The sequence below is a fragment of the Dasypus novemcinctus genome, chromosome 21 (genome assembly GCF_030445035.2).
Source record: "Dasypus novemcinctus isolate mDasNov1 chromosome 21, mDasNov1.1.hap2, whole genome shotgun sequence".
Taxonomy (NCBI): domain Eukaryota; kingdom Metazoa; phylum Chordata; class Mammalia; order Cingulata; family Dasypodidae; genus Dasypus; species Dasypus novemcinctus.
Genome location: NC_080693.1, coordinates 80,526,027 through 80,806,356, shown reverse-complemented (window position 1 = coordinate 80,806,356; position 280,330 = coordinate 80,526,027). Strand labels below are relative to the sequence as shown.

The window sequence follows — 280,330 nt, the reverse complement described above, 5'->3', positions numbered from 1 at the left end:
GGGGGGGGCTCTTCCTGCCCTGCGCGGTGACGGCCGCGGGTCCCCCAAAGGGTTCACGGCGCACCCAGGCTCCCTCGTGCAAACCTCTTCTCCTGGAGGGTGTCAAACAATTCGGGCCATCAGGTCTGAAAAGTCTTGGGGTTTGGTGAGGGGAAACTGAGGCACAGGGAAGGGAAGATCCGGCTGTGCGTGAATCCGCACCGGCGCAGCGCCCCTTCTTCCTCCGGGAGCCCCGTGGAAGGCGCCGGGCTGGCCTGGGGTTGGGGCTGGGCTGTCGGGGTGGCTGGAAACTGCCGGGCCAGGGCAGGCTGTGCTGCCCCCCTCGTGCCTTAGCGCAGCCTCCCGGGGCCCCCGCTCCCCTCCCTGCTCAGGAAGGCCCAGTGGGAGGGAAGTGACAGGCAAAAAGAGCCCACAAAACCCTCTGGCCCAGCTTCCAGTCCACACAATGGCTCCTCTGTCCTCCCCACTGCCTCGCCCCCTGCCCCCCTCACCTCCAGTGTCTGCTCTGTCATTTACTGCCACCCCACCCCCCACCCTCTCCAGGCCGGACCTCCCTCTGGCCCCTTTTTCCTTTCTCCCTTTCTAAATCTGATCCCAAGAAATTTGCCCACCCTCGTCCCTGGCCTGCGGGAAAGAGCAGGATTGGGCAAGAGCAAGATGATTCTCCCCTTTTAAGTCTGGAGAACCTAAACTCCCAGAGGTGAAGGGTCTTGCCCAACCGGTTCCCGACAAACCTGGGAGGCTCCTGGGTGAAGTTTGGGTGTCTGTTGGGTGGGCACAGAGCTGCCCCAGAAATCCAACTGCTCAGAGTGGAAGCGACTTCGAGCCTCCACCAGGCCTTACCCTCCCATTCCTGGTTGAGTCACCAGCCACCGTGCCCAGCAGCGCCCACAGTGGGCCTGGCTTCAGGCCTCAAGAGCTCCTGTGAGCCGAGAGCAGGGCGCACAGGTAGTACCTGTCTGTCAGCTGGACAGGACCTTCCTCCTATCTCCCCCAAACCCCACCTCCTTCTGTTGGCAGCCTCTCCAGGGAGACACACCTGAGAACCTTTCATATATTTTCCCCTGGCGAAAGTAAGCACTCACCAGGCCTGGCCCCACTCACCTTAAACTTGGAGTCAAGGCTCCAGATGAAAACAATACTTGCCTTTTTGGGGAGAGGATTCCTGCCAGTTTACCCTCCCCCTGGAATCACCTTCAGCTTCCGAATTAGCAAGGGCTGGGGCCGAGAGGTGCCCAGTTCTGCACACTCTTTCCGAGACTTCTATTCCAGGACAGCCCCAGTTGTGACTTTGCATTCCGAGAGTTTCCTGCACTGGGGAGACTGTTTCCCAGGACACATTGCCACATGGGGAGATCAGGGAGCAGACTGGCCATGCAGGATTCTCGGCTGCGGGCAGGGAGCGGGTGCTTTGCCCACATTTCTGTTTCCCAGCAGGCGTTCAACTGCCCTGAGCATGAGGTGGGGTGACCCTGGCTCTGCCTGGGGTAGCGTCCGGCTGGCCTCCTCCCCTCAAAAGTGTCCTTACTCAAGCTGGGAAACCAGGACTCTTTGGGCCTCTGGACTCTGCCACCCATACCCTTCACCTCCAGCCTGCTGACACTGGCTGCAGTCCAGAGTAATTAGCTTCCAGAACCTTCTCCATGGGGGTGGGGGTGGGCCGCTGCAAGCCACATCCCCACCACCCCTTCCTCTGAAGGCATCTGAGCTTGGGATCCTGGTGGATGAGTCTGGTGTATCCGGCCCCACTTTGGGAGATGGGGGTTTCACCTGCCCACAGCCCTGTGCCTCCCCAGACTTCCCTGGCGACCAGGGGCAGCGACCTGCTACGATTAGAGGAGTCTTCCAGACTCCAGGCTGGCACACTGAAGTTTCACCGCGGAGGGTTTGTTTGGTAGGACCTGCTTTACTTCCCCTGTGCTTTTTCAAATGCAAAGGAGTCAAGAGGAAGGGGGAACAGTCAATTATTAGGACATTCCTGTGAATAATTATCATCCATTTAATGGGAAAAAAATAGCGACACTATTAGGCGTCTGGAAAGAGGGAAAGGGTGCGTGCGCGTGTGTGAGTGTGGGAGGAGGAAAGGGGGTGTCTGGAGGCCAGACCTGTTCCCTCCCAGCAGCATCAGCAGGTGAGGGCTGCTGGGCAGAGTTCGGTTTGTGCTGGCAGCCCAGCGTCACAGGCTGCGTCTCCTACACCTGGGCTTAGCGTGCCCTTGCTGCTTAACCCCCAGGCCTTAAAGAACAAAGCCGAGTCCGCTCTGCGTGGTGTATTAGGTTCCTACTGCTGCTGTGACAAATCTCGGCAAAGTTAAAACAGCACAAACTTATCATCTGACAGTCCTGGAGGGCAGAAGGCTAAAGGAGATGGGCAGGCCTGTGGCCCCTTGCCTTTTCCAGTTTCTAGAGGCCGCCTGTGTTCCTTGGTTCAGGGCACCTCTGTTTTCAAAGCCAACAGTGTAGCATCTTCCAGTCACGCTTTCCCTCCCTCGCTCTCTGCTTCTATCTTCCCATCTCCTGTCCCCTCTTGTCTCCTTATAAGGAACCTTGTGATAACATTGGGCCCTCCCCGATAATCCAGAGTAATCTCGGGATCCTTAACTGAATTACAGCTGCAAGTCCCATTTGCCATCTCAGATGACAAAATCACAGCTTCCTGTGACTCTGATGTGAATGTCTGTGGGTCCAGCCTCAGATGGGTGGGAAGAGCCTGAGAACTGCGCCCTTACTCAGCCCTGAGCCTTCTTTAACGTCCACCCCCGCCCCAGCTCTGCCCTAGTGACACAAACCTGGAACTCAGTATTTGGAGGAAAGGATTTGAGCTGAAAACACCCTCGATGGAATCGAGACATGAGTCTACAGACTCGGTGGTCTTTTGCTCATCTGGCAGAGGCCCCGGCAAAGAAAACTGGTTTCCCTTTCTTTTAATTGCTGAGAGAGAAATTGGCATCTTTGCCAAACGTAGTAATTACACTACTGAGATCTCCCACCTTTTCCCCAGAGGGGGTGGGAAGCAGCCCAGCCCTTCCCTGTCAGCCTGCAGAATTCCCCATGCTGCTTTGCAGGAAGGGCTTGTAACAGGGCACCGGCCCCTCTGGACAGAGGGAAGTGACCGCCCAGCTCCTGTCACATGACCCGGCAGTCCAGCTGCTCTGCTCTGGGGGCCTGGGCCAGTCCCCCCCACTGAAACCGCAGCCTGCGGGAAGAGTTGCCAGCTAGGAACATTCCACAGGCTCCTGCTGACACCAGCTCTGGTTTGGGCCCTAGTGGGCTCTGGTTGCCAATATCTAACCCACATTCTGGAAACTTCTCGGGGGAAAGGTGGCTCCCCACTGCTGAGGCTGCAGCCAGCCCCTCGCCCCACCTAAAGTGCTTCACGCTCACGTGCTCCTTTATCCCAGTTCAGAGACTGAAGAGGGGCCAGGGTGGGCCTCAGGGGGGTTCATGCCCCGGGCCCGGCTCTCCAAACTAGGCTAGGAAGAAAAAGTGGCTTTATTTGCTGGCGGGAGACCAGAGTTGTACAATCTCAAATCAGCCTCAGCCAACTGCAGAAATTCTAATGTTTTATACCATCGGGTAATATTTTATACCCAATGAATAAATGGGGAGGAGCTGGACACATGGTCCTTCATTAATACACACTACGGGGTTGGAAGTGGTGGGGTGGGTACCAAGCCGGGGCGAGTTACAATCACCATCAGAGATCAAGAATCTGGGTAGAAAAGTGTGGGGTAGAGCCAGTCCCGAGGCGTTCCTTATGGATGTCAAGCAGGAGCGTGGAATGGCACACGCAAGGGAGAGGCTAAGTTTGTGTAACCGTGGACAGGGGTGAGGGCTGTTTAGAATGGTAGCGGGTTAGGCTAAATCCAGCCAGTTTCAGCAATTTCAGATACTAAGCTTTTACCATTTTTTAAAATAATATAAAGATCTATATAATTCTTTGTTTTGTTTTTATAGACATACAAACTACACTTAAAATTTTTTTTAAGATACTTCGATTACATAAATGTTACATAAAAATGTAGGGGATTCCTTGTATGATGATATGCATGTTCGTTTTGTAAATTCATAAATTTGTATACATTTATTGTTTATGTATGTTCATGTATGAATGATCTACTTCAATAAAATTTTATTTTAAAAAATGCAAGGGATTCTCCTATGCCCCACTCCCTCTCCCTCCCACACTTTCCCACATTCACAGCATCCTGCATTAGTGTGGTACGTTTGTTATACCTGATGAACACATATTGGAGCATTGCCTCTCAGTGTGGATTATAGCTTAGATTGTAGTTTACGCTCTCTTCCACACGATTTTGTAAATTATGTTTACAAAGTTTCAGTACAATGCCTCAATATTTAACAATACTGGTTATTTTCTAGTACTACAAGACTCCCGCACTTGTTAAGTGTCTCCATCCAAGGGAAGAGAAGCTGACAGCTTGGTGGTGTCAAAGTGCCTGGGGTAATTCCCGAAAGAAAAACTTCTGGGAAGCAGGAAGCGAGGGCCGGCATCCCTGCACGGGGGAGCTGGCGGCATGGACAGCCCAGGGTGGAGGCTGGAGGGAGGGGTGTGTACTGTTTTCCAGGGGCTTTTTGTTTTGTAATGTTTTCCACTTTCCCATCTCCCAAAGGCTAAAACGTGTCCTTGGACTGTTCCCAAAGCAAACAGACAGTGGGCAGGACACAGCCCCGAGCCGGGCAGCGCCTTTGCTCTCACGGTCTTTGCGGGGTTTCCACTCACCTGAGGGTGGAGGACAGTGATCCTTCTACCCGGATCCCAGAAAAACCCAGGCTGCCTTTGGAAACACCTATTTGAGGCTCCCGACTGGCCCCTGGTGGCCGCCTGGGGGCACGCGTCCCAAAACACTGCGGCTGCCCAGGTTTCCTAGACAGAGGGCAGTGAGTGGAGGGCTGGGGGGCCAAAGACGGGCGCTGGCACCCGCCTTGGCCAAGCCGGAAAAGGATGCGGGCCTGGAGCAGGGCTTCCTACCCCTGCCGCGCTAGCCACGTCCTCAAAATAGAAAGCCCTGTTCCCTGGAGGCGCCTCTCCTGAAGGTCAAACCGTCCAGCTCATTCCACAGACGATCCTGGTGATTTAAGTAACGACTTCATCATTCCTGGCCAGGGCGGCCCAGCGCTGCTGTGCGGATCGGCCAGGAGAGCCATTTCCAAAAGCAGAGCTGCTTTTTGTCCTCCCATCCTGCTCCCGCGGCGAGCATCTTGAGCTTGAGTGAAGATGCCACTTCTCCTTCAAGGCACCGTCACGTGATCGGGCAGCCTCCTTGGAAACTCACCGCCTCCCAGCTGAACCGGTAGCCATGGAATTATCTGCCCAGGTGCCGAGACCTCGATTGTCAACGTCTCTGATAGTTCAGAGCTCGCAAAAAAAAATTAAAAGTAGTGGAATGATGGAAAACAAAAGCCCTAAGCAGAGTGCTCTGGAGCGTGCCCCGGGCAGCGAGCTCCTTAGAAGCAGAGAACTTTGTGGCTGACCTCTCATCCGCATGCCTCTGGCTGAGCGCCCGGGAAGGGACTGCCTCTGGGTGCCAAGTGCCGCTGCGTGGATGCCAGGAGCCCGCACACTCCAACACCCCGTCTCCTGGCTCAGCACAGCAGCCCCGATGGGCCCCAGGGGGGGACAGCTGGCTCCTGAGGCGGAGGTACCATGGCACAGCCGTCTTCCTGACCCAGCGTGGCCTGGAAAAACCCACAGCACAGAACCGGGCAGCTGCAAAGAGGCACAAAGAGCCTGCCATTCCAGGGTCAGCTCCAGGTGCCATGTGACCAGTATCTGTGGCTATTTGGTCCTCAGATGGAGAAGTCGGAGCACTCAAGAAGGGAAAACACTCACTAACTGCAAAATATGGTCAGCGCGGGATCCAGTCTGCCTTCTTTCCTTCAGCTCTCAGCCGGCCCAAGTGCTTTCCTAAGGCGAGAAGCACGTCGAATCCTCACAGGCGGGTGGGTCTGCTATTGCCCCCATTTGCAGCCTTTTTTTTTCCCCCTGCCATCATTTTGTAAGGGAGCAGTTAGATTTAGGTTTCACATAAAGGTGAAGCCAAAGCTGGCTCTGCAGTTGGAGGAGGGAGGGAAAGGGTTTCTAGAGGCTTTGGTGTGAAAATTTGAAATAAACTTATCCCAGGATGAGTCGTCCTAAGGACTGCCACCTGCAGGGACCCTTCCTCCAGATGCAGCCAAAGCAAGGCGGGGCCAGAGCGAGGGGGCCGAGGGTGTACAGCGGCGCCGAATTTGAAAAGCAGCAGCAGGCCATTTGCAGCCTTCAGCGGGCACCCACGCTGGCCGGGGAGGGGCTGAGCAAGAGCTGCCCCTGGATATTAACTGCTGAGGTGACAGCAAACCACAGGACCCCGTGAGAGGCCTGCCGCCGCCGCCGCCTCCCCCTCCCCTAGAGCGAGGCATTTTCAATAGGCTGAGGTGCTTGAGTGGAACAGCAGGAGCTGAATTCTAGTTCTAAACCAAGCCCCAGCACTTTGTTACTGAATAAAGGTTTACCTGTCAATAGCATGCAACTAGAAAATCAGTCTTAATGGACGTACAACACAAAAGCTAAGATTACCCTCCAGCCCTTGAGAGAAAAATCCTTAAAAATGAGAGAATGGGGAAAGCAGATGTGGCTCAAGTGATAGAGCTTCCGCCTGCCAAGTGGGAGGACCTGGGTTGGATCCCGGGGCCTCCTGGTGAAAAAGAAGAAGAGAAAGCGTGCCCACGTGGCAAGCCAGTGCCCGAGCGAGTGCCCGCATGGTGAGCCAGTGCCCTGTGCAAGTGAGTCACGCAGCAAGATGATGACACATCAAAAGAGAGACAAGGGGAGAGTCAAGGTGAAGCGCGGCAGAAACTGGGAACGGAGGTGACACCTCTGACAGGGAACGTCTCTCCACATCAGGGGACTCCAGGATCGAATCCCAGTGAACCCTAGAGGAGAGAAAATGAGAAGAGAAGACAACACAGATGGCAAAAATAGCAGGGCGGGAGGAGGGAAAGGGGGAAAAATAAATAATAAATAAATAAATCTTTAAAAAAGAGAGAAAGAATCGAGGCTCCTCAAAAAGGAACATAGAATTACCATGTGGCCCTGGGATTCCATCCCTGGGTACATGTAACCAAAAGAATCGAAAGCACAAGTACACACAAAAGCAGGTACCAGGTGTTCCTAGCAGCACTATTCACCATAGTCCAAAGGTGGAAACAACCCAAGTGGCATCAGCAGACAAAGGGTAAACAAAATGTGGTCTAGCCACACGATGGGACATTCTTCAGCCACGGAAAGGCATGAAGTACTGGTACATGCTACCAGTGATGGTACATGCTGCTACATAGATGAACCTCAAAAACATGCTGCTGCGTGAAAGAAGCCAGACCCAAAGGACACCGATGGTAGGATTCCACTTGTATGAAGTGTCCAGAATAGGTAGATCCACAGACACTGTTAGAGAAAAAATGGCACTCACTGGGACACAGAGACTGACACGATGCAGGCAGGCAGGAAGTTTATTAGGAAGCTCTCCCAAAGGAAGGGGTCTGAAGATTAGCCTTCAGCCTGCCCGCGGTGATGGCTGATAAGACTTCCTACAGTACGTCAACAGCACATCCACGGGGAGGAGGTTAGAGTCCGAGTACAGCCTGTGGTTAATAAGGGGCTGTAAAAGTGAATTTTTCTCATGCATGGCTTGGGGGTAGTGGGCTAGGAGGTAGGGTTCTTTCAGAATGAGGGGCTCTGGTGGTCTGGAAGGGACGAGGGTCCTTATCCGCTCCATTCCCGCTGGGGTGTGGCTCATCGTTGGGGGAATACGCTGTCCTCCGCACGTAGGCATCTGGCTCAGTCGATCAATGGAGTCACAGCCTTGTGACCTCTTAATCATGGCAGACCTTGTCAGGTGGGGACTCCGGCAGAGACAGAGCATGTTGGAGGTTGCCAGGGCTTGGGGGGAGGGCTTGGGGGGGTAACTGCTTAATGGCCAGGGTCTAATCGGGGTGTGATGGAAACGGAGCCAGGTGCTCCTCGTGGAGGACCTAACAGCAGACCCTTGGCTGTCACTACTTTCTTCTTCTTTACTGTTTGGGGGACACTCTGGGTTCGGGGCTTCTGTCGCATAAAAGAATTTAGGGCATGCCATAGGGTAGGTGAGGGAATAGTTTATTGAGAAACAAGAAAAGGAAAACAGTAGACAACCTGAGACACAGACTGTGGGTGCGCTGCAGGCCCCAGGTCAGGCCTTCTCTAGACTCTCATTCCTCCCCCTTCCTTGGGGCGGGGCCACACCTCTTGGCTCTCAGGGGCCAGTGGCCTTTTGTTTGAAGGTATCCAGGGCCTCCCACTGACCCCAGAAAGATTTCCAAATGGGATCCCGTGGCCAGGGTCCCGCAGGATCTTCCCAGCTTTGGTCTTGAGTATCCTCCTTCCCCTCAGGAGGCGTCCCGGCAGGGTCTCACGGCCGTGTGCTCTCTGCCAGCGTGTTCTCCAGGGTCACAGCCACCTTCCCTCTTTCACTACACTCACCTATTTTTCGGTGTTTTCCACACCAGGCATGGAACGTGTGTGTCTTTTAAACTTTTTATTGAAGTGTAAATACATACAGAAAAATACACCGATTGTAAGCTCTGTGAATGTTTATACATCAAGACGCCCAACTAATCAAGGAACCGAATGAATGGCACCAGCAGTCCAGAAACCCTTTGTGTCCTTCCGGTCACGCCCTTGCTTGACAGTAACAATTTAGACAATGTTGGTTTTTTTAGACAATTTTTCTTAAAGATATATTTTATTTTTCTTTTTATCCCCTCCCCACCCCCATTGTTGTTTGTGCTCGCTGTCCATTTGCTGTGTGTTTTTCTGTGTCTGCTTGTCTTTTTTCTTCTGGTCTTTCTCTTTATTTTTAAAATTTTTTATTTCTCTCCCTCCCCCCCCACCCCCACCTCCACTCTCTGCGTCAACTCACTGTGTGTTTTTCTGTGCCTGCTTGCACCCTCGGTGGCACCGGGAAACTGCATCTCTTTTTTTGTTGCATCATCTTGCTACGTCAGCTCTTGGTATGTGCGGTGCCACTCCTGGGTGGGCTGCGCTTTTTTCACGCAGGGCAGCTCTCCTTACAGGGCAGACACCTTGCGTGTGGGGCACCCCCACGTGGGAGCGCCCCTGCGTGACGGCACTCCTTGTGCGCCGCCGCTCTGCGCGTGGGCCAGCTCACCATATGGGATCGAACCCTGGACCCTCCATCTGGTAGGCAGATGCTCTATCAGCTGAGTCACGTCCGCTTCCCACATCTTTCTCTTTAGGAGGCACCAGGATCCGATCTTGGGACCTCCAGTGTGGAAGAAAGGCACTCAATCACTTGAGCCACCTTATCTCCCTGGTCTGCTGCGTCTCTCACTGTCTCTCCTCTGTGTGTCCTTCTGTTGTGTCATCTTGCTGCACCAGCGCAGGCCATCAGCTCTCCATGGAGTGGGCCAGCTCACCTTCACAGGGAGGCCCTGGGTTCGATTCCCCCTCTTGATGGGAGCCCAGTCGCTTGAGCCACATCCGACAATATTTTTTTTTAAGATTTTTTTATTTATTTCTCTCCCCTCCCCCCCCCCCAGTTGTCTGCTCTCTGTGTCCATCCGCTGTGTGTTCTTCTGTGACTGCTTCTATCCTTATCAGCGGCACCAGGAATCTGTGTCTCTTTTTATTGCGTCATCTTGCTGTGTCAGCTCTCCGTGTGGGCGGCGCCATTCCTGGGCAGGCTGCACTTTCTTTCGCACTTCCTTACGGGGCGCACTCCTTGCGCGTGGGGCTCCCCTACATGGGGGACACCCCTGTGTGGCACGGCACTCCTTGCGTGCATCAGCACTGGGCGTGGGCCAGCTCCACATGGGTCAAGGAGGCCCGGGGTTTGAGCCTTGGACCTCCCATGTGGTAGGCGGACGCCCTATCCATTGGGCCAAGTCCACTCCCGACAATGTATTTTTATATTTGGAAAAATACTCAAAATTTAGTAAAGGTAAAAATACACTAGAGATGGAAATGAAAGAAAAATTGAGTCTTTTTTATTTATTTTTAAAGGTTTTAACAAATGGCTCAGACACAAAAATGCTAAATTTGGTCTTGGAATATTCTGTAAGGAGAGTGGATCTCTAGAAAGGAGAGGGTAGGCAACAATCCACAGAGCGAGCCTGCTCAGGCATCTGCTCATGGCCGAATCCACTTAACCGGATTATAGATTTGGCACCAAGATTCCCAAACTGGGCAGCCCATTGACGTCACCTGTGGAGTTTCAAGAATTCTGAACCCCCCAGGGAGCTGATTTAACTGGTCTGGAATGTGACCTGAACCTGGGAGGTTTACAAAGCTCTCAGTGATTCTTATGCGCAGACAAGTTTTGGAACCACAGATTAAGCATCAAAGGAAGATACAAAGCCTGTTTCCTGAGCAGCGGGGAAAACTAAAAGGTCTTGCAGAGATTTCTGTAATAGCCACAGGAAAGTTCTTTAAAGGGAATCATGAGCTGAAATGCTCCGGGTGACTATTTTACATCTGGAAATGAGTCAGGCGGCAGCGTAGAAGCGACACACACACACACACACACACACACACACACACACACGGCATTCCCTCCCACGGGTGGGGCATGTGGGAACGGTGACAAGGCTGGCCGCCACCCAGGCACTAAGGAAAGGGGGGCCAGGCCCGGCTCCGCCATTGCTACCGTCGCGCAGCCAGGTGGCTCAGAGCAGGCACTCACGTGGATTCGAAAACTAAACTAAATCCTATTTCCCTGTTGAACAGTAATACAATTGCAGAGATGCTTTTGCTTAACATCGAATTGGCGTTTCCTTAGCAGGGGATTCTTCTAGCCTTTGCCTGAAAAATGAAGACAAACCCACCTTTCCACTGGAGGACCCCGCGATCTTAGCCCTGAACTGTCCCGCTCCCACCGCCTGGCTCACGCTGCATTTTCCAGCCTAGGTCGGATCTCTAAGAACCCGGCCGTGTTTCTGCGGTGGTCGTCTTGTAACAGCAGTTTGAAATTTATGAAGAAATGGGAGAGAGGTGATAGGAAGGGGAGAATGGCAAGGAGGAAGAGAGGGGAGGGCGGTGCTGGGTGCTCTTCTGTTAAGGGTGACTTTGGCCTTGTAGAGTGCGTGCTACCTTCCCACCGCACTCATAGCCCAGATGTGCAAACCCTTCCTGCACCATCACTAGAAAGACCATTAATTTTTCATCCAAGAAAGCAACATATGTTTCTGAAGCCACCTGACTGCCCAGGGAAGCATTCCAGTGACTTGTTTCTGAGTAATAAGCCACCCTCCACGGAGTGGCTTAAAGCAACACCTTTTACCTGTCCCAGTGGGTTGTGGGTCGACTGGGCTCCGCTGCAGACTCAGTGGGGCAGAACATCTGAGGCTACCTGCCAAAGTGACAGGTAATGCTGGCCGCCAGCTAAGGGTTCAGCCTGCGTGGCCTCTCCATGGGGCACGGCGCTGGGTTCCAAGAGGGAACGTCCCGTGAGCAGACATTCCAGGAGGCGCAGGCGGAAGGGGCAAGGCTTTTCCCTGCCCAGCCCCAGAAGTCCCAGAACTCACCTGCTCTGGGCCAAGCAAGTCAGGAGGCCAGCCCAGATTCCGGGGGAGGGAGTGGCGCCCACCTCTCGCTGGGAGGAGCAGCGTGTGCGTGAGCGCGGGGCAGGAGGCAAGGCTGGCCACCCGCTTAGAGACCCCGTCTAGGTCAGGAGGTAAGAGTGGGAACAACACTAGGGAACTGCTCGTCTCAAGGAAACTGGTTTCTAACTTAAGAACAGGCCCCTTCCAGTGGTGTTCAGGACCCCTGGTGCCTTGTGGACCAACAGCGCATTGTTCATGGCTTTCTTGCCTTAACAGAAAACCGGCTCTCCCTGGCTGGCGATGATGATCTGGAAGCCCCCTCTTTCCAGCGGAAACTGCTAACTCGCCACTTCCCTCTTGATACCAGCGGCTCCCATTTACCCAGCTCGTGTTGTGTGCCCAGCACTAGGCTAGGCAATGCACACACTGAGCCAGTTTGATTACGGAGCCTGGTCTTGTTGAAGTGTACATGGTTTATTCTTCCAGAAACGACCACCAGCTGTGCTCTGTCAAAATCCTCCTTCCTACTGAGAATAAGACTCCCGCTAAGGCATGTCAGTCTGATTTTGCACTTTTCCAGTTGCTTTTTGTTATGAAGACAGCTTACTTCGGTTTTTAAGACATGTCCATTTAAAAAAGTCAGAATTGTCTCACATTACTTGCCCCCACCCCCAGGCCAGGCCTGAGGCGCCAGCGCTGGGGCAGAGGGCACGCTCTGTCTCTCACCCACTGCCCCCTAGCTCTGTGCCTGAGTGGAGGCGGGGAGGAAAGAGAGAAAGCAGCTGCGCCTCGGGGGTGAGTGGTTGCTGAGGATGTGCCTCCCCTGGCTGTGGTCCTCACTGCCCCCCAGCTCGTTCTCTAGAGCGGGGGTTCTCTGCCTCGCCCTATTGACGTCTGCAGCCGAGTCTCTTTGTAGTGGGGCTGTCCTGGGCAATGTAGGATGTGTAGCAGCATCGCTGGCCTCCACCTTGTAGATGCCAAGGGCACCACGCCCCCTCCCGTAGGTAGGACAACAAAACTATCTCCCGATCGCTCCGCACGTCCCCTAGGGACGCGCCCCATTGCTCTACAGACTTGGTGTGGACACACGGGGGTCCCAAAGGCCTGTTGAAAGAGGCTCTCCCCAAGTGCTCCCTGGTTATTAATTCTTGCTGACCCTCAGGGGGACCTCAAGCTCTATGGCTCTCAGGTCCGTATTCTGTCCTGGAATCTACAGTATCGTCCACACCCGGGACCCCAACTCCAGGCCCTGGGGATCTGGGGTCCATCCTGCCGTGGAGTGAATGGCTCTAGCCCTCCTTGCTCCTCGGGACATTCGGGAACCCCAGGGCAGAGCAGCCAGGCGGAGTGGGGAATGGGGGGTTCCTTTCTAGCCCCCCCCCACCTTTCTAACCACACCAGGTGTCCCCTCCTCCACCACCACTGCCATGGTTTCAACGAGGATCAGTCAAGGAAGCGGATGTGGCTCAACGGATAGGGCCAGGGAGGTCCACGGGTCCTTGACCCGTGTGGAGCTGGCCCACGCGCAGTGCTGATGCGCGCAAGGAGTGCCCTGCCACACAGGGGTGTTCCCGCGTAGGGGAGCCCCACGTGCAGGGAGTGCACCCGTAAGGAAAGCCGCCCAGCGTGAGAGAAAGTGCAGCCTGCCCAGGAATGGCGCCGCTCACACGGAGAGCTGACACAACGAGAGGACACAACAGAAAGAAACACAGATTCCCGGTGCCACGGACACAAGCCAACACAGAGGAACACACAGTGAATGGACGCAAAGAGCAGACAACGGGGCTGGGAGGGAGGGGAATAAAAAATAAATCTACAAATAAGGATCGGTTGAGTTCTCCTGAAGAAGCGAGGGCTTCCTCTCCTCACTGTACGGGGCGGGCTGGCTTTGCGGGCGCAGTGTGCAGTGACGTCTCTGGCTGGACCCCCTGCTTGGGGGTCCTGACCTTAGAACACGGGGCGCAGGGCGGTGGACTCTGGTAATTCCTGTAAAACGGGAAAGACCCTGCGGCACCCACTCGGCCAGGTCCCACTGGGCCAGGCAGGCGGGTAGAAGGGTGGCCCCAATTTAGAGGTCAAGAGACGCGGGCCGGGGTGACGCGCCCCAGGGGCACCCACAGAGCCGGCCGCGGCAGGTCCGGACTCCAGAGCGGCGGTGGCTGCTACGCCCGCTCCTCCTGCGGCCCCTCTGCGGCCCCGGCCGCCCTGCTGGGGGTGGGGGGCCTCCCGCCAGCGCCCACGCCTCGTCTCGCGGGGCCTCGGCAGCTGGGAGTTTAGACCCGGCCACACTCGCTCCGATCTAGAACCGTCTTCACTCTCAGCTGACTCCGGCCCCGACCCTGTGGCCGCAGAGGCTGAGCTGGTCCTGCCGCCCCGTGCACTTGACCCCCACTGCTAAGAGTCCCCTTCCCCGTCCCCCTCCTCCAATCCCCACCCCCCCTTCCTCCAATCCGCCCCCCCAACCAGCGGCTCCCGGCCACGCTGAGCCGATGGGGGGCACGGGAGGGGCCCGCGCGCGGGAGGAGGCCCCTGTCCATCCCCTCCCCCCCCCGAGCCCCCCTTCTTGTGCCCCGCCGAGATCCCTGCACCAGCCAGGCAATGCCCCCCCACCCCCACCCCGTGTCCCCGTGCTCCGGGCTTGGGGGGGTCTGATATCCCACTGCGCTCCCCTGGGGTGCGGGGAGCAGCTTCCTGCAGTTACCCCCTCTGTTCTGTCCCCGCCTCAGTGTCCGCTTTCTGCCCTGCCGCATCTGCTTCATCAGTTCCCTGTGTTAAATTCTTTATCAGAATACCGGGTGGGGCTTCTGTCTTCCTGATTGGCATCGGACTATTAATAAACGCGGATAAACATGGATAAACGGTGCCCTTCTCCGTCCCCGAGGAGCTGCTCCTTGCCAGGCCTGCCCTTAACTGCTTGGCAGATGTTAACTCACTTAATCCTCACAAAACCCTCTGGGAAGTAAGAATTATTAATTATCCCATCTTCCAGAGAAGCAAACTGAGGCAAAGAAGGCGGAATTGTCTGCCCTAGGTCCCAGGGCTAGTGAGAGCTCACGCCCAGGGTCTGGCTCCTGGAGCCTTTCCCGGCACCTGGACACTGTTAAATGACTGCAGAATATTCCAGTGGAGGGATGGACCAAGGCTCTCGCCGGACATTGTTATCGTTAGGGCCTTTTAGCTACTATGGAGCCTGGATTTCTTTGAACCTAACACATTCCGTGCACTTGAACCAGGAACATTGTAACTTCCAGTTGTTGGGTGCATGGTGTGTGATAAGTAGTCTCGTGACTGCCTCCTCCCTTCCCAGCCCTGGGCGCCCCTGCCTTCCTCCTCTCTGTTTCTTTCACTTTGATCCCGCCTTGCCAGTGCTGCTTAAATCTGACCACATGGCAAGGGAATGTCTCACTGTTTGGTAGGTGCTTCTGCAGTGCACAGAGAGAAGGCACTAGAAGGTATCAGATGGTTTCTACTTGAACTGAAGTCCTTGACAGCAGAAGGGTATTTGTGACTCTCTGAAATGGCCCCAGAAGCCTTCCCGGAAAAGTTCTTGAAAACTGCATGAGTTGGTGGGCTCTCTACCCCACTGAGGAGTTCCGACCATTCCGAATCGCGTTTCCACTTCTGGGTCTGCAGCGGCGTCCCAGCAGCTGCTCTCCGCTCTGTCCTTGCTGAAGTTGGGAAGGGTCACTCCCAGCATGCTTGGCTTGTCGGTCCCGTGTTTTGCTCTTGCGCCCAGCATGGTTTCCGGTATCCTATGGAGAGAATCAGCCTCGAGATCCAAGACGATATTATTTTTAGAAATAAAGATCATTCAGGCACAGCTTGTGGAGGCCTGTTCAGAGAAGGAAAGCAGGGAAAGAGCTCATGTTTTTCCGAAGTTCAAGTTGGACTCGAGCACAGTGGCTGCAGAACTCCTAAATCATTACCTGAAATGTTCTCTTTTGTTGCGAAGACTGCATCTTGACTTCCAAATAGTTCATCCCTCGGGGGTGGGGCTGAGCAAGCCCTAAGGTACCCCTCTTTGTCTTGCCTTTTCCGTTCTTGGGCGATACTTTACCGAACCTAAATCTGTGCCATCCTTTGCCTTCCAGCTTTTAGAACAGAGAAGATCGTATTTCCAGAATTCATGCACAAGCTGTATCCTAGCTAACCACCATCTCTCTCTCTCTCTTTTTTTAAATTTGAAAACTGAAGTTGGGTTGTATATGGAAAATGTCACCATGCAGCCAGCAGAGCTGTTGTTTTTGTCCTTGTGGGAGTTGTCCACAGGGCTGGAACCTCAAGGATGAGCATTAAAGAGAAACATTAAGAAAACTGAGGGAAGCGAATGTGGCTCAACTGATAGAGCGTCCACCTATCATATGGGAGTTCCAGGGTTTGAACCCAGGGCCTCCTGGCCCATGTGGTGAGCTGGCCCATGTGCAGTGCTGCTGTGTGCAAGGAGTGCCATGCCATGCAGGGGTGACCCCCGCATAGGGGAGCCCCACGTGCAAGGAGTGCACCCCATAAGGAGAGCCGCCCCGCACCAAAAAAGCACAGCTCGCCCAGGAGGGGTGCTGCACACATGGAGAGTTGATGCAGCAAGATGATCCAACAAAAGAGACTCAGATTCCTGGTGCTGCCAAGAACGTAAGCGCACACAGAAGAACACACAGCAAATGGACACAAGAGAGCAGACAACGCAGCGGGGGAGGGGGTGGTCAGGGGAGAGGGGAGGGGGAGAAATAAATAAAATTAATCTTTAAAAAAAAAAAAAGAAAACTGGGCCCTGGGAGCCCACGTGGGACGAAAGAGATCCAATCTTCATCCTCTCTATTAACAAGAACTGTGAAGACACAGGGGAGTGGAATTATTTCCTACCTGGGAGAAGGGAGGAGGGCTGCCAGGGAAGGTTGGTGACTGTCTCTGAGAAAGTTTGAATTACAAGGCTCTTAGCCTCCAGGCAGGAGCCTCTGTCACATTGATTCAGTCCCTATTGCAGCAAAAAACACACTCCAAACCAGACATTGAACTGAGGGCTGCCAAAGAGCGCCACCTGCTGGCAGACCAAGGAAGTGCATGTGAGGAAATTAAAGGTAAACAAGAGAGGCTTCTTTCTGCCTTTATATCCTACATCCCCAAGGCCCTAGAAACCAGGTCTGCAACCCATTACTGGGTCCAGAGCCCAGTTTTGAGCAACTCAAAGGGACAATCCTAAAGACCCAGGTGGAGCCAAGAATCAAAGAACAGCAGTAACACAGCCTCCTGCCACTAAACCCCTAGGAAAGAGGGAAATTGAGCGTCTGAGTAGACTCACCATCCTAATCAGATGCCTAGACATCAGCAAAAAATTGCTAGCCATACTAAGAAAATGGAAGACATGGCCCAAGTAAAGGAATATATTAGAGCCCCAGAAGAGATGCAGGATTTGAGAACTAATTAACAAGATGCACACAAATTTTCAAAATCAAATTAATGAGTTGAAAGACAATATGGCTAAAAAGGTAAATGACATCACAAAGACACTGAGGGGAGCAGATGTGGCTCAGGTGATAGAGCCTCCACCTACCATATGGGAGGACCCAGGTTCCATCCCTGGGGACTCCTGGTGAAGAAGAAGAGAAAGTGTGCCTGTGTGGTGAGCCACTGAGGTGGCACAATTGACAGGGAAACTCTCTCCACATCAGAGGTCCCCAGGATTGAATCCTGGTGAATCTTAGAGGAGAAGACAAAAAAGAGAAATAGATACAGAAGATCACACAGCAAATGGACACAGACAGCAAAACCAGCAGGGTGTGGGAGAGGACGGGGTGGGGGAGGGGAGGGGAAGGGAAAGCGAAGGGGAGGGGGGGGAAAGGAAGACATTGAGTGAGCACAAAGAAGATTTGAGGGAAGTGGATGTGGTTCAACTGGTAGAGCATCCGCCTACCATATGGCAGGGTCCAGGGTTCAAGACCCAGGTCCTCCTGACCCGGGTGGTAAGCTGGCCCACGCGCAGAGCTGCCGCATGCAAGGAGTGCTGTGCCACGCAGGGTGCCTCTGCGTAAGGGTGCCCCATGCACAAGGAGAGCCACCCCACGAGAGAAAAGCGCAGCCCACCCAGGAGTGGCACCGCACACACAGAAAGCTGATGCAGCAAGATAATGCAACAAAAAAGAGATGCAGTTTCCCAGTGTCTCTGAGGGTGCAAGCAGACACGGAACACACAGTGAATGAACACAGAGAGCAGACAATGGGGGGGGGGGGAAGTGAGAGAAATAACTAAAAATAAATCTTTAAAAAAAAAAAAAAGAATTTGAAAACCTGAACAGAAAAAGCTAACAGAGCTCATGGGAATGAAAGTCACAATAGGGAAACGGACTTTGGCCCAGTGCTTAGGGCGTCCGTCTACCACATGGGAGGTCCGCGGTTCAAACCCCGGGCCTCCTTGACCCGTGCGGAGCTGGCCCATGCGCAGTGCTGATGCGCGCAAGGAGTGCCCTGCCACGCAAGGGTGTCCCCGCGTAGGGGAGCCCCACGCGCAAGGAGTGCACCCCGTAAGGAGAGCCGCCCAGCGTGAAAGAAAGAGCAGCCTGCCCAGGAATGGCGCCGCCCACACTTCCCATGCCGCTGACAACAGAAGCGGACAAAGAAACAAGATGCAGCAAAAAGACACAGAAAACAGACAACTGGGGAGGGGAGGGGAATTAAATAAAAAAAAAAAAAGTCACAATAGGTGAGATAAAAAATGTATTAGAGCCATACAATATCAGACTCTAAATGACAGAAGAAAGAATACATGATACCAAAGACAGAATAGCTGAAATTGAAGAAAGAGAAGAACAGAGAGAGAAAAGAATGGAAAAAATTGACCAGGGGCTCAGGGATTTGAATGACAACATGAAAAGCAACAACTTATGTGTCATGGGAGTTCCGGAAGGAGAAGAGAAGGGAAAAGGGACAGAAAGAGTATTTGAGGAAATAGCTGAAAATTTCCCAACTCTTACAAAATGAATTTACATGTCCAAGTACAGTGTACTCCAATCAGAATAAATCCAAATAGACCTACTCTGGGACACATACTACTCAGAATGTCAAACATCAATGATAAAGAGAAAATTCTGAGAACAGCAAGGGAGAAGCTAACCATCATATACAAGGGATGCCCAGTAAGACTTAGTGTGGATTTCTTTTCAGAAACCATGGAGGCAAAAAGACAATGGTATGATACAATTAGGATACTGAAAGAGAAGAACTGCTAGCCGAGAATTTTTTTTTAAGATTTATTTATTTAAATTATTTCTCTTCCCCGCCTTCCCCCCCCCACTCCCAGTTGTCTGCTCTCTGTGTCCATTCATTGTGTGTTCTTCTGTGTCCACCTGTATTCTTGTCAGCAGCACCTGGCATCCACATCTCTTTTTGTTGCGTCATCTTGCTGAGTCAGCTCTCCGTGCGTGCAGTGCCACTCCTGGGCAGGCTGCACTTTTTCTGCACTGGGTGGCTCTCCTTACGGGGTGTACTCCTTGCACGTGGGGCTCCCCTACGCGGGGACAGCCCTGTGTGGCACGGCACTCCTTGTGTGCATCTGCACTGCGCATGGGCCAGCCCCACACAGGTCAAGGAGGCCCGGGGTTTGAACCTTGGACGTCCCATGTGGTAGGCAGATGCCCTAACCACTGGGCTAAATCCCCTTCCCGAGAATTCTTTATCCAGCAAAATTGTCCTTCAGATATGAAGGTGAGTTTAAAATATTCACAAACAGAAAATAAGAGAGTTTGTAAAAAAGAATCCACCTTTGCAGGAAATATTCAAGGAAACCTTATAGCTGAAAGAAAAATGTTGGAGATTTGGATCCGAAGGGTATCGGGAATGAAAGAAAGAGAAAAGGGAGAAGGAAACAAGGAGAAAGAACGAGAGAGCTGGGATCAGGGGGTCTGTGAGTAATGACTCCTCAGACAACTTTATTGTTCACAAGGGGCTCTATATACACCCCAGTCCACGTGGGGAGAAGCAGCAACCTGCATTTAACCATCAACAGTACTCAAGGTCTAAGGAATTTAAAAAATCTTATCTCAAGGTACAAAGATAAGTGTTCTATTTACTACACAAATGTTATCTGCTCATCTTTTCTTTCAGCCTTTCACAGCTTCATCCTGTTTGCCGGGAACTCTTAATTACCACATTCCTTAGATTGCAAGCATAGCCATGGAGACAGCATGTCTCTCCTTGAGAGGCCACTGGGCCTCAGTTTCCAACAGAAAAAGACAGGAGAGAGAGGCTTGGAAGAGAGTACAGAAGAAAGAATAGCAGAAAGGATAACTAAGAGTAAAAAGACAGATGAAAATAAGGTATGACATATGAAAACCAAAAAATAAAATAGTGGAAGTAAATAATGCATGTACATTACTATCATTGAACGTGGATGGATTAAACTCCCCAATCAAAAGACATTGGCTAGGGCGGCGGCCTTGGCCCAGTGGTTAGGACGTCCGCCTACCACATGGGAGGTCCGCGGTTCAAACCCCCCGCCTCCTTGTCCCGTGTGGAGCTGGCCCAAGCACAGTGCTGATGTGTGCAAGGAGTGCCGTGCCACGCAGGGGTGTCCCCTGCGTAGGGTAGCCCCACACCCAAGGAGTGCACCCCGTTGGAGAGCCGCCCAGAGCAAAAGAAAGTGCAGTCTGCCCAGGAATGGCGCCGCACACACGGAGAGCTGACACAACAAGATGATGCAACAAAAAGAAACACAGATTCCCGTGCTGCTGACAACAACAGAAGTGGACAAAGACAATGTGGGGCAGCAAATAGACACAGAGAACAGACAACCGGGGTGGGGGGGAAGGGGAGAGAAATAAATAAATAAATAAATCTAAAAAAACAGAACAACAACAACAACAACAAAAAAAAACAAAAGACATAGGCTGACAGAATGAATAGAAAAACATGAGCCATCCATATGCTGCTTACAAAGGACTCACCTTAGACCCAGGGATAAAAACCAGCTGTGAACTCTGGGGAGTTGGACTCATTTGTGGTTTCCCTACGCATGGCTCTTCTGCCCCTTCTATTTGAACCTATAGTTAGTACTATACTTGAAAGGCATATGTCCAAGAGACTTAAATCTCTGGTCTGTCCGTGTGCCAGTTGGGCCCTGAATCTCAGCAGAGTTGGAACACCTTCTCTCTAGGACAGCGAACAAGGTAAATCATGATGGACAACGTCCATCCCAAGGAACGGAGGTAGTCTAACAGTCTGTAGCTGTAAGCAAGATAGTTTCATCCATCTGCCCCGTGGGATCTACCCCCGCTCAATTAGAGGCAGAGTGGGCATTGCCATCCCCAAATCCTCAAGATTGGGGAGTGAACAATTGACTAAGGTAGACTTACTATTATTCTACTAGACTTATTGTTATTCTAGCAATGGAAGAACTTTTACCATTGATGTGGCAGCAGTAGCCACCAGAGGTTCTGAGGGGAAGGAGAGGGAAAAATAGGTGTAAAATGGGGGCATTTTGGGGACATTGGAATTGTCCTGCATGATGTTGCAATGATGGTTACAGTCATTATATATTTTGTCATAACTTACAATACTGCGTGGGACAGAGTATAAACTATATGCCATGGTTAGTGGCAATGCTTCAATATATGTTCATCAATTGTAATAATAAATGTACCACTCTAATGAAGGATGTTGTTAATGTGGGAAAGTGTGGGAGGGGGAGGGAGCAGGGCATATGGGAACCCCTATATTTTTCTGTAACATTTATGTAATCCAAAGTTTCTTTAAAATTAAAAATTAAAAAGCCCCACTGAAAGTGAAAGGTTGGAAAACGATACTCCATGCAAATAATAACTAAAAAATAAAACAAAAAAAACCCAAAAAACAAAAAAGAACAGAGGTAGCTATACTAATATCAGACAAAATAATTCAAAAAAATTCTAACGTTCTAAGAGATACAGAAAGCCATTATATATTAATAAAAGGGACAGTACACCAGGAAGATGTAACAGTCATAAATATCTATGCACCTAACCAGGGTGCCCCAAAATACATGAGACAAACTCTGGGAAAACCAAAGGGAGAAATAGACATCTCTACAATAATCACTGGAGACTTCAACACACCATTCACATCATTAGATAGAACATCTAGACAGAAGATCAACAAGGACAACAAAGAACTTGAGCAATATGATAAACAAGTTAGACCTGACAGACATATACAGAATGTTCCAACTAAACTCAGCGGGTTACACATTCTTCTCAAGTGCCCATGGATGTTTCTCCAGGATAGACCACATGTTAGAGCATAATGCAGCTGTCAATAAATATAAAAAGACTGAAATTATGCAAGTCTCCTTCTCAGATCATAATGGAATGAAACTGGAAATCAATAACAGACAGGAAAAAGGTAAATTCATAAATGTGTGGAGACTAAATAACACACTGCTGAACAATTAAGGTCAAAGAAGAAATTGCAGGTGAAATCAGGAAATATATTGAGACAAATGAAAATGAGAACATAACTTACTAAAATTTATGGGATGCCACACAGGCAGTCTTGAGAGGGAAATTTATAGCCCTAAGTGCCTATATTGAAAAAGAAGAGAGAGCTAAAATCAAAGATCTAGCTGGACAACTGGAGGAACCAGAAAAAGATCAGTAAACCATTCCCAAAGTAAGCAGAAGGAAAGAAATAATAAAGATTAGAGCAGAAATAAATGAAATTGAGAGTTAAAAAAAAACAAACGATAGAGAAAATCAACAAAACCAAAAGCTGGTTCTTTGAGAAGATCAATAAAATCGACCAACCTCTAGAGAGAAGAGGTAAATAAATACAATCAGAAATGAAAGGGGGGAAGTTCTGAATGACCCCACAGAAATATAAAGGATCATAAGAGAATATTATGGGAAGCAGACTTGGCTCAATGGATAGAGCGTCTGCCTACCACATGGGAGGTCTGCGGTTCAAACCCAGGACCTCCTTGACCCATGTGGAGCTGGCCCACGTGCAGTGCTGATGCACGCAAGGAGTGCTGTGCCATGTAGGGGTGTCCTCCGCATAGGGGAGCCCCACGTGCAAGGAGTGCACCGCGTAAGGAGAGCACATTTTCCCAGGCCAGTGACGTGAATAGAAATGGACACAGAAGAACACGCAGTGAATGGACACAAAGAGCAGACAACTGGGGGGGGGGGGGAGGGGAGGGGAGGGGAGAGAAATAAATTTAAAAATAAATCTTAAAAAAAAATTATGAGAGACTGTATGCCAACAAACTAGAAAACCTAGATAAAATGGACAAATTCCTAGAAATGCACCAAAAAACCTACAGTGACATTACAAGAAATACAAGAACTTAACAAACCAAATTTATTTAAAGAGACCAACTCCATCATAAAAATCTCCCAACAAAGTAAAGTCCAAGATCAGACCAGGGAAGCCTCCCAGGTAAATTCTACCAAGCATTTTGAAAAGAATTAACACCAATCCTGTTTAACCTCTTCCAAAAAATTGAATAGGAGAGAAAATTACCCAACACATTTTATGAAGCTAACATCACCCTAATACCAAAAACCAAATAAAGATACTACAAGAAAAGAAAATTAAAGACCAATTTCTGTAATAAACATGGATGCAAAAATTCTCAACAAAATACTTGCAAATCGAATCCGACAGCATATCAAATGGCTTACATCACAACCAGGTGGAATTTATTTCTGGTATGCAAGCCTGATTCAGCATTAGAAAACCAATCATTATAATACACCACATTAACAAATTAAAGGAAACAAAACACATGTTCACCTCGATCGATGCAGAAAAGGCATTAGACAAAATCCAGCATCCTCTCTTGATAAAAACACTTCAAAAGATAGGAATAGAAGGAAAATTCCTCAATACAATAAGAAGCATGTATGAAAAACACACAGCCAACATCATACTCAGTGGGGAAAGGTTGGAAACTTTCCCTCTAATATCAGGAACTAGACAAAGATGCCCACTGTCACCACTGTTATTCAATATTGTGCTAGAAGTTCTAACTAGAACAATTAGACAAGAAAAAAAAAATTAAAAGCATCCAAATAAGAAAAGAGGAAGTAAAACTCTATTTGCAGATGACGTGATCCTATATTTAGAAAATTCTGAAATGTCTACAACAAACTACTTGAGCTAACAAATGAGTTCAGCAAAGTGGCAGGATACAAGATCAACATGCAAAAATCAATAATGTTTTGTACACTAGAACAATCTGAAGAGGCAGTCAGGGGAAAATTCCATTTACAATAGCAACAAAAAGACTCAAAAACCTAGGAGTCAATTTAACCAAAGAAGTACAGGACCTATGTGCAGAAAACTACAAAACAATGCTAAAAGAAATCATTGAAGACCTAAACAAATGGAAAGACATTCCGCATTCATGGATTGGAAGATTAAATATCATGACGATGTCAATCCTACTCAAACTGATTTATATATTCAATGCACTAACAATCAAAATTCTAACAGTCTACTTTACAGAAATAGAAAAGGCAATTACCAAATTAATTTGAACAGGAAAGTGCACCTGAATAGCCAAAAGCATTCTAAAAAGAAGAGCGAAAAGGGAGAAATTTCACTGCCTGACCTTGAAACATATTACAAAGCTACAGTAGTCAAAACAGCATGGTACTGGCACAAAGAGACCCATAGATCAGTGAAATAGAGCTGAGAGTCCAGAAGTAAACCCACACCTCTACAGTCAACTGGTTTTTTTTACAAACCTACCAAGGCCATGTTAATGGGACAAAATAGTCTCTTCAACAAAAGGTGCTGGGAGAACTGGATATTTATTACCAAAAGAATGAAAGGGGACCCCTATCTCATTCCTTATACAAGAATCCACTTGAAATGGATCAAAGACCTAAATATAAAAACAAGGACCATAAACCACTAGAAGAAAATATAGGGAAACATCTTAAAGACCTTGTGATCGGCGGTGGTTTCTTGGCCCTTATACCCAAAGCACGTGCAACAAAAGAAAAAAATAGATAAATGGGACCTCTTCAGAATCAAACACTTTTGTACTTCATAGGACTTTGTGAGACACAATGGGAGAAAATATTTGAAAACCACATGTCTGATAAGAGTTTAATATCCAGGATATATAAAGAGATGTTACAACTCAACAATAAAAAGACGAACAACCTAATAAAAAAATGGGCAAAAGACGAATAGACATTTGTCCAAAGAAGAAATAGAAATGGCCAAAAAAAATATGAAAAAATATTCAATATCACAAATGATTAGGGAAGTGCAAATCAAAACTACAATGAGATGTCATTTCACACCTATCAGTATGGCCACTATTAATAAGATAAAGAACTACAAGTGTCGGAGAGGATGTGGAGAGATAGGAACACTTATTCACTGTTGGTGGGAACATAGAATGGTACAGCCACTGTGGAGAACTGTGTGGCAGTTCCTAAAGAAGTTGAATATAGATTTGCCACGTGACCCAGCAATACCACTGCTGGGCATATACCTGGAAGAACTGAGAGCAGTGACACAAGCAGACATCTATACACCAATGTTCATAGTGGCGTTATTCACAATTGGTCCATCAACCAATGAATGGATAAACAAACTATTTTATATATAAAATTAGTTTATATTCACATGATGGAATATTATGCAGTTGTAAGACGAAATGAAGTCGTGAAGCATATGACAACATGGATGAACCTGGAGGACATTATGGTGAGTGAAGCAAGCCAGACACAAAAGGACAAATACTGTATGATTGTACTACTGTGAACTAAATATATTATGGAACATGTTGTTTGATTCCATTTATATAAAATGTAGATATAAATTAATTTATAAGGGTGAAATTAAATTAGTGGTTATATAGGGCTGGGGATGGCATGCTGAGGGTGGTGGAGTTTTTCTTTTTGGAATGATGAAATGGTTCTAAAATTTTGGTGGTGATGAATGCATAACATTGTGATTATACTAAATGCCATTGATTATACACTTTGGATAGATTGTATGGGATGCGAATATATCTCAATAAAACTTCTTAATAAATACATAAATAAGCAAAAATAAAACAAAAACAAAAACAAAACACACCGGTCAAGTGAGGTCTCACCACAAATGTCAAAAAAAGATATTTTTTACAGAACAAGCAGAGACTTTTTTCTCCCTAGAAAGTAGAGCAGGAAAAGAAAATAAACACACCTGATTAGGCACGGCCTTGTCTTAAATTGAGGCCCCCCCAAAGCAGACCCAGGGAGGAGAATGTGAGGACTTGGAGTTTATTTGGAAAACAAGATCAGGACACACCAGTGGAGGAAGAAAGGAAGGGAAGGAGGCCGGTCCGCAGGCCACGCTCGGGCAACCGAGGTTCGAGTTCCTCTGGGGAAGCGCACCGTTGTCCCCGCCAAGGCTTGCTGGCACTGGGAAGCCCTCGGGTGAGGGGCCTGGAGATTGCCCAGGGTCTCAGGTAGCGCTGCCAGTGTTGTTACAAACAGCAGCAGGAAGGCGTCAGCGGGCGCGAGGGAGGGCAGAACACACGTGTGTTCAGCTGAGAAGGCCTGACCCGCCAGCAGAAGGGAAGCCTCATGTTGTGAGTTGAATTGTATCGAGTCTTAACCCCAGGCCCCCTGAATGTGACCTATTTGGGAACAGGATGTTTGAAGATGTGATTAGTTAAGATGAGGCCAAACTAGACTGGGGTGTCCCTACAGGAAGAGGAAATTTGGACACAGACAGGAGAGAGAAGACAGCCACTTGACGGAGAGAGAGACCGGATTGTGCCCCAAGCCGAAGAACCCGCGGCTGGCCCGGCCAGAACCCCCCGGCGTGCGGGGGCAGCGCGGCCCTGCCGACACCCTCATCTGGGACTCTGGCTCAGAACTGCAAGGCAGTCTGAAAAATAAAGTTCTGTTCTTTTAAGCCACCCAGTTCATGGCACTTTGTTAGGGCACTCCTAGGAGACTAAGAGAATATATAAAAGTAAAAAATACCTTAATTTAGTAAGGTGGGTTTGGTTTTCAAGAATGTGACATCTAAAAGCTTGAACTAGCCTTACTTTAGAATTAAGAGCAAGGAACCTTACATTTCTTACAATTAAAATGAGAAATATTTCAAAACATGCTTCCATTTCCTTTTGTGACCAGTTAAGGGGAGGTAAGAAAGTAAAGAGAAAAGGAAGAAAGAGGATCAAAGGCAGAGAGAGGACAGGTGGAAAAGACGCTGGGAGCAGCTGGGTATGTGGGTGAGAAGGGGCTCTGGGCTGGGCTAACACATCAATGAACAGTTGAATCCTGGGGCTGGGTGGGCAGGTGTTTGGTGAAAATTCTCTTAGTGCTGTGGTCTGTTTGAAATTTTTTCACAAATGTTGGGGGACCTGGGTTGTACCCTCAGCTTCGCTGCTTGTCGGGCTGGGCTCTCACCCTCTGCTGAGTCAGGCATGGATTCTCTAAGGTCCGTGCATTCCCAACATTTGGGGTCCCTGGGCCACTGAAATCTGGCAAAGTCAGCGCCACATCTTCTTTAGTAGGGCAAACAATGCTGCATTCAAGGCTTTAATAAATTTCATGAAAAATGGCTTGTAAACAGAATCCATCCAATTTGGAAAATTCAGATGATGTATAAAAACAGAAATCAAAAAAATGTACTCTATTATCACAACGCACAGATAACCACTATGTGACCTGTATATATACACATAAGCACACCCATGTGCATTTTATTGTTACATAATTGGGATCTCTGTCTATACCAAGGATCAGCAAATTCCTGTAAAGGACCGGCTTGTACATATTATAGGGTCTGTGGGCCAGACGGCCTCTCTGTCACAACTGCCCAACTCTGCCGGTGGACCTTGAAAACACGTAGACAATACATAAGTAAATGGTCATAGCTGTGTTACAAATAAAGCTTTATCTATAAAAAGAGGTGGGTAGAGATAAAAGCTATGTACAGCAGGGGAGACATAGATTGAGAGGTAAAGAATTTTCTTCTTCTTTTGTCTGTTTTTGTTTATTATTATTATTACTGAAATAATGAAAATGCTCAAATAATGATTGAATCATGAATGCACAGCTATGTGATTATACCAAATACCACTGACTGTACACTTTTATGAAATGTATGTTTATAATTATGTATCAGTAAAAAAATTAAGTAAGGGGACATCCAGCAAGATGGCAGCAGAGTAAGGAGGTCTTAGAGTCAGCTCCTGCTACAGGGCCATTAGTCAACACCCAGAGCTCTCTGGAGCTAGCTGAAGCACGGGTTTGGGGGCTCCAGGAAGCCAGAAGAGCATCCTGCCATATCCTTGAAGGAATGGAAGGAGGAGACTACCCATCTGCAGAGAAGACTTGTAAGTAGAGACTCCATGTCCTGAGACTGGTTCTCATCCTCCACTGGAGGCACGAGCTGCCTCGGGAGCTGTTCTGTGGCTGGAATTGAAAGCTCTGCTTCCCCAAAACAGGGAAGGAAGAGACAGTTGGACACCAACTTCAGTTACTGATGAGTAAATTCAGCAGGCTAAAATATAATCCTGAGAACAGCTGGAGTTTGTCCCCATCCAAGTTAGAAAGAGGCTGGGAGTTGCCATCTTAACTCCGTGCCTGGCACAAGGGGAAGCGGGGTAGACTGAAAATCCCAGTGCTGGTGGGGACCAGCTTCCTTCCATCCAGATCAGACTGTAACTCTGGTCTAGGCCCCAGTGCCACCTCTAGCAGGGAGGAAGTTGCTGGGACCTCCACCAGCCTCTCTGGGTAATTGCTGGCCAGGCTGTGGAGGCTGGTGATCATCTTACTTTGGCAGCACAAGCCGCCCCAGGAGCTGTTCTATGGCTGGAATTGAAGCTCCATTTCCCAAAAACAGGGAAAGAGGAGACAGCTGGCCACCAATTTCAGCTACTGATTAGTAAATTACTATGGCTAAAGTATAACCCTAAGAACAGCTAAAGTATGAACCTGTCCAGGTCAGAAAGAGGCCTGCAGCCACCATTTTGACTCTGCCCCCAGCCTGAGGAGAAGCCTGGTTGACCAAAAATCACAGTCATGGTAAGAACCAGTTTCTTTCACCCATATCGGCCTGCAGCCCTAGCCGACGCCTCACCTCTGGCAGGGAGGAAGCCGGTGGGCCCTGCACCAGCCTATCCAGGTAACTGCAGGTACCTCTGGCTGGCACAAACTGAATAATCAGAAGTCCAATGGGCAACTGCGGTCATCTTGGGTCTGCACTGCATAGATTGCTGCCCACATCTGCAGCTCAGCTCCATCCCCACCCCAGGCAGGAGAGAAAGGGGCATGAAGCTTCATCAGTTTCTCTGGGCAACTACAACATAGGCCTGCATGACTTGGATTATTCCACCCAGCTGTGGCTCTGTCCCTACCCATGGCAAAGGAAAAAAGTTGGTAGAAGTTTCATGGGTCCCTGGGGCAGTGAGGGCAGCTTGGGCCTCCACAGCTTATACCATCAACTACATCCTTGGCTTCTACTGCACAACCAGCAAGGAAGAAATGGCAGGAAGCCCTAAACTAAACAGAAGAACTGCACCCAGAATAAATACTCTAATAGTATTTATAAGCCAGATGCCAAGACATGAACAAAAATTTCAATCCACACCAAGAAACAGGAAGATATGGCCCAGTTAAAGGAACAAGATAAGCCTCCAAATGACATAAAGGAATTGAGACAATTAATCAGAGATGTTCAAACAAATCTCCTTAATAAATTCAATGAGATGGCTAAAGAGATTAAGTATACTAGAAAACATTGGATGAGCACAAAGAAGAATTTGAAAGCATACACAGAAAAATAGCAGATTTTATGAGAATGAAAGGTGCAGTAAATGAAATTTTAAACAAACACTGGAATCATATAATAGCAGATTTGAGGAGGTAGAAGAAAGGACTGGTGAGCTTGAAGAAATGGTATCTGAAAGTGAATATACAAAAGAACAGATGGAGAATGGAAAAAATTGAACAAGGTCTCAGGAAACTAAATTACAGCAAAAGATGTGCAAAAATAGGTGTCATGGGTGTCCCAGAAGGAGAAAAGAAGGGAATAGGGGCAGAAGGAATATTTGAATAAATAATGGTAGAAAAATTCCCAACCTTGTTGAAGGACATAGATATCCATGTCCAAGAAGCACAACATACTCCCATATGAAAAAATCTGAATAGACCAGCTCCAAGATACATTCTAATCAGAATGTCAAATGCCAAAGACAAAGAGAGAATTCTGAGAGCAGCAAGAGAAAAGCAATGCATAACATATAAGGGATATCCAATAAGATTAAGTGCTGATTTCTCACCAGAAACCATGAATGCACGAAGACAGTGGTATGACATATTTAAGATACTACAAGAGAAAAACTTCCAGCCAAGAATCTTGTATCTGGCAAGACTGTCTTTCAAAAATAAGGGCGAGTTTAGAATATTCACAGATAAACAGAAACTGAGAGAATTTCAAACCAAGAGACCAGATTTTCAGGACATTCCGAAGAGTGTGCTAGACTCTGAAAAGACAGGAGAGGCCTGCAAGAGAGTCTACAAATGAAGATTATATCAATAAAAGTAACTAAAAGTGTCAAGATATTGGTGAAAATAAAATATGGCAAATAAAACTCAAATAGGCAGGAATAAACTTAACCGATGATGTAAAGCATTTGGATTCAGAAAACTGCAACTCAATGTTAAATCAAAAAAGGCCTAAATAAGTGGAAGAACATTCCATGCTCACAGATTGGAAGACTAAATATCATTAGGATGTTAACTCTACTCAAATTAATATACAGATTCAATGCAATCCCAATAAAATTGAATCCCAAATTCAATTTTTTAAAATTGAAAACACAATTATCAAATTTATTTGGAAGGGTAAGGGGTCCTGAATACTCAGAAACATCTTAAAAAGGAAAAGCCAGCTCCCACCTCTAGACTTTAAATTACATTACCTAGCTATAGTGGTAAAAACAGCATGGTACTGGCATAAAGACAGACACATAGACCAATGGAACCAAATTGATGGTTCAGAAACAGACCCTCACATGTATGGCCAAGTGATTTTTGACTAGCCTGTCAAACCCACACAGCTCAGAATAGTCTACTCAACAAATGGTGGTGAAAGAACTGTATATCCATGGCCAAAAGAAGGAAAGAGGACCCCTATCTCACTCCATATCCAAGAATTAACTCAAAATGGGTCAAAACCTAAAAATAAAAGCAAGAACCATAAATCTTCTAGATGAAATGTAGGAAAATATCTTTAAGACCTGGTGGTAGGTGGTGAATTCTTAAAGGAGATAAGAGGAGGACTGACATGGACTACTGATGTTTAATGTATGTAGAAGTTTTAATTAGCTTTACTGTACAAGTGTGGAAATGTACAGAGTTGATAGTAACATATTATAATGAGTAACAGCTGGTTTATAAATGGGTATGTGGCTGAAAATGATAGTATAGGTATGTAAATGCCAATTGACAGAATGCCAGAGTATAATCTAGGAAATGAATAGCACAGTAAACCAAGAGGTGGATAAGAATTGTGGTTGATGGTACGGATACAAGAGTGTCCCTCATTAGCTAGAGCAAATGTACATCACTATTGCAGAGTAGTGGGAATGTAGAAAAGCATGGGAAAGATACAAGTGGAGTGACCTATGGACTGTGGTTAGCAGTAATAATATAATATTCTTGCATCTATGCCAAAGATGTACTGTGTTGATAATGGGGCAGTATAGAAACTATGTGCCAAGTGAACTATGGACGTGGTCACAATCTGTTGATAATATCGTATCTGTAGCATATGTTCCACCACAGTGTGGTGTGTTTATAGAGGGGTGTTGTTTGGCCTTCTGTACCAGTGCACGATTGTTTTATAAGTTTACAACTTCTGTCCTAAAAAATACATTTGAAAAATAATAATAGGGTGGGTTGGGGGGAAAATACACCAAATCTAGGATAAGAATTATAATAGTGGTAAGATTTTGACAATATTCTTTCATAATTTGTAACAAACATCTCACAACAATGCAAGGTGTTGGTGGAGGGTTGATGTATGGGACTGTAGGATGTAATACATGTTTGCTGTGTTAGCCAAAAGGACTGATGCAAAAATACCAGAAATCATTTGGTTTTTATGAAGGTATTTATTTGGGGTAGGAGCTTACAGATACCAGGCCATGAAGCAGAAGTTACTTCCCTCACCAAAGTCTGTTTCCACATGTTGGAGCAAGATGGCTGCTGATGTCTAAAAGGGTTCAGGCTTCCTGGGTTCCTCTCTTCCCCAGATCATCAGTGACTCTTTGAGAAGCACAATTTTGGATAGTTGCCAAATATCCCACTGTTTGGAGGCTCCATAGTTTAGGGAGCCATTCTGCTATTTTGAACATTTTGGATTATTTCTAATTTGTCTGGGGCTATATTTAAGTTGCTGCTCTTTGGGCCCAAGTCTGTTTTCCTTGGCATTGAGATATAAGCTGACAGAGATGGAGAGAGAAAGAGAGGCAGATCTGAAGACACTGTGCTGCCAGTTTGGGAGGTGGAGGAAGGTTACACGCCAAGGCAGTGCAGGCTGCCTCTAGAAATTAGAAGAGGCAAGAAAGTGGATCCTCCCCTAGAGCCTCCAGAAGGGACAGCTGACACCTTGATCTGAGGACTTCTGACTTCCAGAAATGTGAGATAACAACCATGCACTGTTTTAAACTACTTGATTTGTGATCGCTTGTTATCACAGCAATGGGAAATGAATTCACCTTCGGACAGATTATATCATTTGTTTATGATGTTTATTTTATTATCTTTCTCCCCATGTGGTGGTTTGAAGCTGTACGTTCCCCAGAACAAAGTTCTTTAACCTATTCCTTTGGGCGTAAACCACTGTGAGTACGGACATTTTGATAAGAGTGCTTCAGATGAGGTGTGACCTACTCCTTCAGGGTGAGACTTAATCCTACTGCTGGAGTCTTATTTTTTTTTAAGATTTACTTACTCCCCCCCCCCCTTTATTTCAGATGGTTCTCTCATCTCTCTGCTCATTGTTTGCTTGCCTTCTCCAGGAGGCACAAGATCTGAACCCAGGACTTCCCACATGAGAGGCAAGTGCCCCACAGTCTGAGCCACACCCACTCCCTGCTGGCTGTGGCATCTGCTGGCTCATGGCATCTGCTTGTTGTGGCAGGGGTGGCATTGGCTCATCTTTTTAGGAGGAACCAGGACCCAAACCCATGACCTACCAGGTGATAGGCAGGTGCCCAACAGGTTGAGCAGGTTTCCTGCTAGAGTCTTTTTTCTTAAAGGTTTATTTTTTATTTATTTCTCTCCCTTTCCCCACCCCCAGTTGTCTGCTCTCTGTGTCCATTTGCTGTGTGTTCTTCTGTGTCCATTTGTATGTTTTCAGCGGCACCCGGAATCTGTGTCACGTTTTGTTGCATCATCTTGCTGCGTCAGCTCTCTGTGTGTGCGGCACCGTTCCTGGGCAGGCTGCACTTTTTTCACGCTGGGTGGCTCTCCTTACAGGCACACTCCTTGCACGTGGGGCTCCCTTACGTGGGGGACACCCCTGTGTGGCATGGCACTCCTTGAATGCATCAGCACTGCACATGGGCCAGCTCATCACACATGTCAGGAGACCCTGGTTTTGAACCTTGGACCTCCCATGTGGAAGGTGGACACCCTATCTGTTGGGTCAAATCCACTTCCCCTGCTAGAGTCTTTTTAAAAAAATATTTATTTTACTTATTTATTACCCCCACCCCTCATGGTTTGTGCTCACAGTCTGCTCTCTGTGTCCATTCGCTGTGTGCTCTGTGCCTGTTCATCTTCTCTTTAGGTGGCACTGGGAACTGAACTTGGGACCTTCCATGTGGGAGAGAGGGGTTCAATCGCTTGAGCCACCTCGGCTCCCTGCTTTGTTATGTCTTTCATTGTGTTTCCTCTTTGTGTCTCCTTGTTGCATCATCTTGTTGAGTCAGCTTGCTGTCTTGCTCATCTTCTCCAAGAGGCACTGGGAACCAAACTCAGGACTTCCCATGTGGTAGGTGAGATCTCAGTTGCTTGAGTCACATCTGCTTTCCTAGAGTCTTTTATAAATGGAATGAATATGGGGTAGAGAGAGAGAGAGAAAGCCAGGGAGGTAAGAAGCTGAAATGGGATCCAGAACAGAAGGAAAGGAGCAGCAGCCATGCCATGTGCTTTGCCATGTGGCAGAGAAGCCAGGGACTGCTGGCAATTGGCTTTCAGGAAGAAAACATCGCCTCAATGATGCCTTGATTTGGACATTTTTGCAGCCTCGAAACTATAAGCTACAGAATTCCCATTGTTTAAGTCAACCCATTTCATGGTATTTGCTTGGAGCAGACTAAAACACCCAACTAGATTGATTGGGTAGGAATTTTTGTCTTTGTCTTTGCTAAAATATCCCATACATCCACAATAGGCCAGGCAAACAGAAGGCATTCAATAAATGTTAATGTATGAAAAAATGGATATAGAATAAAGCAAAGAGAAAAGGAGGAGCCCTGGAATTTTTTGGCTGGGGACTTGATGGTTATGTTTATTCAGAGGGAAGAGAGGGGGAGGTACAGTTTGAGAATTGAGAAAATGACGATGGATTCAGCTTGGATAATATTAAGGTTTCAAGGGTTACATGGGAATTATAGAGAGAAAATGCGAAGGGTTCCCTTTTGTTTTTGAAGATAGCAGCATTTGTGGTGGAGCCCCTCAAGGAGATGTGTGCAGTGGTTAAATAATTTGGCCTAGGCTATCTAATGACTGGGGTGTTTCTTATGGTGTTTACCTGCTCTGGGAAGGAAAGGGTGAGGCAGTAATTCTGGGGCTGCAGGTACCACCAGGGTGTTGCAGCAAAGCCAGGAGTTCTGAACCATAGAAATGCAAAGCCGGCCCTCCAGAAAGGTGAACAGTTTTATTACACACGGGCCCAGAGGAGAGTTAATCTCCAAATTCTGAGCCCTGTTTTTCAGTTCTCATAGGTTTATACAGTATTTCAGGTGGGATCAGCAGAACTTTTGTTCATTGGCTAACACATTGCTAGGCAAAGTTTTGCAAGCAAGGGGGTGAAAGAGGTAGAATGCAGCTGCAAGTTTGCAGGCTGATTTACAGAAGCGGGGGGAGTCACTCCTTTGATATCTTCCTACTAGGCCATGCTTTTACAAGCTGACTTACAGAAACAGGGGCAGGAGTTTTTGATATTCTCCTCCAAGGCCATGCCCTCTCAGACCAATCCACAGAAATGGGGGCAGGAGGGACTTGTTAGATATTTTTGCAAGGTTATGCTTTTTATTCCTCAACAATCCCCCCTCTGATGCCCCTATGTGCTTTTTATAGGGTGTCGCTCATGCTAAGGGGAAAAACAACTTAAGGTAGTAAATGATTCTACAAGACACAAGTACACTGTTAAGATTAGTGTCCTTTCAGCTTCACTCCAGTCTCTGGGAACTGTAGCTGTCAGTCCAGGTCCAAACAGCAAGCCAAGCAGTCCTAAGAGGAGTAGGAACCAAAGGAAATAGGAGCCCATCTGGTCAGGTGATGGTGATTCTTGGTGGCTCTGGACAATTCGGATTTTCAAGGGAGAGTCAGGTATGGGGCGAGTTGTCCAGTTGCTTTGTTTCTTGTTGGAGTGGGCCCTTCTAACTCTAGCATGATGAAGGCCAGGGCCAATACCCGAAACCCTGAGAGCAGCGGGGGTTCCAGGGATAACAGTATGTGGGCCCATCCAGCTGGGCTGGAGGGGCTCTTTTCCAGTTTTTGTGACACATACTATTGAATAGTTACAACCATGATTAGCATTGTACTTTTGTCTAATATTATGCTTAAACACCGGTAGATTTCCGGGAATTTTATATACTTTTTATTCACAGGAGCTTTTTACTCATACAACTTTAATTAACAGAGGGTTAAATAATCTTTTTAATTTTATAACACTTTTGAACACTTTCCATTCAATTTATAACATATTAAAGGAAAAGAACAGATCTTTTGCAGTAGTTTGAAATAAAAAGATATTTTTCAGGATCTGATTGAGAAAATAGGTTTGAATATTATGTTCCTTAAAGAGATGACTTATTTTAGAAAACCAAGGAAATGATAAGGTTAAAGTACAAGAAGCTATTTTGATAAAACAGACTCTTTGTATACTGATTAAGAAAAATTTTATGAACTTTTACTAAAACAGACTAATGACCTGAGAAACTTTGTCACACTAACAGAGAAAGAATAAAATTTTAATTTTGCATCAGTTACTATTTGATACTAAAGCTTTAAAAAATTTTTAGATAGACTTATCAAATCTTAACTTTAACCATAAATTTTTTCACAAACCTTCTGCACTTTCTGTATTCATTCAGGTTTTGTTCCACATTTTACTCTTTCTTAATAATCATTTTATTTTACAACAAAATTTTGTTTCTGTAATAAGAACACATTCTATACACCCTACATACATAAGTTACCAGAATTATTTTGGAAACTGTTTCCAAGCAAACCTCTTACAACATACAATTATCATTAACACTAAGTAAACTTAAGATAATGATTCAGTTTGGTTATAAGCAATTATAACCTTTTAAAATTTTAAATATCTAGTGGCATGCAATACTAGAAAGTCTTTTAAAAATAACTTGGCAGGGGAGGCTGGCTGCCAACAAGTTTTCCTGTTATAAACTACTTTGTTATTATTCAGTTTTCTGTTTATTTTTACCAAATTAGGTTTCCTAATGTGCTGCATTCAGCTCACAATAGGTTGGCTCAAGGGAAGGCAATGCAGAAATAAAAGTAGAGACACAAGAAAAGAGACAAACCTGGGACCAGGGGACTCACAGCTTCTGGAACTGAGAGCCTCAACCCTAGTTTTCCCATCGCATTTATTGGGAAACTCCTAAGCAGCTGTTTGCTATCTGAACTGCAACATCATTTACAATAACAGGGAACAACTGCAACATCTAACAGGTGTAACATTTACAGTAACAAGCAGGTAAGCCAGTTTCCCACAACATTTCCCTTTTCGTTTTACAAAGTCTACGCAAATGACTTTTTAGTGATTAATAAAGCTTTAACAACAAACAATAAGACTTCCAACTAGCAGAATAGACTTTCATTTTTCATGGGCTTAAAATTTCCGACCGGCAAGGCTATATAAGCCAGTACTTGATATTAATGCTGGCCACATCCAATTTACAGGCTAAATTAATACAAACTCTTACCCAGCCAAACAGCACTTAATAACTTGATAGTGGGGAAACGGACTTTGGCCCAGTGGTTAGGGCATCCGTCTACCATATGGGAGGTCTGCGGTTCAAACCCCGGGCCTCCTTGACCCGTGTGGAGCTGGCCATGTGCAGCGCTGATGCGCACTAGGAGTGCCATGCCACGCAAGGGTGTCCCCCGCGTGGGGGAGCCCCACGCGCAAGGAGTGTGCCCGTGAGGAAAGCCGCCCAGCGTGAAAAGAAAGAGCAGCCTGCCCAGGAATGGCGCCGCCCACACTTCCTGTGGGCTGACAACAGAAGCGGACAAAGAAACAAGACACAGCAAATAGACACCAAGAACAGACAACCGGGGGGGGGGGGGGGGGAATTAAATAAATAAATAAATCTTAAAAAAAAATAAAATAAAATAACTTGATAGAGTAGCAGGGACCTTACAGCTTGTCCCAATTGTTTTCCTTTTCTGGGCCCTTAAAATACCATTGTCTCTGATGTGTCTTAGTAGGGTCACTGCCACAGGTTTCTTCTGTGCAGCCAGATTCATTGCCATCAGGCCAGAGCAGAAAGCATTGAGGAAATGCAAAAGTCCTTTGTTGACCTTTCCACAGTTTTTGCACTTTTTGTATTCAAACAGGCTTAATTTACTTTTACAAAACACATTATCTCACTGAATGCTACTACAATACTTTTAGAATTGGTATATGCATACTAGTTCTGTCCCACATATCTCCATATTAACTATTTTAAGACAAAATACACCTTAAATTTCAGTTAGCATTCCCACAAAGCGTTTACCTTTTTCAATATTCACTTAATTTTACATTTTTCCTTTCATCCTATGAAGCAATTTAAGCAAGAATTCTATTAACCAAGAAACTTAGGTAATTTAAGTATTTTATTTTTGGTCAATTGGATAGAGCTCTTTTAGGTCACATTATATCAAAATATAACAAAACTGGGGAAGCAGACTTGGCCCAGTGTTTAGGGCATCCGTCTACCACATGGGAGGTCCGCAGTTCAAACCCCAGGCCTCCTTGACCCGTGTGGAGCTGGCCCATGCGCAGTGCTTATGCACACAAGGAGTGCCGTGCCACGCAGGGGTGTCCCCCGCGTAGGGGAGCCCCACGCGCAAGGAGTGTGTCCCATAAGGAGAGCCGCCCAGCGCGAAAGAAAGTTCAGCCTGCCTAGGAATGGTGCGGGTCACACGGAGAGCCGACACAAGATGATGCAACAACAACAAAAAAAGGAAACAGACTTCCGGCAAGATGGTGGCTGAGTGAGCTTGCCTTGCCGTCTCTCCTGGGAAGAGGCAGCTGGGCACCGCTGGAGGTTCTCCGGGACCAGGCTTTTTCAGGATTTTTTCAGGGCAGGAAGTGTCTGGACATCAATTTGGTGGGAAGGTCACGGAAAGGACTGGTCTATAAGATATAATTTGGGACTTTTCAGGAGGGGGAGGCAAGATGGCGGCTGAGTGAACTTCCTGGTTACTAGCTCCTGGGGGGAATCGGCTGGGAGGCGTCGGAGACTCTTTGGGACCGGCTGTTTCGGGATTTTTCCTGGTCCGGAGGTGTCTGGACATCGATTTGGAGGGAAGGTAACAGAGAGGATCCATCTGTGAAATATACACGGAGATCCCAGCTACGTGTGGAGGACTCCCTCCTTGGGTAGGCGGAGCCGAGGCAGCTAGCACCGCGGCGGGTGGCGGGCGGGAGAGCCGAGCCGCGCTGTGCCGCAGCGGGCGGCGGGCGAAGGAGACAAGCCCAGCCGAGCCTAGCCGTGCCGCGGCGGGCGGCGGGCGGGAGAGCCGAGTCCGGCCGAGCCCGGCTGAGCAGCGGCGGGCGGGGGGACCGAGCCCAGCCACACCGCACCGGGCGGCGGGCGGGAAAGCCGAGCCCAGCCGAGCCCAGCCGAGCCTGGCGGCGGGGTTTCTGTTCTTTGTTTGTTTGTTTGTTTGTTTTGTTGTTGTTGTTGTTGTTCTTGTTGTTCTTTTTTTTTTCAATCCTCTCTTTCTTGTCCCCAATATTCTTCTTATACTATTTTACCTTAACAATACAATAGGTCCTACAGGAAATACCTCACATTTGCTGGGTTTCCTCACCCTCCACTGCCTCATTTCTCTGTGAATAGATTTAGCCTATCTACACTATCCCCTTTCCCCTACAACTTGATATCCTCCACCATCTGCTATCTCTCCTATATTCCATCTCCCTTTCTTTGATCCACAAAGTGTCTAACTCTTAATTTCTAATACCTTTGTTTAGTTTTCCATCTGGTATTCGTCCCTGAAACTATTACCTTTCTTTTCTCTTTCCCTCTCTCACGAAAACAATAGCCTCTTAGTACGTACCACATTCCTCCCATATTCAGTCGTCTACCTCATTATAGGTACTTTCCTACTACTATAACTCTACACAATTTACATGATCTAACCTCCATCCTCCCAGAACTCATATTGTTGCTTTGTAAACATATATCACCAATACTACTTCACACTTTTTCCTTCCTTACACAATTGACTTTCCCCAGCACTAATACTTTCCTTTAAAGTGAGCTTAACTAGCAATAAGAAATTGGAATAAGAAGAACAAAGTGACAAAGAGAAGATATAACACTTACGCAAAAACAACAGCTAATTCATCTCCAAGACTAGACAAAGAAGCTAAGGAACTGATTAAACCCGTCAAGAAAAAATGTTGACAAGACAGCAACAAAAATCTACAAACCAAACCAGTAATCAGGAAAACATGGCTGAATCCAATCAACAAACTGAAAATCAGGAAGGGGGACAGGACTTTGCACAAGCAATGAAAGATCTCAGAACATTTATCACCGACAAATTTGATGAAGTAATGAAAGAGGTTAACAGCGTGAAGACAACACTTGGAGGGGAAATTGCAGACATGCGCAAAAAAATAACAGATATGATGGAAATGAACACCACAATTCAAGAAATCAAAAATACACTTGCAGCAAATATCAGCAGACTAGAAGAGGCAGAGCAGAGAATTAGTGATGTGGAAGACAGTGCATTGGAAATCAAACAGATAGTAGAAGTGGTCAATAAAAAGGTAGAAAAAATCCAGATAGGACTTAGGGACCTGAATGATAACGCAAAACGCTCAAACATACGTATTATAGGCATTCCAGAAGGAGAAGAGAAGGGAAAGGGGTCAGAAGGAGTGTTGCAGGAAATAATGAATGAAAACTTCCCAAATCTACTGAAAGAGACAGATGTACATATCCAAGAAGCACAGCGCACTCCACTGGTCATAAACCCCAACAGGCCCACCCCAAGACATATACTTGTCAAATTATCCAATGCTCAAGACAAAGAAAAAATTCTAAAAGCAGCAAGAGAAAAGAAAACCATCACATACAAGGGAAACTCCATAAGATTAAGTGCTGATTTCTCATCTGAAACGATGGAGGCAAGAAGGCAGTGGTATGATATAGTCAAGGTACTAAAGGAAAAAAATCTCCAACCAAGAATACTCTATCCAGCTAAACTAGCATTCAAAAATGATGGAGAGTTCAAAATATTCACAGATAAACAGAAACTGAAAGAGTATATCAACAAGAAACCTCCCCTTCAAGAAATTCTTAAGGGAATTCTGCAGGAAGAAAGGAAAAAACAGGACAGTCAGAGATGGAGGAGAGTGTAAAAGCAACAAGAAAGACAAAAATAGAAGGGGAAAATAAAATAATACAAACAAAATATAACAAACACAAATCCAACCAAAATATGGCTACCATAAATAACTCTCTAAACGTAATAACACTGAATGTCAACGGATTAAACTCACCTATCAAAAGATTCAGACTGGGACACTGGATAAGGAAATACGACCCATCTATATGCTGCCTACAAGAGACACATCTTAGACCCAGAGACTCATGGAGGTTGAAAGTGAATGGCTGGAAAACAATCATACAAGCAAACAACAACCAAAAAAAGGCAGGAGTAGCTAGCTATATTAATATCAGACAAAATAGACTTTAAATGCGAAACAATGGTGAGAGACAAAGAAGGATACTATATTTTAGTGAAAGGGACAATTTGTCAAGAAGATCGAACAATCATAAATATCTATGCTCCTAACAAGGGCGCCTCTAAATATGTGAGGCAAACGCTGGAAAAACTAAGTGAAAGAATAGATGCATCTACAATTATAGTGGGGGATTTTAATACACCACTATCAACTCTGGACAGAACATCTCAAAAGAGAATCACTAAAGAAACAAAACATTTGAACAGTATATTAGAAGAGCTGGATCTGATAGACATATATAGATCATTACACCCAAACACAGCAGGATATACATTTTTCTCAAGCGCACATGGAACATTCTCCAAGATTGACCATATGCTAGGCCACAAAGAAAGGCTTAATGAATTCAGAAAGATCGAAATCATACAAAACAATATCTCTGACCACAGTGGAGTCAAGCTGGAAATTTGCAAGGGACAGAGACCCAGACTTCACACGACAATTTGGAAATTAAACAGCACACTCTTAGAAAAACAGTGGGTCAAAGAGGAAATCTCAAAAGAAATCAATGACTACCTTGAAACAAATGATAATGATAACACAACATACCAAAATTTATGGGATGCAGCAAAAGTGGTACTGAGAGGGAAATTTATAGCCATAAATTCATATATCAAAAAAGAAGAAAGAGCAGAAATTGAAGAATTAACTGCACATTTGAAGGAATTAGAAAAACAACAACAAAGTAACCCAACAGGAAGAAGAAGGAAGGAAATAACAAAGATAAGAGCAGAACTAAATGAAATAGAAAATAAGAAAGCACTTGAAAAAATAAACAAGACCAAGAGCTGGTTTTTTGAGAAGATCAACAAAATTGACAAACCTTTAGCGAGACTAACAAAGAAAAAAAGAGAAAAGATGCAAATACACAAAATAAGAAATGAGAAAGGTGATATCACCACTGACCCCACAGAAATAAAGACTATCATAAGAGGATACTTTGAAAAAGTATATTCCAACAAAAATGACAATTTAGAGGAAATGGACAAATTCCTCGAAATACATAAGCAGCCCATACTGACGAAAGAAGAAATTGATGATCTTAACAAACCAATCACAAGCAAAGAGATAGAATCAGTCATTAAAAATCTCCCAACTAAGAAGAGCCCAGGGCCAGACGGCTTCACAGGTGAATTCTACAAAACATTCCGGAAAGAACTAACACCAATCCTGTTGAAACTATTCCAAAAAATCGAAACAGAAGGAACACTGCCTAATTCCTTCTATGATGCCAACATTACCCTAGTACCAAAGCCAAACAAAGACACCACAAGAAAGGAAAATTACAGACCAATTTCTCTAATGAACCTAGCCGCAAAAATACTTAACAAAATACTTGCTAATCATATTCAACAACACATTAAACGAATTATACACCATGACCAAGTGGGATTTATCCCAGGTATGCAAGGATGGTTCAACATAAGAAAATCAATCAATGTAATACACCATATAAACAGATTGAGAGAAAAAAACCACATGATTATATCTATAGATGCAGAAAAGGCATTTGACAAAATACAGCACCCCTTCCTGATAAAAACACTCCAAAAGATCGGAATACAAGGAAACTTTTTGAACATGATAAAGAGTATATATGAAAAACCTAAAGCCAACATTGTTTACAATGGCGAAGTCCTGAAATCCTTCCCTCTAAAATCAGGAACAAGACAAGGATGCCCATTGTCTCCGCTCCTATTTAACATTGTCTTGGAAGTACTGGCTCGAGCACTGAGACAAGAACCAGATATAAAAGGCATTCAAATTGGAAGGGAAGAAGTCAAAATTTCATTATTTGCAGATGACATGATCCTATATATAGAAAACCCTGAGAGATCTTCAACAAAGCTCCTAGAACTCATAAATGAGTTTAGCAAAGTCGCAGGTTATAAGATCAATGCGCAAAAATCAGTAGCATTTCTATACACCAATAATGAGCAAGATCAGGAGGAAATCAAGAAACAAATACCATTCACAATAGTAAATAAAAAAATCAAATACTTAGGAATAAATTTAACTAAAGAGGTAAAAAACTTATACATTGAGAACTATACAAGATTGTTCAAGGAAATCAAAGAAGACCTAAATAAATGGAAGAATATTCCCTGTTCATGGATAGGAAGACTGAATATTATTAAGATGTCTATCCTACCAAAACTGATCTACACATTCAATGCAATCCCAATAAAAATCAACACAGCCTTCTTTAAGGAACTAGAAAAACTAACTATGAAATTTATTTGGAATAAAAAGAGGCCCCGAATAGCCAAAGACATATTGAAAAAGAAAAATGAAATAGGAGGAATCACACTTCCTGACTTCAAAACATACTACAAAGCTACAGTAGTGAAAACAGCATGGTACTGGCATAAGGAGAGACACACAGACCAATGGAATCGAATTGAAAGTTCAGATATAGAACCTCATGTATATAGCCATATAATATTCGATAAAGCCACCAAACCCTCTCAACTGGGAGAGAATGGCCTATTCAACAAATGGTGCCTGGAGAACTGGATAGCCATATGTAGAAGAATGAAAGAGGATTACCATCTCACACCTTATACAAAGATCAACTCTAGATGGATCAAAGACCTAAATATAAGAGCCAAGACCATAAAGACCTTAGAAAGCAGTGTAGGGAAACATCTACAGGACCTTGTAATAGGAAATGGCTTCATGACTATCACACCAAAAGCACGAGCAGCAAAAGAACAAATAGATAAATGGGACTACCTCAAAATTAAAGCCTTCTGCACCTCAAAGGAGTTTGTCAAGAAAGTAAAAAGGGAACCCACACAATGGGAGAAAATATTTGGCAACCATATATCTGATAAGAGACTTATAACTTGAATATATAAAGAACTCATAGATCTCGAAAACAAAAAGATAAACAACCCATTTAAAAAATGGGAAAAAGATTTAAACAGACACTTCTCCAAAGAAGAAATACAAATGGCTAAAAAGCACATGAAAAAATGCTCCAAATCCCTAGCTATCAGGGAAATGCAAATCAAAACTACAATGAGATACCATCTTACTCCCATAAGATTGGCAGCCATGAAAAAAACAGTAGAATACAAATGCTGGAGAGGATGTGAAGAAAGGGGAACACTCATCCATTGCTGGTGGGAATGCAGAAGGATCCAACCATTCTGGAGGACAGTTTGGCAGTTTCTCAAAAAATTATAGATTTGTCATATGACCCAGCAATACCACTGCTGGGTATATACCCATCAGATCTGAAAACAAGGACACAAACCGATATATGTACACCAATGTTCATAGCAGCATTGTTCACCATCCATTCCAAAAGTTGGAATCAATCCAAAAGTCCATCAACAGATGAGTGGATCAATAAAATGTGGTATATACACACAATGGAATACTACTCAGCTGTAAGAACCAATACACTACAATCGCACGTGATAACATGGATGAACCTTGAGAATCTTATGTTAAGTGAAGCAACCCAGGCATTGAAGGACAAATACTATATGACCTCAATGATATGAAATAAGTTAACTGCCTCAGAGAGCTAGAGTCTGGAAAAGTGGCTTACTGGAAATCGGGGGGTGGAGGAAGGATGTGAGTTAATGTCTGTAGGGGTGGAATCTGTGATGAGCTGGGGGTAAGTATGAGCACAAAGAAGGGACAAAATGGGGGCAAGGGGTTACCTTCGGGTGGGGTTTTCTGGGCTTGAGGGGGGCTGGGGATGGGAAGAGGGGTAATATGGTCCAAGAAATAGGTGGGAGGGAGGGGCAACATACAAACATGGGAGAGTGCCAGAAGTTCATTGAGAACTAAATGTTGAGTAAAACGTATCAAAGTATAAATAGGAGGGTCACCTGGTTAGGACGCTCAGGGGGTATGGTCTGATGCGGGACGGACTCCGGAGGGAATAGCTGAAGGCTCATTTTGCCAAGGTGGGTTCTACCATTGGGTGGGGGTGGACCCATATCCTGGGGAAGACTAATGCCGTCGAATAGAGAGAACTGTATCTCTCGTGAGAAAGGACGGCTCCCAGGGCATTAGATTGGCAGGCGTTGTGGGCCCTAAGGGGAGGGGAAAATGGACGTGCAATGGATAGAACAAAGGTAAATAAGGGGGCAAAAGAGGAGTTATGTGAGAGTACACGAGGATGAATATAAAACAGCTAATATTACACCAAAAACATATAGGGGACGACAGACTAATAATGAAAACCATAAGACAAAACATAGGATAACTAAAAAATTTAGAAAACTGTACAACCTAAAGTATGGACCACATAGTAAGCACAAATGTTACCTTGTTTGAAAACTATAGTTTCGGAATCTGTACATCAGTTTCAGGAAATATGATATGAATAAGTTAAAAGATTATTGCTGTGGAAGGGAAAAGGTTTTATGGTGGATCTGGGGAAATACTGTATATTGTATATATGAATTTTGGTGATCTAAGACTCCTCTGAAGCTGACATTATGTTGGGATTCACTTTACGGGAAGTTTTGGATCACAGAGTGATTCAACAATGGCAGCGGAGGAATACTGATATGGGATGTTATTGACAGGATATATATGGTTGACAGGGAGTTATACAGGGCATATGCCCAGGGTATATGGTAATGTCTATATATACTCATAGTGGAAACAATTAAAAACAACAGCTGGGGGGGTACTGGGCTCCTGGCCGGGGGGTCACTGTTGTGGGCCCTGGGAGAGCAGCGGCAATCCTCCCGGTGCAACGGCAAGAACCAGGAAGGAAGGAGGGCCCAACAGTGGGCTCTTGATACTAATGGCTACACTTTTGAGCCTATGCACCTGCAATAAGAACAAGGCCTAGAGTAGCATTGTGCCTGGGGGTTTCCTCCTGAAGGCCTTCATGTTACTCAAATGTGGCCACTCTCACAGCCAAACTCAGCGTGTAGATGTGATGCATTCCCCCCAGCGTGGGACACGACACCCGGGGATGAGCCTCCCTGGCACCGAGGGATCACTACCACATACCAGCTGAAGAAGCAACTAGAAAATGACCTTGAATTAAAGATTCAATGCGGAACAGCAGAATATACCTGTCTACATATAATAACATGACTTCGGGAAGCGGTTTGACCTAATGTAAGGGGGAAATGGAAAGGAGAAATGAGATTATAAGGCTGTGAGTCTCTAAAAAAGAGTCTGGAGGTTGTCAGAAGGAATACCCCTATGTACAACTGAACAGAGTCTAAGAGACAGATAAGGTAGATACAACCCCAGGTATTGGTTCTTTTGAGGGATAAAGAGACCCACGGGTTCTATGGTCATGGCAGAAGGGGTTCACTGCCATGACAGATGGCCCTTCTTTGGAGCTGGTGTTTCTGCGTGATGGAAATGGACTCAGAGGGGATCTCTTTTCACAAGACTTGCATGCTACTTTATTGGAACTGTAGTTGGTGCTGAGTTTAAGATATATGTAGGGGATTTGAATCTCTGGACTGATAATATGACACCCAGGCCCAGAGCCTCAACAGACTTCAGCTCCTACACTTTGACTTATTGGACTTACTCCACTCAGCTAACATGGAGTTGAAGAAGGTCAACCACCACAACATGGAGCCTAGAGTGTCTACAACTAGAAGCGGGAAGAGTGCATCCAGTACCCATGTGGAATCTAAGCCCTCACTTGACATAGGTGTGCAATGGACACAACCAATCCAATGTCCACAGAGGAAATGTGAAATGGGTGTGGGAACGGTAGCCATGGGGGCTGCTGGGTGTGGGGAACGGGAGGAAGAGATGAGATGTGGAGGCGTTTTTGGGACGTGGAGTTGTCCTGGATAGTGCTTCACGGACAATTACGGGACACTGTAGATCCCCCCAGGGCCCACTGGATGGAACGTGAGAGAGTCTGGACTATGATGTGGACCATTGACTATGGGGTGCAGTGATGCTCAGAGATGAACTTACCAGGTGCAATGGATGTATCACGATGATGGGAGAGAGTGTTGCTGTGGGGGGAGTGGGGGGCGGGGGCGGTGGGGTTGAATGGGACCTCATATATTTTTTTTAATATAATTAAAAAATAATAATAATAAATAAATATTAAAAAAAAATAAAAATTAAAAAAAAAAAAAAAAAAGGAAACAGGTTCCTGTGCCGCTGACAACAGAAGCAGATGAAGACGCAGCACAGAGACACAGAGAACGGACAATGGGGGGGGGGGAGGAGGGGGGAGGAGAGGGGAGAAATAAATCTTTTAAAAAAATTAACAGAACCATTACTACACACATTGAAAAGTTACAACACACACTGACATTGACTTTCCCATACACACTGGAACAATTACAGCACACACACTAACATTGCACAAACACACTTTGGCCCTCTTGGGGCACCTGACCTTCTCTTTACATCCTTTTGGGTTTGACTCTGGGCTCCTGCCCTCTTGGGGCACCTGCCCTTTTTTTCTTTTTCTCTTTCACTCACACTGGAACCATTATAGCACACACACTAACATTGAGCAACCATACAAACACAAAAGCAGTTTTAAGTTTACTAATCTAGAGTTCTTCATTGCTTCAACATTTCTTTTCCAGTTCTCCTCTCAATTCCTTTCTTACTCTCTTTCTGTCCCCAAGTCATACTAGCTTAATGATGCCATGCTTGAACAAGTTCTGTAGTTAAGATACTTTGATGTCTTCGGAATGAGACCCAGCCGGGCAGTTTTCAGTGTTCGTCTCTCCATCTGCATGACCAGAGGTTCTGGGTCCTGCAGGAACTTTTGTCGTCTCTTGGCGTTCAAGGCGTTCCTGGTATGGTTTTACCCGACGAGCTGGTACCTACACAGGACATTCTTTCATTTCTCAAAACACTTTGGAAGTCCTTTTCATAGCGTCCCAGCACAGAAACGCTCCTGGGCTGCGGCATGCGCGCCGGGCGGCCCCGCAGCCTCCCTGCAGCCACAGGTCTGGAAAGATTGTCCCCACAGTCCGCCGCCTCTGCCACCGGCCTATAGATTCCGCTCTCCCATCTCCTGGGGAAATACAAGAAACCCTCTAGGGCTTCGAAGGTTTTCCAAACCGCTCCTGGCTCGGTGCTTTTACACCACCTTTAGTTTCGCTTGAGGCAATCCTTCTCTTTGTGTCTTTGGTCCGGCACGAGTCGCTGGAGCATTCTTTCCTTCGTGCCCCACGCTGGGCACGCCACTTGCTGCACTCAGCTCACAATAGGTTGGCTCAAGGGAAGGCAATGCAGAAATAAAGGTAGAGACACAAGAAAAGAGACAAACCTGGGACCAGGGGACTCACAGCTTCTGGAACTGAGAGTCTCAACCCTAGTTTTCCCATCGCATTTATTGGGAAACTCCTAAGCAGCTGTTTGCTATCTGAACTGCAACATCATTTACAATAACAGGGAACAACTGCCAACATCTAACAACTGCAACATTTAACAGGTGTAACATTTAAGCCAGTTTCCCACAATGCTAATGGGATGGGATCCCGAGACAGGACAGTTTTGTGTATTTGGGCTAGGGTTTTTCCCAACTGCTGGAGGGTGGAATCCTGACTAGTCTCTTCTAGGAGTCTGAGATCTTCCTTGAAGGTTTGAATAATTGGCGGTGGTTTTTTAAACAGAACTTTAAAAGGTGAAAAGCCTGAGGGTGGTGGTGGTGGGGGCAGTGCAGTTTGACTTTAAGGAGGGCTAATGGGAGTAGATTTACTCACGGGAAGCCAGTTTTTTATTTTATTTTTTTTACAGACCTCGGCTAGGGTGGTTTTGAGGGTTTGATTTATGCGTTTTACTTTCCCTGAGCTTTGGGGCCTATATGCTGTGTAGAGTTTTTACTTCATTCCTGATATCTTGCTAGTTCTTGGACAATGGCTGACGCGAGAGCTGGGCCACTGTTGCTGCTTATGGATAAAGGTATCCTGTGCTCGGGAACTATTTCTTGGAGCAAAGCTTTAGTTACTTTTCTTGTTCTTCAGTGTGGGTGGGCAAGGCCTTGACCCAGCCCGAGGAGGTGCACTTTATTACTAACAAGCACCTCTACCTTTGACCTGGTTTCACTTCTGCACAGCCCGTTGTTAAGTTTTTAAAAGGTACAGTTTCTGTGTGTTGGCTGCGCCCGGGGCCTGGGATCCCCGGAGGGGCTGCTCTCAGCGCAGTTCTGACACCAGGTGCCAACAGTGGTGCAGAGCGAGGTCATCCAGGCAATGTAGCAATATTTTCTGAGCAGGGCCTTTAAAGCACTTTTTATTTTTTTTAAGTGGGTGAGCTGGTGGTATTGTTGCACAAGGGTGTAGCCGGCCCCGTCTGGGATGAAGACCTGGCCATCGGGGAGAAGTCAGCTCCCCTGCAGGGTCTGGGGTCCCTCCCCTTCCTAGCCCACTCCAGCTTCCCCCAGGTACAGTTCAGCCTTTCAATGCACTGTTTTAAAAGGGACAGGCGAGGCACCAGGGGTGGGCCTGCAGCTTGAGGGCCTGTGGTTGCCTGTCCAGCCGCCCCATCGACCAGTGCATTTTCCCCAGCAACTGCATCCTTTTCTTTTCTTTTGATGCTTTCGACAGCACATAACAGCGATCCTGCTGGCCTCCAGACTGCTTTCAGCATTTAAAGGATTTTCCTTTTTTTTTTTTCCTGCAGTTAGGAGTCCCTTCTCCTTATAAATTGCTCCATGGACATGTACAGCAGCGAATGCTTATTCAGAGTTGGTGCAAATGTTCACTGTTTGCCCGGTGGCCAGTTGCAGGGATTGAATCAGTGCCCAGAGTTCGCTTGCTGTGCAGAACCCCCCTGGTAGGGCAGCCGCCTTCACTACTTATTTAGCTGCGGCAACCGCGCACTTAGGAAGCCTCTCCTCGTTCCTGACAAAACCGCTGCCGTCTGTGAACAGGGTTTGAGCTGGGCAAGGAGATGGCCCGCCCTGGAGGCTGGGGCGGCTGGTACACACCTTCTTGTCACTTCCGCTCAGGTGCACCCAGGAGGTCCTCTCCCTCGGCAGGAAAGTGGCAGGATTTAGGAATTTTTTGTTTTAGGTGGGGGAGTTTTTTGTTTTAGTTTTAAGCTCTGCGGGAGCTGAGTCCAAGTTAATTGAGTCCTTTAAATCCAGACACGTAAACCAGGTGCCCCAGGCAGTACTGGCAGCAGCGGTGAGTTGCAGGGTGAAGCGTTCCCCCCTTCCGGGGTGGCCTTTCTCGCTTGGTTGGGTCTGGATTTTTAAGGCTGCTACTAACAGGGAGACCTGCTGTTTCATGGGCTTTTTGTTTTCCCCTCAGCAGTTTTGTAAGTTTTTGTTTGACATCCAGTGCTGCCTGGATGACGAAAGCTGCGTTGACCACTCTCTGGCTTTCTGGGGCTTCTGGGCCGAAGGGGGTGTAAATCTTGAAGGCTTTGTGAAGTTGCTTATGAAAACTTCCCAGAGGTTCTTCAGGCTTTTGAGTGACGGAGGCCGTTTTGGACCTGTGTGGCCGCCCCACTCCTTCCCGTACCCCCTGAGGAGGGCTTCTCGACCCCGCTGAGGGGCCACCGCCCCTGCTCTGTGTGAACGTCCCAGGCCGGCTGGGCTTCCGGTGCCGCCTCTCGGGCCCTTTCCTCTGGCTCCAAGGCACCTGCAGGGCCCGTTCTGCCACCACTTCCTGGCCTCTGTGTGGATCCAGTGTCTCTCCTCCGTGTTGACCAGGGCTAGGAGGAGTTGGTGGCAGTCAGCCCAAGTGGGCCGGTGGGTTTGGAAAGTGGACTCCAGGAGGTTGGCGAGAGCCTGAGGCTTTTCTGAATGTGAAGGGGTGTGGAGCGTGCAGGTTGAAAGCTCTGCAGTTGTGAAGGGCTGATGAAACAGGCTTGGCCTCCCGGGTTGGGCAGTCCCGTCTGCACTGCTCTGAGCTGGGCTCTGTGTCTCATGGAGGCGCATCTGAAGTGCAGGCTGTGTGGACCCACGCCGTCTTGCCAAAGGGGTCTCGGGATCCCCCCTCGGGGAGGCTGACGGGCCCAGGGACACTGAAGGTGGAGGAGTCTCTGGGAAATCTGCTTGCGGGGGCTCCGGGGTAGGGAGATGCCCTGGAATGACTGGAACATACGGTGGGGTAAAGTGTCTTCCTCCTGAGTTCCTTGTAGAATACTAGGCTTTTGAGGCCTGGCCATCTGAGCTACTAGGACCCTGCTCTGACCCTTCCTTTCAACACAGAATCGAACCTAAGGGGGCAGGGTTTGGGCAATTTTTTTACCAGGGATTAATGTAGGGAAATTGATCAGGGCGGCCGGGGCTTCAGTGACTGCCTGCCACACTGCAGGAACTTTGCTTACATTTAGGGTTCCTTCTGAGGGCCACTCTATCCCAAACGTGGACCACTCCAACTCACACAAGGTCCGGAGAGTTCCGGGGGACATACGGACACCATAATTCCTAGGAAAACCTTTCTTGGAGTTTTTTTTAACATACTCTCTAAGACTATGTGTTTAGACTGTGATGATCCCATCCCTGAACAAACAGGGACAAACAAAGGAGGGGGCCCCTCACAAGGCCACTCAGATGCCCACTTGTCCGCGTCTCTCGCGAGAACTTATGCTCATCTTAGCTAAGGCGTCCGTGTAGAGTCCAGATTAGCCGTTATACCGTATGACGTAGCCGTGGAGGGCAGGTTGGGCCGTGTGCTGTGGCAGCGCAGGCCGTGGAGCCACAGACTGGATCAGCAGAGGCCAGCCCTGCAGTCCCCAGTCATTCACTCAGTCACTCGCAGGTTACACAGTCCCACCCAAGGGATTGCCGTATCCTGGAATCTCAAATCTTGAGATTTTGGGAGGTGATTAGTCTCCCTTCTGTCTGGAGACCAGCCTGACGGGGACTCAGAACCCTGGGGCTTCACCTTTCCGACATTGCCTAATGTTGCTCAATCCACCTCTCCACTGAGTCAGGCCAGGGGGGAGGACGCGGCCCGCAGGGACCCCTTCCCAGAAGGCCCCGTCAAGGGGGCAGGCGGCGCGGCCCTGTTGGTGTGGAGATCTCCAGCGGCCCCGCCCGCCAGTCCCAAACCAGAGGTCAAAGGGCCAGTTCGGTTGGGTTTCTGGTCAGGGAACCAAAGGCTGCAGCAAAGCCAGGAGTTCTGAACCATAGAAACTCACAACCGGCACTCCGGAAAGGTGGATGAATAGTTTTATTACACACGGGCCCAAAGGAGAGTCAGTCTCCAAATTCTGAGCCCCGTTTTTCAGTTCTCATAGGTTTACACAGGATTTCAGGTGGGATCAGCAGAACTTTTACTCATTGCCTAACACGTTGCAAGGAGAAATTTTGCAAGCAGGCAGAACGCAGCTGCAAGTTTGCGGGCTGATTTACAGAAGCAGCGGGTGAAGTCACTCGTTTGATAGCGTCTTACTAGGCTATGTTTTCCCAGGCCGATTTACAGAAACAGGGGCAGGCATTATTTATTTGATATTCTCCTGCAAGGCCATGCCTTCTCAGGCCAATCCACAGAAGCGGGGGCAGGAGTGACTTGTTAGATATTTTTACAAGGTTATGCATTTTATTCCTCAGCAAGGGCGGTTCAGCTTCCAAATCCTGAAGCTTCCGGCTCTTGAAATATTACAACGTTGAGCCATGCAATCTCACCGTTCCCCCATTGGCTCAGTGTCACCAGAGGCAGAGTCTTTAAGGGGCATTATCACAACGTCCTGTGTGATAACGAGTGACTCAAATGCTTTCTTCCTGGGCCTTATTCAACAAATTCTGACTGCGCCTCGGGAACACATAACACTGCCCTAGACACAGGGAAATATGAAGCACTAATACCCCACCCAGGCCCTTAGTTTACATCCTAGTTGGGAAGATAGCTGTTCATAGGATAGCTGTTCATAAAAGTAAATAAAAATACATGCAACTAAAAAATAAAATATATATTTTAAAAAATACATGCAACTGCAAATGGTACAGGGCAGCAGGCGGGTTCCTTGTGGCTGAGTGGATCTAGAAAGACGCCATGGAGCAGATCGGACTCAAGCAGGTCTCTGAGGGGTGGGAGCAAAGGCAGGCAGGAGTTCCTTTGACAAGCTCAGGAAACCTACATGCAGACCCAAAATTGGAGGCTGCTTGTGGAAATCCCTAATGGTTCGGCTAGGGAATAGATGACTTTTGGAACAGTTCGGCCAGCCAGGCAACACACCGAAAATAACCCCGCCCCCTACTTTTCAAATAAATCCCAGCTGAACGCATGCGCCTGGGTATCATAGAGGTACAGAGCTAGATGGTCTAATCCGCCTCGGAGGCCGCCATTTTGGGTCCTGGCGGAAAAGTTGAAAAGACTGGGGCCGCTGCCCATTCCGGCTGTGTGCCGCTCAAAAACGGAAGCACAAAAGAGCCCCAGTGGAAGTGGCAAAAATAAAGGCGAAGCGAATCTGAGTTGCGGATCTCAGCGGAACAGGCTTTGAAAAAGCCACACACCTCCCCGCCCTCACCTGAGATGGCGGCCCTGCGGACGCTCTAGCCAGCGCCCTCGAGTACCCCGAGGGGGCGGTGGCGGCGACCTCGCCACTCTTGCGGGCCTGTTGGTAGCGAGGGCGGGCTCTGGCGGAGCTCCTGGTGGCTTTGGGTGCGCCGAGGGTAAGGGGTCTCTGGCCTCTCCCCTCCGGTGCCTTCCCTGACCGGGCCTTGGGGCTTCCAACACCGCTCCCGGGTTCCGCCCCGCGTCGGGCCGGCCGTGACCGCGCCTCGGGCCGGACGATGCCCAAGAAGCTGCTGCTGCTGCCCCCGCTCTCCGCGTCCTCGGCTTTCCGCGCCCCGCGAGCCCGCCCCGTCGCCCTCCCAGCCATGAACGCCGCCCGCACCGGCTACCGAGTCTTCTCGGCCAACTCCACGGCCGCCTGCACGGAGCTGGCCAAGCGCATCACCGAGTAGGCGGGGAAGGGGGCGCGGGGGGCGGCGAGAGCGGGGGCCCGGCGCCCTGGCTGCTCCTCCCGCGGGGGGTCAGCTGGCTGCAGCGCCCAGGCCCTGGGAGGAGGGGTCCCAGAAGCAGGCCGTTTTATGCCGGACAAACCGTTGAGGGTAGCAGGGGCCAGCCTGCTCAGTTTTGTCCCATCTGACTGACTTTTAGGGACTTGAGGCATCACCCCCCCCCCCTTCCCCTGCCCTCGGGTTATTTGGACTGCTCGCCAGCCCACTCTCTCCCCCTTCCCTGTCCCAGGGGGTCGTGGGCGTTGGCTGGAGACCGGATTCTAAAACCCCGGCGGGGAGTAGCTGTCTTGGAGAGATGGACTCCGGGTTTGGCTTCCTTTCTCACGGTTGGAGTTGATCTCCAAATCTGTCCTCTTATTCCCAAGTCGCCCAGGATGTAGTTAGAACTTGGAGGACCTGACTGGATGGGTGCAGGAGGTGGGGGTGGCAGAAGGGTCTTCCACGTTGCGGCAGCGGAGGAGGGGGGCGGGTAATGAGCACAAGGCGACCTCCAGGTAAACAGATTGTTGGAGATGGTGATAGAAATGATAGGCCTAGCCATATTTTATAAATCATTTTAGCCTCTGAAGCCATTTGAAGTAAAGTCTTTGCCTTTTTTTTTTTTTTTTTTTTTTTAACCCGGAGAAGTGGGTCGTCTTAAGTGAGTTTTGGAGTTGGACGACTCCAGATTCTTTCCAGTCTTGCCACTATCTAGCTCTGTGACCCTGGGCATGTGACTTGATTTTCTTAAACTCCAGTTGTAAAATGAGGATGGTTTTATCTATTCCCCAAAGATATTTTGAGCATGAGCAAGATAATGTAGATCAAACATCCAGCAGAACTGGAGCTCATAGTGGCCCTCTGAATAGGATTAATAACTGTTTACTAAATAGCCTCTGATTTTCTAGTTGGTTTTTCAATGTTTGTGGAGGATCCCAAAGTCCTAAGGTAAAGGTTATGGGACCTCTCTGGATAAAGTTGTTAGAAACATAAGACACGAAATGAACAGATTTTTTTTTGTTAATTTTAAATTTTATTTTTTATATTTTTTTGAGGTACCAAGGACTGGGTATTGAAATGGGGACCTGGTGTGTGGAAAGCCAGTGCTCAACTACTGAACCACCTGACTACCCTGATTCGGTTTTTTCATTTGCTTTGCTTGTTTTTGTTGGCTTTTTTTTTTTTTTTTTGAGACACCAGGAACTGAACCTGGGACCTCCCATGTGGGAAGCAGGCTCTCAACTGCTTGAGCCCCATCTGCTCACTAGCTTTGTCTTTTTTTTTTAATAATAATTTAGACTAGACCCTTATCTTTTTTTTTACTTTATTTTATTATTTTTTAAATTTATTTCTCTCTTCCTCTCTCCCCAGTTGTCTGCTTTCTGTGTCCATTCCCTGTGTGTTCTTCTGTGCCTTATCAGCGGCACCTGGAGTCTGTGTTTCTTTTTGTTGCGTCACCTTGCTGTGTCAGCTCGCCGTATGTGTGGCGCCATTCCTGGGTGGGCCACACTTTGTTTTGCTCTGGGCGGCTCTCCTTACGGGGTGCATTCCTTGCGCGTGGGGCTCCTTTACGGGGGGGGGGGGGGCGGGGGGGGGGACATGGCAGGGCACTCTTTGCACACATCAGCACTGCGCATGGGCCAGCTGCACGTGGGTCAAGGAGGCCCGGGGTTTGAACCGCGGACCTCCCATGTGGTAGACGGACGCCCTAACCACTGGGCCAAGTTCGCTTCCCGTTTTGTCTTTAAACATTTAAAGTAATTTTCACATTTTATTTATTTATTTTTAAAGATTTATTTATTTATTTATTTCTCTCCCCTTCCCCCCACCCACCCCGGTTGTCTGTTCTCTGTGTCTATTTGCTGTGTCATCTTCTTTGTCCACAGCACGGGAATCTGTTTCTTTTTGTTGCGTCAGCTCTCCATGTGTGCGGTCCCACTCCTGGGCAGGCTGCACTTTCTTTCACGGTGGGTGGCTCTCCTTATGGGGCGCACTCCTTGCGTGTGGGGCTCCCCTACGCAGGAGGGACACCCCTACGTGGTATGGCACTCCTTGCACACATCAGCACTGTGCATGGGCCAGCTCCACACGGGTCAGGAGGCCCGGGGTTTGAACCCCGGACCTCCCATGTCGTAGGCGGATGCCCTATCCACTGGGCCAAGTCTGCTTCCCAATTTTCACATTTTAAACATTTATATAAGCGTTCTTCTGTGAAATTTTCAGGGTTGATAAATAATTGCACAAATGTTTTTAACTGCTAGATGGATATGTAGATGGAGGAGGAATCTTTGGTCATATTTTCTCAGCCATGCCTGTTTTTAGTTGCAATTTTAAGTACAGAAAACTCCTTTGGTGAAATTTCTGCAGTCTGCTACCTAGTTTCTATTTTGAACTCCTAATTGTTTTTCTTTTTGAGGCCAACTGAACCTACTTCAAATATCAAGCTTGTGTTTGTTTATATTGGGTCAGATTTACCACACATGGACCTTGCTGAGACAGGCACAGAAAGCAGAGGCAGGAGGGTGCATTGGAAAAGCAGCTTTTGCTTTTATATTGGTTTCTTCCCTGCCTTGTTTCAGAAAGGTTTTTATTTATTATAAATAACAAATACCTGTAAGTACTTCCCTTATCTGTTTTGTGTATTGAGTTTCTCAGATTTTATCTGAAAAAAGGATTTTACTTCTAAACAAAGTCTCCTGGATCAGAGGACCACTGGATTGCGTGACCCCAGAGGTTGCTATTTTATTTCCATGATTCCTTTTGGGTCTAAGCTCCAGGAAGGGGTCTTCTGGTGCACTCTCATCAGTACAACACTTAGGTGCCAACGTTCCTAGGATATGCAGATTTATAAATTACATGTGTTGGAATTGGCCCTCAGGAATCCATCATCCTCCTGCCAACTTTTTGCTACTCTCATTTCATTGATGTCACTCACCCCTCACTTTATTTTTTTCTGGAGTATTTTAAACAGCTTCCACCCTGAAATCATATAATTTCTCCATAAAAATAAGGATTTTTTAAAAAAGTACAACACAATTATTACACCAGAGAAAATTGCATTAATGCCTTAACATTGTTTTGTATCTCTAGTCCTTATTCATGTTTCCCTGATTGCCTCAAAAAGAGCTCTTTACCCTTGGTTTGTTGCAGTCAGGATCCAAACAAGATCCACGCTACATTCAGTTGATGCCACTTAAGTCCCTTTTAATCTATATGCTTTTTACATTTTTTAAATTATTATTTTCTTTTTTTCTTTCTATGTGCTTTTGACAATTGGGGCATTCACTTCTGGCTGGTTGTTTTGGCATCATTGCTAGTAACCAAGTATTCATGGGATGATTTTCCAAGACAGTTATTTTATTATTCAAATCCAGAGAACCAGACATTAAACTTTGGTTGTGGGCTCTTTCCAGTAAAGCAGCATATTATTATAAAATGTTGAGTGCTTGAAGGAGCTTGTGACAGAGTAACGGTGGAATTTTAGTTAAGAAATTTAAGCTTTCTAAATTATTTTTTGGCAAAAATGCTAGTCTAGTGTATTTTAGTCTTTTTGTTAGATATGTATATGTATATACTGGATTTTTGTTGGAAAAAAGTTATTTAATGCTTTTTTCCCCCGTAGACGTCTTGGTGCTGAATTGGGGAAATCTGTTGTATACCAAGAGACTAATGGAGGTGAGTTAAAATTCTATTCTTAAATGTGACAACCCTTGGGGACTGCACTTCTTGTTTATTTTTATTTTTTTTAAGATTTATTTTTATTTATCCCCCCCTCATTGTTTGAGGTCGCTGTCTGCTCTGTGTCCATTTCCCGTGTGCTCTCTGTGACTGCTTGTCTTCTCTGGAAGGCACTGGGAACCGAACCCAAGCCCTCCCATGTGGAAGAGAGGTGCTCAACCACCTGAGCCACCTCAGCTCGCTGGCTTGTTGTGTCTCTCATTGTCTTTCCTCTTTGGGTCTCTGTTGTTGCATCATCTCGCCACGTCTGCCTGCCTCGCCAGTTGGCCTTCTCCAGGAGGCACCAGGAACTGAACCAGGACCTCTCATGTGTTGGGTAAAAGCCCAGTTGCTTGAGCCACATCTGCTGCCTTCATCCTTTGTTCCTGAAACTATATTTAATCAGCTGGCATTTAATTTTTTTTTTAAAGGCAAATTTAACTCGTGTTTAACCCCAGAAACATTTTCTGGTGTTGAATTCTCTCTCTTAGGTTGGTCCTTGACCCCTTGTTCCAGGTCCCCCACTTTGAGAGCCCAGTGCAGGGCCTGGCCCAGAGGAGGCCTCCGTATTTGTTGAAAGAAGAAAAAGAATATAGACCTTTTCCCCGAGTGTTTTGTCTGATGTGGGTTTTCTTTTTGGGACCCTGAGATTTTACGTAGTCCTGTAGAACAGGCCTATCTTTGGCTGATTTTCCTCCTAGTTTGCTATTTCTTATATAACTACATGTAACTATGGAATCTATTAAGAATTTATTTTGTTATATCAAGCAAGGTGTTGGTTTAAATTGATTTCGTTTCCTCCATAATGTTACCTAAATATTGCAAAAAGTACTTTTCTTAAAACTTAAGAACTTTTTTTTTTTTTTTTTTTTTTAAGAAACAAGAGTTGAAATAAAAGAATCTGTGCGTGGCCAGGATATTTTCATTATCCAGACAATACCCAGGTAAGACTGAGCACTACATTATATAACCCTTTGCTTCTAAAAACCTTAGTCCTATAACTCATCATCTTTTCATACAAACAACAATTCAGTTTTTCTTTCTGATTATAAATTCTTTTGCGTGTTAAACTAAATGCTACCTAAAATAGTTAGAGTTCTGGAATTCTGCCCTACTTGCCTCACTGTATGTTTACTGTTGACTTGACAGTCTCCCCCAGTCTTCTGACTCCTCTTACTCTGTGTCCGCTAAGCCTGGGCCCCTGTCTGCCTGTTCAGCCAGTATACGCTTAACGAATTCTGCTGCTTGTCGCCATTAAGGGCAAAGCGTAGCTGCTACTAGTTTAGACCATCAGGGTGTTTCTTTGTACTGCATTTTAGTTTGCACAGCAGCTGATCTCTAGCCTGTCTCTATTCCATATTTCATCACCTCTCTTTCCCTTAAAGCAGGGGGTCTCCAGTAATCCTTGCTTACCTGAGTCTGACTCCGTTTTCCTCACCTATCGGGGATGGGGTGGTTTGACTCTGCCTGAAAAATCCACACCTTTGGGTCCTGAGACTGTGTTAGTAATAAAAATGGCATTGGTGTCAGCTGTGTGCTGTGCAGTTTGTGTGTATTGCTTCTAATTTTTAAAAATGTTTTATTGTGGTTATATGTATATATGTATATGTACACAGCATGAAATTGCCCATTTTAACCACTTTCATGTGTACCATTCAGTGATATTAGTTGTATTCACAATTACCACTATCCATTACCAGATTTTTTCATCACTCCAGAAAGAAACGGTGTCTCCATTAAGCAATAAATCCCCACCTCATCCCTGCTAAACTTTTTTTTTTTTTAAGGTACTGGAGGCAGGGGAATGAACCTGGGACCTGTATTTGGGAAACCAGTACTCAACCATTGAGCCACATTGGCTTCCCTGAGTTGGTTTTTCGTTTGTTTTGCTTCTCGTTTGTTTTTGTTTTTTCAGGAGGCACTGGCAACCAAACCTGGGACCTCTCATGTGGGAGGTGGGCACTCAACTGCTCGAGCCACATCCGCCCCTCCCCTTGCTAATCTTTAATCTGTCTCTATGGATTTGCTTCTTCCAGATATTTCTTTTAAGTGCAATGATGCAGTAGTTGTCCTTTTATGTCTGACTTATTTCACTCAATGTAATGTCTTCAGTGTTCAGCCATGTAGCATATATCAGAACTTCATTCCTTTCTGACGAACTGATAACCCATTATATGGCTATACCACTTTTTTAATCCAAGCAAACGCTTGTGTTGCTTCCACCTGTTGGCTGTTTTGAATATATATGTATCATTTTCAGTCCTTAAAATAAATCCTTCATGACAGCTATTCTCAGCCCCCATGAGGAGGTTGAGAAAACTGAGTCTGAAAGGGCTTGAGGGCCACAGGGTCACAGAATGAGTCGTTTGAACCCAAGTACAATAAAACCTCTGTACAGTGTTACTGGTAGATACTAAGTATTTTATTTTGAATTTTTTATACTTTTTTTCTGATAATAGAAATGTCTATCTCAAAATTCTCAACTCTCCTCATTCATCCATTCCCTGTTCTTCTGAGATAACCACTTTGAACAGTTGTTTATTCCTCCATATTTTTTATGTGTATACAAATTTAGGTTCTATACTTAAAGTGATCTTCAAAACCAAAGTACAGGTAATCAGAAGAAAAGTTTAATATACGTTTTTGTTTATATAATATATATCTACTTCATTCAAATATCAAAAGGATCTGTAATGACATCCCCTCTAACCGCTGCCCCCAGCCACCCAAGTCCCCTCTGTGGAACTGACCAGTCTTAGCAGTTTCATAGGTATTCTTTTTTTTTTTAAGATTTATTTTTATTTATTTCTTCTGCCCTCTCCCGCTCATTCCCCCCATTGTCTGCTCTCTCTGTCCGTCTGCTGTGTGTTCTTCTCTGTCTGCTTGTATTCTCATTAGGTGGCTCCAGGAACCGATCCTGGGACCTTCCAGAGTGGGAGAGGCAATTACTCTCTTGTGCCGCCTCAACTCCCTGTTCTGCTGTGTCTTCTTGTTTTGTCTCCTCTGTGTCTCTTGTTGTGTCATCTTGCTGCACCAGCTCTCCGCGTCAGTGGGCACTCCTTTGCGGGGTGTTGCAGCATTCCCACATGGGCCGGCACTCTGCGTGGGCCAGCTTGTCCTCACCAAGAGGTCCTGGGCATCGAATCCTGAACCTCCTATATGGTGGGTGGGAGCCCAGTTGGTTGAGCCGCATCCATTTCCCCATAGGTATTCTTTCAGAGCTTTTATGCCCAGTTGAGCAATTGCTTATATATTTTTCTTCACTTTTACATAAAAGGAGTCTGTACACATTCTGAAATTCTTCAAATAAAATATACCATATAGCTACCTCTTTTTTTCCCTTTGTTTCATATATTTTAAAAACGATTTCTTTTCATAAGGATGGCAAGAACTCAATGAGTCCCAGAGGCCACTGTTGAGAGATTACTTTTTCTTTCCACTTTTTTTTTTTATTGAAGTATATATCATTCATACAGGAACACACGTATAAACAATAAATGTATAGTAAAGATTGTGAACTTACAAAATAAACATACGTAACATCACAAAAGGGTCTCATACGTCACCCCTCCACCAACTCTTTGCATTGGTGTGAAACATTTGTTACAAACTATGCAAGAGCATCATTAAAATATGACTACCAGCTATAGTCCTTATCTTATATTTAGCTGCCTCATCTTTTTTTTTTTTAAAGATTTAAAAATTTTTTTATTTTCTCTTCCCTTTCCTTCCCCCCCAGTTGTCTGCTCTCTGTGTCCATTCACTGTGTATATTCTTGTCAGCAGCAGCTGTGTCTCTTTGTTGCATCATCTTGCTGCATCAGCTCTCCGTGTGTGTGGCACACTCATGGGCGGACTGCACTTTTTTCGCGCTAGGCGGCTCTCCTTACGGGGCGCACTCCTTGCGCGTGGGGCTCCCCTATGCGGGGGACACCCCTGCATGGCATGGCGCTCCTTGCACACATCAGCACTGTGCGTGGGCCAGCTCATCTGGTGGATCAGGAGGCCTGGGGTTTGAACCCTGGACCTCCCATGTGGTAGGGGGATGCTCTATCTGTTGAGCCAAATCTGCTTCCCAACCTCACCTTTTAAAAATTCTTACCTTGAAACCGTCACAAACTTACAGAAAAGTTGTATGTCTGGTGCAGCCGTTTCGAAGTGTGTCCCCCCTTCCACCTTCTAACTCTTAAATGTGTAATTCCTACACAGAGGGACTCTGCTCTAGAATGGTAACGGGGCTGTCAGGAGAGGACGTTCTCACTCACCTGTGGCCCCATTCAGGTGTTGCCAGCTGTCCCAGTCATGTTCATTATTGCAGAAGCAGCCAGTTCAAGCGCACAGGTGACACTTGTCACATCTCTTCAGTTTTCTTCAGTCTGAAACAGTCCCTCAGTCTTTCCTTTACTTTCAAAACTTTGATGCTTTTCAAGATTACAGGCCAGTTAATTTGTTGACTGTGCCTCAATTTGAGTTTGTCAGATATTCCATCAAGATGAGATTTAAATTGTGTGTTTTTGGTGGGTTTATTACAGGCATGAAGCTGTGTTCTCCCCATCTGGTCTTTTCCAGCTTCTTACTGTATCAGGATGAGCCAAAATGTCTTCAAGCAGTGTTTCTAGTCTTGTGCTAACACAGCTAGTGCTGCAGTGAACATCATTGTATCTCCAGCATGTTGCCCTATTTCAGGTCTATCAGTAGGAAAATTCTGGGAAATGGAATTGCTGGCTTTAAGGGTACATGGGTTTCGTAGTATTATAAATAATGCTACATTGATACTTGTAAGATTTGTAATGTTGACAGACATTGCTGCGTTGCCCTCCATAGAGGATATACCCATTTATATTTCTTCCAACAATTTTGGTTTTGGGTTGTGTGTCTCCTGGTTCCTGGAGTCTTTATTTTGCACAGTAGTTTTGTTTGACACTGCACCTTAGACATGAGGTGAGGCCCTCGTGGGCCGCTTGCTCAAATGCACGTGGAGTGGGCGCTTTGACATTCCGTGTAGCTGCTCACTGCCTTCTTATCCTGGTTTTTGTTGGCAGTGAATAGTAGGTGGCATTGTCATCACTTTGTTTCTCAACAGTCTTGAGTCATCTTTGTCCCCAGGCCTTGGCTTGGCCACCTGGGGCGACTGAGCCCTCAGCTAGTTGATTGCAGGGCAGAGAACAGAGCCTCAGTCTTTGCAGTCACCCATGGCCCAGTTCTGTTGCTCATCCTCCAGGGAACATGGGCACCCAGTCCAGAGCAGCACTGGTTGCTAAAACCTTTGTTCTCTCCCCAGACTGAATTGAGGATAGCAAAGGAGTACTTGCCTTTACGAAATCTTGTTAGCGCCGCTTCGTTGGTCTGCACCTTAACCTGGAATTTGCACTTTGAATTTCAGCTCTTCTCCAAGAGAAGAATTAACTTGGTGGGTAGCTCTCCTTGTGTCAGTGCACAGGCAGCCCAGCTCTTGGTGCCTTGTTCTGTTCTGCGTATTTAGGGATCATCTCTGAGATAGGGGAGGCGCCAAGAGATGATGGCCCTCCTGGGGTGAAAGGCCCTATCTTAACAGGTAGCGGCACAGCTGGGATGAGCCATGAGGGAACTGATGTGCTGTCAGCAAGAGGTTTTGCTACCCCCAAGCCTCCTGCTTGTTGACTGGTCTAGTATGGTGCTTAAGAGACACAGAATTTTTAAAAAATTATTGTTTTTCCCTTTATTAGAGAAGTTGTGGGTTTACAGAATAATCATGCATAAATACCAGATTCCCATATACCACCCTATTATTAACACTTTGCATTGGTGTGGAGCTTTTTTAAATGATAATGTTTTATTGAAATATATTCATCAACCATACAATCCATCTAAAGTGTACAACGAATGGCATTTAGTATAATCACAGACCATTTCAATCAATCTTAGAACGTTTTCGTTACTTAAAACCAAGAAACTCTTCCCCTTAATAGTCACCTCTCAATCTCTCTATCCTTCCCCTGCCATACATAACTGCTAATCTGCTTCCGTAGAGACCCAGAATATTGGTAAATTACTCATTTTCATGAGTTGGGATAGTTCTGGCTTTAATGCTTTGTGAAAATGTAATCTTTTTAGGTATATGTCTCATTTATTAATCCTAGGCTCAACCTAATGTTTTGATAGCACCTTTTCCTGAAGGTATCAAGAATTCTTTCCTCTTTGCTTTTTTTTAGTTTTTGGAAGTATATCACTCATACTTGAATATACATAAACAGTAAGTGTATGGTAATTGTTGTGAACTTACAAAATACACATACATGATATCATACAGGGCTCTCATACCCTACCACCAATACTTTGCATTGTTTTTTTTGTTTTGTTTTGTTTTATAGGGATAAATGTCCATCTCTGCTTTTATTCCATTGCTAATCCTAATCCTGAATATCTCTGGATGAAGAATATTTTGACAAAACTTTTCAAAAATCCTTCAGTAGACTAATCAGATTCTTCGGTTACATTTATATTCTATTAACTAAAATATCCCTGCTAGTTTATCAAACTTTCACTTTGTATTGTTAAACATTTTCAACTAATGATTAAAGAGTATCCTCAAAATATTACTACTAACCAAACTATTATTCCCCCAATCTACCCTATTATTATTATTTTTATATCATTTATACATGAACATACATAAGCAATAAGTATATAGTAAAAGTTGTGAATTTACAAAGCAAACATGCATAATGGCATTCAGGGGTCCCATATATCAACCCTCCACCAACATCTTGTATTGCCATGAGACATTTGTTACCGATTATGAAAGAATATTGTTAAAATCTTTTTTTTTTTTTTTTTAAAGATTTATTTATTTATTTAATTTACCCCCCTCCCCTGGTTGTCTGTTCTTGGTGTCTATTTGCTGTGTCTTGTTTCTTTGTCCGCTTCTGTTGTCATCAGCGGCACGGGAAGTGTGGGCGGCGCCATTCCTGGGCAGGCTGCTCTTTCTTTTCACGCTGGGCGGCTCTCCTCATGGGCGCACTCCTTGCGCGTGGGGCTCCCCCACGCGGGGGACACCCTTGCGTGGCAAGGCACTCCTTGCGCGCATCAGCGCTGCGCATGGCCAGCTCCACACGGGTCAAGGAGGCCCGGGGTTTGAACCGCGGACCTCCCATATGGTAGACAGACGCCCTAACCACTGGGCCAAAGTCCGTTTCCCTTGTTAAAATCTTACTACTAATTATAGCCCTTATCTTACATTTGCTGTATTTTTCCCCCAACTCACCATATTATTTTTAAAATATATTTTTATGACAGAAGTTGTAAACTTAAAAAATAATCATGCACTTGTGCAGAATTCCCAAACAATCCTCTATCAACACACCACACTGTGGTGGAACATTTGTTACAGATTATGAGATAATACCATCTGATTATTACCAGGTCCATAGCGTACATTAGGCACAAATTTTCCATACTCCCCCATTATCAACACAATACATCTTTGGCATAGATGTAAAAATATTACATTATTACTGTTAACCACAGTCCGTAAGTCACTCCACTTATATCGTTCCCATGCTTCTCCACATTCCCACCACCCTGCAGTAATGATATATATCTGCTTTAGCTCACAAAGGATACTCTTGTGTCTATACCATCAACCACAGTTCTCATCCACCTCTGGGTTTGTGTGCTGTTCAGTCCCTAAATGATTCTCTAGCATTCTGTCAATTGTTATTTACATCCCTAGACTACCATTTTCAGCCACATCCCCATTTATTTATTTTTAAAAAGATTTATTTATTTATTTATTTCTCTCCCCTTCCCCCGCATCCCGCTTGTCTGTTCTTCTATTTGCTGCGTCCTCTTCTTTGTCTGCTTCTGTTGTTGTCAGCGGCACAGGAATCTGTGTTTCTTTTTTTGGTGGTGTTGGCGTCATCCTTGTTGTGTCAGCTCTCCATGTGGGTGGTGCCATTCTTAGGTAGGCTGCACTTTCTTTTGTGCTGGGCGGCTCTCCTTACAGGGCGCATTCCTTGCACACAGCTCACACGCGGGGCTCCCCTACATGGCAGGGCACTCCTTGCACATCAGGACTGCGCATGGACCAGCTCCACACGGGTCAAGGAGGCCCGGGGTTTGAACTGTGGACCTCCCATATGGTAGACGGACACCCTAACCACTGGGCCAAGTCCGCTTCCCCACATCCCCATTTATAAACCAGCTGTTACTCATTATAATGTGTTGCCATCCACTCTGTACATTTCCATACTTTTACAGTAAAGCTAATTAAAACTTCTACATACATTAAACATTAGTAGTCCATCTCAGTCCTCCTCATATCTCCTTTAGGAATCCACCTCCTACCACCAGGCCTTGAATATATTTTCCTACATTTTCTTCTAGAAACTTTATGGTTCCTGCTTTTATATTTAGGTTTTTTATTCATTTTGAATTAATTTTTGTATTAGGTGTGAGATAGGGGTCCTCGTTTCTTCTTTTGGTTAAGGCTCTCCAGTTCTCTCAGCACCATTTGTTGAATGGATTGTTTGCCTGAGCTGGGTGGCTTTGACAGGCTTGTCAAAAATCACTTGGCCATACATGTGAGGGTCTGTTCTGAACCATCAATTTGGTTCCGTTGGGCTATATGTCTGTCTTTACGCCAGTACCATGCTGTTTTTACCACTGTAGCTAGGTAATATGATTTAAAGTCTGGAAATGAGAGTCCTCTAACTTTGCTTTTCCTTTTTAAGATGATTGTGACTATTTAGGACCCCTTACCCTTCCAAATAAATTTGATAATTGTGTTTTCAATTAAAAAAAAATGCTGGTGAAATTTTTATCAGGATTGCCTTGAATCTGTTTATCAATTTAAGAAGAGTTGACATCCTAATGATATTTAGTCTTCCAATCCATGAACATGGAATGTCCTTCTAATTATTTAGGCCTTTTTTTATTTTTAACAATGAGTTGCAGTTTTCTGAATATAAGTGCTTTACATCTTTGGTTAAGTTTATTCCTAAATATTTGGGTTTTATCTGTCATAGTTTATTTTCACCACTCTTTTGATACTTACTTTTATTGATATAATCTTCATTTCTAGACTCTCTTCCAGGCCTCTCCCTCCTTTCTTTTCTTTTCAGGCTGTAGCATACCCTTTAGTATTTCCTGCAAAGCTGGTCTCTTGGTTACAAACACTCTCTGTTCTGCTTATCTATGAATATTGTAATTTCACCCTCATTTTTGAAAGACTGTCTTGTCGGATATAAGAGTCTTTGCTGGAAGTTTTTCCTCTTGTAGTCTCTTAAATATATCATACCACTTGCCTCCATGATTTCTGGCGAGAAATCAGCACTTAATTCTATTGGATAGCTCTTATATGTTATGCATTGCTTTCTCTTGCTACTCATTATTCTCTGTTTTTGGCATTTGACATTCTAATTAGTATGTGTCTTGGATTTGGTCTATTCAGATTTTTTCGAATGGCAGTATGCTATGCTGCTTAGACATGAATATGTATGTCCTTCAATAGAGTTGGGAAATTTTCTGCCATTATTTATTCAGATATTCCTTCTGCCCCTTTCCCTTCTCTTCTCCTTCTGGGACACCCATGACACATATGTTTGCACATCTCTTGCTGCTGTTTAGTTCTCTAAGACCTTTTTTCAATTTTTTCAATTCTTTTATTATTGTCCTTTGTATGTTTACTTTCAGATGCCATTTTTTCAAGCTCACCAAACCTTTCTTCTCTCTCTTCAAATCTGGTATTATGTGATTCCAGTGTTTTTAAATTTCATTTATTGTGACTTTCATTCCCATAAGATCTACTATTTTTCTATGTATGCTTTCAAATTCTTTGTGCTCATCCAGTATCTTCTTAATATCCTTAATCTCTTTAGCCATCTCATTAAATTTATTAAGGAGATTTGTTTGAACTTCTGTGATTAGTTGTCTCAATCCTTTATGTTATCTGGAGGCTTATCTTGTTCCTTTAACTGGTCCATATCTTCTTGTTTCTTGGTTGGATTGTAATTTTTTGTTTTTGTCTTGGCATCTGGCCTACTAGAGTATTTATTCTGAGTGCAGTTTTTCTGTTTAGTTTAGGGCTTCCTGCCCTTTCTCCCAACTTTCTCCTTTGCCAGGGGTAGTGACAGAGCCACAGATGGGTGGCATAAATAAGTTGTGCAGGCCTAGACTGTAGTTGCTCAGAGAGACTAATGAAGCTTCATGCTCCTTTCTCCCCTGCCTGGGGCGGGGATGGAGCTGCAGGTGTGGGCAACAGTCTATGTAGTACAGGTCCAAGATGACCGCAGTTGACCCAGTAGACTTCGGACTATTCGGTTTGTGCTAGCCAAATGTGCCTGCAGTTACCTGGATAGGCTGGTGCCGGGCCCGCCAGCCTCCTCACTGCTAGAGGTGGGGCTGAAGCCTAGGTTAGGGCTGCAGGTAGATCTGGGTGAAAGAAAGCGGTCTCTACCATCACTGTGATTTTTCATTCAGCCCAGCTTCCCCTCATGCAGGGGGTGGAGTCAAAATGGCAGCTCCTGGCCTCTTTCCAACTTGGACAGGCTCAAACTTCAGTTGTTCTTAGGGTTATACTTTAGCCAGCCAAATTTACTCATCAGTAGCTGAAGTCAATAGCCAACTGTCTCCTCCTCCCGTTTTTGGGAAATGGAGCTTCAAATTCCAACCACAGGATAGCTCCTGGTACAGCTGGTGCTGCCAAGGTAGAATGATAACCAGCCTCCACACCATGGCCTGTAGTTTCCTGGAGAGGCTGGCGCAGGTCCACCCAGCTTCCTCCCTGCCAGAGGTGGGGCTGGGGCTTATGCTAGAGCTGCAATCTGACCTGGATGGAAAGAAGCCAGTCCCCGTCAGCTGGGATTTTCAGTCTGCCCTGCTTCCCCTCGTGCCAGGCACAGAATTAAGATGCCAGCTCACAGCCTCTTTTTGACTTGGACAGGTTCAAACTTGAGCTGTTCTTAGGATTATACTTTACCTGCTAAATTGACTAATCAGTAGCTGAAGTTGGTGCCTGTCAGGGTTCTCCAAGGAAACAGAATCAACAAGATTCTGACTATCCGTCAGTAGTACGCGATTCTATAAGCGTGTTCATGCAGCCGTGGGGATGCGCAAGTCCAGGGGCTGCAATGAAAGTCCAATGAAGGTTCTTGACAAGTTCTGGGAGACGTTGCCTGTCCAAAGACATGCTGGAAAATTCTCTCTCAATGCTGGAATCACTTCCCCTTTAAGGCATTCAATGGATTGGGTTAAACGTCACTCATTGCTGATAGCAGTCTCCCTCATTTATGTAATTATAACCAGCTATCTGTGATTTACCACTGCAGTAAAGTCAATGGTGACTAAAATCTGTACATGCCCTTGTATTACAAACAACTGGCTGGCCACAATTACCTGGCTGAGTTGACACAATAGCCTAACCACCACAGTGCCCAACTGTCTCCTCCTCCCCTGTTTTTGGGAAGTGGAGCTTCCAATTTCAGCCTCGGAACAGCTCCCAAGGCGGCTTGTGTCTCCAGTGGAGGATGGGCACCGACCTGTGTGGGGAGCACTCTGCTCATGTATCCTCTCTGCAGATGGGCATTCTCTTCCTTCCGTTTTTTTTCAAGGATGCTGTAGGATGCTCTTCTGGTCTCCTGGAGCTGCCAAGCAGGTGCTTTAGGTAGCTCTGGGTGATTACTAACTGCTTGTAGCACGAGCTGGCTCTTGGAGCTCCCTACTCTGCCACCATCTTGCTGGTTGTCCAGCCCCCTTTCCTTTTTTAGTGATTTTAAGAAGTAGTGAAGAGCCCTTATGAGAGTGAAGGCTGACATTGGCATGCCAATGTCATGGGTGCATGCCATGCACTGTCCTCTTCAAACAGGTGTTACCAGCATCCCCACTTACTGAGTCCGAGATCGAGGTGCCCAGGCACCTGTCCAGGCTCGCATGGCTAGAGAGAAGGAGCAGCTGAGGTTCAGACGCAGGAGTTCTGGCTCCAAGACCCACACACTTACCACGAGGCATGTAGTTGGTTTGTTCCACCTTCTGCCTGTCTGAGGGAAGAACAGACTTTTCCCCACTCTCTGTACATTCGTTGATACCCAGTTGTAAAATTCTTTGTTCTCAAACCATAACATCCTTGATTTCTGTATCTTGTAAAGATAAAGATATACTGTTTATGATTATTTATGTAGGGTAGAAGGACAATTCTGTCCATAATTCCCCCTTTTTTTTTTTTAAGATTTGTTTTATCTTATTTTTTATTTCTCTCCCATCCCCTCTTCCCCCCTCCCGTTGTCTGTTCTCTGTGTCCATTCGCTGTGTGTTCTTCTGTGTCCCCTTGCATTCTTGTCAGCAGCAGCGGGAATCTGTGTCTCTTTGTTTCATCATCTTGCTGCGTCAGCTCTCCGTGTGTGCGGCGCCACTCCTGGGCAGGCTGCGCTTTATTGCGTGGGGTGCCTCTCTGCGAGGGGCTCTCCTACGCAGGGGACACCCCTGCGTGGCATGGCACTCCTTGCACACATCAGCACTGCACTTGGGCCAGCTCATCACATGGGTCAGGAGGCCCTGGATTTGAACACTGGACCTCCCTTGTGGTAGGTGGATGCTCTATCCATTGAGCCAAATCCACTTCCCCATAATTCCCCTTTAATTATAACGTCTCTCCCCTCCCTACCTGTGGTCCCCATTAGAATAGAGCTCCATGAGGGAAACGGACTTTGGCCCAGTGGTTAGGGCGTCCGTCTACCATATGGGAGGTCCGCGGTTCAAACCCCGGGCCTCCTTGACCCGTGTGGAGCTGGCCATGCGCAGTGCTGATGCGCGCAAGGAGTGCCGTGCTACGCAAGGGTGTCTCCCGCGTGGGAGAGCCCCACGCGCAAGGAGTGCGCCCGTGAGGAAAAGCCGCCCAGCGTGAAAAGAAAGAGCAGCCTGCCCAGGAATGGCGCCGCCCACACTTCCCGTGCCGCTGACGACAACAGAAGCAGACAAAGAAACAAGACGCAGCAAATAGACACAAAGAACAGAAACCGGGCGAGGGGGGGAAATTAAATAAATAAATAAATCTTTAAAAAAAAAAAAAAAGAATAGAGCTCCATGAGGGTAGGGAATTCTCTTTGTTCACTGCTGTATCTCCACATCTGAGAAGAGTGCTGAGCGCTCGCAGGCACTTGAGGAATTATTGTTTAATGAATAAATGGATTGTGGCCTTCTGTGTGGGGAGCAGATGTAAGCCCTCCAGGACCTGGAGTGGATTAGTGAATACTACGTGACGTTTACATTTCCATCTTTTCTCCATCTTCACCAGATAATTCGGAGAAAGAATAGAGAGGGGCGTGTGTGTATCCTATAAAAAGATAGCTTGTTGGGTTTACCATAGTAATTTATTAGTAATTTTATCACTTGAGTCCTGAATACTTTAGTACAAACTAAAGAACACAGAATTTAGTTTTTAGTAATATCTGCTAAATAGTTACACAGATGAAGGAATATATTGTATAGATTTAGTCTTTTGGGAGGTGGGGAGAGTGTTCTCTAAAGTAATAAGCCTGATTTTAGACAAGGAGACCAAAGCTTAGAGTCAGGGGCTCTTCCCCTTTTTTGTTCCATGGACCCCTTTGCCAATCAGGTGAAAACCATGGACCCCTTACTTAGTGACAGCTGAAGAGATGACTACGGGTATGATATAATATTTAATAAATACATCACACCCACGCCAACACGTCCCCACAAGAATAATGTTTTTTTGAATTTCACTTCAAGCTCATGGACCCCTTGGTATGAACCCCTGCCTTAGACATTCAGACAGTTTTGTTCCCTTCAGAGCAGCCTCCCTGGAAGGCTATATAAACCGTCTGGGGGTCTTTTGTTGCACAGAAGAGCTTCTGAAACTGCTGTCAATACTTGCAGCACATTTCTTTTGACTACTCCAAAAATAATAAATCTTTGGTCGTTGAGGGTGGGTTTAATTTGGAAATGTTTTACCCACTTTGAATGTAGCAATTACGTTGGGTAGTGGAGATGTGTAGTCGTCAAGGAAATTACAAATATATTAAGCCGTGAAACTAAGTAAAATAAATACGAAGCTTATAAAGTCACTTTTTTTAAGGAGGTACCGGGATTGCACCCAGGGCGGTGTGCACGGGAAGCAGGCGCTCAGCCACTGGCCTGCACCTGCTCCCCAAAGTAGTGTTTTCGTTTGTTTGTTTTAGTTTTTTGTTTTTTAGGTACTGGGGCCAGGATTGAATCTGGTGCCTTGTATATGGGAAGCTGGCACTCAATCCCTGAGCCACATCGGCTCCCCTGAGTTGGTTTTTTCATTTGTTTGCTTGTTGTTTGTTGTTTTTAAGGAGTCACCAGATACCGAACCCAGGAACTCCCGTGTGGGAAGCAGGTGCTCAACCACTTGAGGCACATCCACTCTCTCAAAGTAGTTTTTGAAGGGCAGTTTTCATGTTTATGTACCAGTTCTATGGTGATGTGTAAAGTAAGAGGATTCGTTGAAATAACATTTACAACTGGTTTGCTATGGATGATTGATGGTTGGAGTTGGGAGCAGGGTAAATTCTGCCGCATGGGTAGATTCCCACTACTTGCATCTGTGGCATTGCTCTGACTTCACAATCCTGGGCAGTTTAATTATCTTTTTACTGTTTCTATTTTCTCAACCCACATTAGTTTTTGCCTATCCAAAATGATAAAACAGGGAGGGCCGAGTTTAACATTGCGTGGGATTATCTTAGGGAGAGTAAAATGCCCAGTTGGTAAAACAATTAAGATTGACCTACTTAGGTACAAAGCCTGTGAGAATGAGCCAGGATGTACTTGGAATGTTTTTAGGGAATGTTTTTAGATAAAACAAAGCAGAGGCTGCCAGCCAGTTTCTCTTCACCCTGCCGGCACACCGTCCGAGGTCGCGTCTGTGCACTGTTGGGAGTGGGTAAAGCCGTGGTGACGTGTGTACCCTTTCTGACCACCTCTGAGGTGGGGGTGGGGAGGCGTTCCTTAGCCTGGGCTTCCGTTGTCAGGAGGAGGAAAAAGTGGAAATTAAACGCCTCGTGGGGAAAATCAGTAATTAGGTTACCCTGAAAACAGGCTCCTCAGAAGTTGTTCATCTCCATTCACGAATCTCTTAGGATCTCAGCCACCCTTAGGGTGTGCTGTCCAAACCTCTTGGTGAGGTACCGTTGTGTGTGGTAAATACCGTCACAAAGCCGGCTAAAAACGCTCCCTGGACAGGCAGTTCATACAGAATCTAGTCAGTTCACTTCAACTCTAAATGTTTTGTTGGCTTTGGGATATGCTTTAAGAAGTCCAGTGGGCTTTTTTTATTTTTGGAGGTACTGGGGCTGGGATTGAACCTGGGACCTTGTATGTGGGAAGCCAGCACTCAACCACTGAGTCGCGTTGGTTTCCCTGAGTTAGTTTTGTTTTTTGTTTTTTTTTTTAAGATTTATTTATTTATTTATTTCTCTCCCCCTCCCCTCCCACCCCAGTTGTCTGTTCTCTGTGTCTATTTGCTGCATCTTCTTTGTCTGGTTCTGTTGTCAGCGGCACGGGAATCTGTTTCTCTTTGTTGAGTCATCTTGCTGCATCAGCTCTCCATGTGGGTGGCGCCATTCCTGGGCAGGCTGCACTTACTCTCACGCTGTGCGGCTCTTGTTATGGGGCGCACTCCTTGCGCTTGGGGCTCCCCTACACGGGGTACACCCTTGCATGGCAGGGCACTCCTTGTGCGCATCAGCACTGCGCACAGGCCAGCGCCACCCGGGGTTTGAACCACAAACCTCCCATGTGGTAGGCGGACGCCCTAACCACTGGGCCAAGTCCGCCACTCTGAGTTGGTTTTATTGTTTTGTTTTTGCTTTTTAAGGAGCCACTGACCTGGGACCTCCCATGTGGGAGGCGGGTGCTAAACCACTTGAGCCACATCTGCTCCCCCAGTGGGGCTTTTGTAATACCACACAGTATCACACAAGTGGAAAGTTTAAGAAATGCTCTGATTTTCGTTCTAAAGTTGAGAAGGAGTCTACAAATGAAAAAGGACTTAGCAAAAGTGCTGTAGTAGATCTAATGCCTGGAGCCAAGTCTCAGTCTGGACTTGTGAGTTATTTGCCTCTGTCCCCTGAGCGCTGTGCAGGCCCGTGGCCTTCCGTGCAGCACCACGAGGCATCCCCTGAGGCGACGGGCGGTGGAAAGCGGCACCTCCTTCCCAAGCTGGCGGTGCTGCTCGGGGCTGATAACTACCACACCAGGGAGCCACGGTGGGGCTCAGCCTTCCCCTCGACGTGGTCTGCCCTGCTCAGCGTTTTATCCACCCACCTGACACTGTACCTGCTGCAGGGTGCTCCGTAAATACTGCTGAATGGGTGAATGAGCCAAAATTGACCAAGTAGCATGAATTCCCAAGCCCCCTGGAAGCGTTTGATAAGGGTTTTGTCCTGATAACACCAAAAAATTTTGTGTCCTCTGACTTTGATGCCAGGCGTGGGGCTTTACTCATTTGGAAGTATAAGGAAGAAAAATCCTCCAGTTTATTACAGAAGAAAGAAATGATACCTAGAGAATATAACTTAGCAGCAGGCCAGAAGGAAAGCCTTCGTTGTCTTGAAGCAGGACCTTGACTCAAATCCACCTACCCTCTGGAAGTGTTTTTAGCACAGACCCCTGAAATAGTTAAGAAAAAAATCAAATTACAAAGGTGAGGTTGAAAGTTCCACGAGTTGAATGTGGAAGTGGAAACCACTGGCAGAGCAAAAGGGCTGACACAGCACCTGCTCAGTCTGGTACTAAGGGTTGGTACACTGAGACTTTTAGGGGATGGTAGGGGTGAGGAGAGACTTAACAAATTGGGAGGGAGAGTGAAGAAATAGCCTTAACTGTCCTCCAAGCTTTTTTTTTTTTAAAAGATTTATTTTATTTATTTCTCTCCCCTTTCCCCCCGCCCCCCGCCCCAGTTGTCTGTTCTCTGTGTCCATTTGCTGTGTGTTCTTTTTGTCTGCTTCTGTTATTGTCAGCAGCATGGAAATCTGTGTCTCTTTTTGTTGGGTCATCTTGCTATGTCAGCTCTCCGTGTGTGCGGCGCCATTCCTGGGCAGGCTGCACTTTCTTTCGCTCTGGGCGGCTGTCCTTACAGAGTGCACTCCTTGTGCATGGGGCTCCCCTACACAGGGACACCCCTGTGTGGCAGGGCACTCCTTATGTGCATCAGCACTGGGCATGGGCCAGCTGCACACGGGTCAAGGAGGCCTGGGGTTTGAACCACAGACCTCCCATGTGGTAGACGGACGCCCTAACCACTGGGCCAAGTCTGCTCCCCCCTCTAAGCTTTTAAGAAGCATCTCATGACGTCATGCAGCCACACGTGCGGCAAACCTTCCCTGAGTGTGCGCTGGCAGTGTTGCTGGCAGGCTTCCCATTTGGATGTCAGGGAGGGCAGTTGCTCCTACATAGCAGTTCCAGAGCTGACGCCTGATGCACCTGTTCCTCACCAGCCCTGTGGGAAATGATCCTTTCTGTGGGGAAGGGAAGGGAGATAACGCTCACCCCAAAGGGGGCGTGTGTGAGGACGCGTGGATCATCCAGAGAGGAGGCGGCGGCTAAAGCAAGAGGGCGGTGCATTGAGTGTCCTGAGAGCTTTGCAGGCTTTCCTGTTAAAGGCAGAGCCCACCTTAGGCTCGCTTGGCCTTGACCAAGGGTAGCAGGCCGCTTGCCCTGTAATTGGAAATAGCCTTTCCTTTGAATACCTCTCAGATTCCTGTTTCCTTCTTTGCCCATCTGGGCCGCCTTTGTCATTAATCTGTAGGAAGAGAGGGTAGGGAGTTTTTTGAAAATTATGTACCAGGATCTCTCCACTTTCCCATCCCCAAAAGGAAAAAAGAGGCCACATTTTCTGTGATGATGGCAGCTAAATAGAAGGGCAGGTGGGTTTCCTCGGCCTTCACGGAACAAGGTGCTTCTGCAGGCCAACCTGTGTGGGCGTCCGTGGGAGTGCGCAGCAGGCTGGGTGAGCTGTGGTCACCTGCTCCCCAGGTCACTCCATGACTCGCGGGCTGCAAGAGCCAGGCATGGCACGCGGGCACAGGCGAGAGTGGGTTAGCTGCGTGCTGGATGTGAGTAACCACAGGTGAAACCAGAGCGAGCGTGGCTGAAAAACACAAGGACTGGGCGCTGGCCTGCGTGCATGGGGTGCCACTGTCAACCGTGTGATGATAAAACACCTGCAACCCCTGCCTCGGCAGCCCGTGTGGAATTGCTGGCATTTTCTTGGGTTAATGAAGATAGTCTTAAAATGTGGCTTTTCCCCGTTGCAGAGATGTGAACACAGCTGTGATGGAGTTACTGATCATGGCGTACGCCCTGAAAACAGCCTGTGCCAGGAATATTATCGGCGTCATCCCGTATTTCCCCTACAGCAAACAAAGCAAGATGAGGAAGCGGGGCTCCATCGTGTGCAAGCTCCTGGCGTCCATGCTGGCCAAAGCAGGTGAGGGCCGCCCCCCCCGGCGTCCCGCGCTGCGCTTCAGGCCCCAGCTCAGGGAGACCAGCGCCTGCTGCGCGTGTCTGCCTTAGGACACGTTTTCTTCGAGCGTTGTCCACCGATGACTTTTTCTTCCTTGTTTCTGTTTTTGCATAGTTCTAGTTAGGGGTGTGGGAGCCTGGGTATACATTCTGATATTTTTCTTTTGCCTTTGTCTTACGTTTGAAAAGGACATTGCCTGATTCAGCGTTTTCTATTCTGATCATGCATCATGCTTTCCTTCTTTTTTTCCATTTCTTCTTGTCACCATTAAAATTTTAGCTGGCGGTCTTGGCATTCTTCTGGTGTCGTTTGAGCTTGAGGTCTTGATTGATTTATTTGCTTTAGTCAGCTAATTCTGTTCATGTCCACAGTATTAAAACTGGAGTTTCCTTTTTCTATTTCTTCACCTTACACACTTTTTTTTCCTGATTGCCTTTTGTTTAGTGGTTCATTTTTGTTGCTTTTAATTTATCTGTGTACTTATTTTTTAGGAGGTACCAGGGATTGAACCTGGGACCTCATACGTGGGAAGCAGGTGCTCAGTCACTGAGCTGCATCTGTTCCCTCTCTGTGTACTAACATAGTAGGTCTCTAAATTAAATGTAATGACATTTACTGAGTTTCATTTATCTGATGTTTATTTTCTTTAAATGATGTATATTTGAGTCCTCATAAACATATTTGGATTCCATTCTCTCTAATAAGGTAAAATGTTTTTGCAAAGAACAAGTCATACCAGTTCTTTGCTTTAGAAGTTTTGCAGTGACCTTTGACCAGTTGGAATGTGTTAACAGAGGTCTTTTTTTAAAATTAGACTTTGGATTATAAGATTGTCTTCATTGTTTTCTATATGAATTCTTCTTGACCCATTCTTTTATCACATATGCAAACTGTCCCAGGCTCTTGAAAGTCTTATCTTTGTATGTTATATGAATTTCTTTCCTTGCAGTATGTTTATTACTTTGCTTTTCCTTCCTTAGTCTTTTCCACATAGTCACAGGCCTTTAAATTTCTTCCTAGATTCTTTAATCAAGGCCTTATTATTTTTTTGCATCTGTTATGGATCTGGTACTTATTAATTCCATATTCACATTTTTGCTTCTACCTGACAATGCTTTTCTCAAATTTCAGAACCAACCCTAGTAATCTTTAATAATAGAAGAGGGCACATTTTCTCCTCCACTTTATTTCTTTGTCCACGTGGAAGGTTCTAAGCTCTTTTCCATTTGGTTTGACACCATTTTTAGTTCAATAGCTTTGTTAGGTTAAAGTTAAAGACTCTAATAAATGTGCTTTTGTATATAGTATCCCCTGCCTTCAGCCTTCTATTAGGAAACAAAGATAGGCATCTGGTTTGTGTCCACCATAACCCTTAACTTGTAGGGGTGTACTTTGTAATTTTTTTGTTTTAAAATTTCAGGTTTAACTCACATTATCACTATGGATCTTCATCAAAAGGAAATACAAGGCTTTTTCAGCTTTCCCGTGGACAACCTTAGAGCCTCACCTTTCCTGCTTCAGTATATCCAGGAAGAAGTGAGGAGCCACCAGCACATACCCCGTTGTCCTCAGAGAGCCCATGTAGTTTTCCTCTGGTATCTGGTTTCAATATTGAAGGACCCACTGAGCGTTCCCCTAAGTTGTAATGCTCAAGGCAGCCGTGTAGGGTCAGGACATGGTCATGGAGAATCAAATTTTTTGGAAGACATTATAAAACAGATTTCCTTTTAAGTGCATTTAGCAATTTACTTGTTAATGAAGGTGTTAAGAATTAGTTTTTTATGTTCTTGATGTAGCAGTACTTTTGCAATGATGTTAGCTGATAAGTGCTGAAATTTTGAAAATGTTTGGATGAAATTCTCTCATATTTGGTTGCTAGTTTGGATCGTTGTTGTAAGAGTAAAAGTAATACTAGCCTACATGTGTCATTCTTGATAATTTTTCAGTGTTTTCTTATTTCTTTCCAAATCTAGATTCCAAATTATAGAAATGCAGTCATTGTTGCCAAGTCTCCTGATGCTGCAAAAAGGTAACTCAAACATTTATAAGATCTCTTGGGGTACTCTGAGGTCAAAGTTAGCCATTTTGGAATCCAGGACTTAAGCTTTAAAGTTCTCAGGGAAAGAAAAACAACAGGGCTTATAAGCCTTTTTCAGGCAATATTCATTTTAAGGATGCCTTTTTGAACAAAGTTCGTTCTTCTGAAGATTACTGTTAGACTATTGGACAAAGGATAGAACCAAAATGATCTGGAATCAAATTCTACTTTAGACCCCTACTCGCAGGCCTCTTGAGGGATTTACATTCTGGCCTGTGCCCTATATTTTGATTTGTGTAAAAAACTCCTGTGTTGTATTCCCAGAAGGCTGAATGATATTTTCATTTTGTGAATACTAAAGTCTCACCATTTCCCTCCACCTTCCTCTTTAGGGCCCAGTCCTATGCGGAGAGGCTGCGCCTGGGCTTGGCTGTTATCCACGGGGAGGCGCAGTGCGCAGAGCTGGACATGGACGACGGCCGCCATTCTCCTCCAATGGTCAAAAATGCAACTGTGCACCCGGGCCTGGAGCTGCCCTGTAAGATCAGCACTCTGTCTTCCGCCAATTCGTAAATAAAAATTTTAAGCAGTGTGAATGGCGTTAGTAACCACATGGGTGTGTGCTTTCTTGCTGCTTTTATTTTATTTTTTATTTATTTTAAAAGATTTATTTATTTATTTATTTCTCTCCCCTTCCCCGCCCAACCCGGTTGTCTGTTCTCTGTGTCTGTTTGCTGCGTCTTCTTTGTCCGCTTCTGTTGTTGTCAGCAGCACAGGAATCTGTGTTTCTTTTTGTTGCATCACCTTGTGTCAGCTCTCTGTGTGTGTTGCGCCATTCGTGGGCAGGCTGCACTTTTCTTTGGCACTGGGCGGCTCTCCTTATGGAGTGCGCTACTTGCGCATGGGGCTCCCCTACACGGGGGGCATCCCTGCATGGCATGGCACTCCTTGCATGCATCAGCACTGCACATGGGCCATCTTGCTGCTTTTAAATAATTGGACGGTGTCACATTGATTTCCCCTTTGGTGAAAGGAGATTATGTGTATGGACAACTGAGCTGATCCGGGTAGCACTTGGCATTCAGAGGGTGTTAAATGGTTTCCGCTTTAGTAAAATAGTTGTATGTGTGAGAGTGGACTGTCACTTTTATACTTTGGTGAGGTGGGTGATAGCATCCATCCATTTGGTGATCTGGTGACACAGCTCTTGTGTTAGTAGCCTGCCCTTTATCTGATGCCCAACCAACTTATTAATCCAACAGTAGGGAGGCTGGATTTGGAGTGGCAATAACTAGCACTCTACTGAAAGACAAAAATAGTGTGCTTTTTAAGGGAAGGTGTTTTTGAAATTGTGTCTCTTTGCCATGCCTCAAAAATATACAGATATTACTAGGTTGAATAACATATTTGAACAGTTTTACTTCACACAGGTTATTTCAAACAGTTCCTGTTATTTTTTCCCAATAAATTTCCTTTCAAATTTGGGGGACTTTTATATAAGAGAAACAAGTTTTATATAGTCTTGGTTTTTTTCCCATTTAAATTTTTGGTATCACAGCTTTTTTTTTTTGAGAATTGTATAAAGTTTTTGGATCGCTAATACATCCACATATTTCAGAATTCTAAAAGCTAAAAGTCTGTACAGTGGGCAGCAACCCCTCTGCCCTCCTCTTCTCCTAGCCGCTCATATCCCCGAGGCGATTCATTTCTTGTGTAGCCGTTGAGAATCTTTGTGTATAGATAAGCAAACACATATTTCTTTTTCTCTCATTTCCACTTAATTGGTAGCATATTATATCCATCGCTGTCCCTCTTGTGTAAACAGTCTCCTGATGGTAAGGTAACTTTTCTGTAGTCTTCTTCTAAGAAAAACAAGCTCCAACAATAATAAACATCTCTTGAGCCCTTATCATGTGCCAAGACCCGTTCTAAGCGCTACCAGAGGGCTCCATGTTTGGTTCTCCAGTAACCCTGTTGTGTGGGCACTTTTATTGTCCCTCGTTCTGCAAACAGGGAAACTGAAGCACAGAGCCACGAGCTGTTGGAGCCAGGGTTTGGAATGAGGCAGCAGGGCTCCTTTGTTTAAAATAATTTCAGATTTAGAGAAATGTTGAAAGAATAATACCATATATCTTCACCACAGTCCCCAAATATAAAATTTTCCCATATGAATCCATATATGTATTTTTTTTCTGAACCATTTGAGAGTAAACTTGCAGGCATTTATTTCTAAATAATTCAGTGTGTATTTCCTAAAAACAAAGACACACTTGTCCATAACCACATTACAATTATCAGACTCAGGAAACTAACATTGTTAAAATACTGTTATCTAATCTGTGGACTTGATTTGGATTTTACCAGTCGTTCCACCAATGTCTATTATAGCAAAAAAAAAATTTTTTTTCCTCGTCCAGGATCCAGTTCAGGATCACGCGTTGCATTTAGTTGTCACTTCTCTTTAGTCTCATTTAATCTGGAATGGTTCCTTAGTTCTTTTTTTATGCCTTTGACTTTTGAGAACTACAAGCTGGTTATTAATATTTTGTTAAATACCCCTTCATTGGGGTTTTGTGTCCTCCCACTAGATTCAGGCTATACATTTTTCACAGGAACGTCTCGGGAGGCACGTGATGTGTTCCCCATTATTGATGTTGGTTTTGACCACTTGGTTAAGGTGGTGTCTGGTATTAATTTGTAATTAATAGTATCTTGTGGGGGAAAATGTCGAGACTATGTAAATATCCTGTTTCTTAGCATCTATTGTTGATACTTTCCTGAATAATTTTTACTTTGATTGTTGTCAGATGGTGATTTTTCTCGTTCTGTCCTTCCTTCTACATTGCTTGGTTGATATTCTAGTGTAAGAAAGAGCTTCCTCTTTTACCCTGTTTGTTCATTCATCATTTATTCATTCATCATATCAGCATGGATTCATAGAATCTTATTTTATTCAGTGGGTTATAACTTAACCCATCACTGTTCTTTAATTTGATGCTCAACTTCTCAGACTTGGCCAAAGAGGACTCCTTCAAACTACCAGCTGTGTGCTTTTAGCTGCCATCATTTTTTTAAATATATCCATTCGTTCTGGACAATTAGATATTCCATGTCAGTGTTGTACTTCCTTCTCCCTGGAATCCATCATTTCTCTAAGGAGCCCCGATTCCTTTTAATGGACAGTGGAATTTAGAAACTAAGATTTGGACTCAAGAATGCACATCTTAATTATCATATGTGACCATGTGGGGGCAGTAACAAGCCTGGACATGTCGCATAGGACATTTCACAAATAACAGAATATATCTAAGAAATAAAGTTACTTATTACAAAAGTTATTTTGATAGATAATGCCAAATGAACACAATGTTTTCTGTGAGGTGATTGTCTATTCTGAGAATGTGGCTTTGTTACTTTCATAACTGGGAATTAGTGCTCGTTATAAAGGTGTTTTCCCTTTGCAGACATCTTTATGTATCATGGAAATATTGTTTAAAAAAATGCATTTCTTCATAGATGCGTAGGTTTGTTGAAATGAAAGCTTTCACTCTTGCCGTTTGATTCCCTTTTATAAATTTAGCTAAGAGAATTCTGAAAATGCTATTTCTTATATATGTAATTATAACTTCCAAATTAAATATGCCCTGTGTATTAGTCAGCCAAAGGGGTGCTGATGCAAAGTACCAGAAATCTGGTACTTTGGATTTCACCAGTCGTTCCCGGACGGGTTTTATAAAGGGTATTGATTTGGGATAGGAGCTTACAGTAACAAGGCCATAAAGCATAAGTTCCTTCCCTCACCAAAGTCTGTTGTCACATGTTGGAGCAAGATGGCTGCCGATATCTGCGAGGATTCAGGCTTCCTTTTCCTGTTAAAGCTCCATGGTCCCATATTCTTCCAATATCAGCTGTAGGACTGGATAAGTCTCATCTGTCTCCCAGGGTTCAATTCTCTCTGGGCTCAACGGCTATGGTCTCTCTACAAGGTCAGCTGTAGACTATCAGGCTCTCTTCCCAGGGCCTCTGCTGTGTCTATGGAGCCATCTCTTTCCCTCTGTGTTCTTCTCCTGTGTGTTTACTTCCTGGGGTTCCAGCTTCCCAAAAGTCCTACTAACTCCTCTGCCTTGTAGTTTTCTCTGAGTCCCTGCCCTCCAAGGGGAAAGGGACTCAGCTTCCTGCTGATATGGCCCTACCAAAGCCTTAATCATTACTTAAGTAAAAGTGAAACCTCTGAATCCAGTACAATCTAATATGCCCAGAGGAAGAGACCAGTTTACAAACATAATCCAATGTCTATTTTTTGAATTCATAAATAATGCCAAACTGCTACACTTTGTTTTTCTACCAGTTACAAAGTATGTTTCAGTAATTCACCTTTAGTACAGAGGGATTGCATGTTAGAATGTTACGACAAGGCCAAAGGAAAGCAAATATTCACCCTGAGTCTTTACAATTTTGAGAAAGATAAAGTATATATCTATTTGGTATATATTTTTATTTCATCTTCCTTGAACCCCTTTTTTGAGAGTAGTAGTTCCCAAGTGAGGGTGTCTTTGTCCATTGCTCACCCCCATCCTCCCACAGGGATAGTTGGCATTGTCTAGGTGCATGTCTGGTTGTCAGACTTAAGAGGAGGTGTCCAGCTCTGTCATCTTGTGGGAAGAGGCTGGGCGTGCTGCTCAGGCCATGCGAGGCAGCGGTCATCCACCCCGAACGGCAGTGGTGCTGAGGGCAGCAGAGCCGTTCAGTGAAAGTGAAGTTGCATGAATGAGGGTAGAGGTTTCCGTTTCAGTCCAGTAGACTTGATACCTCCTCATGAAGAGCATCTAAAGAACCTAAGGACAGAGTGGGTGTAGCTCAGTGGTTGAGCACCTGCTTTGCATGTACGAGGTCCCGGGTTCAGTCCCCGATACCTCCTAAAAAAACAAAACAAAACTGAAATTATGGTATGTGGGTGATTCAACCAAAGACCACTTTGGATTTGCTGCAATGGCAAAAATTTGGATTGAAAAAATGGGAGGAAGTCACCTTTTCTGGCTTGATTTTCCTGGCTTGCTAATTTTAAAAATGAAGATGTGTTTTTCCCACTAAAGTGAAAACAGATATTAGCTCTTACTTGAGCATTTCTTAAATACTAGTTTTGACTCGTTTGTACCTAGATGGCATTATGAGCTTGGGGGGCAATTTCAGGTCAGCAATTTCAGGAGACCTTATTTTATTCCATCTATCTCCTAATGTCAGTCTGTTGATAGAATTTGACATTCCATTGAGCTAGAAACAGACAAAAGTCAAATTGAGTGAGAAACAAATAAGCTCCCCTAGACCTCTTTTGCTCTTTGTTTTAATGGAGGAATGTTTGGCTGGTGAATGGATTCCAGGCAGAGTAGAAATTGTGTGTTGTGTGTGTCTGATCTTTTTGTAATCTCAGGATGTGTTTGTAAATGCAGCATTATTTTAGTTGGAAAATGTAATTTTAAAAGTAAAAGAACATTGGAAATCTTGTTTGATGAATTAAATAAATTTTTACTGCAGTAAGTTCATTTATTTTTAACATCGATGTTTGGCCATGAATAATGTTGCACAATTCATTTTATCCCTAAATTGGGTTGTTGTTTTGTTTTTGTTTTTTTTTTACAACATGGAGAAAGAGCAGAAACTTAAACCCAGGGTAGTTTGAATACTTTTACTACTGTAGGTACCCTTAGTACACACATTTCATTTCCTGTAAAATGGGGTTTTTAGGGTCTTATTTTCTGGGTTAGCTGTTAGAAAATTGTTGGCATTTTTTTAGCCCGTGAGGTACTGTTTGTTTCCCTCTTCCCAGTAATAAAGGCTGTTTTTCACTAGCCATGGAATTTTGTGTTCAGCCTGACCCAGATCCTAAACCGAGATAAGGGCAGGGTGGGAGGAAGGCTTTCCCAGCAGCCTTTCTGCCTGGACCCTAACCACGCCTTTGTTTTTTTTATTTCAAACTAAGTCTTTTGGTGGGAAGGTGGGGCTGTAGAAGAGTAAAGCAAATGCTGCGACGTGTTTTCTGCATCCAAGTAGGGCTGAATTTCTGCTTTCTGTTGATGAAGGATATTGTTTGCAATCTTTTTCTTTTTTTACAGAGAAAAAATGGCTAAGTAAAGGGACCACATCTCTTTAAGAGGCAAGTAGGTGACCACAACCGCATGCACACAGGTTTAATTTAAGGACAGAATCCCAGGAAACTGCTCCTAATGCTGGTAGTTTATTTTTCCTCCTTTTTGGGTGATACACACAGGACCTTCCTGACTGCCCCCGTTCAAGAAATTGCCATTATTTCTGGAGTGGGAAATCAGGAAATAACTGCATCGACATTTGCCAGTGAAATAGTGCTGAATTTCAACTTGCCTAATTTGCCGGCATACAGAAAGGTGTACAGAGCCACTGGCTAGGAATCAGCTAGAAGAGGTTGTTTTCTGACAATCACTCAACTATATAAATGCTCTGCATTTTATTCTCCCCCTCCCACACTGCGAGTTTAATAAATATTTTATAATAAAAAGCTTTCAGAAAAAGACTGCTTAGCCTGCTCTTCTGAAATATTCTTTTTCCTCAATTTACTAATCTTTTGAGAGTGACTTCTTGTTCCTGTCTTTATCCTGTAGTTTAACGTATAGATGCTGAATGGGCATTTTCCAGATACAGATTTTAAAGTGAGATAAGGAACTTTAGGAAAAGAGGATTTGTCTTGGAGTTATTTGTCTTCAGGTTTCTAGTTTTCAGGAAATCCTACATCAGTAGGTCAGTTTTCCAATGATGAGGGTCCATTGTCAAAAGAAGGTCACTAACACTGCAGGGAAATGAAATCGAGCCCTCTCTTGATGTGGCGGCCTGTATTTATTCCTCCCTCTATCAGTCGTGGGATAGCCGAGCAGCTTCTCCACGCCGGCGAGTCTCCCAGCCTGTGGCATGGCCTGTGTGCACCTGTGCTGTCAGTGCAGTTGCTGCTTGTCACCTGTGGCTCCTGAGCTCCTGAAATCAGGCTGGTCCACCTGAGATGTAAAATGCACAGTAAATTTCAAAGACTTATATGGAAAAAAATGTAAAAAAAGCTCTAATAAGTCTTTATTTCAGTTACGTGTTGCAGTGATGTTTTGAATAGATTGGGTAAAATCAAATATGTGAATTAATGTCACCCATTTGTTCTTACTTTTTAATGATGCTACTTGAAAATTTGAAATCATCTAGGTGGCCTGCATTCTGTTTCCGCTGGATAGCAGGGCTCTAAACAGTTCTGTTTCCAAGAGATCCCAGGTTCACTGAGGAGGAATCCGCATTGTTTTTGTCTCTAAAATGGCTTTGCCACCACTTCAAGGGAGGTGAGGTCGCGGTGACGTGATGTTACAGTCGTGATTCTAACTGGAGCCTTGTTGTTTGTTTTGTTTATTAGTGATGATGGCCAAAGAGAAGCCACCAATAACCGTCGTCGGAGATGTCGGAGGACGCATCGCAATCATAGTGGTATGACCAGGCCATCCTCCGTGTGTGGAGGGTCACCAGCTCTTAGACTGTCCTCTTTGGGTGGTGTTCCCAGATACAATGAGATTTAAATGGATCCACCTATCCTTTCTCATCCAGACTCCCTTACGACAAGAGTTTAAGTGACATGTGAAAAGAGAACAGTAACTCCCCAGAAATCCAACCCTGTGACCTCTGTCTGTTGGGTTCTAGGTTCCATCAGAGCAAGCTGACCTAATCCACCTTAAGCCCTCAGGCCACGAGATGAACTAACGTTGGGCTGTTGCGTTTTTTGCTAATGAGAATGTATGTCCCAGTGCAGGCTTGTTTTGATTTTGACATGGTACATTTGCTTCTAGCTCTGAATGTCTTTGCTGGGCCACAAGGTCACTCCTTTATAGTGGCCCACTTCCTTTTTATTTTCCTCTCATATAACTGTCTCTTGGAAAAAATTAATGGGATACCAGCTCTGTAGGGTTGATCAGAAACCTGAAATGAGTCTTGGCAACCCTAAACTTAGCTGTAAGTGCCAACTATATGTGACTCTAAGGTTTGGCTGCGCTCTGCTCTGACCTCCAGCCACCCAAAGGTACCAGCAGGGCACCTTGGCTGCTGTTCCTGGATGTCTTGTCTTTGACCCAGGCAGACAGCTCTGACCTTGAACTCTGAGACAGTGCAGAGACGAGAGAGTAGGTATGCCTTGAATGGACGAGGCTCTAGGCAGGGCCTTGACACAAACTCTGCTCACCTCTCAGGACGACATCATTGATGACGTGGAAAGTTTTGTGGCTGCTGCAGAGATCCTGAAAGAGAGAGGTGCCTACAAGATCTATGTTATGGCCACTCACGGCATCCTGTCTGCAGACGCCCCCCGCCTCATCGAGGAGTCTTCCATTGATGAGGTCTGTCTGCTTCTGAAGGGGTTGCTGCATTTAGCTTGAGCCAAGGTGTGCTGCTCTGTTTTCTGTGAACAGTAAAACGACCTGGTGAATTTAAAATTGCTTCTCTCTCGAGTGCCAGTGAAGCAGTGCTTTTGCTGGCTAGCATTTTACCAGCAGGTGGCTATTTAGGAATATATGTCTATTTTATGGAGATTTGCTGCAGTCCTTTCACATAATTTTGCACAGTAGTTGCATTTCTCTAAGACTTGAATTCTCCCCTGGTAACCTGAGAGTTGGCCCAGAGCTGGGGCTCACCCTGTTGCTTCTGCAAGTAGGGTGTGGTTTGGGGGGAACCAGGGTTTCGTGTTTGGAACCATGTAACTGTCCCCTTGTGTCAGGTTTGGTTTGTGGACACTGTGCTTGGTGGAGTAAGGTTAGGTGGTCTGGAACTGGGCCACGGGTTCTGAGTCTGAGGTCCGCGTGCCCGAGGCAGGAGTGGGAGCCGCACAGTGACGGTGTTCATTTTCTAGGTGGTGGTGACCAACACCGTTCCTCATGAGGTGCAGAAGCTGCAGTGTCCCAAGATAAAGACCGTGGACATCAGCTTGATTCTTTCTGAAGCAATTCGGAGGATCCACAACGGAGAGTCCATGGCTTACCTCTTCCGAAACATCACTGTGGATGACTAGCGTCCATGGGCGCTTGACCCCAGGCTCCTCAGAAAAACACGCACGAAGCAGCGCCATCGTTGGGTGCCGGGTTTCCCTTTAGGGGAGGGCTGGAAACGGCCCGGAGCCGGACGGTGCCTCGCCAACTTGGGCAGGAGGTCCTGAGGTAGTCAAGAAGACAGAGCTGATGGCCTCGAGCGTCTGCCGCCAGCAGTCCTGTTCTTCAGCAAAAGCGACAACTCTTTCCTGACGCGAATCAGAAAATCTTGTTGACAGGGCGTTAACGCAGGAGACAGTCTCTGCTCCGTCACGGGATTGCTCTCTAACTCGTTCGTCAGCCGGACAATGTGGAACCTGTTTGGGGAGCCGCCGCCCAGGCCCGGGCCCTGTTCAGCTGTCCTCCCTGTGCAGCTTCCTTTAAGTCTTTTGTAGAGTACCGTATTTTTCTTTCAGAAACTGCTGTGCCCAGAGCCGTGGAGCAGCGAAGCCATCGTGTTACTCCTGGCAAGGATGTCAGATTGGAGAATAACGTCTCATCTTGGCACGTCTGCATTTCTCTTAAGTTGCAAATAAAAGCGTTGGTTGTCTTGCCAGTCTTTTGGCCGTGTCGCAGAGCTACCTCCTCCCTGCCTTGGTGGGGACTGACTTGTCTCTGGATTGTGCAGAAGACAGTGGCTAGGAAGCAAAGGCAGGTCAAGGCCACAGCTGTTCACAAGCCCTGCGCCAGTCCCCTCTTGCAGGTGTCACCCCTTCCCTAAGCACCAGCGTTAACCCCTTGTTGACCAGCCCGAATTAAATAAAAAATAGAACTAATGGGACTTTTTTCCTCTTGTCTACTGCACAATTTAGGACCACATTCTGTCTTTCTACCCAGTATTTTATCAAGCATCATCCCAATGCTGGTTTATACCGACTTTGCCAGGTTAGGCCTTGCTGCAGATTCAGGGAGAGCCTGATCCAAGTCAAGACATATTGTAAGAGGAAAGAGGAATGGCTGCCAGGAAATGGACTGGGACTGCTTATTAGCTCCCTCACTTCCTGAGAAGCTAAGAATAGCTCCCTACAGTTGTATCCCCCTGCAAGAAAGTTTCCTTGACATTTTTGTCCCTTTCCTAATGGCAAAAAGAGTTCCCGACCTACAAGCACGGCTTTTGGCGCATTGGCTTTTTCAGGCACACAAATAAGTTCCTTCTGCGAACAGTCCAAGTAGGAGAATTTTAAGCCAATGTATTTAGCACAAGGGTTCCGTTCCTAGGACTGGGACGGAATTCTCTCCCACTGGCACTGGTGGGTCCTGGTATGTGCTGCCGGGCAGGACGATGAAAACTCGAGGTCTTGAAGCGCTGCTGTGCTCAGACTTCGTGCAGTAAGGGGTCCCGCTGACATTCTGGAGCTCCCCCAGTGTGGCTCTGAGAAAGCCCGTCCACTTGTCCAGCCCACTGCCTTCCAGGACAGCATCTCACGATGTGGTTCTGGCCTGCGGGCCTGGAAGACAACAAAGAACCTGTCCTTTTGGTGAGAGAACCATTTGGCTCACAGCCACCGAGGCCCTCAGCCCCCCTCAGGGAGGGGGAGGCCAGCAGTTCAACTCCGCTCCCCCCAGCGGACCACCCTTTTATTTATTTATTTATTTAATTTCCCCCCTCCCCTAGTTGTCTGTTCTCTGTGTCTTTTTGCTGCGTCTTGTTTCTTTGTCCGCTTCTGTTGTCCTCAGCGGCACGGGAAGTGTGGGCGGCGCCATTCCTGGGCAGGCTGCACTTTCTTTTCATGCTGGGCGGCTTTCCTCACGGGCGCACTCCTTGCGCGTGGGGCTCCCCCACGCGGGGGACACCCTTGCGTGGCACGGCACTCCTTGCGCGCATCAGCACTGCGCATGGCCAGCTCCACACGGGTCAAGGAGGCCCGGGTCGGACCACCCTTTTGACGCGTTCTGCCTAAACACCGTGCACTGCCTTTTTTGGGGGGGAGGGAGGTAGGAGGTGTCAATTAGTGTCAGTGCCAACTTTGACCCAAAAAATCTGAATTTGAAAAATAGTTTAAAAAATAGGAATACATGGTACAGACACCTTCACAGATTTTCCCGAAAGCATTTAAACCATGAAATTTTGTCACGTGTTCCGGGAGAGTGGTGGATGAGTTACACCTCGATTGTTGAGGGTCCAGGTTCCTCGGGCGCCCCCTGGTGGTGCCTTGTGAGGCGGGATGGCTGGGCTTGGGCCGGTGAGGCTGCCTTTGGCCTTCCAGTCAGTGCCGCCCGGAGGAGGACGTCACCTGCTGGCCAAGCGGAAGCCCTGGGCAGCGAGTGGCCTTTTCCCAGTGGCCCTGCCTTTTGATGGAACAAAGTGAGCCGCCTGATCTCAGGGCTGCCCGGCGCAGGTGCGCCACTGTCCTCCCGGGCGGAAGCGCGCCTCCCAGAGCCAGTGCCTGGCTGGCCCGAACGTCCTGGATGAAGGTGGGGGGTCTAGGCGCCCCAGGAGGCCTCCCCCGGCGCCGCGCCCACGCAGAGGCCGTGGCCCAGCCCCGCCTTTCCTTGGGAGCATTGACTGAAAATGGGCAGAGTGGCGCCCTGGGGTGTGGACGGGGCCAGCCCCCTCCCATTACCGCAGGCTCCCCTTTTGAGCTTGGGGGTGGCTTCGAACCCGGGCTGGTCCCAGCCAGGGGCGGCTTGGCGCGCGTGCGCTCTCCCGCGGAGCCCTCGGGACGCGGGGAATCGCGGGAGCCGCCCCTCGTTCCAAACGTCCGCCGGCCGCAACCGGCGCGGGGAGACGCGGCCCCGGGCTGGCCCAGAGCGGAGGCTCGGTGGTCGCCAGGCCCGCGGGCGGCGAGCGCAGGGACCCGTCGGCGCCGGGCGCTTCCTTCGCCTTCCCGAGGCCGCACCGGCGGTGACTGGCCCCGGGGGCTCCGCGGCGTCCCCCGAAAGGCCCCCGAGGCGCGGCGAGTGCGGGGCGCACCATGCCGCCCGCGACGCCGGCGGCCCCCATCTCCCTCCGGGAGCTGGCGGACCTCGCCATCGGCACCCCGGAGGTGGGCGCCGTCAACTTCACCGCCCTGCACACGCTCATCGTGGCCATGCTCAAGAACCTCAACCTCCTGGAGGCGCGCATCGACTTCCAGGCCCAGGGCCCCGACCCGCAGCCCGGCTCCCAGGCGAGCCCCCGGGCCTCCAGGAGCACCGGCCAGGTGCCCGCGGCCCGGGAGAAGAGGCGGAGCCTGAGCAGGACGGCCTTGCCCCTGGCGCTGGAGAGCCAGGTGCAGGACCTCAGCCAGCAGCTCAGGACGCTGGAGAGCCAGGTGCAGGGCGTCGTGGCCCACGTGCAGCACTTCACCTCCGAGGCCGGCGGGCTGCAGGCGGACCCCCGCGAGTGGCTGGCGGTCAGGGACTTGGCCTCAATGCTCCAGAAGGCGCACGTTGGGCCGATGAAAGTCACGAAGGACGCGCAGGAGGTCAGGGTCGCCAGGGTGGGCGGTCGGGGGGCACAGTCTACCCCTCCAGGCGGCTCTCGGGCTGGGGCTTGGCTCCCACGGCCCCCGCGACCACTGCTCTCGAGCGGGGTGGGCTCCTCACCCAAGGCCCGCGCTCTACTTTGCAGGCCAAGGAGTTGCTCCAGGAAGTCCAGGCAGAGGTGAAAATGCTGAAGCAAGCCCACCTAAAGGCGCAGGAGTTCATGGAAATGGTGCCCCAGGTGAGGGGCCTGGGGAGGACCCCTCCCGGAGCCCAGTCGCACTTCCCACGGGGTCTCCTTCCTCGTCCCTGTTTACACTGGGGAGGGGGGGAGAAGGGGCTCACCCAGCTCTTACCACGGACGAGACGGGCGCTGACATGTCAGAATAGTCTCAGAGCAATTCCCTTACTGAAAAAGAATAAAGCTAGCAGGCGGCGAGTGTGGAAAGATGCAGCTCAACCAAGAGGGGGGCTTCAGGGTGGGAGGGCAGCTCCCAGCGGCGCTCCTGGGCAGAGCCAGAGAGCAGTTTCTGGTGCATGTTTGTTTTCTTGGAAGTATGAGTAGCATCAGCGCTTTCCCGTGTCAGTCAATAGCAGGGCAGAGTGAATGAGGCTCATTTTTCAGCCCCAGTAGGCCCAGAGAGGGGATTAGGGGCAGGGAGAAAAGGGAGGAATTAGGAGGAAAGCACGGAGAGGCTGCGGGGAGAAGACTTGCGGAAAGAGAGAGGCGCCCACGAGGCGGGAGGCCGGGGAGGCAGCCCTTCAGGGCACTGTGTGGTCTGTGGATGCCACCCTGCTGCCACCCCAGCCTTGAGACCCCAGCGGGACCCAGCATTGCTCCGGCCCCCTATTTGGTTTTCTTGGCAAACTTTAAAGTGTAACTGTTTGATTCCCACCACCACCCCCCCCCCCCCGCCCCCCCTGCAACTAAAGGCTTGTTTTGCCTTTAGGCTCTGCTGGCTTGCAGATTCTGTAAGGAACAACATCAGTTTTGGCAGCCTGGTTTGTTTCTCTTTAAACGGCACAGACCTTCAGACACAGTTGCAGTGCCTGATCATTTTGTCCCTGGAGAGGGCAGGTCACCGCTGCACTTCACAGGGCCAGAATGTTTCATCAGTGGGTAGTGGGAAATTAATGGGGGACCAGAGCTTCCCACCCTGCACTGGCCTTGACTCCTGGCACCCCGCCCAGTTCCCATCCTGTGTGGGCTGGGAAGGGAGCCCCGGGAGCCTGGCCTGTCACCCCTTCACCCCCTTTGAGCTGCACACCTCCTCTTCTCCCCTGCGCTGAGCCTGCGTGGTGATGTGCATGTGTATATGGGTGTGCACGTGTGTATATGTATGGTACCTGCGTGTGCATTTGTTGGTGGTTGTGTATTTGCATGTGTAAACGTGTGTTTTGTGCATGTGTGTTAGTATATGTGTGTACATATATGGCATGTGTAGGGACCAGGGACTGCTGTGACCCCCCCACCTCTGAACTCTTCTTCTAGAAAGTCATGGAACGGATTGAGACACTAGAGAAGTTCATGAAAGACCAGGATGAATGTCTGGTAATATCTTCCTATTCAGTGGACAAGGGCCCTCCCAGGGTCGAGGGGAAGAGGGGTGGCCCACAGCCTGGCCCAGACTCCCGCTCCGGAGGTCGGCACTCCCCAAAAGGCAGGGTGGTGTGTGTTCTCTGACTCTTGGGGTGCTGCCTGGGTTGGAAAGGAAATCTTTTCCACCAGGGCCCGCACAGGTCAGAGAACCAGCTCCCAAAAAACCTAAGGGGCACTCGAAGGACCATGACTTCTCCTTGTGCAAGGGCTGTGGAAGGGCCTGCTCAACCCTGAAGTCCCAAGTCTGTTCTTGAAGCTTCCTGGGACTAAACCAGGGGTGCGTGTGTTTGCCGTGTGTTGTCTGTTGTTGTCAGGAGCAAATAGGCCGGAAACTGAGTTACATCCCTGCTGGAGAAGACTCCACCATGGTCACCTGGGAGGAGTTGGAGCAGGCGATCACGGATGGCTGGAAGTCCTCCCAAGGGGTAAGCAAACCCGGGGGCTTGGGCAGAGTCCTGGGGGACCTCCCCAGAACTTCCTGCCTCCTGACAACCACGCAGTATTCCATTATAGGGATGTTTATAATTTATTCTGGAAGTTCATCAGGCCCCTGTTATGGATATTTTAAAGGTCTTTTCTGAACATTATAGTAAACAAAATCCAGTGGGACATTCACACATGTGAACATACCTGTAGAATAAATTCCTATACTACAAACGCACTGTAGGATGTGCATTTACGATCTTGCTACCTATTGCCAATTGCCTTCCATAGACATTACAAATTAGACTCCCACCAGCAGCGCAGGAGAGAACTTATTTCTTGGTATCCCCATCAGCACTGTATGTCGTTCCCAGTGTTTTGAACCTTGCCAGTCTGCTGGATAGGAAAAGGGTACCTATGTGTAGCTTTAAGCTGCTCTTGGCACTTTTTAAGCTTCCTTTATAGTCTGTCCTAAAATGCACAAGTCCCCTCACTCTTAGTGGACCAAGGTGATGAAGCCTGGAAATAGAGCCTATTTAGGGTACTTGGCTGAGAGTGACTTTTTTTTTAAGATTTATTTTATTTATTCCTCTCCCCTTCCCCCCTGTTGTCTACTGTGTCCATTTGCTGTCCATTATCCAGCGGCACTGGGAAACTGTGTCTCTTTTTTGTTGCGTCATCTTGCTGCGTCAACTCTCGATGTGCACCACTCCTGGGCAGGCTGTGCTTTTTTCATGCAGGGCTGCTCTCCTTGCAGGGTGCACTCCTTGCATGTGGGGGACCCCTGTGCGAGGACGCCCCTGTGTGGCTCGGCATTCCTTGCATGCAGCAGCACTGCGCATGGGCCAGCTCACCACATGGGTCAGGATCTCTCTCTCTCTCCTCTCTCTCTCTCTCTCTCTCTCTCTCTCTCTCTCCTCTCTCTCTCTCTCTCTCTCTCTCTCTCTCTCTCTCTCTCTCTCTCTCTCTCTCTCTCTCTCTCTCTCTCTCTCTCTCTCTCTCTCTCTCTCTCTCTCTCTCTCTCTCTCTCTCTCTCTCTCTCTCTCTCTCTCTCCTCTCTCTCTCTCTCTCTCTCTCTCTCTCTCTCTCTCAAAGGGAGCAAGCCCCTTGGCGCCACCCAGTGCCCACCTGCGGAGCAGCATGCTTGATCTGGGTACAAAGACACCCTGCTAAGGCTTCTGAACTGGAAGCGCGTCCTCAGACTAAGCAGCATCAGAAAGAGTTCAGGAGGCTCCTGGAAATAAAAGGAAGGGCCTGGGAAAAGGCGGTCTCTACGTTCACTGCTTTTTGTTTTGTTTTTTGCCAAAGCTTTCTTGGATGTACAGTTATCATGTTTCTAGTGAGCAGCACATTTTCTCAGGGCAGTGGCACAGGACAGCTGCAAGAGCTATAAATTAGCGTCCACGTGAGCCCCTTTAGACATTTTTACTTCTTCAGAGATGCGAAGGCGTCCGTGTCTTGACATAGCTCTTAATTGTGAACAACTCCAAAAGCAAATGAGAATAAATATGGGGAAGTGGATTTGGCTCAATGGATAGAGTGTCTGCCTACCACATGGGAGGCCCAGGGTTCAAACCCCGGGCCTCCTGACCTGTGCGATGAGCTGGCCCATGTGCAGCGCTGATGTGCGCAAGGAGTGCCGTGCCACGCAGGGCATGTCCCTTCTTACATGCCAGGACAGACCCTGCCTTCCCTACGGCCAGATCGAATACCTGGCACTGTGACTGCCTTGCATGTGGCTGCAGCCTCCTGCCTCAAGAGCAAAATGCAGCTCCCCCTAAGGTCAGGTTAGCCGAATACTGAGCTTTACTCCTCCACGCTGGTCACGCCCCACGAGCACACTCTCCTACGGGAAATCCCACCAAAATCCGTCACTGCCCTTAAAAACATCCGGTTTCAAAATCGCAATCTTGTGTTTATGCTGAAAGGTCCTGCCAGCTGGACTCAGGCATGTTGAGCTTGAAGGAGTGAAATTTGCTTCTGCCTTCCTTACTGTCTGTTCAGTGGCTGAATTTGGGGCCTTTACCAGAACTTGTCCTTTTGCATCTAAAAGCTCTTTTCATATTTATATATATACATATTTTTTAAAGATTTATTTGTATTTATTTCTCTCCCCTCCCCCCCCCCAGTTGTCTGCTCTCTGTGTCCATTCGCCATGTGTTCTTCTGTGCCTGCTTGTATTCCTGTCAGTGGCACCGGGAATCTGTGTCTCTTTTTGTTGCGTCGTCTTGCTGTGTCAGCTCTCCGTGTGTGCGGCGCCACTCCTGGGCAGGCTGCACTTTCTTTTGCATGGGGTGGTTCTCCTTACAGGGCGCACTCCTGACCTGCTGGTAACAGTCAAGTGGGTGGTCCTTCACCCAAAGCTATTTCCTCTTCTCCTTTTTCCAATGGTAAACAAGGATAAAACGCGTGCCGTGACTAGGGAGACCCAGCCCTGGCACTTGAGCCAAAACTTGCTTCAGTTTCCTGAGACCAAGGTAATGAATCCAGATGCCAGCGCTGCCCGTGACGCAGGCATTGACAGTGGAAGCCGCGCCCAGTGCCCACTTTACCTGCTGCAGGTACTCTGGGGACTGAGGTTCTCCTGCAGAAATAGCTTGTCTAAGGTGAAAGACGTTTTCCCTTCGAAGTTTTTTGGCCTGACAGGCTGAAGTAGAACACAACACGGAAAACTTTTATTTGCAGATCTCCATGGAGGGGGAGGCAACAAAACCTCATTAGCATACTGGGGGAGTTGAAAATGGCCAGGAAACGATTTTGCCCTTGAAGAATCCTGATCCAAATATCCTGGGGACTTTGAAAGCAAATGAAAAATCGACCTCTGTTATTAGAAGTTACCAGAGGACGGGGGCGGGGCGAGGGGGGAGATAAGGAAGGGGAAGTGTACATGTGGTGGGTATGGAATGTTTATAAATAAAATTAATTAAAAAGACCATCTACCGTGGAAACACTTTGCTGTTAGTGGGATATGTGATGTAAAGTCATCAGATTAGGAGTGACTGGATAACAAGGTGACATGGCTCTGCTACCTGAGCCCGAGTCCTGAACAAGGCTGTATGATGTATCTTGTGGGGATGCTGGGGAAACTGAGGGTCTTAGAAGCAGCTCTGGTTGGAATTATGATTCCCTGGGGCAGGGATGAGGTTTTTACCAGTTGGAAATCTGCTTCGAGACCCAAAGGATAGTGGGGCCATTTAAGAAGGGGCTAAATGAGATTTAACCTGATTTTATGTAACAGGGCAAAATGAATTAGTCTGACTTCATGGCATGTCCCAGGGGAACAGAAATAAGAATTTCATATTGTACTGAGGCCATTAGAAGAGCAGGTTCTGGGGCAGGGATTTCAGGTGAGGCAGTAAGCACAGAAAGCCCCAGTTCGAGAGGGACCATTCCATTAGGTGAATTGAGTTAGAGAGTAGAGAGGAGGGATCGTACATGCTCGTTGTTCAGGTGACCACAACCTAACAGCTTGGCAGGGAAAGAGGTGCTTTTTTTTAAAGGTACTGGGGCTTGAATCCAAGACCTTGTATGTATTTATTTATTATTATTATTATATTTTAAAGATTTATTTTTTATTTCTCTTCTCTTCCCCCCTGCCCCAGTTGTCTGCTCTCTGTGTCCGTTTGCTGTGTGTTCTTCTGTGTCCGCTTGTGTCAGCGGCACCCGGAATCTGTGTCTCGTTTTGTTGCATCATCTTGCTGTGTCAGCTCTCTGTGTGTGTGGCGCCACTCCTGGGTAGGCTGCACTTTTTTTGCGCTGGGTGGCTCTCCTTACGGGGCGCACTCCTTGCGCATGGGGCTCCCCTACGCGGGGGACACCCATGCGTGGCACGGCCCTCCTTGTGTGCATCAGCACTGCACATGGGCCAGCTCATCACACGGGTCGGGAAGCCCTGGGTTTGAACTTTGGACCTCCCATGTGGTAGGTAGATGCCCTATCCATTGGGCCAAATCCGCTTCCCAAGACCTTGTATTCAGAAGCTGGTACTCAACCCTTGAGCCACATCAGCATCCTGAGTTGGTTTTCTTGTTTGTTTCTTTGTTTTTTTCAGAAGGCATTGGGAGCTGAACCCAGGACCTCCCGTGTGTGAGGCGGGCACTCAATGACTTGAGCCATGTCAGCTCCCAAAAGATGCATCTTGACATCAAATATCTTATTCAATGCTTCTAAGATGCACGTGTTTTCCTCCCACATTTAACATCTCTGACCACAGATGTGTCTTAGAGTGAATGGCATTTTCTAATTGATTGGCAGTGCTTTTCCTTTCCTCCTGGTACATTAAATCATACTGCACCTTAAAAAGTGACTCCATCGTAGGTTTATTGAAAGAGGTGGCACAAGGCACACTTGGATTAGAAGGTCCTGCAATGTTGATGATCTCAGAAGGTGCAGGGAGTTGAGAAACTGTAGTAAGATAGTGTGAGTGACACCTCTGACTTGGAGGTGCGAGGTGAAGGGACCAAGCACTGAGGGACATTTCTGGTTTCCCAGCTTTCCTGCCGGTAAGGTGGCCATGTAATGGTAGTTTGGGGGCTTAGACGTTGGAAGATGAGTCTAAAACATGGTTTTTGCTAGGAGGGCAACATGGGCATGCATTATTTTCATTTCCTAAAATCCTCAGAAATGACATAGATCAACCAACACCTTTAAATGATCCCAACTTTTCTGGGACCCCAGGTTCTCCCTGTCTTGGTATCTCTTATGTCTGTTTATCTAGAACTTCAAAGTTAAAGTGTTTGTTCTGTAAAACCACAAATTTGGTTCTGGTCCCCATGGTTGGCCAAACAGTACCCCCAAAGCTAGCCAGGTCCTAATTCTTGGAACCTGCCAGTTGTCAACTCAGACAGCAAAAGGAACTGTGCAGACGAGAATAAGTTAAGGGCTTTGAGATGGGAGCTTATCCTGGATTGTCCAGGGATTTCAGTGACATCACAAGGGTCTTTTAAGAGGGTAACTGGAGGAGACACAATCACAGAAGAGAAGGCAGTGTGGCCACGGAACCACGAGCAGAGGGATATGGCCTGGGGCCAAGGAATACTGGCAACCACTAGAAGCTGGCAAGGAAATGGATTCTCCCTTCAGAGCCTCCAGAAGGAACCAGCCCTGCTGTCACCGTGACTTTAGTGCAGTGAGACTGATTTTGGACTTCTGACTCTCAGAACTGTAAGATAACAAATCTATGTTGTTTTAAGCCACTAAGTTTGTGGTAATTTGTTACAGCAGTACCAGTAGATGAATAATTGGCGGATCCTGTAAGTTTAGCTGAAAATTTTTCTGCCATTTTCTTATCCTGGTTTCCAAACATTAGGCACAGTCTGCAGCAATTGCTTCAGGGCTGGCTTTCTGACATTGGCAGTGCTTTGAGTGTCTATTTTAAAGATTTGTAGTCAGTTTCCTTTTCTCCTTTGTTTTGCAGGCCAGGACTGCTTTTTTTAAAAAAGATTTAATATTTATTTCTCCCCCCCACCCATTGATTTTCCACTCGCCACCTGCTCTCTGTATCTGTCTTCTTTTTTTTTAGGAGGCACCAGAAACCAAACCCGGAACCTCCCACGTGGGAAGGAGGCACCCAATCACTTGAGCCACCTCCACTCCCTGCTTGTTGTGTCTCTCATTGTGTTTCCTTATTGCGTCATCATTTTGTTGCATTGTCATCTAGTTGTGTTGTCATCTTGTTACATTGTCATCTTGTTGTGTCAGCTTGCCATGCCAGCCTGTTGTGCCAGCTCACTCTCTTGCTCGTCTTTCTTAGGAGGCACTGGGAACCAAACCCAGGACCTCCCATGTGGTAGGCAGTTACCCAACTGCTTGAGCCACATCTGCTGCCCTGTGGGGACTGATTTTGAGTCCAGGAGGCCTTTCCAGGGCACAGGTGGTAGTTAGAAATGTCAGATGGCCCCCAAGTTTCCTCCGCAGTAGTGTTCACATATTGTAAAATCCCCTCCCCTTGGGTGTGGCTGAACCTGTGACTATGATGGAGTATCACTGCCATGATAGTTTACTAATCATTTGACTTTGAGTTCATCAGAAGTTAGATTATGCTAGAATAGCCTGAACTAATCAGGCGAGCCCTTTAAAGAAGGTGAAGCATCAGAAAGATGCCCCCCTGCTGGCCTATGGAGGGGGCCATGTAGCTGAGCGCTGAGGGTGGCCTCTAGGTGCTGAGAGGGTCCCCCGGACAACAGGCAACCATAAGAGAGAACTCAGTCCTGTAGCTATGAGAAACTGATTTCTGCCAACAGCCCGAATGAACTTGGAAGAGGACCCCAAGTTCCAGAGGAGACCGGGATTGCAGCCTGTCAGCCCGAGCAGAGAAGCCAGCTCACCTGTGCCTGGACTTACAACTCTCGGGAACTGTGAGGCAATAAACCTGTGTCGTTTTAAGCCCCCGTGTTTGAGGTAATTTGTGGTACAAACGAAAAGTAATACAGGACCCTTTAAGGCTGTACTTGTTAAGTGGTTTTAGACATCACCAAGAGGAATCCCAGAAAGAAAAAAAAAGACACAAATATCAAATCAGAAATGGAAGTGGTGATATCACTATTGACCTTACAGATATAAAAGGATTATAGGGGGATATTAGGAACAACTGTATACCTACAGATTAGATAATCTAGATTAAATGGACAAATTCCTAGAAATATACAAATTTCCTAAATTGACTTGAAAGAGAAAATCTCAACAGACCAATAACAAAATTTGTTGTTATAGGACAGCAATCAAAAACCTCCCATTAAAGAAAAGTCCAGGACCAAATGGCTTCACTGGCGAATTCTACCAAACATTTAAAATAGAATTAACACCAGTCCTTCTCCTCAAACTCTACCAAGAAGTTTAAGAGATGGGAATACTTCTTAACTCCTGCCGTGGGGCCAGCATTACCCTGATACAAAAGTCAGATGAAGACAACACAGAAAAGAATATGGCAGACCAACATCCCTTATGAATATGGACACAAAAATCCTCAACAAAATACTAGCAAACTGAATCCTAAGCATGTATTAAAAGGATTGCACACCATGACCAAATGGGATTTATCCCAGGAATGCAACATGTAATACACCCACATTAACAGAATGAAGGAGAAAAGCCACATGGTCATCCCAACAGAAAAGCAGAAAAGGCATTTGATAAAATGCAAAATCCTTTCATGATGAAACTGTCAGAAAACTAGGAATAGAAGATAATCACCCCAACCTGATAAAGGGCATTTATGAAAAATCCACAGCTAATATCCTACTGAGTGGTGAGCAATTGAAAGCTTTCCCTCGAACATCAGGAACGAAAGAAGAATGCCTGCTTTCACCACTGCTGGTCATCATTAAAACTATAGCTCAACATACGGAACTAGAAGTTCTAACCAGGAAAATTAGGCAAGAAAAATAAATAAATTGGAAAGGAAGAAATAAAATTATCTCTAATTGGAGAAAACATGGTCCTATATATACAAAATCCCAAGGAATCCACAAACGAATTCAGCAAAGTGGCAGGGTACAAGATCAACATGTAAAAATCAATGGTCTTGTTTCATATACTAGTAATAACGCAAAGAGGAAATAAAAACAATTCTATTTACAATAGCATTTAAAACACAAAATAACTAGGAGTAAACTACCCATGGAGGTGAAAGACTTGTACACTGAAAACTACAAAACACTTTTGAAAAAAGTCAAGGCCTAAATAAATCGTAAGACACTCTTTATTCATGGATTGGAAGACACATAATTGTTAAGATGTCAATACTATCCAAACTGATCTCTGTTACAGAGCCAATGAAATCTCTACCAAAATTCCTGTAACCTTTTTTGCACGAATGGAAAAAAGAATCTTCAAATTCACATTGAATTGCAAGGGACCCTGAATGGCCAAAACCATCTTGAAAAAGAAAAAGTTAGAGGGAAGCAGATTTTACTCAACTGATAGAGTGTTCATCTACCATAGGGGAGGTCCAAGGTTCAAACCCCGGGCTTCCTGACCCGTGTGGTGACACACAATGCTGATGTGCTCAAGGAGTGTGCCCTGCAAGGAGAGCCGCCCACGCAAGAAAAGCACAGCCTGCCCAGGAGTGGTGCCACACACACACAGAACTGACGTGGCAAGATGACACAACAAAAAGAGACACAGATTTCTGGTGCCACTGACAAGAATGCAAGCGGACACAGAACACACAGCGAATGGACACAGAGAGCAGACAATGGGGGGGGGCTTAATTTAAAAAATAATAAATCTTTTAAAAAAAGGAAAAAGAGGACTCACACTTCCCAATTTCAAAACTTACTACAAAGCTACAGTAATCAAAACAGTGTGGTACTGGCATAAGGAAAGCCATATAGACCAATGGAATAGAATGGAGAGTCCAAAAATAGACCCACTCATCTGTGACAAATTGATTTTTGACAAGGGTGCCAAGTCCATTCAATGGGGAAAGAATAATCTCAACAATGAATGGATTGCCATGTGCAAAAGAATGAAACTGAAACAATTCCTCACACCATATAAAAAATTAACTGAAAATGGATCAAGAACCTAAATATAAGCACTAAAGCCATAAAACTCTTAGAAGATAACATAGGACATATCTTCATGGCCATGGATTAGGTAGTGGATTCTTAGATATGACCCTAGAAGCATAAGCAACAAAAGAAACAGAACTTGGACTGCATCAGAATTTAAAACTTTTGTGCATCAAAGGACATTATCAAGAAAGTGAAAGACTACCTACAAGATGGGAGAAAATATTTGGAAACCATATATCTGATAAGGATCTAATATTCAGAATATATAAAAAAACTCCTATAGCTCAACAACAAAAAGGCAAACAACCCAATTTTTAAAAGATGGGCAAAGAACTTGAACAGACTTATTTTTTTCAAAGAAGATATACAGATGGCCAACAAGAAAATGAAAAGATGTTCAACATCATTAGCCATTAGGGAAATGCAGATCAAACCACAATGAGGGGAAATGGCCTTGGCCCAGTGGTTAGGGTGTCCGTCTACCACATGGGAGGTCCGCGGTTCAAACTCCGGGCCTCCTTGACCCGTGTGGAGCTGGCCCATGCGCAGTGCTGATGCGCGCAAGGAGTGCCCTGCCACACAGGGGTGTCCCCCGCGTAGGGGAGCCCCACGCGCAAGGAGTGCGCCCCGTGAGGAGAGCCGCCCAGAGTGAAAGAAAGTACAGCCTGCCCAGGAATGGTGCTGCCCACACTTCCCATGCCGCTGACGACAACAGAAGCGGACAAAGAAACAAGACGCAGCAAATAGACACAGAGAACAGACAACAGGGGGAGGGGGGGAATAAATAAATAAATAAATCTTTTAAAAAAAAAACCACAATGAGATACCACTTCACACCACGTGGATTAAAACATGGAAAATAATTGTTGGAGGGGATGCAGAGAAATTAGAACCCTCGTGCAATGGTGGTGGGAATGTAAAATGATGCAGTTTCTGTGGAAAGCAGTATGGTGGTTCCTCAGAAAGTTAAATATAGGCGAGCAGGTGTAACTCAGCAGTTGAGCTCCTACTTCCCATGTATGAGGTCCCAAGTTCAATCCCTGGTACCTCCCCCCCCAAAAAAGGTCACATATAGAATTACCACATGACTCAGCAATTCTACTTCTAGCTATATATCCAAAGAAATTGAAAACAGGGACTCAGACACTTGTACACCAATGTTCATAATAGCATTATTCACAATGGATGGAAGCAACATAATTGCCCATCAACAGATAAACAAATACATAAAATGTGGTTTATACACACAATGGAATATTATTCAGTTGTGAAAAGTATTGAAGTTCTGGTAAGTGCTACAACACAGTTGAACCTTGAAAACATGATACTGAGTGAAATAAGCGAGGTCCATAAGGACAATACTGTATGATTTCACGCATGTGAAGTATCTAAAAATAGCAAATTTATAAAGACAGATTAGAGGTTAGTAGGGGCAGAGGAGGGGGGAATGAGAAGCTATTGCTTAATGGATGCAGAGTTCCTGTTTAGAATGATGGAAAAGTTTTGGTACTAGATGGTGGTGATGGTAGCACAACATTGTAAATGTAATTAATGCCACTGATGTGTGTGCTTAAAAATGGTTAATACATCAACTTTTATGGTTCTGTTGTGTTACGACTTGAAAAAATTTTTAGGTCAAGTAGAGACATAGAAGACATAACTGGCGGCGGACTTGGCCCAGTGGTTAGGGCGTCTGTCTACCACATGGGAGGTCCGTGGTTCAAACCTCTGGCCTCCTTGAACCATGTGGAGCTGGCCCATGCGCAGTACTGCATGCCACGCAAGGGTGTCCCCCACGTAGGGGAGCCCCACGCGCAAGGAGTGCGCCCCATAAGGAGAGCCGCCCAGCGCGAAAGAAAGTGCAGCCTGCCCAGGAATGGCACCACCCACAAGGAGAGCTGACACAGCAAGATGACGCAACAAAAAGAAACACAGATTCCCGTGCCGCTGACAACAGAAGCGGATAAAGAAACAAGACGCAGCAAACAGACACAGAGAACAGACAGCCGGGGTAGGGAGGAAGGGGAGAGAAATAAATAAATAAATCTTTAAAAAAAAAAAAAGGACATAACTAAGACTCAGACTGACCTAATAGAGATGAAAAATGAACTGGATGAAATTAATGACAGATTTAATAGTGCAGAAGAAAAGATTAATAAACTTGAAGGTATGGCTATCGAAACTATCCAAAATGAAACATGAAAGAACAGTAAAAAATTAAAGAACATCAGTGACCCATCAGAAAACTTCACGTGGCTTACTAAATATGGGTAATTGGAGTCTCCAAAGGTGAGGACAGAGGGACGGGACAGAGGAAATAATAGCTAAAAAGCTTTCCAAACTTGATGAAAAGTATAAGTTCAGAGGTCCAAGAAGCTCAGTGCACTCCAAACAAAAAACATAAAGAAAATGACACCAAGGCACACCATGAAGTGCTCCAAACCAGTAATAAAGAGAAAGTCTTAAAACTGGCCAGAGGAAAAAAGATACACAAAGGATGTTAAGGATGATGGTGGATTTCTCACTGGAAACAATGCAAGGGAGAAGACAGTCTCTGTTTGAGCCCCTGCTGTCAGTTCTCTTGGTGATATACCTAGAAGTGGAATTGCCAGCAGTCCGTACATATAGACAACATAACATATCCCATTTTAACCATTTCAAGTGCCACCATTCTTTTTTTTTTTCCAAACATTCCCCCTTTCCCCATCCTCCCACCTCTAATCTACTTTCTATCTCTGCAAATTTGCTAATTTCTAGTCATCTCCTCTAAAAATGAAAAGAACATCAGTGATATTATACAATATTTGTCGTCACATGCCTTGCTTATTTCACCGAGCATACTGTTTTCACGGTTCTTCCATGTGGCAGCATGTCTCAGAACGTCATTCTTTCTTATGACCAAACAATATTCCATTTTGTGTAGGTACCATATATTTTTTTTAATTAGAGTGGTTGTAGGTTTATATGTACCTCATTTTGTTTATCCATTCTTTTGTGAATAAACACTAAGTTTGTTTCTTCCTTTTAGCTGTTGTGAATATCTACCATACACATTGGTGTAGAAGTATCTGCGTGAGACCCTGTTTTCATTTTCTTTGGGTCTGTACCTAGACATGGAACTGCTAGCCATCATTCTTTTTTTAATGGCTGCATAGTATTCCATGTATGGCTATACCCTGTTGATGATCTATTCTCACCTACAATGTTGCAGAATCCATCTTTTTACATATACCTTGATATCCTTTTGTGAAAGCCCATAGAGAAAATGGCTAGCTATGGAAGTTCTGGATCCAGGGGTTTGTGCATTTACATCTTTAATTTATGGTCTACTTGTCCTCCAGCATACACTTTTATCCTCAGCCATGGGCCAGCAACAGGACACACTTTATCATTTAAACTTCATAAATGACTTTTGAAGGAAATTACATGTTATGATGCCAGTTGCAAATGTGCAGATTCTCAAAACCTGGAGACCTAGCCCTCCAGGATGTCGGAGGCCTTTCCTAATATTCAGCTCAGCTTCAGGGACCAGAGGATTTTTTCTCCTGGTGCTTTAATACACCCTGGTCACGGGTCCCAGAATTCTCTCCTTGCAACTCCCGTGAGTATTTTTGACTTGCAGTTATTGATTTCTTTCTTCTTCTTCAAGCAGGCCTTAGAAACAACGGCAGGAGTTCCTAAGCCCAAAGGGCAGGCTCCCTTAATGTCAGTTGATAATCTTCAAAGGGGAGCCCCATCCCAGGATCCCAGCGCAGTCCCCAGCTATTCTGCAGATGCTTTGGCCTCAGGACTCAGCAGCTCAGAGTTTCCCTCCGAAGCGTCCCTCAGAGAACGGAGCAGGGGCTCCTTTGTTGCTGGGGCTCTTGGTAGAGAACAGCACCCTCGGGCCCGCGCTGAAGCTGGTGGGCCGAGACCCCATCACATCTCTGTATCTCAACACACAGTAGACCCCGACCGTCGCAGGAGTAGAGAGCCACACCGCTCAGCACATGCAAGAAGAGAAGAACAAGACATGCTGGCTGGCCCAGTTCAACAGGATTTAACCTTGGTCAGAGACCAGCATGGTTTTGTGTACCCAGATCAGCAAGGAGGGGTGTACTTAAGCCAGGATCAAGTCTACCCAGGACTAGATCAGAGTGGCTTAGGACCACCTGGCATGGATCACCGTGGTGTGGTGTCACTCTTGGTACCTGGCAGAATTCAGCAAGGACTGGAACTACACAGCACAGACCAGCATGGTATGGAGCAGCCCAGCATGGGCCAGAGTGGTGTGAGACCACCTGGTATGGAACAGAGTACACTGGTACCATTTGGCATGGATCAGCAAGGACTGGTACCACCTGACATATATCAGCAAGGATTGGTACCAGTTGGTCTGGATCAGAAAGGATCGGTAATATATGGCATGGAACAGCAGAGACTGGTACCATTTGGTATGGGTCAGCAAGGACTGGTACTCCCTGGAATGGATCAGTATGGGCTGGATCAACGCCAATCGGTTCCACTTCTTACAGATCAGCATGGTTTGGTACCACTTCATTTGAGGCAAGCTGCTACAGATCAGCAAGGTTATGGACAACACAGTTTGGAAGCACCTGGTGTCATACAACCTGGCACAGAGCAGCACGATTTGGTCCAAGCCAGTGCAGATCAGCATAGTTTGGTACAACCTGGTCTAGATCAGCCTGGTTTGGTACAACCTGCTGTGGACCGGCATGGTTTGGTACAGCCTATTAGGGTGCAGCATGCCTTGGTGCAGCCTGGTGCAGTTCAGCGTGGCTTGGTGCAGCCTGGTTTAGGTCCACATGGCTTGGTGCAGCCCAGTGCATATCAGGGTGGCTTGGTGCAGCCTGGTGCAGTTCAGCGTGGCCTGGTACAGCCTGGTTTAGGTCCACATGGTTTGGTGCAGCCCGGCACAGATCAGAGTGGCTTGGTGCAGCCTGGCACAGTTCAGCGTGGTTTGGTGCAGCCCGGCGCAGATCAGGGTGGCTTGGTACAGCCTGGCGCATATCAGGGTGGCTTGGTACAGCCTGGAGCAGATCAGCGTGGCTTGGTGCAGCCTGGAGCAGATCAGCGTGGCTTGGTGCAGCCTGGAGCAGATCAGCGTGGCTTGGTGCAGCCAGGAGCAGATCAGCGTGGCTTGGTGCAGCCTGGAGCAGATCAGCGTGGCTTGGTGCAGCCAGGAGCAGATCAGCGTGGCTTGGTGCAGCCAGGAGCAGATCAACGTGGCTTGGTGCAGCCTGGAGCAGATCAGCGTGGCTTGGTGCAGCCAGGAGCAGATCAGCGTGGCTTGGTGCAGCCTGGTGCAGATCAGCGTGGCTTGGTGCAGCCCGGTGCAGATCAGGGTGGCTTGGTGCAGCCTGGCGCAGTTCAGCATGGCCTGGTGCAGCCTGGTTTAGGTCCACATGGTTTGGTACAGCCTGGAGCAGTTCAGCGTGGCTTGGTGCAGCCTGGTTTAGGTCCACATGGTTTGGTGCAGCCTGGAGCAGTTCAGCGTGGCTTGGTGCAGCCTGGTTTAGGTCCACATGGTTTGGTGCAGCCTGGCGCAGATCAGCGTGGCTTGGTGCAGCCTGGCACAGATCAGCGTGGCTTGGTGCAGCCTGGCACAGTTCAGCGTGGCTTGGTACAGCCCAGTGCAGATCAGGGTGGCTTGGTGCAGCCTAGCGCAGTTCAGCATGACCTGCTGCAGCCTGGTTTAGGGCCACATGGTTTGGTGCAGCCTGGTGCAGATCAGCGTGGCTTGGTGCAGCCCGGCACAGATCAGCGTGGCTTGGTGCAGCCTGGTTTAGGTCAACATGGCTTGGTGCAGTCTGGTGCAGATCAGCATGGCATGGTCCCACCTGGTGTAGATCAGCGTGGCTTGGCACGGCCCAGTGCAGATCAGTATGTCTTGGTCCCGCCCATTATAGATCACCGTGGCTTGGTGCAGCCTGGTATAGATCAGCATGGCATGGTCCTGCCCAGCACAGATCAGCGTAGCTTGGTGCAGCCAGGGACAGATCAACGTGGTATACCCCAACCAGCTGCTGATCATCTTCGTTTGCTGCAGCCTGGAATGTATCCACCAGGTTTGGTGCAGCCAGGTGTAAGCCAGCTTGGCTTGGTGCAACTTGGAATGGATCAGAGTGGTTTGGTGCAGCCTGGTACAGAGCAATATGGTTTGGTGCATCCAGGAGTAGACCAGCATGGTGTGGTGCAACCTGATGCAGATCAGCATGATATGGTGCAGCCTGGTGCAGAACAGCATGGTTTGGTACAGCCTCATGCAGATCAACAGGGCTTGGTGCAGCCTGGTGCAGATCAGCATGGCTTGGTGCAGCCTGGTTTAGGTCAACGTGGCTTGGTGCAGCCAGGAGCAGATCAACGTGGCTTGGTGCAGCCTGGTGCAGATCAGCGTGGCTTGGTGCAGCCAGGAGCAGATCAGCGTGGCTTGGTGCAGCCTGGAGCAGATCAGCGTGGCTTGGTGCAGCCTGGTGCAGATCAGCGTGGCTTGGTGCAGCCAGGAGCAGATCAGCGTGGCTTGGTGCAGCCAGGAGCAGATCAGCATGGCTTGGTGCAGCCTGGAGCAGATCAACGTGGCTTGGTGCAGCCTGGTGCAGATCAGCGTGGCTTGGTGCAGCCAGGAGCAGATCAGCGTGGCTTGGTGCAGCCTGGAGCAGATCAGCGTGGCTTGGTGCAGCCTGGTGCAGATCAGCGTGGCTTGGTGCAGCCAGGAGCAGATCAGCGTGGCTTGGTGCAGCCAGGAGCAGATCAGCGTGGCTTGGTGCAGCCTGGAGCAGATCAACGTGGCTTGGTGCAGCCTGGTGCAGATCAGCGTGGCTTGGTGCAGCCAGGAGCAGATCAGCGTGGCTTGGTGCAGCCTGGTGCAGATCAGCGTGGCTTGGTGCAGCCAGGAGTGGATCAGCGTGGCTTGGTGCAGCCTGGTGCAGATCAGCGTGGCTTGGTGCAGCCTGGTGCAGATCAGCGTGGCTTGGTGCAGCCAGGAGCAGATCAGCGTGGCTTGGTGCAGCCTGGTGCAGATCAGCGTGGCTTGGTGCAGCCAGGAGTGGATCAGCGTGGCTTGGTGCAGCCTGGTGCGGATCAGCGTGGCTTGGTGCAGCCTGGTGCAGATCAGCGTGGCTTGGTGCAGGCAGGGGCAGATCAGCATGATTTGGTTCAACCTGCTGCCTATCCTCCTGGCTTGGTGCAACCTGGGGCATATTTGCCTGCTATGGTGCAACCTAGTGTAGATCGGCATGGTTTGATGCAACCTGAGGAAGGCCAAAGTGGCTTGGTGCAGCCAGGTGCATATCAGCGTGGCTTGGTGCAGCCAGGGGCAGATCAGCGTGGTCTGGTCCAACCTGGCGCCGATAGGTGGGCTTCGGTACTCCCTGGTGCATATTCACCTAGTACAGCACAACCTGGTGCAGACCAGCATGGTTTGGTGCAGCCTGGTTTAGATAGGCATCGTTTGGTTCAACTTGGTGCAGGTCAGCAAGGTTTTGTGCAACCTGGTACAGATCAGCAAGGGTTGGGGCAGCCTGGTGCATATTCGCCTAGTGTGGCACAACCTGGCGCAGACCAGCATGGTGTGATGCAGCCTGCTGCAGTTCAGCATGGTTTAGTGCCACTTGGCTCAGGTCAGCAGGGTTTGGTGCAACCCGTTGCCTATCCACCTAGTTTGGCTCCAGGTGGTGTAGCTCGACGTGGCTTGGTGCAGTCTGGTTCAGATCAGCGCAGCTTGGTGCAACCTGTTACCTTTCCACCTAGTTTGGTGCAGCGTGGTGCAGATCAGCATGGCTTAGTGCAGCCTGGTGCAGATCACCATGGTATGCTGCAACCTGTTGCCCATCCACCTAGTTTGGCTCGACCTGGTTCAGACCAAGGTGTTTTGGCTCGGCCTGGTGCAGATCGGCCTGGTTTGGTGCAGCCTGGTACACTGCAACCTGGTGTGGTGCAACCTGTTCCCTATCCACCTAGCGTGGCTCAACCTGGCTTAGAGCAACATGGTTTGGTAAGGCCTGGTGCAGATCAGCCTGGTAAGGTACAGCCTAGTGTAGCTCAGCATGGCTTAGTGAAACCTGGTACAGATCAGCATGGCTTGGTGCAACCTATTGCTTATCCACCCAATTTGGTACAACTTGGAGCACTACCACCTAGTTTGGCACAACCTGGTGCAGGTCAGTTAGGTTTGGTGCAACCTGGAATGGATCAGAGTGGTTTGGTGCAGCGTGGAGCAGATCAGCCTGGTTTAGATCAGCATGGTTTGGTCCAAGCTAGTGCAGATCAGCATGGTTTGGCACAGCCTGGTGCATACACGCCTGGTTTGGTGCAACCTGGAACCTATCCACCTGGTTTGGTGCCACCTAGTGCCTATCCGCGTGGTTTGGTGCCACCTGATGCCTATCCACGTGGTTTGGGGCAAGCTGGAACCTATCCACGTGGTTCACCGCAACCTGGTGCATACCCACGTGGTTTGCCGCAACCTGGTGCATACCCACGTGGTTTGCTGCAACCTGGTGCATACCCACGTGGTTTGCTGCAACCTGGTATGTATCCACGTGATATGGTGCAGCCTGGTGCAGATCAGTTTAAGGTGGTGCAACCTGGACCGGATCAGCATAGTTTGGTACAACCTGGTGCAGATCAGCGTGGTTTGGTGCAACCTGCTTTAGGTCAGCGCAGTTTGGTGCAACCTGGTACAGTTCAGCGTGGTCTGGCACAACCGGGAATGGTTCAACATGGTTTTGAACAACCTGGTACAGATCAACGTGGTTTGGCCCCAGGTGGAACTGATCAGCAACGCTTGATACCATCACGCCCAGAGCTTCGTGGCTATCCATCACAACACATAGATTCTCGAAGTTTAATACCACCACGTCTGTATCAGCATGGCTTGGTACCTCCTGGCAGAGGCCAACATGTTCAGGCATCACCACTTCTAACTGGTCAACAGTTTGCGTCATCAAATATAGAGGGTTTGGTACCAGCAGAAACTAATCAGCTAGGGTTGGCACAACCTGGCACAGACCAGCATGGTCCAACACCCTTACGCAGAGATTTGGGTTTTACACACTCAGATCAGCAGCATTTGGTATCAACTGGCCCAGATCAGCATGGCCGAGCAGACTCAGGTTTAAGTCACCCAAGTGCGAATCAGCTGGGCCAGGGAGGTTCAGCTCCACCGCAAACAGGCCAACCAGAGTTTTCTGCCCAGACCCGCCCAGGCCAGGATAGTACCTTTGTCTACAAAACCTCATCAGAAAAGATGGAGACCCACACTGAGCGGCAGGATTCGCTGGATAAATTGGCTCCTAGCTTCCCCTTCGCAGTGGAGACGTTTCGTCTGATGGGGGAGCTCATTGGCCTTTACGTGGAGCTAAAGGAGCAAATGAAGGATCTGGATGAGGACCTAGCTGGCCAGACCGACTTGGCGAAGATACAGTTCCTGCTTTCACTGATGGGTGGGTACTCAGAGTGGCTCACTGTCCTAGTTCTAAGTTCATTGCATTCCCACCCCCACCCCCACCCCCCCTAGCTCTTGGCTGCTGGGCTTCTTCCCAAATCCCAGAAAATAGTGTGCTCCTTATTCCACATTCTGGGTTCTCCTATAGCTTTCAGGGTCCAAATGAATAGGTGGGCAAGGGGTGGAATTAAACCAGCTGGACTGAAGCAGCCACAGGAGAGGGATGAAGCAGGTTCTTTTACGCTTGTCAGCCCCTCTGACTGGGGAAGGTGTTGGGACAAGAGAAAACAATGGCATTGGGAGGGGGTGGGGGGATAGGAAGAGGAGATGTTGAAGAATCAAGTCTAACCATGACCAATTTGCCACTCTAGGCCCAGAGAATAATTAGGATGGTGGAGGTGGGTGGAAATGGCGGGTTGGTGCTCCCAAAGCGCTTGAGAACGTCCAGCAAGAGGTGGATTTGTTAAGGGCTAAGGACAATCCTCTCTCCCTTCTTCCCATGAACAGAAAAAGCAAGATAAGTGACGTGTCCTCTTGTTCTCTGGTGTATGTTTATTGTTGTGGGGACTGGAAATGGGGGTCGAGAGGCCACTGGAGATCTAACTGCTCTGACTAGAAGGTCTCCATCCTCCCTAGTTAAGAAGATCCTGCCCCCTGACCTTCAGGAGCAGCTGAAGAACTTAAAGGCTTTGGCCAAAGAAATTCGACAGGAAAAAGGAAAAGTGAGTGAGAGAAGGTGATCTGCTTTGCCCTGCGCGTGGTTAATAATACATCGCTTTTCATTTGTCTTCTGATGGATTACATAGGCCTTTCACATCTTCTTTATCTCCTTGGCTGGTCACAGTTCTGCCCGATAGGAGAAGCACCTCAGATAATACTGTGTCATTTCTGGATCTAAAAAAGAACGCTCAAAGCTCCTTTTGTTACATGTGGCTCTTTCCAGTAAAAACCCACTGTCGTTAGAGCACCCTTGGAGCCAAGTGCTTGGGACTGTCTTTCCGGGGCCAGAAGCAAAGGGCTTCCAGATCTTCAGCTGCTCTCTTATTGCCAGCCCCCACATCCACGGGACCTACTGGGTGGACAGACAGATGTCAGTAGAGGGGCGCAGATTAGGGAACGGGGAGGGCTGGCTTGGGCTTCGGAGGCACATTTGGAAAGCAGGGAACTCAGGCTGCCTACCCCTCCTCTTCTGTCGGGTTTGTAGCTGGAAAGGCTGCAAAGTATCCTGGAGGCGGAAGAGCAGCGAGAAGCAGGGAAGGAGTTGAAAGCGGGGCAGCTGAGCCTGCAGCTGGGCATCCTCAGGTAATGCGCCCTGCCCGGGGCAGCCGGAGCCTCCGTCACAGGCCCCCGGCCTGCGGTCCCCTCCCCACCACCATCACCCCCACCCTGGACCGACCTCTCTCTTTGACCTGAATCGCGTCTGCTCTTCTGATGGCCTCTGTCTAACCCAGAAGCCGGTGGAAGTTTCCTTGGTTCCTAAAACAGCCCGGCAGCAGGGCCAGGAAGAGCAAAAGCTCCTTAGACTCTGTCCCAGTTGGAGGCTGGAGCTGAGGGCTGGCTGGAGCCCCTCTGAGCCCTCCCTCTGCACCCCGAGAAGCTTCTCAGGCCAGCACCCTGGATGCACCTCCAGGATAGAGGCAGAGTCTTGGGCTCACTAGAAATAGCCTGCCGGAGGGTGGTTCGGAGCCCCCCTGTGTCGTCCTCCACCCTCCAGCTCTGAGCTGGCAGGGGAGCCAGAGGACCTCTGGTCGTGTCCTGCAGGGTCACCGTGGCTGACATCGAGAAGGAGCTGGCCGAGCTGAGGGACAGCCAAGAGCGGGGCAAGGTCACCATGGAGCACTCGGTCTCGGAAGCCTCCCTCTACCTGCAGGGCCAGGTGAGGAGTCTACACCCTTCAACCCCGGGCGCCTCGGTCCTTGTCAGAGCTGGCGGAGCCCTGCACTCCCGCAGCTTGCTGGAGGCCAGACCCCGCTCCCACCCTGTGTGTGTGGCGGGGTGGGGGGGGGGGGGAATCCATATCGGGGTGACTGTATCCAGGGTTCAGTCCACTCCTGATCCAAAGCCAGCCCTGAGACCTCAGGCCCCTGGGCAAGCGTGCTCCTTCTGGGAGGGTGAAGGCACCCCTTCGAGGCCTGGTCACTTGTCATTCACCTTTCCTTTCCCTTCTAATTTTAACCATACACTTCCACCCTTGTAAAGTGATCAAGGTGGCTCTTAGTATACTCACCACTATCTAATTCCAGAACGTTTCCACCACCTCCAAAAGAAACCCCAGGATCTGATGTAGCTCAGTAATTGAGCAACAGCTTCCCACATACGAGGTCCTGGGTTCAATCCCCTGACACAGTGCAAAAAAAAAGAGCAAGCCTGTGGGGAATTTCATGCTCAATAGGTACAGAGTTTCTGCTTGGGGTGATGGGAAAGTTTGGTGAGGGGTGGTGGTGCTGGTGGCCCAACACTGAGAATATAATTAGCACCACTGCAATGCATACTGAAAGTGCTTAGTGTTTCCACAATAAAAATTGGAAATATAAAAAAGGAAGAAACCTGGTACCCATTGGCAACCACTCCCCAGGCCCTCCTCCCCAAGCCGCTGGCAGCAGCTGATCTCCTTCCTGTCCCTGGATTTGCCTGTTCTGGGCAGCTCGTGTACACGGACTCCTCCAACGTGTGGCCTTCTGCACAGGACTCCTTCCCCTTGGCCTGATGCCTTCAGGGCTCACCCATGCTGTAGCATGGATCAGGCTCTCATGCCTTTTTCTGGCTGAATAATGTGCCACTGTGTGGACAGACCACACTTGATTCCTTCATCAGCTGGCGGACATTTGGGGTGTTTCCGCCTTTTGGCTTTTATGACTAATGCCGCTAGGAACATCTGTGTACAGTTTTGCGTGGACCTCTTCTCAGTTCTCTGGGGCCATACCTAGGAGTGGGGCTGTGGGGCCACAGGGTAACCACGGAACCACTTGAGGAGCCGGCAAGCTGGTTTCCACAGCGATGCCAGAGGGCTCTGGCTTCTCCGCATCCTAGCCAACACTTGTTCTTGTCCATCTTGTTTTATTCTTTCTGGCCATCATGGTGGCTTTGATTTGCATTTTCCTGATGGCACCTTTCTGGACACCACCTTCCAACGCCCCATTGCCTAGCCACCTTGGCTTCCTGCCGACGTTCCCTGCTTCGTCCTGCTGCGCCTCGTCCTGGAACTGTCTTCCATCCCTTCTTTACCCACAGAGCTGCTCCCTTGTCTTCAGGATTCCATTCCAACATCCACTATTTGCTGGGAAGTCTTTTCCTCTCTTCTAGAGCCTGTCCACCCTGTTTCCAGGGGCCCTTGATGGGCTGGCCTCAGCGTAGGCTCCTCTGCTTGCAAGCAACCAAGCTGCAGTGAGCGCAGGGAAAGGGGAGGTGTGCTGAGAGTATGTATGTTATGAGGAAGTGGGAGAGGCTGAACTGCCAGGCCCCAGGAGGCAGCTCTGGGGGGACCGCTCCCTGTCTGAATGTCAGCGTCTGTGTCTGCATGGATCTCTGCCTCTGGGTTCCTATCTTAACAGTCCCCCTCAGCGTCCCCACACTCTTCCGTTCTATGCTTCATCAACTTTCTTGTCTCTTACATAGGGTCCAAAATGGCTGCCACAGCCCCTGCAATGTCTTTTTATCCCCCACTACCAGTTCAGTTTCCCCTTCTGCCCGGGAGGAGGGGGCTTGGGTTGGCCTAGCTCCTCTTTATGAGCCAGGCAACAAATTTGGGTCTTTGGTCAGTTTGGGGGATTGGTTGTCCTTGAACCCAAGGTGTCATCCATGTGGATGCTCTGGGACCACAGGATACGGGATTGAGCAGCAGGGTCGTGCAAGGGGCCCTGGAAGACCCCTGAAGCAGTTTTGGCACTGATCATATTTCTTTTTTTTTATTTTTTAAAGATTTCTTTTTCCTTTTTTCTTTATTTCTCTCCCCTCCCCCTTGGCTGCCCTCTGTGTCCATTCGCTATGTGTCCTTCTGTGTCTGCTTGCATTCTTGTCAGCAGCACTGGGAATCTGTGTCTCTTTTTCTTGCATCATCTTGCTGCATCACCTCTCCGTGTGTGTGGCACCACTCCTGGGCAGGCTGCGCTTTTTCTGTGTGGGGCAGCTGTCCTTGTGGGGTGCATTCATTGTGTGTGGGACTCCCCTACCCGGGGGACACCCCTGCGTGGCACAGCACTCCTTGCACACGCCAGCACTGCACATGGGCCAGCTCCACACGGGTCAAGGAGGCCCTGGGTTTGAACCCTGGACCTCCCATGTGGTAGGCGGACACTCTATCAGTTGAACAACATCCGCTTCCCTGATCATATTTCTTTATTGCTAGTTATTTACACGCCAGCCAGGGCCAGAACATGTGTGAGGCCACCTCTCTCCGTCTACACCCCAGGGCCTGGAGAACTGACTGCAGGATCATCACTCTGGGGTGTAGCTAAAGGAGGTACAGTTGGTTCTCACTATTCACAGTAGCAATGTACTCTCAACACCAACTCAGCGAATACTGAGCCATTGCTCTGAGGGGAGATACAGGGTTAGGTTCCTGCGAGCCTCTGGGCACGTTTTTGCCTACGAGTCAGCAGATCACTTTGTCTTATGGGTGTTTCTGTTTAGAGACACCTTGCTTAATATATACTGTTGCTTCACTGACATTTAACTCATGGCCAGTGACACTGCACTTCATATTGGAATAAATCTTCTCTAACACGTTTTCTTCACAGGCTCTTCACGTCCTCCTTGCACTTAGAAACACTAGAACTTCTGCACTACACTTGTGGGCCATTTTAAACAGTGAAACCACCCACAAAAAGCACAAAAGGCAAAAATGTTGGCGCCAAATAGACCATGAAAAGGGCACGTGTTTTCAGAATGAGAATTGAAGCCAAAAGGCAGAGCGTCGCCTTATTCGACCTCAGCTGGGGGCGCGCGCTCGGGCTATTTTACATAGGGTCCATTACGTTTTTCGCCACTCTGCGCATGTCCATGAATGGCGTAGAATGCGCCGCGAGTATTGGTGTGGGAGGTACAGGGTCACGTGAAGGAGTCGACGAATGTGCAAAGCCTGAATCTGAGAATAACGAGGTTCTCGCGGCAGCCAACGGGTAGCTCTGGAGAAAGGTCCAGAGCCCTCCCTCCTGCGAGGGCTTCGTTCAGTGCTAAGGCCACACGGCCTGGCAACGCTGTTAGCACTTCGGTAGTGACAGACTCGGAGCATCTACTGTGCACCACCCTCAGTGAGGCGCAGAGGAGGTGGTGACCGCCCCTATCAGGGCCGGGAAGAGGCGAGGAGCCCCCGCTAAGGAACGGGACACCGCCAGGCCTCTTCTCACTTCCCCGTCCCCCACTTCTCTCCCACACCCAGTTAGACAAGCTCAGGACCATCATCGAGAACATGCTGGCCTCATCGTCCACGCTGCTCTCCATGAGCATGGTCCCGCCCAAGGCCCACCTAACCATGACGCCCAGCCAGATTGACCCTGAAGCCACCTGCCCCGCTTGCAGCCTGGACCTCAGCCACCATGTCAGCCTGCTGGTGCAGCGCTACGAGCAGCTGCAGGACATGGTCAACAGCCTGGCAGCCTCCCGGCCCTCCAAGAAAGCCAAGCTCCAGAGCCAGGTGACCATCCACATGCCCCCTACTGCCCCTACTCCCGGGGACAGCCCTGACCTGGAGGCCCACACAGGAAACAGCTGATGGAGCCCCCAAGGGAGGGGGGTTTGGAGCCCTTTGGCAGGACCCGCACAGCCCCTGGTCCTTCTACAGAATCCCAGTGAGAACAGCACAGAATTAGGCCTGGGGACAGGGGACAATGGGGAAGCTCTGACTCTCTGGGGTGGGACAGCACAGGGGCTTGAGGGGTGGGGCAGTCTCATGAGCATGCCGTTGGGATCCTAGTATAGCTGAAGGACACAGTGACCCCTGTTGCACCACCACTTCCGGAAGGACAGGCCTGTGCAGAAGGGAAGGCCACAGCTTCTGAGTCTTGCCTCTTGGACTCAGGAATGTAGATTCAGCCCCAGTGAGATGGGGGGACTGAATAACCCGCACCCCGACTCTCAGGGACCACTCCAAATGCCCCATCGCTCAGAACCTGGGAGGCGGCGGTGACCCCACCAGCGGGCAGGGTCCCTTGAGGCTAGTCTCTGGGGATGTGAGAACTGATGATAGTGCCCCATTGGGGCACACGGGGAGAGGGCAGCAGAGCTTTCCGCACCATCAGCGGGAGGTTGTGGGGGCAACACGAAAGCTAGAGGGGCTCCGAAGTTAGCTTGCCTGCCAGGGGGTTTTAAGGGCCCATTATCGGGGGGCAGCAATGCCCTTGGGGGATGGGGAAGGGGGGCCCCGGCAGCTCTCGAGAGCCTGCCTCTGTCCCCTCACCTGCCGCAGGATGAAGAGCTGCTGGGCCACGTCCAGAGCGCCATCCTGCAGGTGCAGGGCGACTGCGAGAAGCTCAACCTGACCACCAGCAGCCTCATAGAGGACCACAGGCAGAAGCAGAAGGACATCGACGTGAGGGGCCCCGGGCGCCTGGGCGGGGGCGGCTCGGCCCACCCGCCTCTCGCCCCCGCCCCGCTGTTCCTGGCCCTTTACCCCCACTCACCCGGCCCCGCAGGTGTTGTACCGGAGTCTAGAGAAGCTTGAGAAGGAGAAAGCCAACAGGGAGCACCTGGAGATGGAGATTGACGTGGTAGGACCAAGTCCACGGGAGCCACCCCATGTCCAAGGACTGGCTTGCTGGTGGCTCTTAGAAATGCCAAGAGGGGGGAATTGTGGGCTCCAGGAAGCTCGCGCAGGGTCCAGGGAATGGGCATCTCAGTGGCCCTGCTCCCATGCGGGCACTGCCTCCTCTCTCTCGGGGCAGAAAGCTGACAAGAGCGCCCTAGCGGCCAAGGTGAGCCGTGTCCAGTTTGACGCCACTACGGAGCAGCTGAACCACATGATGCAGGAACTAGTGGCCAAGATGAGCGGGCAGGAGCAGGACTGGCAGAAGATGCTGGACAGGCTGCTGGCAGAGATGGACAGCAAGGTGAGGGAGGGGCACGGAGAGGCTCTGTGATGGGCGAGGGACTTTCTCCCTGGTTGTCATCCTGTCCCCTGGATTGGGACAGCACCACCTCCGCTGGGTCGAATTCCTGGCCACCTGCCTTCGTAGAGCTCACCTGGTTCCCCTGCCACTGCAGCTGGATCGCCTGGAGCTGGACCCAGTGAAGCAGCTGCTGGAGGATCGGTGGAAATCGCTGAGACAGCAGCTCAGAGAGCGCTCTCCACTCTACCAGGCGGACGAGGCGGCCGCCATGCGCCGGTGAGCCTGGAGGACAGGGAGAGGCCCACACCGTCCACACATCCCTGTGCTATGCGGAGCCTTGGGCCAGGGAGGGGCCCACGGTCCCCAGAGCCCAAGTGGCCCCTGGGGGACTGGCCTTGGCAGGTTTGCATCTAGGGCCTTCCGCTCTTGACCACCAGAGGGAGCCTGTGGGAGCCCTGCGGGCTCTGGGTTAGGGCAGGTGGGCGTGGTGCCTGGGACGGTGCCACGGTGCCTGGGAGCGGGCAGATGGAGGAGCCGAGGAGTTCCGGGTTCCAGAGCCCAGGCCTGCCTTCTGTGGCCCAGGGTCCGCCACCCTGGTGCACGGAGCTTCCGGCCTTCCTGGCCTGCAAAGGTCCCTGTGTTCTGGGTGGCCTCTCCCTCCCGTGCCAGACCCTCCCTGCGGGGCACTCACCCTCTACGCGCCTCTCTCCTAACAGGCAGCTCTTGGCGCACTTCCACTGCCTCTCCTGTGACCGCCCCTTGGAGACACCTGTGACTGGACAGTGCGTGCTCTCATCTGCTCGTGCATCTGTGGGGTCCCAGCTGGTGGCCGTGACCAGGGCGGGCACAGCAGGGCTGTATCTCCCCCATCCCTCCCTGCCACCAGCACTTTTCCTTTCCTTCTCTTTGCTCTTCTGAGTCCACTCCCATGTGTCCTTGTCTGCTTCCCATTTCTGTGCCCTGCTGGGGGCTACCCTTCCTGTGGTTGACAGAGGGACAGTGGGGAATGGTTGATTGGGGTTTCACACATGTTGAACCCCCGCCCCTGCCCTTGCTCAGGGTCATCCCCACAATGCCTGTCGGCCCAGGCCTGCCAGGGCACCGATCCACCCGCCCCTATACCATCTTTGAACTGGAGCAGGTCCGGCAGCAGAGCCGCAAGTATGGGGTCAAGTGTACAAGCCACCCCTCTGCCTCTTTACCCCACCCCTACCTCCTCATCCCCAATCCTTCAGCCATCCCAGCCCGGCCTTGGGGGAAGGCGGCAGGGAAGGCCCCCGGCATCTCCTGGAGGGGTAGCGGCGGGGGGCAGCAGGCTTCAGCCCCTCGCACCTTGCCAGCTGGCTGCCGCCTCCCCGTCTGAAGGATGAGAGTCACAGTAAGGATGGTTTGTGGAGCCCTACCTAGAATAGACACAGGCCTTGGTGTGAGGTGGGTGGTGGGGAGTGGCGAGTAGGCGACTTCCAGCTCTTCCCACCCTGGCTTTTGCTGGGGGAGCATTCCTTCACTGGACTGGACACTCCCACCTGGGAGAAACCTCCCTGGGTATGCCTGGTCAGTGGTCCCTCAGAGCCCTGGTCCCCAGCTCTCCACGTGGCACGCGCTTGGCCCATTTGGCCTGCTCCTGCAGAAAGCGGGGCCTAGGAGAGCCCTTCCCAGGGCCGGGAAAGGAATGGAGTGGGCTCAGGCAGGGCAATGACCCATGGCAGCCTGATTGCAGAGGCCGCCCCTTCCCCTGTCCACCCCACCCGCAGCCTGAAGCTGGGCAGCACCTTTGCCCGGGGCGACCTGTCCCAGATGGAGCGGAGCGTGGGGCGGCTGCGCAGCATGCACTCCAAGATGCTGATGGACATCGAGAAGGTGCAGATCCACTTTGGGGGCTCTGTCAAGGCCAGCAGCCAGATGATCCGCGAGCTGCTGCAGGCCCAGTGCCTCAGCTCCCCTTGTTACAAACGGTAGGAGGCAAGCGGAGCAGATGGGCCTGGGGGCAGAAACCCAGCCAGAGTCCCCTTCAGGGCTGAGCCCCCTGAGTGAGCGGGCTCGGGTTCCACCCACACCTGGCCACCTGGATGCCTTGCCCCACTGCTGGGGAAAGCCCCGACCAAGAAACAGGAAGGGCATGTGTGAGTGTGTTTGTGTGTGTGTAAGGGGGGTGCGCTTGTGTGTATCTCAGCCACTCCCTGCAGCCTAGGATAAAGGGCAGAAAGCTGGAGGAAGCAAGGAGTCTGCTGCCCTGGGGCCTCGGTTTACTCTGTTCATGGGGGCTGGGGGCCGCTGTGTGTTGAGCCTACAGTCTGGCATGGGGGTACCTGGGGGAGAAGGCCGTAGGGAGTGAGCACGTGTGTGTGCGAATGTGTATGAATGTACGTCCGTGTAAGTGTGAGAGTGTATGTGTGTATGCCCACGTGTGGTCTTCAGGACGGCCTGGCCCGAGGTTGCTCTGCTTAACCCCCTGCCTGCTCTTAGCCCTCCTGCCCTGCCCTGGCTCCCAGAGACCCCTGGAGAGAGCTGCGCACCTCCTCCTGGCCAGCCCCCACCCCAGGTGCCCAGGTCCTATCCCAGCGGCCGGCGCCCAGTGACAGCTGGGCGGTCTTGGTCACAGGATGCCAGACATGGCCGAGTACACCTACTCGTCTGTGCCGCGGCGCTGTGGCGGCAGCCACACGCTCACCTACCCCTACCGCCGCAACCGCCTGCAGCACCTGTCGCCGTGCCTGTACCCCACTGAGGAGATTCAGATCGCCATGAAGGTCAGGGGCTGGGGCAGCCCGAGAGGGACCAGAGAGGAGGGCCCCGGTGTGGCCCCACGGGTTCTGCAGGCACCAGGGAAAACCCCCAAAGCCACCCTGCCCAGCCTCCCGCCTGGAGGCGGTTTCTTCTCTGCTGGGAAGAGGCAGCCATCCTGACCACCTGCCCGCGCGGCACTGCTGCCTCCCACCTTCGCCTTGTTGGCCTGCCCTGGCACCTCCCAGAGTCCCCCGGGAGGGTTCCTGGGCATCAAGAGGCGATGGAGCCCTGAGCCCTGGGCCCCCATGGGCATGGAGTATGTCCCTTTTCACAGCATGACGAGGTGGACATCTTGGGTCTGGATGGACATATTTACAAGGGACGGATGGACACGAGGCTGCCAGGCATCCTGTGCAAAGACAGTGAGTGTCCAGGTGGCTCCTCGGCGCCCTCAGGCAGTGCCGGGCTCCTGAGAGGCCAGGCCATCCTCTGGGCCACCGGACCCAGGGTTCCTTCCCCCTCCTTCCCTGGCTCCCAACGTTCAGGTCTCCAAAAGCTACCAGCGAAAGGCCTGCAGTGGAGCACAGCTGTCCAGCCTCAGGCAGGACCCCGTGGCCCCCTCTTTCTTGCCAACCTCTGTCCCCATGGTGCAGCCACTAGGCAGCCCTGCTCGGCCTTGCCACAGCATGCCCACCGCCAGACTCCCAGTGCCAAGTGGCCTCTCAGGCCCGAGGGCCCAGAGCTAGTTATGCATGCCTGAGATACACTCCTTCTCACTTGCCATCTTGCACTGTAGCTGTCAACCCGCTCAAGCTCACGCAGCACCGGGTCAGGTCCTCAGAGAGGCCTGGAGTGAGGGCTGGAAGAGTGGGTGGATGGGTGGGTAGACTGACAAGTGAACGAAGGAAGTGCTCACAAGGGGCACGAATTTGGGCCAAGAAGGACTCAGCTGGGGCTGTGAGCAGCAGCCTGCGGCCCCCGCCCCGGCCTGTGGGCCCAACAGGGCTGTCACCAGTGCCTTGCAGCACTGACCCTCCCCTCCCACTGTCCCCCATAGCAGCCCCAGGGACTGCAAAGCACAAGTCCAAGCAGTCCCGGTCCCAAGGGCACCGGCAGCAGTCCCTCAGCGACACCAACCAGCTGCCCTCGCGGCCTCAGAGCGCTCAGATGTTGGCTGGCAACAACCCAGGTAGCCTCCCCCAGGGGGAGTGGCCTTCCCTGCGGCCTCTGCCCTGCCCTTGCCCTTGCCCCCGCCCCTCCCTCCCCCCTCCCCCCCGAGCTGGTTTATACCTTTATTTTCCTGGAGAGAGGAAAGGGCCAGGAGGCAAAGGGAGAAAACCCTTGTTCCTGAGGGCCTGTTGCTTGCGGCGCCAGGGGCAGATGCCAGTGCTGTCCCCAGTTTATAGAAGAGGGGAGGGGGGCAGCGCTGTGGCCCAGGGCCCTGCCCCAGGCCCGGGCCCTGCCCTGCTTCTGAGGCACCGGCCCTCCAGGAGTTAGTGCTCACGGGCTCCGTCCATCTGGCGGCCGCTGGGCATGGGGCGCCCAAGAACCCCTCAGCCCAAGGAAGCACCTGCGCTGAGGTGCCTCCTCCGGGCCCGTCTCCCACCGCCAGGCCTGGAAGGCCCGAGAGCCCCTGCTCCTGCCTGAGTTGCTCAGTCATGCTTGGGATTAGAGAGCCCGAGGTCTTACCAGCCACACACCGGCCGGGGCCCCAGGACCTTGCTAGGACGCGGGGCCTGAGAGGGGTACTGGCCCCGTGCCGGGAGGCTAGTTCCATTACCAAGTCTCTCCCTCCAGACCTCGGTTTCCTGCGTCAACAAGGACTTGTTAGATTAGCTCCTCTTAGCGTGAGGCCACCAGGGGAAGCTAATGGAAGCCACTGCCCTTCCGGTAGAACTAGTCAGGTACCCAGAGCACTTTGCAAAGGCTGGTGGGAGGTCAAGACCCCCTGCAGCCCCCACACACCCTTCCCAGGGAGCTCTTGGACAGGCCTTCTGGCTCTGTGGCTGGGGGGTAGAGGAAGCAGGGACAGAACAGGGGATAGCAGGGGCCCTAGCTCCTCTCCTTCGGGCCTTTGGCTCTCCCTCCCCAGGCAGGAGCTGTAGAAGCTTTACAAGCATTAACCAATTAAATTCTGAAAAAGCCCCTAAGAGGTAGGGGGTGTTGTTAGCCCCACTTGTAGTTAAGGCACAGAAAGGTTAAAGCACTTGTCCAAGGCGGCCCAGCCTGGGGGTGATAACAGCTAGAATTCAAAGCTCCAGAGCCAGTGCTAGAAATGAGGGCTCAGGCTGGACCCAAGGACACTGTGGGAGGTGGGGACAGAGGGAGGACGCTGGGCACAGGCCTAGCCCCTGGCTCCCACAGCTCCTTTTTGGGGTACTTCTCTCCCGCCCCCTGGCACTTCAGTTCTACTCCAAGAGCACTTAGAATGGTATGGAAGCAGGAGGCGAGGACAGCCGTCTTAGAACCTCCTGCACCTTCCTGTGGGGTGCAGCAAGCAGGGCGATCCCAGCCCCGGCTCCTGAAGGAGGGCACGCCTGTTTATTTTAGGTCTTAAGTCCCGTAAAGGGGCCTTTGCTGCTTGCCCGAGTGGAGGTTTGCACTACGCGCCCCGCCCTGCAGTCATTCCCCCGTCCAGCCGGCTGCTCCCCGGCTCCCTGGGCTTTAAGTGGGCGGGGTGGGTGGCACAGGGAGGCGGGGAGCGGCCTCAGCCCACGTTGCCTCGCAGCTTCAAGGCCACACAAGGACAGACCGGTCTCCGAGGGCCTCCTCTCCCAGTCGAACGTGGCCCACCCTCCCAGCCCCACAGAGATGGCCGACAGGGCCGCCCGCAGCCCCCCGGGGCTGGAGATACACCTGCACGTGCCTCCTGGGGAGGGGCCCGAGGAGCCCACGCGGGGTCCGCGGTCCACCACCACCCACTGACCAGAGCTGTAAATAAATGTTTTGGAAGAAGCTCGGCTTGGGGGCTGGTCTGCCGCCTGTTCCTGCCCAGTCTGCAGACAGGCCTCTGGTTTGCAGCCTGAGATTGGAGTCACGGCCCCGGGGCATTCTCTGAGGCAGCTCTGGGGGTGCTGAGAGCTGCCCCCAGGCCTGGGAGGGCAGCTGGGCAGGACCTGGGCTCCTGGGCCGGCTCTGCACTCACGCCCTCGGCGGCTGTCCTCGGGGCCAGCTGCGCTCTGGGGCCGTGGCTAGGTCAGGCAGCACCTTGCAGCGAAGGTGAGGGTGGCAGCTGCCTGCTACTCTCACTGCTAGCTCAGGGCAGTTCCCAGCTCCTGGCGCAGTGCCCTGTGGGAGCAGTGCCACCATCCAGAAGCCAAAGATGTCAGCCACCTGAGAAGGTGTCTCTTTGCCATCCTCTGCAGCTGACCCTCCAAGGGGCAGGGCCAGAGATGGCTGGGGCCCAATGCCATGCCCATCTCTTTGGTAGCCCTGAAAGAAGGGGCTCCGACCCTCAGGCCCCGTTTCCCCTCCCCCCCCCAAGGAAGACAGAGCAGGAGAATGGGGAGGCGTGACTGGCCTTGGCCTGGGAGGCCCAGCGGCCCAGCCCTCCTCCTGCTGCTCGACTCAGCCTGCTCATATCCTCACTGGCTCTGAATCTGCTCCCCAAACCTGCAAGCAAGAGGACTCCATACTGCCCCACATCCTTGGTGCTAAAGGTCTCAGCAGGTGGGAGGGGACAGATGACCACTGGTCCGGCAAGCACAGCCACCATGGGGGACAAGCCCTCGCAGCAAGCCTAAGAGAAGCACCCCCGGAACAGTGTTCTCCTGACTGCCTGAGCGTGGGCCTTCAGCTAGATTCCAGGGTACCCAGCTCCCCGTTAGACATGGGCACTGCCTCTGACCCCGTGGTCTCTAGAATGCTAATTTAATCAAGGCAGTATTCTGCCTTTCAAGTCTTTTCTCATCAGCTCCCTCCTCAGAGGGAAATGAGTGGTCAGACTCAAAGCTGGGGCTACCCCCACCCCCAGTTCCCATCTCCACCTCTGCCATGGGAAAGCAAGGTCTGGGGCAACACGCCAGCTTTTGGGTGTGAGAGGGGGCGGCACAATCACACAGGAAAGGTGACAGCAGGAAACGGCTCAGAAAGGGGTTTCTCCTTGTCCCGGTGGGGGCTGGCTGGGTGCTTTATGGGGGCTAGAGTGGGTGTTCCCCACGGGAGGGGGCCCCATCTGCAGATCTCGGCAATCTGCAGTGCAGTGCTTCTCGCTGGAGCGGAAGAGAGAAGCTCGAGGGCTGGCGACTGGGTGGCACCCCCACACCCAGCGCCCTTTCCCCCGCCAGCCAGAAGGCAGAGGCCGGGCAGCACCCCCCTCCTGCCCAGTCTCCTGTTTCTCTCACCCACGTCCTCCCCCTGCCCTTAAAATGTCAGGCTGGGCGGCTCAGTTCCCCTGCTCTCTAGAATCCAAACTCACCAGCTTGGCTGGGAGGGGTGGCTGTACAGGCAGACCAGCACTTCTCACCCAGGCCCTTCCCTCCACCCACAGAAGGACCTGGAACATTCCTGAGCAGCCCAGGCAACCCCAACTCCCGCACCCGGCACAGCTGCTCTGCCCCCACGATGCACTGTCCCCAACCCTGGTGGGCCACCCCCAGCCTCCTCACCTGGGGCCCACAAGGGGCTTCCCCTGACACCCTGGGAAAGCACAGGTGGGCAGGGGGAGGAGGCGGGGGTGGAAGGAGCCCTGGGGACTCCCAACAGGTCTGGTCCCGGAAACAAAACTGAAAGGACGAAGCCAGCCTCAGAGGGCACCGGTGCCTCGTGTGCAGAGGGTAGGACAGCTGGGGGGGCTGCTCACCTGGAGAAGGGGGTGCCCCACAAGCGAGCCCCAGCAGGCCAGAAGCGGGGAGCAGCTTGCTCAGCTGGGTCAGCCTTCTAACAGCCCCCTACCCTGAGGGCCACCCCAAAAGGACTGTGCGGATGCCAGGGGTGCTGCAGCGGGCGCTCGAGGCAGCATCCCTCTTCCCCACCTACCTGAACCCTGCCCTGGGGGAGCAGCAGAAGTGTCCTGGGCCACCACTGTCAATGCGCCCGCGTCCCAGCGGCCCGAGGACCCAGCCTGTCCTATGGCTCCGACAGCCTCCAATGGGCTTGGGTTGAGGCCACAGAAGGCGCACGTGGACGCGACACCCCAAAGGAAGCTGAAGGCAGGGAAGGCGGAGCTGGGGGCGCAACAGGAAGAGGCCTGGGGGCCGGGGAGAGGGGCTGAGGCTCCCACTGGAGCTGCCAGGAGGGCAGGGCAGCTCTGCTGGCTGCGGGCACAAGCAAACGGCTCCCGGGGCCTGTGCCCACTGCCCGCAAGGGCTGAGGACGGGAGAGGGCCCCGTGCCTGTGCGAGGGCTCCTGAGGCCCTCCCCCCACCCAACCAGGCGGCCACACATCAGCCCACTCAGGCGGCCACGGCCCCGCCCCCACCCCAGGGCTTCCCCCCCACCAAGGCTGCTTTTCCTACCAAGGCAAATAAAAGCACCACAAACCAGGGAAGTTAGAAAAGTCTCTTTTTAAGTTTTTAAATTAAAGTTTCACCCTGGTGAGATTCTGGTTTGGGGACGAAAGCCAGAGGCAAGCTCTCGGCTGTGTCTCCCACGGCAGGGGAGGCAAGGTGCACAGGAGACCTCTGAAGGGTGGGGGGAGCCATGCCCCCCGTCTGCTTTTCAGTCCCGCCTAAGCCTCCCCACCCGGTGTGGGACAGCGACTCAGGACAGCTGGCTGCAGAGCCACCTGAGGCCACCACCTGCAAGCCGGGGTGGGGGAAACCCGGGCCTGGCCGCTTCTGGGTCTGGAGGTGGGGGGAGCCTTGCAATGGCAAAGGCACCCCAGCAGCTGCCCCGGGACTGGAGGGCCGGTGGACACCCCCTCCCGATTCCAGGAGATGTGACTTTCACGAGGAGGCAAGATCATTGCATCTGGCTTGGGAGCACCCCCGTGGGGCCGGGCGGAGGAAGGGCTGCCGGCCCTTCCCACGGCCCTGCCCCTCGGACCCCAACACCCCGGTCTGCCAGAAGCCTCCTCCCCGACATTAGTAATATTTATATATATTTATATATATTATAGTTATATATTAAAAAGAGAAAAACTTGCCTGAAGAGAAACTCCTGAAGGACCCAAGTGGCTCAGGAAGTTTACTGCCCACCCCACCCCCCACAAAAATTCTTTTATAAAATCTTCCAGTGCGATCTTCAGGAAACCCCCTGCCCGCCCCAGCTGCCCGCCCTCCTCGGTGCCCCCGCGGCCCTGGCCCCCGCTCCAGCCCAGCGCCGGTGGCACCCAGTCTCTCATCTCTGCCCGTCCAGGGCGGCCACGGCCTTCTGCTGGGCGGCCCCCTGCTGCGCTCCGGGGGGCCACGTGGGCTGTGGGCGGTGCAGGTGGTGGAAGCTGTGGGCCGTGGGGGAGGAGGGTGGGATCCAGGCCGCCTGGTGGCTGGGGGGGGACGAGGCCCAGAAGGGGCTGAAGTTTGCAGGGGGGGAGCAGGCCACGGCCGTCATGGGGCTGGGGCCACTCTGCAGGCTCTCGGAGGCGCGGAGCTTGGAGAACATGGCCAGCGCGTCGGGGAAGTTGGGGGGCGTGGCAGGCGTGTTGCTGGGGGTGCACATCTGCGGGGAGAGAACATAGGTGTCGGGAGGACCACACGCGGCCCCTCGCTCCTGCTCCCAGGTCCCCGCAGAACCTTCCGGGCGGGCTCACTCAAGTTGGTCGTTTTTTTGACCCGCAAGCAGCTTCAACGGGATGGTAAGAACAAAAAAATAAGGAAAAGACAAATGGCCTTTTCCAAATCAAAGAGCACTTCAGCAGAGCTTTGGAAATGACACCCCCCAGGCCGACCAGAAGTCAGTAGTTATTCAGACCCGAAGCTAAGGTGTCAGATTAAAAGGGAGAGGACAAGAGAGCAGCCCAGGACACATGCTTAGCGCCTGGCCCTGGCTAAGGAAACCAGCTGGCTCCCACCATAATCCACCCTCAGATGTCCCCAGGAGCCAGTCAAGAGAGTGACCAGGTTGAGGGGCTCCCGCCAACCGCCTAAGGGCTGCGCTTTCGCATGGTTAGAGTCGTTGCACATTAAAAACAGCAGCAGCCTGCAGGACCCGGCCGAGGCCTCCATGCTCTTTTTTCCCACAAGCGTGCCCGGACGCGACGTGATTTTTTTTGTTACAGATGAGGAACCCTGAGGCCCAGAGACCAAGGCCTGCAGGAGACCAAGTTCCAGGCGTCCCAGGTCTGCAGGCGGCGCTCCTTCCCGCTCCCCGGCCCCACTCGTCCACGTTTGCTGAGCCAGGTGTGGGCTTAGGCCTGAGACCCCTGAAATCGCAGTTTCCTGTCCTCTAGCATCTATCTGTCCCACTCTGCGGGGACTGGTGGTCTCAGTCTCTCAGCCCCCTCAGGCGTCTGCCTGGGTGGGGGCTGCTGCAAAGATTCCAACACCCGCTGCCTGCCGCCACCACATGGGGAGGGGGACTCCCCAACTCTACACTACCCCCTCCCTTTCTGGGCAGGAAGGGCAGAGGCTGGGGTCGCAAGCTGCTTACACAAATCCGGTTCTGGCCTCACTGCAGCTTCTCCCTTCCCATGAAGCCAAGGGAGACCTTCTTTGAATTTCTCCTAATTTTAGCAGCACCAGCCCCTCCCCCAGGCACAGGGGCAGGGGGACTGCGATTCTAGAGTTCTCTGCCTCCCAAGGCGAGGGAGATTTCACAGCTCTGCAGCTAAACCCCAGCCAGACACTGCACGGGGATGGGGGGGATAGAAGAGGGGGCACCCAAGGCCAGCACTGCATGAGGACCCAGAGAGCTCTGGGGGACTGCTGCTGCTTGTCTTCCCAGGGACGACCAAAGAACTGAGCAGAGGGTGGAGCAGAGGCCACCCATCCATTTCCTGCCTCCCCTCACTGTCCCACTGAGCCCCCCCCCCAGGGCTGACTTCTCGGCAGGAGGAAACAATGAATTGGGGGGTGGAAGGGAGTTGCATCACAGCATCGTGACCCACTTCCCCAGTTCACCCAGCCAGCCCAGCCCATGCACCAAAGAGCCTCCCTGCCGCAGGGACCTGGGCCTCCAGCCCGTGTGGCCTTGGGCAAGTTGCTCAGCCTCTCTAGAGAATGTTTCTTCGGCATATCAGGGGTTTGGACAAGCTGCCCTGAAGCCTCTCCCAGCTCTGGGCTTCAAGTAACTACTGAGGGCATGCTCCAGCTCTCAGGTGTGCCTGGCTCCACTGCTTCCAGAGGGCACCGCCTTTCTCTGCTCGGCCCTTCCAAACCCAAGCCAGAGACCCTCTGGGGTCTCTGGAAGCACCTGAGAAGCTTCCTCCAACTCTGGAATCTACCATTGTGGAGGGAACGATTCATTATTTGTTAGTTATTCTCACCTTGGGACACGTCTGCCATTGCTATCATGCTGGTTTTTATTTAATTTTTCCTTTTGATTTATTTCCCCAATAAACTGCAAACTGCTGGGGAGGTACCCTCCACTGTGCTGAGAACGTACTCAATCCTGACGCACTGACATACATGGATTGAGTCTGTTATGGTATCTGGGGCCTCCTTCGAGAGAAGCTTCAAAATGGAATTAAAATGCCCTGAGGTTGTCAAGAAGGGCAGCAGAGCCTAGACAGGACCCCAGCCCCAGCTCTTCCAGGCGACCCCCCTACTCCCTGCACAGCAGCAGGACTGTGCCCTGGGCCTTCTGGGAAGGCCACAGTGGGGAGACACAAACCGCAAGGCTCTTCTTGAGAAGCAGGGAAAGCCAGTGAGACTAGAAATAGGGAGATCCCAGGCTCAAGCCCGTGGTGGGAGCCAGAGGCTTCCTGTGGCCAGGCGCAAGGCAGGGTCTCCTAGAGACCCACCCCCTTGAATCTACTATGAGGGCCTCAGCAGCCACAGCCCGCAGGATTCTCCGGCTGTACCGCAAACGTGCTTTTGTTTTATATCCACGCATGAGCTGCTCTAAGAGAAGGGCTGATTACAATGGTCAAGAAGGACCTCTCTACTTGTTCTTTGTGATGGAAAGGGGAGCCAACAGGTCCAGACACAGCAGAGGACCCACTGGCAGCTCCCCCAGGGCAAGGCTGCTTCTCCAGAGGAGGGAGCAACAGGAAAGGACACAAGTTTTAAAAAATGCCAAAAATGTGCTCCAGAAGCCACAACACAACCTGGGGAATGTTTTACAAGCCCTATCATCAGTCCAGTGCCTCCTCCCCCAACACAGCTAATAGGTAACTAGTATGTGTGTAGGAAAGGGGGGTGGCATTCAAGTGGAAACCGAGTCCTGTGCTGGCAAAAAAGCAGGCTACCCAGTGGCCAGGAGGGCAAAGGCTGGGGCCAGGGGCCAGGTGGGTAAAGAGAATAACCCAAATACAGGGCTGAGCCGCTGCCCTGTTTCTAGAACTGTATGTATCTTAACATAGTGAGATTAAATGCAAATTCTTGGCCTCATCTTGTGTCAAAACCATGTATCCTCCCTGCCTGGGGTATGTCCTTTGTTGGGAAGAGGACAGGTTACCAGTGCACTTGGCCTGTATGGGTACCAAGCCTGGCTCCCTGAGCCCAGATGGATTTAACCCTTTCCTGATCCTTTTAAAGTTGGGGAGGGGATCTGCCACTCCAATAGCAAGAGAGGGCTCCCCATAAACACACAAATACTCCAACTCTTTACCCCTCTCAGGATCCCTCACTGGGGCCCCCCAGTTCCCCAGATATCAGTGATCATCCAGGCCCCCTCCCCATTGCCTGCCACCAGGCTACTCCAGATCTCCCAATTCCAGCGCCTCTGGCTTGTCCTCTGGCCATCTCCCCCTTTCCTACTTGTCAATTCTGAGCCCCTTTCCCTTAGGAAAAAACACCACGCACAAGGCTCAGGTGGAGTCACAGCAGCTCATGAGGCCGGAACACAAAAGTTAGGCAAGCGAGCCCTGGAAGCCGCTCTTTCCTGGAAGACATTTTGGCTCTTTGTTTACATCCGCGGTGCAGCGCTCCCCGGCAACATGGCTGTCACTGCCGGCGGCTGACAGCGGCCCCCGGCCCGCGCCCCCGGCCAGCTGGCGGAGCGGGGCTGCGAGTCGCTCCGCTCCCATGGCCAGGCGCGAGGTCCGGATCTCCCCATCGGCCTGCCCTCGCGTGCCCACCGCTGCCAAGGGGTTCAGGGGTCTGGGGTCTCCTCCGCCCCCTCCCCGACGGCACTTACCATCTGGTGGTGGTGGTGGCTGTTGGGAATGTTGGTTTCTTGGAAAAACGTGCTCAGTGCGGTCTGCAAACAAACAAACGCAAAACGGCGGTTAACGGGTCCGGGTGGCGGGTAGGAAGCCCACCGGCCATCCCGGCCCCCCGAGGCTTCTCCCCAGTCTGCAAGGGGCCGGGCTCGGGCCCAACACCCCGAAAGCCGAGTCCAGCGGCCACCCCCCACATACACCAGGCCCCGGCCTGCCGCCGTCGAGACCGACGGCCCTACCCGGAGGCCGGCGGCCCTCGAGGTGGCGTCCGCCGGGTCGCACGTGTAGGGGACCCTCCTGCGTCTCCCCAACCTCCCCGGAGCCCCTCTCCGGGCCCCGGGCCCCACGCGAGACCTCGCGGCCGCGGATCGTCTTACGGAGCCGATATAAATAGAGCCCCCCGCCCCCCACCTTCCCGGCGCGCGGCGGCTCGGCGTCCCCCGGGGCCCCTCTTGCGACTCCGGTGCGGCTCGGACGCGCCGGGTCTGCGACTCCGGGTCCCGAGACCCCTGCCCTCGCGACCCCGACCCCGGGGCAACCTGCCCCCCGCCGGGGGCCCGGGCGGGCGGCGCCGGAACCCGCAGGCCGTGGGGGAGGGGCGCGGGCGGCTAACGGGGAGCCGGGCCCACGGGCGCCCGGGCCGCACGCACCTCGAACTGCCAGTGGGCCGCCTGCAGCAGCTGCTTCGCCTGGTCCGCCGCGCAGCCCGCGGCCAGCACGAACTGGTTGATCATGACCTGGTGCCGCAGCTCCTCCATGTTCACCGACATAGCGAGACCCGAGGCCCGGCCGCTCGGCCCCGCGCAGGTTCCGGCTCGGCGGCCGCGGGAAGCCGGCCGTCCTCCGCTCGCCCCCGCCGCCCGTTCGCCGCCGCCGCCGCCGGCTCCGCGGCCACCCCGGTCCGCCCGCCCGCCGCCTCCCGGCCGCCCCGCCGCGCCGCCCGGCGAATGTTGTGGTTCCTCTCGCTGCGCCCGGCCGACACCACAAACAACAGCGCGGGGCGGGGCCGGACTGTCCCAACGTTCGGGGGCCCGCGAGCTGCCGCCGCTGATTGGCCGGCGCGTGGCTCCGCCTGCGCCCCGGCGCCCGTCCGAACGTTCGATTCGAATGCTGCGGCCTGCGGGGCAGGGACTGTTTCTCTTTTCTCCGGCCGAACCCATTGGAGGAGGGCTGCGCGGTGGGGCTCCCCGCCATTGGCCGGCCGCTGTGTTTTGGCGCAGAAGGGCTGGCGATTGGCTGCGGCCGGGTCTTGGGGGCGGAGCCGCCCGCACCGATTGGCGTCTCGGGGTCCTGTTTGAACTCAACTTGAAAACCTCGAGTGCCTGCTGATTGGCCGAGGCCCTTCTGTTTGCTGTTGTAGGCTTGAGGGTGGTGCGGCCAAGTTCATTCATTACTTCATTGAAACTGAACATGCTCAGCTGGAAAAGCAAGACAGAGTGGCTTTGACTCATTTCCTCTGAAAAATGTGGTCATCTCGAGAAACAGAAAGATCAAAATAGAAAACAGAGTCTTTGCAGCTGCTCAAGTCTCAAAGGTATTTATTTATTTTTTAACTTCCAAGCAGCCCTACTTTTTAAAAAAAACTTTTTTTAAAAATATATAACATAAATACAGGAAAGTACATATGTCACAGATACAGCTCACAGATTTTCACAAAGCAAGCACTCCCGTGGGACCAGCACCCTCATCAATAAACAAAATATTCCTGGCACCCCAGAAACTCCCTTCATGCCCTTTTCCAGTTACCACCCACCCCAGGGGTCAAGCAATCTTTCCCCGTGGTTTTAGACCAGAAACTGTGCTCCCTAAAGATGTAAGCCAATGTTCATGTAATATCATAATAAATACGACTGCTGGGAAAGAAGCGAGACTTTCTCAATGACTAAGCAGAGAATTTTTGTTTTCTTTGATTGATTGACCTAACTGAAGCTTTAATTTTTACCATCCTTTAAAAAATAATGTGTTTTGACACAGGTACTGGCTCTCAATCCTAGCCATTTAAAATCAAAGTTTGTACACATTGAGCTCTCACATCTTCTGGATTAGGATTTGACCTTTTTCAGGGTTTGTGTTTAGGAATTGCAGGGATGAGGAGTTTAAGTAGATTGGGGAAAGGGCAGAAGTTAGGAAGGTAAATACTGCTAAGGATTCACTGAGAGTTTCTGTTTCAGAAACACTTGGTAAGTTTTTTATCTGAACTACCTGCTGCAGAGTGTTTTAACGAAGTAAGGGTCTGTGGAACAGAAGGAGAATAATAAGAAAGCATGCAAAGGTTCTATTTTCACTTTGCCTAAAGTGAATTTAACTCTCCATCTAAGAAAACTTGATCATATGAAAAAAATAGTATGTAAATAAAAGATGATTACACCCAATGTTCATGTACTGATGAAAAACAGCTCAAGGCACTATATTGGGTTCATCACATTTAGTCTTTTTGTTTGTTGACTTGCTTGCTTGCTTGTTTTGAAAGGGTAGGAGTCAGCTTTTTGCCTGTTGAGTCCTGTTAAGGAACCTAAGTGTCTCTTGCTGTAATTGAAGTTTGATACTCTAAAGCGTGTAGGCTGAGTGGGACCCAGATTGTGGATGGAGAGCCAAGTAAAGCCTGCAACCTTTCCCTTCCAATAACTGCAAAGTGAAAACCAGTGAGCAGCCAGCTCCTTACATTGCTAGGGAGCTCGGACCACAAGCAGTCCCAGAACAAGGAAGTACTGCCATTGCCGGGCTCCAGTTCACAAGTACGTACAGGTGTCAAACATGCCAGGGCCCTGAGTGGTAGGATCTACCCTGGATGGACCACAGTGCAGGCTGCAGGATAAGGCCCCCCAGGAGCCCCCACCTCTCAGGAGCACCTAGATCGTAAATAAAAGTACTCAAGGAAGTCAAGGGTCCTGAAAATGCCAAAATGGTCGAATCTGTTATTTCCTGGATACTGAGGCAGTCCATCCCCAAAGTTTATGTAATGTTTACCATTTGCAGGACACAACTGTGGGCACCTGAGAGAGGCATGGAGGACAAGGTCCCCTGGAGGCAAAAGGACTCGGGTTCTACTTCTCCTTGCTGGGGACAGGGAGGGAGAGCAGCAGAGATCTGCCTGTGAATTTTTTTTTTTTTTTTAAAGATTTATTTATTTATTTAATTTCCCCCCCTCCCCTGGTTGTCTGTTCTTGGTGTCTATTTGTTGCGTCTTGTTTCTTTGTCTGCTTTTGTTTCTTTGTCCGCTTCTGTTGTCGTCAGCGGCACAGGAAGTGTGGGCGGCACCATTCCTGGGCAGGCTGCACTTTCTTTTCACGCTGGGCGGCTTTCCTCACGGCGCACTCCTTGCGCGTGGGGGCTCCCCCACGCGGGGGACACCCCTGCGTGGCACGGCACTCCTTGCGCGCATCAGCACTGCGCATGGGCCAGCTCCACACAGGTCAAGGAGGCCCTGGGTTTGAACCGCGGACCTCCCATATGGTAGACGGACGCCCTAACCGCTGGGCCAAAGTCCGTTTGCCTGTGAATTTTTTTTTTTAAGATTTATTTTATTATTTCTTTCTCTCCCTCCCCACCCCCCAGTTGTTTGCTCTTTGTGTCCATTTGCTGTGTGTTCCTCAGTGTCTGCTTGCATTCTCCACGGCACCGGGAATCTCTGTCTCTTTTTCTTGCATCATCTTGCTGTGGCACCACTCCTGGGTGGGCTGCACTTCTCTTGCATGGGGAGGCTCAATGCGGGGCGCACTCCTTGCGCATGGGGCTCCCCTACGTGGGGGACATTCCTGCGTGGCAGGACACTCCTTGTGCGTGACAGTGCCACACATGGGCCAGCTCACCACATGGACCAGGAGGCCCTGGGTTTGAACCCTGGACCTGCCATGTGGTAGGCAGATGTTCTATCAATTGAGCCACATCTGCTTCCTCTGCCTGTGATTTGTGCTTCGTCAATACCTCTGGCTTCTGAGAATCTGGTTGGAGATGAATGGCTGGGTAACGTGGAAGTGCCTTTATCCCCGGAGCACAGGGAGAATGAATGAGGTCATGTTTTTGGAGGGCTCTGAGCTGTTGGGATGAAAGCAATTTCCCAAGTGCAAGGTATTATTAACTGAAGGTATTTTTATTTTCATCTGAGAGGACAATGTGAGGCAGGTCAAACAGAGCATGAAAATATGTCCATTGATAAAAAATAAAACGCAGCAGTAGCCTCAGAAAGAACAAAATCTTTGCCACTGTAGTGGTCTAGGCTCCAGAACAAGCAACAATGCAGTAAATGAGAAGTGAAACGAGCTTAGCCAGTACTTCCTCTGCACCGGGATCACAAGGACCTTGTGAATGCAAGTCGGTGAGTCAGTCCTCAGAAAGGCACACAACACCCGGACCATAACAAACAGCTGCCCTTTACCAAGTCCTTCCTGTGGGGTGTGAGCCAGGCCCCTTTCTAAGAGTCTATTAACTCATTGGATGTTCACAACAATCCAGAATCCCACTTCATGGAGGAGGCAGTGGAGGCACAGAGGAGTAAAGTTGCTCACCTGAGGTCACACAGTCACAAGGGACAGAGCAAGGTGCCCCCCCTTGCTGGGTTGACTGCTACACCAGCCTCCTCAAGAGCTGTGGACATGGTCACTTCAGAGGGCAGCACAACGGGACCCCTCTCAATCCAGAGCTGTCGAGGCACTGGGGTTTCCACTGGGGGTGCTTGAAATGAGGGAGCTCTGGATGGGGTAAGAGGGGCCTCACTGCCTTGGGCAATAATAAGGGAGGGGGGGAAGCAGGTGTGGTTCAAGCAACTGGGCTGCCATCTACCATGTAGGAGGTCCAGGGTTTGATGCCCAGGGCCTCCTGGTGAAGGCAAGCTGGCCCGTGTGGTGAGCTGGCCCACGCAGAGTGCTGGCCCATGTGGAGTGCTGCCCCGCACAGGAGAAATAAATAAATCTTAAAAAAAAAAATAGGGAAACGGACTTGGCTCAGTGGTTAGGGCGTCCGTCTACCACATGTGAGGTCCGCGGTTCAAATCCCGGGCCTTCTTGACCCTTGTGGAGCTGGCCCATGCGCAGTGCTGATGCGCGCAAGGAGTGCCGTGCCATGCAGGGGTGTACACTGCGTAAGAGGAGCCCCACGCGCAAGGAGTGCGCCCCATAAGGAGAGCCACCCGGCGTAAAAGAAAGTGCAGCCTGCCCAGGAATGGCGCCTCACACATGGAGAGCTGACACAACAAGATGATGCAACAAAAAGAGACACAGATTCCCGTGCCGCTGACAACAACAGAAGGGGACAAAGAAACAAGACGCAGCAAACAGACACAGAGAACAGACAACCGGGATGGTGGGGGAAGGGGAGAGAAATAAATAAATAAATCTTTAAAAAAAAAAATAAGGGAAAGGGGTCGAGACCTGCCTTCCCAACTCCCATCCCTGCAAGACATTCAATTCCTAATCCTTTCCCTCTTTCCACTCCTTTTCCCCCTAACCTAAACATCCAACAAAGTTGAACGAGAAAATATGAACATTCTCAGGTGTTGACAGCCCACCACTATGAGCAGCTCTGGACACTTTTGCACACCTCATCTGACTTACTCCCAGTAGGCCTATGAGGTGTCAGCGCTACTAACGGGAGAGGATTCAAGGACAGGAAAGAAGACAGAGCAGCGCCACCGTCCACTAGGCAGTCTATGGTGGAGTACATGGACTGCCACCAGCTGGACCTCTACTTCCCCTAAAGGCTCAGGCCCAGGAGGTGGGAGGCCTTAGGTCTGTGGGATGCTCTCTTTTCCCTTTCGTGGGACTTCTAATATGTTGCTAACTTTATTTTTTTATTGTTATATTTTTAATTTAAAAAAAAAACCTTCTCATTGTAGGATCATATAGACAACTCAAAATTTCCCCTTTTAATCACCTCCAAGGGTACGGTTCAGTGATATTAATTTCATTCACAATATTGTGCTGCCATTCCCCAACCTTTTTCATCTCCTCAAACAGAAGCCTTGTACCGATTAAACAATAACTCCCCCTTCCTTCAACTCCCACCTCTGGTAACCTGCATTCTACTAGCTGTCGTTATGAATTTATTGACTGTAGGAATTTCATTTAAGTGAGATCTTTCAAGATCTGGCGTTTTGCACCTGGCTTATTTCACCAAACATGATGTCTTCAAGGTTCATCATGCGGTAGCATGTATTGGAACTTCATACTGCCTTTTTTCTTAGGAGGTACTGGGAATTGAGCCTAGGACCTCATACATGGGAAGCAGGCACTCTACCACTGAGCTACATCTGCTCCCCCATGCTGATAGCTTTTTGTTGATAATGCTTTGTTTTATCTCAACCAATTTTTCGTTACTACTTCTCGTTGCAAATTTATCCTTTTTCTACTACATGGTGGAGTAACATAGACTGTGCCACCAGCTTTTAAAGGATTTTTTTTCCTCTAGTCTTTTTCCTTGAAGAAGAATGGGACTTAGTGCTGCAGTGCACTCCCCTGTGATAATAATAGCCGCCATCTATTGACAGCTTACTATGAACGCAGCTCTCTGCTAAGAAATTTACTTGGGTCATTTCATCTAATACTCACGACAACCCAATGAGGTAGAGAGTGTGCATATCCACATTCAACAAGGGAGAAAAGCAAGTGACTTGCCCAAGGTCACTCATCTAGCCACGGGTGGGGCTGAGGTTTGTATGCCACCCTGTGTGTCTGCCTCCAGAGCTGAGGCAGTTAACGTTTCATATTCTACTTTCTAGCCCTTCCCACCAGCCGGCATCGAGCTTATCTTTCCCTCAGAGGGACTGGAAAGACACAAAGCTTGTCTATGTTGTTGTAAGAAGCTGGAAGGTCAAAGCCAACCTCTGATTGAGTTCATGCTGGTTTACACCAGATTACATTTTCTCCAAATGTCATGTGTCCCACAAGGGACAAAGGGCACTCCACTCCCAGCAGAGTTACTGCTATTTCCCCAAAGTAGCACCCCTGGCACGGCCCCTACGCACTGTCCTGTACCTGCCTGCCCAGTGATAAGGTGGCCCCACCTTGGTGGCTAAGTATGTTTTCTGGCAGCGAGTCCCTGGCAATCATTTCAAAGGGACTCTTGGCCAGACAAAGGAGGTTGAGCCTTGCCCAGGGGAAGGGAAAGGGAGGGCAGAGTGACAGCCTCCCAAGGTGGGGCCTCCCCTTAGGGAGTCCTCGGCTGTCTGCTAGGACTCAGGCTCACAGCCGTGGTCTCTTGGTGGGACGGGAACAGAGCCATGGGAGCTGAGCCACCGCAGCTCCACCCTAGTGTCTAAAACACGGATGGCCTATTGCTGCGGCAGCTGCTGACTTGGAGATTTACGGCAGCCTTTTGTAATGGGAGAACTATAACATACACCGCAAGTGTGTATAGCACCTATACATGCGTACGAGAACTAACAGCTCATCTACCATCCCTGGGGCCAACACAGAAGTAAAGAAGTCCAAGGCTAATGCTTTTGAAGCCCCCTGTAAAACGGTCCCCACATGCATACCCTCCTTTTCTCCCCAGGGAGAATCATAATCCTCGTATTTGTGTTAGTCATAGTATTACTTTTCTCTGCCATTTAATCTATACGTATGTCTCCACAAACAAAGCATCGTGGGAGTGGAAGAGTGAGTCTGTTGCACAAGCAGCTCGCCTTCTTGCCAAGCCCCACTGCTGTCTCCACTGGACTCGGGGGCTGGAATGCGGTGGTGTCCTTTCACCTAGAGGGATCATTTCTAGCCAGGGATGACTTTCATTTTCTCTTTCCCATGATCTGACAATGACTTCCACCCGACTAGCAATGGTAGGTTATGAGGAGGTAGTCCGAGAAAGCCCCTTAGAGGGGGGATAACTGGAGCTGGGAAGGATTTGGATAGACAGGAAGGAAAGTAAGGGACTTTTTGGAAGCCAGAGCACATCACTGGAATGGCAGGGCCCATTCTGGGCACTGGTTGGAAGCAGTGGTGGGTGGGCAGGGGAAATGTGCATGGATGAGCAAGGGTTAGAGTGGACCTGCCCCAGGAAGTGGGGGAGAGAGTGGTCAGTATCATTTCCATTCAGCACAAAAAGTGGCACATGTCTTCTCAGACTGGCCCAGAAACTCCTCATGTCAATCTGGTTAGGCTAAGCTGTATTGAGGTAATGCCTTATTTCTTATCCAAATAAAGTTAGCTGCAGTTGGGTGAACTTCAGGAGAAATTGCCCTCTGGTAGACAGTTCTAAGCTACCATCTGGTATCTCAGAGTTGGCAAACCACAGCTCTTAGTTTTTTGTTAATAAAGTTTGTGTTTTTTTTAGCAGTTTTAAAAAATTTATTTATTTTTATTTTTTTTATTTTTCTCCCCTCCCCCCCACCCCCAGGTTGTCTGCTCTCTGTGTCCATTCGCTGTGTGTTCATCTGTTTCTACCTGTATTCTTGTCAGCAGCACTGGGAATCTATGTCTCTTTTTGTTACATCACTGCGTCAGCTCTTCGTCTGTGTGGTGCCACTCCCGGGTGGGCTGCACTTTTTTCGCATGGGGTGGCTCTCCTTACAGGGCACACTCCTTGCTCATGGGGCTCCCCTATGCGGAGGACACCCCTGCATGGCACGGCACTCCTTGTGCACATCAGCACTGTGTGTGGGCCAGCTCATCACATGGTCAGGGGGCCCTGGGTTTGAACTCTGGACCTCCTATGTGGTAGGCGGACGCTCTAACATTTGAGTCAAATCCGCTTCCCTTAATAAAGTTTTAATGGGACACTTAGCCTTGTTCATTTACGTATACCCTATAACTGTTTTCCTGCCGTGGCACAGTTGAGTAGCTGCACTATGGACAACAAAGCCTAAAATATTTACTATCTGGCCCTTTACAGAAGAAGTTTGCTGGTTGTAGCTGCACCATCTGGAATATTCCAGCAAGTTAAAGAGAGAACGAGAGGGTTGAGTATTGGCAATTAAGTGCTTTACCCGGGAAGTAATAACACACCTCAGTGCCCTGCTCACTGGCTGGAATAATCACGTGACCTCACCTGACTTCGAGGGGGCAGGGATACAGCTCCTCCATGGTCCCAGCAGTAGAAGAGTTTCTTTTTAGTGACCCACGCTACTCTTCACCAGGCAGCAAGGATGGACTTCTTCTCTTGCTTATTTCTTACTTCCAGAGTCACTGAGGGGATTTAAATGGACTAGGGCTCAGCAGAAAGGAGAGAAATGTTTAAAAGGCCCAGAGTTTCCATTGCGATATTGCTTGAGGTTTCAGAAATTCTCAGGAGCACAGGAGGCCAGGGCACAACAAAAAAATAAACAAAGAAAGAAAAACACCAAACTCTAAACAACAAAAAGGAAACAAGTCCTGGAAGCGAAGGGTTTGCTTTAAGTCAAGCCCCTGATAGTTGGGTGCGTTTGGCAGGGCGAGGCCCCCTCCTCCTTCGGGAGCAGCACCTCTGAGTGAATGACAGACAAGGGTTATTTCCTGATCCCCAAGAGCACAAGCCACACTGATTATTCTTTGGACCAAGCTCTGCGGAGGACGGGGCTGGTAGTAACACAGGGCCACGGTTCCCGGTAAAGAGGAAGGAAGTCATTACTGAGAACAAGGGCACTGGGCTCTCCACAACAGAATCGGAAAGCCACCAGAATGTGTCTCGGCATGCACGGTATCCATGCCATGTTTTTCTGTGACCAGCATGTCCTGGATTTTGGGAGCAGTCAGAGAAGATGCAGCATCCTGCCTACACGGAGCTCCCAAATCAGAGCTGACCCACTGACCTGTGTGCCCAGCCCAGTCATCAGAAGGCAGGCAGTTCCAGAAGCACATGCTTCTCTGCAACATTAATAGGAGGGCCCTTGAGGTGAGCTTTCAGGCCGAAAAGGGGCTTCTGCAGAAGAGAAGGGGACAGAGTTTCAAAGGGCTGCTGGAGAAATTGGTCCTCATTCGGATAAGGAGATAAAGGTAGAAGGAAGAGGGGAGGATACCAAAGAGAGAGGCAAGTTAGGGAGGGCAGGGAGAGAAAAATCGAGAAGCTCCCCAAGCACTGCCCTTTGCCTCCGGCGCCCGTCTCGGGAGAACCACGCTGCTGGCTCGGTGAACGGCTGGCCTAGCCTGGACAGGGCTTCCCTGCCAGCTGGTGGGACAGGCAGTCAGAGCCAGGGCTTCCGACTCAGACAAACCTCAGGCGAGCTCCTGCTCCCTGCGCCTTGCTGAGTTTCATTTTTCTCTCCAGTACAAGGGAACAACTTATCTCTTAGGGTTGTTTTCAAGATTAAATGAGATAATGCATTTAAAAGTGCTTGGACTGAGTTAGTGCTCAAAAATGATTGTTCTGAATAAGTATTTAAGGAGTTGTTTAGTGAGTACTCACCCCTGACAAGCAATGCAAGACCAGCAGTGCCTGGTGAACTGGCTCTGGGGAGTGAAGTGAAGCCCCCATTTGCAGCATTTGAGGTTTCCCTGTTAATACTTCCATTACAGTTGTTCTAGCAACTGGCTGACAAAATTCTATCAGCTAGTTAGCAAGTGACACAGTGAGAAGTTAATGGCAGATTCCCTCTGACTCACAGACTGCAGAACTGCAAACTGCAGAAACTAGAAGGGTCCCTGTAGGGCCAGTTTGCTTCTAATTCAGTGCCTTGGAGAAGAAAGACCCCGCAGCCTGTCTTTTTCTCTGGCCTTTTGCCAGATGTGATAGGGGAGACGCGTTCCTGGTATTCTGAGTTCTAACAGGCATGTCTCAGGGACTCCAAATCCCTTGGCTCTGCCTCCAGGTGGCGAGGCATGGACCTGTGTCCCCATGTGCGCAATGAAGGCAGGGTTTGGGGGTGGTGGTGGCACGGAGTGTCTCAGATATGCACCCTGGCTCTGAAGTCCTAGGACTTCAAAATTATTTTTTAGACTCGAACCACTATGTCAAATAATTTGTTTTATTTTGAAAAGTTGGCATTTCTTGAGAATCTGCTTTGTGCTATGGGCTTCATATTCCTTGTGTAACTTAATGTTCAAAACAGATCTCTGCTGTTCTGTGTTCATTTACACATGAGGAAACTCAGGCTCAGAGAGGCTGAGAAACTTTCCCAAGACACACAGCCAGTAATGGAAAAGGAAGGAACCTTGTTCCATTTCACTGTAGAGCCTTCCATGCCTTTTGTCTTTGGAGACTGGGGACATCCTGCATGTAAGTACCAAATGAGTTCTAAAGAAAATAATTCATGCAGTAGGACTTGTGAGAAAGAAGAGCCGCCTCGTAGCATTTTCAAGGAAGAGGAAGGATTTCAGCTGTGTGGGATCCACCTCAGCAGACAGAAGTGGGGAGGATATAAGTGGAGGATTTCTTTTTCATGAGCTAAAACATGAAGCAGGGATGATAAGCTGTGCTCAGGGTATTAGTGGGATTTTATTGGGAGAGCCGAGGGAGGAAAGGACTCAAGGATGAAAGGTTTGTCTGCTTTAAGGTAATAAAGAGCCATTGAAGGTATATGGGTGAGGGAGTGATGTGATGATAGTTTCATATTAGGAGAGTTAACCTGAGTGATATGTTTGGAATGGATGAGAGGAGGAATGCCCAAGAGGAAAGGAAATGAGAAAAAGCCAATGAAATTGCCACACCTCTTTTCATACACAGATGTCATCTTGAAAGAAAAAACGGTATACAGCTTAAGTGACATAATCAATATACGCCTCAGGGAGCATATAAAAGAACCACAGCAGTAAAAGCAGCTCTGTTCATTACTTGTCAGGCTCAACGTACATTCTTTGAAGTGCCCCAGCGAGGACAGTGGCTATCACTAAACAGTCAATTTGCTCAGTGTGGTTGTGAGTCAAGGGACCGGCCTGCTGATCTGTGGTGGACTTCAGCCTGTGCTCAGACTTTAGCCAGGGCCCAGGCATGAGTGGGCACGTGATGTCTGTAACCCACTCGCTAAGAACCTGCCCTGCTAACCCTTCAGGGGCTGTTTCCCGTCTCCTTTCTCATTTGCCTGGAAGGAGTTCACTGTGATTTCAGGGGCGCAATTTCAGGAGCGCAGAGGGTGGGCAGAGAGAGTCATCAGCTGAGAGGAGCTCCATGGTTTTCTGACTCCAGCTTGAGCACAGTGACTGATAACTTTCATGTGAGTGCCTTTACTGTTCATAGGTACTGTTATCGCAACCACTGAAAATGGAGGCAGTGGGAGGGAGGGGCAACATACAAACATGGGAGAGTGCCAGAAGTTCGTTGAGAACTAAATGTTGAGTAAAACGTATCAAAGTATAAATAGGAGGGTCATCTGGTTAGGACGCTCAGGGGGTATGGTCTGATGCGGGACGGACTCCGGAGGGAATAGCTGAAGGCTCATTTTGCCAAGGTGGGTTCTACCATTGGGTGGGGTGGACCCATATCCTGGGGAAGACTAATGCCGTCGAATAGAGAGAAGTGTATCTCTCGTGAGAAAGGACGGCTCCCAGGGCATTAGATTGGCAGGCGTTGTGGGCCCTAAGGGGAGGGGAAAATGGACGTGCAATGGATAGAACAAAGGTAAATAAGGGGGCAAAAGAGGAGTTATGTGAGAGTACACGAGGATGAATATAAAACAGCTAATATTACACCAAAAACATATAGGGGACGACAGACTAATAATGAAAACCATAAGACAAAACATAGGATAACTAAAAAATTTAGAAAACTGTAAAACCTAAAGTATAGACCACATAGTAAGCACAAATGTTACCTTGTTTGAAAACTATAGTTTCGGAATCTGTACATCAGTTTCAGGAAATATGATATGAATAAGTTAAAAGATTATTGCTGTGGAAGGGAAAAGGTTTTATGGTGGATCTGGGGAAATACTGTATATTGTATATATGAATTTTGGTGATCTAAGACTCTTCTGAAGCTGACATTATGTTGGGATTCACTTTACGGGAAGTTTTGGATCACAGAGTGGTTCAACAATGGCAGTGGAGGAATACTGATATGGGATGTTATTGACAGGATATATATGGTTGACAGGGAGTTATACAGGGCATATGCCCAGGGTATATGGTAATGTCTATATATACTCATAGTGGAAACAATTAAAAACAACAGCTGGGGGGGTACTGGGCTCCTGGCCGGGGGGTCACTGTTGTGGGCCCTGGGAGAGCAGCGGCAATCCTCCAGGTGCAACGGCAAGAACCAGGAAGGAAGGAGGGCCCAACAGTGGGCTCTTGATACTAATGGCTACACTTTTGAGCCTATGCACCTGCAATAAGAACAAGGCCTAGAGTAGCATTGTGCCTGGGGGTTTCCTCCTGACAGCCTTCATGTTACTCAAATGTGGCCACTCTCACAGCCAAACTCAGCGTGTAGATGTGATGCATTCCCCCCAGCGTGGGACACGACACCCGGGGATGAGCCTCCCTGGCACTGAGGGATCACTACCACATACCAGCTGAAGAAGCAACTAGAAAATGACCTTGAATTAAAGATTCAATGCGGAACAGCAGAATATACCTGTCTACATATAATAACATGACTTCGGGAAGCGGTTTGACCTAATGTAAGGGGGAAATGGAAAGGAGAAATGAGATTATAAGGCTGTGAGTCTCTAAAAAAGAGTCTGGAGGTTGTCAGAAGGAATACCCCTATGTACAACTGAACAGAGTCTAAGAGACAGATAAGGTAGATACAACCCCAGGTATTGGTTCTTTTGAGGGATAAAGAGACCCACGGGTTCTATGGTCATGGCAGAAGGGGTTCACTGTCATGACAGATGGCCCTTCTTTGGAGCTGGTGTTTCTGCGTGATGGAAATGGACTCAGAGGAGATCTCTTTTCACAAGACTTGCATGCTACTTTATTGGAACTGTAGTTGGTGCTGAGTTTAAGATATATGTAGGGGATTTGAATCTCTGGACTGATAATATGACACCCAGGCCCAGAGCCTCAACAGACTTCAGCTCCTACACTTTGACTTATTGGACTTACTCCACTCAGCTAACATGGAGTTGAAGAAGGTCAACCACCACAACATGGAGCCTAGAGTGTCTACAACTAGAAGCGGGAAGAGTGCATCCAGTACCCATGTGGAATCTAAGCCCTCACTTGACATAGGTGTGCAATGGACACAACCAATCCAATGTCCACAGAGGAAATGTGAAATGGGTGTGGGAATGGTAGCCATGGGGGCTGCTGGGTGTGGGGAACGGGAGGAAGAGATGAGATGTGGAGGCGTTTTCGGGACGTGGAGTTGTCCTGGATAGTGCTTCATGGACAATTACGGGACACTGTAGATCCCTCCAGGGCCCACTGGATGGAACGTGAGAGAGTCTGGGCTATGATGTGGACCATTGACTATGGGGTGCAGTGATGCTCAGAGATGAACTTACCAGGTGCAATGGATGTATCACGATGATGGGAGAGAGTGTTGCTGTGGGGGGAGTGGGGGGCGGGGGCGGTGGGGTTGAATGGGACCTCATATATTTTTTTTAATGTAATTAAAAAATAATAATAATAAATAAATATTAAAAAAAAAAAAAAAAAAAAGAAAACGGAGGCATAGCTTTTTCTGAGTCAACTTGTCCCCTTCCACCAGCTCTAGAAGACAGCCCACTCTGCAAAAAAGAAACGCAAGCAGCAGCACCGGCTTACCACGGCGAGGCCCAGCACCTGGAGCCAGGGACCCCCGAGTTCTGAGCCTTTGCTGCCCCACCTCTCACGGGAGGGGCCTGGGCTGGATGACCTAGAGGCCCCTTCCAGATCTCATGCTCCATCCAGCCAGGACAGGCATAAACTCCAGGAGAAGGAAGAGAATTTGTTTTCCTTGTCTTCCTTTGATTTTCAAAGTGACTGCAGTTGAGTGTTTATTTTGTTAAAGAGAGGCGTTGAGCAAAAGACAGAGGCTGAGCTTTTTGCCTGCTGGTCTGTTTGTCAGATAAGGGTGGGGGGTGGGGGATGGGGGGTGGAAGGGGGGTTAATTGGGAGCTGTCACCGTTTTTCACACTGCCTTTGCCATGCAGAATATGCAGCCCCTAGTGGGCTGAACTCAAAACCAAAAGAAGGGTGGGCAAATGCTGAGGAAAAATGAAGGCAGAAGCGAGCATACAGGGCCGGGCATTTGATAAAAATGATCTGCAACTAAATTACACTAAAGCCCAATGAAACCGACTCTCCTAATTTCTTCAAGCTCATCCTTGAATAAGATTCCTGTCTCAGGCCCCTCATTTTCCCAAATGCCAGATGCCTGGCAGCAGGGTGCCAAGGGTGAGCCCTTAGGGTGAGGCAGGTGAGGCACTTGCATGATGCAGGGCGGGAGCACCTCCTAATGTTTTACACCCCAAGTGCCTCACTTGCCTCACCCTCACCGCCATGCTAGGTAGTGTAAACACTGTCTTTCCTTTTGTTTTTAGCTTGAAAAGTAGATTAAGAAGCTACAGACCCAGCTGAAGCTGAAGCCATTTGAACAGTTCTCCTTTGTTAGCAACACACAGCTAAAGGATGAAATTAACAATGAGGAATTCACATTTGGCAGGAAGCAAAGCAGGAGAGAGCAGACTGCTGGCTTCCTAAGGACAAGGCTGCTTTCCCTTGACAGAGCCTCAGGCTGAGCCAGAGGAGCAGTCTGCAGGGCTCTAAACCCCCATCAGCGTGAGCCTCACCCACTGATCTGGAAGAGCAATCGTCTGCTGGTGGCTTTGGCTTTAATCCACTGAAGCCACAGGCGGAAGATTGAGAGGGATCAGGACAGTCTCCTGCTGATTGGGCTCTATCTTTAGGAAAGATCCCGCACTTCTTGAACAGCCAGGGCTCTCACCTCCTTAAACCCACAGCAGGGCAGAAGAGCCAAGCACACAGCCAAGGGGCTGGCCTCCCTGTCATAGCTCCTTCTGGTCACAGGAGCCCTTGCCCAAGCTCCTGCCTCCCAGAATGCTGTGCTGCAGGGCAGCAGTGGTCAGCTTTTCGCCTGCAGTCTCTCTCATTCCTTCCTGCTCCTGGAATCTGCACGAGTCCTTGAAAAGGATGGATGCCTTACTAGGGTGGAAATGCACATCTGGGCTGAAACCAGGACAGCTCAAAGGAAGAATTAAAAGCTCAGAGGGACTCACTGACCTAGAAATCAGCTGTCCCAGGGCCCCTCCCACTTCCCCTTTTTTCTTTACACCCAAGGTTAAGAAGGAGGATTTGAACCTTATACTATTTGAACCTTATACTAAGCTTTTACCCTCCTGCCTTCCACACGGATGCTTCGAGTGAACCCCTAAGACCTGGAAATGCTGGGTTCTGCTGGGGTTCTCTGGAGGGCTGCATCCACAGCAGGATGATGGTTAAAGTGCTGTGAGGCTACTTACATAAAGGACACATGCATGTTCTTTGCCCGTGATTTCCCTGTGCGCGCAGTATCCCATCCCGGGGCCGCTGTCCAAGTTAAGAGCATTTTTACGGTTCTCTGGGTGGCCGTCACTTCTGGATTTCTCCTCTTCTCTGTGCCTCTTCTACCTGAGGCACACCCTGGCCCAGATCTCCTACAAGAGAGCCAAGTGGAGCCCAGGAAGGACCAGAGAAAAATGCAGGGACTCAGCCCCTGCAGAGATGGCTGCTCCAAGGGCTTGGCTGCTTTATCTTTCTGCTGCCCTGGGCACTGGCAGAGGTTCTCTTTCCCCAAACAATAACACTGTGTGGTTACAGTGTAGACTGTGGGACTCTAACTCAATTAATTCACAGAAAGTCTCTTTGATCTGGAAGTTTCTCTGAACTACCATTCTTTTCTCCTCTCCCTCTTGACCCTGGGCCACTGGTCATTGCTTCTTTTTTTAACCAAGCCTGATTCACTTATTATCTTATTGTACCTTGCAACAGCCAGTAAGAACTGTATTATTTTACGGATGAGACAACTGAGGCATAGCTATTAAGGGTTTAGTCCAAAATTACACAACTAGTTAGGGTCTTGATTTGTTCAGTGGAAAGTCCAGTGATCTTTCTTTTCTTCAACTGTAAAATGGAAATGTTGATGGCACGTACTTCGTGGGGTTGCCATGAAGGTTAAATGCTTTTATATGTGTAAAGCATTTAAAATCTGCTTGGGACATAGAGAGTACTCAATAAATATCTGCTAATGTTATTGAGCTATGGCTGTTTTTTCTTACTATTCCAAGCATTGGACTTAGGACACTTTCATGAGAGGTGAAACCAAGTTTTCGACTTATGGGGGTGTTATCCAAGATGGCAAATGAACCCCAGGGCCCCCATTTCCCAGGCTCAGAGCAGACAGAGGTGGGCCCAGAACAGATTCCTTGTAAGTAACAGAACTGAGCCACAGGCGCATCTGGCCCTGGGTGGGACGAGGGAACTCTCAGACATGGATAAAACCCATAAAGGGAGGTTTTTGTAAAGCCCTTTGCAAAATGCTGAAAGCAGGAAAAACATAGGGGCTCTAAGCAGAGCCCAAGATTATAAGGCAACATTTTACTCTGTGACACGCTGAAGGCCTTTTTTTGAGGTGGTTCCAGATGGTTCACGACTCAGACTTTACCTTCACAAGGTAGGAGGCCACCAGTTCCCTCCCACAAGTGTGTCTGAAAGCCTTCTGGTGGTGAAGGCCAGGAGCAGGAGACAGCACTCTGAACTGCTCTCCTCATGTTCCGGGGAGGCTGGCCTGCAGTTTGCACAGCTCTGGCCCTCCTCAGCATTAGGTCAATATAAAAGACAGGGATGGGTTCCTGCCATCCTGGTGTCCTTGCAGAAAAACCAAGGCAATTAGGTATAGGTATTTTTAGCATGAGAATTGTTGGCTCCTGCTAAAAAGAGGGGGATGAAAAATGCCAGCTACATTCAGGAATGAACTAGGCTCTGTAAAATAGCTTTATAACCCTAGGCGACAGGATTAGATTCTCCCAAAATATTCTTTAAAAGTTGTTGCAAGGATAGAGGGGAACAGAAGTGAGTCATGTTCTAGTAGCTGAAAGCGCTCAGAAGAAAACACCAGATCCACAAATAAAGTGAAAGGCTTAAAACACAAATGCCCGTAATTAAGCTCTGGAATGACAGCTTCTGCTCCTCCCAGCTTCCCACTTTTCTGTATGCATTTTTGTCAGGAGGAGCCCCTCCTTCTGCCTGGTCCATTTCCTTTCCCCAATGTTGCTTCTCTTCTAAAGGAATGCTGCAGGCCTTTCCAAGGTCCAGTCAGAGGCTGAATATCTTGATCTTATCTTGGGTTGAGGCCCTCTTCCCGACTTTAGGGCCGCAGGAGTTGCCCAAGGGATCTATAAATACAGAGTTACGTACAGAAGGTTTCCGAAGGGCCAAGGTTCTGAGCGCTTTCACAGCAACTACGTGAGGGGACTGGCTCGCCATCTCTCTCCTCCTCGCGGGTCACCAGCATTAACTATTATATATGTATATAATATACAGTTCATCTTACAGACCCCGCGGGATGGGGTTGGCAGGCGCTGAGGGAAGGAGAGGTATCACTGCTACGCTCTCCCGTGTTCCCAGGACCCCCTGGGGCAGTTACAAGCTGAGGGGCTGTCGGGCGAGACTCCCTTTGTGGGTGGTACTTCTGCAGCTGCTGAGCGGCGGGCGGTCGCGGCACACCCCCGGTGGCTAGGGACAAAGGAGCGCAGCCTCCAGGCCCCGGCTGCGCGGGCCGCGGGGGGCGGCGCCCCACGCGGTAATTTGAGCCGGGTACCAACAGGCTCTGAGGCGGCGGGGCTTCCTCGGCTTCGCGCGCCCTTCTCCTCCCCTTCAGCCCCCGCGGGTCTCGGGGAGCCCCGAGGCCACCCCCTCACCCCACCGGTACCCGAATCCCCCCAGGCTGCGTCCCGGCGCGAGGCACGCGCCCCACGCCCCCCGCCCCCGCCGCCCATTGGCTGGCCTGGCGCGGCCCCGCCCACCCCGCCTCGCCATTGGCTGGAGCCGCGGCGGGCCTCGCGCGCGAGCCGCCGCTGACATCACGAGGCCTGAGGCGGCCGCGGCGCCCCCGGCCCAGCCCCGCAGCCCCCCTCGCAGAGGCGCCGCCGCGGTGCCCGGCGGAGGATGGTGCGCGGCGCGCCGGGGGCTCCCCGCCGCCAGAGCCGCAGCGGCGCCGCAGAGCCGGCCGCGGCGGGCAGCCGACCCCCGCACCGGGCGCGGGGCGAGCGGCCGCGCTGAGGCGCCGCGGGCGATAGGGCCGGGCCCGGCGCGGCGGCCGCAGCGGCCATGGGGGCCCTGACGAGCCGGCAGCACGCGGGCGTGGAGGAGGTGGACATCCCGTCCAATTCCGTGTACCGCTACCCGCCCAAGTCCGGTGAGCGCCGGGCCGGGCCTGGGGAGGAGGGAGGACGGGCTCGGGCTGCTCTGGTGCGGGGGCCCTGGGGTCGTCGGGGACCCAGTGGCCGAGCTCGCCCCAGAACGGTCTTCCAGGTGGGAGGTCTTCGGGAAGGAATGGAGGGGCGCCGAGCCCCCCTCCTCAGGCGAATCCGTGAGGGGCGCTGCGGCGGGGTCACCGAGGTCACCGAGCCCCTCCTCGTGAGGACGCGAGCAGCCTCCATTGTCATCCGCCCCGTGACAGGGACGTCTGCTCGGAGGCCACTGCGGCTCCGGAGGAACTGGAGCTGCCTGCGTCGCGGGGAGCTGGCAGCCTGCACAGCCCGGCCCGGGCCGGCTGCCCAGCTCCGCATCGCCGTCCTGCTCGCCAGGTCCCCTCGCGGGAGCAGAGCGGTTAGGGGAGGCGAGCTGGCATCAGGTACCTGTGCTCGGCGTCGTCCCTGGCCCACCGCACCCAGGCCTCCCGAAAGGGGACAGGGGCAGGTTGGAGTGCGAGTTCTCTTGGAAAAGATGCCCTTGCCTGTTGGAGGGTGGGGGCCGAAAATGCTTTTTGCGATGCTGGTGATGCGTTTCAAGAGACCGTCAGAGAAAAAAGTGTTAGCAGAAACGTCTGAGGAGCTAAGTATCAGAGTTATGCCGATTGTCCCTTTGCCAGAGTAGTGACAAGCCCGGTTTTTGGGATGGGAAAGCTCTGGGTCAGAGCAGAGGTATTTAAAATGGATAGAAGTCTTGAGTTTGCCTTTGGCAGCATTGGTTCAATTAAAAAGATAAATGTCTCCACCCTGTGGGTTCTGGCATAAGCAATGGAGGTGGAGGAGGATTTTGATAGGGGAGGAGAGGAGAGAGGATCACAAGAAAGTAGTTTGATTGAGCACCAGTCATTTCTAAACAGCTCCTGCGTGACCTAGCTATCTGTTCTTTGTTGTTGTGGGTTTTTTTAATTGTTTTTTGAAGATACATAGATCACGAAAAATGTTACATTAAACAATATAAAAGGTTCCCACATACTCCACACCCTAACCCCACCACTCCTCCCACATCAGCAACCTCCCTCATCATTGTGGCACATTGATTGCATTTGGTAAATACAATTTGGAGCACTGCTGCACCTCATGGATTATAGTTTACATTGTAGTTTACACTCTCCCCCAGTCCATTCAGTGGGTTATGGCAGGATATATAATGTCCAGCATCTGTCCCTGTGATATCATTTAGGACAACTCTAAGTCCTGAAAATGCCTCCGCATCACGTTTCTTCTGTCTCCCTGCCCTCAGCAACTACCGTGGCCACTTTCTTCACATCAATGGCTACAGTTTCTTCCATTATTAGTCACAATAGTTCTATAGTAGAATACCAGTAAGTCCACTCTAATCCATATTTTAATCCTCCATCCCGTGGACCCTGGGATGGTGATGTCCAGTCCACCTCTATATTGAGAGGGGGCTTAGACCCACATGGTAGATGGATGTGATTCTCCTGCTTGGAGTTGTAGGCACTCGGTTCCCTGGTGTGGTGGTTGACCATCTTCATCTCCCTGTTAGCTGACCTGGGTATGTCCAACGAACCCGAGAGTAGGAGTTGCAACTCTGCTGAGGCTGAGGGCCCAACTGGTGCATGGGCAGTCCAGAGATTCAAGTCTCCTGGGTATACACCAACCCCAGCGCCAACCACAGGTTCAGTAAAGGTGACAGAATGGCATGTGTAGAAAGGTCACATGGCTTTCCTGGGGCCGATGGCAAACCACCTTCTCTTTGGCTTAGGACCTCATAGGAGTTTTGGTGATCTTGGATCTTCTCATCTCTCCGAATTGGAGGGGTGTGTTTTTCCTTTTGGTTGAATACAGACATGCTAATGAGAGGAGCTGCTTTCTCAGCAGTGTGCCCAGATTCTGCCAGGTGAAGGCAGGGACCAGACAATGAACCTGCATCCCTGATGAGTGTCTGGCAGAGCTGTGCTTCTCACTGCTTTTGTGCCAAAGAATGAATCCTTACAGAGATGACTATGATTAAGAACTATTTCCAATGAACAGTCTAAGATAAAGCTGTGGGTCATTAGTATCTTAATAAACCTCTGGTTAATTATAACTATATGAAACCAGTGCTAAAGAGGATATGTTTTGTTTTTATTTAATAGGCAAAAAGATGTGAAGTGTTTATGGATTTTTTTTCTCAAATCACTTAGGTTTTATTGATCAGGGCAAGGAGCATGTTCTGCTGAGCTGGGAGTTTTCAGTAGAGTTTGCTGCCTCAGGAGAGTATTCATTTTTCCTTCACATAAAAGAATTAACATAGGTAAATCTCTAGAACACTGTTCTTCAAAGGATATTAGTACAATTATGAATCTTGGATGAGGATAATAAAATGATAATTTTATCTTGACCAAGACTTTTCTTAATCAACCTTAATAGAGGTCTGTAGTCTCAAATACTCTCTGCATTTGACCAAACTTGTATAAATTTTACCTAGTTATAGCTTACTTTTAATCAGAAGTTATAAATCTCTACAGCAAGGGGACCAAATTATTCGTGCTGAAGGTGAAACAGAAAATAGGAATCTGAATATCCATGTCCTAGTAAGTGAACTTTTGTGTACTTGAAAATGTGTGAACTTGCATATGTGCTCTAGTCTAGAGGCATCTTCCACCCTTTGTCTGATCTTTATATGGATCTGGACCTTTCTGGGATTACAGTATTTAGACTTGAAAAAGATCCTTAAATGGGATTTGGTCCAGACCCACTCATTTCACAGGTAAGAAAATGAGGGCCTCGAGAAGTGAATAAGAGTTAGTGCTCTTATTATACCAGATGCCTCTGCCTTTCACAAGGAATTGGGTTCTGGAATTGTTCTTGATGATTTTGTGGAATGAAGGCTATTCTGTGTCAGAACTGAAATAAAACTCAAAGGCCTGGTCCCTGTTGAAGAATTGACTAGGTTGGTTTGAGACATCTCCTTATCCTGGGTACTGATAAAGGACAAAGCAGGTAACAGTCTGCTTTCCCTAGGTGACTCACTGGCTGTAAGTTCTAGTCTAGGAACTAAACGGAGGCCACCCCCTGGCTCCTGGAAAGTCATTAAAAGTGTACTGCCTGTGGGACAGTTGTTTTTAAAAGAAGGACTATGACTTGTCTTGCTAATGATGGCCACAGCATCTTGCAGAAATTGCTTTTCTTTTTCTGTATTTTAAATGGAAATTTTTATTTTTGCATGTACACTATACTTGAAACATTTAAAAATTATCAAGAACACCCAATTTCATGTTGAAACTTGGGTTTGTTGTCTCATGAAAGGGAAAGTGGCTTTTTTAAAACAATAAAGTTGTGAATAAAATAGCATAAGTTATTTGTAAACCCACAATGTCAACTATTATCCATGTCCTGCAGCAGTGCTCCAAAATGTATTCGCCAAATGTAATGAATGCGCCACAATGATGAAAGAGGTTGTTGATGTGGGAGGAGTGGGGGGGGGTGGGAAGCTCTTATATATATACATATATTTTTTAAGATTTATTTTTTATTTTATTTTTCTCCCCCTGTCCCCCCAGTTGTCTGCTCTCTGTATCCATTCACTGTGTGTTCTTCTGTGGGAATATGTGTCTCTTTTTGTTGTGTCATCTTGCTGTGTCAGCTCTCTGTGTGCGGTGCCATTCCTGGGTAGGCTGCACTTCCTTTCGCACTGGGAGGCTCTCCTTATGGGGCGCACTCCTTGTGTGTGGGGCTCCCCTACGCAGGGGACACCCCTGCGTGGCAGGGCACTCCTTGCGTGCATCAGCACTGCGCGTGGGCCAGCTCCACACGGGTCAAGGAAGCCCAGGGTTTGAACCTTGGACCTCCCATGTGGTAGGTGGACGCCCTATCTGTTGGGCCAAATCTGCTTCCCTCTCATATTTTTTAATGTAACATTCTTTGTGATTTATGTGTCTTTTAAAAAAATACAATTTATTAAAATAAAATAAAAAAGAATTTTTTGAGTGTAATATAGACACATATTTCAAAGTTTTTTTTTAACTTTTTTAAAGATTTATTTTTTCTCTCCCCTTCCCCCCCCCCCCCCCCCCCCCCGCCCCAGTTGTCTGCTCTCTGTGTCCATTTGCTGTTTGTTCTTCTGTGTTTGCTTGTATTCTTGTCATTGGCACCCGGAATCTGTGTCACATTTTGTTGCGTCATCTTTCTGCATCAGCTCTCCGTGTGTGCGGCACCATTCCTGGGCAGGCTGCACTTTTTTCACACTGAGCGGCTCTCCATAAGGGGTGCACTCCTTGCACATCGGCTCCCCTACACAGGGAACACCCCTGTGTGGCACGGCACTCCTTGCATGCATCTCACTGTGCATGGGCCCGCTCCACACAGGTCAGGAGGCCCTGGGTTTGAACCTTGGACCTCCCATGTGGTAGGCAGACGCCCTATCTGATGCCCAAATCCACTTCCCTCTTGTATTTTTTAATGTAACATTTTTTGTGATTTATATATCTTTTAAAAAAATAAAATTTATTAAAAAAATAAAATAAAGAATTTTTAAAATGTGTAGTATAGACACATATTTCAAAGTTTAAGAGAATGAAAAGGCAATTACAGTCCTTTTCTTGCTGTTATTGTCCATCCTCTCCATTTCTCCTTGCTCCCCATCTACTTCCCATTCCTGTGTACTCACTTTCATTGGTTTCTTTGAAATTGCACAGATTTTCTTGTGTATATACAAGCATAGTTTGCTTTTTTTTTTCCTATTTATTTATTTTATTTTATTTTTTTCTGTTTTTATTTACAGCATTTTTTTAAATTCATTTTTTTAAAAATATTACATTCAAAAAATATGAAGTCCCATTCAACCCCACTGCCCCCACCCCCCACTCCCCCCACAGCAACACTCTCTCCCATCATCATGACACATCCATTGCATTTGTAAGTACATCTCTGGGCATCGCTGCACCTCATGGTCAATGGTCCACATCATAGCCCATACTCTCCCATGTTCCATCCAGTGGGCCCTGGGAGGATCTACAATGTCCGGTAATTGTCCCTGAAGCACCACCCAGGACAACTCCAAGTCCCGAAAATGCCTCCACATCTCATCTCTTCCTCCCATTCCCCGCACCCAGCAGCCACCATGGCTACTTTTCCCACATCAATGCCACATTTTCTCTGTGGACCTTGGATTGGTTGTGTCCATTGCACTTCTATGTCAAGAGGGGGCTTAGATTCCACATGGATACTGGATGCAATCCTCCTGCTTTCAGTTGTAGGCACTCTAGGCTCCATGGTGTGGTGGTTGACATTCTTCAACTCCATGTTAGCTGAGTGGGGTAAGTCCAATAAATCAGAGTGTAGGAGTTGAAGTCTGTTGAGGTTCAGGGCGTGGCTATCATATTGTCAGTCCAGAGATTCAAATTCCCTAAATATATCTTAAACCCCAGCACCAACTACAATTCCAATAAAGTAGCATGAAAGTCCCGTGAAAAGAGATCCCATCTGAGTCCAGTTCCATCATGCAGAAACACCAGCTCCAAAGAAGGGCCACCTGACATGGCAGTGAACCCCATCTGCCATGACCATAGAACCCATGGGTCTCTTTAGCCCTCAAAAGAACCAATACCTGGGGTTGTATCTACTTTATCTGTCTCTGAGACTCTGCTCCGGTGTGCATGGTGTGCATGAGGGCAATCCTTCTGACAACCTCCAGACTCTTTTTTAGAGGCTCATAGCCATATAAACTCATTTCTTCTTTCCATTTCCCCCTTACATTAGGTCAAACAGCATTTTAAAGTCCTGTTATTATATGTAGACAGGGACATTCTGCTGGTCCGCATTGAACCTTTAATTCAAGGTCATTTTCTAGTTGCATCATCAGCTGGTACTTGGTGGTGATCCCTCGGTGCCAGGGAGGCTCATCCCCAGGTGCCATGTCCCACGCTGGGGGGAATGCATTGCATTTACATGCTGAGTTTGGCTTCGATAGTTTGCTTTTTAGAATGTTTTGCTCCTTGTTTTTTTCACTTTCAGAGATAGTGGAGATCGTTTTATATCATTTCCATATTGGAGAGTTTATTTCTTTCTTTTAAACTGAGTGCTATTCCTTTGGGTTTGTGTATGTGCCATCATTTTTAACATTGTCTCTTCTCTGTGTCCATTTGCTTTCTTTTACTTTTCAAACAATGCAGCAATAAATAATCTTGTATGTATTTATATTTTAGATGATTTTTAAGCTTTGCTAATAAATGCATGACTTAATCATGCATATTAACAGAATGATGGGAGTTAGTTTCTGTGTATTATTTCTATCTTAGCATAGAAGTGTATAGCACTATTCTGCATTTGATTGTGCCTTTATAATTTTTGAGTCAGAGACCATGCATGCTTTTAAATTCTTTTCTAAGACCTTTGCTTCTTTAAAAGCCCATGATCACTTGTTAGCAAAAGTATGGTTTTGCTGAGGTGGTTGTTTTTATAATGCCCATCTTTTGATAGGGTATCCATGTCGATAAAAATCATTAGGCCTGTTTTCTCTACCCAGGAAGAAATAGGTATACTATAAACACAGTTTGTCATTTTAATTTAGTACCTGGTAAACCTGTTCTATATTTCTATATTTGTGCAGAATGGAAAATAGTAATTCATTTTGTTCAGATGTTAAGAGGTAAACCTAAACCTTCAAAAGTATTGTGAATATTCAGAATGGTAAGCAGAGTCCTGAACAGCTAACATCATCATTCTCTAAATATTTATTATTTTGGCATACACACTTGCTTGCCAAATGGGTCTACTGGTAAGAGCAGTTTTTTGTGGATTTTTTTTTTTGAGGTACCAGAGCTGGTAATGAACCAGGGACTTTGTAGGAAGCCAGCACTCAACCACTGGGCCACATTGGCTCCCCTGAGTTTTTTCGTTTGTTTGCTTGTTGTTGTTGTTTTTTTTTTTTTTTTAAAGATTTATTTATTTATTTAATTTCCCCCCTCCCCTGGTTGTCTGTTCTTGGTGTCTATTTGCTGCGTCTTGTTTCTTTGTCCGCTTCTGTTGTCCTCAGCGGCACGGGAAGTGTGGGCGGCGCCATTCCTGGGCAGGCTGCTCTTTCTTTTTCACTCTGGGCGGCTTTCCTCACGGGCACACTCCTTGCGCGTGGGGCTCCCCCACGCGGGGACACCCTTGCGTGGCACGGCACTCCTTGCGCGCATCAGCACTGCGCATGGCCAGCTCCACACGGGTCAAGGAGGCCCGGGGTTTGAACCACGGACCTCCCATATGGTAGACGGACGCCCTAACCACTGGGCCAAAGTCCGTTTCCCTATTTTGTGTTCTTGTTTTCATTTGTCTCAAGATATTTATTGATTTCTCTTTCAATTTCTTCTTTGACCCACAGATTATTTAATAGTGTGTTGTTTAATCTCCATATATATGTGAATTTTCCCTTTTTCTGTCTGGTGTTGATTTCCTGCTTTATTCCATTATGATCACAGAAAATGCTTTGTATAATTTTGATCTTTTAAAGTTTATTGAGATCACTTTGTGACCCAACATATGGTCTATACTGGAGAAAGATTCATGAGCATTTGGGAAGAATGTATATCCTGCTGTTTTTGGCTGCAGTGTTCTGTGTATAGGTTTTGTTTATCATATTATTCAAGCTCTCTGTTTCTTTATTGATCTGCCCAGATGATTTATCCAATGATCAGAGTGGTGTATTGAAGTCTCCAACTATTCTTATAGAAACATGTGTTTCTTCCTTCAGTGTTTGCCTCATGTAATTTGGGGCATCCTGGTTAGGTGCATATACATTTATGATTGTTATTTCCTCCTGGTGAATTGCCCCTTTTATTAGTATACAATGCTCTTCCTTGTCTCTAATAACAGGTTTGCTTCCCCCCCCCCCCCCGCCAAGATTTATTTTTATGTATCTCCCCCCGCCCCCCCTTGTTGTTTGCATTCTCAGTCGGCTCACTGTGTGCTTTCTGGGTCTGCTTGTCTTCTTTTTAGGAATTATGGGAAACCAAACCTGGGACCTCCCATGTAGGAGAGAGATGCTCAATCACTTGAGCCACCTCAGCTCCCTGCTTTGTTATCCCTCTCATTGTCTTTCCTTTATGTGTCTCCTTATTGTGTCATCTGGCCATGCCTGCCCATCATGCCAACTCTCTGTCTTGCTTGTCTTCTCCAGGAGGCACTGGGAACAGAACTTGGGACCTCCCATGTGGTAGGTGGGAGCTCAATCACTTGTGCCACATCTGCTTCCCAACATCATTGATTTTAAAGTGTATTTCATACAGTACAAGTATAGCTGCTCCAGCTTTGTGTGTTGCTGCATGTGTGGAATATCTTTTTCCAGCTTTTTCACTTTCAGTCTATTTGTATCGTTAGGTCTAAGGTGAGTCTTTTGTAGATAGCATATAGATGGCTTGTATTTTCTTATTCATTCCACCAGTCTGTCTTTTGATTGGAGAGTTCAATTCATTATCATTCAATGTTATTACGGTATAGGCAGTTCTTTCCCCATTTTGGTCTTTGGGTTTTACCTGTCATATCTTGTTTTCACCATTCTTTTTACAATTTTAGTTACTTTTAGTGATATAATCTTCTTTTCCAGATTCTCTTCCAAGCCTCTTTCTCCTGTCTTTTCAGGCTGTAGCACTACCTTTCAGATTTCCTGCAATGCTGATCTCTTGGTTACAAACTCTCTCAGTTTCTGCTTATCTGTGAGTGTTCTAAACTCAGTCTCATTTTTGAAAGACAATCTTGTTGGATATAAGATTCTTGGCTGGCAGTTTTTCTCTTTGAGTATCTTAAATACATTATACTACTGCCTTCTTGCTTCCATGGTTTCTGATGAGAAATCAGCACTTAATTTTATTGGGCATCTCTTGTATGTGATAAATCTCTTTTCTCTTGCTGCTCTGAGGGTTCTCTCTTTATCTTTGGCATTTGATTCTGATTAATATGTGTCTTGGAGTAGGTCTGTTAGGATTTATTCAGATGGGAGTATGTTGTGCCTCTTGGACATGGATATCTATGTCCTTCAATAGGATTGGGAAATTTTCTACCATTATTTCCTAAAATATTCCTTCTGCCCCTTTTCTCTTCTTCTGGGATACCCGTAACATGTATGTTTGCACATCTTTTGCTGTCATTTAGTTCCCTGAGACCCTGCTCAATTTTCCCATTCTTTTCTTTAGCTGTTCTTTTATATTTGCTTTTGGAGCCCCTGATTTCAAGTGCACTGATCCTTCCTTCTGCCTCTTCAAATCTGCTGTTATATGCCTTCAATGTATTTTTTAAACATATCCATTTTATTGATGCATATTAATTAAGCATGTAGTCCATCCAGAGTGTACAATCAATGGTATTTGGCATAATCACATAGTTGTGCATTCACCACTTCAATCATTACTGGAGCATTTTCATTATTTCAATAATAATAATAATAAAAAACAGACAAAAAATTCACCACCTCTCATAGTCATTCTCCCTCTCTTTCTCTCTCTCTTTCTCCCTCCCTTCCTCCGTCTCTGACTCTCTCTCTCTCCCTCTCCTTCTCTCTCTCTCTTTGCTGTACGTAGCTGCTCTTTCTGGTGATTTTTGCTTATTTATTTATTTATTTATTTATCTCAAAGCAGTTTTATTGAGTATAATGTACACATACTATACAATCTATCCAAAGTGTATAATCAGTGGCTTTTAGTATAATCCCAATGTTGTAAATTCATCACCACAAATTCAGTGTATTTTTTATTTCATTTATTGTGCCTTTCATTCCCATAAGGTCTGCTTGTTTTTTATGTATACCTTCAAATTCTTCTTTGTGCTCACCCCGTGTCTTCTTGATTTCCTTAATCACTTTAGCCATTTCATTAAATTTATTAGGGAGATTTGTTTGAACATCTATATGATTAGTTGTTTCAACTCCTTTATGTCATCTGGAGGCTTAGTTTTTTCCTTTGGCTAGGCCATAGCTTACTGTTTCTTTGTATGGATTATAACTTTTGTTGGTGTCTCAGCTTCAGATTTACTAGATTTATTTATTCTTGGTCCCCTTTCTCTCTTAGTCTAGGGCTTTCTATTTGATTTGCTTTGTGCTACATCCCCACTTTGATATTTGGTTCAGCTTAATTTAGAACTTTATAGTGGCTTGTGTTTAGCCAATCTGAATTTTTTCAACTCTTTTTCATCTGTTTTCTTGTCCTTTCTTCCTTATTGGTTGTGGAATTGTGGCCGAGGATGCAGTTGGTACTGTAAGTCATAGAAACTGAAGCTGCCCGCGTTGCCCCAGGAACTGATGAAGCTTCTCCCACCTTTCTCATCTGCCAGGGATTGTGCAGTAATTCAAGCTGTGTAGGCCAAGACCATCTGTAGTTGCCTGGAGAGACTGATGAAGCTCCGCCCGCGTCCCTTCCTCCCTTGCCCATGGTAGGGATGGAGCTGCAGGTGTGGGCAGCAAACTAAGCCGTCTGAGTTAAAACTGACTACAGTTGCTCAGGTATCCTGAAGAAGCATTGGCCCCCCTCCTTCCCTGCCAGGGGCAGGAATGGAGCCTCCAGTGTGCCCAGAAATCTAGTCCATGCAGGCCAGAAGTGATTGCAGTTACCCCAAGAGAGTGAGGGAGCACTGTCTCTCCTCCTGATCTGTCAGGGTTGGGGATGGAGCCACAGATGTGTCCAACACTAGTCCATGCAGGCTGAAAGCACCTACCATTGCCTGGAGAGGTTGAGGAAGTACCACCTCCCTCCTATCTTATTGGGGGTGGAGATGTATCCACAGGTTTGCCCACCAATCTAGTCTATGTGGGCCAGAAGCCCTGCAGTTGCCCAGAGAGGCTGCTACAGTTCCCCCTGGCTTCCTTCCTGCCAGAGGTGGGGCTGGAGCCAAGGCTGGGGCCGCAATTGGACCTGGGTGGAAAGAAGCCTTTCCCTACCTTCAGTGTGATTTTCAATCAGCCCCACTTCCCCTCATGCTGAGGGCAGAGTTAAAATGAAGGCCATTGGCCTCTTTGAGTTAGACAGGCTCAAACTTAAGCTGTTCTTAGGATTGAACTTCTGCCAACTGAATTTACTAATCATTAGCTGAAATCAGTGTCCAACCGTCTCTTCCTCCCCAGGTTTTGGGAAATGGAGCTTTCAACTCCAGCCAGGAAATATAGCTTCCAAGGCGGTTTGCACCACCAATGGGGAATGGGCACTGGCCTCCTCTGCAACAGGTGATTTAGATAGCTCTGGCTGTTTACTAACTGCACTGTTAGTAACTGCTGATTACTAGCTGACTTGGAGCACTTTACTCTGATGCCATCTTGCCCCTCCTCAACAAATACATTTTAAAAAATTTGAAGGTGTTCAGACTGTAAAGGAAGAAGAAAAACTGCCTTTATTCACAGATGTGATGATCCTGTATATAAAAAATACAAAGGAATCCACAACAAAACTACTAGCAGTAAAAAATAAGTTTAGCAAGGTTGTGGATATACAAAGTCAACATACAAAAGTGAGTTGAATTTTTATACAGAATCAGTAAACAATCTAAAAATGAAATTAAGAAAACAATTCCATAAACCCACAACTTCTTTAATAAAGAAAAAAAAAATGATATTGACATCTGATAAAAGAAAAAAAAAAAGCCATTGAATGTGCCCAATAGATGGATTGTGTGGTATGTGAGTATCTCTCCGTAAAATTGATTTACAAAAGAAACCAAAATAATTTCATTCCCAGTAATATCAAAAAGAATAGAATTCATAGGAAAATAAATTTAGCAAAAGAAGTGCAAGACTTGTACACTGAAAATTCTAAAATATTGCTTAGATCAATGCTTTCACTAAAGAAATTTTAAAAAGTTCTAAGTAAACAGAATGCCTAAGACTAATAACAAGCCACTTACTGAAAGAATATTTGCAAATCATATAAAGGATTTTTTTTAGGTACCGGGACTGGGGATTAAACCCAGGACCTTGTATGTGGGAAGCCAGTGCTCAACCACTGAGCTACATCAACTCCCCTGAGTTGGCTTTTTCATTTGCTTTTTTTTTTTTTAGGAGGCAATAGGGACCAAACCTGGTACCTCCCATGTGGGAAGCAGGCATTCAACCGTTTGAGCCACATCTGCTCCCCATATAAAGGATTTGAATTTAGAATGTATCAAAACTTCACAACTCAATATTTAAGAAGACAACCTATTTTAAAAATGGACAAAATATTTGAATAGACATTTTGCCTAAGAACATGTGAGGATGACTAATAATACATGGAAAGATGATTGACATCATTAGTCAGAGAGGTATAGATGGAACACACAATGAACTAGCACTTCATGCCCACCAGGATAGCTAAAATTAATAAGAGATGATATCAAGTGATGGCGAGAATGCAGAGAAATTGGAACCCATGTGAATACCTGTAGGAATGGAAAATGGTACCACACTTTGGAAAACAGTTTGGCTAAACATAAATTTACCGTATGACTTAGCAGTTCCACTCGTGGGAATCTCTCCAGAAGAATTGAAAACATGTCCTCAAAGACATGAATGTTCATAGCAAAACTACTGATAAATCATAACCCAAAACTGGAAATATCAAACACACATTAACTGATGAATGGATAAACAAAAGGTGGTATATTCATACAATGGAATACTTTTCAGCAATTTAAAGGCATGGACTGTTGATACATGTTCTTCAACATGGGTGAACCTCAGAAACATTATGCTAAGTGAAAGAAGCCAGATGATGCACAACTATATAGTATGAGCCCATTTTTATGAAATGTCTAGAAAAGGCAAACTTAAAGAGACAGAGCACAGCAGTTTGTCTAGGGCTGGGGATGGGAGTGGGGATTAACTGTAAAGGGACATGAGGGAACATATTGAGTTGATGGAAATGTTCTAAAACTGGATTGTGGTATTGGTTATCAAAATAATGGAATTGTACAGTGGATGAATTTTATGCTATATGTATTTTATACCTCAATAAAGCTGTCATAAAATAACAGTAGAGAGGGGTTTATACCAATTAAATAAAGCAAAGAAAATAGTTTGATTAAGAGTGGGGCTCTTCATGTGCAGTGCTGTTGCGCAATGAGTGCTGTGCCATGCAGGGGTGTCCGCCGTGTAGGGGAGCCCCACGTGCAAGGAGTGTGCTCCACAAGGAGAGCTACCCCACGCGAAAAAAGTGCAGCCCACCCAGGAGTTGGTGCCGCACACACAGAGGGCTGATGCAGCAAGATTACACAATAAAAAAAGACACAGATTCCTGGTGCTGCCAAGAATACAAGGGAACATAGAAGAACACACAGCAAGTGGACACAGAGAACAGACAATTGGGGGGGGGGTTGGTGGGGGAGAAATAAAAAAATCTTTAAAAAAACAAAACAAAAGAGTGGGGCTCATGGGAGCACATACTATTGCAAATAGTATTTATTTTACAAATAAAGAAACAAAAACTCAAAAAGATTAAGCAGTTTGTCCTAGGTCATTCAGCTGGTAGATGGCAGCATCAGGGTCAAATCCAGCTGTTTTAAGTAAAAGCCTTTGCTTTGATTCTGTGAGGGAGTGGGGGAGAATGGGCTCAAGGTGGGGGAGGGGGGAGGAAGGGGTTGGAGGGGAGAGGGAAAGAGGGGAAATGTAGAAAGAAGAGGACTAAGTTTTTAGAGCAGAGGTTCTTAACAAGGGTCCATGAGCTTGAATTGAAATTCTAAAAAATATTCTTGTGGGGATGTGTTGGCACAGGTGTGATATATAATATTTATTAAACAATACACAGTATAGTGTGGCCTTAGTAAGGGGTCCATGATTTTTGGCAAAGGGGCCCAAGGAGCAAAAAAGGTTAAGAACCCCTGTTTTAGAGACATATCTGTGTTTATGGGGGGGGGGGGGGTGTTGTTCTAACAATGAGAACAGTGGTGGTCTGAGAGATAGGAAGAAAATCGGAACTGATGAGGTTTTGGAAGCCAAGAGAAAAAGAGAGCCTCAGGAATGAGTATTGGATGAAGTGTGAGAAAAGACTGTTGGCTTGGTATTGCAGAGAGCAACTTCAGTAAAGTGATAGAAATCATGGTAAAGATTCAAGGAATTATTAGATGTGGCATGGAAGGAGAAAGGATGAATGAATGGATAAGTGGGTGAGTGGTGGATACTAGGACATGAAGAGGCAACTTTTTTGTATTTGCTTTTAGGTTGGGGAGACCAGAATGTTTGTAGAATGAGGGAAGTGAGAAACCAGTGGAGAAGGAGGAATAGAAGTATTGAGAAAGAAAGATGAGTATTGATGAGTTCCCAGAGGAGGTAGAGACAGGTAGGAATGATAACTTAGAGGAGGTCAACCTTGGAATGAGGAAAGGAGGAATACCTCTTTGAGAAAAGAAGGTTTGCACAGAAATATGGAAACTTTTAAGGTGCTCACATTTTCATAATGGAGATGAAGGGTGTTGAGAGAACCCTACAAAGTAGAAGGGTTGAAAGCACACCAAAGGAAGATGGACAGAATGTTGGGGTTTGAGACTTGAGAATGGGGGAAAGGTTGGATCCGTCCACATATACCTTGCTCTAAATACTGTAAAGCTGTAGTTATTAAAACTATATTGGGGAAGCAGACTTGGCCCAGTGGATAGGGCATCCGTCTACCACACGGGAGGTCTGTGGTTCAAACCCCAGGCCTCCTTGACCCTTGTGGAGCTGGCCCACGCGCAGTGCTGATGCACGCAAGGAGTGCTCTGCCATGCATGGGTGCCCCCTGCGTAGGGGAGTCCCACGCGCAAGGAGTGCATCCTATAAGGAGAGCCGCCCAGCGCGAAAGAAAGTTCAGCCTGCCCTGGAATGGCGCCGCCCACACAGAGAGCTGACACAAGAAGATGATGCAACAAAAAGAAACACAGATTCCCGTGCTGCTGACGACAACAGAAGTGGACAAAGAAGAACACACAGCAAATGGACACAGAGAACAGACAACTGGGGCAGGAAGGGGAGAGAAATAAATAAAATAAATCTTAAAAAAAAAAAACACTATATTGTTTCATATATTGAAATTACAAATCACTATTGTTGCAAATACCTCAAATTATCATTTACCCTTATCACTGCTTCAAAATTATAGTAATTATTAACCTTTCTTCTGGGTCTTGTTATTATGTTGATAACCACATATTAAAATAATTTTTAATCTTTAAAAAACTGTATTATACTGGCTCAGAATAGAATAGAAAGTCCAAATCTAGGTATAGTTGACCTGATAAAAAATAGTATTTCAAATTAGTGGGGGGAAAGGAATATTCAATAAACGCTGTTAGTAAAATTTCCTGTTTGGGGAAAAAAATAGTGGTAAGTCCTTATCCCACCCAGTCCATAAGGACAAATGCCACATGTAAAAACAGTCAAATAGCAAAAAAAAAAAAAAAAAGGAAGCACCGTAAACTCCTATATTGTAGGGAAGTGGTTAATTAAATCAGGATATTCAGTGGAAATACCATGTAATGACTAAGAGCACACATAGGCTCTGGAATAAAAATAACTGGATTTTGGGACCTGACATTGCCTCTTACTAGCTCTGACCTTGGACAAATTTCTTAACTTCTCTGTGCATTAGTTTCCTCTGCTGTAAATAAAAAAATATTAACCTCTATTAGAACTGTTGTGAAAAGTAATCCATGTAGTGCTTTTTAGTATAGTGCTGGTACAGAGTAAGCACTCAATAGGAGGTTATTATTATTTTTATGTAATCATTAGAAACAATGCGGTCGATCCATAAGTACAGACATGGAAAGATGCCTAAAGTACATTAGATGGGAAAAGGCTACTTGTAGATCAATATATGTAATATAACATTTGATGTTAGAAACAAAAAACAGAAAAACTGGTTGTGTTGTATATATATGGAAAAATCTGGATGGCTACAAACCAGTCTTGAAATAGTGGGGCTACTTCATGGATGAGGATTGAAGGATTATCATTTTTAAAATTATATACTTTGATTCACTGATTTTTTTTTTTTTTACAAAGAGCATGCAATCTGTAAATTTCTAATTAACTGAAAACATGAATAACAAAGGAAGCACTATAGCTTTATAGAATTGAGGTGGACAGTTAGATATGCTTGAAAAAAATAGAAATTATTACTTTCTTTTTGTTTTGAACCTAAAGTTTAAAGTATGTTGTTGAAATGTCATGTAGATCAAGATATTTCAAATGTGTGAAACCCTGATTCCCATAGCTAATTTTCTGGTATTTTACCTTTGTATGAAGATATATATACATTTAGATTTCATCAGTAGTGATCTTTTTTCTTTATTTTTCTTTATTTTTTAGCAAAATTTTTATTGTCTTTTTAAAAAGATACATAGATCACATAAAATGTTACATTGAAAAAATAAAAACAAACAAACAAACAAAAAAACAGTGCATCTTCCAAATTTTTTACCTAGGTTCTGAGGTCTTTTGCCTTTGTTTGCAAAAATGTAAAGTTGGGCAATGTGTTCCATGTATTTTATTTTGTTTCATTGTACATATTTTATTCTGGACAGAGGACATACATTAAACTTATTGAATTTATTCTTCCGTTAGACACATAAAACAAAATATTTAAAACAATGTAGAAAACAAAATATTTTTGAGACTAAATTTTCTTTGATTTACAGTTCCTGCCTGCTCTTGCTAGAAAGAAAAACCTTGGCCTTTATCTGGTTGAGCATTCTATCATCGAATGCATTGTCCCTCTTTTTCCTGTTACAGTACATGGAAAGGAAAAGTCGGATAATGTTCATGTTATAAAGGACCCCAAACACCTGGCTTCTTTCCACTGTGTGTGTGTGTGTGTGTGTGTGTGTGTGTGTGTAGAGACAGACTGAGAAACAGAGCAGTGTTGACTTGATTTTCTCCCTCACATACTGATTTTTTCCTCTCAGATGGTGTAGTTTATGGCAAGGGATTTGGAATTGGCCAGACCTAGGTTCAAACCTTGCCTTTGCTATTTCTTAACTGTGGAACTCTGTGCACATCACTGAACTTTTCCGAGCCTTAGTTTCCTCAACTAAAAAATGGACAGAAGAAAACCTGTCCGACAGGTGACATTTAGGAGAGATAATTTTGGTAAAATTCTGTATCTTGTTTACAACGTGTGCTTGAAAATTGAGCTGAAATTCAAGTGACAACAACATAATCTGATTTATGCTAAATTCCTCCTCCCCATTTGATTTTTTTATTTGAAGTGAATTCACATAACAAAATCAGCCATTTAAAAGTGAACAATTCAGTGACATTTAGTACATTTACAGTGTTATATAATCACCTTCTCAACCTAGTTCCAAAATGTTTTCATTACCCCGAAATAAAACCCCTTACCTATTAAAAACTTATTCCTCATTCCTCTACACCCCCTGTACCACCAGTCTGTTCTCTCTCTCTATGAATTTCCATATTCTGGATATATCATATAAATGGAATCTTAAAAATATTACTCCATTGTCTTTAGACATAAAGTATTTCTGTTGAAGATCTGATGATGTAATTTTTTCCCCTTTTACCTGTATGCTTTTTTTCTTTCAAGTTCAGTAGTTTAACTGAACTTGTCTTTGTGTTGCTCATTTGGAGTCATTCCGTATGCTTTAAATATAATTTTGGAGCTTTGTATATGATGTGTCATTTTAAAGCCTCTGCAAAGAAATTCCGAATATGAGTTCTTAACAAGAAATTACAGCTAACTGATAATGGAAAACCTTCATTTTGTCTACTAGTGATATATGTCTTTTCCTATTACCAAATAGGTATTTGAACAGAATTTTTCTCCCAATACCTCTGATTTTGGGATTGCATTCCATGCTGCTAAAATGTTAAAATATGCATTCAGTTAGACAAAAAGTCTTCTTTTCTGGAATTGTTCATGTGTTTAGTGTTAGTATCATTTGCTGTGGTAGCTGTACCTAACTGTGTTCTGATCTGGCCCTCCAGAAAGTCTGAACAAATAGACAAAGAGCTTTGTTCAGTCTGTAAATGGTTAATTTGCTCTTTTGAACGAGTTTAACCGAGGACACATTGTTGGAGGGTCCATTTCAAAAAAAGGAAAAAGTAAGATTTTGGTTGCCTTAAATTTAAATAATGAGGGTTTTAGAAACTTATTCTATTTTAATGCATACAGTCCTACGTTTAAAGTATCTCCTATTTAATTGCCAGAAGTTTAGAAGTGATTGAATAGGGGCTCAGGTTAATTTAAACTGCAGGTCAGAACACTTACGTCATCTAGGTAATTTTGAGGAAATCATTTCCAGTTACAAGTGTATACAGCTATCGCCAATACTTTATTCAGTTTATTGTTTTCTGAAAGGTTGCCTACATTGAATTTTTTTTACACATTTATTTTATTGTAATAAAGCAATTTGAACACTTTCAACATTTAAAACTGAGTATCATCTTTCAGTGAAACAAAAAAATTTAAAAAGAAACAGGAACAAAATTGCAATGGAGAATGTCAGTTCCAAAAAATATCATACAGGTTCTGCTGATTCTCTCATTGAGTGACAGGGCTCAAGTCATCATTAGGAGAGAGTTTTTTTTTTTTCCCCCACCCTGCTGTTTTTGCTGTCTGTGTCCATTCACAGTGTGATCTTTTGTATCTGTTTCTTTTTGTCTTAGGATCCACCAGGATTTGATCTTGGGGACCTCTGATGTGGAGAGAGGTTCCCTGTCAATTGCAACACCTCAGTTCCTGGTCTCTGCTGTGCTTCACCTTGACTCTCCCCTTCATCTCTATTTTGTTAAATAGGGGTGGTGGTGGACATCCTTGTCTTGTTCCTGATCTTAGAGGGAAAGATTTTAGGATTTAACCGTTGAAATGATGTTAGCTGTGGGTTTTTCATATATACCCTTTATCATGTTCAGAAAGTTTCCTTCTTTTTTTTTTTTTTTTCATTCTTTCTCTTTTTTTTTTTTAATTTTTTTATTTTTTATTGACTTTGTAATAATATTACATTAAAAGTATATATGTGAGGTCCCATTCAACCCCATCCCCCCACCCCCCCTCTCCCCCCCCAACAACACTCGTTCCCATCATCATGACACATCCATTGGATTTTGTAAGTACATCTTTGGGCACCTCTGCACCTCATATACATTGGTTCACATCATAGCCCATACTCTCCTCCATTCCATCCAGTGGGCCCTGTGAGGATTTACAATGTCCGGTGATTGCCTCTGAAGTACCATCCAGGGCCGCTCCATGTCCCAGAGACGCCTCCACCTCTCATCTCTTCCTGCCTTTCCCCATACCCTTCGTCCACTATGTCCACTTTTCCCATTCCAATGCCACCTCTTCTATGTGGACATTGGATTGGTTGTGTCCATTGCACCTCTATGTCAAGAGGAGGGTCAGATTCCACCTGGATGCTGGATGCAATCCTCCCATAGAAAGTTTCCTTCTATTCCTATCTTTTGCAGTGTTTCTATCAGGAAAGGGTGCTGTATTTTGTCAAATGCTTTTTTCTGCATCTATAGATATGATCATGTGATTTTTTCCCCTTACATTGATTCATTTTCTTATGTTGAGCCATCCTTACATACCAGGGATGAAACCCTCTTGGTCATGGTGTATAATCTGATGTGTTGTTGAATACAATTAACAAGTATTTTGTTGAGGATTTTAGTATCTAGCTTCATTAGAAAGATAGGTCTCTAATTTTCCTTTCTTATGGTGTCTTTGTTTGGCTTTGGTATTAGGGTAATGTTGTCATCTTAGAATGAGTTAAGCAATGTTCGTCTCTTTCTTTGCATCATCATATTGCTGCATGACTCATTTGTGTGGGCACTGGGTCACCGCACAGGCACTCAACTTGCTGCACAGGCACTTGGCACACCACAGGGGCACTCAGCTCGCCACGTGGGCACTTGGCTCACCGCGTGGGCACTCGGCTCACTACACAGGCCCTGGCTCACCACGTGGATAATTTTCTCTTCTTTTTTACAAGGAGGTCCCAGGGATCTAATCTGGGTCCTTCCATATGGTAGGCAGAGGCCCTCTCACTTGAGCCACATCTGCTTCCCAGAATTTTGTTTTAAAAGTATCTTCTTAAACTGCAAAGATGTCCATTAAACATCACAATTAAAGGGAGAAACAATGTTGTCAAAATGCCCACTTAACCCACCCAGACATTTCAAACCCACCCTTTGCTGACCTTCTATAGTTCCATTTTTTAAAGTTTTTTTTTTTCTTTTTTAAAACAAGATAACATGCCTGGTAAATGCTAACTGTTCCTATTCACAGAGACACAGCATAATCTCTGAACGAACCCAGTATACAGAAAAAAGAGGAAAAAAGCTAGAATTCTATGCATTACTACATAGGGGCCTAGCAACCTCCAGCTTCTAGCAGAAGGGAGCATAAGGTTTTTCTTTTTTCCCACAGAGAATGGTAATGTGTTGTTTCCATAAAGTTTTTTGTTATTGTTGAGATAGGAAGGGAAAAAGTGAATTTGGAACAGAAAGGGTTAGTGATTCTTTCTCCACTGCATTCTGCTCAAGGTATTTCCCCCCAAATAAGTTGAGAACCATGGTGTAAAGGAGAGAAAAGAGACCTCAAAAACAGGACGACTGAGCACAGGAGGAAAAAAAAATGACTGCATCTTGCTCCCAGGGACTAGAGAAATTAACAAGGGAAGGTTGGAATCATCAGTGTTCATTATTATCTTCTCCTTCATCCTCACCTTCCTCTACCTCACCATCATCTTCATCCCCTTCATCCTCACCCCCTTCTTCATCAATATCGTCCAACCCTTCTTCTTCCTTATCATCATCATCTTCTTCCTCTTCTCCTTCCCCTTCTTCATCATCCATTTCAGGAACCAAATAGTACTGTAATGGATTTGGCCAAGTATCATCTTTGATGACCTCTCCTAACTCATCTGCACCTGCATCAGAATGGTTAGTTAACCACATAAGGACACTCTCTGGCTCTTCATACCTCTTTCTGCTGGCTTTATTCTGTGTTTGACATAAATGTTTCATCTTTTCCAGATTGCCATTTGATTTCACTTGACTTTGAGGGTGCATCACTGCTCTCATTCAGATGAAGTTCTTTGGAGAGAACTTTGTGTTTTTATTTTTTGAGGTACCAGGGCTGGGGATTGAACCCAGGACCTCGTATATGGGAAGCTGGTGCTCAACCACTGAGCACTTTCACTTCCCTGAGTTGGTTTTTTCATTTGTTTTTGCTTGTTTGTTTTTGTTTCCTCAGGAGGAACTGGGAACTGAACCCTAGACCTCCTGTGTAGGAGGAGGGTGCTCAACCACTTGAGTCACATCTGCTCCCAAGAACTTTATTTACAAAGTAAAGATTTCCATCAATAAAAAATCTATTCTGTAACCTGATTTAATATCTTCAAATTCTGTCACTTCAACTCTGGTCAAATAATGCAGTGCCTTATCATCCTCCTTCCCAAGTAGTGCGGACACTTGTGGATGGTTGACAAATGTTGTTACCCCAAGATTTGTGATTTTGGCAATCAATTCTGACTTCTTCTGATGGAATGGTTGGCCGACTTTGTTGTATTTCTGTTCTACTTTCAAATCTCCTCATTGGCTTGTTCATTAAGTCTGTCTTTTGCATTTGGTACTTCATCAATATGTTCATTTGCTTCCTGCTGTTCTTTTTCTCCTTTTGGCAAGTCCAGAGAGTCTGATGCTTCCTCTGGCCTGGGGACAGGAAGCAGCTTTGCTTTCTTCATTTGAGGCAGGAGTGAAGATGGGTGCTTGGGGTCCATGCTGTTAGGAAAGTCCAGTAACCAGAGCCAAAGAGTGATGTTTGCCTGCAAGAAGCTCAGAGAACTCTTACATTGAATTTTTATAAATGAAGTCGTATTTGTATTTTAAATACACTAAGGGACATGCACTGACTCTTCTACTGAAATGAAAAATCCTTTGTTTAATCTATGATTTATTGACCATAATTTTAGATTTTTTGTATATCTGTGCTCTTGATTTTTAATGTAAAGCAAAATTATAATTAGCTTTACACACGTTTTTTGCTAATTTCTTTTAATATTAAGGCAAAAGGACATTTCCAATAGAACCCTGTAAGTTTCTTTTTTTTTTTAGGATTTATTTTCTATTTATTTCTCTCCCCTTTCCCCCCTCCCCCCCAGTTGTCTGCTCTCTGTGTCCATTCACTGTTCTTCTGTCACCGCCTCTGTCCTTATTAGGGGCACTGAGAATCTGTGTTTCTTTTTGTTGCATCATCTTGCTGTGTCAGCTCTCCGTGCGTGTGGCGCCGTTCTTGGGCAGGCTGCACTTTCTTTCGCGCTGGGCGGCTCTCCTTACGAGGCACAGTCCTTGCACGTGGGGCTCCCCTACGCAGGGGACACCCCTGCGTGGCAGGGCACTCCTTGTGCGCATCAGCACTGCGCTTGGGCCAGCAGCTCCACCTGGGTAAAGGAGGCCCAGGGTTTGAACCGCAGACCCCCCCATGTGGTAGGCGGACACCCTAACCACTGGGCCAAGTCCGCTTCGCCTCCTGTAAGTTTCTGTAATCCTTTAGCACCCAAGTCCTGAGTGTTTTTGTCCTTCTGGGCTCAGTCACTGCCACCTGTATGCCAATAATCTGTGGATTTCCCTGCCTTCTTATCCCTCACCTGACTTCTCACAGGTACTGGAAACTCAATGTATCCCACACTGAACTCAACTTGACAACTCCGGACACCAAACCTACTTTTCTCCATTCTTTATTCATGATTTAGGCAAGCCATCCATCAATGGAAAATCTTTAGCTTTTCTAATTTCACCTAATCCTAATAAATATATAATACTCAATGTATAGAAAATATCTTTTGCAAAGGTTCAACAGTAGATTACCATTGAATTATTTGAGACTGCTGCTTCTGTGTAAAGCAACTAGGCACCTACCCCCTCTATAAATTATGCACTTGGAAAATAGGGCTAGCAAGCGCTAGACATGCATAATTGATAATTAAGCTCTCCTAAATGACAAATTGCAATTTTGTTTCCCTGCAGATCAGTGCTCTTGGTGTTTTTAAGTTTTGATAGGTAACTTTCAAGAGTTCCTCAGTGATTTTTAAAATTTTGGCTGCTCTTACTCTCAAATCATCTGCTTTCCTCCTTGTTTAATTCAAGAATTGGCTCACTTTGTGGTGGGTGATCTTTTTTTTTTTTTTAAAAGATTTATTTATTTATTTCTCTCCCCCCCTCCCCCCCCCCCGGTTTTTTGTTCTCTGTGTCTATTTGCTGCGTCGTCTTTGTCCGCTTCTGTTATCAGCGGCACAGGAATCTGTGTTTCTTTTCGTTGCATCATCTTGTGTCAGCTCTCCGTGTGTGCGGCGCCATTCCTGGGCAGGCTGCACTTTCTTTCATGCTGGGTGGCTCTCCTTATGGGGCGCAGTCCTTGCGCGTGGGGCTCCCCTACGCGGGGGACACCCCTGCGTGGCATGGCACTCCTTGCGCTCATCAGCACTGTGCATAGGCCAGCTGCACACGCGTCATGGAGGCTCAGGGTTTGAACCGAGGACCTCCCATGTGGTAGATAGACGCCCTAACCACTGGGCCAAGTCTGCCACCCATGTGGTGGGTGATCTTATCCACATTTTTTATTTAATAGATTTTTCTAGGTTAAAGCTCCATGTATAGAATATCCAAAAATGAATGGTTCAGTTTTTGTTAGAATTTTCTTTTCTGTCTTCTCTCCTATGACTTTTCCCAGGCTGAAAATGCTGAATCCTATTTTTTAGGATTTGCTGTAAATATTCGACAAAAGTTGCAGCTGACTTAGGGAATTTGTATATATATCCTAGTTGTATAAGACATATAAACAAGCTTTTTGCCTTTTTGTAAGTCCTTTGTATTAATTTGAGAATTTGGGGTATATGAGAATATTATATTATGGTTTGAATCCTTCCTTTTGGATAGCTTACTTTCATGGGGGACTTAGATTATAGAAATTTGGGGTAAGAGGCCATTCATTTATCATCAAAGTTGAAGGTATTCTCAAGTGGAATTTGTGAGACAGTGTTACCTGTCTCCCCTCCTGACTTAACCTTGGTCTGCCTGGATGAGGTTGATGGGCATTTTAATCCCTAACTGATTATTTCATCTTGTTATTTTATTATTGGAGATATCCCTGTCTCCTGGCTGGGTGGGAGTGGGGTGGGGAAGGGGCTCTGCCATGACTGATATGCCTGCAACCGTAGCCATTAGCGCTGTTAGTTAACTTGAGGCTGAGGTCGTGTGTGTGTCTGTGCGCGCGCGCACGTCCTTTCATAGACTAAACCACCCCTTATTATACTCCAAAGTCTGCATGATGACTGGTAGGTAAAGTTGGGGATGGCTAAATTATTTAAATTTGTATATTCCTATGAAACAATCGTTTGAATGTTTTGTAGCAAGTGAAACTATGAGATGTCATCATGGGGGGTTATGGAGCTATAGATGTAGTGACAGGTGGGTCCTGACACTTCTGTATATAGGCGTGAGCTGGTTTATGAAAAACTAGGTGAAGAAATGTGTGTGTGTATGTGCTAGTATCTGTAGTTAAGATTCTCAGATACATGGAGTACCTACTTCAAGTTTAAGAAAAAAAATCAGTAAGAATATACTGATATATATATATTCATTAATTCATATTGTGGGGCTTGCTGGTCTTTTGGCTGATGGTGTTATAGATGGATCATGTTCAGGATTCAATGAAAGAATATTAAAAGAAAAACAATATTCTATTTTATATTTGGTTCTTCCTGCCTGATTTTGCTCATTTTGTGCCATTGTCCCAAATCAGGAAAAGACAAGACTCAAGGGGTTAGAAATTGCTATAATTATTTCTTTGTAGGTTTAAATTTTTAAAAATCAGCTTTTTAACTTAGTTCAGTCTGACTGGTTTCTTTGATTTTTGCTGTCTGTCCCTTTTCTAGGAAGCTATTTTGCCAACCACTTTATTATGGGCGGAGAGAAATTTGACTCAACTCATCCTGAAGGTTACCTGTTTGGAGAGAACAGCGATCTGAACTTTCTGGGAAACAGACCAGTAGCGGTATGGTTGTCATCAGCTTACTTCCACGTGGAACTTAAGTGGCCAATTCAAACATTCCTGTAAAAATAAGATTACAGTCGCTGGTTCAATAGTATTCATAGCTTGGTCTGAGTTGAGAGGATCCTTCATAGTCAGACCATAGCACTGGGTCTTGTGTACCAGGCTTGGCCTGAGGCTTAGGATGAGTCACAAAATGAAACCTTCCTGAGGATTCAGATCTCTGTCCAAATGTCACCTCCTCAGAGAGCCCTTTCCTAAACCTGCTGGCCCTTACCTTGCTTTGTTTTCCTTCTTCATAGCACTTAATGCCATATAAACTTTTGTTTGTCTCTTTCTCTGTTTATTATCTGCTTTTCCCTTTAGAGTGTACATTTCATTTACATTTTATTTTTACAGCTGAATCCCAGCATCTAGAACAAAACCTGGTACATGGTAGTAAGCCCTTAATAAATATTTGTTGAATGAATTACTAAAAAAGTTTCCCTTTGTCTAAGTTGATATTAGAATACACCTCTCTCAGCTGTTTGTTCAGCTGATGCCATACAGTTTCATTGAGCTCGTCTCTGCACCCAACATGAAGCTTTGTAATAATAGCTGCTACATGGCTATTGAGTGGCCACTGTGTGCTAAGGAAGGGCCTAGAGATTTTCACCCGTTTTTCCTTATCCTTATGAAGACCTGCTCCACAGAGGATCTATAATCACTCCCATTTTATTAATGAGAGAACTGAGCTTCAGATAGATGGTTAATAATAATAGCTAATATTTATGAAGTGCATACTGTGTTCCAAGTGTTGTATATGAAATATGCCCAACATCACATAACTAGGCCTCTCTGGCCACAGTTTGATAACCTTTCCACTGCTTTTCACTGCCTCTAAATGTTCTGCCTTCCTCAAGAAACTCACAGCTTAGGTGGGCAGACAAAACATCTAGGCAGAAAATGTTTAAATAACAAAACAAGATCAGAAGGATTTGAATTCTGAAAGGATTGAGAGTAGAGAACAGCAAATGCAGTTGATTGAAGTGGTGGTGATGAGAAGAGGTAGAGGCTTTGAAGAATAAGTAGGTTTTGAACAGACAGGTTAGAAAGTGGCTTTCCAGGAGTGAGGCACCAAAAGTAAAGGCATAAAGCATTCATGTTTTCATGGAATCAGCATTTACTGAGAAACTACTATGTGCCAGGTACTATGGTAGGCACTGGAAATACAAAGCTGAAATCAGCATTGTTTGTTCTTCCCTATAGTAGTAATAGGGAAACCAGACTGGTAGGACTGGACATTTCCTAAAGGTGAAAAAAATAAGATTGGTAAAGTAGGTTGGACCTTCATTCCTGATGGCCTTGACAGGTTTTTGACCCTCTCCTGTAGGCTATAGAGAATATTTGAGATTTTTAGGCAAATGAGTGACCTGGAGAAATTGTCCTTTTTGGGGGAGATTGATTTGGTGAAAGTGTTCCATTTAGAGGTTTAATTTTTTCATCAGCTTTTATTTGTCATTGTAAAAATTGTGTAAAAAATATATATGTAACATAAAACCATTATACACTTCACTTCTATTTCCAGAATATTTTCGTTATCTGAAACAGAAACTCGTATCTAATAAGCAGTAATGCCCCATTCGCCCCTCCCCTCACCCCTGGTAACCACTCTTCTGCTTTCTGTCTCTGTGGATTTGCTTGTAAGTATTTCATATAAGAGAAATCATATAGTATTTGTCCATTTGTGTCTAGTGTATTTCATTCAACATGATATCTTCAAAGTTCATCCATGTTGTAGCATGCAACCAGCATTTCACTTATTTTTATGGATGATTATGATTCCATTTTATGGGTAGACCACATTTTGTTTATCCATTCATTTGTTGATGGACACTGGGTTTTTTTCACTTTTTGGGCTGTTGTGAATAATGCTGCAATGAACACTGGTATATTAACATCTGTCTGAGTCCCTGTTCTCAATCCTTTTGGGTACATATTTCAGCGTGGAATTACTGGGTCATATGGTAATTCTGTGTTTAACTTTCTGAAGAACTGCTGAACTGTTTTCCACAGTAGCTACACCATTGTACATCCCACCAAAATGTACTAGGTTTCTATTTCTCCACATCCTCACCAAACCCTTATCAGATATATGGTTTCCAAATATTTTCTCCCATTGTGTAAGTTACCTTTTTACTTTCTTTTATTTTAAATTTTCATTTTTAAATAATTTAAAACTTACAGGATGGTTCCAAAATAATATAAACCCATACAGAGAGCTCCAACATGCCCCCACTTCCCCCAGATACCAGATCCACCAATCTTAACATTTGCCACCTTTGCCCTTTCTTTCTCTCCCGCCTTCCCTCCCTCCCTCCCCTTTCTTCCATCCATCCATCCATCCATCCATCCATCCATCCATCCATCCACCTATCTATTCTAGGAACATCTGAGAGCAGGTTGCACCCATCAACTCCTGAAACATAATACTTCCATATACATTTCCTATGAACAAGGATGTTCACTATGTAATCACACAAGTTCAAGAAATTTAACATTGATTGAAACTTTTATCATTTTATAATATCATTTTATAATATCCTTTTTCTCTTGTGATCTTTTTTGACTTAAAGTATCTTTGTTCTGACTTTAATAAATATATAAAAATATATTTCTAATATAGCAACTTGGGTTCTCTTTTGATTATTGTTTGCTTGGAAAATATCTTTTTTCACTCTTTTACTTTCAACGTCTTTGTGTCTTTGTACCTAAAGCGAGTCTTTTATATATAGCATGTAGATGAATCAGGCTTTTTAATCTAATCCACCAGTCTCTGCCTTTTAGTAGGAGATTTTAATCCTTGACATTTAAGGTAGTAACTGAGAAGTAGAGTTTTACTTCTGCCATTTAGCTATTTGTATATCTTATATGATTTTTTCATTTTTCAACTATTCCATTATTGCATTTTTTGTAATTAGTTATTTTTTTGTAGTGTACCATTTTGGTTCTCTTCTTTCTTTTCTTTTTCTTTTTTAGTTATTTTCTTAGTACTTACCTTTGTAATTACAATTAACATCTTAAACTAATATCAGTTTAGTTTGTACCAACCTAGTTTCAGTGGTATTCAAATCTCTACTCCTATAAATTTCTGTACTTCCCCCTATATTATATTGTTACTGTCATAGATTACATCTTTATGTAACAGATTTTAATTATTGTTAAATTAACAATATTTATGTAACAGATTTTAATTATTGTTTTACACTCTTGTATGTTAAGTCATATGGGGGGGAAGTAGTTACAAACGAACAGTACAGGAGTTTATATTTACCTATGTAGTTACCCATGTTCTTTATTTCTTAAGGCTTTAAGTTACTGTTTAGTGTCCTTTTATTTTAGTCTGAAGGATTCCTTTTAGTATTTCTTGTAGGGCAAGTCTTCTGATAATAGACTCTTTCAACTTTTGTTTTTCTGTAATTGTCCTACTTTCTTCTTCAGTTTTGATAATTTTGTCAGATATAGAATTCTTCATTGATAGTTTTTTCTTTAAGGACTTTAAATATATCATCCCTCTGACTTTTGACCTTTATGATTTCTATAAGAAATCCAATGTTAATCTTATTGAGGAATCCCTTGTATGTGACAGTTGTTTCTCTCTTGATGCTTTCAAAATTCTCTCTTTTGACAATTTTGCTGTAATGTTTCTTGATGTAGACTCTTTGAATCTATTCTCCGTGGAGTTATTGAGCTTCCTGGATGTGTATATTTGATTGGGGATCAAATATACACATTGGGAATCTGAATGTACACAGATTGGGGATCTGATTGGGGATGGGTTTTCAGCCATTACTTTTTCAAATACTTTTTCTGCCTCTTTCTCTTGCCTTTGTTCTCTTAGGACTCCAGTGATGTGTATGTTGGTATATGTGTTGATGTCACATGGATCCCTTGAGCTGTGTTCGTTTTTCTTTATTCTTTTTTTTCTTCTGCTCCTCACACTGGATAATTTTTCATTTAGCTTATCTCAAGTTCCCTGATCCTTTCTTCTGCCTGTTCAAACTGCTATTGAATCCCTCTTTTGAGTTTTTTTTTAACTTATTGAAATATATCACTCATACATAAACATACATAAATAATAAGTATATAGTAATAGTTGTGAGCTTACAAAACAAACATATATAATATCATACAGGACTCTTATAACTCACCCTACCACCAATACCTTGCATTATTGTTAAACATTTTTAACTAATGATTAAAAAGAATTGTCAAAATATTACTACTAACCAAAGTATTTTTCCCCCAACCCACCCTATTATTATTATTATCTTTATATCATTTATATGTGAACATACAAAAACACTAAATGTATAGTAAATTTTTTGTGGACTTGGGAAGCGGATGTGGCTTAAGCAATTGGGTACCCACCTTCCATATAGGAGGTCCAGGGTTTGATGCCCAGGGCCTCCTGGTGAGGTGAACTGGCCCATGCAGAGAGCTGGCACAGCAAGATGACACAACAAAAAGAGACACAGAGGAGAGACAATAAGAGACACAGCAGATCAGGAAGCTTCCCTTCTCTTCTCCTTCTGGGACACCCATGACATGTATGTTTGCATACCTTTTGCAGTCATTTAGTTCCCTGAGACCTTTTTCAATTTTTCCCATTCTTTTCTTTATCTGTTCTTTTTTTTTTTTTGAATATATTATAATTTATTTAATTAATCCCTTCTGTTGTAATTCATTTTCAATACTTTTCCATTAAGAATAGAGCACTGCATATGCACATAATTTTTTTTTTTTTTTAAGATTTATTTATTTATTTCTCTCCCTGCCCCAGTTGTCTGTTCTCTGTGTCCATTAGCTGCATGTTTTTCCTTGTCTGCTTCTGTTGCTGTCAGCGGCACAGGAATCTGTGTTTCTTTTTGTTGCGTCATCTTGCTGTGTCAGCTCTCCATGTGTGCAGTGCCATTCCTGGGCAGGCTGATTGCCCCTGAAGCACCATCTAGGGCAACTCCAAGTCCCAAAGGCGCCTCCACATCTCATCTCTTCCTGCCATTCCCCATATCCATCAGCCACCATGTCTACTTTTCCCATTCCAATGCCACCTTTTCTCTGTGGGCCTTGGATTGGTTGTGTCTGTTGCACCTCTATGTCAGGAGGAGGCTCAGATTCCACATAGATACTGGATGCAATCCTCCTGCTTTCAGTTGTAGGCACTCTAGGCTCCATGGTGTGGTGGTTGTCCTTCTTCAACTTCATCTTAACTGAGTTAGGTGAGTCCAATAAATCAGATTGTAGGAGCTGGAGTCTGTTGATGCTCAGGGCCTGGCTATCCTATTGTCAGTCCAGAGATTCAAATCCCCTAAATTATATCTTAAACCCCAACACCAACTACAATTCCAGTAAAGTAGGATGAAAGTCTTATGAAAAGAGATCCCATCTGAGTCCAGTTCCATCACGCAGAAACACCAGCTCCAAAGAAGGGCCATCTGACATGGCAGTGAACCCAGTCTGCCAAGACCATAGAACCTGTGGGTCTCTTTAGCCCTCAAAGGAACCAACACCTGGGGATTGCATCCACTCCATCTGTCTCCCAGACTCTGCTCAGCTGTGCACAGGGGCAATCCTTCTGACAGCCTCCAGACTCTTTTTTAGAGACTTGTAGCCATATAAACTCATTTCTGCTTTCCATTTCCCCCCTACATTAGGTCAAACAGCATTTTAAGGTCATGTTATTATATGTAGACAGGGATATTCTGCTGATCTGCATTGAACCTTTAATTCAAGGTCATTTTCTAGTTCCATCTTCAGCTGGTATTTGGTAGTGATCCCTCGGTGCCAGGGAGGCTCATCCCCGGGTGTCATATCCCACGTTGGGGGGAATGCACTGCATCTACATGCTGATTTTGGCTTTGAGACTGGCCACATTTGAGTAACAAGAAGGCTGTCAGGAGGAAATTCCCAGGCACAGTGCTGTTCTAGGCTTTGTTCTTATTTCAGGCATATAGGCTCACAAGCATAGTCATTAGTATCATGCCCTCCCTGTGGGACCTTCATTCCTTCCTGGTCCTTACCATTGCACCTGGGGGATTGCCGCTGTTCCCCTAGGGACCACGACAGAGCACCTCCGGCCAGGAACTCAGTACCCCCCCAGCTGTAGTTTTTAATTGTTGCCACTATGAGTATATCCAGACATTATCATGCACCCTGGACATATGCCCTGTACAGCAACCTGTCAGCCATATATCACCTGTCGATAGTATCCTATACCAGTATTCCTCCGCTGCCATTGTTGAACCACTCTGTGATCCAAAACTTCCTGAAAATTGAAGCCCAATATAATGTCAGGTTCCCTTACGAGTAAAATGGCGTATAGCGGTGGGTTTAAAGGTTAGATATTGAATACGTGTTGACTTAGAAAAATTCTACATCCTATCTTTTTCTTTTTTTTTTTTTCCCCCTAATTATTGAACTTCTCTTCACAAGAGCCCTAGTCCACAGTAATTCATATATACAATATACAGTACTCCCCCACATCTACCATTAAACCTTTTCCCTTCCACAGCGATATTCTTATAACTTATTCATATCATATTTACTTAAAGTGATGTACAGACTCTGAGACAATAGCTTTCAAACAAGGTGACATCCTTGCTTACATTGTGTTCCATACTTTAGGATATACAGTTTTCTAAATTTTTAGTTATCCTATGTTTTACATTGTGGTTTACTTTATTAGTCTGTCATCCCCTATATGTTTATGGTGTAATATTACATGTTTTATATCCATCCTTGTGTACTCTCGTGAAATTCCTCCCTTACCCCACATTTACTTTGGTTCCACACATTTAACATCCATTTTCCCATCCCCTTGGTGCCCACAGTGACAGCCAACCTCCATTTCCCTAGGAGCCCCGTCCAGAGATACTTGCAACAGTGTTCAGGGCCTAACTTGCTCAACTACCCCAATGCCCTGGGAGCCACCCTTTCTCTCGAGAGATACAGTTCCCTCTATCTGATGGCATTAGTCCTCCCCAGGATGTGGGTCCACCCCCACTCTCATTACTTGGGTCTCTACCCAATGGTACCACCCACTCTGGCAAAATGAGCATTCAGACATTCCCCAGGAGCCCGTCTCGCATCTGACCTTCCCCTCCGAGCATCCTAAACAGGCAACCCTCTTAATTATATTTTGATACGATTTTCTCAGCATTTTACTCTCGACCAACACCTGATACTCTCCTATGTTCGTAAGCTACCCCTCCCTCCCCCCACTTTTGGGCAATATTACCCATTTGCCCATCCCCAGCCCCCTTCAAACACACAAAGCCCCACCCAAAGGCAACCCCTTACCCCCATTTTATCTCTTCTTTGTGTTCATACTTACCGCCAGCTCATCATAAATTCCACCCCTGCAGACGTCGGCTCACATCCTTCCTCCACCCCCCGATTTCCTGTAAGCCTATCGTTCAGTCTCTAGCTCTCTGAGGCAGTTTTCTTATTTCATATCATTGAGTTCATGTAGTATTTGTCCTTCAGTGCCTGGGTTGCTTCACTCAACATAAGGTTCTCAAGATTCATCCATGTTATCACGTGTGTTTGTAGTGTATTTGTTCTTACAGCCGAGTAGTATTCCATTGTGTGTATATACCACATTTTATTGATCCACTCATCTGTTGATGGGCATTTGGGTTGATTCCAACTTTTGGCGATAGTGAACAATGCTGCTATGAACATTGGTGTACATATATTGGTTTGTGTCCTTGTTTTCAGTTCTGCTGGGTATATACCCAGCAGTGGTATTGCTGGGTCATATGGCTAATCTATGGATCTATGGTTAGTTTTTTGAGAAATCGCCGAACTGTCCTCCAGAATGGTTGGATCCTTCTGCATTCCCACCAGCAGTGGATGAGTGTTCCCCTTTCTTCACATCCTCTCCAGCATTTGTATTCTTCTGTTTTTTTCATAGCTGCCAATCTTATGGGAGTAAGATGGTATCTCATTGTAATTTTGATTTGCATTTCCCTGATAGCTAGAGATTTGGAGCATTTTTTTCATGTGCTTTTTAGCCATTTGTATTTCTTCTTTGGAGAAGTGTCTGTTTAACTCTTTTTCCCATTTTTTAAATGGGTTGTTTATCTTTTTATTTTCAAGATATGGGAGTTCTTTATATATGCAAGTTATAAGTTTCTTATCAGATATATGGTTGCCAAATATTTTCTCCCATTGTGTTGGCTCCCTTTTTACTTTCTTGACAAACTCCTTTGAGGTGCAGAAGGATTTAATTTTGAGGAAGTCCCATTTATCTATTAGTTCTTTTGCTGCTCATGCTTTTGGTGTGATATTCATGAATCCATTTCCTATTACAAGGTCCTGTAGATGTTTCCCTACACTGCTTTCCAAGGTTTTTATGGTCTTGGCTCTTATATTTAGGTCTTTGATCCATCTTGAGTTGATCTTTGTATAAGGTGTGAGATGGTAATCCTCTTTCTTTCTTCTACATATGGCTATCCAGTTCCCCAGGCACCATTTGTTGAATAGGCCACTCTCTCCCAGCTGAGAGGGTTTGATGGCTTTATCGAATAGTATATGGCTATATATGTGAGGTTCTATATCTGAGCTTTCAATTCAATTCCATTGGTCTGTGTGTCTCTCCTTATGCCAATACCATGCTGTTTTCACTACTGTAGCTTTGTAGTATGTTTTGAAGTCAGGAATTGTGATTCCTCCAATCTCGTTTTTCTTTTTCAGTATGTCTTTGGCTATTCGGGGTCTCTTTCCTTTCCAAATAAATTTCATAGTTAGTTTTTCTAGTTCCTTAAAGAAGGCTGTGTTGATTTTTATTGGGATGGCATTGAATGTGAAGTTCAGTTTTGGTAGGATAGACATCTTAATAATATTCAGTCTTCCTATCCATGAACAACGAATATTCTTCCATTTATTTAGGTCTTCTTTGATTTCCTTGAACAGTCTTGTATAGTTCTCGGTGTATAAGTTTTTTACCTCTTTAGTTAAATTTATTCCTAAGTATTTGATTTTTTTATTTACTATTGTGAATGGTATTTGTTTCTTGATTTCCTCCTGATCTTGCTCATTATTGGTGTACAGAAATGCTACTGCTTTTTGCGCATTGATCTTATAACCTGCGACTTTACTAAACTCATTTATGAGTTCTAGAAGCTTTGTTGTAGATCTCTCAGGGTTTTCTATGTATAGGATCATGTCATCTGCAAATAGTGAAATTTTGACTTCTTCCTTTCCGATTTGAATGCATCTTATATCTGGTTCTTGCCTCAGTGCTCGAGCAAGTACTTCTAAGACAATATTAAATAGGAGCGGAGACAATGGGCATCCTTGTCTTATTCCTGAGTTTAGAGGGAAGGATTTTAGGATTTCTCCATTGTAAACAATGTTGGCTTTAGGTTTTTCGTATATACTCTTTATCATGCTCAAAAAATTTCCTTGTATTTCAATCTTTTGGAGTATTTTTATCAAGAAAGGGTGCTGTATTTTGTCAAATGCTTTTTCTGCATCTATAGATATAGTCATGTGATTTTTTTCCTTCAATCTGTTTATATGGTGTATTACGTTGATTGATTTTCTTATGTTGAACCATCCTTGCATACCTGGAATAAATCCCACTTGGTCGTGGTGTATAATTCGTTTAATGTGTTGTTGGATACAATTAGCAAGTATTTTGTTAAGTATTTTTGCGTCTAGGTTCATTAGAGAAATTGGTCTGTAATTTTCCTTTCTTGTGGTATCTTTGTTTGGCTTTGGTGCTAGGGTAATGTTGGCATCATAGAAGGAGTTCGGCAATGTTCCTTCTGTTTTGATTTTTGGGAATAGTTTCAGCAGGATTGGTGTTAGTTCTTTCCGGGATGTTTTGTAGAATTCACCTGTAAAACCATCTGGCCCTGGGCTCTTCTTAGTTGGGAGATTTTTAATGACTGATTCTATCTCTCTGCTTGTGATTGGTTTGTTAAGATCATCAATTTCTTCTTTCGTCAATATGGGTTGCTTATGTGTTTCTAGGAATTTGTCCATTTCCTCTAAATTGTCATTTTTGTTGGAATATAGTTTTTCAAAGTATCCTCTTATGATATCTTTATTTCTGTGGGGTCAGTGGTGATATCGCCTTTCTCATTTCTTATTTTGTGTATTTGCATCTTCTCTCTTTTTTTCTTTGTTAGTCTCACAAAAGGTTTGTCTATTTTGTTGATCTTCTCAAAAAACCAGCTCTTGGTCTTGTTTATCTTTTCAAGTGCTTTCTTATTTTCTATTTCATTTAGTTCTGCTCTTATCTTTGTTATTTCCCTCTTTCTTCTTCCTGGTGGGTTACTTTGTTGTTGTTTTTCTAATTCCTTCAAATGTGCAGTTAGTTCTTCAATTTTTGCTCTTTCTTCTTTTTTGATGTATGAATTTATGGCTATAAATTTCCCTCTCAGTACTGCTTTTGCTGCATCCCATTAATTTTGGTATGTTGTGTTATCATTATCATTTGTTTCAAGGTAGTCATTGATTTCTTTTGATATTTCCTCTTTGACCCACTGTTTTTCTAAGATTGTGCTGTTTAATTTCCAAATCGTGGTGTGAAACCTGGGCCTCTGTCCCTTGCAAATTTCCAGCTTGACTCCACTGTGGTCAGAGATATTGTTTTGTATGATTTCAATCTTTCTGAATTCATTAAGCTTTTCTTTGTGGCCTAGCATATGGTCTCTCTTGGAGAATGATCCATGTGCGCTTGAGAAAAATGTATATCCTGCTGTGTTTGGGTGTAATGATCTATATATGTCTATTAGATCCAGCTCCTCTAATATACTGTTCAAGTGTTTTGTTTCTTTAGTGATTCTCTTTTGAGATGTTCTGTCCAAGGTAGATAGTGGTGTATTAAAATCCCCCACTATAATTGTGGATGCATCTATTGTTTCACTTAGTTTTTCCAGCGTTTGCCTCACATATTTAGAGGCACCCTTGTTAGGAGCATAAATATTTATGATTGTTCGATCTTCTTGACAGATTTTCCCTTTCACTAAAATGTAGTATCCTTCTTTGTCTCTCACAATTGTTTCACCTTTAAAGTCTATTTTGTCTGATATTAATATAGCTATTCCTGCCTTTTTTTGGTTATTGTTTGCTTGTATGATTGTTTTCCAGCCATTCACTTTCAATCTCCATGCGTCTCTGGGTCTAAGATGTGTCTCTTGTAGACAGCATACAGATGGGTCATATTTCTTTATCCAATGTCCCAGTCTGAATCTTTTGATAGGTGAGTTTAATCCGTTGACATTCAGTGTTATTACTTTCAAGGAATTATTTGTGTTAGCCATATTTTGATTGGATTTGTGTTTGTCATATTTTGTTTGTATTTTTTTTTCCCTTCTATTTTTGTCTTTTTTTGTTGCTCTTATACTCTCCTCCAACTCTGCCTGTCCTGTTTTTTCCTTTCTTCCTGCAGAACTCCCTTTAGAATTTCTTTAAGGGGAGGTTTCTTGTTGGTATACTCTTTCAGTTTCTGTTTATTTGCGAATATTTTGAACTCTCCATCATGTTTGAATGCTAGTTTAGCTGGATAGAGTATTCTTGGTTGGAAATTTTTTTCCTTTAGTACTTTGATTATATCATACCACTGCCTTCTTGCCTCCATGGTTTCAGATGAGAAATCAGCACTTAATCTTATGGCGCTTCCCTTGTATGTGATGGTTTTCTTTTCTCTTGCTGCTTTTAGGATTTTCTCTTTGTCTTGAGCATTGGATAATTTGAGAAGTATGTGTCTTGGGGTGGGCCTGTTGGGGTTTATGACTAGTGGAGTGCGCTGTGCTTCTTGGATATGTACATCTGTCTCTTTCAGTAGATTTGGGAAGTTTTCAGCCATTATTTCCTGCAACACTCCTTCTGACCCCTTTCCCTTCTCTTCTCCTTCTGGAATGCCTATAATACGTATGTTTGAGCGTTTTGCATTGTCATTCAGGTCCCTGAGTCCTAGCTGGATTTTTTCTATCTTTTTATCGACCCCTTCTACTATCTGTTTGATTTCTGATGTACTGTCTTCCACATCACTAATTCTCCACTCTGCCTCTTCTAGTCTGCTGATATTTGCTGCAAGTGTATTTTTGATTTCTTGAAATGTGGTGTTCATTCCCATCATATCTGTTATCTTTTTGCATATGCCTGCAATTTCCCCTCCGAGTGTTGTCTTCATGTTGTTAACTTCTTTCATTACTTCATCAAATTTGTCGGTGATAAATGTTCTGAAATCTTTCATTGCTTGAGCAAAGTTCTGTTCCCCTTACTGATTTTTAGTTTGTTGATTGGATTCAGCCATGTTTTCCTGATTACTGGTTTGGTTTTTAGGTTTTTGTTGCTGTCTCGTCATCATTTTATCTTGACGGGTTTAATCAGTTCCTTAGCTTCTTTGTCTACTCTTGGAGATTAATTAGCTGTTGTTTTTGCGTAAGTATTATATCTTCTGTCACTTTGTTCTTCTTATTCTAATTTCTTGTTGCTGGTTACATTCACTTTAAAGGAAAGTATTAGTGCCGGGGAAAGGTAATTGTGTAAGCAAGGAAAAAGTGTAAGGTAGTATTGGTGATATATGTTAACAAAGCAAGAATATGAGATCTGGGAGGATGGAGGTTAGATTCATGTAAAATTGTGTAGAGAGATTATAGCAGTAGGTAGAGTACCTATTATGAGGTAGCTGACTGAATATGGGAGGAATATGGTATGAGCTAAAAAGCTGTTGTTTTCATGAGAGAGGGAAAGAGAAAAGAAAGGTAATAGTTTCAAGAGTAGATAACAGACAGAAAGCAAAACAAGGGTATTAGGAATTAAGAGTTAGATACTTTGTGGATCAAAGAAAGGGAGATGGGAGGTGGAATATAGGAGAGACAGTAGATGATGGCGGATATCAAGATGTAGGTGAAGGGGATAGTGTAGGTAGCCTAAATCAGTTCACTTAGAAATGAGGCAGTGGAGGATGAGAGGACCTAGCAAATGTGAGGTGTTCCCTGCAGCATCTATTGTATAATTGAGTTAAAATAAAATAAGTAGAAAATGAGGGACAAGAGGAAGAGCAAAAACAGAAAAAGAAAAAAGAAAAAATGAAAAAAAAAAAGAAAGAAAGAAGAGAAGAAAGGGAAAAAGGAAAAGGGGGGTGGGCAAAGGGTGGGGAACAGGTAGGGGTAAGAAAAAAACACATATACGCGAACCACAATTGCAACACCAACTACAACAACAACAACAAAAAAAACCCTAAATAACTGAATAAAAAAAAGACTTTGGGGGATACGCTGGGAGAAAAGACTAGGGGATAATGCAATATTAGCAATCAGGACATTAAGAAAAGTAAAAAATAAGATAAAATGAAAATAAGAACAAAACAAAATGAAACGGTAAAGAAAAAATGCAAACGTTGAAGGCCAGGGCATTCAAGGACCTCAGATGGACCTCAGGGCGTGATGGATTCAGGGGTGGAAAGTCTGAGATATTGAAGACTCAAGAGGTGTGAGTCTCTGGGGTGTGGGCCACCAGAGTTTAGGGGACTCAGACCTGGCCACCTCAAATCTGGTCAACAGGAAGCCTAGGAGCCCCGCAGTGTAACACAGCCCTCAGGGATCCCTGCAGCTGGGTGCCAGCCCTATGGGGGAAGTCTGATCTGCAAACTCTATATTATGTCTGAACCCTGCAATTCACTTACTCACTAGGGTTTATTTTTGTGGATATTTCGTCAATTCAGCTTTTGGACTGCTCCCACCCTATGATCCCACAAAACAGCCACCTGGGGGCACCTCAACACCACAGCCAATTTAATGACACAGCTCCAGAGCCCGGCCCGTGGGTTTTGCTCCAGTTGGAAACACCGAAAACAGATTCCACAACCGGAATTCCCAAGCTTCGCAAAATATTCCCCAATCGGCTTCCAGACGTGTCCTCCTCCCTCGCCGCACCCTGTAACAACCTCCCAATTACGTCCCTTTATTGCCAACACTCTGATTCCGTTGCAGATCGGCAGCTGGGCCTGTGGGGGCGGGACTCCAGGCGGAAGGAAGCACTATTATTTGTGTCTGCAATCAAAAATTCCCCCGCTTCACAACAAATCACCGTCTTTCTCCCCAAATCAATCCGCCAAGGCTTCCCGTCCTGTCAACCCCCCAACAGCCCGCCCAGGACTCGCGAATTCCCCAACACCGCAGAGCCACCAAAAAGCGCGGCCACAGTGCAGGTTCCTCGGCTCCACCCACCCCCAAGGAGGGAGCAACCCGTGTGCAGGTCTCACCTCCAGGCAATAGAACCCAAATTATATCTTATAGACCAATCCTCTCCGTTACCTTCCCACCAAATCGATGTCCAGACACTTCCTGCCCTGCAAAAATCCCAAAAAAGCCTGGTCCCAGAGAACCTCCGGCGGCGCCCAGCTGCCTCTTCCCAGGAGAGATGGCAAGGCAAGCTCACTCAGCCACCATCTTGCTGGAAGTGTTCGTCATCGTTCCTTTGTATGTTCACTTTCAGATGCCATTTCTTCAAGCTCACCAATCCTTTCTTCTGCCTCCTCAAATCTGCTATTATATGATTCTAATGTTTTTTTAAAAATTTCATTTATTGTGCCTTTCATTCCCATAAGATGTTCTACTTTTCTATGTATACTTTCAAATTCTTCTTTGTGTTCATCCAGTGTCTTCTTAATATCTTTAATTTCTTTAGCCATCTCATTGAATTTATTAAAGAGATTTGTTTGAACATATGTGATTAGTTGTCTCAACACCTCTGTCATCTGGAGGCTTATCTTGTTCCTTTAACTGGGCCATATCTTCCTGTTTCTTGGTGTGGATTGTAATTTTTTCTTGTTGTCTTAGAATCTGGCTTACTAGAGTATTTATTCTGGGTGCTGTTTTTCTGTTTGGTTTAGGGCTTCCTGCCCTCTCTCCCTTGCTGGTTGTGCAGTAGAGCCAACGATGTAGTTGGTGCTATAAGCTGTGGAGGCTCAGGCTGCCTTCATTGCCCCAGGGACTGATGAAGCTTCTCCCAATTTTCTCCTTTGCTAGGGGTAGGGACAGAGTCACAGCTGTGTGAAATAATTCAAGTCTTGCAGGCCTAGACTGTAGTTGCTCAGAGAGACTGATGAACCTTCAAGCCCCTTTCTCCCCTGCCTGGGGTGGGGATGGAGCTGCAGGTGTAGGCAACAGTCTCTGTAGTGCGAGTCCAAGATGACCACAGTTGCCCCGGTAGACTTCCGATTATTCAGTCTGTGCCAGCCAAAGGTAGCTGCAGTTACCTGGATAGGCTGGTGCAGGGTCCACCAGTCTCTTCCCTGCCAGGGGTGGGGCTCAAGCCTAGCCTAGGGCTTCAGGCCAATCTGTGTGAAAGAAACCAATTCCTACCATCACTGTGGTTTTTGGTCAGCCAGGCTTCCCCTCATGCTGGGGGCAGAGTCAAAATGGCAGCCACCAGCCTCTTTCTGACTTGGACAGATTCACACCCTAGCTGTTCCTAGGGTTATACCTAAGCCAGCCAAGTCTACTAATCATAGCTGAAATCTGTGGCCAACTGTCTCCTCTTCCTGTTTTTGGGAAATGGAGCTTCCAATTCTAGCCACAGAGTAGCTCCTGCGGTGGCTTGCACTGCGAAAGTGGGATAATCACCAACCTCCACAGCTTGGCTGGTAATTTCTGGGAGAGGCTAGTGTAGGTCCCCCCAGCTTCCACCCTGCTGGAGGTGGGGCTGGGGCTTAGGCTAGAGCTGCAATTTGATGTGGATGGAAAGAAGCCGGTCCCCACCAGGACTGTGATTTTCAGTCCTCTCTGCTTCCCCTTATTAGAAAGAAAGCTGTACCTATAAGAAAACAAAAACTCACCCAATTGTGGAGGAGAAAAGAATTTTATTAAGGATCTTGCAAGAATGGGTGCACCACCTGGATAAAACGACCAGCCTGCCAAACAGCAATAAACACTGACATTTATACCCTAAACCTAACATGCAGGTCCCTCCCCTATTCCCCATTGATTGGGTACTTCAGGGCTTATTGCCTGTCTGAATTGTCTAAGTCACCCAATTCCCACTCTCAGTCCCTGCTCCCCCGCTCTCTACACTCTGGTGGGCTGGGTGGGCTCAGCGCCACTTTCACTCCTGGCACGATCTTCAAATTTGGCACCACTTTCACTATTGCCTCCACCCCCAGCACTCACCATTGGCCCTTCTCGCTTTGGCCCAACCCCTGCTTCTCACCATTGGTCCCTCTCGCTTTGGCCCCGCTCCTGCTTCTCACCATTGGTGCCCCCCTTGTTTTAGCGCCACTTTTCAAATTCCTGGAGCACCAAAGCTGCTAGAATGCCTTACCTTCCCTCCTCCAGCGGCAGAGCGGGCTCTGGCTGCTGCTTTATGAAAATTAAATGTAACCTTTCCCACAAATCCCCCCTCTTTCTTTCAGACTCTTTTAGTTTTCACAATTTAGTTTTTTAAATCTGCTAAGAGCCTCCTCCCATTCTTTATCATAGAGATCTTCCTCTTTCAGGGGTACAATTTGTTTTGCTTGTACTGTATGGGCATCTGTTTGGTTAGGGCCATTTCAATGAGTTTTTGAGCTAACCCTCAGGCGCACGGGATGATGCAACATCCAACTGCTGTGAGTACCCCAGCCATGATGATAAGGGGAGTCAGGACAGACAATGCCACTCCTTTCCATTTTTCAAACCAACTCTCTAACCACCCTGTGAGTAGGTTGTCAATGCCAGAATTTTCTACTAACTCTTCAGATAAGGCTGTTAAGCCTTGCAAGACCTTGGTGATAGTCCCGTCTGGGGCCGTATTACTAGGGATGAAGGTCCAGCAACTACCTCCTATTATAACACAGATGCCTCCTTTTTCTGCTAGCATCATATCTAGGACTATCCTATTTTCCCAGGCCATTCGGCTAGTAGCATCCAACTGTTCTGCTATTCCCTTAACTACGTCCCTAGTGTAATAGATAAATCTTTGTTGATTATAATATATATAGTTAATCCAGTCCACATTTTTGTTAACGGTGACCCACCAAAAACAAGAATGACTTAAATCCTGTGGCTCTCTGATTTCTAGCTTTAAATTCGTTAGGGACTCCCCAGGGAACTCCTATACTATCTAGATAAATTCGGTCATCAAAGGAACTAAGTAAACTTCTTTTTGTTCTCTTTCCTTGGTTTTGTGTTTCTTCTTCTTTTTCAAATGTCAGGGTAAATGGGATGGCCAATTGAATCAGAGCACCAGTTCCTCCCCACTTCTCAGGTAACACTGGTCAGAGGATGCCCTTTCCACAGTACCACCAAAGGTCTGATCAGGGTATGGCCAAACTGGAGAAATTGCCAGTACTATCTTCACGTTCCATACTCGTGTACACAAGGCCATGGTCCCAAGGTCCTAGAGCCTTTTTCCCCATCTAGAGAGACAGGCAGGGAAGTGGATTTGGCTCAACTAATAGAGCGTCTGCGTACCACATGGGAGGTCCAGGGTTCAAACCCAGGGCCTCCTGACCCATGTGGTGAACTAGCCCAGGCGCAATGCTGATGCACGCAAGGAGTGCCGTGCCATGCAGGGGTGTCCCCCACATGTAGGGGAGCCCCATGCACAAGGAGTGTGCCCTGTAAGGAGAGCTGCCCCATGCGAAAAAAGTGCAGCCTGTCTGGGAGTGGCGCCGCACACACCAAAAGCTGATGCAGCAAGATGACGCAACAAAAAAGAGATGAAGTTTCCCAGTGCTGCTGACAAGAATACAAGTGGACACAAGAAGAACACACAGCGAATAGACACAGAGAACACACAACTGGGTGGGGAAGGGGAGAGAAATAAATAAAAAATAAATCTGTTTTTTTTTTTTTAAAAGGAAGAGAGAGACAGGCAGAGTGACTTCGTGGACCAAGGCAGAAGCTGGTACAGCTTTGGTGTTTACCTTTTTGACAGGAGGGAAGAGAGAGGACAACATACTACAATTTTCACCAGGAGTAGCATTCTGGAAGAGGAGGATCGTGCACTTAAACTCCCTTTCATGCTTTTCCATACCTAGTGGAAAGGATACAATATGAGCAGTGGGTCAGCCTGTTGCACAAGTGTAACAGTTGCTTTTGTTCCGATTCTGGACTGTATATTTGACCAATTCTACCCAGGCATTTGTGTCCTGATATTCCGTCTTTATTTCTATGGTTTGCTTTGAATCCTCTGCCTTAAGTATCCTGACTGCTTTGGGATCATTCTCCATTGGGGATCTGACCTTTGGTGGGTTTTCCCTTGGTATCTCTGGAGGGTTAGCTGGAGGGGCCATTGTCGATGTCATATCTACAGGGGGAGGAAGGACTCGAATACAGAACTCCCCAGAGAATCTTTGCTTGTAACGTCCACCCCATTCCATATACTCTATCGGCTACTTGGTCCCTGGTGCTGGTCCTAGTCTCTTATTTGTCTGCCTTCTTAATAGTTATTACTACTGGATTGCACTGAAGACTTTTGCAGTCTGGCAGGGTGTTACCTTTATAAAAGCTTATTTTTACCCTTTAATGGCCTCGAACTTGGTGAGATCCATCCCATATTCATAGTCCATCCCTTATACTAGATGGTCCACCATACATTGTCCCAGGAGGGGCAAGGGGGAGCTCGACTGTAACCATTCCCCACTGGCTCTGGGCATAGGTATTTATTTTCCCCACTCAGCCATCGCTGGTGCTCCAAATTCCCACAGTCTATTACTTGGCAGGTGTCAAACTGCATGGTCTGGGACTCCAGACCTTCATTTATATTTACTATCAATTTAATAGGGTTTGTCATAACCTGAATCTGAAACAGCCTAGTCAATATAATTATTCTCATTTTTGGAAACTTTAAATCCTTCTTCTGCTAGTCTCTTAAGGCACTAGACAAGATGGGTATAGATTATTATCTTTGCTTTAAGTAAAGGGATATCTTCCCGGGATGTTCACTGATATAGGCTCCGCCCAGTCCCTCCCCCTTTCTGACATGCCTTCCCAACTATTGCTTTCTCAGAGTGATTCTTAAGGGATCCGAAGTTGGAGTTATTTCCCAGGACTTGGACAGTGTTGTTGAGTACTTATCATCCAGCTTGGGTACTGGTCCTTTTACTTGAGAGTAGTGGGTCCAGCCTTTTTCTGTTGTCTAGACTGCAGTCTCATTTGTCAACAAAACTTGATAGGGTCCTTCCCAGGTATGCTGAAGTTTGAACTCTTTCCACGACTTGATTAGGACCCAACTGCTGGGTTAATGTTGTTGGACAGTGAGTTTGAGAGGCAGGGTCTGGACCAGCAAACCACGATGCCTGAGGGATGACAAAGTAGAGGACAAAGCCAGTATGTAATTCTTAAGGAAGAGATCCTTTGACTGTAAGGAAGAGAGGTCTCCAGTCCTCCTAGGAAAAGGCAAGTCAAAAAGCATTTCATAAGGGGAGATTCCCAGGTCTTTCCTAGGGGCAGCTCTAATCCTCAATAGGGCTATGGGTGTAGCAGTTTAATCTGGTCTGTACCTGGGCATGATTGAGTTATGATTAGGGCTCTTGATTGGGCCATGTCATTAGAGCATTGAGTCCCCACCCCTTGGTAGGTGGGACTCACAGATAAAAGGCATGGCAAAGGACAGAATTGAGGGTTTCTGATGTTGGAGTTTGGTGCTGAAGTCTTAAGCTGGAGCCCCAGGAAGTCAGCATGCAGAGGAAAGAGAAGCAGGCCCCAGGAGGAAAGTACCTGAGCCAGGAGAAGAACACAGAGGAATAGGGACGGCTCCTTAGCCACGGCAGAAACCCCAGGGAGAGAGACAGAGCCGTTTGCCTCATAGTCTACAGTTGACCTTGTGGAGAGAGGCAAAGTCTAGAGAGCCTCATAGTCTACAGCTGACCTTGTGGAGAAAACAGAGGAGCTGAGCCCAGAGGAACCCAGGAAACCTAAACCCTGGCAGATGTTGCCAGCTATCTTGCTCCAACACGTGGAAATAGACTTTAGTGAGGGAAGTAACCTATGCTTTATGGCCTGGTATCTGTAAGCTCCTACCCCAAATAAATACCCTTTATTTTGCATCAGCACTCCTTTGACTGACTAATACACAGGGTAGCTTTTTTTCTAAAACCAACTTAGAAAGATGCTCCTTTAAAGGTTGATTCATTCTCTCCACTCTCCCTGAAGACAGCAGGTACCAAGGTCAATGGAAGTTCCATATGACACCCAGGTTTTGCATAATATTCTAGAGTACACAGGAGATAAAGTGGCTATCATTGTCTGGGTCTATATTTTCCACTAACACATAAGAAGGAATGATTTGTTCGAGGATAATTTTAGAAGTTCCTGATGCTGTAGCTGAGACCAGAGAATATGCCTCCACCCATCCTGTCAAATGCTCTACAATAACCAAAACATACTTTAGCTGACCCATTGGGGGCATTTCAGTGTAATCAACCTGAATAGTCTGGAATGGCCTGAGGTCTGGCTCCCATCCCCCTTGTTCTTGGCTCTTTAAGAGTTTCCTATTAACTTTTTGGCAAATTATACATCATTCACTTGTTTGTTTAGCTACAGTATAAAGGCCCATACATCTAAAATACTTAAGAACAAGATCACACATGGCCTGTACCCCCAGTGACTCCCTTGATGTAAGACTGCTAATACCTGTCTCATCACTTGTTTATTCAACATTTTCCTGTCATCCAGGTGGAGCCACCTCTCTTAATCATCCAGGGTCACTCCTAACTGCTCCAGCTCTTTCACCTCCTTTTCAGAGAATGTGGGGACCCAGAACTCTTCGGGAATGGAGGGTATTAGGATCATCATCCTCAAAGGGAAACTATGGGAGGCTTCCTAGCCTCTTCATCTATCTGCTAACCTATTGCCCTTTGCCTTAAACATATGATCTTTCTGGTGTCCATGTACATGTACCACTGATATTTCCCTGGGTAAAAGTAGATTGGCCAATACTTGTTTTATTAATTCCCCATGGACTAACCCTTTTCTTTTGCTGTAAATCAATCCTCTTTCTTCCCAAATTTTTCCAAAGTTGTGGACTACCCCATAGGCATATTTGGAGTCCATGTAGACTGTATTATCCTTTTCCTCTAATAATTCAAGGACTTGATTTAATGCATACAGTTCGCAGGTTTGAGCTGACCAGTCATTGGGCAATCAGCCAGCTTCTTTCACCTCACAAGTTAGTCCATCCACAATTGCATAGCCATTGTGCTCCTTCCTTCTAGGACCCGGGAGGACCGTCTATGAATAATTTTTCCCCTGAGTGCAGGGGAAGGTCCCTGAGGTAAGACTGGACTCGGGTCTGATAATCAGGTCTAAACAGTCATGCTCAGGAGCCTCCATTTGGTCAGATCCCTTCCAAAGGAAGAGGCTGGGTTTAGGCTATGGTCGTTTTCAACACCAAGTCATTTTTTCCATTAGGATAACCTCATACTTCAGAATTCGGGAATCAGTCAACCACCTTCCTGCTTTATGAGACAGAATAGTTCTGACATGATGAGGGGTGCTAAAGACTAAGGCTCCTCGGAAAGCCAGCTTCCTGCTCTCTTGTACCAGGAGAGCAGTTGCCACCATAGCTTGAATGTATCTAGGCCATCTTCTGGAGAAAGGATCCAAAGTCTTGGAAAGGAAGGCTACAGGTCTCCTTTGACTTCCCCAGATTTGGGTCAGAACCCCCAAGGCTGTCCCTTGATTACTGTAACAAACAGAAACGTTTCTCAAGGGAAGGGAAGGCTAGAATTGGGGCCTACACCAGTGCCTTTTGAGTCCCTCTGAAGCCTATATCTTCCTCTGAGAGCTTATACTTTCATTTTTAAAGGGATACTGAAGGATGATGGTCACTCTTTTATAACTGCTTCCTGCTGGTAAGGACCAGTGGGCCTTATCTGACAAGGTGTAAATAAATCCCTCCTGCTAGTCTATCATGGTTGGAGGAAGATGGCTATGGCACCCTGGGGGTAACTGGCTGAAATCCCTGTATGACTAACTAGATGGAAGAAATAAACTTATTTAGAATTTTAAGGATATAGGGTATCATTGAAAGGATACTGGGCCATAAAAATAGAAAAGTCCAAGTGCCTAAAGGCTGCAACTTCTCAAAGTTGATGGGCTTTATTTTGCAGGTTTTCATCAGAAACTGGTTTCCAGGTCCTAGGTGAGGACAGGTTACCCATAGACTATCTTGAAGGGGTTAAGCTGAAGTGGATCCCAGCCACCTCATTTACTGTTTCCTTCCTGGTGGGAAAATGCTTACCCCTGGCAGGATGGCATGTGGTTTTGCCAGTCCTCCCCAGGATATGAGTGGGACAGGTTTTAGAATAAGGGCTAGGAGGGAGACTTGGATTAGGCATGTTCATTAACTACTTAGAAAATGAAGTTTACCAGGACCTTTTAACATGTTCAGTATCCCTCTACATAGGATCTAGAAAAGATATCACCATAATTGTCAAGCATATGTCTAGAATAGGAGAGATACAGAAACAGTACTTAATACCAATCAATGCACTAATGAATACATAAGTTTCTTTTTGAGTTGCAATTAATAAATCTAAGGTCCAAATTTTCAACACCATAGAAGTTGTCTCTACATGGGAGCGGGCCATAATGCCTGCTCATAGCACTCTGGTAATCACTGCTCCACTTAGCCTGTCCTTCACACAGCCAGCATGCTACAATAACATTGACACTAGAGAGAAGCTAGGATGGTAGGCTCCAGTGTTCCACTGCCTGGTGCATAGCACCATTCAGCATCATGGAGATTTTTACTTCTATACCTTCACTATAATGATATTAATTAACAAGTATTTTACTTTAGCAATACAGATGCCCAGTGGAATCAAGATTATCTTCCTTTACCACCACCTTAATACACAGATTGAGGTGACCTCTGACAGTTTTCCTGTTATGAAGCTACTTTTTGTTATTAAAATCAATTCAGTTTCTGTTTAATAATAGCTTACTAGAATTAGCCATTCAAATATTTTGGTTTAAACATTGCTTCTACAAACTTCTTATAACTATCCATAACTACATAGAAAATAGTTGCTTTACCTCAAGACAAATTCCGCCTTCACAAAACACATTCCCTTTCTTAATGCTACCTTCTACAATACCTTCTACAACTTGCCATATGCATTCAAGTTTTGTCCTACATACTTCCATCCTGATTTTATAAAAACCAGCTAGCTATCTTATCTTAGGAAAAAATATTCTTTTAAACAAACTTATCAAATCTTAGCACTCCCACAAACCTTTTATGCCTTTCTGTATCTACTTAAGTTTCATATCCCTCATTCTGTTCTGTGAAAAAGTAATAAACTATTCTTCTCAATTTAGGCATTTCACGATTTCCATACTTTATTAATATAAATTCCTTTTTTTTAATTTTTAGACATTTGAATAGAGCTCTTCTAAGAGTTTTCATTGTTAATTTAATATCATCACCCAGATGTATTAAAACATACACTGAACAAACAGAAAAACACAAAAAGAATTATGAAAGCAGGGTTAGCACAGAACCAATCCTCACGTGCCCCTTATTTTGGCCAGAATACATCAGACAGCCATTTCCTTTCCCTTGGTCCAATCATTATCAGTCCAATGGTCCAATATCCTCCCTAATGGATTATCTGGAGAAATGACCCCAGGGATTCTTACAGATACCCCCTCCCCGGTCGACTGACTGCCTCTACTCCCCATTCTGAGTCTTGTCTGGGTTTCTTGAAGCCCAGACTCATCAGAATTTTCCCACCACCAAAGCAATACTTAACAGTCCCTTTCTTACCTTGGCCCATGCACAGGGTTACCTGGTCAGCAAGAGGCAGGTTTTCCCTTCCCCTTTTCTTGTCCACAATCAGCAGATCTAAGCATCTTGTCTTGGGTCATTCCAGCTGTCAAAGATGGACCCCCAGCTGCAGAGTCCAAGACCGCTCAGTCAGAGGGGCACGCCTTCCCCTCATCCACCCCGGGGGTCCCCCTCCGAAGCTTTGGGTCTCAGACAAGCCCCCAAGATTCCTGGAAAGAAAGCTGTACCTGTAAGAAAATAAAAGCTCACCCGACTGTGGAGGAGAAAATAATTTTATTAATGATCTTGTAAGAATGGGCGCACAACCTGGATAAAAGCGCCGGTGTGCCGAACAGCAAGAAACACTGGCATTTATACCCTAAACCTAACACTCAGGTCCCTCTCCTATTCCCCATTGATTGGGTACTTCAGGGGTTACAACCTATCTGAATCATCTAATTGAGTGACCCAGTTTCTGCTCTCAGTCCCTGCTCCATGCTCTCTACACTCTGGCGGGCTGGGTGGGCTTGGTGCTGCTTTCACGCCTGGCGTGCTTTCACTATTGTGAAATTTGGCACTGCTTTCACTGTTGTCCCCACCCCCAGCACTCACCATTGACCCTTCTCGCTTTCACCCCACCCTCACTTCTCACCATTGCACACCCAGGGCCTCCCATATGGTAGACAGGGGCCCAATTGATTGAGCCACATCCCCTTCCATGTTTGGTTCCTTTTTGTAATTTTCATCTCTTTGATTTGTTCAGACATTGTTTTCCTAATTTCCTTTAGTTATTTGTATATGGATTCCTTTAGCTCCTTGAAAGTGTTTAAGACAATGGATTTAAAGCCTTTGACTAATAGTTCCACTGTATGAGCTTTGTCAGGATTGATTTCTGGTAAATCATTTCTGGTAAATCTTTTTTTTCCTGTGAGTGGGCCATACTTTCCTGTTCTTTGTATTTTGTAATTTTTTGTTGAGAGCTAGACATTCTGAATGTTTTTATAACTTTGGAAATCAAATTCTCCCACTCCTTCAGGATTGCTTTTTTTTTCTTTTCTTTTCTTTTCTTGTTGAGGGCTGGAGCCATTAATTTTTGACTTTTCCAAACCATTTTTAGTCCCAAACAGGAAATGGAAAGAGAAAAAATAAAAAAGTGGTGCTACCTCTTTAAAGAATCTTCTGCTGCTTTTATCACAGAGGTATTAGAACAAATGCAGTGCTAGCCACCACCGCCCCCAGCACCTGCAGTTGCTGATGGAAAACAGTGATCAGTGATCAGCTCTTCACCCAGCACCCCAGAGTTTGAAGGACTAGGTCCTTATAGCCCACTCTGGCACCTGCAAGCTACACCATAAACCCAGGCTGCATTCCCCACTGCTACCTGCCATGCAGTTAGGGAATGGGGGATGGCAGCCACTACAGGGAGCGTGAAATTCAACAGTATTTACCACAATTTGTTGGCCTCTTTGTTCAACTCTTCCCTGGATGTTGTGAGTGTTTAATTAGACTCAGAGTTCCAAAATAGTTGATTCAGAAAGGTCTTGCCAGTTCAACTGTTGTTTTGGTAGACGGACTGATTCCTGGAGCTTCTTACTCTGGCATCTTCTCACAATCACCTCTTGGGCTTTAGTTTTAAAATGGTCCTTTTTCATGGTTTTATTTATTTTTTTATTTTTATTTTTTTAAAGAATGTACTTTTTTTTTTAAGATTTATTTATTTCTCTCCCCTTCCCCCCCACACCCCAGTTGTCTGTTCTCTGTGTCCATTCTCTGTGTGTTCTTCCATGACCGCTTCTATCCTTGTCAGCGGCACCGGGAATCTGTGTCTCCTTTTGTTGCATCGTCTTGCTGCGTCAGCTCTCCCTGTGTGTGGTGCCACTCCTGGGCAGGCTGAACTTTCTTTCGCACTGGGCCGCTCTCCTTATGGGGTGTACTCCTTGCGCGTGGGGCTCCCCTATGCAGGGGACACCCCTGTGTGGCAAGGCACTCTTTGTGTGCATCAGCACTGCACGTGGGCCAGCTCCACATGGGTCAAGGAGGCCCTAGGTTTGAACCGTGGACCTCCCATGTGGTAGGCGGATGCCCTGTCCATTGGGCCAAGTCCGCTTCCCGTCATTGTTTTATTTTGTTATTTTGAGCAAACCCCTCTTCTAATCTTAGTCCAGTAGTACCCTTTTCAAAACACGTGAATCCCTTCTGCCTCAAATTAAATTATGCCAGCAAATACTTATCAAATGCCTGCTCTTTGAGTTTCCCATTACTGCCTTAGCAACTTGGTAGAAAGATCTTTCTTTTGTTCTGATAGAGCCATATAAGAATTTTCTGGGCAGCATATGTGGCTCAAGCAGTTGGGCACCTGCCTACCCAGGTTTGATTTCCAGTGCCTCCTAAAGAAGACGAACAAGACAGTGAGCTGACATCATGGGCTGGTGCAGCAAGCTGATTCAACAAGATGACACAATGAAAAGACACAACAAGGAAAACACACAATGAGAGATACAACAAACAAGGAATGGAGGTGGCTCAAGCAATTGGCTTCCTCCCTCCTACATGGGAGATCCCAGGTTTGGTTCCCTGTGCCTCCTAAAAAAAAAGATGATAAGTATACAACAAACAGATGTAGAGAGCAGACAGCAAGTGCATACAACAGGGTGGGGGAAGGGATAAATAAAATAAATCTTTAAAAATAATAATAATAGGGAAGCGGAAGTGGATTTGGCTCAACAGATAGTGCATCCGCCTACCACATGGGAGGCCCAGGGTTCAAACCCAGGGCCTCCTGACCTGTGTGATGAGCTGGCCCATGCGCAGTGCTGATGCATGCAAGGAGTGCCATGCCACACGGGTGTCCCCTGCGTAGGGGAGCCCCACACACAAGGAGTGCACCCCATAAGGAGAGCTGCCCAGTGCGAAAAAAGAGCAGCCTGCCCAGGAGTGGGGATGCACACATGGAGAGTTGACACAGCAAGATGATGCAAAAAAAAGAGACACAGATTCCCGGCGCTACTGACAAGGATACAAGCGGACACAGAAGAACACACACAGCGAACGGACACAGAGAGCAGACAACTGGGGGGGGGGAGGGGAGAGAAATTTCTTTTTTAAATGTTAAGAAAATAAAAATAATAATTTTCCTCACGCACCAGGAGTCAGCTTATGCTTAGAAAATTGGCTTTTCTTACATGGACTTGATATTCGTGTCAGTTTCTTCCTTTATTCTTTCTTCTGGTGTCATAATGATTTATACAGTTTTGAATTTTTTGACAGCTTCAGGACATAAAGCTTATTTTTAAACAAGTAAAAGCTTCTTTAGATTCCATTTGAGGTTAATGCTGTCTAACCAGCTTTCTCAAAATTCAGCCACCAAGCTCACATTTCTGTGTAGGACTGGGACTGACCAAGATCTCCTCACACACTGCATGGCAGCCTTGACTTTAAGTTTGAGGATTTTTTTTTTCAGAAAACATTGGAGCTTTTTTGGTTGTTTCTAGATAGTAATCATTAAATACCTTTAATATTGTAGAGAAAGTATTTTTAAAAGACATAATTTCATGTTAAGAAAGTAAATCATGATAACCTTAAATAGATATACACAAATACATAGCAATAAATCCAGTGCATTTTCCTTTTCTTTCCCTATGTGCTATTTAGTAATAATAATGGTTAACATTTGTTGAACACTTAGTATTTGCCAGGCCTAGTTGTTCTATGCACTTTTTATGTGTTATCTCATTTTGTCTTCACAACCTATTGAGGTTGGTTACCCTCACTTGACAGATGAACTATATGAGGCACAGAAAGGTTAGATAAAGATTATAAAGCCTGCAAGCAGTAAGTCCAGATTTGAACCCAGGCAGCCTGGCTCCAGAGCCTTAGCCAGCTACCATCCCTCATCTGCTGATAAGAGCAGGTGTACTCAGAAGCTCTGCCCATATCCTATCTGAGAGTCCATTTGTGTAAATCATCAAGTGCAATTTCTGAGATATGGATAGATATCTAAAAGTAGAACAAGTGGCAATTAAATGTTTTCTTGGAGTATATCTTCAGAGAGTTCATATTTGGTGTATAATTCCATCTGCTGAACTGACTTCTGGGTTTTGCCATTCCTGCATGTTATGCTTGTTTAGGAAAAGCCCAGTGATGGAAGATTGATGCATAGGAACACAGATGTGGCTCAAGTGATAGAGCTTCCGTCTATAATATGGAAGGACCTGGGTTTGATCCCTGGGACCTCCTGGTGAAGAGGAAGAAGAGAAAGCATGCCTGCACAGCAAGCCAGTACCCATGTGAGTGCCCTCGTGGTGAGCCAGTGCCCCGTTCAAGTGAGTCATGCAGCAAGATGATGTGTCAAAAGAGAGACAAAGGGAGAGTCAAGATGAAGCGCAGCAGAAACCAGGAACTGAAGTGGTACAATTGACAGGGAACCTCTTTCCGCATCAGAGGTCTCCAGGATCGAATCCCAGTGAATTCTAGAGGAGAGAAAATGAGAGGAGAAGACAATACAGACAGCAAAAACAGTAGGGCGAGGGGGGGGGGGAAATAAATAAATCTTTTTTAAAAATATTGATACATAATCTGAGTTTAAAAGAACTGACCTACTCTCTAGTAACATACCTTGGGTGTCATGAGCATCATGTAACAGAGGAGATAGACCAGGCTTTTAAAGCCATCGGCAGCATGAGGCTAGAGCAACTCTTCTTTCTCGAAAGAACAAATATGGGGAAAGAAATATGTTGAATTAAATTGTTATATTAAAATATAAATACCATAATCTTCCTGGCTTCTGGAATGTTGTGGTATTTCCTGTCATTTCTGAATGATAAGACTAAAAAGAGTAACATTTGACTGAGCTGTCAGTAAGCCTTTCGTTTTTACTGGAGCACTACTGATCTTCTACTTCGGATGATCCATCAGAGCCAAATTTATTATCATTTCTTTTTTGAAGATTTATTTATTTATTTTTATTTCTCTCCCCTTTCTCCCCCCCACCCCAGTTGTCTGCTCTCTGTGTCCATTTGCTGTGTGTTCTTCTGTGTCTGCCTGCATTCTTGTCAGTGGCACAGGGGATCTGTGTCCCTTTTTGTTGCGTCATCTTGCTGCATCAGCTCTCCGTGTGTGTGTGGAGCCATTCCTGGGCAGGCTGCACTTTTTTTGCGTGGGGTGGCTCTCTTTATGGGGTGCACTCCTTGTGTACGGGGCTCCCCTATGCGGGGACACCCCTGTGTGGCACGGCAGTCCTTGCATGCATTAGCACTGCGCATGGGCCAGCTCACCACACAGGTCAGGAGGCCCTGGGAATCGAACCCTGGACCTCCCATGTGGTAGGTGGATGCTCTATCAGTTGAGCCAAATCTGCTTCCCTCACATTTATTTCTTTATCTCCCCTACCTCATTGTTTGCACTCACTGTCTGCTTTCTGTGTCTGTTCATTGTGTGCTCTCTGTGTCTCCTCGTCTTCTTTTAGGAGGCACTAAGAACTGAACCTGGGACCTCCCATGTGGGAGAGAGGCACGCAATCGCTTGAGCCACCTCTGCTCCTTGGTTGTTGTATCTCTTGTTGCGTTTCCTCATTGCATAATCTTGTTGCATCAGCTCATTGCACCAGCCCATAGCATCAGCTTGCTGTCTTGCTTGTCTTCTCTAGGAAGCACTGGGAACTGAACCTGAGACCTCACATGTGGTAGGTGGGTGCTCAATTGCTTGAACCACTTCTGCTTCCCTATTATCAATTCTTAAGGGTCAGATTGAAACAACTAGAGTGTGTAAATGAGAGAAGTTGGAATCGAGATTTCAAGTTTTGTTTACATTTTACTGTTAAGCGCTTTTAAAATTTTTTTTTTTTTAATTTTCTCTCCCCTTCTCCCCCTCCCCCCACTCCATTGTCTGCTCTCTTGTGTCAGTTTGCTGTGTGTTCTTCTGTATCTGCTTGCATTCTCATCAGGTGCAGGCAGCACCGGGGATCTGTGTCTCTTTTTTTGTTGCATCATCTTGCTGTGTCAGCTCTCCATGTGTGTGGTGCCATTCCTGGGCAGGCTGCGTTTTTCGCGTGGGGCATCTCTCCTTGCAGGGCACACTCCTTGCATGTGGGGCACCCCTCTGTGGGGGACATCCCTGCATGGCATGGCACTCCTTGCTTGCAGCAGGACTGCACATGGGCCAGCTCACCACACGGGCCAGGATCCCCTGGGTTTGAATCCTGGACTTCCTATATGGTAGGCAGACGCTCTATCAGTTGAGCAACATCCGCTTCCCTGTTAAACTCTTTATAATCTTGGCAAGTTGATCATTCGGGCTTGTTAATTACCCATTTGTAAAGTGGAAATAATTCTGACTTTTATAGGTATGTAATGCTTGAAAATGCCTTAAAATTACTAGATAAAAGAAGCATAGTGCAGTGTTAGCTATATTTGCTTACATGTCAAGCTGGTTATTTCTGCAGCCACCCATAGCCAGAGAATATATACTGGCTTTGTGTGTAACTGTCTTTAACTGTCTTTAAGTAATTGCTCTGCCTGTGACTAGGGCTTCTAAAGGTCTTTCTGCTCTGGTCTCTGGACAGAGGACCTAAGATTGTTGTGTTTGTGTATCACAGTTATAAAATGTTAAATCTGTCCTTCCCTTTCTTAGGTGGTGAAAGAGCTGGTGCTGCTTTTTGCTCTTCTTTGTTGAGTTAGGTCTTGTTGGGTTGAGATAATTACTGCTAACACCCTAAGTTATTAGAGGCCTAGTGAATTTAAGATTGTCAGAGTATCGGTGATACTCTGATTATACCTGTCTTTTGTAGTCGGCAGTTCAAATCCTTCCTCTCATTTTAAAAGGAAAGTAGTTGAGGTTTAATTTTGCTCCCAGTAACACAGCTGGCCTCTTCTCTGGGTGCATATGTTCTCTAGATTGGGCTATTTGCCTTTGACATGCTATTTCCTTTTCCTTTTTCTTTCCTTTATAATTGAACTACAGCTGTTTTTGTCCTTTGATTTTGCAATATTTATTACATTTTTAGCTGTGCATGCCCTTTGGCCCAGCTGTTTCACTTGGCAAAATCTCTGCTATAGAAATACATTTGAGAGTGTGAAATGATCCTGATTGAGTTGTCCCACATCTTAACTAAAAATAACATCTTTAAAAAGTCCTTTTTACAATGGGTTCACACCCACAAAAATGGATTAAAATTAAGAAAGTTTCTTTTTTTTCTAGGGTACATAACTCCAGGCCACACAGTAGGATAGTTTTTTGTTTGTTTGTTTGTTTAGGTGGATAAGAGAATAAAATATGAGATTAAATAGTATGTGTGAAGTTAACAGCACCTTGGAAAATACCTTAGAGCACAGAAGGAAAACTGGAAAGCTAGTTGGGTCCAATCATTTGCTACTTGGTCCTATAAAAGGGATTTTTATGAGTCTTCTGCTCTAGAAGTTTCCTGGCTTGAGACATCTGGGCTTTTGCTTTTTTTGTTTTTCATTTCTCTGACTTCATAAAGTTTATAGCGTGGTAGAAATAAAAAAATCTTCTGTATCTTACAAACTAGGAATAGTCATTATTACTTTCCTGCATATATGTATAATTCCAGTCTTGCAATTATGTACAATTTATACATATTTTTTTTGTATATGGTGTAAGGTAAGAATCCAACTTCATCTTTTGCATATGAATAGCCAGTTTTCCCAGCACTATTTGTTGAAGAGACTGTTCTTTCTTCATTGAATGGTCCTGTGACCCTTGTTGAAAATTAGTTGACCAGAGATTTGAGAGTTTATTTCGGGGCTATCAATTCTATTTCATTGGTCTGCATGTCTTTCCTTATGCCAGCACCACACTGTTTTGATTTCTGCAGCTTTGTGGCTAATACATCTGTTTTTATGGAGTTGTATATAAATCCCTTGCTGCTAACAGGGAGCAGTGAGATGGAGGCCAGTGAGCAACATCACTGGGTGCAGTCACACTCAACTACTGATGTCATCGCTGATGAGAAGGGGTTCTCCAAAGGAAGTCTAAGCAGTTGCTATGACTGCCCCTGCTCTTTTTTTTTTTTAACTTTCTTTTTTTGAAAATAGAAAACTGCTTTAAATCTTTCCTTACACTGTTTTTTCTTTTTATTTTTTTATTGTGAAATACTTATACATGAGTATGTAAACCATATAAGCACAGCTTTAAAAATTATAAAACAAACACCCTTATAACTACCACCCAATTCAAGAAATGGAACATCACCTGCCCCACAGATGTCCTCTGTTGACCCCGCGCTGATCACCTCTGAATTACTTTTTTAGAGTTGTTTTACTGAGATATATTTCACCAAATTCATAAAATTCATCCTTTGAAACTGTGCAGTGTATTGGATTCTAGTGTAGTCACAGGGTTGTACAACTGTCATGACTATTTTTCATCTCTCCAAAAAGAAACACCATACCCATTAACTAGCTCTGCTCATTCCCCTCCATCCAGGCCCTGGAAACCACTCATGTACTTACTGTCTCTATGGATTTGCCTGTTATGAACATCTCTTTAAAACGGAATCATACTACATGGGAAAATTACACCAAATGTAATTTATGGCTGATAGGCAACAGTAATATTGTGATATTTTTGCAGCAATGGCAAAGATATCAGTTCTAAGGGACAAAATGGGGGACATAAGGGGATATGGAATTTTACCTTTTGGAGTAATGAAAAAGTTCTAAAATTGAAGTGATGACAGCACAACTCTATGATGAAAATGAGAGCCACCAAGTGTACATTCTGAGTAGATTGTACAAGGCGTGGGACTATATAACACAATGAATCACAGAATAAATGAGTGTTTTCTCATGAACTGTAACAATATATAATACTAATCAAGGTGTTAATAATTGGGTGGGTAGGTGGAAAATACACCAAATGTAAGATATAGGCCATAGTTAGTAGTAATATTTTGATTATGGTCTTTCATAGTTTGTAACAAATATTTCACAACAATGCAAGGTGTTGGTGGTGGGGTGATGTATGGGAACACTATATGATGATATGCACTTTTGTAAGTTGGCAAATTTTACTATACCCTTATTGTTTATGTATGTTCATGTATAAATGATATATTTCAGTAAAAAAATTTTAAATGAAACATAGAATCATACAATATGGGATCTTTGTATCTGGCTCCCTTCATTTAGCATAATGACTTCAAATTTCACACATGTTGCAATGTGTATCTATACAGTAATACCTCGCTGTATGGATAGACCACATTCTGTTTAATGATTCATCTGTTGATGACATTTATATTGTTTCCACTTTTGAGGTGTTATAAATAGTGCTGCTATGAACATTCATGCACACGGTTTTTTTGTTCTGTTTTGTTTTGTTTAGGAGTTCCCAGGGATTAAACCTGGGACTTTATATACGGGAAGCAGGCCCTCAACCACTGGCTACACCTGCTCCCCCATGAACATGTTTTTGAGTAGATATGTTTTCAGAATAAAAATGCTAGGTCATGTGATAATGCTATGTTTAACTTTTTTTTTTAAAGATTTACTATTTATTTATTCCCCTTTCCTACCTCTCGCTGTCTGCTCTCTGAGTCCATTCACTGCATGCTGCATATTCTTCTGTGTCTGCTTGTCTTCTTGTCTTCTCTTTAGGAGGCACCAGAAACTGATCCCAGGACCTTCCGATGTGGGAGAGAGGCACTCAATTGCTTGAGCCACCTTAGCTCCCTGGTTTCTTGTGTCTCTCCTTGTCTCTCTGTGTCTCTTTTTGTTGCATCATCTTGTTGCACCAGCTCTCCACACCCTGCGGGCCAACCAGCTCTCCATGCTGCATGGACCAGCTTGCTTTTCACCAGCAGGCCCTGGAAATTGAACCAGGACCCTCCATATGGTAGACAGGAGCCCAGTCTCTTGAGCCACATCTGCTTCCTTATGTTTAACTTCTTGTAGAGCTGCCAACCTGTTTCCCAAAGTTGAGGCACCATTTTACAATCCTCTTTTCCCCCCAAATCCCTGCTTGGATTTTTTTTTTTAACTTTTTGTTTTGAATTAATTTTAGACTGACAGAAAAGCTACAAAAAATATTAGAGTTTCTATTTATCCCTTATTCAGCTCCTCTGAAGGTTAACATCTTACCACAGTACAGTGATCAAAACCAGGAAGTTAACATTGATACTAGATTGTAAACCTTATTTGAATTACACCAGTTTTCCCACCAGTGTCTTATTTTTGTTCCAGGAACCTATCCAATAGCCCACACTGATTGCATTTCGTTATTTTTTCTCCTTAGTCTCTTGCACAGTCTGTAACAGTTCCTCAGTCTTTCATGATCTTACCACTTTTGAAGAATATTGATTATTTGTAGAATGTCTCTCAATTTGAGTTTGTATGGATTTTTTTTATGATTGGACTGAGGCTATGTATTTTTGGCCAGAATCCCACCAAAGTGATGTTCTGTCCTTCCCAGTGAATCATATCTCAGGATTCATGATGTGGATGTCTAATTGCTTGTGGTGATGGCCTTGATCACTTAGTCAAGGTAGTTTCTGCTGGGTTTCTCCACTACAGAGTAATCATCCTTCCCTTTGCAGTTAATACATATTTTAGGGGAGATGCTTTGATACTACGGCCTGGATTTTTTAATGTAAAAAACATCAGCTATGTTTGATCCTTCCTTTCTTTAGCTAAAGGTGTTTCACTGGCCAAGATTACTGAAGTAGGGTGTTACATATTAGAATTACTGCGTTATTTCAAGGTGTACGACAGTGAGTCATAGTTTTATCTCTCTGACATGTAGACTTCAGGGTATAGTTTTGTGGGATTTAAAGGTGTAGAAGAGGGTTATATTTCTCTGGAGAAGAAACTTCGCTGGGATGTAAGAAGGAAAAGATATGAGCTTTTTAATAGCTGTTAACCTACTAGATTACTCATCTTTTCTAAAAATTTCAAAACCAATTTCGATTATAAAATTATTTACTAGAAGAAGGAAGCAGAGGAAGAGGAGGAAATAGTTTCTGCTCTGCCCTTATCTTAATTTGGCTTTTGTTTTAGTTGAGAAGATAGTTTTCTTTAGTAACCAATAGGTCATGCTACTGTTGATCTTTCCCCTTCTATTACATAAATTATTTGATTGATTGATTGATTGATTGATTAATCTGTCACTTGTTAATTTAACATTTTATTGAACACCTGTGATACTCCAGGCTAATGTTATATACTAGAAATATAAAGACAAAATAAAATGAAATCCTTGCCCCTAAGGAACTTAATGTATTGCCGCAAAATATGAACATGTTTGTGGAGGGGCTAATGAGCAAATGCACAGAGGCATCTAACCAAGGTGAGGTCCATGAGCTACAGAGAATTCAACATGACTGAAGTGTAGAGTCCAGAGGATGGAGAGGCACTGCAAGAGATAACGCTATAGAGGTAGACCTAGTCCAGGGAGGGCCTAGTCTGCCTTCCTCTGAGCTTTGGACTTTGACCCTGTAGATGTGGGGAACCACTAGTGGGTTTTAAACTGGGGGCTGTATCATATACATTATGAAAGACAAATAGATGACAGTGTAGAAGGTGAATTAGAGGGTTGTGAGAATGGATACTGGGGAACCAGATGTCCAGATGAGATTTGATGGGGGTCTGAATTCAGGTTATAGGAAGAGCAGAGCAGAATCCATGCTGGTAACTGATATGAGAGAAAGAACCTAGGATTTGGTAATTCAGGGATTATTCCAGCATCGCCACCTCCTTAAAGGACAGGTCAGCTAATGGGCTTTCCAGTTTTATGTGGGAGACCCATTCTAACAAACCTACTTCTCAGAGCCTTTTGATTTTTTCTTCCACTGACTACTGTGGCAATTCTGGAATCATTTAGTGTCAGCTGTTGCTTTTTCAGGCTTCCAAGCGCCCCTGACCCCAGCAGCATATTAGACTAGGGGCTCTTGGCAGGGTGTTAATTCTGTCATGAGAGAATGTCCCACATCAGTAGGACTCCAGCTTTGTATTCCACACCTCTTGATCCAGCATCTTCAGGATCCACTCCATCTTACTTCTGCCTCCTGCCAGGTTCCCCAGCACCTGTGGCCTATAAAGCCCAGAATGTCCCCAGTCAAGTGATACCGAGATTTGATGTATTTGTGGGTCTGGTGGCCAGGAGGAAGGATGAGAGAGATCTTTCGGCAAGCAAGCATTGTCTTTTAAGGCATGTGCCTCATTTGAGACCTCTGCAGAGTTTTCAAGCAAGGCGGGGAGTGGGGTGCCTCTATCTTCCAAGGAGAGGGAGTGGGCCCTTTGCAGGCCCAGGGAATCTGGGGGTTCATGCTTCTCAAGTAAATAAACTGGTTTAGGTCAGGATCTCTGGAAGCAAAACCTTTGTGAAAGCTGTTTACTGAACAGATGCTCTCAGGAAAAGGGGAATAACAGAAACCGTATGGGGCAGGGGCTAGAACTAAGAAACGATGTGGTTTTGGCAACTACTCTCTTCAGCCTGCTCCCACTGGGAAGTTTTTTAGTACAACTTGCACCACAGAGTTAGTCCCATTTGAGATAAGGGAGTGAATTGCAGGGAGGGGAATCAGGGACACTTCTCTGACCAGGTGGCTCTGGTTTCCAGGTCTTGGAGAAGGAATAGCTGTGAACTGTTTGTAGCAAGGTTCTCAGCAGCTGGGGAATACAGACCTGGTGAGGGAGTGTAGGTGGGGCACCAGTGTGTCCACTACACATCCTGTACATAATTCTGCCCTTGCTTTTTATTTAATAACATAGTTGGAGAGTGTTCTGTATCCATTTACATAAGGCTGCCTTGCTGTTTTTAAAAATTATATTTATTGAAGTATAATATGTCTTCTGAGGTTGGATTTTCATAAAATGAACATAGTTTTGTAACCAGCATCCAGATCAAGCAATAGAACATGACCAGCCCTCCAGAAACTCTCCTTGTGCCCCCTTCCAAATGCCGCCTCTAACCCAAGTTCATCACATCCTGAATTCCATCTTGTTTTTTTTTTTGTCTCCCCCCCAATCTTGGTTTGAACTTATATAAAGTGGATTCATGCAGTGGGTGCTCTGGTGTCTGGCTTCTTTCATTCAGCATGTTTGTGAGATTTATTTATCTTGTTGCATATAGCAATAGTCTGTTTGTTTTCATTGCTGCATAGTAGTCTATTGGGTGGCTATACCACAAATTTTCCACTCCACTGTTTTGGGCATTTTATCTATTACTAGGAGTGCTGCTGTGAACATTCAATTACATGTCTTTTGATAAGCATGTGATTCATATCTGTTAGAAATATAGCTAGCCAAGGAATAGTTGGGTGGTAGATAGAGTGTGCTGTAGTAAATAACTGCTGAACAGATTTCTAAAACGGTTGTGCCAATTTATACTCCCACCAGTAGTGTTTAAAAGTCCCCAGCACTTAGTATTTTTCACCTTTTTCATTGTAGCCATACTGATAGATGTGTAGGATCAATTTACATTTCCCTCATGACTAATGAGGTTTACCACCTTTTCAAATGTTTATTGTTCAGTTGGATTTCTCCTTTATGAAGTGCCAGTTCTAATATTTTGTCCCTTTTTCTGTTTATTTGCTTTTTCTTTCTTAGTAAGGAGATAGGAATCCTTTGTCAGAAAAATGTATTGCACATATCTTCTAGTCTCTGTTGCCTTTTTATTCTCTTAATGGTGTCTTTTTTTTTTTTAAAGATTTATTTTTTTATTTATTTCTCTCCCCTTCCCCCTCCTCCCCCAGTTGTCTGCTCTCTGTGTCCATTCACTGTGTGTTCTTCTCTGACCACTTCTATCCTTATCAGCGGCACTGGGAATCTGTGTTTCTTTTTGTTGCATCATCTTGTTGTGTCAGCTCTCTGTGTGTGCTGCACCATTCCTGGGCAGGCTGCACTTTCTTTCTCACTGGACGGCTCTCCTTACGGGGCGCAGTCCTTGCGCGTGGGGCTCCCCTATGCAGGGGACACCCCTGCATGGCAGGGCACTCCTTGCATGTATCAGTGCTGCTCATGGGCCAGCTCCACACTGGTCACGGAGATCCGGGGTTTGAACCACGGACCTCCCATGTGGTAGGCGGATGCCCTGTCCATTGGGCCAAGTCCACTTCCCTCTTAATGGTGTCTTTCGATGAACAGAAGTTCTAAATATAATATAATCTAATTTATCCATTTTTTCTTTATATGGTGGCACTTTTTTTTGTGTGTTCCATATAAGAAGTGTTTACTGTATCAAAGTCATAAAAATGTTCTGTGTTTTCCTCTAATAATGTTGTTTTACCTTTCCCATTTATGATTACTACACACCTGGAATTGATTTTGGAGTATGGTGTAAAGTAGGGGGCAGCATTCCTTTTCTTTTTTCCTTTTATCTTTTTTCTTCTCTTCTCTTTTTCTTTCTCTCTCTTGCCTTTGTCATAAATTGGGCGACGATACCTACTTTCTCCAGTGAAGTACCCATTCCAGGCTGAGGATGGGGAGTGGGATGGTAAGACAAACTGCCAAGATTTTGGAAGCAGAGTGGGGAAGAGGGCTCAGGAGGTCTCTCCAAGTCTCCAATTGGAAACTTGTGACTTTGGCTCTGTTTTCAGATGAAGCCGTTCACCCTTGTCTGCACCTTTTATCCCTGGGACAGAGTTCTTTGGGTTTACTCTCTGGTCAACTTCCAGACTTCCATGAAATGGGGCAAAGGGTTGGTCTCCTGGCTACATGGTATTGGGAATAGTATCTAGTGGTCTAAATGCTTTTCATACAGACCTTTTTTGTTTGTTTTGTTTTGTTTTGTTTTTATAAAGGGTATTTATTTGGGGTAGAAGCTTACAGTTACCAGGCCATAAAGCATAAGTTACTTCCCTCACCACATGTTGGGGCAAGATGGCTGCCGACATCTGCCAAGAGTTCAGGCTTCTTGGGTTCCTCCCTTCCCAGGGCTCCATTTCTCTCCAGGCTCAGCTGCAATGCTCTGTCTACAAGGTGAGCTGTAGACTATCAGACAAAGGGCTCTGTCTCCTCAGGCCTTCTGTTGTGTCTAAGGAGCTGTCTCTATTCCTGTGTGTTCACTTCCCAGGCTCCAACTCAAAACTCCCCATACAGACCTTCTAAGCTACTCTTTACAGCCCCACTTACACCTCTACTTTCAGGAGGGTCTTTTGCTATCAGTTTCTAAGCCTGTCTGGTGTCATGTGGCACGCATATGTTTTTCCTGGTTGCTTTGTCTATTCTTCTGTCAGTTACTGCTTCTCTGTGTGTTTCTACTTCCAAAGTTTGTTACCATTCTCTTGATCTTTGTACTTTTATACTTTTTTCCCTTTTTAAAAAAAAATATTTTAAGCTTTTTTTCTTTATTAGAGAAGTCGTGGGTTTACAGAACAATCATACATAAAATACAGGATTTACATATACCATCTATTAGTAATACCTTCCACTGGTGTGGAACATTTGTTACAACTGATGATAGCACATTTTCAGAATTGTACTATTAACTATAGTCCATGATTTAACTTATGGTTCACTGTTTATGTAGCATAGTTCCATGGATTTTTACAAAATTTTTATTGTTATATATACAGCTTAACATTTCTCCTTGTAATCACATTCAATATGTATTTCAGAGCTATTGATTGTATTCACAATGTTGTGCTACATCCATTACCAAAACATTTCCATCATTCCAAATAGGAACCCTCTACATTTTAAGCCTTAACTTCCCATTGTCTATCCCCATCCCAACCCCTGGGAACCAGTATTCTAGATTCTAACTCTTTGAGTTTACTTATTCTAATTATTTCAAATCAGTGCGATCATACATTTGTCCTTTTGTGCTTGTTTATTTCACTCAATATGATGTCTTCAAGGTTCATCCATGTTGTTACATGTATCAGCCATCATTCCTTTTTACAGCTGAATAAGCCATTGTATTATATAATATATATACTGCATTTTATTTATCCACTCATCAGGTCAGGCACTTGGGTTGCTTCTATCTTTTGGCAATTGTGAATAATGCTCCTATGAACATCATTGTGAAAATAAAGTCCCTGCTTTAAATTCTTTGGGGTATATGCTGAGTAGTGGGATTGCCAGGTCATTTGGTAGTTCTATAGTTAGCTTTCTGAGGAACTGCCAAACTGTCTTCCACAGCATTTGCACCATTTTACAATGCCACTAGCAATGAAAGAGTGTTCATATTTTCCCCCATCCTCTCCAACATTTATTTTGTCTTTTTTTAATAGCAGACGTTCTAATAGGTATGAAATGGTATCTCATTGTTGTTTTAATTTGCATTTCCGTAATGGCTAATGATGTTGAGCATCTTTTCATGTGCTTTCTGGCCATTTGTATATCTTCTTTAGAGAAATGTCTATTCAAGTCTCTTTCCCTTTTTTAAGTTGGGTTGTCTTTTTGTTATTAAGTTCAAGAATTTCTTTATGTATTCTGAATATTAAACCTTTACTGGATATGTAGTTTCCAAATATTTTCTCCCATTTTGTAGGTTGTCAGTTAACTTTCATGATAAAGTCCTTTGAGGGAAACGGATGCGGCTCAAGCAGTTGGGCTCCTATTTACTATATAGGAAGACCTGGTTTGATGCTCAGGGCCTCCTAGTGAAGGCAATCTAGCCCACATGCTGAGCTGGCCCATGTGGAGTCCCAGCCCACACAGAGTGCCGCTCTGCACCAGAATGCCACCCCATGCAGGAGTCCTGGCCGATGTGGAGAGCTGTGCAGCAAGATGACCAACAAGAGACACAGAGGAGAGACAATGAGAAGACACATCAGAACAGGGAGCTGAGGTGGCGCCAAGAGAATGATCACCTCTCTCCCACTCCGGAAGGTCCCAGGATTGGTTTCCAGACCCACCTAATGAGATTACAAGTAGACATAGAAAGAACACACAGCAAATGGACACAGAGCAGACAACGACAGGGTGGGGTGGGGAGAAATAAATAAGACTTTATAAAGAAGTCCTTTGAGGCATAAAAGTTTTTAATTTTGATGAGGCCCTATTTATCTACTTTTTTCTTTTGTTGCTTGTGCTTTTTTTCTCTCTTTCTAAACCCCATTTCTGTCATTTCAGTGGAGCTTGGGAGGGAGCAGATAAATACTTGTATCTAATCTACCATGTTAACTGGGAGTCCTATCAAAAACCTTTACGTTAATTTCTTTTTTTTAAGAGTTGTTTTATATATTTATTTCTCCCACCCCCTCATTTGCATTTGTTGTGTCTGTTTGTTGTGTGCTGGTCTTCTTTTCAGGAGACATTGGGAACCCAACCCAGGACCTCCAGTGTGGGAGGGAAGTACCTAATTACTTGAGCCATCTCAGCTGCCTGCTTTGTTGTGGCTCTCATTCTGGTTGGTTTTTTTTTGCTTTTGTTTTTTAAAGATTTTTAAAATTTATTCCTCACCCCTTGCCACCTGTGCTTGCTCTCTGTTCTCTGTGTCCATTTGCTATGCATTCTGTCTGCCTGTCTTCTCTTGTCTTTATGAGGCACTGGAAACCAATCCTGGGACCTCTGATGTGGGAGAGAGGCGTTCAATCACTTAAGCCTTCTCAGCTCTCTGGTTTGTTGTGTCTCTCATTGTCTTTCCTCTGTGTCTCTCTTTAGTTACATCATCTTATTGCATCAGCTTGTGGCACAGGACAGCTCAGTGCAGTGTGGGACAGCTCACCTTCACCAGGAGGCCCCGGGAACCAAACCCAGGTCCCGCCATATGGTAGATGGGAGCCCGTTCGCTTGAACCACATCTGCTTCCCTCTTATTATGTTTTCCCCGTGTCTCTTGTTAACATCAGTTCGCTGCACTTACCCGCTGTATCAGCTCACTGTGTTGCTCATTTTCTTTAGGAGGCACCAGGAACCAAACCTGGTTCTTCTCATGGTAGGTGGGAACACCACATCACTTGAGCCATATCCACTTCCCCACATTCATTTCTTTACATTTTCAAATCCATGCACACCGTAGGTGAGAAGCATTGTTTAACTTGTGTTCTATAATTTCTCAGAACTACATCTCAAATTTTGATAACTAATCCCATATATATATAAAATATAACATGTAATATATAACTAATCTATTGCATAGAATAAAAAAGGGAATGAATAAGCACTTAATTTGGGCTTGGAAATTGCAGGACAAGGATTTTCCTTCAGTAAAAAAAAATTAAAAATTTTTCAAAATGATAGCCATAATGTGATCTTTTTATTTTGCTTTTTTAAATTTTTAAATTTTTATATTTTTATTTTAATTTTTATTTATTTTTTAATGTGACCTTTTTATGTGATTGAATGTTTCCAGTTACCCTAGCTCTACATTTGCCACGGGGTTCTTGAGTATCTGTTGTTTTTTTTTTTACATTCATACATTCTTTGTGCTTTCCTTTATGTCAGCCTTAAGTTGTGTGGGAAACTCTTTATGATTCTTGAAGAAATCAGTAAAACTTCAATGTTTCACTAGGCACAAAATAAACCATTGTGAGATCAAGCCAAATTTGACAGAAAGGGGTTCCTTTTTACTGCGGGAGAAGAACATTCTATTGAAATTTACATTTTTCAACTTAACAGTCTACTTATTTCCAGCTACAGTAATTTATTTTTCTTTTAATGTCAAGAGTTCATCTAAACTGAAAGAAAACTGAGTTGTGCCCAGTACTATATAATGCGGCCTTTGGCTTTTCACTTTAAGCATTGTAGAGGATGTCTCTTATCATTCTGTAAAGGGCAGTGCTGCAGGGACAAAAAACAGATCAATGGTTGCTAGGGACTGGAGGTAGAGGGAGGGTGACTATAAAGGGGCATGAGGGCACTTCTGGGAGTGATGGAAATGTGTATCTTGGGAAGCGAACTTGGCCCAGTGGATAGGGTATCCACCTACTACATGGGAAGTCTGTGGTTCAAACCCCGGGCCTCCTTGACCCTTGTGGAGCTGGCCCATGCGCAGTGCTGATGCACGCAAGGAATGCCATGCCACACAGGGCTGTCCCCGCGTAGGGGAGCCCCACGCGCAAGGGGTGTTCCCTGTAAGGAGAGCCGCCCAGCGTGAAAGAAAGTGCAGCCTGCCCAGGAATGGCGCGGCACACACGGAGAGCTAACACAACAAGATGACGCAACAAAAAGAAACACAGATTCCCGTGCTGCTGACAACAACAGAAGTGGACAAAGAAGAACATGCAGCAAATAGACACAGAGAACAGACAACCGGGAGGGAGGCGGTGGGGGGGAAGGCGAGAGAAAAAAAAAAAAGAGAAAGAAATGTGTATCTTGATTGTGATGGTGGTTACATGGTTGTATGTGTATGTCAAAATTCTTAGCAATATACACTAAAAAGGGTCAATTTTACTGTATATAAATTATAATCCAAGAAATCTGACTTTTAATAAATGAATGCATCTTTGGAAGTATGAGTGATTAATAGAAATGCCATTGCTTTCTTTGAGGCCTGATTTCTATATAGGCCAGGGACCCCGTTGTTTATGGATATGTACCCCTGAGCATTGTTGATATGTCACCAGATGTGTGTGGTTCTGGCAGGGGAGGAGTTACAGGTCAGCATTGCTTCTGCACCAGCATCCCTCAGCCAGAGTAGTGTCAAATCTCAAGCCATAACTGCATAAGTCTCACTGTAAGAAAGCTTGCGTGCCCAGAAACTGTTCATCTTGGACTTGTGCTTTGTTTTCTCCCTTGGCCTGAGTGAATACCTGCTGGCAATTTTTTTGGATGGTGTTTGTTAGATCACCAGAGTCACAACAGGCAAAAGGAAGGCTTGCTTAACTCTTACTTATTTTAGCCAGTGTCTTCCATTTCCCCTCTGATCATCAACTAAGAACCTCAAAGAGCTTTCTCTCACTATGGAAAGAATTTAGATGTCTCCTTGGCTGGGGTGGGTGTGGGGGTTTGCTGTTCCCAAAAAGTTAAATTCCAATAGGGTAATTGACAGATATACAGTAATTCCTTTGGGTCCTAATTGTATTTACTCCAAGTGCTTTGGGATTTATAGATAAGAGATACTCATCTAATTGCTATTTTATTTGTACCTTCTTTTTTTGAAGTATTCAAAATTGCATTCTAAGTATAGTTCTTTAATGAAGGTAATAATACTGAAGTACTCATGATAACTCATTTTCATAATACTGTATGATTTTCAAAACATTTTTTATTTGATCCTCATCATCTATGATTTAGACAGGAGCTGTCAGTCCCATTTTAAAGATGAGGAAACTAATCCTGAGAGATGCTAAATTGCTTTCCCAGAGTCTCATGTGTCAAGTAGGTGGAAGAACTGAAAAGCAAGAATCCAGCTCCTCTAGCTCTTATTATTACTATTGTCATTCTCTCGGCTTGCACAGAGCTCACTGGCAGGAAGAGAGGGTCTTGACTCCTGGTTAAATTTAATAAATATTGCTTCACAAATCCTTCATTAAAAAGTACATGTGAGGGAAGTGGATGTGGCTCATGCAACTGAGCTCCTGTGTACCACATGGGAGGTCCTGGGTTCGTTTCCTGGTACCTCCTAGAGAAGAGGAGCAAGACAGTGAGCTGGCGCAAGGAACAAGCATGGTGAGCTGGTGCAATAAGATGACACACAAAAAAAAGACACAAAGAGGAAAGACAATGAGAGACACAAAAAGCAGGCAACTGAGGTGGCTCAGGCAACTGAGCACCTCTCTGCCACATGGGAGGTTCCAGGTTCAGTTCCCAGGGCTTCCTAAAAAGAAGTTGAGCAAACACAGAAAGCACATATTGAATGGATGCAGAGAGCAGACAGCAAGTGCAAACAACGAGGTGGGGGAATAAATAAAATAAATCTTTAAAAAAAAAGTACATGTGGGATCAACATGACAACATAAGCCATCAACTGAAAAGGCCTCCCCAGAGAATTAGTGAATAAAAGGACATATCCCACTTGCTTAAAACTCTGGAGGATGGTATAGATGGGAAAATGACTCTATAAATGCTGAATCAGAGAAAAAGAAAAATATCAGGAAATATCCATCCCGGACCTGCCAGTCTGTTCCCATTCCCCTCCCCCTCACTTGTTCCCACACAGCTTGGAAATCACACAGAGGCAGTAGCCCAAGTCCCTCATGCTGTAGATACAGACTATAGAGCTACTCACAGTAGTGAGTTAGAATCCCTACATATCCAGGCACAGGGACTCTAAATTGTGTTACATACTAAAGGACCCCTAGGGGTTAGGAGAAAAGAGAGACCATGACAGAACTGTTGGTAAAAGGTGTGCTTACTCAGTCCATTTTCTATTGGTTGGACCACCTAAATGCAAAACAGATTGTTCTGGAGTGGCCCACCTTTCTGGATTGAACCCATCTGGCTCCCTGTGGCTGGATACCCTAATAGGGAAGAAACTGGAGGCAGAAAAGTTTCACAGAAAAAAAAGTGGGGGATTAAACTGAACTGCTATAAGACAGGATGGGTCCCAGAGTAGAAAAGCATAGGACAAATGGGGCACTGAGTGAGGGAGATAATTTAAACAGATGATAGGAGCTGGGGAGAAAATTCTGCACAAAAACAACAGAACAAATCAAGATTTCCAGAGAAGGAACAGAGGAAAGAGAGCTTTATCCTGGATGTGAAACAATTGCATAAAAACTCAATCTTAGAATTGTACTGCTTATCCAGGGCAAAAATTAGATGAAGGAAAGCTGAGAAAATCTGAATAAACATGGGCTATTCTAAAGGTCTAGAATAAGTTGGACCAAGTGTCAAAGAAGAGCCTTAACACAAAGCCAATCAACAATAAAACCCTAGACAAAAGGGAGAAACTGACTTCAGCATTAACTCATCAAGGTAATCAGATGCCTAGCCATCATTAAAAAATTACAAGCCATACTTAAGATTGGAAGATATAACTTAGTCAAGGGAGAAAATTAAAACTTCAGAGAAGGGAAGTAGATTTGACCCAACAGATAGGGCGTCCACCGACCACATGGGAGGTCCAAGGTTCAAACCCTGGGCCTCCTGACCTGTATGGCAAGCTGGTCCACACACAGTGCTGATGCATGCAAGGAGTGCTGTGCCACACAGGGGTGTCCCCCACGTAGGGGAGCCCCACATGCAAGGAGTGCATCCCATAAGAAAAGCCATCCAGCACGAAAAAGGTGCAGCCTGCCCGGGAATGGCGCCACACACATGGAGAGCTGACGCAGCAAGATGATGCAACAAAAAGACACAGATTCTGGGTGCCCCTGACAAGAATATAAGCGGACACAGGAGAACACACAGCAAATGGACACAGAGAACAGACAACTGGGGGAGCGGGGAAGGGGAGAGAAATAAATAAAAAATAAATCTTAAAAAAAAAACTTCAGAGAAGAAACAGAATTTGGAACAACTAATCAGAGAAGTTTAAGCAAATCTCCTAAATCCATTCTAGGAGATGAAGGAAAATATGGATAAAGAGCTAAATGATATTAAGAAGACAATGTGTTAGCATAATGAAGAATTTGAATTTATATAAAGAAACAAAACAAATTATAAGGATGAAAGGCACAATAGTAGAAATTAAAAATGCACTGGAGGGATACAATAGTAGATCTGAGCAGACTGAAGAAATAATCAGTGAATTAGAAGACAAGATAATTGAAATCATATAGTCAGAAGGCTAGAGGAAAAAAATAGGAAAAAATTAGCAGTGTCTCAGGAATTTGAATGACAGCACAAAGCACACAAACATACGTGTCATCAGTGTTCCAGACAGAGAAGAGAAGGGAAAAAGGGCAGAAAGAATATTTGAGGAAATAATAGACAATTTCCCAACTCTAATGAAAGACTTTTTTTTTTTTTTTCAAAGATTTATTTATTTATTTAATTTCCCCCCCTCCCCTGGTTGTCTGTTCTTGGTGTCTTTTTGCTGCGTCTTGTTTCTTTGTCCGCTTCTGTTGTCGTCAGCGGCACGGGAAGTGTGGGCGGCGCCATTTCTGGGCAGGCTGCTCTCTCTTTTCACGCTGGGCGGCCTTCCCCACGGGCGCACTCCTTGCGCGTGGGGCTCCCCTACGCGGGGGTCACCCCTGCGTGGCACGGCACTCCCCGCGCGCATCAGCACCGCGCATGGCCAGCTCCACACGGGTCAAGGAGGCCCGGGGTTTGAACCGCGGACCTCCCATATGGTAGACGGACGCCCCAACCACTGGGCCAAAGTCCGTCTCCTCTAATGAAAGACTTAAATATATATGTCCAAGAAGTGCAACATACTCCAAACAGAATAATTCTTAATAGTCCTACTCTAAGACACATACCAATCACAATGTCAAATTCCAAAGATAAAGAGAGAATTCTGGAAGCAGCAAGAGAAAAACAATTCATCACATTCAAGGGACCCTCAAAAAGACTAAGGGCTGATTTCTCATCAGAAACATTGGAGGTGAGAAGGCAGTGGTATGATATATTTAAGGTATTGAAAGAGAACAACTGCCAGCCAAAAATTCTTTATCTGGCAAAAATGAGGGAGAGTTTAAAATATTCATAGATAAACAGAAACTGAGAGAGTTTGTCAACAAAACATCTGCCCTATAAGAATTAATAAAGGGAGTTCTGAAGGTTGAAAAGAAAAGACAGGAGAGAATGGCTTGGAGTAGTGAAAAGAAATGAAGATCATCAGTAAGGGTAACTAAAAGGGTAAATGCAAAACTCAATAATACTGTATCTACAATATACAACTCCACTCTTTAATTCCTATGAGTCAAAATACAATTGAACAATAAAAAGGCATATTTCCTGATAATGGATGTACAAAATAAAGTGGTAAAGTGGGGTAAAAACATAAAGAGGGGAAACAGGGATATGGAATAGAGAATATGTATGCTATTGAAACTAAGTTGGTATCTTTTCAAATTAGTAGGTATAGATGTAGGTTGTGTAATACAAACCTCAGGGTAGCCACAAAGAAAATATTTTTAAAATGTACAGAAACAGAAATAAGGAAGGAATCAGACAGATATATCACAAAAGATCAATTATACAGAAAAGGAGGTTGCAATAAAGGAAAAGAGATAAAAAAAGATGTGACCTATAAAAACCAAAGGACAAAATGTCTGAAGTAAATATTGCCTTTAAAGTAATAACACTGAATGCTAGTGGATTAACTCTCCCATCAAAAGACACAGATGGGCAGAATGGATTTTAAAAGGCATGATCCAACTATATGTTATTTACAAGAGACTCACCTTAGACCCAAAGACATAAATAGGTTGAAACTGAAAGAATGTTGTGTGATCTTTTTATCTTTGAGAGAAAAGACAATTTTAAAAAGTAAAAAAAAAAAAAAAAAAAAGAGCTGGGGAAGCTATACTAATACCATACAAAATAGACTTTAAGGGAAGCAGATATGGCTCAATGGATAGAGCTTCTGCCTATAATACAGGATGTCCAGAGTTCGATACCCAGGGCCTCCTGGCCTGTGTGGCAAGCGGGCTCATGTGGAGTGCTGCTGTGCACAAGGAGTGTCGCCCCACACAGGGGTGCACCCTGTGCAAGGAGTGGCCCCCACACAAGGAGTGCAGCCCTGCACAGGAGGGCAGACCTCCCAGGAGTGGAGCCACTTACATGGAGAGGTGATGCAGCAAGATGACGCAACAACAACAACAAAAAAAAAGAGACCCAGGGAAGAGACAATATGAGACACAGCAAACTAGGGAGCTGAGGTGGAGCAAGAGAATGATCACCTCTCTCCCACTCCAGAAGGTCCCAGGATGGGTTCCCAGAGCCACCTAATGAGAATACAACAGACACGTAAGAACACACAGCAAATGGACATAGCAGACAATGAAGGGGGAGGAAGGTGGGGGACGGGAAGAGAAATTAAAAAAAAGATTTTAAGTCAAAGCTGGTATAAGAGACAAAGAAGGACGTTATATATTAATAAAAGGGGTAATCCACCAAGAAGAAATAACAATCATAAATATTTATGCACCTAAGCATGGTGCCCCAAAATACATGAGGCTAACACTGGCAAAACCGAAGGGAGAAATAGACACCTCTGAAATAATAGTTGGAAACTTCAGTACACCACTCTTATCAATGGCTAGAACATCTAGACAGAAGAGCAATAAGGAAACAGAGAACTTGAAAAACATGATAAGTGAACTAGATCTAACAGATATATACAGAACATTACACCCCAGAACAGCAGGATATATATTCTTCTCAAGTGCACATGGATCAGTCTCCAGGATAGACCACATATTGGGTCAAAAACAAGTATCAATAAATTTTAAAAGATTGAAATTATACTAAGCATCTTCTCTGACACAATGGAATGAAGCTGGAAATCAATAACAGATGGAGAACTGGAAAATCCACAAATACATGGAAGTTAAATAACACGTAACACGCTCTTAAATGGTCAGTGGGTCAAGGAAGAAATTGCAAGGGAAATCAGTAAATAACTTGAGACAAATGAAAATGAGAACACAACATATTAAAACTTGGGGGATGCAGCACAAACGTGCTGAGAGGGAAATTTACATTCCCTCTCTTCCTAAATGCTTACATTAAAAAAGAGTAAAGAGGAAATGGATGTGGCTCAAGTGATTGAGCTCCCATCTACCATATGGGAGGCCCAGGGTTCGATTCCTGGGGCCTCCTGATGAAGGGAAGCTGGCCTGAGTGGAAAGCTGGCCCGTGCAGGAGTGCTGGCCTGCATGGCAACCTGGCCCGAGCAGAGAGCTGGCACAGCAAGATGATGCAACAAAAAGAGACAGGAGAGACAATAAGAGATTCAGCAGACCAGGAGCTGAGGTGGTGCAAGAGACTGAGCACCTCTCTCCCATTCTGGAAGGTCCCAGGATCGTTTCCTGGTGCCACCCAAAGAGAAGACAAGCATACACAAAAGAACACACAGTGAATGGACACAGAGAGCATAAAACAGGTGGTGAGGGGGGAGATAAATAAATAAATCTTAAAAAAAAAAAAAAGCTAAAATAAAAGATTTACACACTGGGAGGAACTAGAAAAAGAACAGTAAACCAATCCCAAAGTAAACAGAAGGGTAGAAACAATGAAGATTAGAGCAGAAATAAATGAATTTGGGAATTTAAAAAACAATAGAAGTAATAAAACCAAAAGTTGCTTTTTTGAAAAGATCAGTAAAATTGACAAGCCCTTAGCTAAACTGACAAAGAAAAAGAGAGAGAAGAGGCAAATATATAAAATTAGAAATGAGACTGGGACATTACTATTGACTCCAAAGAAGTAAAAAGGATCATAAGAAGATATTATGAACAACTGTATGCCAACAGATTAGACAACTTGGATGAAATGGACAAATTCCTAGAAACACATGAACAATCTACACTGACTCTAGAAGAAATAGGGGACTTCAACAGACCAATTACAAGTAAAGAAATTAAATCAGTTATCAAAAACCTCCCTACAAAGAAATGCTCAGGACCAGATGGCTTCACAGGTGAATTCTACCAATTATTCCAAGAAGAATTAATACTAATCCTGCTCAAACTCTTCCAAAAAATGGAAGAGGAGGGAACACTACTTAACTCATTCTATGAAGCCAACATCACCCTCATACCAAAGCCAAATAAAGATACTATAAGAAAAGAGATTTACAGACCAATATCTCTTATGAATATAGATGCAAAAATCCTCAACAAAATACTTGCAAATTAATTGTACACTTTGATCAAGTGGGTGTTATCCCAAGTATGGGAGAGTGGTACAGTATAGGAAAATCAATTAACGTAATGTACCACATTCACAAAAGGAAGCCGGGGAGATTGACACAGAAAAGGCATTAGGCAAAATCCGGTATCCTTTCTTGATAAAAACACTTAGAGAAATAGGAATAGAAGGAAACTTCCTCAACATGATAAAGGGCATATATGAAAACCTCACAGCTCATATCCTACTCCATGGTGAAATACTCAAAGCTTCCCCTCTAAGATTTGGAGCAAGACAAGGATGCTCACTGTTCCCACTGTTATTGAACATTGCCAGAGCAGTTTGGCAAGAAAAAAAGAAATAAAAAACATCCAAACTGGAAAGGAATAAGTGAAACTCTTCCTATTTGCAGATGACATGATCCTATGTGTGTGTGTGTGTGTATATATATATATATATAAAGTCCCCCAAAAAGTACAACAAAGCTACTAGAGCCAATAGAGGAATACAGCAAAATGGTGGGGTACAAGATAAACATGTAAAAATCAGTAATGTTTCTATACTCTATTAATGAACAATCCAAGGAGGAAATCAAGGGGGAAAAATCCGTTTACAATAGCAACTAGAAGAATCAAATATCTAGGAATAAATTTAATCAAGGATATAAAGGACTTGTACATAGAAAATTAAAACACTTTGCTGAAATAAATCAAAGAAGACCTAAAGATGGAAACAACCCAAGTCTCCATCAACCAATGAGTGGCTAAACAAAATGTGGTATATACATCAGTGGAATATTATTCAGCCATAAAAAGAATTGAAGTCCTGATGCATGAGATAACATGAATGAATCTTGAAGACATTATGTTGGGTGAAATAAGCCAGGCACAAAAGAATAAATATTGTATGATCTCACTGATATGAGCTTATTATAATAAGCAAACTCATAGTTAGAATCTAGAATGTAGATTACTAGGGGATGGATTAGGAGTAAAGAATGGGATGTTGATGCTTAATTTGTGCAGAATTTCTATTTAGGTTCATTGTAAAGTTTTGGAAATGGGTGGTGGTGATGATAGCACATTATTGTGAGTGTAATTAACAGCACTGAATTATATACGTGAATGTGGTTAAAAGGGGAAGTTTTAGGGCACATGTTACTAGAATAAAAATTAAAAGATAAAACATAGATCTGTATAACACAGTATACCCTTTTGTAGATGATAGCCTATAGTTAATAGTACAAGTATAAGAATGTTCATTCATGAATTATACCAAATGGATGACACTAATACAAGGTATTAATAATAGGGTGGTATATGGGGAAAATACACCTAATATAAACTATGGACTATAGTTAATAGTACAGTTTTAGTATTCTTTCATCAACTGTAACAAAAGTACCATACTAATGCAAAGTGTCAACAATAGGGGTATATATGGGAGCACTATATTTTTTACATGATTTGTCTGTAAACCTACAACTTGTCTTATTACAAACATTTTTTAAATAATGGGGCATATTTCACAGGTCTGTGTAGTGGGATTTTAAATGAAGTAATCCATGTAAATTGTTTCACACAGTGCCTAGATCATAGACTCTCTCAGTAAATGCTGGCTACTACTATTTTTAATAAATTACAATTATTTTTTTTAAAGTATTGTCATCACCTGTAACAAATGTTCCACACCAGTGCAAGGTTTTGGTGGTGGAGTGGTATAAGGGAATCCTATGTTTTATGCATGATTGTTCTGTAAACCCACAACTTCTCTAATAAAAATTTTTTTGAAAAAAGGACATGTGGTTTGTGTTTTCCAGTTGTTTGTGAGCATTAATCGTGCCAGTCCACCATTTGCTTAAGGGGCAACTATCCAAAATCTGGCGAGTTTCCCTGGGCATACTCTATACTTTTCTGAACTCTTATTCACAGATTTATTCTGCAGATATCTATTTCTGTCTTCTCTGTATGCTGATCTAAGCACTTGGGATGATAACATAGATTTTACCCTTAAGCTTATAATCTCTCAGAGAAGATCAGACACAAAGGGGAAATGATTAATCTCTCAGAGAAGATAGACACAAAGGGGAAATGATTAAATGATCGATATAGAAGCTCAGAGGAAGGATCATTACTCCATGAATTTTCCTGACTCAAAATGTGCCCCTAAACACTTGAACTTTTGGGTTACTGTTTAAAACTCTTTTGCTTAACAAACCAGAGCATAAAGAACTGCTGTGGTAGTAAGCAGTGAAACTATAAAGCATCTGTGTCGTGGGAATTTCCTCGAAATTTCTTTGAAACATACTGAAACCAAGTATGCACACTCTTACCTCTGCTTCCTGTTGTCATTGTTCTATACCCCATTTTACAGGAAACTGTATTTAATTGGTGTTGCATTTCAAAGAAGACTTTGGTTAACTGTTTTAACTTTTAAAGAGATACATAGTGACCTTAAATTGTAACAAAATATTCTGCAAAAGCCTATAAAAGCCACAGAGGCTTCTGGGTCACATACCTTAACAGTTTTTTGCATATATTAATAAATAGCATCCGTAAGCTGTACACAGACTTGTAGAAGTTCCCTCAATTTGCGTTTGTCTGAGTAGTATTGTGATTAGATTGGGGTTACAGATTTTGGGAACACTTACAGGGGTAAGTGCCCTTTTTATCACATCCTGTTGGGGGTACATAATATCAACACGATTTATTACTGGTGATGTTAACCTTGATCACTCGTTAGTTAGCATCTCTTTAAAATGCTTTTGCCAGGCCAAGCAGGTAAAGTAGTAGCCCTGATTACTAGAAAAATTAATTGGACATACACTTTATCTTTAGAAGGCAGCCCTGATAAATGAACTTTGTGGTAACGGTTGCTATAATTATAGAATAGAATGTAGTACTAATAAGTATTTTTTCCATTTATTAAAATTTTAAATGCTGGTAACATTGGAGATTTATATACTCAGCAAATTCATATCATAAAATTATTTTTTATAACGGAGAAAACAGCCTAGGCACTTAATAGAAGAATAATGATAAATACCATGGGAAGCATTTACAGTTTACAAAGTCATTTCTCCTTTGGGCAGTTAAGTTGTCTTCTAGCCCAAACCATCCTCTACACTCTGCTTAGTGTTGCTGGGGCCACATTTCTTCTTTGTCCAGGATTTCTGGGCCACACTCTGCCAATGGGGGGCACTGGAGGGCTCTGCGCCTTTAGAAGAGGAAGGGCTTGCTGCTTCCTGTCTGGAGCTGTTCCTTCCAGCATCTTAGCAAATGCATTGCTGCTGGTGCCAGTTCTCAGCTTTTTTTTTTTTCCCCTATAAACCCAGGACCAGCTGAAGAAGACCCATTTTCTCAAAAGTCTGAGTCCCAGCTTCACAGGGCCCTTCCTACAAGCCTCTAGGATCTGATAGCCCCAGCCTCTCCTTTGTTTGCTGGATGCTAGGGGTGATAGCTGCTAACTGCCATTACTCTCTGTCAGCTCATTGTCCTCTTTTCGTTTTTCATTTGTCCAATACCTGTTTAAAAATTCCTTATATTCTCTCTATTAAAATAACCAATGTGGTTTCTGTTCTCCTGACTAGACCTTGCTTAATACAACCTTTAAACTCATAAATTGTGAGGTAGCTATTATTAAGTATATTTTACTGATGAGGAAATGAAGGCTTCTAGATCCTGTGCTGTTTCCATTTCATCTCAGCATTTCTCTTGCTGGACTTTAAAAAAAAATTTAATTGCAGACTTACAGAAGAATTGAAAAGATAGTAAAGAATTCCCATATGCCCTTCACTCAGCAACTAGTGTTAACACCTTACATAACCATGGTATATTTATCAAAACTAAGAAAAAGCATTGGCACATTACTGTTAAATACAGTCTTTATTAGGATTTCACCAGTTTTTCCACTAATGTCCTTTGTCTGTTCCAGGTGCCAGTCCAGGATCCCAGATGGTACTTAGTTGTCGTCAGGTCTCCTTCTTCTCCAATTTGTTACAGTTTCTCAATTTTTCCTTGTTTTTCATGATCTTGACAACTTTGAGTTATACTGGTTAAGTAGTTTCTAGAAGGTGTCTCAATTTAAGTTTGATGATTTTTGTACTTAGACTGGGGGTATGAATTTTGGGGAAGAATACCACAGAGGGTCCTTTTCATTGCATCATGTCAGGAGTTATTACCAGCATGATTTATTACTGGTGATATTAACCTCGACCATCATGTAAGGTGACATGGGCCAGGATTATCGATTATAAAGTCTCTCTTTGACTTCCCATAATTTATTCATTAGAAGGCAGTTGCTGAACTTTTGACTTCCCACTGAATTATGGGACTGTGCTTTCTTGACAGATTATTAACTAGTGTTTAAAGAATCTTTGTGTTAATGGACAGGCCTGGAATTATAAACCCAGAAACCAGACTTACAATATATTACACAATAGTACTATTTATTGCTTCTTGGGGAATTTGGACCCTCTGGACCATCTTTGCTCTGTACCTCATTTAAAATTGGAACTTGGCTATTGTTAGCATCAGAAAGCTTATGTTAATGCTTTTTATTTTTGATGAACTGGATTCATCTCTGACCAGCCCTGAAAGATGATCAGGGGCTTAACAGCTTGCAGGAAATGAGTGAAAATAGGAAGAGCTATAAGAAAAGGGGTTGCTGAGAATAGTGAAGGTTGAGATGTTGAAGGATGTGACTCTGGGGTTCGAAGAGTGGGAACTGACAGGTATGGACTGAGAGATGATGGGTGAAGGACATGGAGAGATGCAACCACCGTGGGCAGGAACCCATGGAAGGACAGGGAGGGAACACAGGAGGAGGGAGAAGCCAGTGACATAAGTCAACCTTGGAGCTAGACTCTGAACTTGTTATATGGTGGATATTTGTGCTTTGGTTCTGAGGTTCGCCATCTAGAACATAATATAGTTCTAGCCACTGAATTTCACCATATACAGTATTTAAGTGTGCTTACACTTTCATATATGTCAAAGGAAATAGGTTTATATAACCTTGACTACTCACTGCTATTGAGGACTGATGGAAGAATAAGCAGAGCTTTCAAAACTTTTGGAAGCTTAGAGGGCAAAATGGAGCAAACTTAATCCATGAAATTAACTGCAAAATAGATTTTCCATCAGGATTTCCACAGATCCTAATATTACTAACTTAGAAACTGAAGTGATCAGTCATATGCTATACGTTTAATTTAATACTACTTCGTTCTGATTATATGGGGTTTCCATATCTCATGATTACATAAAGAAAATAAAATCTCTTTAGGTTTACTGATTCAGTAATGGCTTTCTTCCTCGGGCCGTATCTGCAAATATACAGCCAAGCTCAAAGTAACCAGACTTTCCAGGGCTTAGAATTCTGTATTTGATTAGCATATAAATGTAACTATTTCTGTACTTAATATAATTACTCTTTCTCTCAAGCCAGAGTGGAGATTTATAGCCAAATAGAGCTCAGTGCTTATTTTCCTTCCAGGAATATTAGAGAAGGAGACTTGACAACTCTTGTCATTAATCTTGGATCTTAGGTAGGTGGTTTTAGAGTCACTATGTTTTAGTGGGGACATACAAGGACTGCTGGGAGTTTTTCAACTTGAAGACCAGCTTCCAGTGTTTTGTTTTTGAAATATGGAATGGGGAAGCTTTTTGATCCTCTTGCCTTTCTTGTTAACCAGCCTATTAAAAATACCTCTGTTTTAAAATGATCAGAAAACTAATACTTTTTGGCATTAGAACATTCAGATGTTTCTTTGGGGGGAAAAAGTTGTATATTTCAAAATACCTATTTCTACTGATATTGGAGCTTGCCTCTGTGAGCATACTCTTTGCAGACAGTTCAGGCTTCTCAAAATCTCTTGCTAAAAAGTGGATTCTTATTTCTGAGCTGGCTTATGACTCTCCTGACCAGATGAAGAAAATCAGGCATCTAGAATGGGCTGCTTGTCTGAAAGAAGTTTCTCTGACCATTAGCCATTATTTCCCAACTTGCTGGAAGGAAAAGATTACTGAGTCTGCCTTACTAAAAGCTCTTATTTTTCTCTTTTAATTTTCCTTAAAATTAGCTGGTGGTAGGCAAATTCCTTTGCATTCAAAAATAGCTCATCTTCAGGAAGTTATTTTAGGAAGCACAGTATGATTGGATAGAGTGTTCCATCCTGCAGGGAGGGATCTGTGTCTTGACAAGGACTTCATGTAAGTGGGACCCAGAAGTAGAGAAGGTACTGTTTGTCACCTAAGCAGCACACACAGCCATGTCAGTGTGTTTGATATCAGAGTGGAACTGAACTCGTTGCCTGGTCTCAGTCCTTCCAATCAATAGGAGTCGAAAATAAATCATAAGGGAGGGAGCGGGAGAAAATGGGTCTGCCCACGTCATTACCCAAGATCTGTGCGATTTTATGATGTGCTTTACTTTGAGGTGGGCTTTTCACAGTGTTGACAGTGGTGAACGGAGGGGCTTGATTAATTGGGCATGTTAAGGTTTAAGTGTTTTGAAAAGGGTCACTATTAGATGTGATGCTGTGTAGCCATGTCATTTGTCCCGTGTGCTCCTCTGCCAGGAGAGCTAGCAGAGGAGTAAACAGACTATAAATGGACTGCTTTCTTGGATCGATTTCTTTGGTAACTAAACCTGAATACAAAGCATTTTTGTGTTTAAGGTCATCTAATGACACCTCTCGATGTTTCCCTCATATCTTTTAAGTGAAAGATAATTTTAAGTGAAAAGAATGTCTTGCCTCCTGAGGCTTTGTCTATTACTGGTCTTTTAAACATTGGCTGATTGACTGACTTCCCAGGAGGATTGTCTGGAGAATTAGTGGAAAAGAGCTTTACTGCTGTTAATATAGATCATTGGCCCAGTGGTTAGGGCGTCCGCCTACCACATGGGAGGTCCGTGGTTCAAACCCCTGGGCCTCCTTGACCCGTGTGGAGCTAGCTCACACGCAGTACTGATGCGCGCAAGGAGTGCCGTGCCATGCAGGGTGTCCCCAGTGTGGGGGAGCCCCACGCGCAAGGAGTGCGCTCTGTAAGGAGAGCCGCAAAGCACAAAAGTTCAGCCTGCCCAGGAATGGCGCCGCACACACAGAGAGCTGACACAACAAGATGACACAACGAAAAGAAATAGAAATTCCCGGTGCCGCTGACAACAATAGAAGCAGACAAAGAAGAACACGCAGCAAATAGACACAGAGAACAGACAACTGGGGTGGGGAGAGAAATAAAATAAAAATAAATCTTTAAAAATATAGATAGATAGATCATTGAAGTTCTGGTCTGCAGTGGCACAATTCAGCATCTTGAAGGGCTACAGCTGATTAAATAGGCACATTTGTATTCATTTTACAGTAGTCAGGCAGAGACTAAACTGTGCTCCCCTGATGCTGATCTAAGAAAATGTTCTAAAGCATCACTGGTCTAAAAATACCCATTGGTAAGTCTTGGACACTGCATATCTGAGAAGAGGGAAAACAGAGAAAGCGGAGAAAATAACTAGGCATTAAATCAAAATGAACCAGAATTTAAAGATAAAAGCCCTAAAAACTATATGTGTTTATGTAGCACCATAAATTATTCAAATGACTGCAGATGTTGGTTTCCATTGTAACTGTTATTTGATTCATTGGCACAAATATTAATGTCTGCTCAATGTGTAAAATAAATACATTTCTATTTTAATTATAATTATCTAAAATGGCTTCTCTTGTCAGAAGCAGAATTTTGGTGTTTTGGGTTTTCTCCCTGGTAAAAATAGTATTAATGAATGTTGCATTTGTTTTCCTTCTGCCTCTTGCCTTTTTTCCTTTTAAGATTCCTTTCAAGGAATGTTCACGACATCATTTGTAATAGGAAAACCTGGAAACAGACTTAGTGCTCATCAGAGACCACTTAATAAATTATGATATGAGGCAGGCTTCTCTAAAAAGGAGCCAGGTCTCCTTTGAGACATGGTTGATTCCAGGGCTAAGGACTTGGAAACTGTAAGATGAACTTGGAATATGTTGTGCTGCCAAAAAGTAAGGGAGTGTTGAAAAAATGATGGGGGCATGTTGGAAAGGACCCAGGGGCCAACTGGAAGGAGCTTCCAAGGGCCAAACCTGGGAGTCCTTGAGCAATAATGATATTTATGTGATAAAATCAGTAATGATAGTAATGGATTGTAACCCATAAAACAAATAGATTAAATGAATCTGTATCAATATAAATAACTGCATAATAAATGAGAGAGAAGGGACAGCTCTTCCTTACAGTAGAATTCCAATTAATAAATGGAGAAGGAATGATGGAAATGGAAAATCCCCAGTAGGTAAACATCTAGCAATTATGTTATAGGCAAGAGTCATCTCTAGATGTTAAAATTAGTTGGTGAAAATATCATGAAAAACAAGATATTGGCATAGTGTCCAAGTTTCTCTCCATAAGATACCTATTAATTAGCAAATACAAAATGGTGTTCAGTAGAGAAGGCTGGCGCTCACCATCTTAACTAAGTGATCAAGTAAACATCCCTGGTAACAGGTCATAGCATCATCAAGTCAGTCACTCTCAGTGTGATGAAATGAGAAGAGCAGAGCATCATTTCTATGGGATTCTTGCCAAAAAGCATCACCTCAGCCTAATCACGAAAATACAACAGGCAAACCTGAACTGAGAGACATTCAACAAAATATCTGACCAGGACTCTTCAAAGTTTCAAGGTCATAAAAGATAACAAAGCTGAGGAATTAGCCCTGATTGGAGAGGACTGTAAAAAGAAATGGCAACTGATACAGTGTGTAAATTTATTAAACATCTTGGAAAGGACCACCTCAGAAAGGTAAAGGGCTTTTAATATTTCGTATTGCTTTCACTAGTGTAATGATGTTTGCATATTACTTTGAAATGAATCTTAAAGAGATAGACTGAATAGATATGTGATGAAACAAGTATTAGTACATTGTTAATACTAGAATCTTTTTGTGTTCTGAGTAATCACTGTAAAATTCTTTCAACTTTTCTGTATGTTTGAAAATGTTTATTCTACAAAGTTGAAAAAACATGAAATGTAGGATCCTGTTACAGATCCTGGGCTGTTAAAAAGACAGTGTAAAAAAAAAAAGACATTAGTAGGAAAACCAAATAAGGTCTGTAGATTAGCTAATAGTACTAATCAATATTAATTTCCTGGTTTCAATAATTGTTTTGTATTTATATAAGATGCCAACATTGCTAACATTAATAGTCACTGAGGTAAGAGTATATGGAAACTCTCTGTACTCTTTTTTTTGCAACTTTTATGTAAGTCTAAAATTATTTCAAAAGAAAAAAATGATGAGGGTTGAGCTCATCAGAAAGATGTATCATTAAGTGAAAAAAGCAAAATGCAAAACAATATACATAGTTGCCACTTTTGCAAAAATATTTTAGTAAGTAAATTTGAAAATCTATATGTTATATGCTTATAAAAACTGGTTATGGGAGGAGTAAAAGTTATAGACATCTTTTACTTTACCTTCTCTATCTCTGTTATGATTGAATTTCTTCAAAATAGATGCATTACAAAGATTTTTTAATCTGATAAAAGGGATTTTATATAAATATATTTTAGTGTGTGATGAGGCATTTTTTTCTCTCAGAATCAGTGTGGGCTCTGATTCTGCATCAGAATCGCTTGGGGTGTTTATTATCAAAGTAGATTCCTAGACCCTGCCCCAGACCAGATTAATCTGAATAGCAGAGGCAAGGCCTGTGGATCTGAAATTTGAGAATAAGTGACTTAGAGATAACTGGCAAGTAGAGGACAGGAATTGGATGCAGACTTTGTTACTGCCTCTTTGCATGGTCATAAGCAAATTTCTTGTACTTTCTTAGTGCTTCATCTTGACACCTTTAATTATTTCTAGAGTTTCTCAAATTATTACCTATATTTAATAGTGCCAGCCTATCTGCCAAGATAGGTCTTGGTTTATATATTAACTGAAGAAAATCTAGAGCGTGATGATTAACATGAAGTAGTTTGAAAAGAGAAAATACATGCCTATATATACACTAACCAATAGAAGTAGCCATGCCAATACTTTACCTTAGAGTTGACAAGGTCAGTATCTACTTATCTATGCTATATGTTTATGATTGGGCCTCAATCTAATAGCAAGTGATAGCGAATTATTTACTTTTCTAAAGTATTTTTATTGGTGTTATTTATTTTTCTGAATGAATATTAGTACCTTTTATAGACTACTTGGAATTGCTCAGTAGTTTACAATTGGAGTAAGATCTTCTGTTATCTCATATGCACTGAACCATATTTTCTGTAACAAAAATGTGAGTGTCGGCGTGGGTTAGTTTAACAAAATATTTGAAATGAGAATGTTAAAAAAAATCTAGGATATATACAGACATACGTATATGTATATCACTTCTATCATTTCCATTCATATATATATATATATATAAACACACACATATATGCATACATATATGTACACACACACACATATACTTCCATTCAGACTAGAATTAATCTGGCAGTTCCACATTTGGTCATCAGGTGGCACTTTGGGGTAAAAGGAAATGATGAACACCGGAATAAAAGGCTAAAGAGCTTGCTTTTTATATACAGAGACTTGATCGGCAAACCTTTGGGGCCCATTGAAGTTCATCTGGCTGAACTGGTACTTTATTCCCACCCTGGACTTGTGGTGTTTGGGATTTAAATTATTCTGAGAATCGGGCTTATTTCAATATAGATACAAACAGGTCAGTCCTGGGAGGGTGCTGTACCCAAACATGCAAGCCCTTTCAAGATTCTGGGCCCCTTTGCAGGTGAAACTGAGAGGTTTGCTTGGTTCATCATTGTATCCCAAGCCTAGCATAGTATCCTTATCACTAGCACATAGTAGGTATTCAATGAGAGTGCTAAATAAATGGGTAAAATGTCTTTGTTCTTGAAAATCACTGTGCTTTAGAAACATGTAACAGCATGTCTTTGAGGCAGAAGGTGCCAAATGCTGACATATCCACTGCTTCTTTGGTTACTTGCTGTTTTTCCCTGATATCATCATACCCTAAATGTACATTTGTGTCTTTTGCAGTTGCTGTTAGATCTTACAGACAAAAGGATTTTGCCATGTGGTGCTTTAAGAAAGTTTTTCTCTGAGAAGATATTAGGTCCTTCTGTTAAAATTTAAGGAGTGTGGCTTTACGTGTGCTTTTGTATGTACCACTGCCTAAGCACAGGGTTATAATCCAGTTTTCACTAGCTTTCAGATCCTGAACAGGGTTCAGTACGGTTTTCAGTGATCACATAACTTTCAGATTACCTATACTCTGCTAAGATTCCTAGAACACTCCTAGGATCAAAACAGCCTGTAGACTTGCCCTGCAGTAGCCGAGGCAACTATAACAGAAAGAGCATGGCTTTTGGATTCAGATATCCATGGGCTCAAATCCTGGTTTGGCTACTCATCAGCTCTGGGACCTTGAATAATTATATGAATCTTTTGAGTTTCAGTTTCTGTATCTGCAAAAAATACCAACTTTCTTCATTTATTCAGTCAACCAACATATTTTTAAGCTCCTCCCTTATACCAGACTGTCCTCAAGAAACTTACAATCTAGTGGGAGTGGCAGACACATCTGTTAGTGTTAAGAATATTAAATGAGAATATATCTAAAGAACCTAGCATAATGCCTTACTTTCTCTTGGGGACTGGCAAATTGTAATTGCAAGCTACCCAAATTTTACCCCATTAGAGAACTTTCTTTGAAGCATTTTCTGTTGAGGTGAATAGATTGGGGAGACCTGAGCCTTATTTCTGAGTTGTAAAGGCACTGACCCATAAGATTTGGTCCATAAGTCTCTGAGCAGACCAAATTTCATTCTTTGTCCATTAATCTTTACCTAAAACCTGTCTTCACTATGTAAAATGGAATAGAATTCCAGAAGCTGCATTTAGGTAGCTGCAGAATAATGCCTGGGAAAAAGGAAGGCATTCCAATTCCATAAGGCCATACTGAGCTTGATGAATGAAGTCAAGGTACACCTTGCAGAAGGCCTGTCAGTCTTCTTCTATCTGTGGGCCTGGTGGCATGTCATGTACAAGATAGAAAAAGTTACTTCTCCCAATTTATTGGCCTGGTTGTGCCAAGTCACTTGCACTGAAGAGAAAAGACTTCATCTAGTCTTCCTTGTCACCACTTACTCCCTAACTCAGTGTACTTAAGGCAGAGAAAATGACAGAAGGGGAGTAGAAAATCTGTGTCTGTGAACTGAGAAAACAGTTCTGTGAAGAGTGGCCTGGGTACAGGATTACTTAATAAAAGCACTTGGGCATTAATCTTGTCTGAGCTTCATCTTCCAAGAAGACATTACTTTGTTTTTGGGTTCACACTTGTCTTTTAGCATATGGGTGAAATCTTTGGTTTTAAACTGAAATAAGATTCTTCTTTTGCCTTAATTATAACTCAGTAATGGTGCCTGTTCCATAGTTTCAGTGTATTAGAAAGATATTATAGATAAGCAAGAAAATTCATCAATGTCTTTATAAGTACTGTAATGAGAAAAGAATGAGGGAAGAGGCTGTGGCTTAAGCAGTTGAGCTCCTTTTTACGATATGGAAGACCTGGGTTCAATCCCCGGGACCTCCTGGTAAAAAAAAAAATGACGTCCCAGATCTGCGTGGCGAGGCACAGGCCCCAGCATGGCATGGAGAAGCGCAGGCCCCAGCACAATGCGAAGCAATGCACCAAAAAGACGACGCAACCAGGTAGAAAAAAAAAATGAGCAAAGATACGGGTTTGTATTTTCAGGTCTTTTAATAGTCAGCACTCTAATCCTTAGAAACGTCATCTCCAGACTAAGAAGCTATGTTCAGGAGCATCACAGTGCAGATGGAGTAGAATATGTTCAAACCTCAACTCTATTCGTAATACCTGTGGGACTTTGGGCAAATTATTGAACCTCTTATTACTTCGACTTCCTTATTTGCAAAATGGGAACAACCATATCTATCTCACAGGATTGTTTCAAGGATTAAATAAGATATTGTATGTAAAGAGTCTAGCATGGTACCTGACACATAGTACGCACTCAATAAATCATAATAAGATCAATAAGAAACCTAGTTTAGAGAGTAATAGTGAGCTAAACTGTTGCAGAGAGGAAGTAGGAGATGGCTCTGAGGACACAGAAATAATTTTTTCTATTTGTCTGTTCCTACTGTTCCTTTTATCTTCCCTATCATCTCTGTGTTTACAAATTCCATTTCTTCTCCAAGATCCCAGAGCAAATGCCACTTCCTCCATGAAACTTTCTAGATTACCTCAGGCAGAAGTGATCACTTTCTTTACTTTTGCTTCTTTTGTGGAATTTCTCTGTCTCTAATATTATTTATGTAACTATCTCATCTGCCTCAGAATGCAGGTTCCAGAAAGAGCGGGACCTTATCTCTTCCATTTAAAATCCCTCCTATTTATACCTATATCTCTCCTATTTATACCTAGCACTGAGCATTGCATGTACACTCTGAATGGATAAATGAAATGCCACCAACAAAGAAACTTTAATAGGTAGGAACCCACAAACAAGATTAGGCTTTCCTGAACAGATTTTCAGTTATTTTGTTTTTTATTATTTTAGAGGGCCTAAAGTGTAAAAGCAAATTTACTGTACTATAAAATGTGGTTTTTATAGAAACAATTGATCCCATTGATAATTTTCCTTGAGAGCTGAGTAACTTGTGCTTTAGTGCCATAAAGTTATCAAATATGAGATCCAAAATAGAGAATAAGAGAGCTGTTTTTTTTTTTCCTTTCCGTTTGATTTTCTTTTTTTTTGAGGGAGGGATAGTGAAGGAAGAAGGGTGAAGAGTGAGAGAAAGAATTTATCTTTTTCTTTTCCTTCTTTCTTTTTTTAAACTCAGGTAGGAATTATGGATAACCCCCAAGTCTCTGTGCAAATGAAAATGAATAATTTCACTACTCCAAGAAAAAAAATTTTAATCCCAAAGTCATTTATTTTGGCTTTAGGATAGACTAGCATTTGTGTCAGATTTCCCTGCCTAATTACTTTTGCTTAAGCTTTTTAAAAAATTTGGTTTAAATTTCTTTAGTATGACAGCCTAGGAAAGTGGGGTTGGGGGGCATGGGGGTTGAGAAAAGGCCACAGATGGATTCCGAACTAGAATTTCAGTTTTCCTAAATAAAAGCCTCCTTCCTAATACACTTCTAGAAGGACAGCAAACTTGGAGTCAGCTTTCTGGAGAACAGTTTAGGCAAAATATATTTAAAGGTCTTAAAAATGTGCTTACCCTTTGATCCAGTAATTCCACTTCTGGGAATTTGCCCTAAGGAAATAAGCAAGCAAACATGCAGAAATGTAGGTATAAGGATATTCATCACAACATGTATATCAGAGGAAGAAAAGAAGGGAGGGAAACAAGGAGGGAAAGAGAGAAGGGAGGGAGGGAGGAACTTAGTAAATATGGAAGTTTGGAAGGAAGGGAGGGACTTAAAATATTAAATGAAATGGATTAAAGTATGTTGTCATCTCTATGATAGATGGTAGGCAGTCATGTTATCAGAATTATAGACTTTAAAAAATAGTTACTGTATCTTGCTAAAAGAGACTTTAAAATTGTACAGTTTAATACAGTATATAAACGTAGATAAATTGATACCAAGAAAAAGAAAACTGGAAGGACACATTCTGTAGTGTTAATATTTGTATTGCTGAGTAGTGAAATTGAGACTGATTTTGTACTTTTTTGTATTTTGCAAGTTTTCTGCTTGAACAAATATTGCTTTATAATTAGAAAAAGCAACTGTCATTTTAAAAAGTATATCTGTTTAATGTACCAATAAAAAAGTAAAATATTACTATATCCTAACCACAAAGTACATAATCTAAAGCACATCATTTAGATTGACTTTTTTTTTAAGGCAGTTCAAATGTATTTTCTTAAGGGTCACATTCATACATGTGAATTAGCAGCAATCATACTGAATACATACCATAGGTTAAATTATGTTTCCCAAGTAAAAACCACATTCAGCAAAAATCTGTGATGACACAATTAGATAATAACATGGATGTTCTGTTTTTTTAGTACTAGCATTATAGCTAGAAGTGCCACAGTTTTTGCAAAGCTACAAAGACCAGTAGGTTTTCTGTGAATTGTCAAGAATTTTTATTGCCCAAATAACACAATAATAATATTGAGAACCTTTTAAATATTCCTTAATCTTTTGAAAGCACTTCACAGTTAAATATTTACTGTTTCCCCTGACTTTATCTCCTTAGTATCAACTCAGAACACCAAACCAAAAGGTCTAAATGGGGAGAGAGAGTGTGTGTAAGGGAAACAATGAAGATAACCATAAATCTTTTGACCCCCAAAAGAGCTCTTGGCTCACATGTTAAAGTACTCTGCTTTATATGACCAGCCACAGGGAAAACTTGTTTTTCACTGTTTATAAGCCTCAGCTCTGTACACATGATGGGGTTCTCTTTCTTTGCAACTCCTAAATTCCTGAGCTGCCATGTGGTTCCCCTGAAGCACAAGGCTTGCAGGTCTGACTTCTTGTCATCTAAGGTCAGATTGAAAAGCCTTTTGTGATTAACTCCACCACAGTTTGGTATTTGGAACTTCAGTAGGCGTTTTGATTAGTTATCCAAGTTTTGAACAGTGGCCCAACTAAGCTACATATAATGGAAAGAGAAGATAAATCTAGCTCTTTTGATACTAAATCAAATCCCAGTTCTAACACTAGCTGGGACCTTGAGCAAGTTCATTTAATATATTGGAGTCTCAGTTTCCTCATTTAATTAGGAGCATGATGCCTTCCCACCTCACCTGGCAAGACTGTTCTTTGTCAACAATAAAGCATCATACCAGCGTGGGACAAAATTACCAGTCTCAACACACTGCCTTCTACTTTGTTTCTGACACAGTTTCCTTATGCTGCCCCACCTCCCCAAGAACCAGTGAAGACCCTGAGAAGCCTGATCAACATCCGAAAGGACACACTAAGACTTGTCAAGTAAGTGCGCAACTGCCTGGCCAGGTTCCAGGGGCCTTCCCTCAATCAGGGGTAGTAGACTCACAAGCAGACACACAAGGCAGTGCTGCCGGGCCATAAGCCCGGGAACTGCATGGCACTGACAGAGAGACCAGCAGGCTCACTTACAGTAGGTCTTTCCATACCTTCTCTGAGTTAGTGTGTGAAGAACTTCACCTTTCTGGAAGTAGTCATTATTATCCCAATTTTTGTTTTGTTTTGTCTTAACTAAAAAAAAAAAAAAAACACAAAAACTGAAAGGAAAAGGTGTTGTTTTTTTTAGGAGGTACCAGAGTTTGAACCCAGGACCTCATACATGGAAAGCAGGAGCTCAACCACTTAAGTTATATCTGCTCCCCAAAAAGGTGAATTTTGTTGAGTTCCCAGCTAGCCTATGCCAAAATGGTATATTTGAACTAGGGATATGAAATACTTATTATATGGATTATATTTATTTTTTTTTATTTATTCTTAATCTTATATGCCCTTCCTCTGAGGAACTTGCAGTGCCCTGGGTTGATTGCTTAATTGTCATCATCTGTATTAATAATCACTAACATTTGCCTTCTTCGTGCTATCCATTGAGGAGTGTAATTTTTAAACTTATGCTGCCTTCCAGGCATCATATCAGCTGAGGTTCACTGGTTCCCTGGGAAGACAAATTTGTTTAGGGCAAATCAGAAGTCCCAAGTTTTTCTGAATGGCAAGCAAGATGACTCAGAGGCCATTTTATACTTGTACAGGCCAGCCTCCCCACTGCTAAATTTTTTTAATGTGACAGCTTTATTGAAATATGTCACATACTATCTCAGCCATTTCCTGTGTACAATTCAGTGATTTTTAGTATATTCAAAGTTATGCAACCATTACCACTGTTTAAGAACACTTTCATCATCCTAAAAAGAAACATTGTGCCTCTTAGCAGTCACTCCCCATTTTCCTCCAGTCTCCTACAACCCTAGGCAATCATTAAACTACCTTATGTCTCTGTATTAGTCAGCCAAAGGGGTGCTGATGCAAAATACCAGAAATTGGTTGGTTTTTATAAAGGATATTTATTTGGGGTAGGAACTTACAAAGATACCAGGCCATAAGCATAAGTTGTTTCCCTCACCAAAGTCTATTTTCATGCGTTGGAGTGCGATGGCTGCCGACATCTGCAAAGGTTCAGGCTTCCTGCTTTCCTCTCTTCCAGGGTCTTGCTTCTCTCTGGGTTCAGGGTTCCTCTCCTCTTAGGGCTTGCTTCTTCCTGGGCTCAGGTTCCTCTTTTCCTGGGGTTGGCTTCTGTTTCCTCTGTGAGCTTACTTCCCAGGACTCCAGCTTAAGGCTTCAGCATCAAACTCCAACATCAAAACTCCAACATCAAAAACCCTTAACTCTGTCTTTTGCCATGCCTTTTATTTGTGAGTCCCCACCCACCAAGGGGTGGAGACTCAGTGCCCTAATGACATGGCCCAAAGCCCTACTCATAACTTTATCATGCCCAGGTACAGACCAGATTACAAACATAATCCAATATCTATTTTTGGAATTCATAACCATATCAAACTGCTACAATCTCCATGTTACTTTTTCATATTTTATTTGTCCCTGAAGTTTACTACTGATTCCTCAACTTTAATTCACTCCCATTCTTGGGGCAAACTCTGGGAAGGAGGGAGCCAAGGAGGCAATTTGCAGCAGAATAGCTGTAGCTGGACTTCTACCCTCTAAGGGGGAGCTTCCGGCAGACTAGACTGAGGCCTAGGGAGACTGGGGAGCCTGCCCACTGTCAGCTTCTCTGTCTACTTTGTTTCTCTGGTCCCATGTGGCAGTTCACTTATTTAATGGAATCAGGTTTAAGGCCCTGAGCTGTAGGGATGCCCTGGCCTCCGATGTGGCAGCGTGGCAACAGCTGTAGACTAGAGTGAAGCAGCTGCAGGGTGCTAGCACAAGAACCTCCAGACTTTGAGACCCATTTGTTTCCCATCTTCACTGATGCTTGCTTGAACATGTCTCTGAACTGCAGGTTTCTCATCTGTAAAATAGTTATGATAAACCTTACCTTTCTTGGCTGTTGTCAAAAATTAACAAGATAGAAGGGAAGACATCTGGAGTTCAAGACATGATAAAGTGAAGGGTTTGTTTTGTTTTTCTGGGGTTATGGGAATAGAGTAAATTCTGATTTTCAAATTTCCAGGTTTCTCAAAACCCTACTAAATAACAATAAACGTATTTTTTTAAAGGCATAAATCCATGAGAGTGGAGGAGGAGCAACAGCAACAAAATTTCAGAAGCCGAAAGCAGATGGTGAATGTTAAAGACTTAGTTGACCCAAGAAATCAGAATCCTGAGCTGGCAGAAGGAAAAGCTGAGACCCACACAGTTTATACTGTGATATCCCCAAAAGGCTCAGGAATTGGCAGTATCAAGTACCTTTGGAAGTGGAAGTGGCTAAAATGAGGCTAAATGTGGATTGGTGGAAAGTCTGGTTAAGAGGTAGTCAGATTCCTTTCCTTAGACCACACCCAGGCAAAAGACCGGGGGATCATTCTCACTGGAGAAGTTAAAGCAGAGAACCTCTGGACTTATAAAACCAAGGTCTGGCTAAAGGCCAGAGCCAGCACTAATAGTCAAGGAACTAAGTGGATTCATACGTGCTGGATGCTGAGCCCACCAGCTTGCCTCACCACTCTGCTCCTGGAATCCTAGCAGCCAGACCTTTGTCAGAAGAGAGGAAAACTTTCCCCTGGGAAATCTACCAGCCCAAATAGAAAGACCTAAAATACTGCCCTTGACAAACAGCCAGCCAGATGTGAAGCTCAGAGACCCCAGCCCCCTCACTGTACTCAGTTTCTAATCAGCTGTTTTAAATTTCTTAAATATGAGCAGACAACCTGAGATTCTTAGATCTGTAAAGAATGCCTGTAGTGTGAAAGACAGTGACAAAATAAACCAAAAGAAAAAAAGCAACTAAGCAAGTACAAAAACTGTGCAGAAATATGAAAAGATATTCTCTTTATTTCATGGATACAATGATACAAAGTGTGTCGGCAACAAAAAAGAGGGGGAAATGTTAAACATAATACCTGAAATTTAAAAACTCAATAGAATGCTAAGAAGAAAAGGTGAAGAAATATTCCAAAAATTGGAGCAAAAAGGCAGACACTGAAAATAGGAAAGAAAAGATAAAAATAAGAGTAGCAGCTTAGAAGGTATAACATCCAATTACTAGTTCTAGAAAGAGAGAATATAAAAGGAAGGAAATCATCAATGACATCCTGATTTAAGAAAATTTCCTAGAACCAAAGGGCACTTGTGTCTGAATTGAAAGAACCACTGATTGCCCAGCACAATGGATGATAAGAGATTTTATAAGCTTCAATAAGGAAAAAAGAATTCGTAATTGGAAGGACTTCACATTCTTGAGCAACACTGGAAGCTAAAAGATAATGAAACAGGGGAAGCAGATTTGGCTCAACTGATAGAGCATTTGCCTACCACATGGGAGGTCCAGGGTTCAAACCCAAGGCCTCCTGACCCATGTGGTGAGCTGGCCCATGCACAGTGCTGATGTGTGCAAAGAGTGCCATGCCACGCAGGGGTGTCCCCTGTGTAGGGGAGCCCCACGCACAAGGAGTGCGCCCCGTAAGGGGAGCTGCCCTGCACACAAAAAAAAGTGCAGCCTGCCCAGGAGTGGCACTGCACACACGGAGAGCTGATGCAGCAAGATGACACAACAAAAGAGACTCAGATTCCTGGTGCCACTGACAAGAATACAAGCAGACACAAGAACACAGCTAATGGACACAGAGAGCAGACAATTTGGCGGGGGGAGGGGGGGGCAGGAAGGGGAGAGAAATAAATTTAAAAAAAGATAATGAAACAATGATTTTAAATGTCTTTTAAGAAGTATTTGTAGTCTAAGACTTTTTTATTCAGCCAAACTATCAATTAAGTATGAGAGTAGAATAAAAGCTCTCAAAGAACGTATCCCCCAGTTCAGGAAGCTAGTGAAGGATGTGCTCCATCAACATGAAAAAGTAACTGAAGAAAGCCATGAGATGCAGGAAACACGAGAAGAAGGGCAAAAGGCAGTCATCGCCAGGCAATGGGGAAGGGAGATTCCAGAATAGTGGCTGTGTGACAGGTACAAAGGGCCACGGGTCTGGATGGGAGCAGGTCAGAGGGCTCCAGAAGGACCCTCTTCCTCAAGAAGATGGAGTGAATAGACTGTCTGATGCATCTGCACATCTTGAGGGTTTGGGTTTGAATTAGTGATAAATACATAGAAAATGAAGCAATTAAAGAAAACAAAATAATTAAGAGAAAAAGTTATGCAGGAAAAATTCTTAGATTACTTTGGCTTAACTTGTGAGTAATGTCTGTATAATCACAATACTGTAGAGTCTAGGTAGTGAACTAACAAAATTGTGATACAGCTCACATTGGGAGGATAGGGGGAGTACCTATATGGTGCAGACTGAGGATAGGGAAAGAAATCCTCATTTCCATAGTAGGAAATCAGTAGATAATATCTAAAACTGAAGAAGCAGTAACCCAAGCATGTTAATTAGAAACATGTAGGAAAGGGCAAAAACTGTCTGCAAAAAGAGGTAAAAAGTGGCTTCAAGAGCAGGAAAGGGGGAAGGAGTAGGGCCTGCTGCTTTTTGTAACAAGCCTTGTGGAAACTATTCAAACTATGTGATTAATATCCGATTAAACTAAAAAAAAAAAGCCTGGCAAATGTTCAAGGATGTTAATTTTAGCAGTGTGAAATAACAGAAATAACCTCAGAGTAACAATAGTGGTAATGAAGGACCCTGCAGACATCCCAAATGAAGATACAGACCTGTGTAAATGACCATGGAGGGAAGTCCACGATATATTACTTTTTAAAAATGATGATTACATTTTAAAAGATTGATATACTAGCCGAAAAACACTGCATCTTTCGTGGTTTTCTAGATGTGCTGAGGAAGTGAAGAGCCCTGGAGAAGAGGCCAGCAAAGCTAAAGTCCACTACAATGTGGAGTTCACTTTTGACACGGATGCTCGGGTGGCCATCACCATCTATTATCAGGCCACTGAAGAATTCCAGAATGGTATTGCCAGGTAAGGGGACAAGACATCTGGTGAGTGATTTCCTTTCCAGACAAGTTCGAATCCATGCCTTAAGCACTCACCTATGGAGGAAAACATTCTTTTTTCTATCCAGATGAGATCTGGTTCTTGAATTTAGATTTTCTTCTACAAAGCCCAACTTTTTCACCTTTTCTTACTAAATTATGCCATCTTGTTACAGTAGCAGATGGCAACATTGCCTTTTAGATCATTTGACATTGTTAAAAATATAATAGTGGGTAGCAGATGTGGCTCAAGTGATAGAGCTTCCACCTACCATATGGGAGGACCTGGGTTCAATCCCTGGGGCCTCCTGGTAAAAAAGAAGAGAAAGCGTGACCGCATGGCAAGCCAGTGCCCACACAGGTGCCCATGTGGTGAGCCAGTGCCCTGCGCAAGTGAGTCATGCAGCAAGATGATGATGCATCAGAAGAGAGACAAGGGGAGAGTCAAGGTGAAGCACAGCAGAAAACAGGAACTGAGGTGGCACAATTGACAGGGAACCTCTCTCCCAATCAGAGGTCTTCAGGATTGAATCCCAGTGAATCCTAGAGGAGAGAAAATGAGAAGAGAAGCCAATATAGACAGCAAAAAAACAGCAGGGTAGAAGAGGGGAAGGGGGAAAATAAATAAATAAATCTTTTACACACACACACACACACATATATATATGTTACTATAAACCTAATTTTAAAATGAGAAAAAAAGCCTTGAATAATAAAAATACCTCCTTTATAGGTTACTCTGGAAATTAAATGAGATAGTAACTATAAAGGCACTAGTACATAAGAAGATTGCTCCATAAATTTCAGCTCATTAATATGTTTATGTAACATAACATAGTTAGACTTATTTATAAGCACTGACTTCTTCTCACCATGCCATGCTGGCTAAGAACACTTTTCCCATTTGTCTGAAATTGATATGTAGCCTGAGAGCAGAATAGAATCAGAAGGCCTAGGTCTTAGGGCTGGTGCTGCCAGTAACTTACCATATGATTTACCCATCTCTAAGCCTGAGTTTCCCTATGTGTTAAATAAGTCCTTCTTGGCTCTGACACTCTGAAATTTTTTGTCCTAAGACTTGAACAGAGTTTTTATTAATTGGCCATAGGAAGCACAGGGCTTCAGTGCCAAATTGCAACTGGAAGCAGCTACTTATTAGGATGCCTGAAAGGAAAGCCAGCCTCTAAAGGTGGGCATTAGAAGGAGACAAATCTTCCCATAGAACAGAAGTTCCTGTAAATTTACCAACCTGTCTAGGGGTCTGCCTCATCCCCTGGACTGCACCAAGGAGCCCGGAGAAGCACACTTCTTTTCATCTGTTCTGGTGGCTACTTCATCACTTGGCTTGAGTTTGAGTACCCTGACACTCTAGCCAATGGCTGTCCCAAAAAGGAAAGCAGAGTGATCGCAAAGAAACAAAAAACCAACATAGGCATGCATACACACAAACACAATCCCACACTAAGCTACCTTTCGGTGGATGTGTGGGTCAAATAGAGAAGTTTAATAGCATTACCAAGCAAGAGCAAAGGACATGGATTATAAAGAAGGCCTTTTCTTTTTCTGTGCCTACAGCCTGTTGATAATTGAGAACAGGAATGAGACAGAGGAAAGTGTCCCCTTCATTCTGGGCTAGAAGCTAACTTTTGCTTTGCTTCCTGCTTTTATCAATAGCTATATCCCAAAAGACAACAGCCTGCAGTCTGAGACCGTGCACTACAAGCGTGGGGTGTGTCAGCAGTTCTGCCTGCCATCCCACACCGTGGACCCCTCGGTGTGGGCTGAAGAAGAGGTGAGCTGCCTCTGGTGTGGGTGGAAGTCCTCTCCTATGCTCCGAAGGGCCAGCAGCAGAGGGCCTGCCCCGACTCTGCTCAAAGGGCATGCTCACCTTTCAGCCTTATCATTTCTCCATGCTCTTATAAATTCTGCTTATTTCACACCAAGGATATACCTAACTTTGTTAATTTTTCTATCCCAAAGTAGCCATTATCCTAGGATATTTTACGAAAGTCATGCTTAGAGAAAATAACTTATAAGTAAGTTTAAAAGGCTTTACATATATGAGTTTCGTTATTTATTACAAGAAATGAACTATTAGCCTTCAATTAGCTGGACTTTATATAATTATGAGACTGCTGAGTAAGGAGCAGAGAGGAGGTTAATGTTTCTTGACAGCATCTCCCTTTAGGATGGATAAGTGTTCCATTTTGATGCATTAGATCCTAGTATTTTTTCTTTTTCTTTCTTTCTCTTTAGCTTGGCTTTGATCTAGATCGGGAGGTTTACCCTTTAGTGGTACACGCTGTGGTGGATGAAGGAGATGGTATGGACGATTTATGTCTTCTTTTGCTGTACATTCTGCCTTTTTGTGGTTCATGGTCCTGGCAGCAGCTATGGCCCTAGAACAACACCCCTTCCCTGTGGGGATCAACCAAGTAGTTTCCATATCCTCTTATGTGCATGACTCCAAGTTCCTGGGTTGGTGGCAATAGTATCAGGTTATGTAACATACCCTTCAGGTGACAGCCCGCCTTGCTAGATTGCAGAGAATTAGGGAAGGTAAATGGGCACCATGATGTATTGTTTGGCTTTCTTCTTCTTCATTCAGGTGCCTTTATTTCTTTCAGAGTATTTTGGCCATTGCCATGTATTGCTGGGTACTTTTGAAAAGGTGAGTGAGTAACTTTACAGGGCCTCATTTTATTATATTTAACTCTTTCTTTCATGTAATTGCATGTGTAACCCTTGCTGACTGGCTGCACAGGCTCGGCAGAATGTGTCTGACTCACTGTCTGTGGTGGAGAAGAGACAGCACCACACTGGGGGCTCACTGGGTCTAGTCCCAGCTCTGCTTCAGCAATTTGCTACATGACCTTCCACTCCTTCAGCCTTGGTCACCTGTGTTTAAGATGAAAGTGTTCACAATCTTAGAATTCTGAATTCCCCTGGGATTCAGATAATCAAGAGAAGTAACAAAGGAACTCCCTTCTAACTGCCATCTTTTCATTCCAGCACACAGATGGAACTTTCTGTGTCAAGCCCCTCAAACAGAAACAAGTAGTAAGTATTTGAGGGCAAGGATGTTGGTATCCTCCCTCCATTTTTAAAATTTTTTTGCTGTGCCTTCTTCCTTGCCTCTATCCTGCTCTGTTTTTCAAAGAAGAAAAAGCAGTGCTCTTGTGTGTTAGAAACTACATGAGTGGCCTAAAAGGAATACTGATGTTTTGCATCTATATTGTTCCAGAATCATTGGTGTTGAGGCAGTCATTATCTCTGAGCAAAGAACTTGAGAACAAAAAGGACAAGAATTGTCTCCTGATAAATTTAGGTTTAGAAAGAACTCTTTTGATTTTAAATACTGGGTGAGAAATGTTTCCAACAAAAGGATAAAATATCAGGGTCCAATTCAGGGCCAGTTAGACCTCTTGATTTAATTTAGCCCACCATTCATTTTCTAGAATTCAATTTGCTGGCTCTCTTTCCCTAGCAGCAGAATCAGCAGGTTATCCTTATGTCTGCTGGAAGTCCTAACTCTTAGAGTGTGTCCACTCTTGCAGAGGTAGGAGGAGCCTCAGATGAATCTGGAGGATGAAAGAGGGGAAAGTGGTGCTGGTAGCAGGGGCAAGGGAAGGGGCTGAGGGGTAGACCGTCACATGGGAAATGTGGAGCGTTTGTTTGAGAGGCAGAGAATGCCTTGGTCGAGATGCAAAAACAGGGCCCTGTAGATCGGTGATAAATATCTGAAATTCTACATTATTCATTCTTCTGCGTTAAGGACTCTTCCCTCTTTCAATGGGATCAGTAGTAGTCAATCATACCTTAGTATATATTAGTTAATAGTGCCCTTTCCAACATAATCACTAGGTTAAAATAAGTTTAGAGAAGGGCAGAGAACAAAACAGATCCTGAGCCCAGGATACTACCTGGGAGGCCAGACCTTGATGAGTTTCTTTGTGGGGAAGTCCAGACTCTCCAGGTGGCAGCTGGAGGCCTGGGTAAGAAGGAAAGGCTGGGGCAGCTTAAGGAAAATGTTTTATCTCTTTTTTTGTTGCTGGATTGTCCTTAGCAATGCCTTTTGTCAAACTGGAAAGTGGAAATTGAATTCAGTCTCAAGAAACAAGGGGAGGGCCAATTTGGGCCCTGACATAACCCAGGATAGTGGGAATGGAAGTGGGCATTGGAAGCTGGAGTTTTAAGAAAGAGGCCCAAAAGGGGTGACTCAGGGGGAGGGAGGCTCAATTGCCCTCTTGTTCAAGGTCTTGCTATCTCTCTTCGTTTCTGCATTTTTCCCTCCCCCTCTTTTACCTTGCTTACTTCATCTCCTCTTTTTTCTATGCCTTTATTTTTATAATGTTTAAATTTAAATTTTATTATGTAACTAATTCTTATTGTATAAAGATTAGAAAATTCCAATAAGCAAAATGAAAAAAATGAAAATTACCTGAATTCCAGTGCCTATCACTCTATTTAGATGTATATCCTTCCATCCCTTTTTCTAGTCTGTCTGTCTTAACTCTCCGTAATAGTGAGCTGCAGTACAAGTTTCATAGTTGTATTTGTGAAGTTTTATGTTCTGTGTTAAATATGATGAGTGAATAAAACATTTGATTTTTTCCTCTCTCAAAGAGAAAACCTAAGAAAATAAAAGCATCCCCTCTTCTCTGGGCTTTGATTTCTCTTTGACTGTGACTCAGTAGTCCTTGGTTACTGAATGAGAACAGGGTTCCCACCTTTACCCCTCAGTATGGCCAGCCTATCCTTGAACTTTTCCATTTGCTCTTCAGGTAGATGGGGTCAGCTACCTCCTTCAAGAAATCTATGGAATTGAAAACAAGTACAATACACAAGACTCTAAAGTAAGTTTTATTCAAAAATTTGAATCTCATTTCCTCAAGAGGCTGAATAAGATATTCTCCAGCAAAGCCAGGAGCTAGGAATTTAGTGTGCCAAACTCTGGAATCAGTTAGGTCCTAGAAGGGCAGGTTCTTATTCCTCATTTCAGATCGTTATCTTATAGCACTTTGGAAATGAGAAAAACCAAGCTGGTGGGTTGTTTGGTCTTGCTTTTCTCCTGCAGCCCCCTGTTAAACTCTGTTTCCTGGCAGGGTTCTTTCACTGCCCTTTTACTTTTACCTGTGTGGTCTCCTGGCTCTTACCCTCCAGCTCTGCTGTCAAGACCAAAGCTGAGCCTCAGACGATTAGCTTATGTGATCAGTCCTACCCTCTCATCTGTAGGTAAACATTGCCCCAGAATAAGTGAACCCAAATATGCAAAAGCACTCGGTGAACTAGCAAGTCCAGTGAGATGTAAGATTTTGTTCTTATTCCTTGCCTCAGTGCTTCAGCCAAGCTGCCTTGTACATAAAGTATGTGATGTGAAGGTCTTTGTGCCACTGGCTGTCTTTCTGTTTCCCTGACCAGGTGGCGGAGGATGAAGTGAGTGATAACAGTGCCGAGTGTGTGGTGTGTCTCTCAGATGTCCGGGACACCTTGATTCTGCCCTGTCGCCACCTCTGCCTCTGTAACACCTGTGCAGACACTCTGCGCTACCAGGCCAACAACTGCCCCATCTGCCGATTGCGTAAGCCCCAGGAGTGGCAGAGGGGATGGAGGAGGTGGTGTGCAGTGAGGATGTACAGTTTTGGAACACTGAAACATGTGCCACTTCTGGCAAACTGATGGAACTTCTGGGAGGAGGGCTGATAGTTTATACATTCTGGTTCATTCATCCTCCTGCATTAGGATGGCCTGATGGCCTCTTTGTTCCTTCCTAGCTTTCCGGGCACTGCTTCAGATCCGAGCCATGAGGAAGAAATTGGGCCCCTTGTCCCCAACAAGCTTTAACCCCATCATCTCATCCCAGACGTCTGACTCGGAAGAACATTCAGTAAGTTGGGTTGGGAACCATGGGCCCCTGGTGAAGCAAATCTCTATAGTCTCCTTGCTGGCTTTTTCCACCTTCCTCCTTTTTTTACATGACATTGGCAACATTATACCTTGGCACACTGAAGTGTTTAGTAAGCCAACTGAGATCATCTTGTGTTAAAATCCACCCAATATCCCAAAAGAAAACTGGATGCTGCATCACTAAACCTCCCTTTCCTGCTTGGGAGCTTGGTCTCCAGTTAATCTTTACCACTCCATGAAGCCATCTGCCTAGCAGTTGCCATACCTGGAGGAGGGGGTTATAGCTCTGGAACTCCCACAAGCAGAAACAAGTGAATGATTTTTGTTGTTGTTGAATACAGTTTATTATCTTTATTTGAATCCTCAAAAGGCTAACTTTTTCTTTCTCCCATTTCATGACTTCAGTGACTAAGAGCCAAGCAGATGAGATAATTGACCTCAGTTTCATAGTGTAAGTGACAGTATTGGACCTATAGAATAGCAGACCCTGTCTTTCTTTAGATTAAACTGTTGATGGAAGGGAGTTAAAATTAGTTAGCTATTTAGGGAGAAAAATTTAGTTCATCACACTTTTACTCCTTACCAGAAAACAAATAAATTCCAGATGGAGTAAACGAGTTAACTATGTTAGAAAGAAAGCAAAATGGAACATTAAAAACCTAGAATAAATTTATTTATTTATTTATTTATTTATTTAAACTTTTTGCCTTTAAAAAAAAAATTCTCTCCCCTCTCCCCTGCAGTTGTCTGCTCTCTGTGTCCGTTCGCTGTGTGTTCTTCTGTGACCGCTTCTATCCTTATCAGCGGCACTGGGAAACTGTGTTTCTTTTCGTTGCATCATCTTGTGTCAGCTCTCCGTGTGTGCGGGCCCATTCTTGGGCAGGCTGCACTTTCTTTCGTGCTGGGCAGCTCTCCGTACGGGGCGCACTCCTTGCGCATGAGGCTCCCTTACACGGGGGACACCCCTGCGTGGCAGGGCACTCCTTGCGCGCATCAGCACTGCGCATGGGCCAGCTCCACACAAGTCAAGGAGGCCTGGGGTTTAAACCGCGGACCTTCCATGTGGTAGGTGGACGCCCTATCCATCTAAGGGCCAAGTCCACTTCCCTAGAATAAATTTAGATGATCATTTGTTTGACTTTGGAGGTGGATTGAGTGGTAACTCTTGAAGCTTAAAACCAGTGGAAAACTACATACATAAAATCCGTAGATTTTTCCACATTAAAAAAAAAAAACTTTAATTTCAGAAGTCTAAAAAGTGACCAAATTAAAAGGCAAACAACAAATTGATTTTTAAAAATTCTACTCACTACTTACATATCAGAATAAAAGATAATATATTTTCCATTGAATAAGAAACATGAGTAAAAACAGTAGATAAATGGACAAAGGATATAAACAATTCTCCATAAAGGAAACTTGATTGCTTAACAATCTTACAAAGAAGAGTTCAGCCACACTAAAATTCAGATGTATGCAAACCAAAATAAGATACCATTGCTCACCTTTCAAATTAGAAAACTTTTAAGTTATTCCATGCTTTGGTAATACACAAGATCTATTTTCTGCATCTATAGAAATACCCTTAGAAATGGATGCCTATCTTAGGCTGGCCTAAGTGATTTGGCAAATTGAAAGGGGAAACTTATATGTGATCAGTAGACCAAAAGAGCCATTAGAATTAGGCTAGCTCTGTTTCTTGAAGTGTATGATCTTAAATCCTTTGATTATTTCAGTTTATACTTATTCTTATACTTGATTAGAAATGTTTATCATTTGGAAAGAATAATATCTCTAAATGAATTGCTCACATATTGTTTAAATGAGGTATATACACTTCCAACTTTTAATTAAAGATACAAAAATAAAAACTCTGTACTGGCAAAGAAGCAATCAAATAGTCATTCTCTACTGCTTATAGGAGTGTAACTAGATAGATCATTTTTAGGAAGTAACCATCTCTATATATCAAGAGCCTTAAAAACATTCATATCTAGTAATCTAAGGCCCAAGTATTTCATAAGAAGAAAATAACCCAAAAAAAAAGATGTGTGCACCAGAATGTTCATCAAAGCATTGTTTACAATAGGAGACATTAGATACAACTTGTTATTTATGGCTGGTAGAACAGTTAGGAAACTTACGGTACTTATGAAAAAGGGATGCATATGAAAAGGTTTCAAAAACAGGAAAATATTTATGGTCAATGAAATCAGAAACTTACATAATTATTATAGATTATGTAAATAGTAGAGAGGAAGAAAATTGGAAGATAATACACCAGAATGTTAACAAAAGTTTTCTTTGGGCAGTTTGATTATTGGTTATTTTTTCCTTCCTTCTACTTTTGTGTATTTTCCAAATTCCCATTTAATAAACATATATTTCTATTATAATTAGAGAATATAAGCATTACTAAGAAAAAGTTAATAAGCAGAATCTAGGAATGTGTAATTCTTTGACATGTTATCTTTCCTCTGCTTCTAATATAGAAGCTTTTCTTTCCAGACCCCCAGACCAGATGTAAAAGAAAATATTTTCCATTGTAGAGTAAGAAACATGATTATGACATAAAACGAAGGGTAATTTTCAACCTGTCTCTGATTCCTCTAGTCCTCAGAGAACATCCCACCAGGTTATGAAGTGGTGTCTCTTCTGGAGGCCCTCAATGGACCCCTCACCCCATCCCCGGCAGTCCCTCCACTTCACGTGCTTGGAGATGGCCACCTCTCAGGAATGCTGCCTTCCTATGGTAGCGATGGCCATCTGCCCCCTGTCAGGACTCTCTCCCCCCTCGACCGCTTATCTGACTGCAGCAGCCAAGGACTCAAGCTCAAAAAGACTCTCTCCAAGTGAGTAGCCAGCTCTCAACAATATTGACCCTGGAATCCTTGATGAGATCCTTTTGACCCATCTTTCACTTCCTCCGTGCTGGCTCACGTCCCGGATTCCCAAGGCCTAGTCTACCTTCTGGGCTGTTCCAAGTCTCACTGATGACTTGTGGCTACCCCTTGAAGGAGGTTATCCCACCTTACTCTGGTGTATGGGCACTTGGGAGAGTTTGGATTAGATGACTATCTGATATGTTTTTTTTTTGTTTTGGATGGGGGTATAGGAGAGAGCAGGATGAGCACCATGGATGGGGAAAGCGTCCTTAGGGTCATTCAGACTCTTGGGGAGCCTCACTTGGTCTGAGGACTGAAGGGACCTTGTGATCTATATGTCTTGAACATTTCAATCCAATTAGGTGTAAACTGTATGATGTCTTTGGCAAAGCAAAGCAAAGCAGGGTATTCTACAGATGAAAATATTAAGATCCTCAAAATAGCAATGTTTTTTCCCAAGTTCAAACAGCAAGTTATTGAAGGAATTAAAGGTAAAACTTAGGTCTCCTAACACCCAGCAGAGGTCGCAGTCCATTTCTGGTGCTTTGTTCCCACCACCTTACTCCTTCTTAAGGGTTGGATTTCCCCTCACATTTCCCCCTTGTGGTCCTCTTCTTTCTGTGAGGCCTGGTTAGTAAGAGTATAGGCTAAGTTTTGTTCTTTAAATGGATATTGAATACAGCCAGTTTTCCCTGTGGATTTTTCCAGGTCTGTTTCCCAGAATTCTTCTGTGTTGCATGAAGAGGAAGATGAGCACTCTTGCAGTGAGTCCGAGACGCAGCCCTCGCAGAGACGGCCTGCTCAACATCTTGGAGAGGTAATTTGCCTTCTCCTCCTTCTCTTAGATGTTAGACTCCAGGTACTTATTTTACGCGTACAAGCCTTGTCAGATCAGTCTGCTTTTGTTTATTCAACAACTTTCGAACATGCTCTGAGGTAGCAGCAAAGAACTCATTAGACACACTCATTCAACTAAGTCTTTTTTTTTTTAAGATTTATTTTATTTTATTTATTTCTCTCCCCCCACCCGCTCTCTGTGTCCATTCGCTGTGTGTTCTTCTGTGTCCGCTTGTATTCTTGTCAGCAGCACCAGGAACCCATGTCTCTCTTTTGTTGTGTCATCTTGCTGCGTCAGCTCCCTATGTGTGCGGAGCCACTCCTGGCCAGGCTGCGCTTTTTTCATGTGGGGCAGCTCTCCTTAAGGGGCGCACTCCTTGCGCATGGGGCTCCCCTATGCGGGGGACACCCCTGTGTGGCATGGCACTTCTTGTGCACATTAGCACTGTGCATGGGCCGGCTCCACACGGGTCAGTAGGCCCTGGGTCTGAACCCTGGACCTCCCATGTGCTAGTGGAAGCTCTATCAGGTAAGCCAAATCCGCTTCCCTCAACTAAGTTTTGAGTCTGTATTATTTACCAGGTACTGTTCTATGTGCTGGGGATAGTTGCTGTGAGGAAACTATAAAAGTCCTGCCCTCATGGAGCTTACACTCTTCATAGCTGGGGTGGAGTGGACATAAAACGTGTGTATGTCAGATGGTATTGTGGATCAGTGTGTCAGATAAGACAGGAAGTGGGCTGTGCAGGTGTCTGAGACAAGACATTTCAGGCATGACCTAGGCATGAGAAACAGCAAGTGGAAAAGCCCTAAGCAGGACTATGCTGGGAGGCCAGTGTGGCAGGAGTGGAAGAAGACTGGAATCTTCTACCCTGTGCATCCCTCACAGACTTTACAGACTTTACAGATGTCTGTGACACCCCTCTCTCTGTAAGGTACCAAACTAAGGACAGTGGAGCACACAAGGATAATAAAGTGGCTGCTGTCCTTGGGGACACATGGTCTAGAGGGGAGAGGACATGTGCACAAATAACAGCACCATATTGGACACACGGTTGATGCTCAGTATTTGCCGAATGAATGAATGAATTTTAACTACAGAAAGTAAGTATACCTAAAAAACAGGGACGATAAAGTGCAGTGGTAAAAGATATAAATAGAATGTTAAGTGGAGGATATCAGAAAAGGTGATGTAGAGCTGAATCTGGAAAAATTTTGGACATAAAGAAGAAGTTAGGAAAAACATTCCAGGTAATGGGGATAGTACATGCAAAGGCATGGAGCCCAATAACATGGTAAGATTCAGCTAAAAAAATTGAAAAAGCAAGCCTGGAGAAAAGGGGACAGAATAAAGAGAATCAGTAGGACTTTACATCTATATCTGCCTAGGTGGGGTGAGGTTTTGTGCCCAGGTGATTGACAGGTAGGGTGTCAGGATCAGAATCAGGAAACCTGGGAGGAGAAGTAGGTTGGGAAGAAAGGTGATATTTGTTTTCAGATGGAGTTTGAACCAGCCGACATCCAAGTAGAGGAGTCCAGCAAGTAGTGGGGCCTCTGTAGCTTTTGTATCCTTTTGCCTTCAAATGGAAAGCTGTTTATAATCCTGGGAAAAGCTGGGGTGTTCCCATGTCACAGCTGCCGGGTGACCTGTGTCATCTGAGCTGCAGTCTTTGTACAGCCCCAACAGATGCTGTGCCTTGGGCAAGATGTGTTGACTGACTTTTGTGCCTCCCCTGGGAAACAATCGTTCCAGGCCAGGGCTGGAGAGAATTGACGAAAGAGACCAGCACTGCTTCTGTGTGCTACTCGTGTTGGCCAAGGAGAAGGGGACCTTATTTCCCTAGCTCCCAGCATCCCCTCACCACCCCATCCTGACCCATATCCCCTTCCCCTTATACTCTTCTAACATGTTTAACTTGAGTTTGATTGGTTTCCCTTTGTGCCCCACAGGAATGTGGTGTAACTCCAGAGAGTGAGAATCTTACCTTGTCATCATCAGGACCTATTGACCAGTCTTCTTGCACAGGGACCCCAATCTCTTCCACAATTTCCTCCCCAGAAGGTACATGAAGGAGCACGGAATGGCGGCACGTTCTTCTCCCTTAACCTAATCCAGAATGGTCCTAATATTTCTCGAGGATCGGGCTTGGGAGCAGCAAGTTAATACCGAAACTGCATGACTAAATAGGCCCCAGTTTGAGAAGGAAGGGAAGCTTGCTTTCCTAAGATGAGAAGGCAGTCTTGTTGAGAGTTGTTTCTCTTAATCCTAGTCCTACCAAAAGGTTTCCTTTAACATTATGATAAGGAAAGGCAAATCCTTGGTTCCTGAGATTGAGTTCTGAACTCTAGGTGTAAAGTGGTAGCATCTTGGAAAGCAGTAAGCATAAAACCTTTTTTAGGTGAGGGCAAGATAAGGCCCTCACACTGCTTGCACCCCGAATCAGGGGAGAAAGCTCTGCTCCTCAGTAAGCTTATAGAAACCAGGTCTGACCTCCAGTCTCCTTCCTGTTACTGATGTGCTGGATTTCCTCCAACCGATGTCTCCAAAGACCCTGCCAGCAGCAGTCTGGCCCAGTCTGTCATGTCCATGGCGTCATCCCAGATCAGCACCGACACAGTCTCATCCATGTCTGGCTCCTACCTCGCCCCTGGCACTGAAGAAGAAGGAGAACCTCTCCCTTCTCCCCAGGCTGCCAGGAGGACCCCATCAGATGAAGGAGAGGTAAGGGAGGAGCACAGGAATTGTCCTTGCTGCTCTGGGTTTGGTACATATGTCCAGAGTAGCTCAGTTATAGTCTGCGGGGATGTCTGCAAAGCCTCCAAAGAGCTCGGAAGGAGTGCTGTGGTTTAAATCAAGGATTCCCTTTTGGTGACACTTCTATTTGTACCAGTTTAACTGGAGACGACTTGGGCTGGGATTGCTCTCTGCTGTTGTAAGAATTTATAGGAGAGCCCATACTGATAACTGGGCCCTTGACGTGTGTTGCTATTTTGCAGGTGATGCCAGTGGAGTCTCCAGATATCAACTTTGTTGGCATCCCAGCTGAAGAGCAGGATGCCGAGGTAACAGCAATGGCAGATAGCAGTGCCTCCTTGCCCACAGATAGGAGAGCTGTTGGCATCAGTTTGAGATGGAAATAAGGATGGGGGAGCTGTTACTCAAAGAAACTTTCCCAGGTGGCATGCTTGGATCCCTTAGAAGTGGGATGTGGTGAGGGTAAGAGCAGCCCATCCACAGTGGTCTATGGACTGTCCAGTAATGTGAAAGAAAGTGAAGGCACCCTGAGTTCTCATTTTCAGCATAGTAGAGTGAAGTGGTTCAGGAGGTAACTCTTCCATATCATGCCCCAGACCTTGAGAATCTGTCCATCATTCATGTAGTAAGGGTTTACACAAGGCAGCTCTTGCAGGCGCTTCCTGGCACTGGGGACATAAAGGTATGAGCGATGGGGTTTCTGCCTGCCTCTGCCCACTGTGCCCATCAAGAATCCCCATCAGGGGTGGGAGAAAGGGTCACAGGGTTGCAGCATAGCAAGAGATGGGCCCCAAGGCATGTAAGAAGTGCCAGAGGAGGCCTGGCTAACAGTGAGGGAACCAGAACTTTTTCTTGAGCCAAACATTTTTAAAAGCTTTTCTGGGGAAATGGATGTGGCTCAAGCAATTGGGCTCCCGTCTAACTTATACAGGGTCCAGGGTTTGATGCCCAGGGCCTCCTGGTGAAGGCAAGCTGGCCCATGTGGCGAGCTGGCCCACACGGAGTACTGACCCATGCATGGAGTGCTGCCCCATGCAAGAGTATTGCCCTGTGCAGGTGTGCTGCTCCACACAAGGAGTGCTGCCCTGTGCAGGAGTACTGCCCCGTGCAGGAGTGCTGGCCCACACAGAGAACTGATGCAGCAAGATGACACAACAAAAAGAGACACACAGGAGAGATAAGAGACACAGCAGACCAGGGAGCTGAGGTGGTACAAGAGAATGACTGACTCTCTCCCACTCTGAAGGTCCCAGGATCGGTTCCCAGAGCCGCCTAATGAGAATATAAACACACAGAAGAACATAGAGCAAATGGACAGAGAGCAGACAATGGAGGGAAAGGGGAGAAATAAATATCTTTCTTAAAAAAAGCCTATCTGGATAAGATTTTGGATCATAAGAGGTCTCTGAAAGTTCTATGATCTTGTTATTTGCCTTTTTATTGACTGATTTTTATTTCTACCTTAGAGAAAAAAATATCAGTTAAGTCATTGCAAGTGTAGTCCTGACAGACTATTCCAAGTGTACATTGCTAATGTGGCTCAGCCCTTGGTCCTCACAAGGCTGACTGCCTTGCCAAACAAAATCTGCCTCTAGCCAGCCAGGGACCTGGCCTCCTGGGCATGCAAAGCACAGGTGGGAAATGGACAGTGTTGACACAGGCCCTGAAATGGGGTACCATCAAGATGATTAGTTCTGTCTTTTGCCAGTTGATTTACTTATTTTGTTGCTTTAGAGACTCAACGGCGTCTTTCTTGTGTTCTAGGGAAATGCTGTTCTAGAGGAAGAGGATGGATCACCCACACAAGAAGATGGTAAAAGACCTGGTCCTTTGCTCCTCTTATATATATTTCTTTCCCAGGCATTCTTTAAAGGGTAAAGGAAAAAAGACCTGGTCTGACTTGGTGGTGCTGCTTACTTGTGAAATTGCTGGGCAAGGGTTGTCTTCTGGATGATATATCAAAGCAAGCAGGGTTTCTGGCTGATTTTGCAGACCTTCCCAGCTCTTTGTCAGGGTGAGGATGCTGCAAAAGATACATATTGCTTGAAGTTTACATTTAGTAGATTCTGAAGCTTCCTGGGCAACTCCTGCGGCTTTCTTCCTGCTGCTGCTCTTCAGCCGAGCCTACTCTAGCAGCATTGATGGCAGAAGCAGCAAAACAGCATCTTCCACCTGAGGAAAAGGGCCATTTAGCGGTTGGTTTTGTTTTGCTTTAGTGAAGAAAATGGTTGACGTTATTGCAAAGGAGGGTTTAGGAGTCAGCAGATACGTTGAAGGTGCGGTCAAGGAAGCAGAAACAAGCTTCTTTAGCAGCTCAGCTTAGGCAAGTGTTTGGTCAGCTGTTGTCATGACTTTGCCATAATTCAGGCCTTACATAGATAGAAGACAAGGGGTGACCTGCAGCCTAAGGCTGGGAAGAAGACAGGGGCTGGAAAAACCACACCAGAGGATGGAATCCCATGTGTTTGGGAAGCAGATTCTCTGCCCTCTGCTGCTCTGAGGGGCGCCTGCAGAGGAGCACTTCCAAAGCACACGTGCGCCCCAGCCTGGACGCAGACCTGTCAGCAGATATTGTCCTAGTTGCTTCTGCTTTAGCGTGGCCATTGCTTGGGGAGTTTCAGGATTGTGCATGCAGACTTGACAGCTCCCGCCTGGCCCAGTGCCCCAAGGAGAAGGTGCCTGCCCAGGCTGTGCCTCCCTCATACTCACGCACACCAGTCCAAGAGGGCTTTTGGAAGTTCAGCAGCTCAGCAGCTCTCAGTATTTCAGTGCCCAAGATTCCAGAGTCACCCTTTGTGGCTGTCTCCATCCCCCCAGGAGATGATTTGTTCTAAAAGTGCAAGGTTGCCCTGTTGTTTCCACTTGACATTCTGTAGCCCCTATAGCAGATATATTTTCTTCTGTCCCTTTCACCAAGAAATATAAAGGGATCTTGAAAATTAACTTCTAGAATTTCCCCTTCCCCTTCTTAAATGTTGGTAGGTTTCTTCTGGTCAGTTATTTAAAATAAAATAAGACTCATAAAAAAGCAAATCATAATTTTGTGAATGTAGTGATTCTGATTTTTATTTGCAAAATTATGGTAGAACCTAAGAACATTTGTCATTTTATGTACTTGCTCATTTGCAGAGCCTTATAGTCTTAAACACACCCACATGCCCCAGAGGCAGACACAAGCATGAGCAGTGGGTAGCTTTTCCCAGCCGCGTTCTCATCGGCCTTCCCTCTGGCATAGTTCCACTTTCAGAAGTGGTTCTCTGTTGGGCCTGTGTTCCACAGCCCTCCTGACTTATTCCAGAACAGTGGATGGAAAGGGTCCAATTAGGGAAACAGAGCAGGACAGCTTCAAGAACACAAACATGCCCACATGATCTGACTCCTCTATTGTCCACTCTTTACCCACTTAATTATTGTCTTTTATTTAACATATGATTTGATTTTCTTTGTCTTCATCCTTAAGATTTTTATTTTAAGGACAGCAAAGCAGAGAAAAACACAGCCAGCCCCTCTCTAACCGCATTAACTCCGTTACAGGCCAGAGGACATGCGCATTTCTAGGTATGGAGTGTGACAATAACAATGACTTTGACATCGCAAGCGTGAAAGCACTGGACAATAAGCTGTGCTCTGAGGTCTGCTTACCCGGTGAGTGGCAGTCTGCTGAACATGAACTTGGTGGGAGATAATCCCCTCTGCTCTTACCCCTGCTCTCACCCTGGTACACCCCATCTCCTGCCCTGCAGTTCCTGGGAAGAAGGCATGGGGTGTGCTAAGATGCTGGGAACAAGTTGCTAAAAGAAGTGAAATGACCTCAGGAAGATCCTTGAGCTTTTTGCAAAGAGTAGTCCCAGCTCTGAGTGAGAATATTAGGATAAGAAAGGAGCAAAAATTCCTCTCCTTATGATTTGGCCTAGCCATGCCCCCTCCATCAAGATCTTACAGATACCATGGCAGGTGGCCTGGTCTTGTTTTCATCAGCAGGACGTTTGAGGCAGACAAACAACACTTCTCCATGAAGGTCTTGGAGAACCTGAGCCCTTTAAAAGAGAATCCATAGCTCCTCAGTAAGAAATGTGCCTAAGTTAGGATCAGAGAGGAATTTGAAAGCTAACATTTTGTGGGCCAGTACTTGTGATCCAGTAAGCTTTGTGTTACCAGTTGCATTATATATTCTAGATCTGGATCCTAAAAGAGACGTCAGGGATTGAGGGTGACTATGCTCCCTGGAGCCCTAACTCCAAATTTGATCCAGATTGTTTATGTGTCCCTTCTTACTTCTCACAATACGAAACTGAATCTGGGGTGGTTTCTTAGAAAAACTCGTGTTAAGCACACTGTGACCACTGACCGCCTTCTACTCATTCAAGGACTTGTAGGAATTACTCCTTGAAAGCCAAGTCTTGCCCAGGTCGACTAGGCCAAAATTTCCCCTCTTGGTTTTACTCTAGAGATTGTCCTTCATGTTGTGTTGTTTGCAATCCTCTTAAACCGCCCAAAATGAGGACTGACTTATTCTTCAGAACAGCCACATCATGGGTCCAGTGCTTTACTCGCTCAGCGAAGTGGCTGGAGTAGTCGGAATGACGCTACCTCCTGTAGATTGCCACTCTCCATCAACCCTGTGAAAGACACGGGTTTAAAAGACTCTGGCCCCACTCGGATTGGTAGCAGGGGAAGCATTAATTCTCAGGAGAAGCAATAATTCTCAGAAGCATTCTCTGGCCTTTCAAAGGGTGCTTCAGTCCATTTAGTTTGTCCTGTAGACACTGCCCACGTCTCTTGGTCTTCAGTGAGACAAAAGAGGTGCTGTCACCTGATGCTTCTCCTGCTTCTCCTGCCTGGGGCTCAGGGAGGACCCCTCCTGCCTGAGCACAGGGGCGGGGGCATTGACCCAGTGGCCAGCTCCCAACCAGTCAGGCCTGGATTGGTGCTGCTGGGATCCGAGGAACACTTCCTGCCTTCCCACTCCTTACCTTGCTTCTGTCTGTCCATTTGTTTTTCACATCTTTTTGCCAAATGTAAATCTGTCTGTCTGGTTTGTTTATTTTTAAACTCATGTATGTTGTTACCTAGACTTCGTATGAAAGTTCATGTTCACTCTGTGCCAACACTGTCCTTGCTGGCTCTGCTTAGCCCCTGACACCAAGCTTGCGGGACATGCATACATTTGGAAGCCATTTGCTTAGGGCTACAAACAAGGTTTCCATTCCTAATTGGCAAGAGCTTATATTCAATATACTAAGACTTTTTCCAAGAAAAATACTTGTGAGAATGAATTCCTACTCAATAAAAATAAATGAGAATGCTTCCATAACCAGGATTATGGGAAGGATTTCTTTTTAATTGATGTTCTTGGTCAGTAATTGGGTGAAGATACTGGTCTCTCTGCCCCAGCTCTGCCCTTGGTCGTGGCTGGGTACTGGCCATCTTCTCTCTGGGCTGCAGGAGAACAGTTATGTTTCTGCCTCCCACAAGGGGCTTCTCCACCTCCACTTTTTGGAGTTATTTTAGCCAACAGTGCTGGTAGAAACTGAGCTTATTCCTTCTGCTTCTTCCTCTTCCTCCTCACTCCTGCCAGCCAACCTGCTTGTTGATACTTACTCCACTTATGATTGGGGGAGGGGAGCAAGACCTGGAAAGTAGAAGCCCTGGGGTTCCTCATGGTGATCTCTGGAGCCAGTCATTTTAGGATTTACCTGGGTTCACAATTTGGGCCTGACATGAAATCAAATACCTGTTCCCAGGTGTACATACTTTGAGTGTTCCAATTAAAGTCTCAGGGGCTCTTAAAGAGAGGGGAAGAGGCATCTGCTCTCAGTAAAAAAATATTTCTCTGGTTCTTTTGTTAGCATCACACTGGTAGTGGGATACTAGGGAACTCTATGGAAGGTATTTGTTGGGTTAATGACAAGAGTATCGACTTCGGTAGGTTCCCCATGGAATAACTAGACCTTCTCATGCTTAGCGAAAGGTTAGAACTTCCATCTTCCACCTGGGATGCCTGTAGGATGGCTTGGCTCCTCACTGTTCCTCTGGCCAGCTCTTTCCTCCATCGGGATGGTTGGCTTCTCATGCGCTTGGTCTCTGCTTGAGCCTGTTGCCCTGTTCAAGCAGATGCTCCTCTCTTCATGGAGGGCCGATGAGAAGCGGAGCCCAGGGAGTATCCCATGTTCTCCCTGGGCCATGCACCCTTCCCTAGGCTCATGCATGCTCTACCAGAGACCCAGCTGGTGGCCAGGACATACAGGCTCCCGTCCTTACCACTCTTACCGCACTTGTGAGGTGCTTAGAGGACACCTGTGTCATTCTAGCTCCTAATTCCCTAAGAAGCTTCTGGCTTCTCTCAGGGTGCCAAGACTGAGGGTGGATGTCTGGGTCTTCCCATTGAGGGGTGATATATTCTGAGGTTGCTTCTGAAAGCTTCTCAAAGGGTGGAAATCCAAGTTGACAGATGGTGATGGTAAGATTAGATTTGTCAGACCATACTAAATACATGTGGTTCCAAGGAATTTGATGGTTGGTTAGTGGTCAGGGGACCAATGATAGTTCTGTGGAAAGGAGCTCTGAGTAGTGCATAATAAAGAAAACACAGGTAATTTGGGTTTATTAGTGGAAATACAAATGAACTTTAAAATGACTGCATTGTGCAGTCATTGTGTGAGCATAACCATTATAATCTAAAAATGCCATGGAAATCTGAAATTTAACTCACTCCTTCCTCTCAAGCCTCAATCCAAGACTAAGGTGCTATTAGAAAAGTTTACATTTCATGGATACTCAGGAAAGATCCGAATTAAGTTTCTCTCTCACCTGGAGAGAAGCTGTGCAAAGACAATTTAACTATTATGGCCCTTCGATTTAATTAGTAACTTGGTAGAGTCCATTAACCTAAATTTTTGCAAGAAATAAGTGTACGGAATTTCCCAAAATGTGCTCCTAGCATCTACCTCTAGGAGTCTCTTCACTCTCCCATTTCTAATTCCCAAAATTGGCAATTGAATAGAAAGCAACTATCTCTTTCTCCCTTGGAGTATTTTAAATCTCTAAGCTCCATTTTCCAGCTGAAGGGTGCTGGATTCAACCAGACAAAATGGCAGCACTGGTATCAGGAAGCCCTTTGCAGCTTTCCACGTTTCCTTCCTCTAGCAGGCTTGCCTTCAAAACACAGCTGAGGAGAGTACAGCAGCAGGCTTTTGCTGTGGGCTCTTTAGAAATCTTTTCAGGGAAAGGGCACCTCATTATCGCTGCTAAATCTCGCCTCACCACAGAGTGTCGAGAAGCCAGGAGCTTTTGGCTCTGGTTAAGTGGTGTTTGTAGCAAGGACTCCCATGAGTACCAAGTCAGGACAGCCTCTTGGCCCCGCGTTGCATGGTGTGCTGGTGGTGGCGATAGCAAGGTGATGCTACTGCTCTTGTTTTTATTTTGTGCATGCATGTGTGTCTTCTCTCTTGTTTACCATTTGCTTTTGGTCTTTCCTACTGAACAGCCGCAGTTCCGGAGTCCTGCCCCATAAACATTGAGGAATAGGTATGAGATCTACCAAATTATATAAACAAACAGCTCATTTTATTTGGGGGTTGCTAAACTTAAAGGCAATATTGCCTTATGCTATTCTGTCAGCAGGTGAGTGCCACCCTTATTGGGGAAAGCACCTTTGACTCATGATCCAGACTGTAATTCCCCTAGGGAGTAGAGATCCCCAAATTCAGTTTGGGAGTGAAAGATACCTAAAAGTTTCCTGAGCCACTCAGTTCTCTTCCATTGGGGTCCACCATCCAGATCATTATTTGACCTCAGGTTGGATTATCACACCAGGACCTTTATGGGAAGGATGCAGTGTCTGCCCACTTCATCCTAGTGTTCTGCCATTAAAGGGCTTGGCACCTTACACTGGCCTAACCTTGAGACTGACCCCAGACATTTGTGAATGGCCCCCCTCAAACACATAATGCAGCGAGCCTCCACAATTGGTCCCAGGATGGATTAGGCACTGCGCTAGGTTCTGGGGATACAGCAGTGAGTGAGAGTCCCTGCCCATAAAAAGTTTCCAGTCTAATGGAGGATTAGAGGATGAAATGGCTTCCATGCAGTGTGAAGTGGGATGGTAGTGTAAGGGGAGCACAGAGGAGAGCCGCTGGATCTCATCTGGCTGGGGTGTGTCTGCGGGGGCTGCTGGGAGATGAGGCTCAAGAGGCCAAAAGGCAGAGGATAAAAGACCTTCCATCCACCCCCAAGGAGTTAGGTCTTTATCCTTGGAGCACAGGAAGCCAAGACCCTGCCTATCCCTTAGAAGGGTCTCTCTAGCTGCACTGCAGAAATTGAATCAGGTGGAGCAGTCTATGGGCTAGGAAACGACGAAGTGGAAACCCAGGTGAGAGGTGACGATGGCCTGAACAGAGCCTTGGTGGGGTCTGTGCTTTTCCCACCCCTTCCTGAGCACTTACAGCCCTCTCCCCACATTATCCATTTACTCTTTACAGTAATCCTGGGAGATAGGACCCATCTCCCCTTAGATGGATGAGAAAACCCACACTCAAAGTAAAGTTACTTGCTCAGGATCACACAGTAAATTACAGACTGGGATTTAAGCCAGGTTGGTCTGACTAGAGACTTTAGAAAGAAGTAGGGAGTGAAGATGAGTGAAGGGGTGGTGATGGGTTGGGCCTGGAGCATAAAGGAAAAGCACAGAGAAAGAAACCGGGATTTCTAGTGTGGGCAGCTGGGTACTCCTCAGCCAAGAGCCACCATAGATTTGGGGGAGGGTGTTGAGTTTGGTGGGCATGGATTCTGTGAGTCCCCAAGACTCTTGGGTTAGTGTTTCCTGAGGTTGATGGCACCAGCTGATGGCAAACCTCTCCTGCTGCTCAGATGCAGAAAAAGATAGAGAGGAGCAGATGGGGGTGGGGCTGCTGGAGTCATCAGACTGTCCTGCAGAATGCCACTTTGTCCCTGGCACCCTGCCGGGTAGTCAGTCACTTCCTGCCCCACCCCTGCTTCCATTGCAAACACTGATGGATGGACGCTTGGGGCCCACATTAGCATACCATTCTCACTCCCTCTGCTTCCTCCCTGCAATGAAAATTTCAGCTAGACCCAGTATCTTTTTCCTTGTCCACCACAACATATAGGCAAGCTTCAAAAGAAAATAAAAAGTAGATCCTAGGGTAAGTGCACAAAGCAAAGAACATTCTGAATGTCTGTCCATGTCAGTGGGCCAAGTATCAGTGGCGATACCTAGCCTAGGGGGGCAGGAGCAGTCCTGCACCTATTGACACCTACTTCCCCCAATTCTTTCTCTCATACACTGCAGCCTGCACCCTCAGAGGAGTTTCAGGTAACACGCATCCTGCTAGCTTCCATGCTGAACTCCTGGGCTGCCTTGCTGGAGACGCCCTCCGATGTGGCCAAACATTTGGCTCCTATAACCTTCATTTTCTTCTCTCCAGGTACCTGGCAGGCTGACGACAATGCCATCAGTCATAGAAGCACCCAGCGCCGGCGCTTATCATCCAGCAGCCTGGAGGACCCCGAGAACCTGCCCTGTGTGTGGGGTCCCTTGGCTGTCTGAGGACCCCCAGCCTCTGTGCCAGGGTTCCCCTCCCATCCTCACATTCCATTCCATCCTCACTGGACTGCCAGGCTCTGGGCCTCCTCAAGTGGAGACTTGATATTGAGAGCTGAACGGGAGGTCAGCCTGCTCCTGCTCCCAGCCACATCTTTTGTAACCATATTCCTTCATCCTAGTGTTCTGCCATTAAAGGGCTTGGCACCTTACATTGGCCTAACCTTGAGACTGACCCTCAGAAGAGACCAGAAGCCCTCCTTTCTCCTTATGGTCAGAAGCTACTCAAGCTCATGAGACCCTTGCCAAGACTCTGGATGTCTTCCCCATATCTTGATCTTCAGATGGAGCTGAGGTCCATGTCCTGGCTGTTTCTTGTGCATCTTTTTTCTCCTTTGGGAGAGGCTAAGGAGACTTGGTTCTGGCCTGTGGCCTATCATAACCAATTTGAAAATTCCAGGTTGGGGTGGGTTGGAGGATGACTCCAGTGAAAAGGGAGCAGCCACAGTATGCTAGAATGGAGTAACCTCAAAAAAGATTAGGAGCACCTTTCAAAAGTATAGGCTCAGTGGTAACCACAAGGTCAGGTGAAAAAATACTTCTTCCTTCTGGTAGCAGAGCTAGTCTCCTTTTGCCTGTCTACTAAGGAAAGACATCTTGAATCTGAGAATCCCCTAGTTAAGATAACCCTTCAAAAGGATTTCTTATGGTCAGGTGCATTCACGAAGGCCTGGGACTCCACTGGAAAATAACATTTCAAGAAACACATTTTTGACCACTGTTTGTGCCAGGCACTGGGTTAGGAGCTATTGTATATTAGCATATTTCATCTTCACTACACCCCTGCCAGCTGGGATTCTTATCCTTTTTGTCCTGTCTCTTTCCTTTTTTGTTAATATTTGAAGAAACAGACTTAAGAGGTATGGCCAAGCAGGTCTCAAATTGGTGCCCAGGAGCCCAGAGGACTGATGGGGAGCGCTGAGCTCAGTCCAGATAGTGGCTGGGCCCAGCAACGCTGCCCTAGGAACCCTCTGAATGGAGCCAGGGCCTTCACCTCTAGGGCCCTCCTCTCTGCCTTCCAGACCCTCAGAGCATAAGGGGAAAAGGAAAGTCCCTGGGCCTAAGCAGAGCCTTCTATTGGCTCATCATTTCAGAGATTTAGAGGCTGTTCAAATCATGTCCTTCCACTTTCCCATATAACTGCATATAAACAAAACCTTGAAACAGGAAGACCAGACTCGGCCTTCACATGGCACTTAACCTTCTCAACACTAGTGTTATCAAAGGCTCCCACCTAGCTCTTGGATAGGTGCTTTGTCTGCCGGCTCTTGGAAAAGGTGGTGGTTCAGTGGAGAGTGAGACTGAGAAGTAAAGCTAGACAATTGGTGAGATTGAGGCAAGATAGAGCCTTGGGCTGCACCCATTAGGAAGGGCCTTCTTACAGTGTTTGGTATTGTTGCCCTCGAACTTTCCAAGGGCCAAGGCCAGGGCCCAGAGGCCCCTTTGCACCCACGTGTGGTAGGGTGTTTGAGGTAGCCCACATGGTGCCCTGGGGAGGGGAGGTGCTGTTGTGCATGAGACCCACATGGCCATGCCTGAACCTAAGCTTCTACCTTGAGTTCCCATGTCCGCCCTCTCTCGAATACCTCAGTGGACTCAGCCTGCTGGACCCCTCTTTCTCTCCTTGCTCCCCCATCATTTTCACAGTCCCTTTCATATTTAAGATTTAAACCAGTATAAGTTAAGCAATAACCCCGTTTCCTGATTTCCTTGAATATGAGCCGGAGGTGCTTACACACAGACCCACCTCCTATCCCTGCAGGTGGTTTTCACAGTGTGGTGTTACCTGGGAGGGTCCCTGAGGAAGAAGCTAAGATGAAGGAGATTCAGGTAAACAGTAGCCCCCGTGGCCAGGAACCCTAAGAGGAAGCAATTATCTTCACCCCTTCCCTGAGCATCTGTGACCTTCCTCACAGGATGTGCTCCTCAGGCCTGTCCCAGGGCCAGGCTGGGAAGATTCCTGAAGAGATCCCAGAGGGACCCTGGCCTCAGCTCTGCTCTCTCCTCAGCCCTTCACTCCTTGGCTCTCAGATAGGTCCTGTTTTCTTTTTTTTTTTTTTAAATACCTTCTTTGGCAGGTGGAAGCATCCTGTCCAAAGGGCCTGATCCTCCTGCCTGCACTGGGTCCTCTGAGGGAGGCGGTCTTAGTTTGTAACCAGTTTACCCAGAGAGCATGGGGAGGGCCTGGCTCTTCACACAGGGCACAGACATAGGGGCCAGTGGCTCCTTCCTGCCACACTCAGGCCTAAACTCTTGCTGTGGCTTTCGGGGGCTACAGTGAGCCTGGCTTCCTCACAGAACCATTGTTTTCCTTCTCCTATCCAGTTCATCCCACCAGATTTTACCTCCACCCTGGAGGCATCTCACTTTAAGCTGTGTCACCATGGGGAGAACTGGGAACGTGTCCACCTGGACTTGGCATGCTGGTTGCTCACTTTGCTTTAGGACCTGCACACCTGGTGTGTGCAAGTTTGTGTATCCTGTTGGTGTCACTTGTGTACCCCTCACTCCCTGGAGTACATGCACAGCACACTACAGCGGGGACACCAAGGATGCAATATTTATGGATTGCTGCATGATTCTTAAAAATGAATAAAACTGTTTACAAGGGAAGGAGAGCTGTTAGCTAAGAAGCTGGCTTATGTGTGTTTCTGTCCGGCTTTCCCCAGCACATTGCACTCTAAGAGAAACATCAGGTGGAGGAGTGGGAAGGGCCGGGGGTGGGGAGAGTCTGCCCTGGGTGGGAGTTAAGGGCCATCCCTGGGTTTCCGCCTGGTTTTCTGGGAACAGTCTTCCCACTCCCAGCCCTGCTGCTGCTGCCCATTTCATCCGAGACCGTCCACCACTGCTGCTCTTCCATAATTAAAGAGCAGGAAGGCTGGTGACAGGAGGGTGCCGAGGACGGGAGGAGGGAGGGCACAGTCCCCAGTGTTCCTCTCAGACCTGTCGGGTAGAGGTGGGTGGAATTAACAGGGCACATGTCCAGCTAGGAGAATTTGGCAAGTGTATGGCTTTTTTGAGTTGTGCCCACGGCCCCTGCTTCCTGTTAACTGGAAGGGGGAGAGAGCGCCTCCTCAGAAGCCTCTGGAAGGCCAGCGTTCTGGACCTTGCTCAGACTAGGAGTGGGGAGGGAAAGGGGGGCGGCTTACCGGGAAACAGTGGACTGCCTGCCCTACCCGCCTTGGGTGTCTGCGGTCGGTGTGTCGTTTCTGCGGAAACCAGCCGCAGGTGGCATCGGAGAGTCAGACCTGCCCGCCGGGCACCGGGGACGACGCTCGGGGTCGGGAGAGGGAGGGAAAGGCCGCAGAAACATGAGAAAGCGGCCACTTGCAGTCCAGAGCAAAGGAAAGAAAACCCCAAGGATACAGTTCCCAGACCCGAGCCGGGGCTCAGCCCCGGAGCCGCCGACACCTCCGAGCGGCCCGGACGGGAAGGGGGCGGGGCGGGCTTGGCGGTTCCCTGGGGCGAACGGGTCCAAGGCGGCTCCCGGGTCCTTGGGCGGGAGCGCGGAGCCGCGCGCTCCTCCGAGCGCAGCGCGGGGCCCTCGGGCGGGAATGCGCGGAGCCGCGACGCGGCGGCGGGTAGGGGGCTGGGTGGCGCGGGAGACAGCGGCCGAAGGAGGGAGTTCGCGGAGAGTTACCGCCAACAAGAGTGGCCAGAGCCCGCGGTCTCCTTGGAGACGTACTGACCAATGGCAGAGGCGGAAGCTGTTTATGGGGGCGGGGTGTTGTCATGGCAGCAGGAGAAGCCTTTTCGAGCGGCTACTTAATGCCAGTCCCCGGGCCGCGGGCGCTGAGAGGCGCCGTCGAGCGGGGGGGGGGGGGGCGAAGAGGGGCGCTGGCGGCGCCCTCGAGCTGGGGGCAGAGAGCCGCAGAGGGTGGGAGCAACTTTTTCCAGAATCTTCCTCCGGCCCGGGCTGCACTCTGAGCCAGGTAAGGACGGGGAGGGCTGCGGGCCACGGAAGAGAGGGTGTCAGTACCAAACCCGCTTTCCCTTCCGTCCTCGACGGGAGCGGTGGGCCCAGGGACTGAGCACTCTGACATCTGAGCACTCTGGGGGTGACTTACTTCCTGCTTCCTTTCCATAACTCTGTCCTGCTCCCTTCCTTTCCCATGGTCCCCCATGCTAATACCCCTTTTCAAGGATCGGACGGCCTCCTCTGCCCGCCGCCCCGTCGTACTGCCCGCCCGGACTCCCTTGCCCCATTGCCATTGGCGGGGGGGAGGGAAGGGTTCCTGAATCCCCGCTCTTCGGGAGAAAGGGAGAACACTCGGGTGTCCCTGCCCTCTTCTTTCTAGAACCTCGAAGAGGAAAGGAAGAGAGAGGTGGGCCCTGTGGGGGTCGTACCCGAGGGTACTGGTTCTGTTTCCCACATTTTGGTTGGCACTGGAAGAACCTCCCCAGCTTCCGGGACGATTTTAGCGGAGACCCCCCCCCTTTACACACACCCTCTCCTCTCGGCGGTGGGGGGAGAGTGCCCAGCTCCCGCTGTGGTCCCCGCAGGCGACCACAAACGTATTCGGAGGAGGCGACCCCTGGGTCGCGGGATGGAAGCGCGCACCCGGGCTGCTGTGTAACCGGAGCTGCGGGAGTCGGCGGGCCGGAGCGCGCGGCGGGTCACCCTCGGCTCAGCCCTTGGATGTTGCACGCCCCCTCGGAGAGTCCCGGCAGACATGGCGGAGAGCTGGCTGCGCCTCTCGGGAGCAGGGGCGGCGGAGGAGGCCGGGCCGGAGGGCGGCCTGGAGGAGCCCGACGCCCTGGATGACAGCCTGACCAGCCTGCAGTGGCTGCAGGAATTCTCCATTCTCAACGCCAAGGCCCCCGCCCTGCCCCCGGGGGGCACCGACCCCCACGGCTACCGCCAGGTGCCAGGCTCGGCCGCGCCGGGGTCCCCCCTGGCGGCCGACCCCGCCTGCCTGGGGCAGCCGCACACGCCGGGCAAGCCCACGTCGTCGTGCACGTCGCGGAGCGCGCCCCCGGGGCTGCAGGCCCCGCCCCCCGACGACGTGGACTACGCCACCAACCCGCACGTGAAGCCGCCCTACTCGTACGCCACGCTCATCTGCATGGCCATGCAGGCCAGCAAGGCCACCAAGATCACGCTCTCGGCCATCTACAAATGGATCACGGACAACTTCTGCTACTTCCGCCACGCCGATCCCACCTGGCAGGTAGCGGAGGGCGGGCGGCCGCTCCCTCCCCACACCCGCCCCCGCCCCGCGTGGACCCTACCCCAGCCCCGCAGGCCCCGTTGGCGCCGTGCGGCCCGGGCCCGGGACGGGAGGAAGGGCCTGCCAGGAGCCCTGTTCTTGGAGCTGCCCATCTTCGACGCCCAGAGAGGGAGCGGGGAGAATGTCCGCGGAGCAGAGGGCTTTCGGGGTGCAGACGTTGAGGTTCGAGGGGAAGGAGCTTGTCGTTCACCCAGCAGGCCCAGCCTCCATGCATGGGGTATAATCTCCCAGGGGAGGGCGATGGGCCCAGGACACATTCTTGTCCCAAGTCCTAGAATTCCTAGACACGGCCCTGCCCGAGGACAGCCCATGAGGGCCGGACTCCGAAACGGAAGCTGGGGAGCGGCTCCACCAGGCTCTGCCTCGCCTGTCGCACTTGAGGGGGCGGTGTGCTGGGGGTGTGAAGACCAGCTGTGACCCCTGGAGGGGGGCGGGGCCTTCCTAAAGCTGCTGTCCCAGCCCCCCCGCCCCACCCCCTTCCCAGTTTCCTGCCTCCACTCCTCCCCCTCTCCCCACTCAGCCTCCCCAGGGGGACAATTACCTGAGCCAGGTGCTTTCCACAGGGGCTCCGCCGCCTGCACTGGCTTCATGTTCCCAGTCTCCGGGACTGGCACAGAGCAGCCAAGGGGCCTGGGCCACCGTGTAAACATCCCAGCCTTGCAGGGGGCCGTGCCCACCCGCCCACCCTGGGGTCCCAGTCCCAGACCCGCATTTGGACAAGACTAAGCCCTAAGAATGAAGAAAGCAGGGTGACGGCCCTGAGACCGCAGCCCTGGGGACAGTGTCAGGACCAAGAGCAAGTTGGGAACCCCAAGGGTCTCCTCCCTTGGGGCTCCCAAAGTGGGCAGGCCGCGGATCACAGACCCAAGCCATTCCACCTTCACTTGGGCCTGGAGCGGGGGGCCACGTGTGGCCTGAGAGAGAAAGCAGAGGCCCCCACCCCACCCCAGGCCCCAGGGGCTGGCTGCGGGAAGTGTGCCCCAGGAATGAGCGCTCCGCTGGTGGTTGGGTAATAATCAACGGAGGCCTCAGAGCCTGCGGTGGGAGGACAGGGCCGTGGGGGGTGAGGGTCCAGGCCAGCAGCGGGCTCAACCAACAGGGAAGTCACCAGACCCCCCCATGCAACCACACACACACACACACACACACACACTCACTCCTAAGTGGCCTGCTCACTTCGCAGAGAGGGCCAACCAGGCCCAGAGAGGTGGCGGTCCAGGCCCTGGGGGAGCTGAGGGCTTTGGCCAGAGGCCGTGAGCAGCAGGCTAAGGGGGGGCAAGCGATGGGGCCTGGATGACTGAGCAGGCAGATATCCCAGCAACAGGGAACAAAAGCCCCGGACAGCACTTGGGCCCCCAGAGCCCCGTGGCTGGTGTCCCAGAGCTGCCCAGGCAGGCCAGCGCATCCCTCTTCCCCTCCCCCAGCGGGACAGGACTGGGGAGGGGGGCACGTGCAGGAGCACCAGGTGCCACTCGCTCCATCGCCAGCCCTTTCCGCTGGCCCCGCGGTCGCTCACTTTGTCTCTCGCTCTCTCTCCCTGTGCCCAGAATTCCATCCGCCACAACCTGTCCCTGAACAAGTGCTTCATCAAAGTGCCTCGGGAGAAGGACGAGCCCGGCAAGGGGGGCTTCTGGCGCATTGACCCCCAGTACGCCGAGCGGCTGCTGAGCGGGGCCTTCAAGAAGCGGCGGCTGCCCCCGGTCCACATCCACCCGGCCTTCGCCCGCCAGGCCGCGCAGGAGCCCAGCGCCGCCCCGTGGGCCGGGCCGCTGACCGTCAACACCGAGGCCCAGCGGCTGCTGCGCGAGTTCGAGGAGGCCACGGGGGAGGCGGGCTGGGGCGTGGGCGAGGGCCGGCCCGGGCATAAGCGCAAGCAGCCGCTGCCCAAGCGGGTGGCCAAGGTGCCGCGGCCCCCCAGCGCCCTGCTGCTGAGCCAGGAGGAGCAGGGCGAGCTGGAGCCCCTGAAAGGCAACTTTGACTGGGAGGCCATCTTCGAGGCCGGCACGCTGGGCGGGGAGCTGGGCACGCTGGGGTCACTGGAGCTGAGCCCACCGCTGAGCCCCGCCTCGCACGGGGACGTGGACCTCACCGTCCACGGCCGCCACATCGACTGCCCCGCCACCTGGGGGCCTCCCGGGGAGCAGGCCGCCGACAGCCTGGACTTCGACGAGACCTTCCTGGCTACGTCCTTCCTGCAGCACCCCTGGGACGAGAGCGGCAGTGGCTGCCTGCCCCCAGAGCCTCTCTTTGAGGCCGGGGACGCTGCCCTGGCCGCTGACCTGCAGGACTGGGCCAGCGTGGGCGCCTTCTTGTAAGAGGCCAGGCCCCGTCCCACCTCCGGACAGTGCCCGAGTCGAGGCCTGGAACTGACCCCCCCGACACAGGCCCACAGACACCCCACCGCCCAGGCAGGGGCCGGGCCAGGTCTCCCGAGGCTGGCCCCAAGAGGCCACACCGCCCCCTGCCCAGGTTGCCCTCAGATTCAAGCCCAGGAGGCGGAGAACTGGGGGCTCAGGACCAGCGCTGCTGCCTGCCTTCCGCCCACTACACTCAGTGTTTCATGGATCCGTGTCTCCCCCGCCCCAGGGACGGGCGGAAGGCCCCTGCGCTGTGAGAGCCGTGAGAGGGGAGGCCAGCAGGGGCCCCAGCCTGACGGGGGAGGAACTGAGCAGGGCCCTCCCCAGAGCACCCCCAGCTTCAACGCTTCTCCCCCCCCCCCCACCAGGTCTCTATCCAGAGAAAGTTCCCAGGTACAACAGATGCTAATTAGGTGACAGCAAATTAACCCCCTGGAGGCCTCTCCCGGCAAAGCCTCCCTGGGGCCGGAGCTGGCAGTGGATGGGGCGGAGCTGGGCAGAGGGGAGCCCGTTGGGGGAGGGGCAGGAGACAGAAATGAGGCGGGGGTGCAGGTGGGGGCAAGGGGATCTTCTCTAAGGCCTCTGGAGTCTTCTCCTGGCCCACCCGTAGGGGTGTGGCTGAGGGTGCAGATCCTTCATCTTTGAGTCCCACTCCAGGCTGAGAGCAGCAGGAACTGGGGGTTCAGATGGGAGGGGGTCTGGGAGCAGAGGCAGGCAAGCTGCAGGGCGGACAGACAGACTCAAACTAACATAGCGAGTGTAGTGATAGCTAAGACTTAACCGGCAGGTTTGCGGAGCCTCCTAGAACCACCACGGGACGGGCAGGGTGGGGGGTGCCCCGAGCCCTCGGCTGCACTTTGGGGGTGGGGGTGTCGTGTGCCACCCTGCAGCTCTTGGGCTGCGTCCCACATCCACCCTCCCGCCTGTGGGGCAGTTTAACCTTTTTCATGGAAAGTTATTTACACTTTTAAGAATTGAAAATAAAAACGTTTAAAACCTGAAAATGAACCTGCTTGTGGATTTCTTTTTCAGGAAAAGGTGAAGGCCAGTGTTAGGAGTGGGGGCAGAAGTTGGGTAAGAGGTGCAGGCAGCCACGCAGGGTTCAGGGTCCCCCGGGAGGAAAGGGGTGCGAGGCGGCCCTCGGGAGCCCCCTGAGGCCGAGGCCTCAGCGCCTCCATCTGCGCAATGGGGAGAACTGCGCCCACGGCCCCGGGGGAGCAGGTGGCAAAGGGAGGAGGTGCGGCCCCCGCCCGGCCCCCGGGGACTCACAAAGGCCCGGGTGTGCCTGGGGCTCACACCGTCCCCCACCAGGAGGGCCTGCCCGGGCTCGCCCGCTCGCTCCCCGGCCTGGGCCTGCCTCCAGCACTTCCCTCTCCCTGTCCTCCCCTGGAGGGAACGGTGTGAGGTCAGAGGGCCCAGCCCCGGCCACTTCCAGGCTCTGCGTGAGTGCACCCACCCAGTGCCTTCCCTCCCAGGCCACACAGGCTTGGGAAGGCAGCCCACCAGGGCAGCGGGGTGCTCAGACACGGCTCGCCCTCTCACACCAACGGGTCCACGCTGTGCGGGACCAGCTTGCCAGAATTCCAGAGGGAAACTGAGGCACAGAAGAGGTGTGTTGGGCAACATTCTGTCCGCACCTTGCAGCCCCCCCACCCCAGCTTTGCCTGGACTCTACCTCCCCACTAGCCCCCACCCACCCCCACAGAAACACGCTGATGGTGCTCAGCCCTCCAGCAGCACACGCGCGCGTGCACACACACAGGCACAAACACGCACTGTCCCAGGCCCCAGCCGGGCCCAGCCTCCACAGACCCTCTCTGCCGCTGCCCCTTTCTTTGCCTGCACTCGAGGTTGGCTGGAGGCCAAGCTGGCATTTTCTATGCTAACTTGCTGCTTTCACTTGCTAATTATTCCAAGTATTCCAGAAGGGCACACTGCAGGGCCCGGTGGGGTTGGGCCTTCCTGGACCCGCCAGCCAGCCCTGACCCGTTCCGCAGCAGGCTGAGGGGGCTGCCCGAGCCTCCACCCTCGGGCTGAGCCGAGTCCACTCCCCACACCTTCCCCACGCACAAGTAACTCCTCCCGCCATCTCCCCCCCACCGCCTGCCCTCTCTCTCCACGGACCCCAGCAGGGGCCACAGCAGGGGCCACAGCAGGGGGAGCTGGGGGGAGTGCGGTGGTCCACCAGTCCCCAGGATCAGCCGCCAGCCCTGGCCAAGGCAGGGGGCGAGGGAGCCTTGGAATGACGCGTGGGGCGTGACGTCTGCCCCTTCACGCCTCTGCCGCAGGCCTGTGCTGCGGGATGGAGGGCAAGGTCAGGGCCAGGCAGAATCTTCCCGCCACCTGGACAGAGAACCAGAAGAAGCTGAGCAGCTCAGCCCCGGCTGCTTGTGCGACTCACGCCTGGAGCTTCGGAGGCCGCACCCCGACCAATCAAACCAGAATCTCGGGGGGGCAGAGCCCAGGCACCAGCATTTTTTCAGGCCCCTGGGTGATTCCCAGGCGAGGCCAGGGCTGATGCTCCTGCTCCGGCGGGGGACAGCAAGCCCAGTGATTTGCCCGACCCCCTTCAGCAGGCAGCGTGGGGGAGGGGGTCGCTCCTGTACTGTCCCCAGCCCCGGGGCCTTATGATTTTTTAAGAAGTTTGCTTATCTCACACTTCTTTACACAATTTTTATTTCTAGAGTCAAAGTACTTTTAAAAAAAACTTTGATGGTGGTAACCGGTATACAACACGGTGCTTCGCATTTTCACCACTCTCAGGACACGATTCAGTGGCGCTAGTCGCCATCCCGGTGTTGAGCTTCCTTCACCACCCATCGCCAGAATGTGCCCACACCCCAGAGACTGTCCCATCAGTCAGCAGCTCCCCATTCCGCACCCCTATCACGGGTCACCCCTATCACGGTCCCGGGTCTTCTCTCCTCTCCGTCTCTCTGCATTTGCCTCGTTTAGGTGTTTCCTCTCAATGGAACAGCTGAGAGTGTCCTCAGGGCCTGGCTCGAGCCCCTCAGCAGGGCGCTCAAGGTCAGCACGTCCCAGCACTTGGGTCCTTTTTATGACCGAATAACACCACTGCCTGGACACCACATTCTGTTTCTCCGTCACCTGTGGATGGCCACTCGGGTTGCTTCCACCTTTTGGCTATCGTGGGCAACGGCGCGACGGGCCTCGGCGTGCAGATGTCTGTTCAGGCCCCGGCTGGCTTTCAATTCTTTGGGGTACACCCCCAGGCGTGGACAGTAACTCTGCACTCAACTTTCCAAGTTTTCCAAAGTAGCTGCCCGGTTTTCAAAATACTTTTTGCACCATTAGAGTGTCAGTTGGGGCACAATGCCCCTTTCCCCCTAAATACCTGAGCATGTATGTCCTCAAAATAAGGCCACTCGTACATAGCCGCAGCCCACCCACCCCAGTCAGGGAGTTGGCACTGACCCCATAACCCCCTCTCGTCCACAGACCCCAGTGGAATTCTGCCGATTGCCCCCACAGTGCCCCTCTCCATTCCCGCCTCCGCCTCGGGGGTCCCCTGCAGGTGGCCTAGCTCCTTGGAGCTTTGCGCCATCGTGGCTTTGACCACAGGACTCGTGCTCTCTCCCAGCAGGTTCCTCATCTCCTTTCATCGTCGCCACAAATCCCACCTTGGAGATGATGAACCCCTGAGCCCGCCGCTCTTGGACGTTGGGAGAAGCCCCTTCCCAAAGCAAGGAGCCACCCCTCTGGCCCCCAACGTCCCGCCTTTTCCCCGGCTTCCCACCATTGCTGCCACCCTTCCCCCACGTCTCCCCCAGCCGGGAAGGTGCTGGGGAGGGGGAGGGGCCGGGCACGTGGAGCGAGGCCAGGAGTTCAGACCTGTCCCCCAGGACAGCCTAACCGGGCTCCAGTGACGTCTCGGCGTGTCTGGAAGGCCCGCAGGGACCCCCTCTGCTGCTCTTTGTGCTCTGCTGGAGCCAGCGGGCCCGGCCCCCCGCAGAGCCGAGCTGGCGGGCAGGCCCTGCTCCCCGCCCTCCCCAGCAGGCACGCGGGCAGCTTTGCGGAAGGAAGAGGCCCAGCGGGCGGGAAAGGCTTGTGAGGGCGGCAGGGGGGAGAGGCGGGCAGGAGGCCCGCAGGTAAACAGGTGTATTTGGCCTCCCGGCATGGGGGAGCGGGCTGGCCCCATGGGGCAGGCCTGGGCCTGCCGGGGCTGGATGTGGGGAGGGCCAGGGCGCCCCCGATGGGGCGAGAGAGGGGCCCCGCATCCTGCTGACACATTCTTGCGTGATGAAGAGGGACACACAGGTGGCCTGAGGTTTCAACAAGGGAGGGTGACCCTGCTGGGGCAGGGGAGGGGCTTCGGAGGGCACTGGGGGCTGGGCCGGGCAGCGCGAGCCTGGGGGTGGGTGGTGACGGCAGCGCTGCCCATCCCACGCAGTGGCTCCCCAGGTCAGAGCCACCACGACGGGCATGCTGGGGCCTGAGCTTGCCCTGTGTGCGGCGGGGCCAGCAGGGGCCAGCTGAGGGACAAGGCCAGCAGACGGCAGGGATGGAGATGCCAGCCAGCCGGGCACGGAGGGGCTGGGGGCACACGGCAACGGGGGTGGAGCTGGGCTGGCTCCTGCTGCCCCCCACCCCCACCCCTTGGGCCACATCACCCTGCCGGCCACAGGACCCGGGGCAGGAGGCCTGGGGTCGGAGGCCCAGACCCTCTCTCCTCTT

General features: G+C 46.3%; 5 protein-coding genes and 1 pseudogene across 11 annotated transcripts; 4 read left to right on the top strand and 2 right to left on the bottom strand.

Annotated features, from left to right (window-relative positions):
- The first annotated feature begins 53,255 nt into the window (after window positions 1-53,255).
- PRPSAP1 (phosphoribosyl pyrophosphate synthetase associated protein 1) lies at window positions 53,256-87,785 on the top strand. The gene is made up of 10 exons (XM_004454456.4): window positions 53,256-53,663; window positions 57,326-57,378; window positions 58,298-58,364; window positions 75,692-75,864; window positions 77,321-77,436; window positions 77,874-77,929; window positions 78,331-78,476; window positions 85,356-85,426; window positions 86,179-86,325; window positions 86,835-87,785. Exons 1-10 carry the CDS (start codon window positions 53,494-53,496, stop codon window positions 86,991-86,993), a joined length of 1,158 nt encoding a protein of 385 aa, XP_004454513.1. The 5' UTR covers window positions 53,256-53,493; the 3' UTR covers window positions 86,994-87,785.
- Window positions 87,786-89,637: 1,852 nt separating this feature from the next.
- On the top strand, window positions 89,638-123,123 carry QRICH2 (glutamine rich 2). 3 transcript variants are annotated; one of them, XM_058284777.2, is made up of 20 exons: window positions 89,639-90,416; window positions 90,563-90,655; window positions 91,907-91,966; window positions 92,329-92,439; window positions 104,606-110,396; window positions 111,035-111,120; window positions 111,603-111,700; window positions 112,160-112,274; window positions 115,776-116,030; window positions 116,802-116,924; window positions 117,028-117,102; window positions 117,277-117,441; window positions 117,596-117,717; window positions 118,158-118,223; window positions 118,501-118,602; window positions 119,196-119,396; window positions 120,044-120,191; window positions 120,503-120,590; window positions 121,226-121,357; window positions 122,897-123,123. In XM_058284777.2, exons 1-20 carry the CDS (start codon window positions 89,925-89,927, stop codon window positions 123,091-123,093), a joined length of 8,520 nt encoding a protein of 2,839 aa, XP_058140760.1. In that variant the 5' UTR covers window positions 89,639-89,924; the 3' UTR covers window positions 123,094-123,123. The 3 variants fall into 3 exon arrangements, with proteins under 3 accessions (XP_058140761.1, XP_058140760.1, XP_058140759.1); XM_058284776.2 differs by having other exon boundaries at window positions 104,603-110,396; XM_058284778.2 differs by lacking the exon at window positions 120,044-120,191 and having other exon boundaries at window positions 89,638-90,416; window positions 104,603-110,396.
- Window positions 123,124-125,652: 2,529 nt separating this feature from the next.
- UBALD2 (UBA like domain containing 2) lies at window positions 125,653-131,265 on the bottom strand. Its single transcript, XM_058284779.2, has 3 exons — window positions 131,019-131,265; window positions 130,344-130,406; window positions 125,653-126,764 (listed from the first exon to the last, which is right to left on the bottom strand). Exons 1-3 carry the CDS (start codon window positions 131,136-131,138, stop codon window positions 126,447-126,449), a joined length of 501 nt encoding a protein of 166 aa, XP_058140762.1. The 5' UTR covers window positions 131,139-131,265; the 3' UTR covers window positions 125,653-126,446.
- Window positions 131,266-149,249: 17,984 nt separating this feature from the next.
- Window positions 149,250-270,677, top strand: RNF157 (ring finger protein 157). Of its 5 annotated transcripts, XM_071210820.1 has the most exons (21): window positions 149,273-149,334; window positions 149,413-149,547; window positions 174,419-174,537; window positions 240,827-240,915; window positions 245,881-246,027; window positions 247,716-247,833; window positions 248,298-248,364; window positions 248,669-248,712; window positions 249,054-249,101; window positions 250,826-250,897; window positions 251,463-251,622; window positions 251,816-251,928; window positions 254,562-254,800; window positions 255,542-255,650; window positions 257,621-257,732; window positions 258,220-258,392; window positions 258,668-258,733; window positions 260,190-260,238; window positions 261,960-262,070; window positions 265,912-265,952; window positions 267,872-270,677. In XM_071210820.1, the coding sequence occupies exons 1-20, from the start codon at window positions 149,298-149,300 to the stop codon at window positions 265,950-265,952; spliced, it is 2,049 nt and encodes a 682-aa protein (XP_071066921.1). In that variant the 5' UTR covers window positions 149,273-149,297; the 3' UTR covers window positions 267,872-270,677. The 5 variants fall into 5 exon arrangements, with proteins under 5 accessions (XP_058140757.1, XP_071066920.1, XP_071066921.1 ...); XM_058284774.2 differs by lacking the exon at window positions 265,912-265,952 and having other exon boundaries at window positions 149,250-149,283; window positions 149,455-149,547; XM_071210819.1 differs by lacking the exon at window positions 265,912-265,952 and having other exon boundaries at window positions 149,266-149,334.
- Window positions 170,175-171,265, bottom strand: LOC139437230 (protein SET-like; annotated as a pseudogene).
- A 1,164-nt stretch (window positions 270,678-271,841) lies between the features above and the next one.
- FOXJ1 (forkhead box J1) lies at window positions 271,842-276,639 on the top strand. Its single transcript, XM_004454453.5, has 3 exons — window positions 271,842-271,979; window positions 272,551-273,218; window positions 274,826-276,639. Exons 2-3 carry the CDS (start codon window positions 272,721-272,723, stop codon window positions 275,591-275,593), a joined length of 1,266 nt encoding a protein of 421 aa, XP_004454510.2. The 5' UTR covers window positions 271,842-271,979; window positions 272,551-272,720; the 3' UTR covers window positions 275,594-276,639.
- Window positions 276,640-280,330: the final 3,691 nt, after the last annotated feature.

Excerpts from the sequence above, each read along its gene's own strand:
- UBALD2 (XM_058284779.2), bottom strand. The coding sequence starts at position 131,138 with ATGTCGGTGAACATGGAGGAGCTGCGGCACCAGGTCATGATCAACCAG. Across the intron at positions 130,407-131,018 it reads CGGCCCACTGGCAGTTCGAG|ACCGCACTGAGCACGTTTTT; the intron begins GTGCGTGCGGCC and ends GTTTGTTTGCAG. Across the intron at positions 126,765-130,343 it reads GCCACCACCACCACCAGATG|ATGTGCACCCCCAGCAACAC; the intron begins GTAAGTGCCGTC and ends CTCTCCCCGCAG.
- PRPSAP1 (XM_004454456.4), top strand. The coding sequence starts at position 53,494 with ATGCCCAAGAAGCTGCTGCTGCTGCCCCCGCTCTCCGCGTCCTCGGCT. Across the intron at positions 53,664-57,325 it reads CTGGCCAAGCGCATCACCGA|ACGTCTTGGTGCTGAATTGG; the intron begins GTAGGCGGGGAA and ends TTTCCCCCGTAG. Across the intron at positions 78,477-85,355 it reads CCCGGGCCTGGAGCTGCCCT|TGATGATGGCCAAAGAGAAG; the intron begins GTAAGATCAGCA and ends TTTGTTTATTAG.
- FOXJ1 (XM_004454453.5), top strand. The coding sequence starts at position 272,721 with ATGGCGGAGAGCTGGCTGCGCCTCTCGGGAGCAGGGGCGGCGGAGGAG. Across the intron at positions 273,219-274,825 it reads ACGCCGATCCCACCTGGCAG|AATTCCATCCGCCACAACCT; the intron begins GTAGCGGAGGGC and ends CCCTGTGCCCAG.
- RNF157 (XM_012523668.3), top strand. The coding sequence starts at position 149,460 with ATGGGGGCCCTGACGAGCCGGCAGCACGCGGGCGTGGAGGAGGTGGAC. Across the intron at positions 246,028-247,715 it reads TTCCAGAATGGTATTGCCAG|CTATATCCCAAAAGACAACA; the intron begins GTAAGGGGACAA and ends TTTTATCAATAG. Across the intron at positions 249,102-250,825 it reads CCCTCAAACAGAAACAAGTA|GTAGATGGGGTCAGCTACCT; the intron begins GTAAGTATTTGA and ends TTTGCTCTTCAG.
- QRICH2 (XM_058284776.2), top strand. The coding sequence starts at position 89,925 with ATGCCGCCCGCGACGCCGGCGGCCCCCATCTCCCTCCGGGAGCTGGCG. Across the intron at positions 90,417-90,562 it reads TCACGAAGGACGCGCAGGAG|GCCAAGGAGTTGCTCCAGGA; the intron begins GTCAGGGTCGCC and ends TCTACTTTGCAG. Across the intron at positions 120,192-120,502 it reads AGATTCAGATCGCCATGAAG|CATGACGAGGTGGACATCTT; the intron begins GTCAGGGGCTGG and ends CCCTTTTCACAG.